Genomic DNA, 216,258 nt, shown 5'->3' on the forward strand with positions numbered 1-216,258 from the left:
TAGCTGACATTAACTACGCCGAAGAGCACAAGAGGTTTTCTCCCCTCTCACTCTTTCTTCCTTTATCTCTCACTACCTCTCGCTTTCTCTATCCCTAACTCTTTCCTCCTTGATCTCTCTGCCTTTATCTGGCTCTCACTGTCTCCTTTTCTTCGCTCTCTCTGTCTCTCCTTTTCTCTCCATCTCTCTCTCTCTCTGATACACAGTCGCAGCTATCGCAGTCGCAGCTCAACTTTTAACTTGGCTTCTTGAATTCGTTTTATCTGTTTTATCCCCCTGGCAGCTGTAATGCACTTTTCATTGTTCTTCTTCATCTTCTTCTTCTAGTTAATGTGGTACTCGGGGCAGTCAGGCGCGCTCAGCATCCTCGCTGAAAAGTGCGCGCCAAAAAGGCAAAAGCGAAGCCAAAAGTTGAGCGAGCGCAAAACAAAAGACTCTGGCAACAAACTTGCCACTGCACCCCCTGCTAATGCCTGCCTTCAGGCAGCCACGCACAACACCAATACACACACACACACACATATAGTTTAGCTCTGAGATCTTCAGTTTGGCTTTAGCTGCTTCAGCAGCCAATTTGACCCTGGCATTTGGCTGCATCAAGCAATATGCAATGGAGAACTTTAACATTTTTAATTGATGGCTGTCGCACTTACTGCTATTTCACTGCACCCAACTAGAGTGAAGAGGCAACAGGCAACAGTTGCTCTGAGGAAATGGGCGACTTTTTTTGTTAGCTTCCTGCGCCGCCCACTTGCATATGGAACTGGGCATCATATACTTAGCCAGGCACACATGTGTGTGTGTGTGTGTGTGTGTATGTGAGCTGTGTGTGTGCAGGAATGCTGCAATCTAACGACTGCCTATGCGACTTGCTGTCAATTATCATAATTTTTTGCCCATTGCCGTTGTCTGCCAGCAATTTGCTTGCATTTGGCATTCTTTTTGGCTGCACACACACACACGCACACAGACACATACACAGATAGTGGCACTCAGTGCTTAGCTGATTTAGCTAATTAAATTCAATTTTTGCTGTTGTTGTTTCACTTGCTGCCTTTAGCCCAAGTTTTAGCTTTAGCCACAGCCACGCCCACCTGCAATTGCAGTCGCCACTGCGAATGATGCAAGAAAAAGCCAAAGAGAAGTCAAAAAATCAAACTTCAATCAAAATTCGTTGCGGCTGTTGTCTGAAATGGGCGCTGCCACGCCCACTTTTACATTTTTTCAAAACAGCAACTGAGAGACAATTGAATCTAACGACTTTTGCTTAAGCTTTAACCATTTTATTCAGCCAAAACAAAACCAATTCGCATTCCAATTGGAGTACAATTGGAAACAGTTTAAGAGCAAGATAGTTTAGTCATTTAATTGTTATTGAACATTTGAAGAACATAGTTAAAGTTAGTTAAGCATTAATCAGTTGCTTGTCAGAAGTGTAAAATTTCCTGCTAGAAAATAAAAAGATTTTTCCGATTGGATTAAGTCCTAAATATAAAAATACATATATATATATATATGTATATATGTATGTATATATATTTATGTGTCTTTAGCTGTGCATGTGCCACAAACCGCTTAGACATTTCGATAAAGCTAATGAAATTTCTAACTTTGATGCGCCTGCCTCAAGCCGAACTCTTGAAATATTTTCGTTTAACTCTCGCTCATGAATAAATGTTATCTGCATAAATTTAGAATCACATTTAGAAGACACTTTCTTCTTCAGCTGCTGCTGCTTCTTATTTTGCTATTTATGTGTGTATATATCGATATGTTTCTTCGTTTCTTCAAGTATCGAAGACGCAACTGCGAATCAGCTGCATTCGCTCACTGCTGCTGTTCGAGCGCACTCAACAAACAACAAACAACAACAAACAACAAGCAACAACAAACAACAACTTGTGTCTAAAGTCCAGTAACCATATATATTCGTTCGTCTATATAGTGTCAAGCGAGCATATTGGCTTCATTACATGAAGCGTGGCCCATTGTGGCAGAGGCAGAGTTCTGCATAAATGTGGCCATTTTTGTGTGCCTGTGAGCGAGTATTAGGCAGTCGGTGCCAGGTCAAGCAATAGGCAGCGTGCTTGGCACTTGGACAACAGTTAAAGCCCTTTTTGCAGCTGAGCTGTTGGCTAAATTTAGCCAGGACGCAAGTCAAGGCACGGGACAAACAACAGCCAGCAGCAGAGGGAGAGAGGGAGACAGGGGTAGATGGAGAGAGGGAGTTACGTGTGCGAAACGAGTTTTGCGCTCCTTTTCCTGGTTGTGCAGCTCCTTGTCACCAATGCTCTGAACCCCAGCACTGCCTTCTCGCTCTCTCGCACTCTCGCCCTCTCTGTCGCTCTCGCTCTGCAGCTGGCTCGCAGCACGCGCCTTTCAGACAGCTTTCAGAGATTTGGCAGCGGCTGCTCATAAATTGATGTGGCAGTCATTCGATTGCCTCTTATGCTGCTTCTTCGACCTCCTCTGCTGCTTCTTCTTCTTATGCTTGTTAAGTTGTGCACATCAATTTGGCCATGTGGCAAGTTCTGAGCCATTCGCTTCAGCTAAGCTTCGACTGTTCAGCTGCAGCTTAGCTGAAAAAGGTTTTTTCTTGCTGCAGCTGCAGCTGCTCGCACCTTTCGCTTGATTGAACATTTTTATTGTTTTAATTAATATTTATATTAATCAAGCTCTTAATAATTTGACATTTTACAATGCCAACTGTGCCGCTCAGCTTGGGACATGGATGCTGGGCAGTTGACAACGACATCGATTATCGATTATCTGTTATCTCTCTCTCTCCCCTTGGTTCATCTCTCTCTCTGCTAGTGCATCGATTTACTCGAATTCCTTCACTTTTGGATTGACAATTTTTACCTCTAGCATTGCGTAATACCTGAGACAATGTCCATTTTCGACTTACCAATTGTTGATTGTAACATTTATGGCACACGAGGCAAATGAACGCCTTCTTTGGCTTTGCTGAATCGAGTTGTTCCTCGAACCGAACTCGATTTTCCCTTGTTGTTTGTTTGCTTGTTTGTTGTTATCTTTGGACTGCTTTGTTTGCTTTGCTTTGCTTTGCTATGCTTTTTGGCGCGTGTGCAGCAAACTGTACCAAGATCAACAACGTCGACAGACACGCAGACAGAGAGAGCGAGAGAGAGGGACAATGCGCCTTGTCTGGCAGTTAGTTGGTTTGTCTGTTGGCCAGGCACAGAATAGACGACAACGACGACGACACACGACAACAATTAACAACTGCAACAAGCAAGACGATTACAAGCAGAGCATCTGCGACTGCATGATACTCGCATAGCTTTCGGCAAAAGAGCGATCAAGTGACAAACTGAACAGATGCTTCAATACTTTGATATGGAAAGAAGAGGAACAAAACAGAATCTTACACAAAGCTACATATAAGCTATATCTTTTAGTAGATCTAATATCGATACTTATCGAAGCCAAAGCATACATTTCGATCTCTATTTGCAAACCAATCAATATCAAGAATAATTCGAAAATCTAAAGATATTGGTACCAATTCGAAAATCAATAAATATCGATTGTTATTCGCTTAAACTTATATAATTATTTTATGTCAGCCGCTTGAAATTGGCCCACAAGTATAGCTTATAATCATTCAAATTAAATGTTGATGATTTGAAAATCGATAAATATCGATTGCTTCTCACTTGAATCTATAATTATCGAAATGCAGAAAAAGAATTTGTTTTTCTTTCTTTCAGATTATCTGCAAAATCCTACACAAATATAGCTTATAATTCGAAATCGATAAATATCGATTATAACTATTCGCTCAAATTTCGAAGCCGAATATGCCTACTTGTCACGAGGTGAACGGGTATAGCAGCAACCAGCGGCAACTGTACACAACAAGCAGCAGGCAGCAGGCACTAGTCGTCAGGCACCACGTTCATTGGAACACTTGTCACATCCTGTCCTGTTGCCAGTTTTGCCCCTTCCCCTTTCCACCAAAGAGCTAGAGTTGCAGTTGTCAATAACGAGAAATTTATATGTTTGCCCCGTGCCCAAGTCAAATATGAGAAAGCATAAGCCGAAGAAGCATAAAAAGCACTCGACTGACAGATAAGGTGGCACACAGACACAGCCAATTGGCTAGATCAGCCAACAGACAGGGACTAGCCTGCCCCTTGGAGAAGCAACTTCACTTACAACAGCCGAAGAGATTTTATATGCATTATTTCTGGTTGGTTCAATCTAAGTCTTACATTGAGGATCGACAACGAATCCATTTCAACAAATTCTAAAGCTCAGCAATTCACAATCCAAAAAGAACTCAATTTGTTTCGGTTTATCACTGTAGATCACATACCTAGAATACATAGTTATATATTTCTTGCAGTTATTCCAAGTCTTTGATTAAATCTTCTCTGAATTTCAAACACTAAAACGTAATCAAATCTTCAGTGTTCTATGATCAAAGAGTTTTTAATCTAGTTGTGATTTCTAATTGATTTCAAACACATTCTCTAGATACAATTCTATAATCTATAAACACATATGTATAAGGTCCATGGCTTTGGTATGCCAGAGGTTCTAGTCCCCAGCCAAGTTGCCTCCTAGATTTAATTAACTAAAGCTTTCTTTTCTAGATCAACTCAGCAGCAAGCATAGCCAGCTCAAGCGCTAAGTCTTCAGGTCTTGTTAATCTACAGTGCGTACTGCCTAGCTAGAACTCGTTAGTGATTGGTAAAAGTAGGATATTACTTAATATGCCATGCTCCAGGCCCCATGCCCAGCTAGCTGACAACAAAGATGAGAGGCTGTAATTTCTCTTCTTTGGCTTTTAACGACCGTGATGCGACAGTTCGGGCCGATGAGGCAGCATAAATTGAGTGAGTGGCCGGCTCCTTGGCTAATCGCTTCATTAATTAAATCGAAAGGGGGAAAAAAGCAACGACATCAACCACAATCAAACACGGTAATTAAAAGATCTCCTTAACAACTGCGATCGAGTCGCGATCGCGACACGAGTCCCAGTTTGTGTGCAAGCAATGACAATTGCTACTCGAAGGTGTACCTATAGGTAGAGAGAGAGAGAGAGAGAGGGGGAAGTAGGCAGCGGTGTTGGTCAGGCAGGAGCCAGACCGCATTTGGGTGCAGCTGTGCAACCGGTTTGGCGCGTGTCGCAGCTTTACTCGAAGCTTGCTGCCAGATCTGCAGCTGCTTCCTCTGCTTCCTCCCGCTTAGCTTCGATCGCCAACTGTTGCCAATCCCTCGATCTCCGATCTTGAATCCCTGTTCTTAAACTGTTTCCCCTTTCTCTGTATCTTTGTCTCTCCACTGCTTCCCTTCTCTTACCTCTCCCTCTCTCTCGCTGTCTATCTGCGATCTCGATTCTCTACTGCCTTTCGTCTCTCACTCCCTGATCTTGCTTCTCTTACTATATCTTTGATTCTCAACTGTGGCCCTTCTCCGATCTTTTGATTTGCGACCCGCCCTCCGCTAAGTCCCCTTTCTCTTTCCCTCTATATATATGCGATCCCCTTGTCCATATGTTTATCTGTTCTTGGTCTGGGTAACGGTTACTTTATTTATTTTCGTTTTTGTTCGATTCGCACAATTGAATTCATTAAAGAACTGGCTTAAATAGCAATGACGATGATGACGGAGACTCATTGACATGGCAGCAGTAGAATGTGTGATTGGTTATAGCTGGGAAGTAGGGTTCGGTATACGGAGGTTAGGTACTTGGTTGGGATTCATCAGAAGTATTCTTTGTCAAGGCGGCGACGCTCGTTGGTGCGCGGATTAGAAGAGCCACCTGGCTCTGCGCCATCTGCCTCGCCCATCATGTTCTCCAACATGCGCTCCTGCTGAGCGGTCAATGAGGCCAAATGGATGTCACGCGTGGCGCGAAATTTGCCGCAATTATACAAATGCTCATTCTCCAGTCTGATGTAATTCCAGATGAAGCGACTACATTGAATGTGGGCAAGGCGAAGGTGTTGGGGGACGGTGCAAGGGGGGCTGGCATTAGCGAACCATCTTTAGCGCGAGTGTGTGATGAGGACTCACCGCGTGATCTCGAGGATGCTCGCACAGGTCTTGATGTTGTAGGGTGTGATTAGTTTGTGATAGAGGACAACCAACTCGACGGCCCAGAAGCAGCGTAAGATGAGATTCTCAACTATCACAAAGTAATAGACCGCTTGCGGATACACTAGCTTTTCGCGGAGAAACAAGTGCTCCCCCCGCCATATCTTGAATATGCCAAAGTCCTTCATCACATCCCAAGCGTAGCAATAGATTGTGGAGATAATGTAGCTCAATATGAAGAACCAGGTATACGGGTTGCTAAATGTATTCGCATAACCATCTGCAAAAGACTGCCGGAGAGTGAGTGTGAGGAGATGGTTGGGGGTTATGGTTTATTGGATTAGCCATACCATCCGTACGACCGCGCATTGTCGAGAAGAAGACCACGAAGAATGTTGTCGAATATTTGCCAGCGTTCAGCAGGTAGCTAACGGATTTGGAGCCGCTGTCGCGGAAACGTCTCAGGCACTGGGCGAAGCGGAACCAGGCGGGCAAACAGCGGGAGATCGGCACGAACATGTCCTCCTCGAAGCAGAAGTTAAAGTTCGCATATCGCAGCCAACATATCGCATAGAAGCGCACAATGTAGTAATGATCGGCCATGCAGGTGACCAGCGAGTTCATTTGGTCGCCCATCCAAAAGTCGGCAAATCGCACGTAATGCAACGGCGCCGTTACCACGCGACCCACCAGGCGCATTGTCCACCAGCGTGCGGGCCAATTCATAATGGGCAGTGGGTTGATCAGCAGCGTTATCATAATCAGGGTCAGGGCCAGTGGGAACACAAATGGATCGTTCACATTGATCAGGTCATGGAAGAGGAAGCCCAGCATGGAGAGCGTCCACAGGAGGCCAAAGGTGCAGGCAATCTCGAGGAATGTCGCCGGCTGCAGATGGCTGCGCGGGTCGATCTCAAAGATTAGCACGTGATTGACGCCCGCTCGCTGCCAGCCAGCCACGTTGGCGGCCATGAAGAAGTTAAAGATCACCCACGTGAACGGCCCACGGTAAAGTCGAATGAACGCCTCTATTTTATTTTCCTCCGGTGGCCTACGGATGTCTGAGGCGTAAACGGGCACTATGTTTTAGTTGACGTTCAGTTTTGTCTTTAGGGATGTAAATTTCATGAAAAGATCGATGTGTCGCCAAGCATCGATTAATCGACTGACCGATTAATAAGAAATCGGCAATGGAGCGCTGATGGTTGTTTCTCCTGAATAATGCCTTAAACTTGTAAGTTGAGTCAAATTTGATCTGATGATAAGCGATTAATAACAATAATATCATTTATCGATTATCGATAAGATTGTGGCTCATTATCGTACTTATCTAACTAACAACAGTCTGAGCTTTCAGTCAAGAAACTAAAGCACTAATAATAACAATTGAAAGCCAAGTTGAGAAAGCTAAGAGTAGCAGTAACATATCGATAAGCAATATAATCGCAGATGCCAATAAACGGATGTATCGAACGTTTAGATGTTCGAATGATTCGATATATTGAACAGAGCTTTGATTCCTCAATCTATCGTTTATCTAAGACAGCTCAGCAGGTCAATATATTGATGTATCCAGTACAAGTTGGCCAATCTATCGACATATCGAAGACAGCCTATATATAAAGATATATCGAAGACATCGTGTATGCCTAGATATCTACTAGCTAGCTAAGTTCTCAATATCGATGCAGCACGACACATAGATGCTCTTGTTTACATCCCTAGTTAGACTGCAAGGAAGCGAGAGTGGCAGAGAATAAGACAAAGAGAGAGAGAGAGAGAGAGGGAACTCACAGCTGAAGATCGTTGTGCACGCCAACATGATGAACATGCCTAATGCCAGGCCCGCCCGAAAGACCATTCGAGGCGGCGTGGGCTGTCCAAGGGGCGGCACTCGGAGCTTAGTCATCGCACGGGAGCGATCACCCCCGGCCAGATAATGAGTATACAACTCCTCCACGTCGATGATCAGTTTCTCGAGTGGTCGGTGGTCGGTGAAGGCGGCATAGTTGATGTTTTGCTCGACCCAATCGCCACCGCTGGTCGATCGCAAATACTTGTCGTACTTCTTGCAGATCTTACGGAAGCCCGTTTCGTTCAGTGATTGAAAGTTCTGGAGCAGGACGAGCGTCAAATAGTATTCGCTATACGCATTACGCAGCTGTCGCTGCGTCATCAACTTCCGATTGCTGCTGCTATTATTGTCACGCAAGCTGACCAACGAGGACAGGCGCTGGGAGCTCTGCAGCGAATAGGAGCTGAACGTATGTCCGGGCGCTCGGGCCGTGGCCAGCAATTGTAGCTTGAGTGTGGCATGCTTGCGTCGCGCCTCGGCCAGCTTCTCCAGAAAGAAGTTGTTGACGCGCGTCAGCTCGTGGTGGCACTCCGTAAAGAACTGCTCCTCGAAGGCAATGTAGTAGGCATTGATTTCCGCATCGCTGGCGCCACTCTCGGCCGTCGGGGCCCCTTCGACGCCGCGTCGTATCAATGTTTTCAAGTCCTTCGATTTGAAGTTAGTTTAAGTCTCTACAGTGAACTATCGCTCTGTTTGACAACTGTTCGTGTCAAATTGCGTCTATCGTGTAGTGTGTGGCTCACCGTGTAACGCATGTACTGCTGCCGCCATTCTATGGTCAGGTGCGTCTCAAAGGTCTTGCCAAATTTCATCGTTCGCCTAGGCCAATCAAGCAGCGCATCCGTCTCGCTGCTCTCTGGCTGAGGCTAGCTGAAATTCTCTCCTCTCGTCAAGTTCAACAAATTCTGACATCTTTCTCACATCACAACTCGAGTCTCGACAACTTCCGAATACAATCAAAAATACCAAAATTCTTATTGCCTACTGCCTGGCTGCTGCCCCAAACACAAAACAAAACTCATAACACCAGAGTGCGTAGGTCAGGGTGTGCGCGACTTGCAAATACTCTGCAGAGTACGTAGAGCTCAGCCTCCAATCACCACCTCATATTCATACCTAAACAAGAACATGTGTGCGCCACCTATTGTCCTTTGTAGGCAACTGTTTTAGTGGTTACTTCTATAGCCCCTCTACGATGCTTTATTGAATCCTGAATCACTTCGGTTCAAGAGAGACAGAGTCAGAGAGGGATAGAAAATAAACAGAAACATATTTTTTGCCTATCGAAGGACATTAGTAAAAGGAATTCAGCTTTTAGCTAGGAAAGCAAACAAAGCTGCTGTAAAGAGAGTTCTCGATAGTGGGAGTGTGGGTATCTGCTAGTCGGACAGACTCGACACTCTCATTGACAATTGTTGAGCGCTCTTGAGTGTTTCAACTACAGTATATATATATGTGTTTATATATAGGAAACAGAATGTTATGCGACTTCGTCGTCTTTGTGCTCTTCTTCTTGTTCTTATGTCACCTGGCTAACTGTTAATGTGATTTGAGTTAAGTGTGCAGCGAGCGTTGCCATTAATAATTTGGCTCAATCAACAGGAAGAAGAAGCAGCAGCACTTGAGGCAGTTGAAAAAAGCAGAAGTCGAAACAAAGAGCAGAGCAGAGCAAATAAGGGAAGTGGACCTCGTTACCAATGACTCATTTGCTCAGACAGGAAGTCACTTCACTTGGCCAAAAAAACCAACAACAACGAACATTTCGCGCCTGCTTGGGTTCTGGTTAAATAATTAGCGGGCGTGTGAACCGCAACCATGGCCGAAGGTCTTCAAAGGGTTCAACATCATCGCCAGCTGCCAAAGCAGCCCAACTCTGAGTCACAAATTCGAAAAAAGGTCAACCAGACTAAGAGACGTGAGTAATGCGTATCTCAAAGTGATTAGACGAAAGTAAGCGCTATATACTCCATGGCAAAGGTATAGACTGGGTACATGTGTAAGGTATAAAGAGATTTATCTATTGATAGTCAAAGATAAATCATTTATAAATATTATTTATAGATGGTTTTATAGCCAGCGCTCTGCGAGCTCTTCATCTATGATTTTAGATCACCTACAAGATGTGCTCTATGGCAAATGTCAGAGTGGGTATATGTGGTTAGATATATGTCTGTGGATGGCCATATATCGTGGACCGATTAGATTAGTCTTTATATTTATCTAAATATAAATATATATCTATATAGAATATTGTGTTAACATTTATCTCAATCAAAATTTAAAAATAAAATAAAAATTTCATTTAAACTCGGGCTCGTCCGGGAGTTGAACCCGGGACCTCTCGCACCCGAAGCGAGAATCATACCCCTAGACCAACGAGCCTTGTTGATGTTGCTCGCCAGACTTCTACATATCAATTATCAAACAACGTCGAAGCGTCTTATCACTTAAGCATTATCAATTGCAAACCCTCGCCTGGTGGGGAGAGGAACAGAGGCGGAGTGGGCAGGGGAATTACAGTTGCGAATCGGAATTGCAGGCACTGCTGATTCGGTTCACTTTTATGGCTTGCCATGAATCGCTGCTGATCAACGACGCCTACGACAAAAAACTCTATATATATACACTGAAAGTGCCGCTATGTTAGAAGAAAACCGCAACAACAACAACAACAACAATAAGAATAAAACAGTTCTCAATAATTTCTAGTTGTTGTTGGTGTTGTAGATGGTGTCATTGGCTCGCTATCACATTACATGAGCAGCAAGTGAGACAGTGAGACATAGAGAGAGAGAGAGAGAAAAGTGTGAGATGGTTTGCAAGTTGTTTTAGTTCAAGTGTAGCTACAGTGAAGTGTGTCGAGCAACAGTTGACAGCGTTGCCACATTGTCTATGTGTAATGATATATTTGTGGGGACCAGAGAGAGACAAAGAGAGTAAGAGGTAGAGACAGACTGAGTGAGGGATGTAGAGGGAGAAAGAAAGCGAGAAGAAGAGTGATTGAGAGAAAGATATAGATACGCAGACCGAGTGACTGAGAGAGAAAATGCTTCAGAGAGAGAGATAGAGTAAGAGAAGGATTCGAGAACGAGAAATACAAATTGTTTTACTAATGAGCGGTTATAGTGAAGCATGACAGCATTGCCAGATCAGCTTCATATGTGCAGCGGAAGAGTCAGAGGGAGATAGAGTTAAGCAAATAAAGACATAAAAGAAACAAAAGTTGCAAATGTTTTGTTTTCGCCGGAGTTGCCAGATCATCATTGTACATATGTATGCGCACGCAGTCCAATTGGAATTCGTGTAACTCGTTTGGCGCGTGCCAGTCCCAAAAATAAGACGAAAAAATAAAAGCATCAAATGACTTTCAATTCCACTCGGGGCACAGACCGCAATAAATAATCGAGCCGCGTCGTTATTTATTGAGTTTCTGATTTATTATCACTTTTTGAGCTCGGATCAGAGAGTGTGAAGCGAGTATATTGGCACTCATAGGATAGTTGAAGCTAGACACCTGAAGTTTCCCTTCAAGAGACGTAACCTTTAGCACATGTAAATACCCTCGACAAAGCTCTAAAACCTTTGGAATTCGCCCTCTAAATTGGGAATTATTATCGGGTCCAGATTAGCGGAGAAAACTATAAGTTTTATAGAAGAAATTTGATTTCCTGACATGGACGAGCAGTGGATAGTCGCTTAGGGTCGACTGCAATATTCTTACTTGACTTGATTTGGCCTGTTCGACAGCTTTTGGCAACGGGCCGCAGCGATTAATACTATGACGAGGCACAGAAAATTAATTAAGAAACGTTTGTATGACCTCCAGCCGGAGGGCAAGAAAGGGAGCCGAGAGTCGAATAGGGAAAAGGTTTATCATGGATCACTTTTCCGATCTAAGCTAAGCCCAAAGAGCCAACTGCGTTCCAAGGCCCCTAAGGCTTTGGCTTTTCCCTTTGACTGTGCTGCGCCAGTCGAGCTTAAAAGAGACCGCCCTGTGAGTTCATTAGCAGAGCCCACCTAAGCGTAGCCCTACCTGTCAGCTTTTTGGATCTGTGCACAGGAAACATTTCCCTTTCACCAGGAAGAACTGAGAACTGTAGTTGACATCTCTTCTCTCTGACCGCAGAGCTTGAGCAGCAGCGGAAGTAGAGACTCACTTTGTCTTTTGGTTAAGCGCAACTTCCGATTTGTGCACAGCGCACAGTAAACACTGGCTAGCAACAACTTCCGTTTCGCGCTCGCAAATTAGCAGAGAGCGAGAGAGAAGCTGGGAGGGAGACCGAGGCTAAGGCAGAGATGCGGCGACAGAGATCGAGTCTCTGTTGTTATTGATTCTTAACTTCTCGGACAACTTCTGCATGCGTGTCGCTTGCGCAACTTCCGTGCAACCTGCCCCACTTGGTGGCAACTGCAAATTATGGCATCGTTTTCTAATTACAAATGTTCAGCTCTGAGTCTCTGCCTCTGCCTCTGTCCCTGTCCCTGCCTCTGCGCCTGCGTCGACTCCTGACTGGAGTCTGACCAATTGGCAACTGGCAACTGGCAATCGGCAGTTGGCAATTGGCAATTGGCAATTGGCAATTGGCATGCGTAATTGGCTAATTGAAATGAGCGATTGAGTGATTGGGGACTGAGGATTGCCACATCCGATGCGGGCAACAAGCAAGAGCAGCTGCAAGATGATTGAATCGAGGCTTCTACGACTACCTGATGCCCGCTCAGCTGCGGCAATTCGAGCTCTTTACCTAGACTAAATTTATGTCTAATCGGAGGGAATAGTCAAAATAGTCTCCAGTTCAAAGAGTTGATCGACTAGCAGTTACCCTGGTATTTGACATTGGAGTAAGCTACTGGAAGCTCCTAATACTATTGATTGCATGACAGCTCAGGTGCAGTTATATACCACATTTCATCTCAGAAACAGATACATAAGATACATTCTTTAGGCACAGTTATCGGTCATATACACGACTAGAGGATACCCCGTAAAATAATATCGATAGCTGGCTCGAGAATTACGATGAAACGAGGAGAGTTATACAATTCTGTATTTATATAGATATATTATATATTTCTATATTTTCTGCGCTTATGCTCAAATCTAGTATTCGACTTAGAGATACCCTGTCATTGCAAATATGCTAGTTTTCTATTAAAGAAGTGCAGTATTCTATATTTGTCTCTTAGATCAGGTTAGCTCTTGGAACGTCTAGTAAGTTGAGTGAACTTATAAATGAAATAGAATTAGATGAGAAATTTCATCTGACATAGGGAATCATCTTCAAGCAGACATCTAGTAGATATATGTTAGATGCTGTCATGGATTGAATCTTCTACCTGTTACATACCCGCCCTCACACTCCCGACAGCTCGTCTTCCAACAATGCGAGCGGCTCATTAATCATTAAATTTTCTTTAGACAGATCTTCGAGCGACCCCAACCCAAATGCCCCTACAACTTGTTGTTGTTGTTGTTGCTGATGCTGCTTTTCTTGTAAGCATCTTAGCGCATTACTTTAAACGCAGTCAGGGTGGTCGGCCACACCCTTCCCACACACTTCCCGCCGCCTCCTCCTCCATTCGTAGGTGGACCACACACGCAAAGCTAACATCAGCTTGAACCAATAAGCAAAAATTTCACCCAAAATGGAGTCAATGTATTCATTTTAGGCATTGCCCAAATTCCTTAAAATAGTGTAAAGACTTCGCATTGAAAGATTTAGAAATCATTTCGGAACTTCATCTCAGTTTTGAGACTGAATTATTTGGTGAATTGCTGGGCAAATCGCCATATGGAATTGCTTTCACAGCTCTTTGTTGTAACCCTAATCTATGCAGTTAGAGCATAACTATTTATAACACTTTTATGGCTGCAGGCTATTTGGGGAGCAACAAAAGAAATTGGAGTAGCTTGCGAAATCAGTTTACCTGCGATAACTGACCCAAAGCTGGCATGAAAATTGGTTATTCTTTTCTCTCTTTCCCTCGTTCTCTCTCTTGCTCTCTCTCTGTACATATATAGACATATATAAATAAATCACTGCAATTATCATTACCATTATCGTAGAAATGCTTCTAACTTCAAATACAAATTGTCAGCCATAGAAACTGGTGTAGCAGGAAATGAAAGAATTACACAAAAAAAAAAGATACGTTAAAGTGAATGCTCGACTGGCAGATGCCCTGCAGCCCGTGCCAAGCAAATGCATATATTTTCTTAGCAAAGCTACATCACAATAGCTAAATGCATTTGCTCAAAACAGCTGAAGATTTGACCGATTTCGATTGAAAAGGTTGAATAGTTATCGATATTGATAAAAAACAGAAGTTCAGAGACAAAGAGAGAGAGAAAGGGAGAAACAAGATAATCTGATCTATAGTATATTTGCATATGGTAGTATTCGACTTGCTCACAAACCAATATACCCTCTTTACACATTTTTAATGGCAAGTGAAAATTGTAAAGAATGAAAAAGAAATGAAAAGAATTTGTAATACCAACGCTTTCACCTTTGCTCGAGTTTTCTTGACCAGGAAATGTAAATGGAAAAGGGAAATGTAAATGGAAATGGAAATGCGAGCTAATTGATACATGAAACAACCAAAAACACCGATCGGAAATGCAAGTCAAATATTTGATTTCGTGTTTGTTTCTGTTTCGTTCATTGTGACTCAATTAGTGGCAAAGTGGCCTAAGGCGAGACGAGCAGATGAACAACAACTAAGGGGAAGTACTTCGATGCGTTTGTAGAATATTTGATATATATGTGGCAGAGTACTGCAACAATGATCAAAGAGAAAGCGAGAGGGAGCCATAGGTTGAGAGACTTAAAATCGTCAAGTTGCATGAGGATTAGCTGCACCAGCAATAAATACAATTTGATTGTTCTTGCTTACCTCATTAAGATATATATATATATATATATATAATCTTGAAGGAAGCGGAGACTTTAGTCATATTTGTATATAAATATATATAATATGTATATATGTATATATATATATATATATATATATATATATATATATATATATATATATATATATATATATATATATATTTATTTATATATATATATATATATATAAATATATATATATATATATATATATATAAATAAATATATATATATATATATATATAAATAAATATATAATATACATATTATATATATTTATATACAAATATGACTAAAGTCTCCGCTTCCTTCAAGATTTCCTGTTCGAACTCTGCAGCAAAAACAAAATTTCTCAGCTTTGTTTTTGCAATTTATAATTCAAATTCGCTTCATTTAATTTATGGCTGTCGTTAAATTTGCCTTGATTATTCAGCTAATTGCAGCTCATCTTCTTCTAATGCCCCTTCATTGGATGTAGAGCGAGTATATTGTTTCATCATGCACTCTGAGCAAAGCCAAAGGCAAAGACAGAGGGACACCCCCTTTCGAGTCGAGTCAGCGAGTATTGGACAGTCGGCTACACATCACAGCAATGTGCTGTTGTTTGTTCATCTGCCATTAAGCCATACAACGTTGTTCTTCCTTTTATTGGGCGACAAAAGTGTATTCCATTTCGACTATCACAGACGAACGACTAATTACAACATTCATTGAAAATGCGACGTACGACGTACCCTGACCCTAACAACCTATTACAACAACTACAACAACAAAGTTTTCTTGCGGCTACTGTTTTCATTAATAGAGACGCGCATTTTCCCTTCTAGTTCAACAACAAAAAAGCCGCATAAACAAAAGACTTAAGGCACTAACTTCGAAGTGAGCTCAAAATGAGTTTCTTAACACAGGCAAGACGGAGGGAAAAAGAGAGAGCGATAGAGAGAGATAGAAGCAAGAGAGAGAAACAGAAAGATATAAAGAAATAAAGAGAGAAAGAGACAGGGAAGCGAAAATATATAGTGAAATAAAGAGTATCAGAAGAGAAGAAGAAAGAGAAAGCGTAAATCAGGAGACAGAGAAGAAACTACAGAGAGATGGAGTGTGAGGAAGGACTTGCATGAGCACCTCAGAAGGCGGGGAGAGAGAGGTAAACAGAAAGAAATTGAGAATCAGAAAGAAACGTAGAGAATGAAGAGAGAGAGGTTAAGAAAAATATACGGAGAAGAAGTGACATACAGAAGCAGATATATGCGATCTATCTCTCTCTCTCTCTCTCTCTCTCTCTCTGCCCGACTTGGCTATATCGAAGTATTAATTTCCTATATGGATCACTTTTATGTAGATAATGATTTCTGATTTGTCAATGATGCATTTGTAACAGCACTCGCCAAGCGCTGCTGGGTATCTTCTAGTCATGCATGCCCAACTAGAGTACTCTTAGCTGTGTCGTTATGAAACGGTAACAGTTATCAAAAGGTTCATTGAACACTGGACACAAGTTGTGGACAAACTTTCGAATGGCCAAACATGAATTGCTGTTGATTGTTTTTGTCTGTTGGTTGTTGATTGTTGTTTTTGGGTGCTACAATTATAGCAACAACAACAACAACAACAACCATCAAGCGTCATCCGTCAGCAGTCAAGTTTCCCCTTCCACGACTCTGTCACAATTTTGGCCATGAAAAAGTTGAGTTGAAAGACTGAAGTAAAGAAAAAATTGTTCGTAATGACGTTCATAATGATCATCAACATAATGATCTTCGTGCCTGTTTCATAAACTTGTTAAACGAAAAACGAGAGGAAAAAATGAAATAAATTTACGGCCAACGTAAGTACAAATGCATAAATTAACATAAATTGTCTGACTCTCTGCACGTGTGTATGTGCGTGAGTGTGTGTGTGTGTGTGCTGATTAAACATGCATTTGTTAAATTAAGCATGGCCAAGACGCGTCTCCAAATGCAAACCCCCTGCACACACACACACAGGCAGACAGAGAGCGAGAGACAGGAAGAAGACATCGCGCAGGAGTCGTCCAAGAGGCAGAAGAAGAAGAAGCAGAAGAGGAAGAAGCAGTAAAAGATATGCACGCAGTTCCCAGGCAGCTCCCTCAGCCGTAACCAGCTGCAACGCGTAGCAGAGCGCAACTGCTTAATACCCTGTACTAATTGAAATATCGTAAATTTATGAGGGCAGCGGGAGAGGGTTGCTGAGCTATAAAGAAATCGACGTTTAGTTGGAAGTTTAAAAACATAGTTTATTAAATATAACATTTGTTAGCCTATTAAACCTTATGTGAGATTGATTGGCACAACATATACCCTGTAAAAATGTTAAGACACGACAGTTAAAACACGTCTCTCGAAATTGTCTTTCACCTTTTCAAGAACAAAGTAGAACATAGATCATATACCCTACCAAAAGCTATTGAAATTTTTATAGATACCCTGTAATTTAATGAATCGACTTACAACAGGTAAATATCCAATGTGAAACTATTGAATGTTTTAAGATATTTAATGTACATCAGGATTAAACAAGTTTGAGCTATTGAGATACCCTGTAAATGCTATAAATACTGTCTTAGTGCTTCCCAAGAGATCAGACCTAGTCCATAGCCAGCCACAGGGTAGCTACACTCGATTAGTCTCAATTTTGGGTACTTGGCACCTGCCACGATCAAAAAAATACTACAAAAATTGAGCACAAATTCGCCGGCAGCTGCAGCTGGTTTGCACCTTTGCATTTGGGGCACGCACAAGTCAGCTGCAATCGGCAATTCTCAATTCTCAATTGGCAATTGGTTTGTCACAGACAGCAGAAAAAAGCCAATGCAAACACGAAGACAATCAAATTGTGTTTCATAATTGATGCCGACGACGGCCAGCGAAGCGGAAAGCGAAGCTCTAAACGCTCTGCAAACAAGTGGCCAGTCGAGTGTCCGTGTCTAGCCGTTTGTTTGGCTTATCGTGTGAACTAGTCTTAGCCGGCTCCCAGACACAGTCAGAGTCAGAGATACAGATATAAAGATATGGAGCTGTGAAATAATGTGTGATGTCTATGAGCATAATATACTTCACTCATTTTTCATTCCTTTCCCATTCCCTCTCTCGCTCTCTTGCTCTCTCTCTCTCTCTCTCTCCTCTCTGCCCAGGGGCATATCATGCAGCGAGCGTCTTGAACTGATTGTTGACTGTCTTCGGCTGAAATTGAAGCCAAAGAAAATGATGGCTGTTGCTGCTACTTTATTACACCACAAGAAGAAGAATACACAGCAGAAGAAGAAGAAGCAAAAGTTTTCGTCTTTTTTGCTGCTTTGTCGTCAAGGGCTTTGGCTGGCGTTGCAGTTGACTGCCTGGCAAAAGAAACACATTAAAAGCATATCAAGTGAAATCATCATCAGACTGTTCTCAGCGCTTGCCAGTTGCCAGTTGCCAGTTTCCAGTTGCAACAGTTGCCAGTTGCAGCGGAAGCGTAGCCCAAAAACTGTTACTAATAGTTCGTATAACGCTTTTTATGCGCCAAACAACCGACAAACGAGAACAAAGAGCATTCAAAGCCGCAGACACAGGCACAAGCGAATTCATAGAAGAAACTATAACTTTTATAGGGTATTTACGAGTTCTGCAGACGCTAATTAGCTAGTTTCCTAATATTGATGTTCTGCAGGCGATACTGGCCCTTAAATTCATTAATATTAATAATTAAATGCATTTTACAGGGTATTTACAAGTCAGAGAGCCTTTATTACATAGTTTGCTAATAGAGCTGCTAATAGAGCTGAGTGTATGTGAAATGTTTGTTAGACAGGGTATCCCATAGTCGCACATGTCAGACTTAGTTATACCCTACTTTGTAAGATATATACTTTTCAGCTGACTGCTGGCATTGCCCAAATTGATATACAGGGTATCTGCTGTCTAGCAAACTAGTTGTTGATGTTGCCTCTGGTTGAGGTCTTCAACACTTTCGTTGTCTCTTTTGTCAACAGACAATCAACAGCGACAGCGACAGCAACTGCAACAACAACAACAACAACCAAAACTCTGTGGGCGCAGCTGCCTGAGTGCTGCGAGAGGGGGCGGTTGGGCGTATGGGCGTGGCGGTTGTGGTAGCTAGGCTTGACGCACGTTTCAACTGCGAGCAAATAAAATCTCTTGGCCCCAACTTTGATTGCCATTGTTTGTTTGTGCTGCTGCCACGCCCCATACATGCATAAATAAATACATATGTATATGTATGTATGCTATGCATGCATGTGTGTGTGTGTGTGTATTTCACATACATACGCTCAATTAGTTTAAGTTTACGTTAGGCTTAGGCCGCACCTCGAAAGGCGCCAAAGCCAAAAACTAGAGCCAAGCTCTAAGTGGAGGCAAGCGAACCCAACCCAAAACTGAAAAACCCCTTAACCCAAATGACTCCCTCCCCCACCCTCCCTCTTTAATCCAACGACCCCACCTCCTTCTAGCGCCTTTTTAACTGGATCAGCTACTAGGCGTGCGCGACAATTAAATGTGCAAACGCTACGAACTATCTCTCAATAGGTCCCGTCACAACAAAAAGCTGATTGAAAAAAGAAACAAAGTCAGAACAGTGCAATCGGGCATAGCTGACTGCGCAATGCTTCAAGTATTTCCAAGTGACTCCCAGCCATATAACATATAGAACTATGTGTAGAGCACTGCAAGTTAGGATACTTCTCGCTCCCCAACTGTGCCATCTAAGAGTAGTTGCTGGGAGTGAGGTGTCTAAGCGAGTGTTTATGTATATATGCAAATATCAAGTAACTTATTGGAACCCATAGACTCTCTTTGCACTTCGTTAACGTGCATGAAAATACGTGATATAGTCTGAACCAACGGCGATTGTTCAATCAGACAATGAGTCATGCCGATGAATAAATAACTTATAATGTGTATCGAGTTGTGTCTATCGTATATCGTATATCGTATATCGTATATTGTATATCATATATCGTAGATCGATCAGCCTTTAGCATCTGGATTCCAGCTCTTGAACATGGCGCCACGTCGACTGACCCTAGATCGTGTCGAGACGTCCCATTTCTTGTTGCTCTCGACTAATTGTTGTTGTTAATTGCATTTGCATTTGAAGTTGCAGTTGCAGTTGCATTTGCATTTGCATTAGCTCTCGGATTCTCGGGCTCCCATTCGGAAACAATCGCTAGAATCATAAATATACAAATTTATGCTTAATACGATGCGAGGGGGCTTAATTTGATGCAACTGGGTGGCACTTTTTCCAGCACTTTAGCCAACAGCCTTTCGCTTGATGATGGCCCTCATTTGCAGATGAGATCAGAACATGCAAGCGATACACACACATATATATACGATGTCTAAGTCTGTCTATGTAAAGTAATTGGTCAGCGGCAGTCGCTGCCTTGGCCTTGCTTCGACTTGCTTTGACTGACTTTTAAGGCTCGCCCACATCAATTGCTTGACTCACACTGAAATGGCCCACAAATTGAGCAACAAATTAACACGACTCCAATTTGAAGGCTGCGAACTATGAGTGAAGACAAAGGGAAAGAAAACAATAAAAAGAGCCAAATGCCAATTGAGGCCATCATCGAAATTGGCCGAAAACAAATCTGAAATGCGAAATGTGTGGATAATTCATAAATACCCATTGCAAACTGATAACTAGGGTATAATGATGGTGTGAAAATAGGCTGTGCTGTGAGTTTAGAGAGCGGACACTCTAACTGCTCATGTCTTGATCTTGATCTCACACAGTATCGATACTTATCGTCATCGAAACTGTGCAGGGTTAACAAGAGCCCCAGCTGAAGCCATAGAGAGCAGGTCGAGCATATGTAATCAAAGACCGAGCAGTTTGACTCTTGATCACGAATGGAAGATAGCGATTAGTATCGACATCAGACTGAAGGGTTAGAAAGAAAGCCAAGCTGATAACATATTGATTAGATAATCTTAACAAACATCAGTATTCTTTGTTTTTCTCAAATCGATAAATATCGCTTTTGAAACCATGATGATGAGTCCCTCTCAAAAGCTAGATCCAACCAAGTTAATGAGCACAATGATAGAGCATATTTCATTGCTTTATATTCAACGGGTATCCATCAGTCGTGCATACCCGACTTAAATATAATTCCTTCTAATTATACTTTATCAAAAAACGAAATGTAAGTCACAAGTAAACATTTTGGTTGACTGTTGAATTTAGCTGCGTTTCACACGATCAATAGGTTGAGGGAAATCGATAAGATCTTCCTTTGAGATAATCCTTGGCAAAGCCATATTGCACCATAATCATATTTCTCGAAATAACTTTGTTGCTTGACTTACCTGAACGGCGCAATTGAGAAAGCAGTTGTTCTGTCCTGGTCCATTGAGCAAGCCCTTCGACGAGGGCTCCAGGGTGGGCGAGGTGAGATTGTTCGGCGCTCGCAGCAGCTCCAGCAGGCGACTGCGTTCCGCTCCATTTTGAACGGCGCCGGCGGCAAATGCTTTCGGCTGATAATGAACCGCAACGGCAATGGGCGTGGCACCACTCGCACCACTCGACGGCCGATAGAGCGAGCACGTGTTCAGGGGCGTGCCATGGGTGGCCATTGTGCGTACGGGGCTGCTACCACTGATTGCTACGCCTATGGCTGGCATCCAAAAGGCCCCACGATCTCTCACAGTGTCAGACGCTCAATCTCTGACGACGCTTGCTGCTGGCATGGCTGTAGTTCGAGGAAGGGGAAAAGAAAAAGACAACAATCAGAATATGACAGCTTAATGTGACGACGCCCGCACCTCCGCATCGCTCGAATGCCAAAGAAAACAAGTTGCGGTTGTTGAAGGTGCAAGGGAACGACTAGCAGATACCCAGCTGTTTACCATGCATGTATGTTGTATGTTCTTATAGACATCGCAGTGCCCAAGAGTTGCCTTTTATCTTATGTGAACTCATAGACACATTCTAGAAATATGTATTCCTGAAAACCATTCACATACCGAATATTGTTATATATAATTATGATTAAGAAACCAGTTGCCTAACTTTAACCCACAGCTGTCCAAAAAGGAAATTTTTATGATTTGTAAATACATTAATGTAATCTAAATACCAATTTGCATGTACCTAGCTCTTATAGTATTCGAGTTATGCTCACAAAACTAAGTGTCTAAGTGTTAGGTATCCAAAAAATATTTATTTTTAATACAAATGAAAATTATGAGCCAAATCTGTGTGTATTTTCGACTGATATTCAAAAAACTAGATTCAAAAAATGAAATATATGAAACCGATGAAAGTCTTAATAGAATTTATAAACTTATAAGAGACTGGCAGTCCGACAGTTGTATACAGCCGGCATACAGACTTTCAACAGATACAGGGTACACATACAAAGAGACGAAGACTTCTCAAGTCGTGACGGCTGCCGTGTCGCTGGCAATTAGCCGCAAGTTCAGTCGCCGTCTCTGAGAATTCCCGCAGCACAAACAAAATTATAAGCACGGCCAATGTGGTGGCTCGTTCCATCTTCCACATCGTGTTGAGCTTCACATCTTTCAGACCAAACCGGACCACAGTGAAAGTTCCCGCATATCAGAATGTGTGCAGCTATGTGGGCCAAGCTCGACTTGAGGGGCTGAACGGAAACGTTGCCCACTTCGGATTATGCAATTGCGAAATGCATTCGCATTCATTCGCAATTCATTCATTAACGCATCGCAAAACGAAAGACTTAGGCAACGAACTTGATTCAGGCTTTCATTTGCACTCACAAGTAAATGGATTTGAGTTGCTGTCGACTGATTTGACTGAGTTGCTTTGCTGTATATGAAATATGTGAGGCATGCATCAAGTCATGTCTCTAATTTATAACTCTGGATATATTTGTCGTACGATAGAGTCTGCTTGAATGGTCGAGGTTTCCATTCAACTGGCAATCCCTTTCAATCAAAAGTCTTTTTCAAGCGAACTTGTCTTTCAAACCATAATCTGTAACACCTTTGACTCCATTTCATAAAGAAATCCTCTTTCAGCTGTATTATTATATTATTAGCTATCCCATTGAATCTCTGACTCAGTCAACCAGAGTATATGGTTTGCTTGCCCGCCTCATCTTGAATTCCACTTCTGCTTCCTTGTTTTTTATTCAACTCTGAAACTCTCTCATTCTACTGCATTATATCACAAATATTACACATATATTTACTTCTTTCCACAGAGTTCAAGTGGTTTAATGCTTATGCTAATTGTTAAATGGCTGCAACGTTGCTAATTGCCACATGCCACATGCTACACTAGCCACGAACGGCCACAAAACTCCAAATCCGCGTCCAAGTTTAAAAACAAGCTAGAATATTGCAGCCACGCGTCACACTGACTGCCCAATGCTCGTGCACGTTACAGAAATAGTTAATTTTATACAGAATTGCAGCTTCGCTTAAGCTTTATAGCGCCAACATCCTGATATCTGTCATAGCTGGATTGACAGAGGCTCTCTCCGCAAAAAGATGTTTGATTGAAACATATTGAAGATATGTTCAATTGATGCAAAGCAATCGAAACCTCTATACCCGCCATGCACTCGCCGAGCGGGCATAAAGAACGTTAATGTGAATGCACCTGCTGCTCAGGTGAAGAAGCCGCTGTTTTGCATATTAAGCGAGGCGCTGTGCGCTCAGCGCTTACAAAATGTTATGATGGGGCATGACTGAAACTTCAACTGGCAGCAGACACAGTCAAGAGCAGGAGGGGGAGAGCAGGAGCCGTGGAGACTGTTGACTGGTCAGGCATTTCAATTGCCTCGATTGTTGCGTGCAAATGCAACAATTTGTGGCAAAGGCAATTTTCGAGGCTTGCAATCAACATGCACATATGATCTAGCAGGCCTACAGCTACAGATATATATATATACAGTTACTTATGTATATGTATACATATATATATATTTACGATATGTTTTGGTTGCCTGATTAAAATTCTTCTGAAATTGCAGCTGACATCAGCATCAACATCAAAGACGCAGAGCTCGGGTAGAGCGTGCAGAGAGGCGGAACTAGGAAGGAGTTTGAGCAGTAGGCGTGGCAACTACATTTAGGTCCAACTTCAAGCGCACATAACACAACTGGCGGCCAACTAGTTGGCTTTTGCTCGCTTTCTTTTACAAGAAAGCTCAATCTCATTTTTTTTTTTGATAATTTTTCAATAATTTTTTTCTTTTAAACTGTGTCCATCTGTTGTTGTTGTTGTTGTAAATGGCGTGAGAAAGACACGCCTCTTGCTTCGATTAAAAAAAATAAATGTAAACAAATATCAAGCATTGTCTCATGATAAAACATAAGCATTAAGACTCAACTGTGAGAGGGGGAGAGAGCAAGAGAGAGCAAGAGAGGGAGAGAATGAGAGAGATAGTTGATGGTGTTTGGTATTTGGCATTAAGAAACTCTATAAGTAGCTAGAGCATTTGTTGGGATAGCAATGAACGACTAATAAATACCCAGCAATTCTGAAGCAAGGTTACAAATAAAAACAAATCTTTGATTCATGTGTTGCCGAATAGTCTTTGAAGGAGCCTCGGGGCCAAGCCGAATTTAAGCAAAAAGTGAAATATTTAAAGCCTCCCCACGAGCAGCTTTATGCCTCGACTGACTCTGACTTCGTATTAGGCAGCCAAAAACAAAGAGCCTTAGAATCTGGGACAGTCAGAGAGAGAGAGAGAGAGAGGAGAGAACAGCAGCTAAAGCTGTAGAGCTGCTGGCTGTGCCGCAATCGAGGCCACACAAATGGATGCTTGAGGCCGTTGTTGTTGTTGTTGTTTTTGTTGATTGTTGCTGTTGCTAATGCTGGTCATCAACTGAGCAGAAGTCACGCAACGAATTGGCGACAATTACCTAAGAGGCCGATGAACATTCCTGCTGCAAGCAAAATCTACCATAAGCTCTAAGCGAGCATAGTCGACTAGCGCATGCCCTGTATATATAATTGATTATCTACAAGCAATTCTAAGAACTCAATGCAAGGGTATTCAAAGTTAGCCAAAGGCAATGGCCAAGACACAAAGCCCACTGATTGTTAAACAAATTGTTGGACAGTTATTAAGTCGTTGTTGTTGTTGTCGTTGTTGTGTTCACTTTGCATTGCGATGCTGGCGCCAGCATTTCCATTAGCTCAGCTCTGGCCAACTGTGCGTGTGCGAGCGTGTTTGAGCTCGAAAAACGTGACATAATGCAAAACAAAAGACGAACAAAGCAAAGGGCCAAAATTGTCTAGACCCAAAATAAGAGGAAGAAACTGACTCTGCCTGCTGATAAGCAAGTAGAATGCTTAATAAGAAACTAAGAATTTCAGCTTGAGTAATGCACAACAACAGGTGGGACACAGGAATAAGTTGTGTTACTTCAATCCAATAAAGAGGATAAGCAACTTTATCTAACAGGACTCGAACCTGGGACAGATGGAACTCGAGCTGGAGCTGCAAGTAAGACAAAGCGAGGCTTGACTATGAACTAAAAGCAAACACTGAAGCCATAGCATCGTGAATACTTGATAAGATAATGCTATTGCCGTCGCATCGTTTGACTTATAGGTTGATCTTAAAGCAGAGCTCAATTATAATCAATAATTGTTAATGCTCTTTTTCTATGTTGTCTTATTTGCCTGCCTGAACATTCCTTTGCTATGCGGCAAATGGCATGAGTTGCACTTCTCGGCAACTTTCCTCCCGCCTCCCCCGGCGCTGACTGCGCAATTACAATAGAGCAATCAGAGAGAGGGAGAGAGAGATCCCCTCCGCCCCTTTTCAATTACATTGCTCTCACGTAAGTATGCCAAGAATGCTGAGCACCTGTTGGCATCATTTTTGCCTTCGCCTGAGCAAACGAGTGGCCGACCCTGAAATCAATGCAGTTCTCTATACGCTCTATGCTCGATGCTGTATTGCTATTTACTTACTCAGCACACACACGATTATACTGAACAAGTGTGTATGTGAGTGTGTGTGTACATTTGTTTATCGACTTGCTGCATGGAACGTGTCGAGCTCGACTGCAAAGATTGGCCCAACTGCTGCACAGCGAGTCAATCGACCAGCTGCTGTTGTGCCCTAGAATATGTTTGAAGAAGGGTATATTGCACTTGTGACAGCCAGAAAGCTAGCTAACGAATGTATCATGTCTAAAGCACAAGCTCATCTTGATAAGAATCGATTTTCAGTCCTGCTTCTTCAGACAAACTCGATAAGTATTGGGGCGAGAGCCATGCAATTTGAGTGGTAGCTGCTTGAAACATATATCTATACGAAAATGAATTCATTCTCTTGTAGACTCAAGTTTGCCTGTTGCATATGCATTACTCGAGTGCTATCAGAGCACACATTCGGGCTGCAGCTGCTTGAAATGTTTGTTTCAACTTCTTTTCATTCTACGATCTGAGCTAGTCGGAACAGTTGCGCACTCCAATTTGAATGCTCGACTGGGCCCACGTATGCCCACTCTGGGCCTTTGGTCTCTTCCTAATTTGACAATTTAACGGGCCTGCATACAGCTGGGGGCGTTGTTGTTGTTGTTATTACTGCCCACGCCACAAGCTTCAACCGAGCTGCCGCCCACGCGGCAGCAGTTGGGCTGCTGTTGCTGCTGCTGCCCCGGTCATTGGTTAGCCCCAACAACTGTTTGGAGTCGCATTCCGTCTGCTGCAGCTATCAATTTGACACTCCGTCGGGCGCATCTAATGCGACAACCGATACTCCTGCCCAGCTTGCAGCTTGCAGCTTGGGGCATGTCTGATTGATTAGACGCAGCGACGATGACAGCAGCTGTGCCGCTTAATTGCACAGCGCAACATAGAATCAACAGAAGAGCTAAGCATTCGCCGCTTACTACACTTCAGCAATACGCTGTAAAGAGCCAAAGAGCTGCTTGGCTAGAGCTGATGAGAGCAGAGCAGTCTAAGTCCAAGAATATCTCCTCACTTCTGCATCGTGGCGCTATCTCTGGCTATATACCCTCTAACTCTAGCCCTGACGACGGCCAACTAAGCGACACTGACGCACAATGGGCGTCTTTGTTCAAAAGCAGCAACAACAATGGACCATGCTATAAGATAGGGGGCGGGGCTGAGGGGCTTAACCGCGAAATCGAGAAGTTGCGGACAATCAAGACTTGTGGCTGACAGACAGACAACTAGATAGATAGAAAACAGCTGGACAAATAGACGGACAGCCGAACATGCAGCATAGCTCATAGCAATGCGACGTGAAAAGCTTTGCAATCATTTGCCCAGCTGTGGTACAAAGTAAAGTTAACTATCCCTGATCCCTAAGTTAGTCGTTGATCTGCAATCTACGATGCTTCATCTATGGTCCTTGATCGCCGATAGCTCTTCCACAATCATCGATTTTGCGATCAGCCCGAAATGCGATCAGTGATCCTCGATCTAAAGCTTCTATTCTACGATCCTCGATCTGTATTACCAGATTCTCGATATCCTATTTCCATACACTGGTCTCCATTGAACTTCGATCGCCCATTCCGAATCACAGATTTCCGTTCACCGATCCTCGATCAGCTATCTCCGCTTGTCAGGAAAACTCAGCGCCAATCAAATGGAAATTGCTAAAGCTTCGTGTGTGGCGCAACCGCAGCTGTCAGAATTGCGTGTCGCCAAATTCTTTTTGCCGTGCTGCCCTCCCTCCCCAGTAGCCGCCCATCAACAACAACGCAGCAGTTAAGGCATGTAAATTGCTGGCATAGCCGGCGCTGTCAAATGTGAACTTCATTAGACGAGCCTCAATGCTGTGGCCATTAGTAACACCTTAAACCAGATAATTATGGCCAAGACTATAAATCAGCCAGCTCCAAAAGATACCAACAGATACTTAAGATGCTTTTCTAGATACTCAGGTGCTTAAAGATCTGCGGCTAACGCTGAGTGTTGAGTATTGATTGCTCGTGGGCGTTTTTATGCTAATCTATTGAATATATGTTTTGCTCGGTCTTTGTATACCCTGTACAGATTGATGATCTCTTAGGGGTGTGACAATGAATCTGAGTGATGGCATCAATACACGGATGGATAAGATGGATGGATACAATTTAATGAGAATCGCATTTTATGAAACACATTTCTATGTTTCTGTTTATATATTTGACTCTAATTGATCATACATCGATAAATATCGATAGTTCTTGTTACATTTCACAATGTCTATCAGCCCAGAGACATAGTCGCATCAAAACTCAAACTCGAATTCCCTTTACGAGTAAAACATTTTCTTAAGCAATCGATAAATATCGGTTTGCTAAGCCTGCTCTTAACAGCATGAAGTGGACCTTACAGCTCTTCTAGCTCAGTTCATACAAGCTGCACCTAAATTCATTAATTACAGGGTACATATGCTAGTCGTTCGCTCAAATCAAAACCCACAAAAACTAAGGCAAAGCGCTGCTGTGATACATTCCACACACGAAACCAGACTACAATACCAACTACACACTGGCACACACACACACATGTTTATGTATGTATCTTATATTGAGCTACAAATTCTTGCTTTTGTCTTTTGCTAGCTCGTTTTTGTGGCTTTTAGCCACGTGCTGCATCACTCCAGCGTCTCAAACTATTTTTTTTTGTTTTTTATGGAAATTAACATTTTTTAATGGGTTTCTTTTAGTTGTATACCCTCTAGCCGAAGCACTGCTATAAGCAGGGTATATTGTTTGCTAAGTATATATATATATTCTTGATCTACATTATTAATGAAATCAATTGAGCTGTATCTGCCAGTGTCTCTGTCTATAGAAGTTATAGACTTCAAATTTTATTAGTTGCGCTAAGAAGAAGCTTCAATCAACTTCCTCTAACATTTAGAATGAACAACGATAAGTATCGATTGATTATTTAATTTGGTATATAAAGTACCCTTTCTCTCCCTCTATTTCCTCCCAAATTTTCAGGTGCTTCAGTAACTCATGTTCAACAGACACTGCAGAGTATCTGCTAGTCGCCCATACACCACCAGAGAATATAAAGGTAGATATAAAGTATACTTATAAGTATATACATACATATATCCATCAAGAAGTCAGCAATTCGTTAATCATTAATGTAATTTGGTGGCCTGAGCCGAGTCTCAATCTCTCTAAAATCTGTGTTGCGTGGAAAATGCAGCGAAACAATGGACCAAACAGATCTGGCAAAGGCATTTAACGGTTATTATTCGAGCTGCAGGTGCAGCCAGGTAGGCGAGTATGGGGCTTGAGGAAATTAAGCAATATAGGCAAACAGCATCTCAGATTTGGTGTGTAAACGGAGCCACAGTTGACTGTATAAAACTAGCTAATCTAGCGCCATCTGACGTCGAGTAGAGTTTAGTTGCAGTCTAAAAACTTCATAGAAAAGTTAAGGAGCAAATGATGCAGACAATTCTGATTTTCAGCTAACTCCAAGTCTTTGTCTCTGTCTCTTTCGCTCCCTCTCTTCCTCTGTCTCTCTCTCTCTCTCTCTGTCAGCTTTTTCCGACGAATTTTATGGATTTTAGATTCTTCTATGGATATTATACAAGCTGCAGGTGCAACTAGCCGGGGAAAGTAGCACTCGAAGGAATGCCTGATATTACAGCGCCATCTAGCGGCGAAGAGCGCCGAGCTGTTGATTATCGGAGCTAAGCTAACAGCTAAAAAAGCTACAACGAAATGCACTTGAAATGCCGCGCTAATGAGCAAATGATGCATGCAATCGAGAATTATTCTCTCTCTCTCTTTCTCTACCTCATTCTCTCTCTGAAATCTCTGTTTGTGAGAAAACAGAAGACTGTGGCTCAGCCACTTGAACAAATTGTGGGAGTGCAGCTCAAGTAGAGAGAGTGAGAGAGGGAGAGGGCGATGTCAGCTCATATCTTAATCAATCAATCTATAATTTAAAATCGATTAACAAGCCAAAAAAAAAAAAAAAAACAGCTCCAAAGTGAGTTGGGAAAATAAAGCTGAATTGCTCCTGCAAGAAGTCCAGTCGTTGCCTTAGTTGAGATGTTGAAATTTGTTAGCCTCGAGTGCTGAACGAAAATGCGAGATGAAAAGAAACGAAAAACAACAAAACGACACGCAACACAACGAAGATCGGCCACAGAAAACATATAATTAGAGCCAAGACAACTTGATGATGATGATCATTGTGACGATGATGAAGCTGCCGCTGCTTCAACAGTTACAGTTCATTCCCGCCCCCTCAGTCGATAAGCTCGGCGACGCCCACCACAAAGCGCTGAATGTGGCCAAATGACAAATGGTTGATATGGAATGCTGCCTCCCCCACTACCTCTGCCGGCCCTCTAAAAGAACTGAGAAAAATAGAAAGATAGAAAGATGAATGCTAAACGAGCCGCCGATAGTAATCTCTTTTATAATATTTCAAATCAAAATACAACAAAAAATATCGTTTGGGCGTCGACTCCGCGACCTCTCGCACCCCGTTAGCAATCTCTATTATTATAATAATATTTCAAAAAGAAAAAGAAAAAGAAAAAAATCACACTTGGGCTCGTCCGGGAGTTGAACCCGGGACCTCTCGCACCCGAAGCGAGAATCGTACCCCTCAACCAACGAGCCGTGCTAATTCCCAATATTAACAATTGCTGTTCTGCGCGCATGTGTGTGTGCGTGTGTGTGAGTAAATTTCAATTGCAGCTAGCAGTGAGGAGGGAAGGAGTAGAATAGAGGCACGGGTGAAAGTGCGAGGGAGAAGGCAAGTCTAAGTCACTTTCAGAAGTTCTTTTTGTTGTTGTGAGCAAACTTCAATTGCTGCTAGAAGAGAGCAGAGAAGTGGAAGACGAAAGGAAGGTGTGAGTGTGGAAGGGAGAAAGCAACACGCTGTGAAGTCAATTTTAGAAGTTGTTGTTGTGAGCAAACTTCAAATTGCAGCTAGCAAAGAAGAAAGAGGGAGAGAGAGAGAGAGCAATACTGGGAGTGGGACTGGAGGGTAATTTCTGCGATCAATGTGAAAAGTTCTTGTTGTTTATAGCCAGATGCCAGCAAATCAGCATGCATCTGCATGTGTATATATGTGTGTGCATATATATAGGTGAAGTACAGCATATATGCATAAGTATATGCATATATGGGGTGCGTGTGCAGCATATTCCAAGATCTGTTTATTGTTTACACTGGACGCCGCGTAACGAGAGATGCCAAAAAACTGAAACCAGAAGAAGAAAGGGGAAAGGGAAAAGGGCAAAAGCTATAAAAACTGAAAATGTGTTTGTGGCGGCAAAACGTATAAGGAAATATACTCTATAAATACCAAGTTAAGATATGCTCAATAAGAAGTCCGTATATGGAATAGATTTCAAATACCATAATAAAGATATACATATTAGATGTGTATATATAGTTAACTATTTTATAATCTTTTCTACTCTGACTTGTGGGCAAAGTCAATCAGGACATGCACATGCCCAAGTTTTTTGTTAGGGTATAGGAATTTCGTTGGCTATCGCTGCAGTGGGTGCCTGGCCGATCTATCAGTTAGCCTGGCTTTATAATAAAGCACAAGCACATTTGCCTCACATTCAATTTTGTTACAATTTATATTTGAAAATTTCTTTTGAAACAACGGGGGAGAGATCGTGCAGAGGAGGCGGGCCGGGTAGCGGGGGGCGGGAGGCGGTGTGCGTGGGGGTCAAGTGGAATGAGATGAGAAAAAAGTACATTGTTGTTGCTGTTGGAGCTTTAATGGCTGCAGCTATTTATGCACTTGATGTTCCAACTGCCCCCGACTTCATCACCAGCTAATTTTACTCCACTCCCGCCTCCACCTCCCTCTCGCCCCTCTACCTTCTCCTCTTATGCTTTCACAGACCATTTGCAAGCGAATTGAAATGGATTTTTATTTTGAATTGCTTTGGAGCTGATTTGCTTGAATGCCGAGCTGTGCGCCGAGCACTAATCACTTCGGTCCACTACAGTAGTCGCTCGAGAGATAGAAATTAAGTTGCACTCTCTTCTTCCTTGCAACCTGTGTATATACACATATATCTATTAATCTCTTTCTCTATATCTCTATGTCTCTCTGTATCTTTATAATACTCTTTCTCCCTCTCCATCCCTCTATATCTCTCTCTGTATCTTTATAATTCTCTCTCTCTCACTCTTTCTCTCTCTCTCTCTCTCTCTCTCTCTCTCTCTCTCTCTCTTTCACTTTCTCTGTACATATATATATCTCAGCTGCATTTCTCTCTCTATCTCTTTGTATTCTTTTACCATTTCCTCGCAAGTTGATTTCACTTTTTCTGATTCAATCTAGTTCCCCCTTCCCTCTCTGTCTCTCTCCCTCTTTATCATGATGCTTCCCTGTTTTATGGGTCAGAGTCTTTTCAGAGTCTCCACGCAATTTGCTTTGAACAATTGCTAAATTAACATACTCCATAGCTCCATAGCTCCATAGCTCCATAGCTTCGTAGCTCCGTAGCTGTGTAGCTCTTCGCTCTGCTACTCTCCGTCTTTAGTGCTTAAGTGGAACGAGAACGGTTAGTTAATAGAGTCACAGAGCTAATGCGTAATGACTAATGACTAATGATTAATGACTAATGCCTAATGATATAATATGATGATAACAATGACACTTAGTGACAACAATTGAAGTTTTCCATAAAATCTTCAAACTTAATTTGTTGCAGATCTTTAAATCAGCTTTCAAATGCTTATTTGAAATGCTTAATTGAGTGCGACCGACTTGTAGATACCCTGGAATTTTAATACTTAAAATAAATGTATAATAATGCACTGGCAATGTTACTTAAGGTTAAAGAAAGGGTCTCAAACATACGATTTTTATCGATTCTTATTAATTCCCATGGAAATAAAATTTTGTACAAAAGCTATATATAACTGTAATATATCCCGATACGATACGAGTACGAAGTGATCGCATCAAAAAGCCCTTCGACTAGAACTTCAAGCAAGTCGACATCTACTAGAGAGATCTTAACAGAATTCATTCATTCAACAGCTAGATGTGAATACATACATACAAACATATACATATACATATACATATAAATATATAGATATATATATATGTGTACATATAGATATATATTTGTACAGATATAGACGTTTGTTTTCAAAAAGATAGAACGCTATGGCGCGCTGTGGCACCGCAGGCTTCGATCGACATATAACTGTCTTTTCGCCAGACGGACGTCTGTACCAGGTGGAGTACGCTTACAAGGCAGTCGTTGGGGAAAACCGCACAACGGTCGCCTTGACGGGCGCCAACTGTGTTGTGCTGCTGATACAGAGGAAGCCGGTAAATCATATGACCATAGCAGCAACTGCGACTCGATTGTTCTCCGTTTCGAAGGGAGTTGGATGTGCGATGCTCGGACGTCTAGCCGATGCCCGTTCCCAGGTGAACAGGGCAGTCCAAGAGTCAGCAACATATGAATATACGTACGGCTATCCGATGCCCATAGACGTGCTGGGCTTTCGCATGGCCGATATCAATCAGGTGTACACTCAGAATGCCGAGATGCGTCCGATGGGTTGTTCCATGGTGTTGGTCTCCTACGATTCGGAATTCGGGCCAATGATCTACTGCACGGATCCCTCTGGCGCCTGCATTGGCTATCGCGCCTGCGTCTTCGGCACCAACATGAAGCGGGGCAATCTCTACGTGGACAGGCTGTACAAGCCCAATATGAACACCGACAGGACCATTAGGCTGGCCATCAACTCATTGTCCTATGCCCTGGATAAGATGCTTAAGGCAAGCGATTTCGAAATGGCAATTGTCACAAAATCGAATCCCAATTTCTATATGCTAAGTGAGTCCGAGATCAAGTCTCACTTAAGCCGCATGGTCTCTGGCCGGCGGAAGAGAAAAGCTTAAGTTGTTCCTATACCTTGCCATTGTTACTATAAAAAAGGTTCAAGTTCAATTAAATCTATTATCTCTATATATGCGTCAGGGCACTCGATACGAATGACCCAGGTCTTATAGCTCTCGAGAATCAGTGAATCCAAGTTTATACCTTGGTTATAGAGATTCTAAACTAAGAGACAGGATCTTTGCGGATCAAGGAATTCCAGGTGCTACATTGATCATAGTTTTACGAAAGCCAGCCAAGAAAGGAATTGTGTTTTAGCTTCATATAGCTGAAAACATTTGTATACCAAGTCTGATACAGCTAGCTATAATATTTATCGAGTTCTCGGAGAACGATTCCGAATATCGATATCTGGTATAAATATCAAATTCGAGTCTCTGGAGATGCTCTCGGTATACTCTCGTTGACTGTTACGAGCGAACGTAGAGTGATTAGGTTCGAGCTACGCTTCAGCTTAATTAACAAACTTTTGGTGCAGACGCACTTAACGGCAGTTTCACAAGCAACAGCTGGTGGGGGAGGGGTGAGGGCAGGTGTAGCTGCTGCAAGGCAGGTGAAAATCGTTGGGGCGACAGCCACTGCGTAAATTTTACGCAATTGGGGACAACAAATCACACGCACTGCAATTTAGTGGAGACTGGAAGCGCAGACTGGAATTGTGGCTAGGCCTGTGTGGGCCCGGCGGGTCTGGCTGTCGCACCGATTGAGGTTATGAGACGTTGTCGCTTGTTGTCTTAGCGCGAGGCCCGAGGCGTGCAGCGATTATGCAAATGCATCGAATTTCGAATTTCACTTGACCAAAAACGCATCTAAGACGCATCGAGACGCTGAAGCCATAAAAATCAAGTCCAGCCAGACGCATTCCACATCAAGTACAACCCAGAGCGTATGCGACTGGCGAATACCCTATGTTAAAGTTTTAGTGCAGGGTCTATTACATACTACAACAGGCTAAGCCCCTTTTAGGGCTTCTGATTGAGTACAGAAACTGTGACTACGTGATACCCTATAAAAGCAATTATAACGCATTTCATTTCACACTCATCTTAATGATATTTTAGCGCGTGTAAATACCAAAAATACCAAATATACCAAATATACAGAGAGAAACCCCTTTTCAGAGAAGTATATTATAGATAAATAGGTAATATTCTTGATTTGCTTAGCTCTGCAGCTCAAAGGGCCAAGCATTGCCTATCGATATTTATCGATTTAAGAGCATTGAAATTAAGCTGTGCTTGAAAAACTAAATTCTAAAAACAAATTATATTAATTTTGGGTATTCACATGTGAAGCAGCGCCAGCTGGATCATCGATTTGTTGCTTTATCTCGATATTTATCGATAGTAAGCATTGTAGTTGTGCAAGTGGGCAACTCTATTCCTTCTGAATATGTACAGGGTAAACGCATGTAGAGCAACATAAATTTGTTTGTTTTTTTTTCTCGATTTTGGACTTCAGTGAATGCACGTACGAAACGGTAACAAGACAAATCTGTGCGAAATGTGTTTCTACATGTTTTAGTTTTTGGTTTTATCTTTTACGCAATTGCCATATCGTACATGGCTTTACAACAACAACAACAACAACAACATTTTTTGGCAAAAGTTGCTAAACATTAAGAGTTGATGACCCCGAAAGCCCAAAGAAGATGCCGAATGAAGCCGACCAACAACAAGCAAATTGAGTCGATTACAAAAAACGGCAAAGGCCATGAAATCAAAATATCTTATGTTGATTGATGTGTGTTCCAAAAGCTGAGAACTTGCCAGAAATGCAACAAGAACGAAAGATCAATAACTGTAAATGGCTAAAGAGCACATTTTGCCAAGGCTTCACGATGCCAAAAACTGAAACCAGCTAACTAACCATGGTAACTCGATCTACATGAAGTTTGTGAAATACACGAAACTAAATGACTGATTGATAAGAGTCTAAAAGAAATTAAAACCAAAAACCAAATGCAAGCTTAAAAATGTCTTTAAAACTCATGAAAAATGCAAAGAAAACTGTTTCTTACGCGCAAAGCCGGTTAACATTTGCGTCCATGTCTGTTTTCATTTCTCAGCTCATTCGAATTAACAAATCCAGCTGCCTAACATATTCCCCATGCAAAATCCGAATCAAACGGAAACAGCTCCAATTGGAAATGCCTAAACGCGCCTCTTAATTTACGCTTATCAATAAGCTGTTTGCCAAACGCAGCTCATTCCAACTCACGCATGCAATTCCCGTTCCAAGTCCAATTGGAATCGTCATATTTCCAATAGCATTCCATTTGCTTACCTCTGTGCACTGTTAGGAGCTGTTGATCAATTGTTGCTGCGCAGACTCAACAGTTGCGCGTGCATAGCGGAAGTTTGTAAAGGAAATTTCGGTTGACCGCAGGATAAGCCCGAATGTTCCAAGAGCGAGCGAGAGCGCAGATAAGTAGCCAAGACCGTTGATTTTGATTTTGATTTTGGTTTGGCTTTTGCTAGTGGCTTGGGCTTTGACTTTGGATTTGGCTTTGACTTTGGCCTCGCAGCGTGTCGAACGTTAAGGTGAATATTTTTCACACGCTTTCACTTGCACATCAACCAAAAAAAATAAAACAAAATCAACAAACACACAGATAAAAAAGAATTTTGTTGCTTTGTTTTGCGTTTTGCAGTTATTTTCTATTTCGCTTAACTGTATTTCACTGCACTGCAATTTCTGCATTGACCGTAGTTTTTGCTTTGCACTCAGCACAAAAGCAAACATAAAACACAAACACATAAAAAAACAAGAAACGGCGCGAGAATAGTAAAAACAATTTAAACAAAGTCAAAAAGCAATTGCCGGCCGCTGAACGCGCGCAACCTCCTCCTTCTCTGAGAGCGATACAACAACTGTTTTTATGTTGGCCCCATCCGTGGCAGCGCTATGCAACATGTGTGTGCGATAGATACCATAACGAATATGCTACGCAAGCTGACTATCGATGATTGGCGCCAAAATAAACAGCGTTTGAAATTAGCAGCTAATGCAAGCCTGTATGTAAATTGATTGAATATATGAATTAAGGTAAATATCAAATTAAGTTAACAAATACATTAATATTGTAATCGCGTTCGAGATTAGCATTGTTTGATATTCAAGAATAAGTAATATGCTCTAAGTGCAATGAATACCGGCTAGAAGATGCCTATCGTTATGCTCATAATTGCGCAAGGTGGCGCAAAAGTGAGCAGCCAATTAAAAAAAGGTGTTGACGCTTAAAAAAAAAAAAGGTTGTAAGGATCTTTTAAAACCTCTGTTTGATCAGTTAATTTCGTTAATTCTACTTAATAAAATTCAGCGCAGTGTAAAATGACAGATTCAAGTGCGTGGACAAGTGCGCCAATTCCAGCAAAGTTATCGATTTATTGTGCAGTGCTGCACTTCGCCTTTTGACGCTAGAGGGCATCGCAGTTGTTTTTCGCCTACGCTAGCTGGCAAATGGCGCTGCTTAAGAATACTAATGCTTATGTAAAATATATGAATATATTAAGCATGTACAGAAAAAAATACATTATTTTTACGTTGTGCACAGACCAGCTGTGTTTAGCTGTTATTTAAAAATTGTATCTACATCATTTGATGTTCGCTTAGCAGTGGCTCTACAACTGTAATGATTAACATTTATCGATAGGTGCGATAGTTTTTATATAAATGATCACTGTTCCTTTGCCACTGTCGTTGGTATATATATCGATAAGAGCGTTTGTTTGCTCATTTTTGCGCGAACTTTTGAAAAAAGGTTATCAGCGGCGGCTTGTATTTGTTATTGTTTTCGTTTTATTGCTTATCATATTAGCAACGTAGCTGTGTGCAAAACACAAGTCGATGCAAAACAACAAAAAAATAGTAAAAATAAAATTGATTCTCTTTCTCTCTCTATATCTGTCTCTCTCTCTCTCCCTATGGATTTGACAGCCAATGGGGCCATTCCTGTATTTCATTGTAGAGTGTCAGACCTGGACTCAGAGTAGTTATCACCTGGGATGCTCCAATCAAGTCATAATCCTCCCTCAGCTCGCCCAACTTAACGCCGCATTCCAACAGCTTGCGGCAGGCATTCAAAGCGGCTTCCGATGGCAACTTATCTGTAAGAAGGAGGACAAGAGCGAGGACGAGGACGAGGGCGAGGAGCAGGTGGAAGAGCATGAAGACGCCGCAGCAGGAGTGGAAGATTGCATCTACTCACCCACGAAGTTGCCGATGAAAGCAATGCCCGTTCCATTCCCATTGTAGCCATAGGTATGCGCGCCTCTTACGCCCCAGCCGGTGCCCTCGTAGACCAGTCCATCATTCCCTATAAGAAAGCTACAGAGCATTGGGTGGGGCATCAATAGAAATTCAAATTAAACTTAAATTTGCCAGCAGCTGAGATATCCTGTAAAATGCATATGAATAGACCCTTAAAAATAGCTTGCCCTATTTTTATACCCTGTAAACTGTACAAATACTCTAAAAATAGAGATACCCTGTGAAAAGAATGAAAACAATTTCAATGGAAAAAGAAGGAGTTTGCTACACATTGAAATACCCTGCAGAAAAAGCTTGTGAAACATTGGAACATCCTGTGAGTTATGGAAATATAAATACCCTATAGAAAAACATATGCTAGCATTCATTGAACTACTCTGTGCAAAGAGTGTCTGCTAAATACCCTGTAGATCGGGCTATTCGAGAAGTAGAAGTAGAATACCCTGTAAACGGCGATTGTCGGTTAGCGCACTCACTTGTAGCCAATGTCGAAGTAGTTCAGCTCTGTCTGGTGATACCCCTGCATACCCTGTAATATGTCGGCGCACTCAATGAAGCTGGAGCACTCGGCCGTCACCGTGTGATGGATAATCACATAACGTATCGGCCGCAGCTGATAATTGATGCCACGCGCCGGCTTCCCGCCCCACTGGCGCTTCAATTTGGTGGGCGGGCAAGCCACGCCCTTCTTGCGTCCCTTGCCAGAGCCGGCAGCGCCGGCAATGGCAGACATTGCCACAAGGCAGACAAAGAGAAGCAAAAGCGAATGCTTTAAGCTCGACATCTTCTGCTTCTACTTCTTTTTCTTCTTCTTGTTCTGCTTCTTTCTTCTACTTTGTTTTCGTTTGCTTCTTCCACAGATTCTTCTTCCTCCAGTGGCAGTTACGTCCGCTCGCCTCTGACTACGACTCACAACTGATCGCAGCAGCCGCAGCGCGCCGTCTTCTTATCAAGCGAAGCAGCTGACGTCCCAAGAGAGGGCAGCGCGTCGAGGGCGGCTAGGGGAGGGAGGCGGGGCTAAAGAATATGAGCATGAAAACAAGTTTTGTTTTTAATCTTCAACCTGTGCGGAGACTCTGATGGGGGTAGGGAACGGCAGAGTATGTTGATGTTTGGGTGAGCTAAGCAGCTTTGATTGATTTCACTGAGCTCTAAAGATCTTTCGATATATCTATATGTATATCTATATCTATATATATATATATGTGAGTGGTATATCTCTCGATCTCTGCCTCTCTCTCTTTCTTTCTGTCTTTCGATCTTTTTTCTCTCAGTCTCTCTCTCTCTCTCTCTCTCTCGCTGGATACTCTACTGACATCTAGACTGAATATAGTATTATATGGAGAGACTTGCAGTTCTATCTATTTATATATTCGCATTTATCACATATGTGGCCTGGGTCAGGGTATTCGCACTTCGCTTTGCACAATGAATCGCATTTCCTTGTTTTCAGTTATTACTTTATTTCGACGACTTTAGCTGGGAGTCCCAAATCATCAGTCGGCGCCTAATCCATTTGGGATGAGTGTTTCGTGTTCTCTCTCAGCCAGCTTCGACCCGATCCGATCCGATTCGTGAATCATGCTCAGAGCTTTACGAGCTGAGCTGCAGCATTTCCGATCTAAAAACCACTCGAGATCTAGCAAATTCTTTAAATTTATGGATATTACCTGGTGTGACGCGCCTTCCTGGATTTTTGTCAATAAAAGCTGCAGAAAACTTTATTTGCGGCCGTTACACTGCGCGAAAAGAGTTGGTCAATTATATTGAGAGAAGAGCATAGAAAATCCCAGTCAAGTACACTGGGAGAAAAGTGTGTTGCGACGTATCTAAGTAGGTACACTGAGAGAAAAACGTGGCAAAACTTTATTTAGCTAAATTACACTCAGAGAAAACGCGGCCTCAGCACAGTATAGTCAACTACACTGAGAGCAAAATATAACTAAGTATTTTTTCAACTGTTACACTGGGAGAAAAGTGAGTAAAACTGATTTTTGTCAATTACACTTAGAGAATAATGTGGTAATATATTTTTTTCTTGACATACACTCAAAGAAAAGAGTGTTTAAAGGTATTTCGATCTATGACACGGAGAGAAATGAACGATGTAACAGATATAGAGAGATAGAGATTCTCTTGCTGTGTCGTTCTGCCTCTCTTTCTCCCTATCTCTCTCTCTCTCTCACTCTCTTTCTCCCTCTCAGAGCTGGAGTAGAGAGAGGAGAGAGATTTTCTTTCTTATTCTCTTTCTCTCTACTACCCCCCCCCCCCCCTTCGCCCTATTGGCAACTGCGCAACACCTGTGCGCGAGTCAGCTCGGCAGGCTGTCTGCTACAGGGTGTTCGATTAGGCGCTTCAATGAACGCATTTCCCTGCACCACGTCGACAAGTCTTCAATAGGCTTTGGAGTATACGAATATATACATCTGTACAAATATATATATCTATATATGTATGTCTCGTGCACACATATATATCTATACATACACACAGGCATCAGCCAAGTTCTGTGGCACATGTTCGATTATGGGCAAAGCGCGACCGAGCAGAACCGGAGAGAAGCAAGCACGAAGTGAGAGTGCTTAAGTTGCGAGGAGTGCGCGACTAGTAAATACCCTGCAATCACATGCTAGCCGCTGCTGAGTGAACGCTCAATTGACTCAAGTCTGGAAACTGACAATACAAATTTGAAACTTTAACTCCAATATAGGGTATATGCATTCCATAAGTCAACTACTATAAACATTTCTCAACTCTGGAGCCCTAAAAAAGGTGGCAAATAATAGTAGAGTAAATCCAAAAGCTGTAAAAGTCGAGAGTTGCTTGGAAGCTTCTCTAACTGAAACTCTAAGTGAATATACCCCATATGACTGCTGCAAACAGGGTATATACCCCTTAAACATAAACAGGGTATGTTCCCGTGCAAACAGTCAAAATCAGCGTGTCACAGCATAACGAAATGTATATACCCCATTTGACTGTGGATAGAAACAAACACCGCCCAAAGCTGCACTGCATATACCTTTTGTAGCCATTGTGAACAGGGTATATTGCTCAAAAACACAGAATACTTCCCATTTGAATGCTGAGAACAGGGTATAACGAGTGTCAGCTGTCAGCCTTATGTATACGCCCCATTTTACAGGGTATATTCGTGGAAGAGCGAGTCTTGTCTTAAATCTGATTGAAAATACCTTAAAAAACTAAATGCATATGCCCTACAAGCACATAGAGTACAGGGTATATCCCTAACAATCGTATTTAGGCTGCAAACTACATGAACAAACCCTATTTGAGTTGAACAGGGTATCTATTGGTAGAATAACTAAATGAATATACCCCAATTGACACTGTTAAGCAGGGTATATGCATAAACAATCGAATCTATTGAGCCAAAGAGCATTGTCCTACACAACCGATATACCCCGTTGGCGCACGGCTTACAGGGTATATGAAAGAGCACGCTTTTGAGTACCGTTAAAAGGTCGTAGGCTCGGGCTGGGTTTGGGTTTGGGTTTGGAATTGGGCTTTGGTTGGCTAGGGGGTTCATCGATAGTTGTTGTGCTTCACTGAGTGCGCAAGGGTAATGAGAGAGAGCGAGAGAGAGAGAGAGAGGGATAGAGAGAACGCTGCCTCTGCTGCAGTCGCTGCCTCTGCTGCAGTCGCTGCCAATCCTGGCAGCGTTCAGCTCCTGGCCAAATGTTGCTTCCGTCAAATCCTTCAGCCGCATTCCGTGGCCAGTCGCAGCGCGAGACGGAAACCAATCGCGCAAAAATTTCCTTTAGCCTCATCCGAAAACTCCAAATTCTCTCTCTCCCTTTTTCTCTATTCCGCTCTCTCTCTCTCTCTCTCTCTCTCTCTATCCCGCGCTCTGTCGCTCTCGCGCTGTTTGTGCTTCTTTTTTGTTTGTTCTGTGCGCCACGTGAAAGAAAAATTGACGTGCAAATCCGTGTGAAGAAAAATAAAGGAAAGGAAAATGATTGTCAATATGCCCGTCAATGGGCCCAACAGCAGCTCAGGCGCTCAGCCGCATTCCACTGAGCATTCCAGTCACACTTCCAGCCACAACAACAACAACAACAACAGCAGCAGCAAAAGCAACAACAACAGCTGCAACGCGCTGCATTCGAACTGCGAGTTCAACTTTCTCAAGCGCAAGTACGAAACACAGCTGGAGGAGCCCTACGAGCAGCTCAACTCGAATCCCTGGAAGAAGCGTCATCTGGACTACGATGTGAATGGCGTCGGGGTGGGCGTGGGCGCTGGCGTTGGTGTCGGCGTCGGCGCTGCCGGCGATCTGTGCTTTCAGCTCCAGCTGGACACAAGCGCCAGCGGCACAGCTAGCGCCGCCTTCATCAACGATTTGTTCGCCTATGATAATCAGCTGTTGGTGCCCGCTGCCTCCTACTGCGCGCCGCCCACAGCGCCCATGGAGGCGGACGCTGGCGGCTGGCAAGCGGGAGAGCTGCTCGAATTGGATCATCGCTATACGACGGGACTGCAAACGGAAATCTCGCAGCTGAACGCCACGCTGCCGCCAATGCAAAGCCAATCGGAAAACCAGTTGGAGTCGCAGGCGGAGCAGCAGCTCCATCTAGCGGCCAGTGGCAGTGGCTTTCTGGTGCCCATACTGCAAAAGCAGCCACAGCAGCAGCAGCAGCAGCAGCCCCAGTCACAGCCCACAGCACAATCGCAATCCCGTTCATTGACCTGCCCAGCTCGTTGCTCGCCGGAGCCCGATTTCGAGGACAAGAATCTCTCCTGGCTACTCAACTTCAAGTTCGATGAATTTCCGCATCTCTCGCCCGATGTGGGCGGCGGCATGGCACGGCTGGGCGTCGGCTTGGAGGGAGCCACGCCCACAGCAGCTACGAATGCTCACATGGCCAGCGCATCGCCCTGCAGCTCGGCGTCCCCAGCATCCGCATCTGCATCGAACTCTAGTCACAGTCACTCGTCGCAGCTGGAGCAGCGCGGCTCGCCCAAGAGCTGCTCCAACTCCCCATCCACAGCAGCACTAAGCACAGCCACAACAGCAGCAACAACTTCAACAAACGCTGTAACAACATCGACACCAACCAAAACTGGACGCAAGTTCGAGGAGCTGGTCATGGAGGTCACTTCGGAGATGGACGGCAGCGATATGATTGTCGCCGAGCACGTTGTAGTCGAGGACACGGCGTCCAAGGCGTAAGTACGGGACGGCCAACAGAGGGATCCTGCTTAAGAAAAGCCACAGATCAGTTGAGAAAACCAATGCAAAGGGAGCCACAGATTAGCTGAGAACCCAGAGAAAGGTCTAGGTCAAACATAAAAGAGAGCTCTGTATAGACAGAGGTTATGCCAGAGGACAGCTGGACAGGTAGACCCACAGAGCCAAACATCAACTTAGAAGCGAGTCCCAGATAACTTTCTTCTAAATGAACACAGAGTTAGTCCGAGTAGGAAGACCTAGGCACGTCGGGAGTGAGGGAGGCACAAAATAAGGCCTAAGGGAAAGGCTTACATATCTTCTATATGACAAGAGGAGCCTAGCTGGCTTTGGTCTGCAGCAAGACAGAGATCATCTGAGCAGCTTGCCCTGAGCCAGAGAGAAGGATGTATCTAAGATGAAAGGTTCACACATATTTTATTTCAAGGATGTCCGATAGCCCCAAAGGGCTAATGAGAGTCTCACAAGGCTCAGCTCTGCAGAGCTGTGAGGCTAAGCAATTTATCCTCCATAGGAAGACAGCGACGACAGGAAGGCGTCTCTGTAGCTGGTCAGTGAACAACTGCTAGTAGCAAGGAATCTTAATATATCGGATAATAGGACGTTGGCTGAACGCTCTCCTTCTCACTAGGGGTCTTCAAATGGAAACTCCATTTTAATAAATATTTATTTGGCGTAGTTTCTCACTCACTCAACTTTGCTCTCTCTCGCTCTCTGTCTCTCTCCCTCTCACTCGCCAATCGATGTGGACACCCACCGAACCACCAACCACCGCAAAACCAGCAGGCCGAAGAAACCACCGTTTACATACACGGAACTCATCGAATACGCCCTCGAGGACAAGGGTGAGCTAACGGTGTCTGGAATATACCAATGGATATCGTAAGTACACCCACCACAACAACCCCCAAATGGCATGGCACACCCACACCCACAGCCAACACACCCAACCACCCAACCACCCAAGCCACCATTTAGAGAACGAACCACCCACAATTCGTAGTTTTTCCTTTTTTTCATGGCATTTTGTGTGGGCGAATAGCCTGTGCTGTGTGTGTGCACCTGTGTGTACACCTGTGTGTGCATACCTGTGTGCTCGTGTGTGTAGCTGTGACTATGCCGGATGTAATTAAACAAATCTCAAGCATTTCTTTGCGCATTCTCATTGTTCACTTTTTCTTCGCCTTCTCTGCCAAATTCCCCTGCTGCTTAGAGCAGTTCATTTCACAGGGTATTTGAGCGCTGTGCATACTTTCAAATTTAGTAAGAGATATGCAGTATGTTCGACAGACATCTATATCTATATCTATATCTATATCTATATCTATATCTATATCTATATCTATATCTATATCTATATCTATATCTATATCTATATCTATATCTATATCTATATCTATATCTATATCTATATCTATATCTATATCTATATCTATATCTATATCTATATCTATATCTATATCTATATCTATATCTATATCTATATCTATATCCATATCCATATCTATATCCATGACATTTTCTAGGGTATTCTTGGTTCGTCTTGCTTAAATGAACTCTTTGCTGGCTTCGCATTTGTTTGGCTAACAACCGACAACAACAACAACAACTTTTAAGTTAAAAAGTTTCCAGTTCCAATAATTTATTACCTGCTAAAAATGTTTGCCGTGTTCTTTGTTTTGTTTTTCTTCGTTTCTTTTGTTTTTGTATTCTTGTTCTTTTTGCCGTTACCTCATTTCGCGCTTTGTTGCTAATCAAAAATGTTTCAAATTGTTGTTTGTTGTTCAACAAGTTGATTCGCATATCGAGATATGTATCTATCCCTGTCTCTTTCTTTCCTTTGTCGCACTCTGTGTCTATGTCTCTGTCTCTGTCTCTCCATCCATTCAGCACTCTCTGTTTGTAGCTTACTCTCTGTCTCTGTAGCTCTGTCTTTCTGCATCAATCTCACTCCCTTTTGTCTCCCCCACTCTCTTTCTCTTTATTTAGTGCTATATTTCTCGCTCTCTCTTTCTCACAAATTCTCTCACACTCGCTCTTTCTTTTGTTCTTCCTCCTTCTCAGGCACCATCTTCTACTTTTTTCCTCTCTCGGTCTTTCTATCTTTCACTCTCCCTTTCTTTCTCCCTTTTGATTTCATCATCTCCAGCTTCTGCTCCCTCTCTTCGCTCTTTCTCTCTCTCTCTCCCCCTCTCAATCACTCTTTTACTCCATCTCTCTCTGGAATCTGAATTTATCTTCTATTTGTTATATTTTCCTTCTGTTATATTCAACCTAACTTTGCTCAAACCCTTCGGTAATCTATCTCTGAAGTATTTCGTATTCATAGACCCACTTCTCATGTGCCTTTTGAGATGGTAAATTATTTGCAAAGTTCTGCTTCCCACTCGATTTCTTCTCGAAGGTCGCGCTGAATGCCAATTTCGCAACTATTTTCCCAAGTCGAAAATCTTCTTCACTTCCTTTGAATTGCCTCGTTTGAGGCGCAAGCAAATTTCTTTTATCGAAACTAAAATAAAATTTCTTTGTGCTTCGAGAACTTTTTAATTGGAAACTTCTACGCTTCTAGATGTTTCTGAACTATGTAGAACTATGTCCTCCTTCAGTACGTCCCACTTTCAAAGGAATCATATAGATATATATGTGTGTATGGATATAGGGCTGTCTATATGTGCATATGTCAATGCAATGACAATAATAAAAAAGTTTTAACACATTTTTCAAGGTTCATTAATTTGCCCCATCCGACGCACCCACCCGTCCAGCCGTCTACCCCTGTTGGGGGTTTGGGCTTCCACAAATTATGAAAGTTGTTTCGAATCGGCTTCCACCGAATCACTGTAAATATTTGGTAAACTCGGCTCAAATGTTGCGTGTAAATATCCTATATATATGTAAATTTATATAGAGAAAAAGCCGCCCCCAAGGTAGCTACCCACCCTAGCCCTACCCCTACCCCCAGGCCTAGCCTCAACTTGCCAGCAATTTATGACATTTGCCCATCACCTGGCCCCCGTGGGCAACCTGTTCATTAAATGTAATGAGCCAGCACACCGACCAGCTCTCCAGCCCAACCCCTAGATCTACCCCTACCCCTAGCCCTATCCCTTCCACTGCCGCTGCCACTGCCACTGCCTAACCCCCCTCTGCTCAACTCTTGTAGTTGTTGTTTCTTTCTTTATATTTGGGCAAGTTTTCATTAACCATTTACAAATTTACTTTGTGGCTCCAGCAGAGCAGCTGGTGGGGCGGGTGCGGAGATGTGGCAAGGGCTGCTCTGAAGGGGGAAGGGTTGGAAGTTGGGGGTTTGTCTTCAATGCTTTTAGGCAGTGCTTTCTACACCTGTTCTGCGTCCTCGCCTTGTTCAAGGCAAAGGACGCGCCGGCGCAAAGGCTCGCCCACGCAAAGCCTCCGCTCGCCCTCTACCTTCCTCTCTCCTTCCCTCTCTCTCTCTCTTTCTCTCTCTCTCTCTGGCAACTGTCCATGAAATTTATACACACGATAATTATTAATTGCCTGGGCTAGGAAACTTGGAAACGTTTTGTGCCTGCGTTAAACGGCATCGCGCCGCTTCGCTTCGCTTTGCGGCCCTTTCCGTCCTTTTTCCGCTTTCCACACACCTTTGACATGGCTCAATGCATACGGATATCAGGTGTTTGACAAGCGCAACTCGGGCGCACAATTGCCAGCAATTACTCGGTCAACCCATTAGCCAACTCCCCAGCGTAAGCAGCGAGGCTCAAGCCCGATCCTGCGTAGGAGGCGACAGCAGCAAAGCGATTAGGGGTGAGGGGCAACTGTTCTTCCGGTCAATTTGAATTGCATATTGAGTGTTTATTGGATGCGGATCATGCTTCATTGAACAAGACCAATGCGAGGGCTAAGGGTGCAGGATATGGCATTTGCAGGACATATGCGTGAAGGATCTCCAAAGGGAAAAATGTTTAGATGCCAACGATCTCTATAGAAAAAGCCAACTGCCAAGTAGGCAATAAGACTCAAGAAATACCCTATAGATAGAAGATATCTATCTGTATCTGTATCTGTATCTGTATCTGTATCTGTATCTGTATCTGTATCTGTATCTGTATCTGTATCTGTATCTGTATCTGTATCTGTATCTGTATCTGTATCTGTATCTGTATCTGTATCTGTATCTGTATCTGTATCTGTATCTGTATCTGTATCTGTATCTGTATCTGTATCTGTATCTGTATCTGTATCTGTATCTGTATACTTATCTGTATCTGTATCTGTATCTGTATCTGTATCTGTATCTGTATCTGTATCTGTATCTGTATCTGTATCTGTATCTGTATCTGTATCTGTATCTGTATCTGTATCTGTATCTGTATCTGTATCTGTATCTGTATCTGTATCTGTATCTGTATCTGTATCTGTATCTGTATCTGTATCTGTATCTGTATCTGTATCTGTATCTGTATCTGTATCTGTATCTGTATCTGTATCTGTATCTGTATCTGTATCTGTATCTGTATCTGTATCTGTATCTGTATCTGTATCTGTATCTGTATCTGTATCTGTATCTGTATCTGTATCTGTATCTGTATCTGTATCTGTATCTGTATCTGTATCTGTATCTGTATCTGTATCTGTATCTGTATCTGTATCTGTATCTGTATCTGTATCTGTATCTGTATCTGTATCTGTATCTGTATCTGTATCTGTATCTGTATCTGTATCTGTATCTGTATCTGTATCTGTATCTGTATCTGTATCTGTATCTGTATCTGTATCTGTATCTGTATCTGTATCTGTATCTGTATCTGTATCTGTATATGTCTGTATCTGTATCTGTATCTGTATCTGTATCTGTATCTGTATCTGTATCTGTATCTGTATCTGTATCTGTATCTGTATCTGTATCTGTATCTGTATCTGTATCTGTATCGATCTGTATCTGTATCTGTATCTGTATCGTATCTGTATCTGTATCTGTATCTGTATCTGTATATGTATCTGTATCTGTATCTGTATCTGTATCTATCTGTATCTGTATCTGTATCTGTATCTGTATCTGTATCTGTATCTGTATCTGTATCTGTATCTGTATCTGTATCTGTATCGTATCTGTATCTGTATCTGTATCTGTATCTGTATCTGTATCTGTATCTGTATCTGTATCTGTATCTGTATCTGTATCTGTATCTGTATCTGTATCTGTATCTGTATCTGTATCTGTATCTGTATCTGTATCTGTATCTGTATCTGTATCTGTATCTGTATCTGTATCTGTATCTCTAACTGTGTCTGTCTGATGTTCGTTGGGGCGTGGCCAGCAACGCCCCATTATTGTATTTAAAAGTTTCGTTCACATTTTTCAACCAGAGACCAAAGGCGAAGGCAAGCTTCCTCAACTGCCATAAATCCATAAATTTTTGCACAATTTATGAACTGAACTAAGTTGTTCTTTCTATATATATACATATATATATATATATATATATATAGGTATATATAGAGTCTATATAAATATATATGAATGCAGAAATCAACTCGAAACAAACCGCCAGAAGTAGTTGCCCAGTCTGAACTGCTGGAGAGGAGAGGAGCAGAGGAGCTGAGCTCCTGGGCGCCATGTCAAAAATGAAAGGCGGTCTCTTTTACTCCTTATATCTCTGTCTCGCTTTCTCTCTCTCACTGTGTGTGTGTGTTGGCTTGCGTGCCAGACACGCCTTGACACGGCACGGACAGCCAACCAACCAACCAGTCAGCCATCCATTCAGCCACCAGTCCGAGCGACCAGCTCCCAGCCTATCAGACAGAATGCATTATACGGACGCCGTCCAGGCAGCAGGCACACTCTAACTTCCACTATCGCTCACCCCACTCTAGGGCCGTTTTGCGGAGCAGCAGTGAACCAATTCGAATTTCAAACTCTATTACAGCGCCTGAAGCTTGTTGCCGGACAGCAGGCGGGACCACCCCAACCCCCAACCGCCTGCCCGCCAACCCACCCACCTACAGACAAGCCGCCCCCACCTGTCATACCTTCATCCTCTCCTTCCCTGCGTCCCTTTTAAAGGCATAGCATAGCCGGATGTCGTTCGGCCACTCGCATTATTTTCGATATCGAAAACGAAACTTCCGACAATTCGAGTTGATGTTGTAAAAGAAGACCAGTATATACCTCTTATTATTATGCACACTAGCAGGCAGGGGACGTAGGAGCGGGGCAGTTGGGCTTACCACCCAACCATGCCGTGTATTAGGACAATTTGAAGCTGAAGGCGAATGTGGATGTGGATGTGATTGTGACTATGAACGAGGCGCAGTCACTCATTCAATTCATTGACAATGATGTGAACGTTGATAGTGGGTAGTTGATAGTGGATGATTTGCATATACCCCCGCTCCTATATATACACACATATATATACACCCTCTCAATCATCCACAGCAACGTTGACAATTCGACAAGTGTGAGATATATACATATATAAGTAGAGCCGTCTGCGTATCGATTGGCTTGGAGCATGATTAAGCCCTGTCAGACAAACAGCCCAAGCCCTCCCACTTCCCGCTTCCCCATTTTCCTACAGCGTATTTTCCACTTTTCGTATTTCGTATTTATAATTTTACAAGTGCATTTGGGTGTTTCATAATACCCACAGCAATAACTAAAACATGCCAAACACCGAGCAAAACAAACCAATTTTACAAAAAAAAAAACAGAAAACGAAGTACATAGAAGCAAATACCCTGTAATGGCAAGGGTCATACTTCGTTTGGTATATCGATATCTGTGGAGATGTGTACTATCGATAGTTATCGATGGCCACTTTAGCTCAATCATTAACTACCAGCATCAATCAGAGCAATCACTACTTGGAAAACTTATTCTTATTAACAAGGACAATCAGATCAATCACGTCTATAGTCAATCAGTTAACAATCAATCAGTTAACATACTCATAGCAAACATTATCACCAATCGACACATACAGAGAGAAAACTCTCTATAGGAAAAGCATACTCAGAGCATACTCAGAGCAATCATCATCAATCATTAGCAATCATCATCAATCAAATGAACTCACCAATCGAAAGAAAACAGAAATCAAGATGGTTGAGTCAATCATATTGAAACATAAGCGTCATCACCAATCAGACCAGCCAACATCAATCAAATCAATCATACTCAAAGAAGTGAACTTCAATCAATCTCACTGTCAGTCTTAATCGAGTCTTTCATCTTCAATCAAAGACATCATTACCCAGTCAGATCATTCATCTATCAATCAAATGTAACATCATCAATCGAAGCAGTTACCTCAAATGTGATCAATCAGCATCAATCAAATCAATCAAACAGCTCAGTACGTCTGAATCTCAATCAGATGTTTCATCATCAATCAGAGCCATAATTAACTCAAATCAGATCAATTACTATCAATCAAATCAATCATACTCAAACAGCTCAATCGCATCTATCATCTCAATCAGATCAATCATCATAAATCAAATTATGGCTCATACACAACCAAAATAGTCATATTCAATCAAAACAATCGTGAGTTCAATCATCCTCAACCAGACACTCCACCCACTGTACCCCGTTTAGCACCTGTTCAATCGGTATCTATATCAGGCACATATGATAAGCTCGCATATCACATAGTATTTGGGATATGTGTGTATGATCTCCCGCTCCACTCGAATGGAATGTGAAGTGCCATCATCTTGGCTGTTGGCTGTTGACTGTTGGCTGTGTGTTTCCGTTGATGCGTCATGACGTCTGCGTGCCCCAAACATTACCGGCGGGGCGCGGGGTAGTCCATGACAGTAATATCAAAGTGGGTGGTGGCCGGTGAAATTTTTTTAGTTGGTTCATTAAAGAGCTGCCTGACGCTGGCTTTCAGCTAGAGAAGCCAGGACGAAGGGGTTCGCCTTAGATTTATGCACTCCATTTCGAATTGTTCCATTTCATTTATGAGTCGACAAAATATAAGCTATAATAGATATAGATATATATACGTATGTAAGCTATATAGTTATGCAGCCAGTCGAGTCTGAATGCGAGCCTCGCGTGTTGAAATACACAAAAAAAGAGGAAAAATTGTTGGATTGCTTTTCAGCTTGAGCAGGTGGAGCACCAGATGGGGAGGGCAGGGCAAGCGGCTGGGACAGGGACAGGGTCAGGGGGGCAGCTGTTGGCCAATGACAGAGCGCGCTCATTGCGGGGGTTGTTTTCTGGACTTGGCGCGTGGCGCACACTCTCTCAACTTCCCCCTCTCTCTGTCGTTCTCTCTCTCTCTCTCTCTCTCTCTCTCTCTCTCTCTGTGTGCCGTTATTCGAAATACTTTCCATTTTGTTGCCCAGCTCTAGCCGCCTGCCAACCGTCCCCTGCCCGAGTGGGAGGCGCGCGCCTTGGCACGCGATGTCCTTTCCGGTCGACGTAGTTTCCTTTTACATATGCCCTATGCACAGCGTATATCAGGTGGTGGGGGCGGGCAGGTTTTTACCTGCCCAACTGCTCGCCAGCTACTCCATTTTGTATACCCTGGAAAACTAACTTTCAATGTGGGTGTGTTAAAAAGGTAGTTCATTCGTTCATTTCCAATGAACCAGTTGCTGAAATGAACGATGCATGCTATTGAGTTATTCATTTAAATGAACTAGTTCTGAAAATGAACAAGTGAACTAGTTCAGGGGTTAGACTTTGCTTATTCATCAAGAATACTATATTTTTAGTATTTGTAAAGATTGAACTAGTTCTTCATGTGAGCTGAACAAGTTCAGTGAACAATGAACGATGTGATTTTAACTAGTTCATCGATCAGTTTAATTGAGTTAGCTAACTGTTCATGAACCATTAGTTCCTTGGAATTATTCAGCTGCCAATTATGAGCCAGTAAATAGCTGAGTAATAGTCTCAAGATGGAGTCAGTATATGAGCAAGTTGAACTAAATGAACTAGTTTTCAAAATTAACCAATAAACTGGGAACTTTGTCGACAAAGTGAACGAGAACAGAAAAACTTGAAGATCATTGTTTAAAGTATTTCTATGTCTCTGCTATCTCAAATGTCTCTCTAATATTTGTTTCCTAATTGGATGGGTATCTACTAGTCGTGCATTGCCCACTACTTCACTCCTGCTTCTGTTCTTTTAATATTTTTTTTCTGTCCAAATCGCCTGTTCGTGACTGCCTACAAAACGACGCATAATTTGTGCCACTGCCGCTGTCCGTGTCCGTATCCGTATCCGTGTCCCTGTCCATGTTGTCCCCTGCTCCTGCCCCCGCCGGTTGCGCCGCCAGCCCTGTTGGAGCTCTGCCGCAGTGCCGTGCCGTGACGTGTTCGCTGCAAATTGCCTGCTAGCTTGGCTTCGCATGTTGCCAACTTTAATTGCGACTGGTCAAAAAGTTGTTCACCTTCTGAGTGGCTCGACCAAGCCAACAAACCGAGGGTAACACCTGACCACTAGCCAATCAGCTGCCGTTGGAACTCACCATTTCAACCCCCAGGCCCTCAGCGCCTTGACCAATCAACAACATCTTCCAAGCGCAAGAATTTTCTAATGGCTATGAGCTCAAGTCTAGCAGATAACGTATCTATATATAATATCTTACTTGCCAGTTTCAAAGTGCTAAGAACTCCATAACTTGGGGAAACCCGAAACAATATTTGGGTGCTCGACAGGCTTCTTCAAGAAGTATAAGCTAAATTCGTTCTGCATTCACATTTTCATAAAGCAGTTGATTCCAGAGTATTTACTAGTCGAGCAGACCCTTTTATTTGCTTACCTACACATATCACATACTTACATCGCACAAGTTTCTCAGCCAAACTCAATGCCAATCTATATAATATTTCTCTCTCTCTCTCCCTCTCCGTGTTCTGTTTCTTCTATATGTCTGTCTCTTTCTAATTGATGCAGCGATCGCTTTCCGTACTACAAATCGAACGATGATCGCTGGAAGAACTCGGTGCGGCACAATCTCTCGATCAATCCGCACTTTCGCAAAGGCGTGAAGGCACCGCAAGGCGCTGGCCATCTGTGGGCCATATCCAGCGGCGACTCAGCGGAGAATGTCTTAGCCTGGGAGCATGTAAGTAGCACACACACACACACACACGCACAACAAAGCTTACTTAACACATTTGCAGAAAAAGCAACGCTTGGACTTGTTCTTCAAAATGGAATCGATCAATCGCGAGCGCATTCAACAGCATCAGCAGCAAATGCACCAGCAGCAGCAACAGCAGCAGCAGCAACAACAGCAGCAGCAGCAACAACAGCAGCAGCAACAGTTGCAACAACAACAGCAACAACAGCAACAGCAGCAACAGTTGCAACAACAACATTCGCACTCGCCGCAGCAGCAATCGACCAATTGCATCTATGATGAGGCAGCTGTTGCTGCTGCTGCGCTCACCCACGAGATGCTGCAGCAGACGCCCAGCGAATCGTCGCCCTCATCGCATCCGCATCCGCATTCGCAGCGGCTGTTGCCCTTCAGCGATCTGCTGAGCGACGATGAGCTACGCAAGACGGCGGGACAGATCCTCAATGGCATCCATCGAGAGGTGGAGGTGCAGTCCGTCAACTCCATCATCAGCACCTATCAGGATGTTCTGCTCGACAATGGTAAGTAGCAATAGAACTGATTGATTGATAGGTATGATTGAGTCGGTGATTGATTGTTAGTAATTGACTGTAATTGAATTCGGAACTGGTAGATTAACTGTCTGTCAATGATTGAATAAGAGAGTGATATATATGAAATGCGTGTTTGTAGTGATTGATAGCGTAATGGAGTGGTGATTGATTGAGCGGGTGATTGAATGATTAAAAAGGTGATTGAATTAGTTAGCCATTTTTATATGGACTGTTTGATTGCGACTGCTTGATGAGGATTGAATGATTGATTGTTAACGATTCAACGATGGGTTGAACAAGTTATTAATAGAATGATTGATTGCTTGATAAACTGGACTAAAAGTAGAGAATGGGGACTATGAGCGAACTGTTTTAGTGATTGATTATCTGAATGATTATTTGGAAGTTTGATTGAGTGACGGGATTAGGTGTAGATGCACTGATTGATGTCTTGACTGACTGATTAGTTGGGTGTCTGATTGCTTGACTGATGGCTGCCTTTCTTCCAGAAGACTATCTCAATCCCATACACAAGGACGTCGTTGTTACGGAGAGCGGACTGCGCCAGCATCAACATCAGCATCAGCATCAACAGCAGCATCAACAGCAGCTGCACAGCGGGAGCAGCAGCAGCCTACTTGCGGGCAGCCTCGGCAACTCGCAATACTACATCACAGAGATCGATCCCATGGAGCTGGGCATACAGATGTCCCACCAGGTGGAACCGTCCGAGGAGGAGGTGCTATTCAGCGATGATTTCAATCTCAATTACTTTGGCTATAATCCGGGCAGCGACATTGTCGCTTGACCGCGCAAGCAACAGTTGCTTGCACTGCAGCAGCAGCAGCAGCAACAGCAATCAGAGCAATCGAAATACTCATAAGCCAATTCTCAACCAATACTAGTCACAGCTAACCTAAGCCTATCCAAAACTAACCACCTAAGCCAGCAAATACGAAAGATAAACCCCTCAAGTCCCCAATATCCAATTAAATCCCATGTATAGTTCTATTCTTCAATTGTACCAATCAAAACAAAAAACAACTTTTTTTTTTCATCTAATCTAATTTATAACTAGTTAAGCGTAGCCTCTAAGACAGAGAGATCATTCGAGTCGAACATTTCAAGGCCCCAGAACTAATTAAGAGTTTTTACTAGTAGCTGATATACATATACCTATAAATATATAATCGCACCTACTTAGATACTTATGAACTAACTAACTATTTTACATAGAGTCCCGTCTGCTAGGCATAGTCAGAATGCTAATACCTAATCATAGTTCGTATCGAATATTTCGTTTTAACTAATCCCATGTAGCATAATGGCACTTACTCGTACAACCGATATATACATATATATATATATCGTTTATCAACTATGGCAAAAATACATATATACCTAATTTTTTTTTATTTACATTTAAAAGACAAAAGTTTTATTTCCCAGTTTGGATTTGGGTCCATAAAGGCTTACCGATCTGATAACATATTCTATATGAATTGGGAATATTATCAATCTACAGTTATGTCTATGTCTATATCTATATATAGCTGTAGGCGTGTCCCATTAGATTTTGTGCATATATACTATACTATAGATACAATAGATCAGATATCTAGAGAAACGGCAAGAAAAATGTATATATAACCAACATATCTATTTGTCTTACTATCTATCCGTGTCTATATCTATATATCTGTTCTCAATATATATTATCTGTCTACATACATAATCTTATCATCGCCCTCTTACTTCCGTCTAATCAGATATAAACCTATCTATGTGTACCTAGAGGTGAAGAAACAATCTCAAATATTTCTTTGTAGTTTACAAAAATTTTTATAAATTTTATTTTTTATATATATATATTTTTTTTTGTTTTTACGACTATTGTTTGTCATTGTGCATAATCAGAGCTTGCATTATACTTAAAAGTTTAAAATATTTGTGGATAGAACTCGTCGCATATAACTCGCATAACATCTTGATAGATTGACATATAAAAGCAAAAAAAAATTAGCTACTACACATACATACACATATATATACATATGTATGACCATAGAGATATTAAGATACATAATAATGAAGTCATAAATCATAATAATATATATTAGATATATCTGTCTCTCTGTTGTCGTATATATAGCTTATATATACGGACATACATAGTTGGATGTACGACAAATAATGAGATATACAAAGATCGTAAGGTATTATAATATATATTTATATAGACTTCCTGTTCCTTTTTAAGTATTGATACATCAGTCGAGTCCATACTTTGGAAATCAGCGATACATATATATATATTATATATATATATATATATATATATATTGCTAGATAAGTCGAATTTACAGTTGGGAATTCTGCTTCCTACGCCTACTCCGCCTTCTACCTTGAGTATCAGCCTTGGGTGTAGCCTAATCGTCGCTCTCCTCGAATGTGGGACTGCTCGGGGAATATGCCGGACTCGTCGGACTGTAGTGCGAGGGCGCTGTGGGCGAGTACATAGGCGATGTTGGCGAATAGTTGCGCGCTGTGGGCGTGTACGTGGGCGATGTGGGGGAATATTTGGTGCTGCTCGGCGAGTAGATGGACATGTTTGGTGAATAGCGTGGACTTGTCGCCGAATATGTTGATCCTGTTGGACTGTATTGGTTCGACGGCGAGTGTTGCGGCGAACTGGGTGAATAGAGCGGCGAAGTGGGTGAATATTTGGGTGAGGCTGGCGAATATTGTGGCGAGCCTGGCGTATATTGTGGCGAGCCTGGTGATCCGTCATATGACGGCGAAGGCGGCGAATACGTTGGCGATGTCGGCGAATATTTAACACCTGTCTGTGAGTATGCCGGCGATGCGGGCGAGTAATGCGGCGAAGCCGAATAGTTTGGCGACGTCGGCGAATATGAAGGCGTGACGGGAGTATAGTTTCGCGAAGTCGGCGAATACGAAGGCGAGGTGGGTGAGTAGCAGGGCGACGTAGGCGAGTACGAAGGACTTGACGGCGAATATGACGGCGACATCGGTGAATACGACGGCGAGTTGGGTGAGTAATTTGATGAGCTTGGGGAATATGCATTGCCAGGCGAATACATATTACTGCCGCTGCCCGCAAACGAGGGACTCGACTGGAAATTCGATGTGGGCGAATACACAGGCGATGTGGGCGAATAGCCCGACGACGAAGGCGAATATCCAGTCGATTGTGGATTGAAATTGGGCGTGGTCGAGGCATAACGTGGACTCGTAGCCGCGTAAAGCGGCGATGTGGGCGAATAGTTGGGGCTCGATGGCGAATAATTTGGCGAAGCGCCGCCCGGCGACGAAGCTGTATAATTCGGCGACGTGGGCGAGTATGAGGGCGAAACGCTTGGCGAAGCGTGGTAATACGGCGACATCGATTGTCGCGGCGAACTAGGCGAAGAACCAGGATGTGCTGGCGACCAGCTGGGCGACATGCCCGAGGCATCCGAAGCGGCCGATGGCGAAAAACTGGGTCCACCAGGCGTCATGGCACTTACTGCAAACAGAGAAAGAGAGAGAATTATAAGCATATAGTATAGAGCGAGAGAGAAAATTGGAACTTACCATGCCCGGATGGCGAAAAGTAACGTGGAGTATGGCAATTCACCCATGGCGTCATTGGAGGCGTCATACTTGGCGTGGAGCCACCACCCATAAAGATGGCTGCACCGCCCAGCATGCTGCTGCCCAAAGAATTTGGAATCTCAATGCCGAAGCGACATTTCTCTGCATCCAGCAACAAATCAAAGCAGCCGGTGCCCATTTTAGGTAATTGACCCATTATAATATTCTCGGAAACACCACGCATAGGATCGGTTTCGGCATGCGCCGCTGCATCCATCAACACGTCCACGGTTTCCTCAAAGGAGCAACGCATAAGGGCGCCCGTGTCCTGTCGATTGATACCGTGTCGCGTGATGGCCATCAAATGTCCCTTGGCCGTCATCACATCGCAAAGCAAAGCCAAATGACGATAGTTCACGTAGAGGCCATAAAACTGAAGCACAGCATTCATCTCCTTCTCCACGGACTTTCTCACAGCTTCAATGCCCAGCACTTGGAAGATTTCGCAAATATCATTGGAGGATGTGCGTATGGGATCGACATCACGCTCCGATAGCACCTTCATCATCGATGTGCCATCCGTTTCCAAGAGCCATTCGCCAATGGCTTTGAATTCACCCGTATCGGTGATAACGATTCGCTTCTTGCTGTCCGTTTGGGGCAAATGCATATAGACCTTGCCAATCGCCTCAATGCCTTGCAGTGTCATGTCAGATAACATGTTCGCCTCGATGCAGCGCAAGAACATATCGTCTTCCATCTTATCGACTGCCTCATCTTCATCCTGGAACTTGTTCTCTTCGTTATTCATGATGCGAATGCGTAGCACCAATTTGTCCGCATTGTCATCGTTGAAGATGCAATTGAGATCCTCGCCGAAACCAACATTGATCTTCTCGGCAATCTGTTCCATAGTCAGCTTCTTATCCGTCATCCGTTTGCGATCGAGTTCGATGCGCAGCAACCACGGCGAAATGCGTGTCGGATCAAAGTCGGGCATTTCATAGTACACATTAACGAACTCCTGATCCTCCGCAATAACCGTACGCTGCGGATCTGGATCATAGTAAATAGCTGTGTTGGCTGTTACCTTACGCAATGTGGTATGCTCTAGTCGACAGAGCACATTCTTGGCCTTTTCAGCATCGCGAGCAGCGCCGCCGGTAAGGAAAACTGTGAGTGAAGGCGCCTTTGGCTTCTTCGATATGTTGATAATCTCCTTGAGACGAGGCACACCCAGAGTTACGTTCTTCGAGGACACACCAGCGAAATGGAAAGTATTCAGGGTCATCTGTGTGGCCGGCTCACCCAAACTCTGAGCGGCCAAAGCGCCAACCATTTCACCCGGATTCGCTTGAGCCTGCTGGAAGCGGGTCTCGATCTCACCGATCAACCACTCGAATGCCTCTGTCGACAACCGGAACTCCTCGGATACGTATTTGGTGCACAACGTCGAACGGATGAGGCACTGGAAGAGTAGCGTTGCATTCTCATTGGCTTGCTTGGAGATGCGATCGTTGCCCGTGACAATTACACAACGTTCCAGCAATCCTTTAACGCCTCTTATCACACGCATCGGCGACAGATCTGTGGGCAGGCGTTTATTGATGTGAAAGATCTTCTGGACATTCCAGATCATTCGCTGCAGATTGCATGGCAGAACCACCTTTGAATCGCCATTAGGAAAGATGGTGCGTAAATTGTCGCGATCGCTGACCAGACGATCCCATTCGGATTCCAGTTCTTGAATGGCATCGCTGCTATCTGTCATCTCTTTGATCACATCGTCTGTGAAAACCTTGCGCATATAACGTTCGTTTGACCAATCGAATTTGAAGCGCTTCTCAAAGACCTTATTCGAAAGCTTCACTGTGGGCATATTTTGGAATTCGACCAATTCGCCACAAAGGCCGTCCTCGCCATAACGCAACTGAATGAGTTGTCCGACAGAATTACGCACTGTGCCATCGTAGTTGACCATTACAGACTCCATAGCCTTGATGAGACGACGCTGGATATAACCAGTTTCAGCAGTCTTCACAGCTGTATCAATCAAACCTTCTCTGCCGCCCATGGCATGGAAATAGAACTCGGAAGGTGTCAAGCCGGCCAGATAGGAGTTCTCCACAAAGCCTCTGGACTCAGGACCATAATCGTCCTTGATGAAATGCGGCAACGTGCGCTTGCGAAAACCGTATGGTATACGCTTGCCCTCAACGTTCTGCTGGCCCACACAAGCAATAACCTAGACAAAGATAATTCAAGAATATTAGCTTTAGCTAAAGATTATTAAAACTTTCGCTATGCGTACCTGTGAGATGTTAATGTTGGAACCCTTTGAGCCGGACACCACCATAGCCTTCAGATTGTTGTATTCCGTGAGAGATTTCTTGGCCGATCCACCAGTTTTGTCACGAGCATCGTTCAATATGCGATTCACTTTGTTCTCGAAGGTCTGTCGCAGCGTATTACCAGGCGTTGGCTCCAGCTCCATGTTGTGGGCCTTTTGTATGACGTTGATGACATCGTCTTTCGCCTTCTTGATGGCCATTTGGATTTCGTTGTAGGTCTGCGGATCGGCAATGGTGTCGCCAATACCAATGCTGTGACCCTCAAGCAGAAGCCAATTATTGATCACCGTTTGAATGTTGCCATAGAAACGTCCAGCAATATCGTGACCCAATTCAAGGAAACAGATATGCAATAGAGATCCGGCCGAGGTGCCGAGAGTTTTCTTGCAGAGTATACCCATTATAAGATCACCATGCTCCACCATGACCTTTGTATCACCGGGTGATATCCATTTGTAAGGTCCATCATCCTCCTCGTCCGGATGGGTTGAATGCGTGCGTATCATGTTCACATTGCCGGGTATGATCAATGAGAAGATCTGTTTGCCTGTCCACAGCGGACGTGGCTTTAAGATGCATGGCTGCGGCATTTTTCCATCCCACGTGGGCAAAAACATTAACAGATTCATCACCTGCTCTCTCGTGATAAACACATCACGTTTCGTCATCTTACGTACTGCGGTGAGTGTATCCTGCACGATGCCCATGACGGGCTTGTTAGCCTGCGGCGTTATAATCTGTCGCGGTGTTATGTGTATGTTCTCGACTTCAGCACGTGTTTCCATGGATTGGGGAACATGCAGATTCATCTCGTCCCCATCGAAATCAGCATTGTAAGGCGAAGTACAGGACAGATTCATGCGGAACGTGGACCAAGGCAACACCTTCACTCTGTGACCCATCATACTCATCTTGTGCAGAGTTGGCTGACGGTTGAAAATGACCAAATCATCGTCACGCAAATGTCGCTCCACTTTGTAGCCGCACTGTAAATGGAGATCCGAGGATTTCGGATGGAAACGCAAATCGATACGTTCACCATTGTCGCGTACAATATACTTGGCGCCTGGATATTGGGAATTACCACGACGCACTAGCTCCTGCATGCGATCGATGTTGAATGGAGTGACAAGCTCCGGGAAGGTCAAGTTCTGTGCTATCGAACGTGGCACTCCGACTTGATCGATACGCAAATTGGGATCGGGTGTGATGACTGTCCGTGCAGAGAAATCGACACGTTTTCCCATCAAATTACCACGGATACGTCCTTCTTTGCCCTTTAGACGCGCTTTAATCGCTTTCAGCGGTTTTCCCGACTTTTGCATCGCACGCGGCATGCCGGGCATATCATTGTCGACCAGCGTTGCCACATGGAATTGCAACATCTTTATATTTTCCTGTATGACGTGAGCCGCAGCACCGCTTGCCTCATTCTTGCGCAGCTCATTGTTGGCTTTGATGATGTCAGCCAATTTGTGTGTCAAATCATCTTGATTCTTGGCCGCACCGAACATAACAACGGCCGGACGTACAGCCAAAGGAGGCACTGGCAACACGGTGACAATCATCCAATCTGGTCGAGCATATTTCGGGTCCATTCCCAAAATAAAGCATTCCTCGTCGGTTATATGTTTGAGTATCTCCCAGACACGCTCAGCGGAGACAATGATCTTCTTCTCCTGCGAATCCTCGTTCACGTGCTTCCATTCGGCTGTCAAATCGAGACCAGTACGACGTATCGATGGCTGATAGTGACCGCAGCCACCGTGACCGGGTTTCTTGTTTGGATCCACTTGCTGGTTGTCTTTAGTCATGTCCATGTCTTCACCGCCCTCGCAAATCGTTTTGCCCTTACACAGATCGTAAACGTAAGCCAAACGTTTGCGTGGCTGACCTTTTGATTTCATGACAATCTCCTTGATCTTCGGATTGTGTGGGGAGACCAACATCTTAGAGCAGTAGAAACAAACGCAGCGCAAGATTTTGATTGTCTTCGTTATGAAACCGATGTGAAAGACGGGCTTGGCCAGGTCAATGTGGCCAAAATGTCCCGGACATTCGGTCATATTTCCCGCACACGTCTGACAACGCGACGTCCGGTCAATCACACCTTGGCGAGGATCCATCAAGCCGCCCAGCTTCGGACGACCACCTTCCAAGGTCTCAGCGAACTGAACGCCACCCTCTGTCACCGACATACGACGCTAAAGTTAAGCAAAAATATAAAGCATTAGACTTGATCATGTGTATTTTTACTAACACCTTTCGCACTTATACTAGATCTACTAGTACTTCTAGCACTACTACTATTATGTACATAATTTTTTACTACTATATACTAGAATATCATATCACGTATAATGTGGCTAATTGATGTGTTATGTCTATATCGACTAGTCCACAGATCTGCCCAAATACATACATATATAACGAATACATCAAATCGGACGTAAGCTACGCAAGATATATTTATGTCAAATCAGACTTTCATTAAGAAAAATGCGCTTTGCAATTCGAGTAATCAAAGAAATATGCTGAAATTCGAATTTCTTCGAATTTCCGATCAGGATTAGGCTTTGGATTTTGGCGCTTCCATCGCTGGCTAAGTGAATCATGGGCCTGTTGCAGCATAATTTTTGGCTGCGACAATTGATTTTCAATATGGCGTCGATTTCACATTTCGCATTTCACCTATTTTTTTTTCGATTTGTTAGCTACTTACGATTTCATCAGGTGACAAAATTCCAAACTGTACGCGCTTCACCTGGCGCAGCGGCGCCTTCGAATCCGTTGTGGTGCTCATGTTGTCTTGTTGCGGAAAACTCTTTCAAGTGTCGCGATTGACACGAATTATCCGCAACTGAGAAAAACTGCTGAAAAACTTTTTGCACGCGTGACAAAGCCAGCGAGCGTACAGCGCACACGGTTGGCCACACGCGTTTTGTTTTTGGCAGCGATGAAAACAAAATAAAGTTGTTGTCGTTTGTTTGCTGTGTGTTTAGCGCATGTTCTTATATTACAATTGAACGCTCGAAATGGACTTTTGCTGCTATATCCGCGGTTTTTTACATGCAGACGCGAGGCAACGCAGTCCGTAAAGCGCACTAAAAAATGTAGTGGGTGCTCGATTTAGTTTCCAACGCAACTCTGCGCTTTGCTTTCACTTTATGCGATAGCGCTTATCGATGCTAGTCTTTTTGCGCGGCAAAACGTCTGCAAAAGCAACAATAGTTTGCTAATTGATTTTGTTGCGGAACAAAATTGACGTTTGTTCCTTTTTTATTCAGTGACAAGTATAATTCTTTTTTTGTAGCAATTCTAGGGTTGTCGGTACAATTAATGATATAAAAAATAATATGGTTGCATTAATGACAATGTTATTAACGATATTTGTGTGTTGCTCTAACAATGCTTAAGTATTGTCTAATAATTATAAGCAATTGCAGCTATTGATATTTAATTTTTGTTAAATACATTAGTTAACTTTTAAATTACAAAAAAAAAAATTGTTTCTATACTTAGTTAAATTTAAATTACAATCACACAAACGTAACTATCGCTATCTCGCGCGATATATTTCAGCAAGCGATAGTAACTCGTAACGTATTGATATATCGCTTGTGCTACGGTTACGACAACAATAAAAGACTAATCAAATAAGTAAACTGGTTAAACAATGAGCGAAGCCGGCTCTGCCGTAGATGCAGTCGCTGCGGAAAAGAAGCGCAAATTTCGCATACAAGGTAAATTAATAAACCAATTGAATTGACACACGCCTAATATCTGTTTTTAGCGGCTGCATTCATGGGCCTCGTCGGCGGCATTTCTGCGCTGTTTGGATTCTCTCGCACGCTGGCCACAGCCAAGAAATCGGACAGCAAAGTACTCCAGCAGCAAGCCACAAAACAGGGCATCATCCTCATGGATGAAGGTACAACGCTGGCGATGCGAGCCCTTGGCTGGGGCACATTGTATGCTGTATTGGGCACTGGGGCATTTTGCTATGGATTCTGGAAGCTGAGTGGTGCCAAAGATGTAACTATCGCATTAGTATTATTAAACGATATATAGTTATTACAATTGTAATTGTAAAATATCTTGCAGTTCGCGGAGTTTAGATTGAAAATGGGCAACGCTTTGCCGCGGATTAGCAAAGATGAGCCAGCTAACAGTCGCACGGATTTCGAAAGCCTAACAGATCTTATGAAATATTTAGCTGCCTGGAACAAGGAGTAAGCCCATACACACCTATAAACATGTAGAATAAACGCCAATTGTACAACTCATTTCATTTTGAGTTTTATATTTGATTTGTACCTTAAAATAAAGCATAATCGTAGCTATGTCTGATTATCCAAATATCGCATACAGAACATGTCAATATATATCGTTACTGCTCACACGATCTAATGGAATGTTCCGTTGTTTGTAAAAAGTTGATTTTCGATAAGCATGCGCTAGCAGAAGAAATACCGATGGTCAATCAATATGAATATATTTTTTCTTTTCAATATATCGATATACCTTTGTTTTCGGTTAATATTGCAATTTCAAATATCTACTTAAGCGTGACTATCGCCAGTTTATTTATATATCGTATAACTTATCTACATATATTCTATTTTGTTATGGAAATTCCATTAGCCAACGATTCGGCTAAGCAATTATGTTGCCGTTGTTGTTGAATGATCATGCAGCAATCCATTAAGTTCTCTTGTAGGTCCTGCATCTCTTCATGCTGCCGAATAAACGCATTGCCATCGTCCATAAGATTGCTGAAGTTGCGCATAAAACTGGGAAAATTGGGTCCCTGATTCAGATATGCCTGCTGCTCGCCGCTCGGCTTGGTTGCAAGCATCTTTCCTGGATCCGATTTATGCAAAATTTTGGTGGTAAAGGTTTCCCATAGTTGTTTCTCCTCAGCAACAGACGCAACATAAGCATCCACATTTGCGCCGGCGCTTTGGCATTCAGAGTCAGCTACAAAACAGAAATATTATTTATATAAAACTCAAATGAAATGCAGTTTTGTCTGTTTTACCATCTGTCAAGTCGAGCGTTGTATTGAATATGCTTCTCTTCTCATCGTAGATTGGTTTCGATGTTATTGTTTTATGCAGCTTGTCCACAACATCTTCCACATCAACATCGGATATATCATCCACATCACTCAAGCACACAGAAGGTGGATTGGCACATCTTTCCCGGGCTGATATATTTGATTCTGCTTCCATTTTCCAGATAAGACGCTTAGAGTTAAGACAACGGTAAGGTAACGCAAGCCATGGAACTGCTGCTGTGACGTCACAGTGACACCAGAGTTGAGCGCAATTCGTGACACGAACAAGCACGAAGAGGAAGGCTAAGCCCACAATCTAACATGCATCAGTATAACTAATACAAAATTGTATTGTTTTAATATTATATTATATGGTTTTATTTGTATATTAATAAAACATAAGAAGAGAAAATAAATGCTAGATTATATTTTAAATTGGTCTCTAACCGTTACCACTTTCGATGCGCAACAGCTTTCAAACAGCGCAGTTGGCTTTCCGTTTTCAATTAAAATTAAATTAATTAAATATATATTTATATGTATGTTGACATAAACGTAGTAAAATAAACTTTTGTATATAATTTTTGAATAAATATGTTATTAAAATTTTGCGAATTTCCAGTTTGCTATCCAAGGCGCAAAACCAATCGATATTTCTTATCCATGTGCAACACTTTACAACACTGAAACGGAGCGGGCTTGTCGTTTTCTGTTTGAAAACTGAAAGCGATTTAAATCAAGTAGTCGCCGTTTTAATTGTATATTTTGTTGTATTCGGAGCAGTTGTGTGGGGCTCACTCGAAACAGTGCTTTCACAAAAACAGAGGCGTGCTCCGAAATATCGAAATTCTTGAAATAGGAAATTTTTCTTCACAAATTTCCGTGTGGCCGCGAAAAAGTGTCTTCAAACCGTGTAAAAAAAAAATAACAAAAACCACAAAAAATATAGGTTTATATATATAGGTGAATATAGCAATTTTGGAAGATGATTTACGAATTGATTATAATGGTAGTCGGCTGGCTATATCCGGCATTCGCGACATATAATAGTCTAAGCGGTAATGTTCGAACTCAGGTATCGTGGATGAAATATTGGATCGTATTTGGTGTATTCAATGCCTTTCACTTTTTCACTGCCTGTTTGGAGCCGTGGGTACCCTTCCTGACCGGCTTTAAGCTATTCCTACTCTGTTGGCTGTTGCCCAGCATCGGCAGCGGTAGTCAATTGATACACGACGAAATCATTGATCCACTGCTGAAGAGCAACAAGGAGGCAATCAATCAGACTGTGGATAGCATTTCCAGTGTTAGCAGTACGATGATGCGGGAGCTGGTCAAGATGATATATCACCTGCTTGTGGATGTGGTCGAGCAGTGTTGGCTCATGACACGAAATGCAAACGACATACATGTGACGCCCCGTTTGCAGACGGCTATCAATGAGGTAATTGGCGAATTGCGTGCGGCTCGACAGGCAGCCATATTTATGCCTGATTCAATACCGCAGGCTATACAGGAGGAGTACCGGGAGGAGGAGCAGCAGCACCAACAACAACAACAACAGCAGCAGCAGCAGCAGCAGCAGAAGGTGGAGCACCAGCAGCAGCAGGAGGAGTCTCGGTTAACAGCTGGCATTCCAGGCGTCTTTCATGCAGCTGCCTTCGAAACTTTGCCCGGTGATCAGTCGTCGCTTAGCATTCTTTTAGCTGAGGCTTGCGTGGCACGGCGCATGCAGCTGCTGCAGTTGGTCAATAGCCAAATGCATCTGGTGGCCATTGAGCAGGCATCCGCAGATTCACAAGCACTGGCCAAGCCACAGCGTCCGGCCAAGCCAAAGCGTGGTAAGCGCAAGGGTTTGGACGCAGCTGCTCGAAGGGCACAGCAATTGGAGCTGGATGTAGAACGAGCTTATCATGCATATTGTGGAGCAGCCCAGGAGCACGAGTAACACGGACGAGAGAAAGTAGCTAAACAACATTAATAGCCCTCCACATTTTTCCGTGTCTTATCGAGTTTCTTAAAGATTCCACAAAAAATCAAAAAATATATAAAAAAAAAATAAGTTAAGTTGTTGACATGTGCTGGCGAGGAATGGGCTGTAGCTGCCGGCGCAGGCGTGGCCACTGCTAGGCACCTGACTTGCGCTCCATGTCTCTATCTCGGTCCTTAATCCTTTCCTTCTCCCGCTCACGCTTCACAGTGGGTAAGCGCGTCCAAATGTAGCCGCCAGATCTCTGATACTCATCCACATCGGGCAGTGGAAAGGGCGTGGTGCAATCATAGTAGTAGTTGCTGGGCGCATGCATCACAAATTCCAGATAGCAAAGCTTGCGCGACAGCTCCTCATCGGGGCCTGAAATAGAGCATAATAAAGGAGAGGATTTAGTGCTGTGCTCCATTGAGATTAAGAGATTCGCTCACCTATTAGATAGGTGGCTGGGTCGAAGCCCTCCTGAGGATCTGGACTATCCTGGGTGGGTATTAGCCATGTTAGAAACGCCGACTTCTCACAATACGCATCCACGAGCAAGCCTCGGATCTGGGCGTAGTAGATTTTGCGCTGGCTATCCATAATGCTCACAATGTCGCCGATCTGCATGTAGCTGCCCTTGTAGAAAACGCTCTTGACGTACTGCATCGAGGCTTGGACTCGCGGCGTCTTCTGTGCGGGTCGCTTGAACAGGGAGCGCCGGTTCCTGGCGCCCCCGCCACCTGCACCGCCTGCGGAGCCGCCAGAAGCGCCGCCTAAGCCCGCCTTGCCGTGCGATTTGCCTGCTCCAGCTGCATTTGGCGCATATCCCGATCCTGCACCAGCTCCAGCTCCACTTCCATTCAGCTGGCCATTGTGATTGCCAGTAGCACCGGCTGCTCCGCCATTTGGGTTGTTGCGTCCTTGGAGCTTCGCTTTGAAGCGTGTGCTACGCGTGCTTTTGCGTAACCTCTTGATTATTGTGGGCGAACGAGCGCCATTCAGGGTGCTCCTTGTGATTTTTGCAGGTCGCGTGGTGGCGTTGCAGGGCGACGCCATTTTGGATGAACTGAGATTTAAGTCGACTTCGGTTTCCATCTCAATTACAGTAACTGTTGTTGTTGCTGTTGCTGCTGCTGTTGTTGTTGTTGTTGTTGTTGCTGCTGCTTGCCCTTCCAACTTTGTCTCCGCCTTGATTGGCTGAACCTCGGGCCCCTGGGATGGCTGCTCCGCCTGGAAAGTCTTATGCTCCTCCTTGCCTGGCTGCTGCGCTTTGCCCAAGTGCTGCGGCTTGCCTGGCTGCATCTGCTGCTCTTTTGTTTTTTCATTGCTTCCTTTGCCGTGGCCTGCTTGCACGTCCAGGTCATCCAAATCATCTAGGGTCTCTGTTGTGGTTAAATCTGTATCGATTTCCATTTTTACAATTTGCTCCGTTACTTTTGCTGCGATTTCCGAGACTGCAAAATTCACACTTTGTGACAGTTCAGCGCTAGCATCTGTCTGACTGGTGTCCTTCTGGCATTTGTTTGTCAGCGTCTCGCAATCAGCTGCTGTGGCCATTGTTTTAACTTAGCAACACATATAAGGTCTTTAGTCTTTATAATTGATTTGTTTATTTAAAATTTGTTATTCGTTTACTATTCTGCAAATACCAATGTTATGCTCAACTGGGCTGGTAATGCTCAAATGAGCTGTTAATGCTGCACTGGCCATTAACAGTACCATTTTGAGTAATATCCAATTGTGAGTATTTTATGATAGTATATTTGAGGCCAATATCAGTTGAATTTCGGCGTTTCACTTTCACTTTAATTGTAATTGGTTGAAATCAAATAATTTAATAATATATTTGATTTCTACGGAAGTTAAACGCCGCCACTGTTAACGCAACTTTGACCTATTTGTTACATGTTAACGCAACTTTGAGAAATTTGATGAAGATAACAGGGCAGAATGTGCGCTAACAGACTGATATCGGAGAATGATCGAGATCAAATTTAAGTATCGTAGTTGGCTAAGATAAAGCTACTATTCATCTACTTTGTGAAATATATCAGTATTTAAATGCTTCCATATCTTAGGAGAACTAACTTTGTCGCGCTCATGTAATTACATAGCAGCACTGTTAGCAGGACTTGAATGCTTGCGCTGCTGACATAAACGATAACAGTGCGCAAGTTGCGCCTAACGTTATCGAACAACAGTCAAGAGCAGTTGCGAGCATCACTTCACCTCTCATTGTATATTCTGTTTTATAGCTGGCAGGTCGTGTGCGCAGAATCCGTCGGTATAATTTGAACCTTTTTTTTTAAGTGCGCGCGTGCCACGATTTACTATTGCACACATACACGCATACACAGTCACAAAACAAACACAAATATTTTAATTTTTTTGCAAGTGCGCGATTTAATAATTTAATTTTTGATTTATATATTTAACTGTGAAACACAAACATACACACACTCACACAGGCATACATATGCACAGTGAGAGCTTTTTGCAACTGCAAAAAGAACAACAGCAACAAAACGCATGAAATGTAGCAGAATTCTTCTAATGTGTGTGACGAAGTGACGTAGAAAGCAGAGTGAAGAAGAAGCAGACAAAAAAGAAACAGCTCACACACATACATAACTACATATACAAACATCGTAACGCATACAAAGAAAGTAATTTAAAATACAAACGTGGACAATAACAGCGGCAGCGGCAGAGGTAGAGGCAGTGGCAGAGACAGAGGCATCAGCAAAGGGGAGCGCAACAGTTAACTGAAACAAGGGAGCAGCACACAGCCACAACAACAACAACAAAAAAAAAACAACAACAGCAACAAGTGAGTGATACATAAAGCTATCGACTATCGATAACTGGCTCGCTGCCAAATGTCATTGCCACAAAATAGCAGCCAATCAGAAATTTGCTACGGTAAATTGCATTGGAATGCACTGGAATTTGAATACATTTGCATTGCCTTTGCCGGTAAAGGTAGTCAAAGAGGGAAAGAGAGACTGAACGAAGAGACTGAACGAAGATCAGTGGTAGCCTAGGGCGTAGAAAAGAGATGCCACTAACTGCAGTCTGAATCGATTTGATTTGCGCGCTTTGCATTGAATTCTAATGACATAAACCAAATTACAATGAGCTCATCTTCAAGCGTAACGTAAATAGCTTTTTTTTGGCAACTGATTGAAGCTAGGATTGATTCTTATTACTACAGTATATACCCATTTGCTTCTATTTCATATTCAAAATGTGAATGTAACTTTTTTTCAAATTAAATACAACAAATTAGCTTAAGCCCTTGGCAAAATTGAAACTCCAAAGCATAAAAAATTAATTACATTTTTTAAAAATATAAATGAAAAAATATAAAAAATAAATTTTAAAAAAAAATCAAATATTATATTACAAAAATTAAAAGAAAAAAAATATATAGAAAATAAAATTTACTGTTATATCAGTTAGAACTGGCATCGGTTCAACTATTAAAATTTTCGAGTTCGAATTCTAAATTGAGGAACCAGTTCTTACAGTTCTTCTTGGTCCATGCTCAGATTTTATGCTGATTGGTTTTATTATTTATTTTTGTTCGATTTCAGTTTATTGCCTATAACGGTGCTTTCCTTTTATTCTCCCAGTTGCATAACCTAACGGTTGCTGCACAGTCGGGTACGAGAGAGGGGGCGTGGCACTAGCTGCGACGACTTTATTTCTTCTTTCTGAAAACGCAGCTCGAATTGGCGTTCAACTGCAATTCAAGTGGGATGGAGTGGTCGGGCTTTTCTAGCTGGGGGCGTGGCATTCGCATTTCGTTTTGGCAAATCATGTCGAGAACGCTGCTTGCAACGGTATAAAAAGCCAAACAGTTAAGCGTGCAGAAATATTAAAAAGAAGCAAAGCAAAGCAGCAAAAAAAGGCTAAAGTAGCTAAAAAAAAGCTGAAAAATTGGTAGAAGTAACACAAAAAAAAGCAACAAAAAACTGGTTCCGGCTGCCAAAGAATTCCGCATTCGAATTGCTTCGACGAACGCGCGTCGTTCGCTGCTCTCTCCCTCTCTCTCTCTATCTATCGCTCTCTGTGTGTGCCACTTCCGTATATAACGTGCATAGCTATGCCAACCACAACAGCAACAGTTGCGGCTGCCTCTCAACATTCTTGGTTCACGTTCGTTGCCTAAGTCTTTTGTTTTTTTTTACCCCGCTCAATGCCTCTGCTCTGAGCAGTCTCTGAAAAGGCGTAGTACAACTGCTCAAATGCATAACAAAGAGAGGCACACACAGGAGTGGCACACACACACACACACACATTTGCATATGTATGCGTATAGAGTAAGAGTTGTGCATGTTAATGTGACAAAGATGTTAATTGGCTTTTACTTTACTCAAACAAAATACTTAGTCGCAGCGAAAAACAGCAACAGCAGCAGCAACAACAGCAACAACAACAACAACAACAAATACAACAACAACAAACTAACAACACAGAAATCCATCAAAGTGAAATTTAATTTTTGTTGTCGCGCCATTTCATTTGCATAGCTATTTGTTGTCTCTTGTTTCTTTTCTTCTTCCATTGTGTCTGCCTCGACGGTTATCGATGACTGATCGATAGCATATGCATCCGTTTAAAATTCGATCATTTGTATTTACTAACTCGAGTGCAAATTAGTTTGTCTGTGTGTATCGAAACGGTTATCGATATCTATTGCACATAGACATTTCTGACGTAGACTTCAACCTATTGCTTGTCGTCTCAGATTGTATACATATCAGCAAGTGTTTACTTATCGATAACTATTCGATAACATCAACATCGCTAATTCGACTGATTCTGTCTATCCTTAGCTTGTATTGCCATCAAAAGTGCTGCCGAGCTGTTGTCGTATATCGATGACTAACCATCTTTGATCGATAAAGTATCAGGCAGAAAAACTTATTTATTGTTTTAAAATGCCAATTACTTTGCTTTTATCAAACTATACATCGACAATTTCGATATGCTCGATATGAAAATTCTTGCATAACTTTCTAGGTGCAGCTAATTTGTATAGTTCGTTGTGTTTGTCTATCGATATATTATCGATATACGTTTCTTTTGCCAATTGCTCATGCGCAAACATTGTGCAGTGCCTGTCCGTCTGTGTGCGGGGGCGTACACGCCCCTTTTATTCAATTGCTGTCTGTGTGTGGGGGGCTGTCTGTGTGTCGTGTCTGTTAGTTGTGGGTGCGCCACAGTCAAGCAACAGTCAAATAACAACAACAGTTGAGCCTCAGCGGCGCACCTCAAAGCAACAAAGAGGTAACAACAAATAGCAACACGAATGCATTTTAGAATAATTTAATGACTTCAGCGACAAGCAACAACTAATCAACAACAACAACATCAAACACCAGCAGCATCAGCAGCATCTGCAGTTGTCGTCTCGCACTTTCAATTGTCTTGGAAAAAAAGCAAAACAAAAGCAAAACTTCTTTGAAAATTTCCCTTTTTTGTTTATGCTATGGCCCTGCTGCGGCTGCTGCTGTTGCTGCTGTGTGTGAGTGTGTATATATATGTGTGAATGTCTGTGATCGATGAGCAGCAACAACAACAACTACATTTGTGGCACAAACTTTTGGCGCTTGGGCTGTGACGCTGTCTCTGGCAAAAGGTTTATTGGCCTTTTGGCTCACTGCGCTGTCGTTGTGTGTGTGTGTTTTAGCCAAGTTTGCTGAGCATTTGGCTTGGCCCTTGTGTGAGTGAAATCGACTTCGAGTTCGAGTTTGACTTTGGCTTCGACTTTGGCTTCTTGCTAAAAATATTTCTTTCTTTCTACAATGAAATTTTCTATTTGTGCGAGTACAACAAATCGTGAGGTCGTCGCGGAGAGAGAGAGAGGGAGAGAAAAAGAGTGAGAGAGAGAGGGAGAGTGTGGGACACTGGGTAAACATAAAGCGGCTTACTTCGCTAACAAATAATGTTAATATGTGACTAGTCAGCGGGGCTGACGAGCAGCCAAATAAATCGAATTGTCTGTGAAGAAGAACAAGAAGATGATGATAAATAGCAGGAGAAAAGGTGGAAAGAGGAGAAGAAGGCGCTGCAAAAGCTGTAAAAGAGGCGAAGGAGAATAAGGAGGCTGATGAGAGGAAAACACCAAAAAGAAGACGAAATTAGAGGAAGAAGAGTAAAAGAAGGAAGCGGATCAAGAAGTAGAAGAAAGTATAGAAAAATAAAAAGTTGGAGAAAAACATTGGAAGAACAAGCAATTGAAAGGAAGAGAAAGAAATTTAGAAGAAGAAGAGATGACACGGAAGAATGAAAAGTAGACGGCTAGTAAGAGAAGCAGGACAAGCCTCACTAGATCTGGCTGAAGAAGAAGAAGAAGACGCAGTAAGGTTAAAAATTGAAGTTAGACAAACAGTTCTGCGGGAACACTTGTTTATCTTAAGAAAATTGCAAAAACTAACTAAACGAAAGACTTAGGCAACGAACTTGACAATCACAAAAGACTTAGACAACAAACTTTATGGGATAGTGGGAAGTACTTCATTAAAAAATAAAGTAAATAAGAATGCATATTATCGATATCAGTTATCGATAATTTATTGATAGCTAGAAACTTAAGCTGAACTTGACAACTTTCGATCTCTACCTTTCACAGTTATATGAGATTTGACAGGTGAAAAGAGCTCAGCTTAGCTATGCTTCTGTTGCCGATCAATTGGATATATATCTTATATAGATTTCGCTATGTTCTAATATACTCCGCTAGACAACTTCAATCACTACAGGGTATAATAAATGTTGACGTGAGACAGAATTGTCAATGGTATAGATAAATTAGCAAATGATTTTTATTCAGCTGCAACGAATAAATTGGCATTTATCGATAGACCGATACTAGACCGAGAACGATTCATCAGAGCTGGGACAACGCGCCTAAGTTGACTGGAAGCAAAGATAAATTCCTCGAGAAATGCCTTGGAATTCCGTGCTGGGCCGTTGGGCGTGGCCTGTGTGGAATGGCCAAATAGCTTAATTTGAAAACGAATTGAAAACAAATTGAAGGAAAACGCAAAGCGTTGCGCTTCAGCTACTTCATTTTTTGCAAAGAGAAATGCAATGGAGCAGCGTGTTAAATGTTAAACATTAAATGCTAAAAAAAAAACAAGAAAAAATAAAAAAGCAAACAAAAGTTGAAAGTAAAATGAACAATAAATTAAATAAATTGCAGTTCGACAAACTGTTTCAATTAAAGTCGCCATCGAAATTGATAGCCAAGTCAAGTTGTGCGTGTGTTGGTGTGTGTGTGTGCGTGTGTGCGTGTTGTGCGTGTGTTTGTTGTGCGTGCCATAAAAATGGAAATGAATTGGCAAAGCCAAAATCAGTTTCTGTTCATCTCTTGCAGATCTTGTCAAAAGTTTCACTTGTCGTGTTGGCAGCTGCGTCTTGCTGTGTTTGCCGCATGTACCAAATCCCTCAACACACACATACACACACACACACACACACCAACACACCAACACAACACGCAGGCGAGCCATGCTTGGGCTCTGCCATTTGGCAGCTGGCTGCGTTTTCAGCTATGCCAAGAATTTATGGCAAAAAAATCACTTTAATATTTAAAAAACAAGCTGAGGCTCTGTAGTGGGCTATGATTGACTAACAGTTACCTTAGAAACCCATTTGTCATCAATTTTGGATCTACATCTATTTAATTGATGCATTTCATGCACTTGACTTTTATATGTATTTGGCTTTTATATGCATTTGGCTATAATGTCATCGACTTACGCTTAGATATATCCCAAACGCTCTTCGAGATGATTCTACTTCTGATTACTTAGAGTATATGTTGAGCTATGTAACTAAAAATGTATTCTGGTTCTTTCTTTACCCTGAAAGATCAACTGCACAACTGGAAATTTTGGTCATCCAAAGTAAAATATTGTAGACCTTGTCATGCTCCCGGAGCAACCTCATACAAATGTCTACAGATATAGTTTGCGAGTTATGCTTAAATTGATTCAATTTCTAATGCTTTTCAGATATATTCATATACTCCATGAGCCAACCAATCGACCCCTTTCTTAATGGGTATAGCTAAAAACTGGCTAGCACACACGCTGGCTAGACGCATACATATGTATAGAAGCACACCTGTATCAGTTAGAGCTAAACATTTATGCAGGTGCGGTTCTACCTTTTTGTCTCACAAATTTATGACACACACAGACAGAGACAGGCACACACACTCAGAAATGATATAGCTGTGGCAATCGAAGAGCAACGAAATTTTTTGTTTTTAGCGCGTTTGGTCATGGGAAAAGCCGCTGCTAGAAAATGCATTTCAAATATCTCGAATATAATCAAGTCGAAACGAAAGACTCTGGCAACGAACTTGACAAAAGTCTTGGACAACGAACTTAGCGGGCAACACATCAGACAACAACAACAATGACAACTCAACCAGCTACACCCAAACACACTTTATTAAGCCAACAACTAGAGAGAGAGAAATTTTAGATCGAGCGAGAGGCGGGCGAGGGACGAGCAGAGTTGCGTTGAGTTGGTTTATCTGAAAACCTTGAACTGGGCAGCAAGTCAAGGGCCATAGTTGACTTGGTCGCAGTTCAAAGTGTCCAGCGTGCCATCCAAATGACTTTGAGCATCTGACACTGCGCTGAAGCTGGAGCTGTGAGCTGTGAACTGGCTCGCAATTGATATTAAACGAATTTCAGAACTAGCTCAAAAGAGACTTAGCAGCAATTTCAATATCTATTTATATATATAGCATGTATAGAAATGAACTAGTTCGTGATCTTGAATTATGAATTATGCCCTAAGTGAGCATACATTACTTCAAGCTATAAGTGCCGTTGCATCAGCTAGTTGCTATCTGATCTTTTATAGCACTAAAGTTCATTTAGTTCTTTTTTCTTGCTCTTTAAATTTTATTCAGATCTTAGCATTATTTATATATTTATTTTTTGTTCACAATCAATTGGCAAATGTTGCGCAGCTACTGCTCATTGATTACACATGAGAACTTACATTAAAAGTGTGTTGTTGTTGTTGTTGTTGTTGTTGCCTCAGCATAGACAACAACAACAACGACGACAGCGACAGCGACGTCTTAGCATTGGAATGCGGTCGAACTCGCCTCGGCTGCCAAGCCAACAACATTTTGTTATTTGCCCAAAAGAGTGCGACAGACAGACAGAAATAGAGAGAGAGAGAGCGAGAGAGAGAGAAAGCGTGCTAGCGAACGAGAGTGTATGCTGCGTGTGTGTGAGGGAGCGAGCTTAAACTGACTCACTGACTGACTGAGTGACGAACTGGTTGAATGAATGCATGAATGAGTGGCAGCTGCGCCACTGAGCAAAACAGTACTTCGACTTGTGACGCTTATAAACGAGTCGTCTATACTCTTAACTCTTGACTCCCCGCTCCCTCTCTCTCCCTCACTCTCCCTTATACATGCGTAAACACTTGTTTAGCCATTTAGCACGAATTTGTTGGCCAAAAACCGAATAAGCCAAATCCCAAAAGCCAAATTCAGTGCGCGCATGCATTACAACAACAACAACAGCAACAACAACAACATCATACAACAAACAGCAACAGCATTTTATACCATATTTATGTTAAGGCCTTTTGCCGCTAAACAGGTGAAAGTTTGTCTCACCAAATGTTAATCAAGCAACGAACTGCTTAAAATTCTTGACCAGCATTTTTTGTTTTTAAATTTCTTGTATTATTTATGATTTTTGCTCTGAACAATTTCCAATGCTCGCTCACGCAGCGCACGGAGATGTTCGCCAAGCCTGGCTTCGGCTCCTTATCCCTCTGTCCGTCCGTCTTTACAATTGTTTTTCCATCGCTCCTACTTCCCGCCCGTCCGTTTCTCCATGCCTCCGTCTCTGCATCGGTCCATCTGCTCGTCCAACTCTCCAGCGGTCCGTCATTGCTTCCTTCTGTCCGTTCCTATTTCCATCTCTCCCACTCTCTCCCCCTAGACACAAAACATTTCATTGAAAGGACTTTGAAATTAGAAAACGTTTGAATTGCTCGACAAATAAACCTAGAATTTATATAACGACGCCTCCATTTTCGAGTTGTGAACGAGCATTTTGCAGTCAGTGACACCCGTCTGCAGAGTTCTTATATTATTTTATTTTATTCAATTTTCATCGCAAAATTCGGGTCAAATTCTAAACGGAAGGTGAAAGCCAATTTTTGAAGCTTATGAATTTGAAATCTTTCTTGAAAGTTAGCAACACAAATATAGCTGACAAATGGATGTACATATATAAATAGAGATATAGATATATATATATATATATATATCTATATATATATATATATATATATATAGAATAGTTATTGAGAACTGTTTCAGTTCACTAATGGATGTATACCTCTGTATATACCATGCTCTGATATTCCTAGTGGCGAACTAGTTCACGTCTGAACCAAACATAAAACTAGTTCACAAATGCTGCAGCATCAGATTTGAGTGCTAGAATGGGGCTTCTTAGGCATTCCTTTAACTTATTTCTTCAGGCTTGAGTCATAGTATATCTATTTGTATAGTATATATATACATATATACAATATCATATATATATTTATGATATATCATATATACAATATATTTTTAATATATTTATAAATATATATAGCTCTATAATAACGTTGCCATTCAGCTGAACTTGTGTTTTGAGCAAATGCTCTAAAAAAAATGATGATTTTTGTCGTTGCATTCGATTGCATTTCAAAGCAAAAAAGCTGGAAAAATGGAAATTGAAATGAAAATGTATATAAGAAAGGCCCAAGGCAGAAAGCAAGACAAAAACTTACTTTCATTCATTGAGGCCTTCGGAGCGCAGCTTCAACTAAACGTTGACAACTTTGTCGCCTGTGCCACAGTGAGTGTGAATAGTATGCAGACACACACACACAGCTCGAATAACAATGACAATCACTTGTCGTGGTGGAAGACGGGGGTGGGTGAGCGACTCTGATAAGACTTTTTATAGAGAGGTAAAATAATTACGTGAATTTTTTGTCACTTTTTGTGTCTGCTGTGTGTGAAATGTTTTTTAATCAAATGTTTTTCTTATTTTCTACTTTTGCAGCAATGCATCGGCCCGCGGCTTGAAGATTTTGCCAGCTCCCGTTTCTCCCTCCCGCAGCAGAGCCGAAGAAGAAGCTGAAAAGTAAAACCAAAAGCACCTGATTTTAATAATTGGCGAATAGTTGGATTGGAAAAGGCAGCAGCTGCACGTTCGACGGCAGATCGCGTGTGTATATATATATATATTTATAGATATATAGCGCTTCGATCCAAAGCTGATTGAACCATGGACTGGGCCGAGGGGGATCTGGTGTGGTTCGATCCGGGCGTCGGACATCCCATACCCGGCGAGATTCAGGAAGTGCATCGCGCCGCCCAGGTGATCGTCGTTCAGGCCATGATCAAGGGCAAGGTGAGTAGACGAATGACGATAGACTTGAGTCCCATAGTATTTGGATTGTGCGTCTGAGATGTTAAGCTTCAAGTCTATAAGGCCTCTGACCTTTCTATTACTGATCTCTGCCGCTCTTATTAATATCGATAAATATCGATTTTACAGTTTTATATATATTATAGGAATAACTCCACGTCTTCAACTCAATCAATAACATATCTCAAAAGTTTTGCATCCCATTTGAAAAATTAAATATCTAAAAATATATTATTTTCGTTGCATTAGACGTTAGCTTTGTTTTGTTTAGAGGGCATCTGCTAGTTGAGCAGTCGTCGAGTTAGTAAAGGGTCCACTTCGTCGGCTTTATGACTGCATTTCACTAGTTTCACCTGTCAGCGAGTTGAAAAATATAAACTGAAATTCGCTTTTGGCAGCACTTGGAATTCATGGCATGGCAAATGGTCTTTTGGCCATTGGGAGCTGGTGCACTGCCCAAAGTGCCCAGTTGCCAATTTGGTGCTTGTCAAACGGAAGTCTTTTGTATGCAACTCTCAACTCGATGCTGTGTGTCTGGCCGGCTCTCTCTAATTGCTTAGCAGCCGGCAGCGACTGCCGGCTTCGTTTCCTTTGCAATTATACCCGACCGTCCGGGAGAGTCGAGCGTCTGTCAGCCAGAGGCTGCAACTGATGCTGCTGCAACTGATGCTGATAATAGCTGCTAACAGTTAGCGATGCCGTTGCAGTTCCTGCTGCCAGCAAAGAGTTCAAGAATAAGAAGTCACCATATGCCAAGGCGGGTATGCACAGTTCATTCTTTCAGTCCATTAGCGATATATTCCTGATGAAGTATGCACGATATATAACCCTAACAATATTTCTTTGCTTCTTCATCAAAGCTGCTTCAGAGTAGCTTTCGGTTTTCATTCTGTTTTCAGTGACACTACTAATTTATTGAAATCGATAATTATCGATGCATAAATAATAAAGCTCTTTGAGCATCTGCTTATTACTTTTCGATTTTGTTAACTCTCTTTTGCTTTCTTAAATGCTTCTCTCGTTTTTCCTAAGTCAAACATATCGATATATATCGCAGTTGTGTCAATTAGTAAATTGTTTCTTTGTTTTTTGTTTCTTAATTATTTTATGTGTTGATCGTCATAGCATGTGCTAATCGATTCTTCTTGATCTGCGTTTGAGTGAGAGCTAGTTCGTCTCTTTCTCAGTTTTTGAGTTTGCAAACTTGCAGGCATATGTCGATAAATATCGATTTGTTGTTCTTCTTACTTAGCAAAGCCAATATACCGCTCTTTGATTGTTGTGAACGTGCATCCCCAAACTGGATCGCATACTTAAGCTTGTCACACGCACGCACATACAGCGGTCGGCGTATATCCTGTTCGAAGTCTGACAACTTGTTGGCCCCGAGGAAAGAGAAACGAAAGAAGCATTTCAGTTAAGTTACAGCAACAGCGAATTAGCTCCGGCTGGAGCGAGAACTGCAATTAGCTGAGCTCTGAAAGAGCCTCAGAGCCCGAATAGAGCAGTTGCCTCAGAAGCTCTTGCTCGTCCTATGCGATTACAGACTATAACAAAAAAACTTAAGAAATATATCTAAGTGAGAATCGATTATTGTGTACAAAAATATTATCGATTGGCAAATGCATGCTTTTATATAAGTATTCGATATTAGTGATTTATCGATATTGATGTTCAGTTATCGATAATGTCAAGCATCACTTCTTTGAGCTGTGGCTTCGATTACTCATTTGCTTTTCGTTATCGATAACAATAATCGAAATGCCGCAAACGTTGCACGCTGCAGCGCATGCGTGTGACAAAGAATTAAAGAGCTTAACTGGTTCTGCTTTGGCCTTTGGAGAAAGTGCTGCTCAGCAAGAGAGGTGGAAAGAGTGAGAGAGGGGGAAGGGGGGTTAGCTAGAGAGCGTTCTTCTCTTAATGGAATTGAGATCAAAGCTAACGACATGCGACAGGTTTTTTGCCTGTTCCGTTGTTCTCTCTCTCCAAAACTGGCTGCCAGTTGGTCAGGAGGCGTCTCATCTTTCGAAATAGAAAATACAAAAAAAAAACTTGTTTCAATTGATTGGCTTTCAGAAAAGCATACAAATAAAAACACCGTTTAGGCATGGGTAATCGGGGAGGAGGCGGGGTGAGGCGCTTGGATGGGGGGAAAACTGTAGCGATGTCTAGTCGCTTGGCTCTTGACTCCTTTCAGTTGCATTCGAGACGGCGGCCAACAACGTGTCTCTTTCTTGTTCTTATTGTTGTTGTTATTGTTCGGTTGTCGTGATTCGATAGTCGACATTCGATATCCGATAGTCGATAGATGCGCATCGTACGCTTTCATTTGGAGCCATGGCAGCGAGGCAGCGGCTGCGGCTCCGTAACGCCGAGTCCGGCTCAGTCACCATCGCTGGCGTTGCTGTCGCCCCACGTGCTGCGACGCCAGCGACCGGCCAGCCTCGAGGATCTGGATGAGGTGTTCGCTCAGCAATCTCCACTGCAGCAGCAACAGCTGCTGTTGCGCCGACAGCGTCGCCTCAAGTGCCGCTATCCGCAGGTGGTGAAGCGCCTCTCCACACTCTGCAGCGACGCGATGGCCCGCCATGTGAGAGTCTAAATTCTAAATCCGAATCTGATGCCGATCCGCCAACCAAAATCCAATTAAGCCTAGTGTCAAGCAATACGAGTTTTCTTCTTCTTCAACTGCTCTCAGCTCTCATGCATATTAGCAGTTTATTAATTGAAGTATGAGCCGAGAGAGCTCGCTCTAGGCAGCATGTGCGCGAAGCAGAAGAGACATCGCTAAAGCTTATCCAATCGCACTTCAATCATCTTAAATCTTAACAGGAATTTGTCGATGAACGTCACAGTCTGATAATGGAAACTTTTATCCACATGTTCAATCGGACGTCTGACATCGGAAATCTTCTATTGCTATCCTTTTGTCTAGAATCCTCGATCAGAGGCTTTTTATCGAGTCTTCTATCGAAAGTGAATTGCTTGCCGAAGATTAAATTCCCGAAACTTGTCATTCCTGAACTTATTCCAGCCTTAGCTTTCCCTTACACTTACCCAATGTCAGACTTGAGAAACCCTTGGCTAATTTCCCAATATAGCTAGATTTTCAGTAGCTTAGCATCTTGCACATTCGCAATTTAAATACTGTTTTAGTGAAACCTAAACTAATTGAAATTTCTTTCCCGCGCAGGCACAAACGTTCGCGCTGCAGCCAGGCGAGGGCAGCCTGCGAGCTCGGCAGGACTTGGGCAGCAGCGGAGTGGAGGATATGACGCTGCTGGACGACCTGCACGAGGCCTCGCTGCTCTGGAATCTGCGACTGCGCTACGACAAGGGGCTGATCTATACCTTTGCCGGCAGCATACTCATAGCCGTCAATCCGTACAAGATGTTTCCCGATGCCTATGGCCTGGAGGTGGCCAAGCAATATGCTGGGCGTCCACTTGGCGCGTTACCTCCACATCTATTTGCAATTGGCGCTGCAGCGCATGCGGCTCTGCCCTCACCCCAAGTGGTGGTCATCTCTGGCGAGTCCGGCTCTGGCAAGACGGAGTCCACGAAGCTGGTCATGCAGTATCTGGCCGCGGTGGTGCCCGGTGGTGGCAGCGCCTCAGCTGTGATCACGGAGCAAATTCTGGAAGCGGCACCGCTGCTGGAGGCCTTCGGCAATGCGCGCACCGCCCGCAACGACAATAGCTCAAGATTTGGCAAATATCTCGAGGTCTACTTCAAGAGCGGCGCAATTGTGGGCGCGAAGATAACGCAATATTTGCTGGAGAAGTCGCGCATCGTGACCCAAGCGCCCGGTGAACGCAACTATCATGTCTTCTACGAAATGCTGGGCGGACTCAGTGAAACGGAGCGTGCCAAGTACGGCCTGCTCGAGGCGGACAAGTACTTCTATTTGAATCAAGGCGCTACGGATTGCGCCAGCGGTCGTGTCGACTGGGCCTCGCTGCTCAGTGCAATGCAAGTGCTGGGCGTTACCGAGGGCGAGCGCGAAGGCATTGTACGGGTACTTGCGGCCGTGCTCCATTTGGGCAATGTCTACTTCCATCGCCGACAGCTGCGACATGGCCAAGAGGGCGTTGAGATCGGCTCCGATGCCGAAATCAAATGGGCTGCCCACTTGCTGCACATCAGCGCTGAGGGCATGCATCGTGCCCTGACGAGTCGCACAACCGAAGCGCGTGCCGAGCGTCTGCACACACCGCTTGGCATCGATCAGGCCCTGGACGCCAGAGATGCCTTTGCCAAGGCCCTCTATGCTGGCCTCTTCAATTGGCTAGTGTCGCGCATCAATTCGATCGTGCAGAAGGGCGGCACGCATGATGCCCATCGCATCAGCATACTCGATATCTTTGGCTTCGAGGATCTGGCTGAGAACAGCTTCGAGCAGCTGTGCATCAACTACGCCAACGAGAACCTCCAGCTGTACTTCAACAAGCATGTCTTCAAGCTCGAGCAGGCAGAATATGCCAGGGAGCGTCTCGAGTGGACGCCACTGGCCTGGGACGACAATCTGCCGGTTATACATTTGTTGGCCAAGAAGCCGGTGGGCATTTGCCATTTGCTCGATGACGAGTCGAACTTCCCGCGTGCCACCGACCTGAGTTTCCTTGAGAAATGCCATTACAATCATGCGCTTAGCGAGCTCTACGCGCGCCCGCGGATTGGCGCTCAGGAGTTTGGAGTCACCCATTACGCCGGGCAGGTGTGGTACTGTGTGGATGGCTTCTTGGATAAGAATCGCGATGCGTTGCGCAGCGATGTGCTGGAGCTGTTGGCTACGAGTCGACTGCCCTTGGTCAGCGAGCTAACCAAGCAGCTGCGTGCCCAACGCGACGCTGGCAAGACCCTGCCCAAGGGTAGCAACGGACGCTTCGTCACCATGAAGCCGCGCACGCCAACTGTAGCTGCCCGATTCGCGGACTCGCTGCAACAGCTGCTGCAGTCGATGGGCCGGTGTCACCCGTGGTTTGTGCGCTGCATCAAGCCGAACCAGGAGAAGCAGCCGCTGCGCATGGACATGCCATGTGTGCTCCAGCAGCTGCGCTACCTCGGCATGCTCGATACAATACAGATCAGACAACGCGGCTATCCCGTGCGCTTGCGCTTCCAGCACTTCGTGGAGCGCTACAGACATCTGCTTGGCACTCCACTAGCGCGCGGCACGCCCTACCGAGAGCTCTGTCGCCTGCTGCTGGAGGCGATGCCACGTACTGGCGTGGAGGGGCCTGACTACCAGCTGGGCGCCACACGCGTCTTTCTGCGCGAAGCACTGCACCGCGCCTTGGAAAGCGGACGCACGGAACGTCTGCGGCAGGCAGCGGTCCACATTCAGCGACATGTGCGTGGCATGCTGGTGCGTCGCCAGTTGGCGCGGCGGCAATTGGCCGCAACGCGACTGCAGGCGCGCTGGCGCGGGCAGCGGCAGCAGCAGCGCTACCAGCAGCTGCGACATGGCGCACGCACCGCCCAGCGCTTGTGGCGCGGCAAGCAGGCGCGGCGTCATGTACAGCAGCTGCGCTCCGATCACCGCCGCCGCCAGGAGGCGCGCGAGGCAGCCCAGCGTGCGCGCGAGGCACGTGAAGCCAAGCAGGCGAATCTGGAGCGCAGCCAACTGAGCTACCTGGATATACCCGCCGAGCTGGCCTTCATCTATTCGAAGCTGCAAGGCTGGACGCCGCCGCACAGCGATCGCCACTTGGTAAAAGTGCTCGGCACTGTGCCAGGTCCGCCGTCAGCGAATGCCCAATTGCCATCAGACTTGGCTCAGTTTAGCTTTGGCAAATTCAGCAGCGTCTACTGCAATGGCTTGCGGCTGCAGCCGCGAAGAGAACCCATTACGGCGCCGCTATTGACGCGCGCTGCTTCCCGGGATCAGGACTTTCAGGATGCCTTGGCTGTCTTCAAGCTCATCTTGCGCTGGAGCAGCGACAAGGCGTTAGAGGGCGAAGGTGCCAAGGAGAAGTTACTCTCGGACTACATTGTGCACAAGGCGCTGAGCTCGCGCGGCTTACGTGATGAGATACTCGTGCAGCTGTGCAATCAGCTGCATGGCGCTGAGTCGGCTGTGTCGGCGCGCCTCTGGCAGCTGCTCGGGCAGTGCTTGTGCTGCTTCCAGCCAAGTCCGGCTTTCAGCAAGTACTTGCTCAAGTTTGTCACGGATGAAGCTCCAGCCAGCGATCGTCAGATGCTGCAGAGACAACTGCTGCGCCAGCAAAGCAGCTCATCGGGCGCCGCTGCTTGCCGCAGCTTCGTTCCCGCCTGGCTGGAGTGGCGCGCCTTGTCGCGTGGCTGCGATATGGCTTTGCCTTTGACGCTGCCCGACGAGGCTAGCCAAACGGTCGCTGTTGACTCCTGGACTAGCTGCGAGGAGGCCGCTGCCTTGGCTGTCTCTACCTTGGGAGTGGCTAGTCGTGGCTGGACTTTGGTACTCGATGATGGCCAGCAGCTGACGGATAGCTGTGGCCTGGACTACGTCATGGATCTGATTGCCGAGAAGGAGTTGTGTCCAGCTTTTCCAGCTCCACGCAGCGATCTGCTGCGTTCCGGCGCGAAATTTGCACGCACCTCGCTGCCGGAGGCTGTGAAGAGGCCCGGCGTGCCGCCACCTGCACCACCCACTACAGCAGCCAAGCGGGAGCAGCAAAGAGAGCAGGAGGAGCCCGCTCAGCCGCAACGTCGCAGCAGCCGCGAATTGCTCTCGCGCAGCTCTGCTTTGAACGAACGCTACTTCGAGCGCACAGAGGAGCCAATTACGCCGCATCTGCTGCCTGGCGCTCAGTCCAAGTCGCGTTCGAAGTCGCTGGATGACCTGCTAGCCTCCGACATGGGCAGCCAACAGCTGCCGCTGCCCGACAGCGATTCGCAGGAGTCGCCGCTACACACCTTGGCGCTGGGTCTCTCGGAGAGCCGCCTGAATGATCGCTATCATTCGGCTGAGCGTCTGGCTCCCATGGGCAAAGAGTCAGCGCCGCGTTATCAAAAGTCTCAGCATGCCGGACGCCGGTCACATGCTGCTTCACATGGCTCGGCGCACTCCAGCAAATATAACATGGACAAGTCGGAGTATGCGACGCGCTCCTCGGCCATGTCGGACACCAGTGAGGCGCCCTCTTTGGCCTCCCATGTGCGACGCGTGCGCGTGCCTTCGCAGGCCTCCGATGTGGATCAATTCCTCGATGATTTGTTTAGTCCAGTGCTCGACGGTTCACTGGATGAGCTCTCCGATGCTCGCTCCCTTGCCGCCAGCATACGTGGCAGTCGACGTGCGGAGACCTTCACAGATGAGCTGCTGCCGCTGAACAGGCTTGGCCCACAGCAGCAGCTGGTGTCCTGCATCAAGGCAAATCTATCAGATGACACGGGATCTAAACCGAATCAAGCCGAACTTGTGAAGTTTATAGATGAGCTGCTCCTTTTGAATGATTCATCACATGAAGCATCGGAAGCCAAGCAGGATCAAGAAGAGCTGGAAGAGTTTATAGATGAGCTGTTGCTATTGAATGAATCAGAGGATCCGTCGGACGACAAAGAGTTCAGACAGGATTCTTCCGACCTGGAAGATTTTATTGACCTGTCCCTGGATAATGGCTTAGACACACTTGCCTCACAGCAGCAGCTGGTGGCATGCATCAAAGGAGGCAGTAAGAAGCCGCAACAAAGTGAGGATAAGTCGCACGACAAGGAGTTCAAGCAGGATTCGTCCGATCTTGCGGACTTCCTGGACCTCTCTCTCGATGAGTCCTTAGATACACTTGCTACCCAGGAGCGTTTGGGGGCTTGCATCAAGGGCGGCGGCAGCACTGAGCATAGCCCAGCAGGTGCTGCAGATCCCTTGATACATCAGCTGATGCAGCTGCCAGGTGGAGAGCCGGACGCCGTGCCGGCTGCCTCGCTCTACCAGCAGCAGGTGCAACGCGCCTTCCTCCAGTCAGCCATGGCACAGAACTTGCAGATACAGCAGCAGCTGCTCGCACAGAATCAGGCGCTGCAAACGCTGCTCAGCCAGCAGGCAGCCAATGCTACGACCAATGCGAATGCCAATTCAAATTCGAATGTCAGCAATGGCAGTGGCTCGCCGCCAGCTGCGCCCATCTCGCCGCCGCCTTTGAGGCTGAAGACAACGACGCTTATGACAAGCACCAGATCGAGTAGCCTGGTAATGGAGGCCACGTCTAGCATGCAGCCACCGGCACCACCGCCACCGCCGCCAATGCCGCCACCGCTCGAGTGCAAAGATCCGTCGGAAACGCGACATTTCCTGGACCCATATGGCCGAGCGAAAACGGTGCGCATTGGCAAGTGGCGCTGGCCGCCGCCGCAGGGTGAGCCGCAGTTCCAAACCGAGGAGGACTTCTTTGCCTTCAAGCTGCGTCAGCAGCAGAGGAAAACAACGCCCCAAGCGCAACAGCACACGGCCATCGAATGGGAGGAGTTCGAAATCGAGTCTAGCAAAAGTCCCACACCGCAGCTAATGCGGAGCAGCATACGAATGGAGAGCAATGGACGAGATGTGCAGGATGCTGTACAACATCAGCATCAGCATCAGCATCAGCATCAGCAAATGCAAACCACTTCGGCTATAACCACCACGACCACAATTACAGCCACGAAGCTGGCGAAGAAGAGCTTCGAGATAGGCGCCGATCGTCCGCCACCGGGCAGCGTGGGCAAGCTAAAGCTGAGCTCGGAGATGCGACAGCGCTTGGAGCAGGTGACAGCGGGTCATTCGGTGCGTTCCACGGTCTCGAACAAGTCGGAGCAGCGAGCGCCGGCCAAGCTGGAGGATACACGCAAACTGATGCTGCAGCAGCAGCTGGGCGGACTCTTTGCCAGCGCCAATGCGAATTCCAGCTCCGGCGAGGCCTTGCCCACAGTTCGCACTCAAATCGAGCGCATGGAGGGCAAGTTGTCGCCACCGCCGATGCCAGTGCCAGCACCGCCCAATGCTTGGCCGGGCGTGCTGTTGCCGCCGGCGCCGAATGTGCCTGCTCCACCGCCGCCCATAAGGCCGCCCAGCATGGCGCCGCCTGCACCACCGCCGGCACCACAGAGTCCGCCCGTTGAGCTCAACGAACCGGAGCCCGACTACAGAAAGGAGCACGTGCCGGCCTTTATACAGCGTCAAGAGCGGGACACATTCGGCGCAGTCAGGCAGCCCATGCAGCAGCAGCAGCAGCAGCAGATGCAGCAGCAGCAGCAGTTGCAGATGCAGCATCAGCAGCACTACCATCAACAGCAGCAGCAGCAGTTGACGGCGTCATCGCATGCAGCCTGGGAACAGGAGCTGCAGACCGAACGTGAACGTTCGCGCAGCCGCAGTCGGTCGAGGGATCGCGAGGACTACTCTGAATCTGTGTGGGATCGTGCCGAAGTGGAGGGTCCAGCCTCGGGCAGCGGCAGTGAAAAGGAGCGCGAGAAACGTGAACGCGAACGCGAACGTCTCTACGAGCTGCGTCAGGTGGAGCGCGAGAAGGAGAGCCACAAGGTCTATCAGCCAGCGCCGCCCAGAATAATTCAGGCCAGCATGGATAACACCGGAGCCAAGCTGAGGGAGAGGGAGCGCGAACGGGAGAGGGAGCGAGAGTCGCTCGCCTCCACGCCTGCTACCTTCCGGACGCACATGGCCCAGAAATACGAACACGAACGCAAACGCAAAAGCTCCGCCAGTTCGGCGCGTGAGGAACCACTCGACTCCAGCTTGCCGGCTGTCGTGGTGCCAGCTCCAGTGCCTCCACCGCCAGCAGCAGTGACGCCGCTGGCCAACACAGCGAATGTCACTGTCAGTGCGTGCCTCACCTACAACCGGGTGCCATGGAAGCTGCGCGTACGCAAGGAAGTCTTTCAGCCGCACGAGCCAATCGGGCCGCCTGTCGCCTTGGATCTGCTGTTCGCTCAGGTGCTGAGCGATGTGTTTGGCGTAACGCCCTGCCTGCGCATCACGCCCCAAGAGAAGAACGCTGCCCTGAATATGTTGCACGGGCATGGCGTGAGCGTGGATACCCTAGCTGCTCGTGGGCAGCAGGTGCGCGCCTTGGTCAAGCGGCATCTGGTGGATATGGCCCGGGACTGGCCTCTATACTTCGCTCGGCTCTTCGCTGTCCAGGGTGCTCCTCTCTATCCGGATGTTTCCATCATGGGCGTCTCGCACAGCGGCCTCTATTTGGCTAGGCGTGACGCCGACTACTTGATTGTCGTTCAGGCCATATCGTTTGCCGAAATACAGAATGCTGTTACCCTGCCACGCCCAGCCGCTCTGCAGCTCAATCTGCGCAACGGGAAGCATCTGGCGCTGCATGCGACTCGGGCTGCGGCCATCCAAACGATGATCACATCCTTTGTGCAGGAGTTCCGTAAGGTAAGCTACAAGCCATGATCTATTACAGAATTAATCAGACGGGGTATATTGGTCTTATGCACTCATTTGTAACAGACAAAGATCGAGTGAACTAATGAACTAGGATAGAGTTGGTCATTCATGCACGAACTTCTGCTTTTTTCACTTATTAAGAAGCAACTAGTTCCATTGAGCTGTTCTTTTGAGCTACTCAACTAGTTCACTAAGAGCTCCTATCGTTAGGCATGAGCTAGTCTCTTAAATGAACTAGTTCACATAGTCCATTAGAAACACTTATTATTATTATATTGTGTTACTACTGTATGGTTCATGAACGACTGGTTCTTTTAGCTGTTCATGAACCACGCCTGCTTTTCGCCCTTTTAGCTGTCGAGCTGCACAACTGAACAACTCAGGGAACTAATGAATATAATAAACGATTTAGTTCACGAACGATTGTTCATAAAGTAGTTCATCTAAGTTGATTTACCAACACTGGTAAGCTGGTATATGAGGCTTATCTTCTCTGACAACTTGTAGGGTATCTGCTAGTCGCGCCTTCTTGGCTTCACTTTCGTTTCTCTCATTACAAATTCCGTGCACTTTGCATGCAAAATTATTGAAAGCTTTGACAGTTAGCTTTGATGGCTGGTGGCAGCTTTAAGCCCTATTTAAATGAACTTTAAGCGAAAAGGCTTTAAGAGCTGCGTGGCTGACAGCGCTTGATCCATTGTATTGATTGTGTCCTATTTGATATCTAAAGTAGTCTCGGTTGGAGCTTTATTGTGGCAGAGCTTAGCAGAGACGGAGCTTGCCTTTGTTTCTTTTGCACTTAATGCTTTTTTGCACTTCTCGCATTATTTTTCTCTCTTCTTATTTCTAGCAGAGCTTTAATATTATTTATCTGTATCCTCTGCGATTCTATATATTGCTCTTCTCTTTATGTCTACTTATTTCTCTTTGATAAGCTTTGATATGCAATCGAAAGCAAAGTCTGTTGCAATACTGCATGAGGTATTCTTATTTGAAATACATATATATAATATAAATAATATATAAATAAATATATATAATATATGCCTATTTCCTCGTCTGTTATCCCACCTTTCCTTGTGCTCTGAGAGAGTCTTATTATCTTGTAACCGACCTTTACTTTGATCTATGTACATACATATGTAATTTCTCTGTGTGTATTTCTGCTCCTTCCTCGCCCTCACTCGCAGTTTTCTTTTGCTTCGCCTACTTTTTCTTCTTCTTCTTCTGTTGGCCTTCTCAACTCTTTGGGTTTTCGCATTTTTACACGCGTGCTTGAAGCTCAGTGGACTTGCTTCGTCGGTCGCGCTGCCCATGTCCGTCTGTTAGGGTGACCATATATGTGTTATAGTGATTGACTGACTGTCTTAATACTCGTTCGCACTCGTATTTCACATTGGCATTCGCATTCATATTCATTTATCAGTAGATCAGTCTGTCTGCTTCTCTCTCCCTCTTCTTTCTCTCTTTCCCTGTCAGTGTCACCATGTACGTGCCATACTCGTTGACTGACTGCCTGATACTCGCTCACATAAATCACATTCGCGTTCATTAATCACAGCATATCAGTCTGGCTCTGTCTGTCTTTCTCTTTCCTCTCTGTCTGTCTCTTTATCAGGGTGACCATATACGCTCTGATTGACTGTCTCAATACTCGTTCACACTCGCACACACACACACACATATACAGTTCCATTTCACTCATACGCATTCAATTTGATCAGCGTTTTCTGCTTTTCTTTGAGTTCAGCTCGTTTTAAGTTATTTTAATTTAATTCAGTTTAATGCGTGAAAACTAGTCGAACGCCAATCTTGGCGCTAGCTCCAAAACCTGCTCGAGACTGTTGGCCGAATAAAAAACAGTTAGCCACACACAAATACACACACGCACACCTCTAGCTGTTGCACTACTCGTTTAGAGTCTTTGCTCTCCCTCTGTGTCTCTGCCTCGGTCTCTTTTGAAGTTTTACGCTCCGCTTGGCCCTGCTGCACTTTTCACTCTCTCCTCTCTCTCTCTTTCTGTCTCTTGGAGACTCTCTCACTCTCTGCCTCTCTTCAGGCTGACGGTATTGGTCAAGTCGGTCTTTTGACCAGTTTCTGCCCAGTTTTCAGTTGCGTTCGGTAACGGCATCACGCGGCGCGCTTCTTCAAGCAAAAAAAAAGAAACGTTCGTCGATATTCGAATTCTTCAGATTCATACAGATTTATTTGCTGTTACCTTTTTTTTCTGTTGGCCAAGTTTTTGTTCCCAGTGTGTTTTATTTTGTATCGTGCATTAGCTGTTCTATGTGCCTGACCCAATAACGAAAACAGTTCGATGCCTCAGCCCAAAGATTTCGAATGCCAAATCATAGCCATATAAAGATTAGATATTACAAGTGTATGTAGATATCTTCAGAGATAGTTATTAGATATATAACTACGTTTTGCTGCCAGTGTAATCAGTTTAAATTGACTTTTGTGCATTGAGAATCTGCCTCTTTCGTGCTCTCAATAAAATGATGCTGCTTTTACAGCTAGGAAATGATATTTGCCATATATTTATATATATTCCTATAACAGTTGCTAAAAGTAGTTAACAATGTCCATTTCATATATCTAAGTCCGCTGAGTGCTTGGCAAATCGTGCAGAAAGCAACATTTTCGATCGAGGATCAACGATTTGAAGTTGGCTCACGTTTGACTAAGCAAATATTGATCCATAAATTATATGATTAGTCTACGATCAGCAAGCTCAGCTAGTTTTCTAACGTGAAGCGAAGTGCACAGCTTTAGAACGACGATCAGCAGGACTTACAAGCAGATCACAGTTGACCTTTGAGGGAAATTGAAGCAATGATCGCTCGCATAGGCTATAGGGCAAGTCGGTCTGTTGTGGCGGGGCATTCCATCAATAGCTTGAAGCTCAAGAAGATCGCTGTGGCAGCTCTCTTTGGCATGTGTATATGTGTTTCTATAGCTTTTGTTAAGCTTGCCCGGCGCCCTTAAGCTGTTGCGATCACTTGGTCAATGCCCAACTTCACAATTTGCAGCTCTTTGCCTCTTAGTCTTAGTGAAGACTACTGCTTGCCTTATAGTCACGTTTCAGTGCCAAAAAGTCTTCCGCTTATAGTCTTTGGCGTTAGTTTGACATATTTTTTGACTTGAGTTCGATTTCCTTGTGGCACAAACGTGGCCCGCCGATGCTTTCAAATTATTACTTGACCCAACTTCGAGTTATTCACTTGACTGTGCCTTGCAGCATTTGAAAGTTGAGACACGACACTCTATAGAGTTACACTTTATCCAAATAAACATTGATATATTTGACTATGGATATTGTAAACTAGCTAATATAAATAGTCTCTCTTAGAAATAACATTCACATCGATCTTATAGTATGTGCCTTAATTCGATAAATATCGATACTTATGACTTGGTTCCTGAGGCATAATATAAAGAGTATTAGAGCTAGATCTTTAAAATTTGGCATGTTGATTGTCGTTTGAGAGAGAAAGAGAGAGAGAGAGAGAGAGAGAAAGACTATAATAAAATGTAATGATGTATCAGATTTTTTTTTTGCCTTAGCTCATTTAGCTTAGTAACCCTTGTAGAGGGAGCAGTGTGACTTCTTTATTCTATTATGTTGTAGTTGCAAAATTTGTTAGCTCTAGCTCAACATTGAATCAGCTTGAGTTGACTGGTTTGTGGAAGTTCAATGAACTGCTTTGAGCATCCTGTTGCAACAGTTGCCATAATTGCAAGCGTTTTGGCTTTGTTTTGTGGCTTGAACAAATTTTTGATGGCTTCTCGACAGGTGGCAGGGGGCAGCGAAAAGCCAGCCTGACAAAAGGCAAATTAAAAATCAAATTAAATTCAGGTCTGACACGAAAATTGAAAAACTGCAAACAGAAAAAAGTGGCTAAAAAAGTGACTGAAAATCACGTATACGCAGCGTATTTACACGAAATCAACAGGCAGCGCGAGTGTCTCTCTCTGGCTCGAGCTGTGTGCGTGTGTAAATAATATAGTGAAGCATTCATGATGATCGTGCAGTAGTTTGGCCAGTTGTGCTCTATGGCTTAACAACTTTCACTGGCACGCGCCGCCGCCTCGGAATTTCGGACAAACGAAAAGCCAGAAAACAACAACAGCAACATGTCGCACAGCGTTAGAAGCAGCAAGTCCTGCGAGGCCAGGACACACGAGTCAATCAGCGGCAACAGTGGCAGCAATGCGGGTGGCAGCGTGCCACATAAGTTCAGCAGCATTGTGAACAAAGTCGAGTCGCTTATACACAAAATGCATCACGATAAAGCTAACAATTTTAAACTGCTGCAACAGCAGCAGCAGCAGCAGGAGGTTGCGGTGCAGCAGGACGTTTGTGAAGCTGAGAAATGCGCTTCACTCGACTCCCTTAACAATCTAACCGACCAGGATAGCTGCGAGGAGGAGCAACCTGAGCTGCTCTATACGGACTCTGATGATGCTGAAATCGCACACATTACGGGCACCACAGCGGCGCAGGTGCACCACCAGCAGCTGCAGCTGCACCGTCGCAGCGATCTCGATCAGTTGACCAATGAGAGCATACGCGAGCTCAATGAACAATGCTGCTTGGAGTTGGCCAACTCGAATGCTGCTGCGAGTGGCGGTGGTGCGGCTGGTGGTGCCGCAGCTGGGCTGGACTATGATAATGCGTGGAGCGTTGAGGAGGACATCGTGTACAAGTGCTGCAGTGGTGCAACTTCAACGATCAGCGCCAATGGCAGCTTGTGCGAGGAGTGCTGCTTCGAGGAGCAGCTCAACTATAAGCTGCGGCTTAACCAAAGAGACAGCAACAACAACAATGAAGAGGAGGAGGAGCAGGAGGAGCACGAGAAGGAGCAGCATGTGGGAAATGAGGAGCAGCAGGACCCGAATGATGCTGCAGCAATGGCCCTAGCCAGCGCCATCAGCCTGCCCATTCCCATACCCATTCCATTGCCCATGCTGGGCAATAAGACGCGACGCGTCAGCAATGCCAGCAGCGGCTCGGTCAGTCGCATGGAAACGATATTGGAGGAGCCAACGGAGTCTAAAATATCTGTCAAGGAAATTCTGGCACGCTTCGAGACCATGAACTCCAATGAGGTAGGCAGAGGGGTTTTTGAATTCAGTCCATTGAGACACTTCGCTCTATGCTCGGAGAGTATGAGGAGTGTTATTGAGATAATAGATAAGGAAAGACAATAAGCTGAGCTCTATAGGCAAGGACAACTCTGTGGAGTAGAGCAAATAGTATATGGAATCTCCTAAGTAATATATCTTTGACCCTCGAGACTCTAGACTCTAACTTCATCCAGTTACCCAGTTATAGGTAAGGTCTTTGCTTTGCCCAATGATTCAGAAAATATATATGGAGATTCCATCTGTGCTAAGAGGATATATTGCATGAATATGCTTGCCTTGAAGTATTCCTAGCTGGAATTCTGGAAGTTTTCAATGAAATTCTAATACAAATCTTGAGCATGAACGTTTGAAGGATTATGATAGATGGATTACTTGATCGATGGATGGATAATTGAATGGATAGATAGACGGATAGCTTAGCAGATAGTTATATACTCGTGTGGTTAGTATATAACTCTACACATGACACTCTGAAATATAATTTATATCTATATCGTCTATCATATGTCGCGAAAGCTGCTAAGACTGGTTCATGATTTACTTCATCAAGTGAAAGATCAACAGGCAAAAGATCAAGTCACGTCGCTGATAACAGAAACTCTTTTAGTTGAACTCGAAATGTTCACAATGTCGTTTCATAAGCACAAATGAAGTTGCGACTGCTGAGGAAAGCTGACACAGAAGAGAAAAGAGAGCTCTTTACAGTTTGGCGGCGAGTGTCGGGGCTAACGGTTAAGTTAATCAACGCATAATCGCATTATTAGCAAACAGAGGGCCAGCGACCCAGCTGAACCACATGCTTACATCATCTGGCTGCAGCTACAGCATCTTCATCTGCTCTTTCAGTGGCTGCCCGATCATAGGTCTCGATTATACAACAGCTGCGACGTCTCTTTGTGTCTGGCTCGATTGGAATTGGTGCAGCTGCTGGGCTTCACAACGTCTTTCAACTCTGCCCAATACAATTGCTGTTAGATCTGTAAATACATACGCATATACATAACTGATATATCGATTTATATATCGAGATGAATATTCACTTTCGTATTCGGCGCAGGTGAAGTGTGGAGCTCATTTGTTTGTGTTTGATGAAACTGAAAGTAAACCTCAAACATAGTTAAAAAGTAGATGTTATCTTTTGACATATATCGATTTATCGATAGTCATTGCTTTGCTACATGAGGCAAGCCATCGTTAACTATGTCTATATTCATAGCTGTCGGTGGCTATATCTCTATTGGTATAAAGTCCGTTTGACTATACCAATATATATCGTTGCCCTTATATTCTCTGTCGATACACATCTAACTATATATATATATCGCTATTTTATTGGTATTGAAACTTAAGTAGTTGTTGCTCTTTTACTTTTTTATCAATATATGATTAGGTTAATTGTTAAAGCAAATCAATTATAAAATATATGTTTATATCGATAGTTATCGCTAGCTTATTTAGAGTTTAATGACCAATCACTCTTATAATAGCTCTTAACTTATATAAATTGCTCTATATATCGACAGTTGAAACTGTTTCGCTATCGAAATATCGATCTTCACTGCTTTTACGCCATAAAATAGTTACAATATTTAGATATCGAAGCATCTCGATAGTCAAAGTCCTTTTGATTGCATATATCGATAATAGCTTTGACAGTAGAGTCTTTAGCAGAATGATTTCTAGAATCGTTTCGACTTTCTTCTGCAATCGTGATATTTCTTCTCTGCTTTTGGGATCATCTGGTGGCATGTGAAGCGCATCGGATGCTACGCTTCGGATCGAGGGGTTGTTTAAGTGCCAAAAAAGTAAGCTGAAGCTAGAATTTGAGCACTCGTTAAACTACATACGAAGCCGCAGTAGAAATAAACCGTTGACCCACAAAGATACCAAGAGAGATACATTTACCAGATGCCGAGATACTTTTACGTGCCACTCGAAACGTGAAGAAGAAACAGCAGCGGCGGCCGTGGCAGCTGCTGCTTATTATTTAACTGTAATTTGATTTCAATAATTTAATTACATTTCGTGCGTCGTCATTTCTTTCTTCTTCTTTCTTTCTCTTATTGCTGTAGGCCGGGTCGGGTAGCATCGCTTCTTTTGTTCTACGTATGGTAAAAGGGGTTTAATTGCATCTTTAGCCACTTTAGCCACGGCTCCAGCTGTGCCTCTTCTTCTTCGTCTGCTTCTTCTTCTCTCTACTTTTGACACAGCTGTTGCGCATTAATTTCAAATTGTTTTTTTTTAATTAACTCGAGCAAAATACAAATAAAAAATTACGCTTTAAACAGTAAATGCTAAAAAGAAAGTTTGCTTAGCCCCACCTCTTTCCTCTCTCGTCTCTCTCGCCCTCTATCTCTTGGTCTTCTCTTGCTGTCTTCTCGCGTATCCTGATCTCTATCTCCATCACTTTTTTCTGTTTAGTTGTACTGCGTTTGTCATCTTACTCTTTTCCTACTCCTTTCCCCTTCCTATCATTTCCTCTTCTCTCATTATGCAATTTTCTCGTCAATTTTTCTTCTCGCCTTCTCTCCTTCTCTTTAATTCATCCTTCTTTATTTATTCTTGTTCCCATCTCTTCTTTCCTTTTCCCGCCTTCTTCTCCGCTCCTTTTCTACTGTTTGTCGCTTGTCCTATTCATCTTTCTTTCACCTCTCTCTATTCTCTTTATTCTTCACCTCTTTTAAAATCATATTTCAAATCAAAGTTTTTAAATAGTTTATTTTCGCATTGTTAAAGTTTTTATTTTGTTGGCTTTCCGCATGTGGCAGCAACTGGGGCAGAGCCACGCCCACTCGAGCGACCCTCTAGAAACGCAAAAGTCATGTGACCCAGTTGCGTGCCCGGTTCTAAGTATGGGAGCAACATATATCTATATATATATATATATATATATATGTACTGTATATATGTACAGATATATATGTAAACCAGATCCAGCCTCCATTTGTGCGTCTCGTTTGCGATCTATTTGTTTGCTTTGCTTCTCTTTTTGCTTTTATTGACTGCTCGTTTGTCAGCTTCTGCTTTAGTATTTGGCACAGCGATAAAGCCCACGGGAAACTGTAAAAAGAATTCGCAGTTGCACTCAATGTTTGTCTGTCTCTCAATACAGCCTCCAGCAACTGGTCTTCTGTCACATCAGCTATCTGCTGGCTGGCTGGCTGGCTGTCTGCGCTATTGCTGCATCATCTATCTGGAAGTTTGCTCTTTAGTTCCTCTCTATTTGGCTTTTCTCTTCTGCCATTCTCACTCTTCCCTTCCTCTGTACACATTTCCTAAACCTTTGCTCTGCGCCTCTTATGCTTTCTTCCATCTCTTTTTTAATCTCTCGTTCTCTCGTCTTCTTTTGCTCTCTTGCTCTTGTTCTCCTCCTCCTCCTTCATAGCGTTCGCTTCAGCTGCACTTCGAAGTCTTTTCTAAACTCTTATCTCTGGCTGGACCAACTTCTTATCCTAGCTACCTTACTGATAAGTCTCCCCTCTCCTCTTGTCTACCATTCAAATTCCCATTTGCCTTTATCCAGCCATCTGCATCCATCTATCCTCCATGGTCATTTGCTGCTTATCAGTGTTGAAAAGTGGCAATTGAAATTGAAATTGAAATTGAAATTGTATAATTAATTACTGTTTGACTAAGCCAAACATCATGATTGATTAGTGAAAGATTTCCGCTTTCATAAACCACAACAAAACCACAACAAACAACAACAACTTTTACTCACCTGGCTTGTTTGTTGTTGTTGTTGTGGTTGCTTATGCGCTTTTGAGCGTGTGCAATGAATTTTCTTTTGGCTCTTCTTTTGGGTGTCTTCGAATGCAACAATTTGCTACGAAGGGGGCGTGGCAGTGGCAGTGGCGGTTGCGGGGCTCTGCGGCTATTTAGTGTGTGGGTGTTATGTGGAATGGAAAGGAAAGCAAATGCATTTGGCAATAAAAGTAAAAAGCACACTTTCGTTGCCAAAAAAATTAAACAGTACAGTGAAAGCTCTATTGATGAACAGCTGCTGTTTGCTTGCATATTGAAGACCAATTTTCTGATCTAAATTTCATGAGCTTCATTCGTTCACTGATCATCTTAGGCAATCTCAGTCCGATGCAGCGAAAACTTTATTGCGTGTGTAAAGAATCAATTTTCGACAAGTTCATATAGCTGCCTTGCGCGCAGCTAATATGCCCAAAACTTTTTCGCACATTTGATATGTGTGTTCGCTCTAGCGAGCTTTCACTGTGTACTAACAACTGTATGATATTATATATTTTTACTGCATACACATCATTCAAACCGGCTTGGTGCTTGGTGCTTGGAGCTTGGCGTTTGGCGGTTGGCTGGGCGACCGGTTAGCTGGTCAAGTGTTTCGTTGGCCAAAAAGGCGCCCAGCAACTTTCACAAGCCGTTGACTTGACTTTAGACAACGGCGCAGACAATTAACAAATTGCATTCATTGTTGCACTTTTCATCTTTATCTTTTGTTTCTTCTTCTTCTTCCACAGTCACAATCGAAGGCGTCGACTTTGTCGTCGGGCGCACGCGCCGCTGCGCAAACGCTCAACGTGCCGCTGGAGCGTCTGGAGGGCCGACAGGCTGGACGCAACGAACATGCCCACTCCAATGACCAAGATGAGCAGCAGCAGCAGCAAGTGGAGCTGCATCATCAACAGCAGCAGCAGCTGCAGCTGGACGATGCTGTCGAGGAGCACCAGCAGCAGCAACAACAGCAGCAGCAGCTGGCCGATCAGCAGCGCTTCATGAAACAACAAAGCTATCTGCACTCGGCACGCAAGTCGAATGCTGGTCAACAGCCCAACTCCCTGACCAATGGCCACCAGCAGCAGCAGCAACACCAGCAACAACAGCAACAACAGCAGCAGCAACAGCAACAACAGCAACATTTGCAGCAGACATCCCATCACGATTTAGATGGCAACTATATGCTGCAGGAGGAACTCAATGGCAGCGGCACGCCTCCATCAGTTACCAAGTACTCGCTGTTGCAGTTCGCCATGCAGCACTTCCGCAACGAGTAAGTGCAGCCATTTTTGCAAAAAAAAAAATTCCCATTTGCCATAGAAAGCAATAATAACGCAGTCAAAGTAGTGCGCATAGATAACTGTTAAGTTATCGTCCTCTCTTTTGATCCTCATCGAGTCACGGCAAATCACATGAGGAGAGACAGACAGTGCTCGTTCTCTGTCTTGCACGCGTTGATTTCCGTTACAATTGCTTGCTTGCAAAGATGGCGGAACATGATGTATTTATAGCTTATTGCTGAAACGCCATTTTGAATATCATATTAACCAATCAGTTGCTCTCCTCCTCACTTCACAGTCAATTACGTGATGCCGATCGCCATCATGAACGACATCAGTCGTCGTCTGCTGCAAATCGCTCCTATGCGGAGCTGGTCAAGTGGCAAGGCCATGCCATACGCTTGCCCTTGCTGCGTTTGCCTAACGATTTGGCGCCGTTGGCGCTGGAGTGCTTCGATTGCATATTGCGCTACTGCGGCGACATACCGCTCGATCCGGAGCTCACCGAGGTGAAATGTGTCTACACCGTTTTGATGGTAGGTCAAGTGAATTAAGGCTGATCATTGAAGTTTTATTAATGTCTTTGTGCTTTCAGCATTGTCACAAGTATTTGGCGCTGCGGGATGAGGTCTACTGTCAGCTGATGAAGCAGACGACAGCGAATCGCTCGCCTTGTCCAGACAGCTCGCAGCGTGCGTGGCGTTTGCTGAGCATCCTGGCCGCTTACTTTGGTTGCTCGGACGCACTGCGTCCGTATCTGATGGAACATTTGACATCTGCCGCCTCCGATCGGCGTCGCTCGTGCCATGGCACCGCCGCCGTCTGCCTAACGAATCTGCGCAAAACGGCCCGCTGTGGCGGTCGCAAAAATGTGCCCAGCGTTGAGGAGGTGACCGCCGTCTCAGCCGGACGCTCGGCGCGCAGACAGATCTATAGACTGCCCGGTGGTGCCGAGCGTGTGGTCAACACACGCTGCTCCACTGTGGTGGCCGACGTCATTGCCGAGCTGTGCGCTCTGCTGGGCGTTGAATCGGAGGCCGAGCAGCAGGAATTCTCGCTGTATTGCATCGTGCAAGGCGATGCCTTCACCATGCCACTAGCCGCCGACGAATACATATTGGATGTGACCACCGAGCTGCTCAAGTCCGGTCAGCCATTCTATTTGATATTCTGTCGCAGCGTTTGGCACTTCGCACTAAAGCGCGAACCGGCGCCAATGCCGCTCTATGTGGAGGTGCTCTTCAACCAGGTGGCGCCCGACTATCTCGAGGGTCTGCTGCTCGAGCTGCCCGGCAACGGGGTGCCAATGCCAGAGATGGTGCGCGACATGGCGCGCATCGCGGCTCTGCTCCATCGCGCCGCCGATCTGAGCCATGTACCAGCCATGAAGGAGATCAAATTTCTGTTGCCCAAGCCAGCGTTGGGCATACGTGAAATACGACCGGCCCAATGGGTAGGACTAGTGCAGTCCGCTTGGCCGCAGGTCGCCAATCTCAGCCCGGGGCAGGTGAAGGCGCAATTTCTAAATGTGCTCGCCACCTGGCCACTGTTCGGCAGCAGTTTCTTTGCGGTGAAACGCATCTGGGCCGAGGAGGCGGGGCCCCATGTCGAGGACAATCACAGTCCCATGTGGCGAGATCTAATATTGGCCTTGAATAGACGCGGAGTTCTATTCTTGGATCCAAACACACACGAAACCCTGCAGCACTGGAGCTTCATGGAGGTCATATCGACGCGCAAGGTAACATAGGATTACATTTATCTATCTATCTCAATATCTGTCTCTCGGTCGATCATCAATACATGCATATATCTATCGATCTATCTATCTGTTTATCGATTGGTCACTTGACATATCCTTGATATATTTATAGATCTACTACTGATCTATCTATTCATAAATATCGCATACTCAACTCTCCTTCTCTGCTTCTCTGACTTTCAGGTTCGTTCGGAGGATGGCGCCCTCTTCCTTGATATGAAGGTTGGCAATTTGATGCAGCAGCGTGTTATACGAGTGCAGACAGAGCAGGCGCACGAGATCTCACGGCTGGTGCGTCAATATATAACCATGGCACAGATCAGTCAGCGCGACAAGCGGGAGCTCAACTAGAATGCAACGAATATTTCGAATATATATGCAGATATATATACATATCTATATATATGGATATATCTTGATTATTATTAACATAAAGACCACAATTTTTTTTTATATTTGTTAAGTCTACCTTATGTCAATTCCTATACCTGTACCCATACCTATATCGACACCTATACCTGTATCTATATATATATATATACCTATATGGGAGCAGGATCTATCCTAGCCGTATTCCATTATCTCTTTGCCGGCTTCGGACGCCTTGCAAATCTGAATAATTAAGCAACAACGTGCAATCGCAATACAAGTATTTTCCCCCCTTTTATTGTCTCTTTTCCCTCTATTTTTCGTACAATTCTTTTGAATGCTAAACTTAAGAATCTTAAATATATATATAAATTGATTTTTTTTGACAATTTGTTAAGCGGAATTCATTGTTTAGTGTAATAAATGAAATTCTATATAAACCATATATCAATATATCCAAATATCTTGTCTTTATTTCAGATTTACACTGCAGACTTATATACCCTGTACAATTAGGGTGTCAGGGTATATTGGGTATTGTTAAAGTGGCCAGCTATAGGCCGTAGCTGGGGTATATATATATTTATATTTTCTAGAGCAATATCAGCGAGTTAATCTAGCTATATCCACCTGCTCAATCGAGCAATAAGAAGTTATGTTAAGTATTAATTACAGCCCATAGCAGCTAAGGCTTTAAGGTTTCTTTAATGGTTTTGATATTTTGTCCCTTTCCATCTGTACCTCAATGAAAATGGCATTTGAAATAGAAGGGATCTTGAAGTACGTTTACACACGTGAACTTTGTAGGGAACTGATGGTAGAACAGGAGAAGCATATATCTATATTTGTATATATATATGTGTGTGTGTGGGGAGAGTAGTACATAAGGATTGCTAGAGCAGCTCAGTACCGGATGCAGGGTATTGGCTAGTCCAGCGTGAGTTTAGCTATCGTAAGTTTAGCTAACTCCCAAATATCGCTTTAAAATAAATAATTTATTAAATAAATATATATTTGTATATATTGATATATCTATGAAAAAAAAACATATTTCTCAAATAATATTTGGTATGATTTGATCGTTGTCATCGTCCTCCTCATCATAATCGCCATCGTCCTCATCCTCGTCCTCCTCCTCCTCCTCATCCTCTTCTTCCTCATCTTCGTCATCGTCCTCCTCCTCCGCCGTCGCCGCTGCTGCCGCCGACGCTGACGCTGACGCCTGCTGTTGCTTGTGTGCACTGAACTGTGGCCCACTTGTTGCATTGTTGCCAAGTTCGTTTACTGTTATAGTTGCTGTTGTTGTTGCTGTTGCTATGGGACGCCTCGTTGTTGTCGCCTCATCAGCAGCTGCATTGCCATAGCTTAACGCTTCATTAGACGCATTGTGGTTGGCAACACGTGTGCGCAGCCCCAATGTCGCTGACGTTGTCGCTGCTGCGGTCTCGTTTAATCCAATGTCTGGCAACATTGTTGTGCTCCTTGTTGTCATTGCCATTGTTGTTGTTGTTGTCGCTGTTGTTGTTGCTGTTGGTTGCTCTACTATGCTGCCATCATCAGGCACAGCTGCGGCCTGCTCTAGCTCCATTTCGAGCTTGGTTGGCGGCGGTGTAATGCGCGGCGGTGCCACCGAGGTCAACAGAAACTCATCGAGTATCTCGCAGTTCTTGCCCAGATAGCCCTGTCGGCACTGGCAGCGATAGCTGCCATCCTCGCGGCTGAGCGAAATGCATTTGCCCTCATTTTCACAGGTCTTTGGATTGTCCACGCAGTAGCTCAATTCTGTTATCCAAAGAATGCAGTTATTTACAATTATAACATAAATATATCGAGTATAAATGGTACTCACTTTCGTCGCAAAGCATGCCACCCCAGCCGGGACGGCAATTGCATTCCCAGGGTGCATCACAGTCGCCGTTCACACAGCCAGGATACGGAAAACACTTATCACACTGTGAGCCAGTCCAGCCCACCTTGCAGCTGGTGGAGATAAATTAAAGTCATTTTGTGACAGAAATATAAATATGTCGGTATTGACGCCATCTTTGCAATTGCAACAGCCAATGGCTTTGCCTTAACGACTTCTTTGAGATTACGGTTTTAATGTACAGGCAGCCATAAGCAAGGAGCTAATAATAGACAAATAATGTAGCTGCTGAAGGGACATGACATATTTTCATTGTCTGCATTGTTCACTATTGTTGTCTTTCTATCTGTCTATCTCTGTCTTTTGCATGTGTTTTGCTATGACTCGAAGAAGAGCATTACTTATTTGACGCCATTCTTGAAAATGAATTGCAAATGAATTTCTTCGGATAATGGCGTCGAATAGATAAGCGCATTGATTATTAACAGTCAAATTCATTCCGAATTTTTTTAACTTTAACTTACCGACATTCTCCTGGCTTGCGGCAGTAGCCATGCTGCTTGCTGCAGTCCGAAGCACACAAAGCTGCAAGATAATAAAGCTCGATAAATACTCTAGAGCAGAGACATCACCTGTCTAGTAGTCACCTGTCTGGCAGAGCAGGCCGGTGTAGCCAGGCTCACAGTTGCACTCCAGCGGCTTGTTGCAGGTGCCATGCTGACAGCCAGGCATTGTGGCACAGTCGCTGCAGGTTCGACCCCCCCAGCCGATGCGGCAGCGGCACTCGCCGGGCGCCTCGCAGTAGCCACGCGTGCTGTGGCAGCCGCTGCGGCAGCTGGCTGCAAGTGAAGATGTGGTAAAGTAAATAAAGCTACCTGATAACTCGGACAGCGGGACTTACGTTCTGTGCAGAATAGTCCATCCCAGCCGGGCTTGCAGATGCACTCGAAAGGCTTGTTGCAGGTGCCGTGTTGGCAGCCGGGCAGCGGAATGCACTTGTCGCACTGCTCGCCGCTGTAGCCGATGCGGCAGCGGCACTCGCCTGGACGCTGGCAATAACCTGTGAAGAACACAGGTCTTGAAGTCGAATTGAGTCTCGATTGGAGTTCGCTCTCTTACCATTCATCGGATCACAGCCGCGCCGACACATCGGCACTTGGCAGAGATCGCCCTGCCAGCCGGGCAGGCACTTCACGTCCCCCTTCTCATCGCAGCTGTAGTGCGAGTTCTTCTGGTACTTGGGCGACTTCTCGCAGGCCTGTGACAATGGATCTGCTGCTTTAGTCTAGCTGACGGGCTGAGCGCCTTGGCTCTACTTACGCGTTGCTTCCACAGTGGAATATTCGAGTTGACGCTCGTCTGGCGCGCATCAAAGTTGCGCCTCAGCGCCTCACCGCCCATGCTGTTCGCCATCAGCAGCAGCAGCAGCGCCAGCGGCGATCCTTCCGAATCGGACATTTGTGTATAGCTGCGCACGGTATTAATTGAGCTCATTCGCAAATATATGATGCTGAACTTTTCTCATAGAATAGGCTTCAGGTGAAAGCGGTTTATGTTCACTCCGAATCCACACCAAATTTACTCTGAATTATTGTATTTAATAAATAAAGCTGTAAGCAGATTTAGCCAAGTTTAACTTTTAAAATATAAAATATACTCTGACTCCAAAACTTCTCTAATTTAATTCCAATGAAACTTTACTGGAATTCACTAAGTTCTATTTGATTTTGTATTTAACTCCAAATTTTCTCCGGAATTTTTGTGAGTTCACTATTCATAAGTACTTACCCCGAATTCACTTTGAATTTACTAAAATCTTATTCCGAATTCTTTCTGTGAGCTTACTCAGTATTTGCATCCAACCTAATCCGCACTTACTCCGAATTTGCAATTAATTTTTAATTCGCTGAAAACTTAATGCATAGCTTTGCACATAAATTTACTCCGAATGTACTCCGAACGTACTCCGAAATTACTCCGAATTTACTCCGAATGTACTATGAATGTACCCGAACATATTTCAAGTCTACCAAGTCAATGATTTGCCAAAGAATATCGATAGATTACTACGTTATATATATATATATATATATATATATATATATATATATATATATATATATATATATATATATATATATATATATATATATGTATATATACTGATATATTTCTTTATCGAACCTCCTCGAAAACTAAACCAGAAACAGTTTTACTATTGATGTTTCTCTCACAATTATTGTTATTGTTGCCTGGATTGTTGAATTCACTTGTAAGCAACCCCGAAAAAAATGTTCTTTCTGATGGAGTTGAAACTTATTTCTCGTTGCTCTAAGAACAAATGAATTTCGTTTCATTTAGATGAAAGCAAAAGAAATTCCGCTTTAAACAGTTGCCGCACCAAAGACAATTAACATGTTCCAAAACAACTTTCTTCGTAGCCAGCAACAACAACATCAGCAGAGACAATAACAATAAGAACAGTTATGTCTAAAGACCTGACAGACAGCCAGGTTTCTTGATGAATCATTGTAATACAAAATTATACGCACCACACACGTATATATATATATGTATATATATATATATATATATATATATATATATAGCTAACGGTATTATGTTCCTTATCCAAATCGTTTTCCACGTCTCTCTTGGTTAGCGTCTGCTTAGCGACTAATCAATTTCAGCTTTGACTTTGACTAGTCCAAAATTGAAAGCTTCAACTCGCATAATCTCTCTCTCTCTCTCCCTGTCAGTCTCACTCTCTTTCTTTTTCTTTGGGAGAAATTTGAAAACCGGCAACTGGCATTTACTTACAGCTCGCTTACCTCTCTGCGCACCTGCGCAATTGGGTCAAACGGTAACGATCCAAAATCAGCTGTGCACTGCCACGCCCCCCTCTCCACCCGCTTCCATCCAACCTTAACTCCGAAACCAGTTGTCAAATTCGTCTGCTTCGGCTGACTCGCTGCTTTGATTTTTGTTTTTCAAAATAATTTTTTTGTTCTTTTTATTGTGAATGCTCGATTTATCATTATTATGTTCATATATATTATTGGAATATTCAATTTAATTTTTGTTTATTTCTTGTTGTTTTTTCGTATGTGCCTTAAAGTTTATTTTATTAATTTTTTTTGCTTGGAAATTTTTTTAATTTTTTTTGTTTTGTTCTCTTTGATATATATCTCTCAATGTGTGTGTGTGTGTGTGTATAGGTGAGTGCTTGTAATGGAAACAGTTTGAGAGTCGCTGCAAACATTTGAACTTCTACTGTACCGACTGAAAGATACAAGGGCGCTGCTTTAGAGATAGGATCGACATTTATAGATATCTACGCCTTTTTATCAAACTGACTGACATACGAAAGGCTTGACGAAAGCCTGGAAGAAATACTCAAACAAAATTTCGAGCAGGAAGGACGCACTTGTCTTGGTTTAAGCTTTCGTAACCAAGTCAATGAATTTATTGGAGTTCTTGCTAGCTCTAATAATCTTGATAATATGAATCTGAATCTATATAGCTATATAAGCTCTGATATATGTTTGCAGCACTTGAAATTGATTCTTCCTTGTTTTGTGGACCAGTGTAAGTGTGTGTGTGTATTGTTGTTGTTGGCTAATGATTAGACATGACACGTACATGGATGAGTGTTGAAGTAATTACGTAATCAATATATATATGGGTATATATATATAATGTGATATACATATGTATCTAGACCGACAGTGTCACATAACTACAATTTTTCACATTTATGACTGTATGTAATTTGTAATATTGGGAAGTTTTTATAGCGCTTAGATCTAGCTGGAAGTGGAGCTTGGGGCTTTAGAGAGAACATTGACAATTGGACAAGCTCTATTTGCGCTGTCTAAAATTTTTTTGGTTTTTTTTTCGAGTTTATATCGTGTTTAGCAATAGTATAGTGGGGGGTGCGGGACACGAACCTTTGTTCAATTTGGTTCACTGTTTTGATCAAGCAAAGCTTGGGCTCGAGTCACGCACTTTGTTGTAGTATCTCTAGGGATAGTACATAGATATATCTATATATATCGTTCGATCATGGGAGTTGGTTGCTAATATAATTATATTTATTGGTATATATCATATTATTAGTTAGTTATATCTCTCGTTCTTGGTTAAGACTTATCGATCAGTTGTTGTTCAGTTGCCGCTGAAATTTCCCAGACGCCAAGGTCTGAGAAAATGATCTATTTACAACTTGGGGTGCAGTAGGAGCTCGCCGGGATGAACGTTCCATTTACAGCGCATTTCTACTGTACTCTCACCTTTATAGCCTTGCAGGAGTTTTGATTATAGTAAGTAAGGGAAAGATCTGAGATTCCGATCGGACTATTTTAATTGAAATTTATCACTATAACATCTAATGGGTAAACTCGTTAGAGTAGTTTGCTGCAAGGGTATTTAATATTCGGCATTCCGAAAAAGTTTATTTGTTCTTTAAATATTATTTTGTTCAGCTATCGATTATGCATGATCTATTGAAAGAGAGAAAGAGATAGCTAGCGCGGGCATGTGGAGACAAAAAAAATACACATTCACTGTATTTGATTTCTTAATTAACTGTCTTAAAGTTTAAACACTTATATGCGAGTTCTTCTCTCATTGTGTGTGAGGAGTGGGGGTGGGTGCTAAGGACAGCTGCCGTGCGATATGATTCTTGGATATGATATGAATACAAAGAAAAGAGAGGTTGTAAGTGTTTTGTTACTCATTCTCTTTCGTGCCTGCAGCAACTGTTGGGCATTGTCCCATTGGGTGTTCGAGCAATGAAGTTCTATGCTGCCGTTACTTATATTTTTTTAGGAAAGCCCAAATCAAATGCAAAAAGTTAACGTCATTTACCATAGCAAACAACAACGGCAAAGAAACAACACCCGGAATAGACAACGGTTCTTTTTTCTGCCTTCGTTTTGATCCTCTTCGAGTCGTAGCAATTACTATGCTAAAGAGAGAGAGAGAGAGATAGTGCTAGTGTTTTATTGCTTGTTCCTTTTTGCGGCGTTAGCATCTAGACATTTTGTTTATTATTAGGCATGTCGAAACACAGATACCCTTTTATATCCTTTGTTTATGTAAACGTTTAAAGCAAAATTGTTTAATTATGAACGATTTACTCTAAAGAAAAGAATTAATTAAAAGCTTTGTCTACTCACAGTAAAAAATATGATTTTTGAAAGGTTCGAAACAACATTGATCAGTAGCTAAACTAGCCTACTTGAGGAAGTGTGCATTAATGGCTCTTGGCTGTTGATCGAAAAGAAGGAGAAGACCTTTAAATGCGGCAGCAGAAGAATAAATAACTGAAGGAGTATAGACATATGTTTGGAAAGATGGCGCAGTTTGGGTGTAGGCAGGCGGCCATCTTTGTATGGTTATTACCCAATGGGAATTAGAGGGTTATGTATGGGGTTTTGGGATCGGGTTTTGGGGTTTGTGAACTCGCTACATAGACTACGCGTATACCCTACACATATATATTGACGTCCTCGATCAGATCAAAAAAAAGAACATTTTTCCAATAATATTATTGGATGGCTGCGAATGCTGCTGTTGCTGCAGCAGCTGCTTAGACGAAGATGAATTGCGCATGGTTGCATTTCTTGGGCGGGCCGATGGTCAAGCGGAGCCACTTGCCACGACATGACGGCGCCGGCAGCGCGCTCCAGCGCGTCGTGCGACCCGACAGTCCTTCGCCGCGGCAATGATAGTTAAGCAGCAACTGTTGCTGCTGTTGCTGCAGCACCGGCGGCAACATGGGCGCTACAGCATTGGCGCTGCGCTTGGACGTTGCTGCACGTGAATGATGCGATGATGGGCGCTGGTGCTTGTAGCCATAGTTCTCGCGGCTGGCCGTCCCGGTTTCCGTTTCCGTTTCCGCATCGCCATCTACTTCGGGCTCGAGCATGTTTTGTGCATCATCCTCCTCGGTGTCGTCCTCCTCCTCCTCCTCCTGCTCCTGCTCCTGCTCCTGCTCGTCCTCGTTGTCATCCTCGTTGTCATTGCTGTTGCTGCTGCTGCTGTTCTCCTCGCCCTCATCGGTCAGATATGGCTGCGCCATCGGAGTCTTATGAGTGGTTGTTGTTGTCGTCGTTGCGCCTCTGTTGCTCGCCTTGCCAACTCCAGTCGCAGCATCTTTGTCCTGTACCAGAGCCTCGAGGTCGCAGCGCACAGTTATACGATCACCTGCAGCAGCACATTGTCCATAAGGCATACTACAGATAACTAACGAATTACTTACCTTCCAGCATTAGATTATAGGGCGGCAGCTTGTGGCAGGCTTTGGATGCCTTGATGACCTCGAACTCAACGCAGTATCTGCAAGAAGTGGAAGAGATTGATTAGTTATTTGTATGGACAGGCTGTGATTGGGCTCATCTAATCAAAGGTTGTTTGGAGTCACTCGCAAAGTCTACCCAGTGCCATTTAATCATATTCTGTTCATGTCCTTATGCCTTACAATAGGCCAAAACCTCTTCCTCTATGCGATTGCGTTTAACTTAAAACATTTTCCATTTGAATTTTTCAATGATTGGCAGAAATTAGCTGTATTATAACATAACAATGAACTTTGACATGGAAATAATCAGCAAAGGCAGTTAGAGAGAAGGAGAGAGGCAGAGAAACAGACAAAGGAACTCACAGAATAATGATTATTGTGCAGTTGTGCGTAAGTAAAAAAATTTGAAAGTGCGATATAGAGAGAGAGAGAGAGAGAGAGATAGACAGAGAGAGAGAGAGAGAGAGAGTTAGGTTATACAGTTCAAAGGCGTCGCTAGTCAACCGGAAATTCGAACTGTCTATTAAGCCTAACAATTTCCGTTTCCGTTACGCAAAAAACGCAGCGCTATAAAAACACAGAGAGAGAATGTGAGAGGGAGTGATAAACAGAGAGAGTGTGGGAGCGAAAAAGAAAAAAAAAGGTAAGAGGCGGCTGTCAAGTGGCGCTGGGTGTGTGTTTAAATGTGCGTGTGTGTGTGTGTGTGTTTGACAGCTGTCAAGGTGTTGACATCGGAAATTGCGTCGGAAATTCAAATGTGCCCTCAAATGCTTCTGCTGCCGCTGCTGCTCTCATGGCTCGGCGGCAAATCGGTTGGGCGGATATTTGTCCACTTAGCCTCGAGGGCTCAATTAGCAAATCGCCAAATTAGCCAGGCATCCGAATTCACAATTGACGCCACGGAAATCAAAATCGCAAAATGGACAAAAAAATATAAAATGAAGTCACGACTTCAATGGCGACTGAACAACCCACAGATACGCTCAGTGCCAAGTTGTAGCTAATGCAAAGAGCATTTCAGTTGCCTTCTATATAAAGATGTGACTTTATAGGCAATGTGGCACGATAAGAATATCATTTTAATGTCAACATATGATATGATATAGCATATGACTTTAGAAGCCCAGCTTGATAGCTCTGGATCTTACAGTTCCCAAGCTATACTGGAGCAACATAGGAACTGGAGTAGTCAAAAAAAAGGAAGTATTCCTAGATCGCAGCTCTCGAGTTATGCCTGGAGTCAATGTATCAAAAAGGGAAGTTTTATAGATATTTGCTAACTACAAGAGCTGTCTCATACCAAATTTGTTACTTCTAGCGCTCGAAGCTCTTGAGTTATGCTCGAAGAAAGAAAGAGTTCCCAATGTGCAAGAGATTTAAGAGCCTCAAGCAGCTGCTGTCTGTAACATAATCAATAAACCCCATTTATAAATGACTACAGGGTATGCTGAGCAAACAAAAAGCAATTGAAATCAAACCTAAAGCAAATGCCGCTCTGATAGAAATATAATTCATGCCGACGTCGGCTCTACTGGAGCTGAGCACTTAATTAACTTGGCCCACAGCTAGGCGACGCAGTGTCCTGTGTGTCTTGTTGTCTGCCTCAGCCTCTATCTATCTGGCCATAAAGGTAAATTGAAAAAACCAAAAAAAAGAAAGAAAAGGAAAAGGAAAAACAAAAAACACATAAGAAAATGCATGTAAATAAAAACTTGACGGCGGCAAGCTCCGACGTCGTCGCCGCACAGAAGCAATAAAAATAAACAAGGCAATGGCACAGGACTCTTCAGCAGCAGAACATAATTAAACTCAAGTGGCAGGGGGGCGTTGCTTGCTGCAGGCTAGGGCGGGAGGCGGTGCCACAAGAAGAACATTGAGTGGTCGAAGCTGGGAATAAGACATAAAAAGACTTTTGTGGACTTCAACTTGGACGTGAACTTGATGAATACATTTTTTGGGCAATTTCTTAATGAAATTTTGAAATCATATCATTCCAGAGCTCCGATTTATGATATCACCAAAAGGAATGCAAAAGAAATGCCCGAAAGAAGGGAATATAGCAGCAGCTTACTTAGGCTCTAGCATATGGAGCAGGACATGGGGCAGAGGCCTTCCTTGCAAGCAATCCCAGTATATGACACTCATATAACACAGCTTTAATAGAGTTGAGCTCAGGCTTGGTTTACTTTCTTTGCTTGTTTGACTGACCCTAGCATGAAAGCAATGGAGATCATGAGAGCTCGGCCTGATTGTACCCCGACTTAGACATAGATCTGCTACTATTGCTATGAAAACTCCATGTGATGTGAGCAAGAGCCAGTTATATCTATATTTCAATCGAAGCGCTTCGAGGAATTTTATTTATTCAAATTGAAACGCGTCGAGCAACAAGTTGAAAGAGCGCCAACTCGAAGGTGAAAGGGAGCGTGAGAAGTCTTCGAGGCGGCGAGTCGTGTGTGGCATGTGTGCGGCATGTGTTTGGCATGTGTGCGGCTTGTGTGGCAGGCAGTGAGTGTGTTTAGTCAAGTCAAATGTCGACACTCTGCCAATTGGCTTCAGCTACAAGAACCGCCTTCGTTCCATGCCATATGCTAAGAAAAAGTCATTTTCTTGTCAAATATTTTGCCACTTCAAAGGACTCGCCGACAACTGTCAATGCCAGGCGAACAACAACAACAACCACAACAATGAGTGTAACACAGGCACTTAAAAAAGTATTTGCACTCGTTTATATGAAAAGCAAACACAAATAAAAAACAATTTCGACTGCGCGAGACGGGCGTGCACGACTCTCAGATACCCTCACTTTACTACTCTCCTCTAAGAGCGAAGGAGCAGAGAGAAGACAGAAGAGAGTTGCTCTCTGCTCTCTTCTGTCTTCTCTCTGCTCCTTCTCTCTTCTTTTCTTTGCGCTCTTCTTCGCTCTTCTTGTATTAGCTACCTTGTCTCTAGGCTAATATACCCCATTTTTATTCCCACTTTCTATTGGCATCCAGCTCTGGCTCTGACTCTGGCTCTGGCTCTACTCCAGCTGCTAAAAATAATTGCTTGACAAAGTTGGCTCACAGCTTGCGGTGTTCCTCGCATTTTTCTCTTTCTCTCCCTCTCTCACTCTATCTCTCTCTCTCTCGCTCTGCCTTGCGTTTCCTGCAGCCGCACACAAAAACCGGAAACGAAAAACGACGCGGCGACATCTCAATTTGGATTTAGTCAATGGCGGCGCAACAGGCAACAGCATTGTCCATCCTAGCCGTGGGATTGAACTGGACCCTCGAGTCCTGGCCGGAGACTCGCAACTGGACTTGCGTCCTGGCAAAGGAAACACTTTGCGGCGCTTGAGTGAGCCGCCTGAATGGCTACATGGAGACGGGGACGGAGATGGAGACGGAGTCGAAGACTTTGCTGGACTTTGCTTTCGCTTAGCTGCTTTCCTGTGTGTCCTTTGGCATGCCTGGCTGTCCTTTCTTCTTCTTCTTCTTCATCTTCGTCTTCTTCTTGTGCTTTGTCGTCGTTACGAACTTTTTAATGATGATTGAGCAGCTCGCGCAAATCTTGTTGCACACTTTCAAGCGACTGAGCAATGCAAATGGCTCAGCTTGCAGCTGTTCCTTCTCCCCCTCCCCCTCCCCTCTTTCACTCCATCCCGTTCAATGTCCGTTCGCTTGGCTTGACATATAATATATGCAGACATACAGATATACACACACAATTATGAATATATTTATACGATAATTGATATTGACAATGTTTAGATGGTTGCTGGGGCTGCCAGCTAAAATTAGAGCTGCAAATGGAGCATGAGACGACGGTACAACGGGGCGTATGAATGGAAGTTTCTTTGAATTATAGCCTATAAAGGATGGAGAGAGAAGGGCGAAGGGAAAGGGATAGAGAGAGAGAGGGCAAGTTGCCCAGAGCCTAGATATAAGGCATCTCGGCTAGCAAGCTCAGAGAGGCAGTTAGACTTCGGGAAGACTTTACTATACCTAATTCAAATATAGAGAGTATGTGGAGTAGGATGAGCAACTCATGTTGTTGCTTAAGCAGCTAGACTAGATTAGGCATGCGGATGGCTGAGGTTCAGACGGCCTACGAAAATTTTAAAGGTCTAAGTCTAAATGCTGAGTCAGAATTCTCAAGGCAGAATCAAGAAACGGATTTTAGCCCATGACAACTCATAGAGACTGTCTATAGTGAGTATATGAAGCAGCTGACTCGAACTAGTCGCGACCTCTCTTTTATATTTTATATTGGAATCACTCCAAGCTGGAACTCGAGCCTGAACTCTCATAATTTAGCTGGCAACTTAACGACTAAGAACTGTGTCCATCATTCTTTATCTTATATATTTATAGTGACATATCTCATATAGCCCATGCATAGCAAAGTAACTCCAAAACGCACGCATTGGGTATGTGACCTCAACTGCTTGACTAAGCAGGGTATTTGCTAGTCGTGCATACCCTGGTCAGCGCCATGTATATTTATTTATATAATATATATATATAATATATATATATATATCTATATGTATATATATTCAATGTAATTAAGTTAGTCAACTGCATTAGGAACTAATTAGAAAGTTGATTCTCATCCATTTTGTGTGGACTCTAAAAAGCATTAAGCTGCGTTTACACTAACTGTAGCTCAGCCTAAGCCGTCTCTCTCTCTTTCTATCTCTCTCTTCTTCATCATTTCGCTCTCTCACTCTGCCGTGTGTGCTGCGCCTTGTCCTTCGCATTAAGTGCATAATTCAATTTGAAAGGCAGACTTTGGAGTGCCCCTTGGAACGTCTGCAAAAGCACAGGCAACACACACAGATACACACACACAGATACACACACAGATCAACTGGGCATAAAACGTGGGCAGCTGCGTTTGTTTAATGAAAATAAAGTAGCAGCTTTTACGCATTTTTATGGCTTTTATTCAACTGTGGAGGGCGTGGACGCACCTGCTATGCAAATTAGCATATATATATATATATATATATATATATATATACATTTATATATACATTTATATATATATATATACATTTATATATCTCTATACGTGTGTATGTATATATGTGTGTGTATCATAAAATCTGTCAATTCGCAGCATCATTGTCTTCAATTTTCAGTTGACTTAAAGGCTGGCAATTCCGTCCCACTCCATCACTCTCTCTCTCTCTCTCTCTCTTTGTTCCTCTCTGTCTCACTCGTTTGCTGTTTGCCTGCAAATTTATGCGGTTCAAGCTAATCCTCATGGGGATTTTTCGCTTAAAACGTTTTATTGTCGCCTCGCACCCAAGACCAGGTGAAGCAGTAGGTGAGCATTAAATGGAGTTGGAACTGTAACTGGAAGTGTAATAGCAGCTATGACTAGAACAGCAACTAAAGCTGGAGCTAGAACTGGAATTGGCATAGAATCTGCAACTAGAGTTGGAACTGGAATTGCAATTGAAGCTATTAATTTAGCTGTCATTTGTAGATGTAACTAGAACTGCGGCTGGAGCTAGAATTTAGATTGGAACTGGAACTGGAACTGGAACTGGAACCGGAACTAGAACTGGAACTGGAACCAGAACTGGAACTAGAAATAGAGTTGCCAGTGTGTGTCTTGTTGTCTATTTTAAAAGGCCCATAGATAGGTGTATTTCGATCTGTAACTTTAATTGAAGCTGGAACTGAAGTTGGAACTGGAACTGGTACTTGCACTGCAGCAGAAACCGTTGACCTGTTTGCTTTGCTTCCGCCTGAAGTTGTTATAATAGTAACTATAACTGTAACTTTAACTATAAATTTAACTGTTACTGTAATTGGAACTGGAACTGGAACTGGAACGGAGCTGCGCTGACTCAGAAAGGGACGTTGGCCTGCGGACATTGTCTGCTTCTATTATATTTTAAAAGGCCTGTCGACTGCAGATTTCCCTGATGCCCTGTAAATTTATCACATTACAAAAAACAGAAAACAAAGTGTGAATTCGACGGGGGAGGCGGCCGGCTGTCGGGGGTTGTCGCTTGGAGTAGGCAGGGGGTGCGTAAAGGTTCATATCCTGTGCAACCCCACAGCTCCGGCTGCGTGTGTATTACCGTTTCGTTGCTTTGTAATTTCTTTTCGCGGCAATTGCTTCGCACTGTCATTATGTAAATGAAATTGTGGCGAATTATTATTTGTGTACCCTATGAAGAGAGAGCGAGCGAGGAAGAGCATGCTCAACCTGCGATGGGGTGTGTGGCACTCAGTGCGTGTGAAGTGTGGAGTACGAGTATGGGTATTAGGTATGAGTATTGGAGTGTGCGCCGAACTAGTTCGCGCACACAAAAAGCTATTGAAATCAAGCAGGCTATGATTTGGCTTAGCTATTGTCTGGAATAGGTCTCTTCTTCAGGCTGTTGAGCTTATCGCTTGCTTTGTAATGTCAAGCTTCATTCTATGATCAGCAGCGACAGCTCAGTTCAGCTAGTCCTATCTCTTTGCCTGCCTCGCTTTACTTTTCCGTACTGTCATTGTTCCGTTGTTGATCCTTCCCCTTATAGATATCCAAGATTTCCAACTTGTGTATACCCACACCTTGCTCTTCACTAAATAGAGAGCTTTGGCTTGTGTGCTCCTTGCCTCAGATCTCTCGTTTATCTCAATGAGCGCTGATGTTGTTGAGGCTAGCACTGATTACAGCTGCTCACGGACGGGTATCTGCTAGTTGTGCATATCTGAAGCAGCCTCTATTTCTCCCATATCTCACTTAGAGCATTTGCTGTTCGCCTTTGCCTGAGCTCGAGAATTTTTTTGCTTGTTATTTTTGGCTCTTTCTCTTTTTTGTTCGCTTCTTCTTAGTCTTCGGTTTTTATTTTGTTTTTCTGTTTTGTTATTTGCGTAATTTATTTATTTATTTTCTTTGGCCAAGTTCCATTGTTGTTGTTGCTGCTGCTCAGCGCTTGAGCGCATAATTCATAATTTGTGCCGTTCGTCCTTTGTCCCCTGTCCTTGGTCCTTTTGTGGAGCAACAGCAGCTCCCTCTATCAGCAACGAGGCAATAAAAGTTTGTCGCTAGTTAACAAATCATTGGACAAGTGAATTGTGCGACTCGCCAGGAGAAAAAGAGAGGGAGAGTAAGCGGGTGTGAGAGAGAGAGAGAGAGCGATGGAACTTATGATTCAGTTTGAATTGATTTGTGTGTGCGCGCGTGAATGAATACGATTTCGATTTCGATTTTTATCGCTGTGCGCAATAAATATTCATGAGTTCCATTCATCCATCATGCTTATGTGATCTCAGTGAAAAGCTTTTGGCACTCGAAAAAAATGAAAACGAAACAAATCAATTATCGAATTGAATTGAATCATTTGAGTGGTACAAATGGATTCATTGAATATGTCATTCGAATGCTTAAGCGAATTTGAATCCCTGAATTGCTGTGAGATTAGATTGAATGGGCAATACTCGGAGGTCTTTGTGCATGCATATGAAAGTCTCATCGATCAATATACATCGATAGCAAACGAATCATAAAAAAATTCTGCGACTGCAATTTAAATTAACAACTTCGTGAAATGTAGAGAAACAAGTTCTGAATTATATCCAGTTGAGCGTGATTATTGTGCAAGTGTGATCGATAAATGTATCGATATGTACAGCAGAGATTCTGTTGATTCACAAGAAATTCCATACATTCCTATGATATGTTACCGTTAGCGGTTAACCGCTGGCCTTGGCCAAGCATTGGGACTATCGATTTGCTCTACAAATCGGCACGTTTTCTTCTGCGTCTCGCCGTGCAAATAGATTCGAATTGAAAGCAAATGGAAAAGACATAAAAAATAATAAATTGCGGATTTAATTTAATTTCGCAAACAAAAGTAAAGCGCAGCATAATAAACGGCTTTTGATGAGCAGCGAGAAGCACTCAAACATAAGAGAGGCGGACGATAAGTGCGGAGCGTAGCAGTTAGAGCAGTAAAGGCAACGTCAACCGCAACAGGCAGCAGCCAGCAGAAGCTAAGGCTGAAGGAGCCCATCTCAATATAGAACGGACAACGTGGCGTATGCGGAACGTGATTGATGTTTGTTTGCTTATTTGAAGTGGGTAGTGGACAAGCCACGCCCGCAAGCCACGTCACTTGCACGATTGTGGCAGAGAGAGCGAGAGAGAGAGGGAGAGGGGGAGAGAGAGGGAAGAGATAAGCTGAGCCGGAGCTAGACGTGAATAGTGACTTGTGAGCCATGCGAGCATATAGGGTATCTTTGAGCTAATTAATAGGGTATCTTTGAGTTGTGATTGCCCTGAATACCTAAGGCTGCTTGCTTATAAATAATTTTCTTTTGTATTTAAAAAAAAGTTGGAGTATGGGAGCCAAAGTGTGTTTAGCTGCATTTACAGGGTATCTTTAAGCTGTTCATATCATAGAGCACCTGAGTATCTAAGGGCGATAGAGTTAAAGCGACAATAGGAATGAGGCTTGCTCAATTTACAGGACATCCCTAACAAGCTTTTCTAGTCAATAGCTGCCAAAGAGCAAGGCGAAGGACTTCATTGAATTTCACTCAATTTACAGGGTAACTGAAAGTCGTATGAGAAAGAAAAAGGAAAGTGACTGGGGCCAAAGGACCGTGTGGCTTGTAGTTAGCCTGCAGGGTACAGGGTATCTGTAAGTCAGACGTGCCTCTGGTTCTATTGCTTGCCTCGTGGACATTTGAGAAGCCATCAAAGGCAAGGCTAGCGTCAAGGATTGCTGCGCAACCTGTCTGTGTGGCTGGTGGCTGAATGGCATGAATCATAAACATTTCCATTTCCAACTCGCACAAGCAAATAGGAGCAAGAAGAAGCAGCAGCAGCGGCAGCAAAACAAAGCAGGCGAAATGCTCGTGAGGACGAAAATTAACAGCGCGTCAAATCAAGGCGGGGATTTTTATACCGAACAATTTTTATGCGCCTTTTATGATGGATTTTTATTGCAGACGCTTATGCTGATGTTCTTTCTCAATCCCCCCCCCCCTCGCCATGTCCCGCTCCCGCGCTCTTTCTTACCCATTACAAGATGAAATTGTTGTTTGCATGCCGCGCGAGTCATAAAAAGCAGAACAGCTAGCAACAAATTTGGGATTAATACTGAAATTTCTCATTTTTTCTCTCCAGTTTCTCCCGTTAACCTAATGCCATAAAAGCGGCTTTGGAAAACGATTTGGCACACACCTTTCGGCTAGAATCGCGACGTGGAATTAAACAAAATCAAGCGTGAAAGAAGGATCCAAGGCACGGAAAATTATATCACGCTCAATACCAGAATTGAATTTTTAAGCTAGAAGAGTTCATCTCAAGAGAAGCACTAGATACAGATACAGATAGGAAGACATGAAGATATGAAGATGTGAAGATATGAAGATGTGAAGATGTGAAGATATGAAGATGTGAAGAGTGTAGTCCTCTCTTCTAATTCTGCCAGCCAGACGAGCTTCTATGACTTTCACATATATATCTAAGTACTCAGTATAGATAGTTTGTTTCTCTAGACAGCTTCTTGATCGTTTCGTCTTTTAGCTACTCACTCATGATCCCGATTGTGTTTGTAGGAGTCGCGATAGCGCGTGCGCAGATTGTGGCGACTGTCGCTGCTGTCGTTCGCTCGATGATTGCGCGTGAGTGCGGCAGGCAGCAGAAGAGCCATTTCTGCAAGAGAGAAGAAGAAGAGTGTTAGTTAGCGTAGTTAGTTAAAATAGTCAGCTATAGCTGTTATAGTAGTAAGTTCTTGATACGTAGGTTGGTTGCCACGCGTCACGTGTCGCACAGACGGATAAAGCTCGAGGCATAGCTGTAGCCGGAAGAGCTGGCTGTAATGTTATCAACAACAACGAGTGCACAAGTGTGTGTGCGTGTGTGTGTGTGCGGATGTGCGTGCCTGTATGCCTGGCGGTTATGCCACACGAATCGCATTTGCTTTGACTGGCTTCGCATGATGTTTGCATTGCTGAGAGCGAAATCAAAACATGCCATTAGAGGAGCAACCGAAAAAAGAAAACAGAAAACGAATAAGGAAAGAGGAAACAGCCAAGGAGGCGTGGCAGCTACAACTGACAAGGACAACACAAGCGTGCGAGCAACTGCAAACAGCAAAACAACTTTTCCTTTTCCCTTCATCCAATTCCCAATTTCCAGCGCTCGACGTGTGGCCCCCTTTTTTGCATTCCCCCATTGCGACGCCCTTTTCCCCTTTTCCCTTTTCCCCCAGCTGCGACTTTTGACTAACAGAACTCGCAGTGACAGAGCCCCAAGAGCTACTGCTGTCACTGACACCCAACTGAGAGGCGGGCGGGCAGGTGGGCAGGAGATAGTCACCTGAAAAACGTAGACTGCGACTTTGCTTCACTTGCAGCACGTGCCACAGCCACGTAAAGCCACGTGACTCGTGAAATGTGTCTGCACCATTAACAGCCTTGGCCGGCTCTGCATTCTTTGATGAAACATACTTCGCACAGACGTGAATATATTTCACCTGAGTTGACAGCGTCCAGCTGCTTAGCTTAGGGTCTGTACATGAATCGAACTACTTCCTACAACTCCCTGATTATGAGCAAAAGGAAAACTTCAAGTTCATATCAAGTCTTGGCGCTGTCTTTGACAGATCTGATGAGCACTGAAGGTCAAAGTGGCTACACAGGTCTGATGTGTTGAGCTCCTACTACGATTCAATACCCTGTAAACACGTGAAGCAGGTCACTTGAATGATGTGTATGAAAGAGTAAGAGATACAGAGCGAACACGAAAATGATCGAGAGGCAAAGTTAGACAGACTGAGAGAGACCGAGAGAGAGAGACAGATAGATAGATAGAGACTCAGTAGGACGAACTGAGCGACAGTGAGATAGAGTAAGAGAGTGAGTTACCAAAATGGAAATGCAGCTAAGTATTATGCAGTCATAAAGTCAAGGCTATTAACAGACTTTGACCTCTATGCGCCAGGGTGCGTGTGAGAGAGACAGCATGAGCCTAGACAAGAGTTAGATGGAGGCATATTTAAAGGACTTGCACGTGCCAGAGCAAATGAAATGTCAAGCCAACAGCTGATGACGGTCTAAGCTTAATGTGTGTGTGAGGGAGAGGGAGAGTGCTCGAGAGAGAGAGGGAGAGTGAGAGTTGGCCAAAGTGCGGCTAAACGATTGCTGGCTTGCACATATGTATTGCATAATTTCGGTCGTCAGCAGGAGCACACAACTTATGCAAATTTAACAAGTCAAGTGCCACACACACCCGCACACACACACCCACACACACGCATAAATTTACATAATCAAATGGCATATTGTTGTGCCTCGGTTTGGCTGGTTTTGGTTACGTTTTTCATCTTGGACGATTACCTCCTTGGCCAAGCACAGCACACACACACACACACACTCGCACACACACACTCGCACGCATACACTCTCCCACACACATACAGACGCACACACATACATGCAAGTTAATTGGAATTTAGCACATGGCTCGTAATTCACAGCCCTAAGTGAATGAGTGTGCGAGGTATATGTATGTGTGTGTCTGTGTGTGTGTGTGTGTAAGCGAGTGTGTGTGTCTGTAAGTGTACAGCAATTATTTTTATAACGTTAATGAGCACTGCGCATTATTGTGGCCTGCCAATGGCGGCGACAACGAGAAACGCTGAAGAAGGTTCATGATGAAAGCGACGACAGTCGGCGACAGAAGTGTGCGCACACATATTAGCTACACTGTGAGAAATGTTGTTATCTAATGCCAAAATACTCAATGACAATGTGAAGTATTATGTAAAAAAGATGACTTGCTAGTGCCTGATTGATTGATAGGTCTAAACACGTAAATGGATGAAGCTATACATTTGATTGATGATTGATTGATTGACTTACTAATTGATGATGGACTGATGACTTAATTGCTGACTGATTATTTGAGCTATGTATGAACTTAACCATATCACTTTGATTGATTGATTGATTGATTGATTAATTAATTGGCCTACATCTAACTATTGTCTGATTGATTGATTGATTGATCAATTGGCCTACATCTAACTATTGTCTGATTGATTGATTGACCAACTGTGTCCCTTGTAGACTGGCGATTGATTGACTGACTGAATGATTGACTGATTGACTTACGATTGTGTGACTGATAGATACAAACATCATTTGATTGATCTAGTCTAAACAGCCAAGTCTTTTTATTGATTGATTGACTTGATTAATTGACTGATCAATCATTCAATTTATATATATATTTTTTTCTGGGAATATAATGGAATGTATATAAATGCATAAATATTGATTGATTGATTTCAATTTCAACCGTGGCTCACACTCTAAAACTCAGTCAATATTTTCGCTCAGTGCATGCGACTAAATTCACAACATATTTCCACCTGCAAATGGCGCTGGGCATTGTGCATGGCGACGTTGGTGAGTGGGCGGGCGTATGGGCGTGTTTGTTTACCTTAATTATTACACACATGCCAAAAAAAGAGTAAGCGAGAGGCAGAGGGAGGGAGAGGGAGAAGGAGAAGGAGAGTGTGACACGCCTGGTTGTTAGCAATTAACTTGGCATTACACAAATTTTTAATAGCATACTAATGACGCGAGTGAGCGCGCCCGCGCCTCTCTCTGCGCTTCTCACGCGGCTGCTTGGTTCGTGTCTTGAGCTAAATTTAATTTGCGCCCTGCTCAATTATCTAACACAAATTGCACGTATTTAATGTCAGTTGTTCTTGTTGCTGTTAGGTGTTGCTGCAACAATATGTGCAACAGTTGCCAGAGTCGAGAGCCAAGCACTCTGCTGTGCAATTTGCCATTTCTCTGTGCAGTTTCCGTTTCTTTCTGGCTGGGCCTTTGCTTTGATTCCATTTCTACCTGGGCCACATTGGTTGCTATTCAAGTGTGACAGGCCGAGGCAGGAGGCGTGGCTTCCTACCTGTTGTTGAGGTGCAGCGTAGAGTAGAGTCGAGTAAATGCAATTCTTGCATATCTTTCCCCACTTTCGCCAATCTTAGTATTTCTTTTCACACATTTAGTCATTTGTCATAGCTACGCGGCAAGGGTATTTAGTAGTCGATCATGACTGAAGAAGCTTGCGTTTCCTTACTTTGCCTGCGCGTTTCTGTTCCCAGTTACTGTTTTGATGCTGCCAACTACTCTGAGCCCTAACCCTCTCCCCCCCCTCTCTCTGCCGCTTTATCTCTCTCTCTCTCTCTCTTGCCTGTCCAGCTGTAATCGAGATTTTAATGCTCTGTAATTGCCTGGCTAAATCGCAAAGCCAAAGCCAAAGCTCGCCGTTGTCTGACAGCAATTTGCAAGATAAACAAAACACACACGCACACACTCACACACACACACACACTCACACACACTAACAAACAGACACATGTGCTCAACACTATAAACAGCTTAAAACCGTATTAAAAGCATTTAATTCACATCTGTTTCCCTGTGTGCACCTGTATATTTCAATTAGGTCTTAAATATTTGCCTGAGCTGCGGGCAAAGTGCGCAAAGGGGCAGAGGGACAACAATGTTGCTCACTTTTAAGCTGAAAGCTTTTAGAGGGAGTTAAATACAGTGGAGCCTTAACAGCGTGATTAGCTTGAGAGCTGTGCAGCTATACGAAAGGGAGTCGCACTGCGAGTGCCTAAAGTGAGAAGCCAGCATTGGTTGCGCTGATCCCGAGGGACTCAACTGCAACAACTGTTGATTCGCGTTCTAAAACTGTGAAGGTACCTCGCTTGCTGCTGATCTGATAATACTAATACCAAATTTGTAGTCTCTAGAGATGAATCAATGGAGAGCCAAGCGGACGAACTGAATGGATGTTAAGAGCAGCAAATGTAACGATGGAAGATGAAAAGGCAAGCAGACGGAACTAGCGTTAGCCTACGACGGAAGAGCTCTTCATAGAGGAAATCGCTTAGAGCTTTTTCGCTGATAATCTAAAAAGATGATATTCCTCTGTCTCTCTGCAAAAACTTAAAGTGCTTTTCAAGCCTCCTCGAGGCTTTATTCCATATTCAATTTAGCTGAAACCCAAAAATTAATTGTTTCTAATAGCTAACTTAAAGCATTTATGCTAAAAGCTATACAAGCTTTCAGCTATTGCTCAATTGAATTTCATAGTTTTAATGGCAGCTGCTTTATCTGACACTAAACTGCCATTAATTACATTTCCTTTATGCACACACACACACACGGCTCTATTGATGGCGGTGACATGTGACGCCTGCTGGGTGTGTGTGAATCATTTCTGCATACAGAGTTTAACAATTTTTTCTAATGGCTGCAATCAAAGTTTTAATTAAACGCTTAAAGAGTGAACGGACGAGCGTCGACAAAAACCGCAAGCACAACTAAGTCCAGAGCCAAACAGCACAAGGACAGCAGAGGAGCGGCGAGGCGACTGACGACTGGCGGGCAGCGGAGACTGGGCGACTGGGCACGTTCGTGGCTAATGGAGCACAGGCGACCCAAAACATAAACAAAAACTTCGGCTGCGATTTTTAATAGTTTTTTTTCTACTTTTTTTATGCTTGCCGCAACTTCTTCTGCTTTGTTTTTTTTTTATACTCATTCACGACGCGACAAAGTGGGCGTATTGGCTTTTGTGAAATGGCCCGATGGAGCGAGAGATGGGAGAACGCTTCTTTGTTGCTCTCATCCATCCATCCTGACATCTGTTTCCTCTTTCAATTGGTTTCTATTCTACCTCAAAGCAGATAGGTTGCTTGAGCGAGCATTAGGCAGTCGCTTAAGCCCGTCCATTGCCCTGGTGCTGCGAATGGGGGCGTGTCTCCTGCGTGTGTGTGTGCCGTCGGCGACACTTAGCCAAATATAATATGGCTTTTATGTCAGCCACTTGCACAAAATTGCTTTGCCAGGCCAAAGGCCAGGGGCTTGAGTACGAACGGGGCGTGGCAGGGCCAAGAACTAGAGGCGAGAGCTGAGCAGTGGCTGCAGGGGAGATGGATGAAAGTTCTACGGCCAGAGACTGGAACCTAGAACCGACGTTCATATGCGTCTTCTTCTTAGGCAGCTGCTCGCTTTTACGTGGCCAAAAAAAAGAAGTCAACGCAGCCGGCTCTAGTGGCGCGTGCACGACTAGAAAATACCCTGGAACTGCATGCATAGCGGGCCTGGGCATATGGGAAGGTAGAGTCTATCCAGTTGACGAACGCTAGCGATGTCTGTATAACAAATTTGTTGGTGCTCAAATAATTAAAATTTGCCATAGGCTAAAATCGATTCCTTGATAATCGATAAAGCTATCGATTCATTTTAAGGAACTTGAGCTGCTAAGCTTCAAAGCTCAAGTCTCGCAAGTTGACGAGTTCGACTTGTCTTGTTACTTTCACTTTAATCAAGAATGAAACTACCCTGCTTACACAATTCGACTAGTTCCAGGGTATTGCATAAGAAAGTCGAGTGAGAGAAAAAAACTTTCAGCTAACAAGCGAAAGCTGACAGATGCATCTGCAGCAAAGATGCCCCCGCCCTCTGCCTCTCTCTATCTCTCTCTCTCTCTCTCTCTCTCTCTTCCTCTCTCAGCATCCGTGTGGATTCGTGTAAACCATCCAACCACCCGTCAAGTGACTTAGTTTGCTTCACATTTTGCTTGGGCGTTTAGATGAAAAAGCTTTTTGCATTGCACAGCTCTGTCAATGCAACTGTCAAGCATGGCCTGACTGTGACATACCCTGTAAATGGCATGCGATGAGCTGATTTAGCAGAGGCAAATAGAGAGAGAGAGAGAGCACGAGAGCGAGGGAAAACGAGAGAGAAAGATGCAGTGAGTAGGAAAGGGAGAAAGACTTAGTGAGAGAAAGAGAGAGAGAGATAACTAACGGGAAGAGCTTAGAGAAGTGAAGAGCTATGGATGGAGACACATTAAAAGTAGCTTAAGCTCTCTGCCAGACTACCCCATCAAGAACTCCCATTGCGGGGTGTTACAATGGGTGTAAAATATTTACGCTGCATTTTCTGGGGCGCTAACAATACGAGCCAAGTGCTTGCTAAGTGGATCAACATATCAACATTCTTAACAAATATGCAAAATGGAATATGAAATAAGCCGGGTGAAGTAAGAGATAGAGAGAAGGAGAGAGCGAGAGAGGGAAAGAGGGAAAGAGGCAAAGAGGGAGGGAGATATGAGCTGAAATGCTGTTGGACATAAGAGGATGCTGGCAGGAGCGAAAAGCTGGAATTAATTAAGCCAAACAATGTATGAAAAGGCAGCAGAAATAAATCGAAAATCGCATTCCATTTGCTGCTGCTTTCTAAATATCCCAGTTTATCAATATCCTTCACAAATATCAGTTAGATTTTAATTGTAATATATTGAATGGGGCTGCCAATTGGGGCCGGCCATCGACTATTTTAATTAACACGCCACAATACAGATTCAGGCTCAGATTGAGATAAAAGGGTAACCCAGTTGCAGTTGCAGCTGCAGCTGCTATTGTTGTAAATGTGAATGCACGACGGCTCACCTGACAGGTGCAAGGGAAATACGATAAGGGCAGCGATGTCAGGTCAGAATATTTTTAATTAAAAGTGCATTTCATTAAAAGCCTCACAGATATAACAACAGATGCGAATATCCCGTTACAGATACAGATACAGATACAGATACAGTTAGAGATATAGATACAGATACAGTTAGAGATATAGATACAGATACAGATTCAGATGCAGATACAGATACAGATACAGATAGTAGATAGTAGATAGTAGATAGTAGATAGTAGATAGTAGATAGTAGATAGTAGATAGTAGATAGTAGATAGTAGATAAGATAGTAGATAGTAGATAGTAGATAGTAGATAGTAGATAGTAGATAGTAGATAGTAGATAGTAGATAGTAGATAGTAGATAGTAGATAGTAGATAGTAGATAGTAGATAGTAGATAGTAGATAGTAGATAGTAGATAGTAGATAGTAGATAGTAGATAGTAGATAGTAGATAGTAGATAGTAGATAGTAGATAGTAGATAGTAGATAGTAGATAGTAGATAGTAGATAGTAGATAGTAGATAGTAGATAGTAGATAGTAGATAGTAGATAGTAGATAGTAGATAGTAGATAGTAGATAGTAGATAGTAGATAGTAGATAGTAGATAGTAGATAGTAGATAGTAGATTGTAGATAGTAGATAGATTTGGACTTACCTCGCAGGATCTTCTTATCCCGATGTCCGTGACAGCGATAGCCTTGGCAAGCTCGCTTCTGGAGCAGCGATGGGCAGTGCTTGCCTCCGTTCTGGGCCGCTTGCAGGACTTGGCGAGTGCGCGTCGTCATGCCCGCGCCGCAGCTCTTGTCGCAGTCGCTCCACGCTCCCCAGTCGCCCACCTGGCAGTCGAGCACTGCAAGAGGAGAGCAGACAGCTAGGGGTTAAAGGCTACGAAGGCATTAAGCATAAAAGCAATTTGAATGCGAGTACAGTGAAGCTGCGCTACAGCTTCCCTCAAACATTTGTGACTTCTCGAAAAGAAGAGTTCATTAGCTTTATAGTTAGAGTCGTCTGGCAGCCGAGCTCACTGTGGCTCTATCTGAGACTAAGAGCATCTGCCTTGATAGCTTCTTCTAAAGGCAGGCACCACTGTAGCTTAGAGACTCTTGTCTTTCACCGCATTTTAGTAAAATATTCGGACATTTATCAATTTCTTTGTGGAATTCGAATCGTGATTCGATCAAAGAATTTTTCTTCATTAAAGCTTTTGCTTTTGCGAATTTCTAATTCAATGCTTTGTCATAGTCTTTATCGGCTTAGCCAACACTGGACGCGTCTGGGCGTTGCCACCTAGTTGCAAATGGCATGTGTGCGAACAAAGAAAACATTTGTCATGCAATGCCGAGTGCTATTCACAGTGGACTAGCTGAGGAAATGTGGGACAAAGGATTTTGGGATAAAATGCCTCGAGCGGGCTTTTGTTGCAGCTCGAAATGCAGCTGCAGCTGCTGCAGTAGTTAAATACTAAATGCTAAATGCTAAATGCAACGAGTGACGTTTCAAGTTTCTTAATTAAAAATTGTGCAGCTCCGGCAAAATTAATTAAAATCCATTTGCCTTGATAGCGTCGCCTTTGGCTATGGTCCTTAAAGGCGCTAATGAAGCCACAAAGAGCGCTTGCTCCGAACTGAATTGAAATATGCTACGGCCAGCCATCTCACTCACTCTCCCCCTTTCTCTGTCTACCCACTGGCTGCTGTGAATTCCCTCGGCTATTGCATTTGCTCAGTCAGAAATGGCAAAAATTGTCTTTAAAATCGATTTTAAAAGCATTTATCGATGCCATTTGCCAAGTCTGCAATGGATTTCGGAGGGGCATATTGGTTTCTGCATAAAGATGAGTTGATAAGTTCGCATTCAGCTATTGATACAATCGATAGTTTGCTTAGTATCGATAAGAATCGATTTAAATTCAGATTTTTAAGGCATAACTCGAGAACTTTTAGAGCCTCAGGCATGCAATTTGCGTGCAGTTGATGGTAGGGTATATAATATTAGGTATGAAGTATTTTGATGTAAGCCTACTCTATAGACTTGGTTACTTGACAATAGCTCAAGAACTTCCAGAGGCTGGCTTAGAAAGCTTGATGTATGAGCTTTGCTGAGCTCAACTTTGATTAAGAATATTTAACTTCTTCGATAAATACTTGAAAAACTTAGTTCCTTTAGATAAGCTCGAGAACTCTTAGAGCTACGACTATGAAAGTTTGTATGTAGACTCTCGTAGGGCATGTGGAGCCGGAGAATATTTTACTCAATTGATAACTTTCGGCTTAACTTGGTTACTCTTGAAATTTCATGATTTTTTATAGCTGACGACGCGCAATTTACTGTGTGGTTGTCCACTGTGTACCTCGAGCGGCTACCCCTTATAAAAGTTACAAATGTTTTAAGCACATTGTAGGGTATCTGCCGCTGCACATACCCAACTTAGCTCGGTCCGTGTATTAGGTTTAAAGGCGGTTCGTTCGTAGTTCTGCACACCACACCACAAAAGCCAATTTATATTTTTAATTTTCATTTTCATTTTCATTTCGTTGGGTTTTTCCCACAAGTTTTTCTTTTGCTCTCCTTTTGCTCAGCGGTTCAGCCATTGGGTTGCTCGGTGCTCAGTGCTCGCTGCTCGGTGCTCGGTGCTCGGTGTGGCCGCACAAAATTAGCAAAAACGAGCAAAATGAGGCCAAAACAAAGCGCCTGGATAATAGAACTAAGTGCAAGGAGCTGTCGCAGCAGGCCGAGGCGGCGGATGGCTGGGCAGACGGAAGGAGGAGGAAGGCGAAAGGGAGGGCATAAAACTAAAGTAGTTAAAATTATGATTGCATTGGCTGGCGGCAAAGTGTTTAGCATATTGTGTGCAGCAGCAGCAGCAGTCATGAATGCGAATGAGAAGCGCATAGAGAGGCGGCAGAGAGAGGAGCCAGCAGCAGCACAAAGCAAACTTTTGCCTCTGAACCGGCTTGTTGTGGCAATAAATGGCATAAAATGCTGCTTAGCAATCATGCCACTTGATTGGGGGGCCGGCAATGGGCAGCGGGTAGAGGGCGTGGCTTATCCTTAATGCTCACACTTCCTTGAGAGTTGTCAGCCAGTTGGCCTGCTGGCCATTTGGCCATTTGGCCATTTGGCCAGTTGGCTGCTCTTTTAGCGACAATCAAGTCGTCGTCTGTCAGCAACTGCTGCAGTTGCAATTGCAGCAGCTGCTGCTGCTGCTGCTGTTGATTATGGCAGCTGTTCGCTTTGCCTGCTGATAACGATGACAATTATAACAACGATGATGCTAATGATAATGATTATCATTATTATTATGATAATTATGCAACTGGGTGGTTGCATCTGAATTTGCAGTGCACTTGGTAGCAGCTGCGCGCTGTTGCCGCACTTCACAGCTCTCTCTAGCAGGAAGCGACGTCTTCGCATTTCATTAGCTTATTCCTGCCCTTCATGTCATGTAGTACTGTCAACACTTGACTAAGCCAAAGCGCTGCACTGCCAAATTCCAGCTGCCACATTGCTCTTTTAAGTCTCTTGCAATTGCCACTGTCACTTGCGACTTGCAATTCCTCTTGCTAAGTTCCGCTTTCAGCCCTCGTTTCCAACTGCCACTTCCAATTCCCACTTTCTCACCATAATTCAGATTTCATTACCGACTTCCACAGTCTATCCCAACTTCCAGCTTCCAGTCCATATCCGTTGCTTAACTGCATTTTCCTATGCCCACTTCTAAGCTTCGCTTCCAGCCCTCGTTTCTAGGTTCCACTTTCAGGTTTCTCGTGCCATGCCCACTTCTAAATGCCTTTTCCAGTCTTCACTTCCAATTTGCATTGGCAACTAACAGTTCGAGCTTTCTCCATTCCATTCCACTTGCAACTCCCATTCGCTAGTTCAACTTCCAATTGGCCAACTTGGAACTGCCGCTGGCAACATTCCACTCGGTAGCTCCACATCCTATTAGACACTTCTTCCGCATGTTGTGGGTCTTCTCCAATGCGTCACATGTAAATGTCATTGTCTCTAAGCCTGTAAATTTTGCAGCTATTGCTGGGATCAGAATGCCGCATGCAATTACACAATGGCTCAGCCGAATGGATGGGGGAGCGCAGGAGGTTTCCTTGCCTGCTGCTGGTGCTGCTGCTGCAGTTGTTGCTGTTGCTGCTGAAGTTGCATTTCCTTGGGGCACACACACACGAGTTGCCACAACATAACTCAATGTCTGCAGCGAAGGGCACAGGAGCAGGGCAGCAGCAGCAGGAGGCGGACAAGCAGCAGCAGCAGCAGCAGCAGTTGCTGACGCGTTTGCCTCGACACGGGGTTGCGAGAAATAAACACAGCTTGTTTATTTGTGGCCAGCGATGTGCAGCAAATGCCCTTAAAATGTTGCAGCTTTTGTTGTTGTTGTTGTTGTTGAATACACCCAAAGAAAAAAAAAAAAAAGCAAAAACCTTTTGCCCAATCGAGTTTCCCTGTTGCCTGCTTTGGTCAGTTGCGTTTGACATTCGCTCTTTATGCCAGCGGTTTCTCTTTCTCTTTCTCTCTCTCTCTCTCTGCCTCTCTCGCCCTCTCTGTCTATGTGTGTGCTCGTGTTTGACTAGGCAAGTCAAACAATTGCTTTTGACAAACTCAAGTGCGGCAGATAAACAGATAAAAAGTCGCATCGCCTCTTTGTTTTCCACTTGGTCAACACAAAAAAAAAGAAAAAAAAGAAAAAAAAGGCAACCGCGCAGCTCAAAGCGAGACGCGGGCTTTTGGACGTCAAACGCTGCATTGCTGCCGCACTTCACTCAAGTGTTTTGTATGCTGCAGTGGAGCCCACGTCGAATGAGCTCAGACTGAAGTCAAGAGCAAGCCAAACTTTCCCTGAAGTGCGGCAACAACGCTTCTCCTCGTGATGAGAACGAAGCTGTTGTTTCTATTTTTCAGCGAGAGATGTTCAGAGAGAGAGAGAAAGGGAGAGAGGGAGAGAATGATAGTGAGAGAAAGAGACAGAGTGACAGAGAGGCAGAGAGAGAGAGAGAGAGAGAGACAGAAATATAGATAGATAGAGAGTGAGTATCACTTGTTAAGGCAGAGAAACAGAGAAAGAGAGAGAGAGAGAGAAAGAGAGAGAGAGAGAGCGATAAAAAAAGATGAAAAGCGAGAGACAAAGAGAAAGAGAGACAAAGAGAGAGGGCAGAAAGCGAGCAAAATAATTGAAACTCCATCAAATTGCATTGTTGCCAAACTTCAGTTAGTCTTAAGTGCTTTTGGCTCATCTGAGGCATGGCTAATTCATCGTCTATCGGTTTCAGTTTTTGTAGCGGTTGCTTTTGCAGTCAAGCAAAGCTCTCGCTTGCCGCACAAATTGCAGGCAAAGTTTTTGGTCAAAACAAGAGGCTTCCTCCCACTCACGCCCGCGGACTGCTCTGGTCCGAAAGTTTTCGCTACCGAAAGGCTGTCAGCAGCAAACAGAAGAGAAGAAAAAATTTGGGAAGTAGATGAAGAAAACTTTCAATAACTGATATTGTCGCTTTGCAGCGTTTGTCAACACTGTCAACAGCAGCTGCAGCTGCAGCGACGGCAGACGAGCGTCTCATAACAATAACTGAAACTTCAGACTTAACTACTTTAGTGCTGCCAGACTGCCAGACTGCCAGACTGCCAGATTGTTTGCCTTGCCACACTGTTTGCATTTATTTTCCATGAATTTGCGTATGTATAAAATGAGACACATGAACGCTTGGCTTAACCGCTTCATTTAAGCCTGGCAGTGTTGCCATATTTCACAGCGTTGCCACACTGAGTGACTTCCTATTTGACTTCCTATATCATGAATTAAACTAAGCAATGCCAGCTCGCTTATAAGTAGAGCTTAGCGACGTTGCCACATTTCACAGGGCTGCCACATCGATTGATCAGAGCTCAAATACATTTTAATTAGCGTATTTTGAAGCAGTCAATGGGAAGCTCGTGTCAATGGCCAATTTATGAACGATTGGGCAAGGTAGCCAATATTGCCAGATGGGCATTGGAATTGCGGAAAAGTGTTTAGCCGCCATTTGCTTGGCTCATTGCTCATTTATTTATGCCCGCATGTATTTTGTTCTCAGTTTGACCATGCGATCCCTTTGGCAGCTGCCCGAATTGCCACTTGGCAACAATAACAACAACAAAAACAACATTTGCATATGACAGCGCCCAATGGCCACTTAGTGGACCCTCTAAGTGCCACATTACGTTTTATTTGCCTGAAATGGAGAATGCCGCTCGTTCCACACGCCGCCGCCCCCTTCAGCGCGCTGCAGCCGTCTAACGGCACAGCTGGGTACAGTTGGAGTTTGCGGAAGCGAGGGCGTGTGAAATGTGGCAACGGTGGGCAATTAGCGAATGTTGCCAGACCTCAACTTAAGTGAAAACAAAACTCTTTTCCAAAAGCCAATCAACGCTTGACAACAAATATTAATTGATTGCCAAAGTGAAAAAGCACAATATGAAAACTTCGTACCAGGCCCCTTTAAGAGTTTCCTAAAGCAGACGAGAATTACATTTCTGGCTGTACAGAAACATAAATGAAGTGTGCTTAAAGCTGAGTTGAACAACACTTAGAGCTAGGTTAAAGCTCACTTAAAGCATACAATACTTGATTAAGTTTATGCAACTCTCATTTGAAGCTCACTAAAATAGCTTTTCACTTTTCATGAATTACAGCTCTTCTAAAGCTTATATAGAGCATACGTATAGCTCATCTAAAGCTTAGTTTGAAGATGTGTTTAAAGCTAGTTTCAATGTCGCTTCTAACTCACTCGCACGGAGCTTTAAATTCAGCTTAAGCTAACTAAAAGGGCACTTAAAGCTTTTAACTAAAGCTTTAAGCAAGTCTTTAATTAAAGCTCACCCAGAGTTTACTCAAATGTACATATACAGCTCTCTTAAATCTCATTTGAATGGCTCATTTTCATACTTCGGTTAAAGCTCTCTTAAAGCTTTCCTTAAAGCTTGTGCAATGCTTTACCCAGTCGAATTAAGTCCTCTCGCAGCTCACTAAGCACTAGATCATCAATATCTTTTAATCTCCCTCTCAAAAAAGAAAACTCACTTATATTTCTTCCATATTAAAGCTCACTGAAAGCTCGCCTGAAAAGTTCTACAATCTATGCACGATTTGAAGGCAAACTCAATAAAACTTTTTTATATTTCGAACATGTTTTCGATGCGGTTTAACTCCAACTCTAAAGTTGAAGTAAGTCAAGTCCATAGCTCAGACATAACCTACAAACTTACTTCAGCTCGCGTACACAGAGCGAAAGCCCAGGCGCATTTATAATTAAATAAATTACAAAAATAAAAAAACTCGCATTTGTGTTGCTTAAAGAGAAAAAAATTGAAGGAAAGAAAACTCTTTGGCTCACGGCTAGTAAGCTTTTTATGTTGTTATGGCACAAACCAGCCATCCGCAGCGCGCCCCTCCGCCCACGCCCTCTTTCGCATGCACTTTGACCACGTCACACCTCTACCCCAACTCCAGCACCCACCCCCCAGCTCCCTCTCCCCCTCTCACCCACCATCCCTTTCTTTCTCTCCCCCTTTTGTCTGAAGTTAAGGTCCGTGTTTCGCTTTGGCTTTGGCATTTGCTATGGCACGACAAAGTTATAATAGCCCTTTACGGCCAGGCTGAAGAGCACACACACACACGCACACACACACGCACACACACACACACACACACACACACGTTCGGCTGTAATGGCAGAACAAATGAAAGCCAGCTAAAGCCAACGACAATTGCAATGTGTGTAGCTTGCGTATGTCAACGTGTCAACACTTAATGTAAATTACAGTTTGTTAACCACACACACGCACATCACACACACACTCACTCGCACACACACGCACACACACGACTCTTCAACTATTTTCGCTTCTCTCGCGTTGTTTTTATGCTCTTCATAAGTATTTAATGCGACCTTCTCATATATAACAGCCACGCCCACTTGACAGCCTGTATAGCCTCCACAGTCACGCCTCCTCTGCCGCCCCCTGTACCTCGCTGCCACACATGTGTGTGCGAGCCTTCGCATTTGCCCAATGAATTCGTTACAACTATAGAAGCTTTAGCTGTTAAAACTAGATATTGAATATATTTAATATGTCTATACATGGAATGTATATATATAAATATATATATATATATATACATATATTTATATAAATAATGTTTATACACATATTCATTCAGTAGATCGTTGGCATTGAAGAAAATTAAAGAACGTTGCCTTCAGGCGAAATATGCACTTGGAACTTATAGATCTATGTGTGGGTGAGCTCAGCTGTGATACAACTGTAAAAATATTGATACTACAGCTATAAGAAAGAGAGAGATAGCTTTATCCCATATGCTACGCCCCACTGAGGCGATGTTTTGATCCATTTGAAAAGGTAGATCTACAACGACTTGCACCTTCTCCTGTGGAAAACTTGATTTGCCTTGCCATGCCCCCAGATATTGTATTTGCCGACTTGCCACGCCTCTACTGGGCGTATGCAATAAACTCTAATCTCAGGCAAACATTGCACCAAGCCAATATGCCACACATCACTAGGCGACCGAGCATTAAAAACCTGTCTGCTTGCTAAATAGTTCCACATTCATTTGCCAGTTGCAGAGGCGAAGACAGAGGCAACGGGGTCAGGGGTAAAACTAGAGGACTCAAGCAACTAACCAGGCTTAAGCTGCACACACACACACACCTACACAGCTATGCACACACACACACACACAACTCATTGGCAACTGAAGTGCAATAAATTGTTGAGATTTTGCTGTGAATGCTTTTTGCTGGCTTTTTTGGTTGACCACAATTAGCTTTCGATTGAGTGTGTGTGTGTGAGTGTGAGTGTGTGTGAGTGTGTGTGTGTGCAATGTGTGTGTGTGGCATTAGTTGAAGCAGCGAAATGCATACGCATTCACATGGTAAATCGAATCTTTGGCCTCGGCCAAAAAAAAAAAGGGAAATATGTTGTTAGGGTGGACCAAAAATTGGGGCTGCATAATAAACGTTTGGCCGCACACAGCCTCTGCCTTAGCTTCAGCCTCAATTCACATGCGAGTGCAGAGCCAGCAGAGGCTGAAAAAAAGTTGACTACGATTTTCGACAGTTTTTCCAATTACATTGAACCAGCTCCACTCGACTCGGTTCTGGACTCTGAACTCGACTCGCTTCTGGTCAGCGGGCCACAAAACAAAGCTCAGCTGAAGCATCAACTAGTCAGCGAGTCCAGTTGCCAGCAGCATAACAATAATCCACAACAAAAATGCTAAAGGAAACTGAGCAACGGGGCGAAAAAAAAAAAACAATGAAAAGTCCACATGGAAGTTAACGACTAGGAAAAGCCCTAAAGTTACAAAAATGTCGATGCTATACGAGAAAAAGGAAATGTTTCTCTGTTTGTCTGCAGCCGAAGAGCAGCTAGATACCAATTTAGTGGAATCTACCGAATAGTGTACTTGAGTTGTACTCAAAAGGGTTGAGCAAAAAGGATTGAATAAGCTTTATAAGCAGCTCTATCGATCAATCCCCATAGTTCTTGAGTCAAATTGAAGTTGATCATGGAAATATTATAGATCTTTATTCAGCTAGAGAGCAGCTTTATCTTCAATTTGATATCTGCTTGTGTATTTTTCAAGTTCTGCTGACTATATGGCTATAACAAATTGCACCAATATATCTGCTATATATCTCAGCGCTTGAGTTTTGGTTGAATAACCAAGCAACGAGCAGCTATATGCCAAATTTGAGCCAATAACTGCTAAAATCTGCGAGCTATGTAGAGTAAAGCATGACTTCAAACCGATATTTATCGATATCTAGAAACTTAGAGCAGATATCGTTCAGAGTTTGAACACGCTCTGACATGGATGTGAAATTTGAAGCTGAGCCAAGTTCAGACTGATTGGGATTATATGTATGTATCAATCGTATGTTTTACATGAGTTAGAGCAAAGCCAATATACCCCATGCAAAGCAACTTTCATTGACTGCAGGGCACAAAAACAAAAAACGATGCAAAATACACGAAAAACTGTTAACGAAACGTGGCGAGTGGCGAGTGGTGCGAAAGGACATGGCTATCCTGCCGCTGCCCTCCTTCAGGGCAAGGGTCTTCCAACGAGCGACCTAATGAATGCAATTTATGCCAACGGTCACACAAACTTCGCACTCTATCAAATGCGAGGACAGAGGACAAAGCGGACAGAGAGGGCAGCGAGGACAGCGAGGACAGAGGAGGCAGCAACCGGTGCCAAGCGCATATCACAGTTGCATAACAACCCCTTTCTACTACCCCCCTCTCTCTCGATAGTCGTCTCATAACAATATTTTTTCGTTCGTCAACTTTAAAGCGCACACAGAAAACGCGCAACAACGACGTAAAGGACTTATGCAAATGCTCGCACGGGACAAAACCAGAAGGATGCACCTGAATTTTTATAAGGAAATATATATTTATATATATATATATCGGATCTTAAGTATTCAAGGCTAGGCTTGAGCTGAGTTAGAACTAAATGTTCACACTGAAAGCTCAAGCAATTACTTTGTAATTGCTCTACAGAGCTCTAAAGATAACTTGAAGCGAAAGCTCGTCAGAGCTTTAAGAATTTCTAACAACAGCAAAATAAGCCAAAAGCTTTGCTTTAGTCTGAAACGTTCTTCAATATGAAATCTAGTCAGAAAAGCTTTAACATATCTAAATACGAGAACTTTAAGCTGATCGAAAGCACGCTCAATGCTTTATTTAAGTTGGGTGGCAATATAGGAGGTGCCTCCATGGCAAAATGTGTGCCACATCTGAATCTCTGTGTGATGTGCCTAAGAGATTAAAGTTTGTTATCGATTATTATCGATTTCATGTATACAGTAGTGATAACAAGCGACTAGTTCGAGCTGTAAGACATCATCCATCACTCCATCGTAGTTTTCAAGCAACAAGGGGGGCGTTGGGAGGCACAGGAACAGTTCAAGAGGCGTAAAGACAACGGACAATGGAAGCACGAGTACGTCTAGAGCAACTCGTTGTCGTATATTAGCCCTTACTTGGGCGACTTCACAAAGCTGCAGACGCGATTTGCAAGTGTAGACCGAGCGAGTTTGTTGGTTCACATCAAATTGAAGCTAAGTGAAGTTCTATATGCACTCAGACAGCACATTCAGTGCAGCAGTTGCTGTGGTGCTATCTTGTTGCTGGCTGCAGAGGCGAACTGCTGGCTGAGACACCGGCTGAGCTTTTATACGCATATACCTTTGCCAATTACCCATTTGCAGGGCATAGCAGAGGCCAAAAGGGAGGTCGAAAGGGTTGGCCCAAATTATTATGGGCATTACTAGGGGCCAGCGAGTCGAACTAGTTGGGTTCATTTCGCCGAATGTGAATATGCGTCTAGGCGCTAAATCATTTTGTAGAAGATTACACACACACACACACGCACACACACACAGAGAGCGCTGCCCCCGTTTGGCATAAATTTGAGCGCTTTTTTAGGTGTCTGCTCGAGCTGTTAGCTGCAGCCAGCCTTTGGCTTTAACTATTAACTGACCCACAAACAAAAACTGACTCATAAACATATACTTTGCCACATATATATATATATATATATATGATTGTATATATGAAAGTAGATGGGGGTTGCGCAAAAGGGAGGCGTGGCAAAAGGGGTTAAAGTTGAGCTGCAAAATTTATGATTAATAAAAAAAATAAGTTTTTTCTTGTGTGTTGAGCATGTGGCTAGAGGTAAAGCCAGAGCGAGAGAGGGACGGGGGGAGTCTGTGTGTGTGTGTAGCTGCTGTGGGCGTGGCTGGAGCCAAGAAAAAGAAATCATAATAAATATGTAAAGCAGCCGAAAAGTATGCAAATAAACGCTGTGATTGCCTCGGCCAGTTTTTATGCAGCGGCATGCCCAACATTATAATGCCATTTACACACACACACACATGCATACACACACACACACACATTTACTCTCTGGTGAACGCCACATCAAAGCTCAAAACAACGGACAATTTGCCAAGTAGAACATTTTCTTAGGGGTCTTCCACTCACTCATCCTCGCTCTCACCCTCTCTACGCTCTTCCCTCTATCCCTCTTTCTCCCTCTCTCAGTTTCGCCCTCTGTGTGTGGGTCCTTTTCGGCCAAGCGTCTGGGCCACTTTATTTGCCTTGTGCGGTTACGCCAAATTGATTTTTATGCGCTCAATTTATGTATTCTGTTCTACATGTACTTGAGACACACACAAACGTACACACACGTATGTATGTATATCTATATATATATCTATCTAAATGTGCATATTCTCACTATCAATATATACTACACTTATATATGTATATATATATATATATATCTTTACATATATTTATATTAAAATTGAGACGCGCTAGCAAAACAATTCCCCATGCAAAACTGAGACCTTCCTCCCGCGTGGAGAGGCAGATGTGATGCCCCCTTTATAAGGAATTTCTTCACAATTTGTTAGCTCTCAAAAATAAAGAAGAAGAAATAAGCAGACATTGCAAATCAATTGACTGCAAAATGACATCGAATAAAAACTGAGGAAGCAACACTGAGTGAGACTGGGACTGAGAGACTGAGAGATTGAGAGGCTAAGAGACTGAGACTGAGACTGAGACTGAGACTGAGACTGAGACTGAGACTGAGACTGAGACTGAGACTGAGACTGAGACTGAGACTGAGACTGAGACTGAGACTGAGACTGAGACTGAGACTGAGACTGAGACTGAGACTGAGACTGAGACTGAGACTGAGACTGAGACTGAGACTGAGACTGAGACTGAGACTGAGACTGAGACTGAGACTGAGACTGAGACTGAGACTGAGACTGAGACTGAGACTGAGACTGAGACTGAGACTGAGACTGAGACTGAGACTGAGACTGAGACTGAGACTGAGACTGAGACTGAGACTGAGACTGAGAGGGACTGAAACCTTTAGAATCCCTTTCAAGTCTCAGATATGTGTTCTATATATAAATTCTATAAATTGAAGCGAAGCCTTTTTGGCACAGAAAAATGGTATAAAAGGATATGAAGAGTAACTCGCAGTCAAGCGAGAGGGGGAGTCAAGTGGTTCTCTCGCAATTTGTTGTTGTCTGTCGTCTGGTGTTGCTGTTGTTGCGTCTTGTCCAGCTGCTCCCTTTTTATTTATATATATATATTTTTAGGGCAACGTCTGGCCATTTATGAAACATTTATGCTAGGCAGTCGGGCAGCCACATCCCCGCCCTCTCTTGAGCTTCATTGTCCTAATAAAAAGCACAACAAATTGTCGACAGTTGACAGGATGGGTCGCAGGACATGCTGGACACACTGGATGCCAAGGAAGGGGGCCACAGTTCGCAAAAAACCTTTTGGCAAAATTTGCCTTTTTTGCGGGAGAGTGGGGGCGGGCCAAGGAAAGGGGCCTTCGGTGGAGGGCAACAACTAACAAGCAGCAGTTAGGCTAAGCGTCAGCTGTTTCAGTTATAAACATGTAATACACACATACACACAGAGCCATAGGCATTCCGCTGCTAATGAAGCTGGAGCACACACACAGACGCAGAGAAATATGAGCCACTATGCGAACCACTAAATGAGCCAAAAACAAAAACTAGACAGCGCTCGCCCATATTTTAATAAAAAATAGCGACTGCTTCAGAGGGCAGTGTGCGACTAGCCAATGCCCTCGAGCAGAGGGTAAGCCTTTCTTAGATCAGTTAAGCTTGATCTAAGCGTGGAAATACAAGTCCAGCGCCATCTAGTGTACAGTCTATGCAACTGCCTCACTCATTCTCTCTTTCCCAACTCAAGTCGTATCCATGAGTCGCTGGGCTTCAAGTTGAACGATCTTGAGGGCTTCAATATGATATCGTACCAAAGGAAATGAGTATTTGATAATGATGTTGATGATTTAAAGCCGAAATAGAAATATAGTTACTTATCCAGACTTGCATATCGATAAAAAGAAGCAGGGAATTCTGCTGCGAAGGCAAACAAATTTGTGGCTCTCCAACTCGACCTGTTGGCTAAGGCTGTGTGGGCTCATCTGTGGAGTCGGATCAGGAATATATATGCATATATATTTGATATTGTCTACCCTTTCGAGCCATTCACTATGGCTGCAGGGTATGCATTGCAAATAGAAATGGCAAATGGCAAATGGCAAATGGCAAATAGCAAATGCGAGTGGAAATGTTAAGCAAATGTCAACTTTTTATTATACCTATAGTTAAGTATATATGCATATATATATATACATAGATGGATATATATATATATATGTATATACTTCGCTACTGTTTCACTTTGTTGCCGCCTGGAGCTGATTCTGCTTTGTTGTTTGCGCGTTGCCAGATTGGGGAACAAGCTTGCAGCAGCAGCAGCAGTAGCAGCAGCATCCATGTCTAAACCTAATCAGGGTGACCATACTTAGCAGGTGAATAGCTCCACCTCGCTCTTTCTCTTTCATCACTTTTGTTGGCGTTGACTTTATTGATTTTTATGGCTCAATGGCTTAGCTTAACATATAACACATATATCGCCAAGTCCCGGCCCTCTATCCCCTTCCGCTCTGCCATTCTGTCATCCTCTTCCGGTCAGCCTATCCGACCCGCTTCTCTGCCTTTCGCTCTCCCTGCAGCTTTGGCAAGAACTCGTCCCCTAGCGAGTTGGATGGTGATTGAAGCACAATCCTTTGCTAAACATTTTCATTTTATGTTGGCGTTGCCATTCCCTCCTGGTAGCCCCTTCCCCTGGTTCAGTCCCAGCCACAGCTTCAACCTCAGCCCGCTCTCCTTATGCGCTATTCACTGTTATCTGCCGCCATTTTGTTGGCTGCTCTAAAATGTCATGCTATTTCTGACCCAACATGCCACATTTTTTTATTTATGCTTGTTTCAGTCAACACACACACACAACACCCACACACACACACACACATACCCTCTAGCTCTCTTCCTTTAAACTAGTTTCTGTTTCAATGGGCTGCTTGGTCAATACCCTGTAACATTCTGAGCTGCACTGCTTGACCACTCGTCATTGACTGATTGGGCATTCAATCATGATTGAATGATTGATTCATTGAATTGATTTTGTGACTCCATTTTGCATTAGAAATTTGATTGATGAAACTTATGGATAAATTATTTTATTAAATTAAATTAGATGATTGATGGAATGATTGATTGCCATTTTATTAGCTATTAGACTGGTTATATCTCCTAGCAGACAGTGATTAACTGATTGAGTGATTGTTTGCCTGATAGTCAAACTTATTATCTGATTGACTGATAATCCAAGCTATAGATTGACTGACGAGATTGATAGACTCTTCAGTAAAATCGCTGATTGACGGATTGAGTATTCGATTGATTGGCTTATTTCATTTGATTGCCTGTATGATTGATTGACTATCTACCGGATTAGCTGAAGCACTGTCAGATTGATAGCTTTTGTTACAAATTCAGTGATTGATTGAATAATTAAATGATTGACTGACTTACAGATTTTAGTTGATTGACTGATTGATTGAGTGAGTAGCGGACAAAGTTACTGACTTATTGATATGATTGATTGAGTACTTGAGTTCTTGCTTTTTGATTGATTGACGTCTTATTGCAGTAATAGCTTGCCTGATTGCATTATCTAAGCTACATGGCTGATTGACTGAGACTAAATATCAATTTTATATAAGTTTGCTTTACAGGGTACTTTCATAGTTTAGTTTTTTAGAATTTACTTTGATTTATTTTTAGCATTTTGAAATTTCTTAACACCTTATCGCCCACTTGATTGGCAGGCGGCAGTGGGCAAAAGCCATGGCATTTAAAGCTCACCCTGGACTACGCTATACACACACACACACACACACAGTTGGGCTCATTCATATTCATATTCAAACAGTCGCATATTCATTTGCATTGCCAAACATTTTGATCGACAAAAGCGAGCCATAAACTTAATAAAGGCGGGCGAGAGAGGGAGAGGGAGAGGGAGAGGGAGAGGGAGAGGGAGAGGGAGAGGGAGAGAGTGTGAACAGCTATAAATCTAAAGTGGCTTAATAAGATTCCACTCCCAGTGTGTATGTGTGCGTGTGTGCATTAGCTTTGCTCTGCAAGAAATCACAAATTCGCAAACTGCGTAAAGCGAGCCAAAAATGAGAGAGAAAAGCATTTTTGGTAATTTTGCTTTGTTATTGCAACGAAATTGGCAACGGCTGCTGTGTGCCCCACGCTCTCGCTGCCGCGCTCTATTTGGTTTGGTCAACTGCTGACCAGCCGCTCGCACTTACAAATCGTAAATTATTTTATTTGCTGCTAATTGCAGTTCAACCAAATGCCAGCCGCGCTCCAGCTGTGCTGCGCCCAGCCACGCCCCCTTTATTGGCAGCTCATAAAGCAATTAATTGAAAAAGGGCAGCGCACAGCGTAGCCAACCCCAAAAGCCCGCAAAGCCGAATAACCGAAAAACCCGAAAGCCAATGTCCAACTAACCAACTCAACAACGCCAATTGTTGACGGCTGCTATTTTCCAGGGATTAGCGAGCAGCTCTGTGTGCGTGTGTGTGTGACATGTGCGTGTGTGTGTGTGCGTGTGTATGGCTGGTTGTATGCGGCGCTATTGTCAACATTTGCGTTTACTGAAAATGAACCAATCGAAAACATTAATTGCCAGCTCTTTAGCTACACTGAGAGAAATGCAGCAGACTAAGCATATAAAGTAAACCAAGCTGAGAGCAAAAATATAAAAAACACAGTTCGAGCTGCTTACAGATTGCAGAAGAAAAATAAGAGAAAAATTACAGAAAATTTCGTTAATTTCGTATGCACATTTCTTGCAGTGTAAACCGAGGCCAAACACATTTCGTTTTTATACCCATGAGACTTTCTTCAAAATTTATTCACGCTTATAGAAAGTTTACCTTAAATTCTCTCAGTGTGGAACACCTCGATTTGAAGAGTTCAAGGCAAAAGTTTCATCGCCTCGCTTCGATTTGAGCAACTTTTTATTTTCGAAAACCTTCACATTTCACACACTGGCCACGCCCACTCGGCGCCTGCTCATCACCCTTGCATTCGTCAAGTCACTGGGTGCAACTAACGCACTTTTAACAAGCCATTGGCAAATTTCAGTTATTCTATTTTTTGCTCCTTTTCTTGTGTTGCCCCAAAAAACATTTCAATTCAAGTTTTTAATTGCTTGTAAAATTGCATTGTTGTTGTTTGTTGTTTTTATTGGAAGTGGTGTAAGAGTGAGTGTGAGTGGGTGTGTGTGTGTGTGTGTAGCTGCTGTTGCCACTGCCAATCGGTGTCGCACACTGAGCCAAACAGTTTGCAGGATACTTTAACTTTTGTACTCAATACGGCGGCTACTCAAATAATTTATTATCATTGTCATTATTATTACGTATTGTCATCATTCATTATCAATATAATTACTTACGCTAATCACTTATTAACAGTATCATTTCCTTTTATCGGCTTTCATTATCCATCAGTAACCGTCGTAGTCATTATTATTGCTTATTATCCGATGATCTCAGTATCGCTATCATTCATTATAATTATCATTATGTATTATCCTCATTCATTAGCCGTCAACCATCATCATCAATTGTTATTATCAACGATGAATGATTTTTGTTGACAATTATTCATCAATCCTCATTAGCATTATTATTCACTAATCATTATTCATTATCATTACCATTAGCATTACGATTATCCTCATTATCACCATTTTCATTAGTTACCATCGTCGTTGCTTCTCATTATCTACCTATTGTCAGCATTTATTATCACTGCTTATTATCATCACTCACTATCGTTATCATTCATGATCATTATCATCATTCATTATCTATAATCAATATTTGTTATTATCATCATTCAATGTCATTATCATTAGCTTTATTCATCATTCATTACAATCTTTCATTTATTCGTTTTCAAACCAATTTTATGGCCAACTATTCGGGAACCTTTGAACCACAAAACGATTTGTCTCTCAGTCCCTTTCGGCCTATTGATTAAACGTTTTCATTATAGGGTATCGAAGAATTTTGCCAACCATTGCCAAATGGAATTTCCCTTGTTATTTTGTTAGTGTTATTGTTGTTGTTTAGTTGCGATTGTTATTGTTGTTATTCAATGCCCGATGCCCAAAACGCTTTTCGCATAGTTTCGTGTGCTACCAAATGAAAGAAAATGCCAATGTGTATGTGTCGCTGTGTGTGTGTGGGTGTGTGGCATTCAAATGCGAACTCGAATTATCCAAGCAATTTGTTTAAAATTAGTCGAAATTGCTTTTCAATTTGTTTCTCCTCTGGGTCCGTAGCAAGAATAATAACGATATCAATTCACATAACGTTTACGTCATGATTTATAGACCACACTTTGCTCAGTTTTCTTGTGAACTGTTTTCAACTTGTAATCGCTTGTAATTTTGTGGTATGAACTGAGCCGAGTCAATCAGACTGTTCATCAATCATTCAGTCAGGTCAAACTGTCTGTTAACTGTAACTTGAACGGCACGTTATGTAAACGGCATTAGTTTGGTTATTTACATGAGCTGGCTAAGGTTCCAATCAAGTTGTCACTCAATCAGTCAATCATTCAGTCAATCATCATTAGATATGAATATGCAGCCTCCTCTATACATAGACTCCTCTAATGAGTTTCAGCTTTTTAGATGAAGTACTACAAAAAGTACTGCACAAGCTCGTCAATCAATCAATCAATCAGTCAATCATTCAATCAAAAATTGATTTAATTTGTTCTTATCTATATTCTACGTACTTTCAACCACTTCCATTCGATTCTGAACCTTCTGTTTGCTCTTACGACATGATATCTCAACATTTGCTTAAGATCTGGTTTTTTGTCCCCTTAAAGGGAGCTTATTTGTATAACGGCATTTACATTCTGAACTGTTGTCGGTTCCATTGTGAGTGCTTGACTTGTGATGGATGGCGAACCGAACATGTACGTAAATATTTATATATATACGTATATATCGAATACATGCGTCTATATAAAGTGAAGCGAATGCTATTATCGGTCGATTGACAATCGAAACTCTGCACTTGTTATACCCTGCACCTATTGCAGATGGGGTATGCTGATTATGGTGAAAGGGATTGGCAATAGCTGGCGTGGCTGATGAGGCTAATGAGCTTTCTGTTTGTGCGTCTCGCAGGCTAGCAGCAGCAGCTATATGCGGGGTATCTGCTAGTCGAGCACTCCCGTCCCCGTCTGCAGCACTTACTTGTTATTTATGGCATTTACATTACGAGCATCCATCGAGCGGCTGGCAAGCGGAAATCACCGCCATGCGTTGACGAGCATGTAATGCAGAGGCCACAGGACACAGCATATACTCTCTGACACACACACACACGCACACACGCTGACACACACTCATACAGACACGCAGAGGACATTCGAAATTGTTTACATTTTCCGTCAGCTCCGACATTTGATTTCGCTTATCAGAGCGAGAACGCGGCCACATAAAAAATGTCACATATGCATGCGAAATAAAAGAAACAAAAGCAAAGCCAAAGCAAAACAAGATTACAACTGGGCTCCCAATGTAGGGTGTGCTCGACGAGGCCAGGCATGCCCTGTACATTATATATTCCACTCTTAATCAATCACCTTAAATCTCTCTTACGCCTTTAATCAGCAAAGCTTAGCTTTATAGGTAAGCTACATAGTATATCGATATTTATCGATTCTCTCAAACATATAAAGCATAAAACATATATGACAAAATAAGCAAAATAAGTTCAGCCAATCAGTAATCAGTATCAGAGCGTGTTCTAAAACAAAATACAATATATCGATAATTATCGATTGCATCAATCATTCGATAAATTGTCACTATATCAGAATCTGGCTAGCTCTTGTCAAGAGCAAGACTTGCTTAAAGAGAGATCGATATATATCGATAAGTGAAGATATGAATGCTAAACTTGAATGCTTTCACTTGTGAAATTCGAGAACTATCGATAGCATGAAGGTGGGCCCATACCCCATTGGGATTGCTGCCTTAGTCAATGCCTGTGACATACGTGTATTGGCTACTATTACATCCACTTGCATTAATTACAGGGTATACAAAAACAGTGTCAACAAGCGAATTGGTTCAGTTGTTGTGCCAGCCCAACTGCCGCTGATTTTTTGTGTCTGGCAAGGCCATGCTTTGTACGCCTGTGTGTGTGCCTCTATTTGGGTTGGACTTTAAACATGCTTCAATAGCTTTTACCATTAAATTTGGACTTTCATGTGTTTATTTGCTTTTGCACGTTTCATTCGCTTCGCTTTGCGCTTTGTCTCCGCATTGTCCACTGTTCATTGTCCCTAACCTTTTACCTCTCTGCTCTCTCCGCTCTCTCTCTTCTTCCCCACTCTTTTTCTCTCTCCTTCTCTGTTTTCTAATTCTGTGTACCATCTGCATCAACCTCAAGGGTTCGCTGTGTCTGACTGTCTTCTGTCTGTCTGTCTGTCCACAACTTTTATTTAATGCGACGAAATGGGCTCTTACTAGGATTTGAATAAAATGTAGCGTTATCCCAAGCGTGCACTTGATTACACACCCACCCACAACCTCCCTCACTCCCTCTCGCTCTGTGCGTGTGTGTGTGTGTGTGAACCTTGACCCGGACGGAATCTAAATTGAGTTTTCTTAGGTGACAGCAGCTAAACAAATGGAAATGTGTACTTAATTTGCCTAAAACGGTTTTTATTCAGTGTTGTTAAATGCATTAAAATTCCGTGTCCGTAAGTCTTTGAGAAAAGTGTTATACTTATGCAAATCTTTGACAACTTTCGACAAATTGTTGGGCAAATGTTTTGTATACTTAACTTGCTAGCACTTAACTGTCCTACAAAAGTGTTATATGCAAGTTATAATATAAACTATATAAAAATAACTGTTATACAAAATACTTTCATTCTCAAAAATGAAAGTAAAGTAATAAACTGTTATATTTAGCAGATATATACTACTGTTATACACTACTATTTTTTGAAGTGAATATCTATATATGTTATACTGTATAGTTATATTTAAGTACATAACCTAATTGTTAAGACTAGCTGTCATACTAAAATGGTGTTTCGTCACGCCTGACATACAAAGCTGTTGGCAATAAACCATGTGGCAACTGTTATACTGGTAGGAAAACTGTTATAGATATACTCTTATTCATATCTATAATACTGTACCTTGTTGAAGTATTAAACAGTTTGAAATAACTGTTATACACAACTGTTATACGCCAATGTTTTTTATAGCTGTCATACACAACTGTTATACGCAGCCAATATACTCAAAAACTTTACCTAACTGTTAAGCACAGCTGTTATAAACTGTTATAAAAGAGTTCAGTCTCAGTTAAATGTCATTTCCCGCCCTGCTATTACTAGTCAACCGCAAAAGAAATTGTAGGAGCTTTACTTGGGCACAAGTCGTGCACGTACCGTTAAGGCGTTGTTGTCCCTACTCCACCACCTCGCCTCCTCCTGCGGCAGCTGCAACTGGGTCTTAACAAGACGCCTTCAAATGCAAATGGCGCAGTTCGCGAGCGAATCTGGAACTCAACTTATATTTTGGCTTTAATTGCAGATTGCGTTCGCAGTCATGACAAGGCAAGAGGATTTGGGCTTTAAGGGAGCGTTGAGGCAGAATGGAGGCTTGTCCATGGTGGGTGTTGCCTAAGTGTCGATTTTAGCAGAGTGCTTTGGCGGCTTCTTTTAATTTCTGAGCGAAATCGCGGCAAACAAAACTTGCAGCCTTGCGATGGCCCGTTGCAGCTGATAGGCGTGCAGTGTATATGCAGCGTGCAGTGTGCAGTGTGTAGGGTATGTTGGGTGTCTATGCTAATGGCAGCTTAACGGGTTGAGGTTTTTTAACAAGAAAACTTTTACGCGGTTTTTGGCTTCATTCGTTTTCATTTATTCGGCATTGTTTTGCGTTGTAGTCAGCCCGGTCTCAATGGCAAAAGCTGAGCTCTACACTGTCCGACTAGATGCGGCTGCTGGAGCTGCTGCAGATCAAAATGCAATGAATTTTATATTGAAATAGTTTTGCCAAACGAGTTGGCGGCGCCGCAGATTTGCGCCAATTGAAATTTCTTTTGGTAAATTCAAATGGAAAACCAGCCTCAGCCTCAGGGTCAGGTCAAGCTGCCCGAACGGCACGAGCTGCTCCCTCGGCAGCCTAACCTGCCCGCCAGCTGTTGGGCCAAGTCCATTAACATGCGGTTTTAATTACGTGTTTATTTCGCTGTCAAAGTTCTTTGATTTCCATAAAAAACTGGACAAAATGCATGCGAACAACTTTTGCTCCTTTTTTCTCTCCACTCCTCTCTACCCCCTGCCTCACTCTTTCTACGATAAAAAAGTTTTGACTGCCCGCACGCAGATAGCGCGACCAGCTGCCACGCCTCCCCCGCCGTCTCGCTCAACCCATGCCATCTGCCGCTTTATCTGCACTGCATTAGAAACAAAGACAAAGTTAAGCCAAAGTTGCGGCTGTTGCTGACGTTTTATCTTCAAGTTCCTTTTTTGATATCCTGCAGCTATTGAGGATGTCTTTCGGCGGGTGTATTGGTTCTTTGGTTCATTGCAGCTTTATCGCCTTCGCTATTCATTCTAATTATATATACGGTATATATGTAAATGCACAAGGGAGTTAGGTCGCATCAATTTCCTCAGCTGCTGATCGACACTTTACTCTAGGGTATCCTGCAGTCGCTCACAACCAACTAGCGCACTTTGCGTTTTTTTTTTCATTCGATCCAGTTATTGTATTTCGTTCTTTGTTTTCGTTTTTTTTTCCATTTATGCCTTGGCATTTCAGCGTGTCAAGATAAGCCAACGAGCAGCCAGCTCTGCCTCTGCTTGTGCCTGTGCATCGACGCGTTGTCCTACAACTAGAGCCTGAGCTCCAGCTTCTGTTCCGTGAGGCTGGCGTCTCATAAAAATTCAATTGAGTGCGAAGGCTGCGCAGTATGCAAATGCCGTCTGTTTAATAAGAAATGAGTTGGCTAAGTGAAATCGGCTAACCATCTAGCCCCGCCTCGTCTCTCGTCTCTCTCTCGTTCTCTCTCTATCGTTCTTATTGCGTCCCGCTCTCGCTCTTTGAATAACCCTGCGAAATGCCCGCAATATCAAAGCTCAGCTGCAGCTTGTGAGCTGTTTAAGGTATTAATGTAGCAGACTACGCCAGTATAACAGTTGTGGAATTCAATTCGAGCTGTTAAACGTCTATTTCAATATGCAAATAAAGCAGTATGACAATGTGACGGTCTGACTGTATGGCAGGGTGGTTTAGTATAACAATTTAGCAATAAAACAAGTGAAAAACTGGAAAAGTCTATCCAAACTGCTAGTATGACAGTATGTCAGTATAAGATTATTACAGTGTGAGAGTATGACAGTATAAGATTATGATATTATTAGAGTTTGACAGTATAACAGTGGACATTCTGACTGTATGACAGTACAGCACTATGAAAGTATGACAATAAGACTGTATGACAGTGTGACTTTCTGACCCCGTAACAGTATAAGAGTATCACAGTATGAGAGCATGAGAGTATAACAGTATTTTTCAATATGACAGTATGACAGTATGAGAGTGTAACACTCTCAATGTATGATAGTATCACAATATAACAGTAGTACAGTATAACACTATAATTGCACGACAGTATAACAGTATAATTGCTCAGCAGTATAACAGTTTAGTAATTAAATTCAGATTAATGTGCCAGTCTGCTTTTAATGAATTTAATGCAATATGTCAGCATAATAGTATAACAGTTTCGCAATTAAACTCAAATTGAACTAGCTTTCAGAATTTAATGAATTCCCCCACATTTGGTCTATGTCAACAGCTAAAGTTGATTATCAAATTGTATTTCAGGTTCCTTGGGAGAGCATGTTTTGTCGTGAGCTCTTGCGTGTCAGTCACTTTCTTGACCCACAAAGCACAATGCGCACACACACACCTGCCCAAACACACACACACGCACACACACACAGTTTCATTTCGCTTCCGTTTCAATTGCTTGCGTCGCCTTTTTGGCAGCCTTTGCTCATTATTTATTTTCAACTAATTAGCGGTTTTTTGTTTGCTTTTTTGCTGCTGCCATCATTACTGTCATACATGCCAGGACCACGCCCACGCTCCCCTTTAGCCATGCCATATGCAAGTAGTTGAGCGCGAAACAAAAGCATTTCGTGGGTTTATCAAACAAGCCGTGGCTCGCTCGCTCGCTCGCTCGCTCTGCACGGCTCCATTTTCGCACACAAATTCCCAGTTGAGTCAGGTTTGCTAATTAGTTACGGATATATGCGACAGGGCTCACACACACACGTACGGCCAGGTGCTGTGTGCAAGGCATAGCAAAGTTTTTAGAGCTCTGGGAGCTAAGCACAACTGCCACGCCCCCTCCTATACACACCCATTGTATGTGTGTGTGTTTGGCGTGTGGGTGTATATCAAATATCAAATAATATAATATTTGCAACAGCATAAACTATGCGACAAGTTTGCTGGAACGCCATTGCGTATACGCCCCATTGTCTGCCATGCCAGGCTGCCTGTCCCTCCCCTCTCCCCTCTCTCACTGGCTCTCTCTCTCACACATTTTCTGAGTTTCCATTGAAAAGCAAACCTTGAATTGAATTGCCGCAGAAACGTGAAATGCATTAATTTTTTGTTGGCTCTTCTTTAGCACACGTAAACTAATCGAGCTACAAGTAATTAAAAAAAGAGGAAACAATTCAAATTAATAAATTGCGATGAGCAAAGCAGCTCTTTCATTTCTATACAGTTTTGATTTTGATGGATTATTAGAAACGCTTAGAGAAGAAGTTCAAGAGCACAAATTCTTACAGAGGATGGCCAATCTAACATCGGCTAAGGTCACTGTATAAGGTATATAAATGAAGGAGAATTGGAACAGGAAAGCCAGAAGAGGCCGAAGCCGTTTTCTCTAACACATTTTCATAAAGCTCTGCAATGCTCATCTTTCTTTCTTGAAAGCTGCCACCGCAACTAGGAGCAAGTTTTCTTGAGCTTTTGCAATTTTTAATGAAAGCTTTTCAATGTACTTCGTATGACTAGACTGAGATATAGCTTTTCTTAAAATGAATCTTTCAGCAGCTTTCAATATGCAGTCCCTTAAGAGAGACTTTCCATGCATAAGAAGAAGAAGCTTTTATAAGCTGGCGAGCTTCGTTCAAGGCTGGTAGAGGAAAGCAAACGAGGAAGCCTTCCAAGCCACTAATTTCAATTCATTTGTGTGATTTGCTCGACACGAAATCTCGTTAGCTTTACCTTCGCTTTAGAGTACATCTCACTTTCTGCTGCGACTCTGTGAGCTCTCAACAATTGATTTAGGCATCTCTGCGTTTCTTAAGCTTAATTAAAATGTGTATATGCGTTGAGTGTGTGCGTGTGCGCGTGTGTGTGTATGTGTGTTGAGTATAATCGAGTCTGTTGCTTGACAATCACTGCACCTGGCTTCTCCTTTGACTCGACTTCTGCAGCAGACAACACGGAACACGTTGTAATTATTTTCTGGAGAGAGGAGGCGGCGGTGTGGGCGTGGCAATCAAAGTGGCTTCATTCAGTGCACATGTTCGTTTCGGCTTGGCCATTTCTGTAGTGCGAGTGACATTTAAGTTATGATGTAGCAAGCGAAAGGAACAGTTCCGGTTCGATTTCGACTTTGAGTTTGACTTCGAGTGCCCAAATGCCAAACCAACTCAAATCTGTCTCTGTCACACACTCTCTCTCTCTCTCTATCTCGCTCAGTTTCTATTGTTAGCTTGTGCTGTTGCCATTAAAAAATTATTTCACTTTATATATCTTAATTGAGTTTCGCGTCAATAGGGGCCAACAACAACTAACAACAGCCAACAACAAATGTTAGTAAATTAAATTAATGTTTTATAATCTGGTAGAAGTGCTTTTAGTGGGGAGTGTTCGGCTAGCAGATACCCCTACACCCAGCTGCGATCATTGAAAAATCGCATGCATAGTCGAGTCGAAGTCTTTAAAGGCAATTCATGTTGAGGAACCTATTGAGATGAACAGCTGCAGTTAAAGTTGTATTTTAATTGAAGCTCAAATTGAAATATGAACCTCAATTGGGGGAGGCTAATGGGGCACAGAGAGAGAGGGAGAGAGGGAGTTGGTCTAATGGCTAAGTTAAGCTGCATAGTTTAGAGCCAAAAGGTGAAGCTGACCAAAAAGCGTTCGCTATGCTAATGAAGAGAAACGCTCGAGGCGAACAGCGAGCGAGGGAGACAGAGAGGAGGAGAGTGAACTGTAATTAATTAAGCGCGCACTTGATTACAATGAAATTGACGCCATTTGCCAGAGACGTAGCACCCAGCTTGGGCCTGTGCCGAAAGGTAGACTGCGAACAAAAGTGTAGCATACTTTGTGGCATATTAATGGCTTTGGCTTTGGCTTTGGCTTTGGCTTTAGGTTTGGCCTTAGGTTTGCGAGCGCTTAGACGGTAACATAGTTAACAGCAGTAGCCAAAAATGTTTGTTTGCTTAGCTGTCTGACACGCCCCCTCGGCTCACACGCCCGGCTCGTACTTCTTTCGGCAAGTGCGCATTTGTCGAGTGCAAATTAAATATGCACAAATGTAGCGAAATGCCATTTGCAGCCACAGCGTGCGCACAGTGGGCCGCACTTGCAGAGACTGTGATGAAGTTCAGTTTAAAGTATTTTCGAATAAGTAATATGAGCTGCACACATATATTTTTGCTTGTCACTCGATCTAACAATGGTTGAGTTCAAATTTGGCGAGTTGCCTAAGGATGAGTTTCCCTAAAGCTCAATTTGAAAGACTCAAGCTTTGGCTTGAGTTCTATCTAAGGTATATGCCTCAGACACATTGCAAGTCGAGCAGAGCTCTATATAGAGTTGAGCCTCAAGGAAAGAGAATGCTGCAAAGGGAGAGTAAGGCGTTGCAGCAAGTTACTCCTTTACTACTGCTACAACAGGGTATAAGCACACACAATTTGGTTGAGCTTCACGAAATTTGAATATTACTCGCATTTGGCCCCACTGTGCCAGAGAAACCTTTGATGTCACTTATTCAGCTAATATACTTCACGCTTCACTAGTTAATAGGACAGTTTAAGCTCTTGACGATTTTAGTTGCCTGTCATAGCTTTTGACCCACAGAAAGAGCTTCACTCATATACCGCACTTACACTAGCTAACAGGATATATAAACGTGACAGAGCTACAGTTACAATTAAATTTTATTTTCTATATATTACCGTGTTTGCCCCACTGTGGCAAGTTGACTCCGACTTCATGATGTTTGCTGATAATGATCAAAGTTAATGCGCAGCATCCGTTGGGCATTAGCTGCATTACTTAGCGGCTCGCCCGCTGAGTGCTTCTTATGCACTTTTTGGAGCCACCCTAATGCCGGGGTGAGCCGCCAAAAACTTTTCAACCGAACTTTAACAACTTTGGCGAGCAGCCATAACGCTTAATTCCTGATTATTATTAAATTAGGTGAGTGTGCCAAAGGGCCAGGCGCTTGACACTTGCCACTTACCTGAAAAGAGATAGAGATGGAGACGGGGGCGGAGAGAGAGAGAGAGAGAGAGAGTGAGATTAGTTTTTGTTTTAAAGCAGCATTTTGGTAAAAACTTAACAAGTCTTAACAGCGCCTGAGGCTCATCTAATCAAGCAATCGTGCGCAGCGCTTCTTGCAATTTGCCAAATGAATCGCTGCCACAAGCACACAGATAAAGCGAGAGAGGAAGAAAGAGGGAGACAGAGAGAGACAGAGAGAGTGAGGCGAAATTGTGTGTGTGTCCAACACATGTAACTAACGCGTAAGCGTGCTCTTCTATTACCAACATTCGGCTCCTATATGAGCTACAACTTGGCTTCTACTTTCTCGTTTGGTAAGCAAGTTGAAATACCCTGTAAAGACACAAAGCGTGCAAGTGCCAATATACTTCATTGAGGGTCTCTAGCTTTTCAAATGCTCGAGCTATGCTTAGCTAACCACGTCATTATTATTCATATCCAACTAATGAAAGTGTTTAAATTAGACTCTACCTTGGGAGAGTCTATGTACCCAATTTCATATCTCTCGCTGTTTAAGTTCTCGAGCTAGCCTGCAGTAACCAAGTCTGTAGGTTAGGCATGTCAAAAGTGCGTTATTCCCCATGCGCATATAATTTACGAGAGCCAACGTACCTAATGTGATATCAATACCATCTTAAAGGTCTTCAGTTATGCTCAAGAAACTGAGTTTCACAGTTGGATATTTTAAAAGTAACATTATCTTAACTTTCCTATGTCTAAAGGAAGCTTAAATATTCAATTTGATATCAATATCTTTAAAAGTCCTCGAGCTATGCCTAAAAACAAAGATTCAAAATCGATTTTCATTGAAATTGAGAAAAATATAGAAAATTTATAGTTGAGATATGATAAGCTAGGTCTCCTGTTCGCCCGTCGCAAAATCATCTGGCATGCCATCAGCCAATATACCCCTACTCGGAGAGTTTCGTTAAAGTACAGGGTATATGAAGTTCTGAGCCAGGTAATGCAGCAGCCAAACGCACAGCAGCAAGTGTAGCTACAACATTTCCGACGAATGCCAAGCCAAGCCGCTGGCAGCTGCAAACCGGGGCAGCGGCGGCGAGGAAGGATGGAGGGGGGGAGGGGGGGGGGGCGTGGCTGAGGTTGCGGTTTACTTGGTTTGATGGGTTTTTGTGGCTTGTTTGTTACTTGGTCGCAACGTCGACGATGTCGACGACGACGACCAAGCTCCAAATTCCACGCCAGAATGCGGCTTCATTTGACAGAAACAGGACGGGTAGGCGGTGGGCGGAGAAGGGGCGTGACATGCATGACAAAGGCGAGAGATGTATGCAGAAATCTATAGAAATAAAAATGTCAGCATAAATACAAATGCAATTGGCAATGCCAAATCAACTGCCAGTCAAAATGTCAAACGGAAACGGAAATGCCCCCAAAGCAACAGACTGAGAAAGAGAGAGAGAGAGAGAGAGAGAGAGAGGTGGAAGTGAAGGTGAAGGTAGAGAAAACTCCATTGCGAAAAATCCACTTGAACTGAATTTTTTTTATCAAATTTTATTTATTTTACGTTTGTGAAAACGGAAATTTCATTAGAAAAATTTACAGCAATACAAATTGAGTCAATCTTAAGTTTGCATATTTGTGGCGTAGAAATTCAATTGGAAATTTTGCGCCTTGCGTTTTCGATTATTTTCAACAGTTCCAATTAAACATTTCTTATTGGCAGTTACCATTCCCATTGCCATGTTTAGTTACACTAGAGTGAACATCTCTACAGACTTAATCACTTTTAACATTGGCATATTTCAATGAATTGAACTGTTATCGAAAGTCAACAGTTGTCGATTAATATCGACTATCGAAATTAAATGCTATCGATTGGCAGCCTTGTCAGTCTTAGCCTTAAGTCAGATAAAACAGCTAATTAGCAACATGATATAGACAGATCCATAGAGTCCCGTCTTCGACTTTCACGAATTTTCCACGCGAATGCGTGAATTTCTCAATACCTAATTGAGTATTCCATCAGAATTAGCATTTTAATTGGCTCCGTGATGGATCATCTATTAGTCAATGGACATAAAGTTAAGATTTAGGTTTACTCTCAGTGGCTGGCATGCATTATGCTTACACAAACATATCAATTTCTCGGCATGCCAGATAAACAAATTGCAGGCACTCGAGGAGGTAGGACCTAGTGGCAGAAGCGAGACAAGGGCAGAATCAAGAGGAAGCACAAAGAAGCAGGAGTCACAGGGAGGATCTAGAGGAAAAGACGGAAAGTCGGCAGGGCAAAGACAGAGGCAGGAGCAGGAGAAGGCACAATAAGCAAAACCAAAAGGCGAGACCCAGAGACAGAGGAGCAGCCAGAAGGTCGCTCTCCCATGCTGCCGCAGCTTGAAAAACTTATGCTTTCGGCAGTTTATTGTCTTGTTTTGCATTGTTTTGCCACGTTGTTTTGTTTTGCACCGTTTTGTTATTGGTAAGAGCAACAACACGGCGCAGAGAAATGGCAATGGACGACTTTCAGATACCCTTGCCAAAAGTTGAAGGCCCAACTGATTGCAAACATGTGAGACTTTCCGCTTTCCCTTAGGCACTTTAGCTAATTTGTCCTGCGCTTGGCGTTACATACACGTAGCTTAGCTAATATACCCTGCGCCTGGTGTAGGGTATACGCAGCATAAAGCGAGCCGGCGAGTCGGTAAGTCTATTCAAAATAGTTTCCAAGTTGGCGCTAGTCTCCTATATGTTGACTTTTCGCATAAGCAAGGTATGCCACACAGAATACACTGAGAGAAAAGAGCTGTAACTGAAGCAGAAGTTCGTTCTGAAGGGTTTCACTTTGCCGCCAATTGAAGAGCTTCAAGAGCTCTTGCCAAGAGCTAAGCGAAGCATTCGACATATGTTAAAGATACGAACCAGTTCTCTGCTTTGTGGTTCAGTTCGTGAACCACACCACGGAGTCCTCCCTAGGCTCATGAAATTCTAATGTGCAAATTCTAATAGGAAATCAAAATCGAATTCAAATTTTATGCTTGACTTCAGACTTTTACATAATCGTATAAAGCTGAGATGAAGCAGCGACTTAAGCTACACTGAAAACAAACTTCTCGACTTGCGTAAAATGGAATTATATTTGGGGCGCATTTCCCATGTCTAAATTGCAGCATCTGTTTCGTTAAGTTCACTTGAATTTGAGCACTTGACTAAGAGTTTTCTTAGAGTGTTTTCGACTTTACATAGCTTATAGAGCTTAGGCAGACACACCCGCACACACACAATCAGCTGAGGCGCGCTCAGATAATAAGTTTTCATAAATTGTTGAGCATGTGGAATATGGGCACAGAAAAGCTGAATTAAACAAAAACAAAATTTGAACGCTTGGCCTAGCAGAGAGCGGTTCCATCATTAGTCGCCAGCGCCGAGCCTGACCGAGTCTGTCTAATCGTAATGATATATGTTTATGAGTCAATATATGAACGACTTCTCAATGGGCGTGCGAATCGCTTCAACTATTTGGAGTTTCAAAGCATTTGCCCAATATTTTTCCAGTTGTTATATTATTTATGCCTTGGACAGAGTAGGGGTGGACCTTAATCGGAGGGTCTATGAATTGGCTAAATTATTGTGGAGGGTGTGCCTCAGTGCCCCTTTTCTTGGAGTAGTCGTGTGGGTGGAGGGGGAGGTGGAGGTGGACGGACGCCTTGCGTGTGGAATTTTCATGAAAATTGCCTCTTATTTCACTTTGCTTTGCTTTTGCCTTCCGCTTTCTCTTTATTTTTTCCTGTGACGTCAGCAAATGGATTAAGCAAACTTATTTATCGATTTTTAATACTCGTTCATAAAGTGTGAATGAGTATATGCTCGGCGCACAATGCTCGTCAGCGGCTCGTTCATCGTCCGTCCGTCCTTCCTCTCCCTGTGCCTCTGTCCGACCGTCTTTCCTCTTCTCTGCTCCTCTCCCTGCTCGTTATTGCATCCACCTTTCTGTCCGACTAACAGCTGTCTCTCCGTCCATCTGACATCTGTTCCTCCGACTAACTCTCTCTCTCACTGCCTCTCACTCAGTGTTTTCTGACTCTCTCCCGTTGCCTCCCCTTTTTCCGTTTATATTTTCGATCTCTCCGTGTCTCCGTCATAACGTCGTCCCTTTAGGTTTCTCCCACATAGCCACGCCCACAAAACATCAATATTTGTAATCATTTGAGCAATTATTGTGCCGTGAACGAGTATTATGCAGTCGGGCATAATAATTTATGGGGCACATCTAGATATCGTCGAACAGCATATATCTTCTGCTGGCCAGGCTTTGGCACTCATTATATATTTATTAATTTGATTTGTGTTCGGCTCGTGGGTCGTGGCTCGCAGCTCCTCTTACAGCTGCCGCAAGTTTTTGCTGGGGGCGTTTGGCTGTGTGGGCGTCTGGCTGTGCAGGCGTGGCACGCAGTGTCATTAAAAATCATGAAAATTCAGTGAAGCAGCGCAAATGCGACCGCTGTCCCAAATCATATCAAAAGGTTTCACTTTCGCTCGACCTCTCGCCCCCTGGCCCCCTCGCCCCTCGCCCTCTCTCGGCCGTTGCATTAGCGCACATATTAAATGTTTTCATAAAAATTTCAAAATTTCGAAAATTTCATATAAGCAGCACTTGAACAGCTTTCAACTAATTCGTGCTCAAGCCGCCGCGGGCGATACCTCTACACGCACCGGCCCCTGCGTCACTCCATCCATCCAGGCTGTGCCCTTTCCCTTTTTAGGGCATCACAATTTGCGGCAGACTTCCATGGGAGACATTCCACGGGCACAGGGAGTCTGCTTGGCGGACAATGTATATAAATAAATAATGCAGCTTGATAAGCAGAGCAGTGCGAAGCCATTCGGATTACAAGTTCCAATTTACAAAAGGGCATATTGGTTCCTGTTGAGGGAAAGCCTCGAAAGTGATGCCATTGAGATCGGTGTGACGAGACGAGTTGATCTGCATCTGTTGCTCCTCCGATCTCGATCTCTGTAAGAGTTAGTCGCTTCTTATTTCTTAGAGTCGAAGATTGGTCTGGATTAATTGGCTCTCATTGCTGAGGTGTTAGAGGTGGAAAGAAAACTTGATTGAATCCATTGAGATAAGTGTGAAGAGATTGGTTGATCTGGCTGAGTCTGTCCTTCCACATCTGATGACTTTCGATCCTATTCTTATATACCCAACATGAAAGAAACTTAACTGTACTTTTAGTCCTTGACACTTTGTCTTATTTGGCATACTTTGACTTTTTTCCTGCTTTACATTCAAGGTTCACTCCTGGTGTATTGGTTCGGATGAACTTTTCTCAGTTGAGTCAAGTATTAATGCTTGAAGAGTCCTTTTGTCTGATCCCGACTGCTTTCTGAACTAGAGTTTAATAATTTCTTTCACTTGTCTCTATATCCACATCAAGTCGTACTCTGTTCTTCCTATAAATACGTCGCCTTGCATCAGGAGTTCTTGCCACAAACATTGCGTTTCTTGAACAAACCATTTCTAACAGCCGCAAGTTGGCACCAGAGTAGCTTCCACTCGTGCATACCCGACTAGAGCAGTATTACTTGTTCTTTTCATATATTTTATTGTATATTAAGCAGCTTAAGAGCCTCCAAGTAGAAACTAGGCTACAGTTGCCTCATCAATTGCTTTGACTCAAGCCTGAATTTGATCAACTTTTAAGTGTTTCTCTCTCTTTATTCTTTACGTATTTATATAAAAGAAAACAATATTAAAATGAAAGTTATAAAATATATATTTATTTCCTTATTTGCAGTGCATTTGGGCGTCGCCTAGGCTGTTCGCATTCCACTTTTGCCGTTGTTTATCAAGCAACGCAACGCAACTTGATAAAAAATGTAAAGTCTTGTAGTTGTTGTTGTTTTATTGTAACAGTTAGGCTTTGATTGTGCTGGCCATTTAAAGGTTCGTTTCGGCCAATGTTTGCAGCGGCAAAAACGTTTCTTAGCGCTGCTTGGCTCCAGGAGCCATTGTGCTGCTTGCCACGCGGCCAGCCACAAATTTTATGTTTGCCGCAATTGCGCCTCAGAGATTTGAGCAGCAGCAAGAGAGAGAGAGAGAGAGAAAGAGAAAGGGAGAGAGTGAGAAAGACTTGGGAACAAACTGCTCTAAAATTTATTTACGTTATTATTTAGGGCCTGCGTGTAGCATGCGACAGTGGGGCGCAATTTAACAAATTTGCCATAAGCAACTGAGCGTCTAAGGGTGGACTATGCTCGACTTGAAGATACCCTAACTGTCAAGCATGCATTCCATTCTTATCTCTACCTATAGACATACAAGCGTTAAGACAAGAGAAAGCAGCCTCTTCTTATGCATATTCCTAACGAGAGCAAACACAACAAAGCTTGAAGCTTTTTGTGGTAAAAGAGAAAGCATCTCAGATCCGCAGACTCAATCAGGTGTGATAGTTGGAGCGACAAATCCAATCAGTTATAGAATTCATATAGGTCAAGAACACACATGATCCATAAGAGCTGATTTCTCCTGTTACAAGCCCTGCTACACAGCCAATATGCTCTCTCTCTCACACACGCAGAAGTATTTAGAATAAATGTGGGCCATATAAAGGGGCTTTGTCTGAAATCAATTGAAATTTGGGGCATGTCCAGGACGAAGCTGCGAGAAAAAGCGTCTCATGAATTTGTAAAGATCGCGAATGGACGAAGGCAAAGCAGAGGAAGAAACAGAGACTGGACATATTTAGTCCACTTACAATAATCACACAATTTACACGCGTTTTGCACCCAGCCGAATGGGATTTCCCAAGAAGCAGAAGAAGATGAAGAGGCAGATCCCAAAGCAAAGCAAAGCAAAGCGAAAGAAATTTCATGAGTGAAATTGGGAGTAGAAGCAGAGCAAATGAAATATCTTTATAAGTAAATGCCAGGCACACACATATGTAAGTCCCAACACGCACGCAAAACTAGAATGAGGGGCGAGAGACAACTGAGAGTAAATGCGTGCAGTAAATAAACTAATGCGGCTACTTGTTAAGCAAAGTGCCGTCATCTATTAAACAATGTGAACAGCGCCCCAGCCCAGCCCCAGCCCCAGCCCCAGCTCGCTTTTCTTTTTAGCCAGTTGAAGACCAAGTGAGCCAACCAAATGAACTGAATGACGAACTCAACTTTGGGCAAATGACAATGGAAACGGAGATGGAGATGGAGATGGAGATGGAGATGGAGACGATGATGGAAATGGGCAAACAAATGGTCCTTCAGGCGAAGCCTCGGCTGGAGCTGAAGGCAATAGGGAAAAGGAATGTATCAGAGATGCTGTTGCAGCTGTTAATCTTGCTATACCCTGTAATATTTCAATAAGACCCAAGTCTAAAAGCTACTAGGACAGCCAACGCCGGTCTGCAAACCAAATACTGTATCTCTAGACAAAATAATCTTGAGCTGTGCTCAAGGAACCAGGTCATACGAGTGGGTATCTAAAAAGCAAGTTAATTCTATACTCTACATAGCTCAAGAGGTTCTGCAAACAAAATTGTAGCTCTCTAGCCTAGGCAGTGCCAAGTCTTGAGACTAGATATAACAATTTGAAAATATTTCCCAATTGTATAAGCTCAACGAGAGCTTGCATACCAAAGTTGATGGCCTCAGCGCCTTTAATGCTCGAGCTATGCGTAGTTATGGACAGGTCTTATAAGCCGGAATATATTCCATTTGGCCTTTCAGTTTTGCTCAGTCTTTGAGCTTAGGGCATCTTCTAGTGCAGCATACCCCATTGGGGCTCACTTATTTGTGGTTATACTAGTTGTAAGCGCCTGTTGACACAAAAATTTCGCCATGTTTCCGTCGAGTGCGTCGCATGTGTGACAAATGTCTGGAATTCAACTTCTTCTTCTTCTTGTTGCAGAGTTGTTTCTGCTGCTGCTGCTGCTGTTGTTGTTGGTGTTGCCCTCTGCCATCGTGTGACTCATTAGGCGCAGCCCACGTCCTCCCCAACTGCCTGCCCTGCCTACCCATCCAGCACATATTTCTTCAAGTCCATTTTCTTACTTTGTTTTGCTGGCTTGGCTCTGTGTGGTTGAAAGCTGCTTAAACGTGTAATGGCTAGCAAAAATCATGACCAAAATAGAGATGACATGTCTTTAGCTAATGATGACAGAGAGAGAGAGAGAGAGTGAGAGAGAGAGAGAGAGCGAGGGGGGAGACAGACTATGCTGCTATTTTTGAATTGATGAGATATACAAAAAGAAGTTTCAAAGCTTTAAGCCATGCCATATTATAAAAAGTTGAAAGTTTCTTTATATCAGAGATTCGCCGAGCAAAAGCAGAGTCAGAGACAAAGTAAAATAACTTGGAGTCTACAAAGCAAATATATTACAAGACTTCAGGAAATACAAGAGCTTGAAAATGGAAATAGAGAAGCAGATGGAAACAGAGTTACCGATGAGCATTGAAATGGGCGAATGGTTCTAAGACGAAGCCTTGCCTGGAAGGGAAAAGGAGGTTATCAGAGATGTGGATGCAGCGGTTAGTCATACTATACCCTGTAATATGCCAACTCGAGCTTGCAAAAGAAAAATTCTAAGACTTCTTCGATTCGAAATGTAAACTTCAAGCTCACCAAATGCAAGCAACAAATGTTTGTTTTTGTATTTTATAAGCCTTAGTAATTAATTGGGCTCTTCAGACTATCAATTTTATGCACTTACTCAAGAGAGAGAGAGAGGGAGAGCGTAAGAGAGGGCGCGACACACGTAGAAATAAGATAAATAAGTTATAAATGAGCCAGCTTAAATGCTTTGTTGCGCCATTCACAGCGTGCGGCCTGTTGGGGCTCGGGGCGAATGGCTAAGCCTATAGCAGCCGCCTACTTATGTCTAGCCCGCCCTCCCGCTATCTCTTTCCTTCTCTGTCCGCCTCTTCACGTGTTTAGTCAAGCAATAATCTAGAGCTGGGCCAACGCAACGTGCTTCAAATTCATACGAGCTGCTCTGCTCAGCGTTTGCTTAAGCTGCACTGGGCGTTTGTTTCTGCTTCCTTTTGATACCCCGTAGGCAGGCCGAATGCTTGAAAGCATATGGCTGTTAGCTCAACAGGCATGAAAGACTTGAGTTGATACATCCAACCCTCTGTTGGTATGGAGACAGTGAAGAAGAATCTCTCCTATGCCACCTAGACCTAAGCTGGACTTGGTTTCTCCATTTCTTGGTCATTGTATGAGCTGGAGGCCTTCAGTTCAGAATATGTAACTTCTATATACATCCCCAAAGCTTGACAATTTTGTTACTCTTCGAATATCTTAAGAGCTACAGTCATTTTTCAGTTTCTATTCGCCCACTGAACATTTCCTTAGCAGCTCGGGTAGCTGCTAGTCGAGCACTCCCTACGCCTCCACGCTTCTGCTTTCTGCTTTGTTGTCTTGTTGAGCCTGGGCCAATTGTCTCAGGGACCAAATCCAATCCACGCTTCGACCTTTAATCATGGCCAAAAACAACAATATTTTGCTGACCTGGCCAGTTGGGCTGTTTGGCTTTGACTAATGACTGACTCCCTGTCAGCGTGGGCTGGCCTGGGCGTGGCATGCATGTTGAGCATCATTAATAATGCACAGGTAAAGTTAACTAAGTAAGAATCTATAATTAACTATGCTCCGAGATGTCAAAGATCTCACGCGCACTCTCCCTCTCTCTCTCTCGCTCTCGCTCTCGCTCTCTCTCTCTCTCTCTCTCTCTGTCTCTGTGCATGCGAGCTCTTCGCTAGTCTGAGGAGACTCACTCCGTCTATCTCGATGGACATTTAAGTGAATATATCTATCAATTAACTAATTGCACTTATTCACACACACACACACACATACACACGCACACACACGCACACACACATAGAGTCTCTATTTATGCTAATCCTGCGGCATTACCCAAAACAGCCAAACAGTTCCGCAAAAACCACAACATTTTCGCTTTCTTATCGAATGCTACGTGAGGGGCGCTCATAGCCGCTGGGGGCGTGGCTGGGCGTAGCTACTTGGCAAGATTCACGTGCGTGAAATAAATTTAAAGCGCACATCGAATGCTGCATAATCTATGTATGTATGTATACAAGCAGCTACAGTGGCTAAACGCTAGAGGGAACAGCAAATGGGAAAGACATAAATGGGAAGACGGAAGGAGAGAAAGATACAGAGAGAGAGACACAGAGAGAGAGAGAGAGAGACTTCAGCAGTTGCTCATACCGAGTGAACACTGTAAGCTCTATCAAATTTTGTAGTCGCTGAAAGACTCGGAATGCTCCACTTGCAGTTCATCAGGTGGTGTCTTCACTGTAGCTGGCTGCTATTTTTGGCATGTTTTAGCGCCACAACTCGAACTCGAAGCCCAAAAATAAAAAAGGGCCCAACACAAAAAAGGTTAATAGCAACTTTTTTCTCTCTTTTCCTTTCGTTTTTTTTTTGCAGCGATTTTGCTGCACGCTTCTTCTTCTGCTTCCTCTTGCTCTGCTTTAGCAAAGCGTTTATCATTTCGCTGGGGGTGAGGGGAGCGGAAGGGGGAGGGGAGGGTTTGCTACCTTCTAAATACTTCTAAGCTAAACAACGTGTCGCACAGTTGAGTTGAAAACTTTCGGCCAAGTTTCGGCTGTGGCCAATTCCCCATTGCAAACACAGCCACGCCCAGGCGCCGTCGCCCACGCCGTCGCCGCCCTCACGCCGCATCGATGTGGCAAAAGTTCGTTAAGTAAGTGAAAGAGCTGTGAATGATTTATTGCATTTTAAAAATGTTAAGTAAGACGAACTTTTGCGTTCAAGGTTCAGGGGGCCCAAATAGCAAGTGCTTGGCGGGCTAGGGGCCGGTCTGATTGCAAGCACTTGCTGCTGCCAAGCTGCCAGACAAATTGCCAGTGTTGCACAACTCACAAAACGTCAACTTTTTGAGCGACAGCAAGGCGAGGCAGATGTGAATAGAAAGGAAGAGTGGAAGAGCGAGCGAGCTAGCTATATATGATATATAGCAGGTATGTAGCAGTTATAACACCCCAAAACCCCAACACACCACCCACCAGCCTCTCTGCACCCTTGCAACAAACACGAAGCAGCAGTTGACAGCTGTCAAAGTTTGATTTTTAGTTTTCGGACGCTGCAAACTTTAAGTTTTGTATGTGATCAAAACATTGCTGCAGATATTGAAATTCTCACACACCCACGCAGGTCCTAGGTCAAGTGTAAACAAATTGCCAATTGGCAAAAGAAAACTTTGCAGCAGCGATTAAAGCGACTCAGAGAACCGACAGCTATGAATATGGAAACGAATTTCACTGCGCACGAGAACGTGAATATGGGACGACGTCTGTCTATTTGCCGATCGGAAGTTGTATTATGCACAATTTGGACTTGCGTTGCTTCCGGCTAACGTATATATTTGATTTATGCAGCAGCAGCAACAACAACGACTTAGTGTAACCAGCTCAGATAGGGCTAATAGAAACAGGGCTAAGCAGAGTCGACCTCGAGGATACTCCTCAAAAACTAGCTTTGAATGAATGCTCGACCTGAGACTCTAAAACTAAAGAACTACAGCCCTTGCTCCACAACTCATGTGTTTTTTTGTCCCCACATAAACAAAAGCAACTTCAGAGCAATTTGTTTCATATTCCCATATGATTTTCTGTTCCTGGGGCAAACACCTTTGCCAATTTCCAATATTATAGGGTATAGGTTCGAAGATAACAATATATATAACACAGAGCAGACACACACAGAACATAGCTAAGGGGGAAGAACATAACTGAAGATACATTGGACTCAAACTCAATTGAAATACAATTGGCTTATAAATGAAAGCCTATTTGAAAAGTGAAGACAGACATGGAGACATGGAGACATGGAGACAAGATGACATAGACGAAAACATGCACAGACTAGACGGAGAGTGGGCGGAGAGCGAGGGTGGGAGCTGTTGCTGATGGAGGCTGCCTCAATATGCTATGCGATATTGTGCGGGCGGGGCTGATGTGTGCGTGTGCCTGTGCGGAAAGAGGCGGGCTTAAATACCAATTGCTGGAATAAAGGATGCCAAAACGATTGCAGGACATAATATCAACAGTGCAGAAGGAGAGACACAGAGGGGCAGAGAGATACAGAGAAGGGAAGGAAGACACAGACAAAGCATGCGTGTTTTTCTTTCATACTCGTTCATAAAGTGAAAACGAGAGTATATTGGCTTCTGTTATTCATCTTTCCGTCTCTCTGTCAGTCTTCTATGCTCGACTGCAATATGTTTACTTGGCTCTCCTCATCTTTTTGCTCGGCTAATGAATGCTTTTTTGCACAATAGTTGAGCTTGGCCAGTGTATCATGAATGCGATTATCTAGCTACTGTCATTTATAATGGCAACTGTACTCTATATATATACATATATATATATATGTACATATATTGTATATGAGCAAAGCAGAACAAACGATGAAGCTGAAATTTAGGCATTAATGCGCTCGTATCAAAAACATTATTTTCTTTTTCAAAAAGCGGATTACGCGTCATTAGCAAAAAGATGGCAAGCGAGCATAATCGACCACACAATACACGCTCAGAGCAGCAAGATATATATAAGAAATCAAGGCTTGATCTCATATATAGAACATCCCTCTTTTTCTATGAGGCAGTAGAGAGATAGAGACAGATATATGAAGATATAGGTAGGCGTCTCTCTCTTTCCCTCTCTGTATTACTCTCTCTCTCAATATCTTTCTCTCTCACCTTCGCCCTCTCCCTTTCTCTCTCGCTCTTCTTATCACTCTTATTCACTCCGTCACTTATTCTATCTCCCTCTCTCTGCCTCTATATCGCTCCTTCTCTTCTTGTCTCTATCTGCCTCTCACCCATTTCTCTCCCTCGCCCATAACACACATTAGAGGCAATCAATATACCTGCTTTGGTCGCACTGTAAAAGAGCTTTATTAGGTTTTTTCCTTTGCTAATTAACGGGAAATTAATAAATATTGTAATTTGAATGAAAAACGTTTACACTTCGGCTCAAAGGCAGTGCTAATCAAATGCATTTAAATTAACAACAGTTCAATTAAGCCAAATTCAATTTAAATTCAATTTAAATTTGAATAATACAATTTGCATTTCCAATTGAAAGTGGGCGAGGAGGCGTGCCTCCATAGCCTAAACAGTTGTGATCTGCAGTAAGTGGTGAGTCGTGTTAACCATGTTCGTCTTTCTGCCCACCTCTCTGCCTTCGGCTCTACCATACCTCAGCCTATAAGAGGCTTAGCCTGGCTTTAAATATGTTCAGCTGATCTGTGTGAGCTTCAGTCCTATGTGGGAGCTTATAAGTGCTAGAGATTGCAGAAGGCAGCGCCGTAACAAAGGACACGAAGAGGGCTAAGCGCGGCTCGAGTTGATTTCAAATCACTGCCAACCGATAACAAGTTGCAGTTATTTGAAAATATCGATCACATTTGGTGCTCTCACATTTGACTCCCATTTCGTTGTCATTTCTTCATGCCTTGAGTCGACTTATTGAAGCTTTTTCAGTTGAGGCCAGGGTATCTGCAAGTCGCGCTACGCCCCAACTGGAGCCCTCTTTGCTGACTTTACTTATTAACTATGCTGTCATGTAACTTGAAGACATTTGTTGTTCGGTCTTATTGACTAAGCACACATATTACATATATATTGCTAAGCCTTGGCTAAGTCTTTGGGATCATCTGATTGAATTGCCCGTCGAAATCTTTGAAATTCAATTATAAAATATTTTCGAAATGCGAACCCAAATGCAAATGGCATAAAACTTGCATTAGCCAAAGGAATTTAAGGGCTCAGCATTTGAGCCCAACTGTTGCGAAGCACTTTATCAGCCAGCTTCAATTAGCGAAAGCCAGCAAGAGAGTGCCAGAGAGAGGGGGAGGGGGGGAAAGGGAGTAAGGCTGAGCCAGCTGAGGCGAATAAATGTGAGCTGCTCTGTTGCTAGGAGCTAGCGAGCTGTGCGCTGTGCTGCTGGGAGCACCACATGCGAGCCATAATTACAAAAGCGCCAGAGCTGACGGCCCAAAAAAACCACAAGAAACGCAGAGAGACAGAGAGAGAGAGAGAGAGCAAGAACGTCAGGGGATGAATGGTGTGTGTGTGTGGTTGTGTGTGTGGCTGTGTGTGTGCATGTTTCTGTCTAGCTCTGGCCATCATGTTGTTGAAGGCGTGCGAAAATTCCAACAGTTTTGCTTATTAGTAATTCATAATCCAAGCAGCACGCGTCTCTTTCGCTCTCTCTATTCGTCCTGCAACCTCATTCCATCTAGCTGCCAGTTGTGACATATATAAACTGCGTCAGTCGCGTGTTTCTCGGTTTTCGTATGCGCGTTCATGAAGTGTAAAGAGTATATGGGCTTTCAAGCAGTGTGCGTCTGTCTGTCTGTCCATTTGTCTGTCATTTGAGGCTCTACTGTTTCTGAGCCTTGAACAAGTCCCTCACGCATAGAGTTCGAGTTCACCTTTAACTTAGTAAAAACGAACAAAACGCATTTTTTGGATGACCGCCATACACATACACATCTGTGTGTGTGTGTGTGTGTGTGCGTGTGTGTGCACATCAATTAAATGTCATGGCCATAAATCAATTAATTTAGCAAAACACAAATTAGCCCGAGTGCGAATGTTGTTGCTGTGGCCACGCTGCGTATGAGTAATCGCCGAGCTTAGCATGCAAACCAATTAACTAGCATTAAGCTAAAGCATAAACAGCAGCAGCAGCACCAACAACAATAACAACAACAACAACAACAGCAGCAACAACAACAGCCACATTCAACAATCACACTCGCCGCAGAAATTGCATTGCAACTGCTTGGACCACACAAAGGGGTCGTATACGTAATATTGCCAGTTCGGCGTATGCGTATTATCTCAGATAAAACATCAACTAAACCTCGGTTCACCGACTCCCTTGCCATGCCGCTTACATATTCAGCATTATCGATATGCATTGCGCCCAGCTAGTCGCACTTCATACAATGCTTTTGCCTCATCGATGCTGCGTGGCCAGGACTTTGCTGTTCGCAAACCCAATTACACTAGTGACATACTCTGTGTGTGTGTGTGTGTGTTCATCTGTCTGTTTATCTACATGTCGGTGACTGCTTACAGTAATTACAAATGGCTTTGTCTGCTGATTTGGTTAACCACATCAGTTTATCAAACAAACAACCTCAAGCAATGCCCAAAAAAGAAACTAAACACATTGCACTCGAGCATAGCCGACTGTATAATGCTTGCTCGGTTTGGCCATATACTCTATAATTAAATTTCTAATTCAGCTCAGAGCTCCACTTGTTGATTCTATTTTCTCGCCTCTCGTGAAGCCTTCTTCACCTCTCATTCATCTCTAACGAGCTGCATTCATAATTGATGTGAAGCAAATGCACAAAAAAACTGCAAATTTGCATTTTAATCGAAATTTTAATTAATAATCGAATCGCTGTGAAACGAAAAGCGAACTAATTAATTCGCATCAATTCGTTAATGAGAAATGTTTCAGTTGAATGAGTTGACACTGAAAGGTGTTGCAGCTAGGACAAATCAATTCGTAAAGCATATATTCTATCGATAGCAATTATCGATAAATAAATAATAAATAATGGAATAATATCATTGTTTAGTTATCGATAACCATCGTTTACGAAAAATAATTAAAACGACATATTTTGATCAGAGCAACATATTTACGCGATTCATATATCGATAGTTTTCATTAATCGATAATTGAGAAAAATTGTAGCGATAATAAATTAACAACTCTCGATTTTTTATATAACAACAATAATAATTACAATATTTTTGGGTAGTGCGAAACACAGTCATTTTATATAAAATATCGATAGTCTTAAAAAAATCGATAGTTGATTATATATATATATCAGTTGCTTTCGATGTTTGGCCATAACTCAAAGTATATGACAAAAATACAATTAACATCGTTTAATATCGTTTATCATATCGATAACTCATCTCATCGATAACTATTAACTAACATTTCGATATCTGTGATTGTTATTAAAACAAAAGCTTCACGTGTTTAAAAAATAATTTAAAAATTAAAAAAAAATATTTCTTTCTGACAACAACAACAAATCGATATATTTCAGCCAAATTTAATCGATTGATAAACAAGGAAAATCAGAGTTGCAGTCAACGTGTGAGAGTTATGAGCCTAGCATATTGATAAGGCTACTAAATGAATGCCCGCCAACTGTTTGCTCAGCTATTTATCAAAAATTTAACAGAGACAGAAAGCGAGAGGGAGAGAGAGAGAGATGAAGAGACAAACAGAGAGTGAGAGAGAGGAAGAGACTTTGTGGTTTTTTATATATAATTTTTCTTTATTTCTTTTTCCTATCTGCTGTGTCTTTTGCCCAAAAAACCGCAAAATCCACTCAATAATGCGCCAACGCACATCAGCAAATATACACACATACGAACGCACACACACACACGCACACACAGCACAAATACACACTGAAACAAAATGGCAAATAGCTATAGAAAAAGTCGACAAAGCCTGACTGACAAACAGCTGCTTTGTTAAGCGTGTGTTTGTATTTATAGCTGTTGCTATTGTTATAATGATGTTCTAGAATAGGGTCTATTAGCTATGAGTATAGGCATGAGATAGGTAAAGTGCAAAATACAGCTGGCAAGCGCTATGCAGAGCTCAACTCAGTTTCTTCTTCATAACGATAAGTATCGATTACAATATAAGGACGAGAGTGAGAGCTGATTAACTTGCGCCTCGCTATAGCCGATGTGCCCTCGCTGCTTGCACTTCTGACTTAATCACACTAGCCTTAGAGCTTACAGTTGTTAGGGGGGTAGAGCTTGACGAGTATTCGCAAGTCGTGGATACCCCATAGCAAGCGCTGAAAAGTAGGCAATGCTTTCCCAACTGCTTGTCGCGCTTGGCAGAGATTATTTATTGAACGATTTGAGTGGTTAAAGGCGCATAAATGAATCTGAATGTATTCAGTGTGTGTGTGTGTGTGTGTGTGTGTCTGTGCTGCATATGCTGTGTGTGTGTGTGCAGATCTGTGGCTGCACTGTAAATGAGCAGAAATATGCACTGTAAATACAAATACATTTTATGAGAGAGCAAGCGAGAGCAAGAGAGAGAGGAGAAGAGGCAGGGCATTGCTGGTGTACCCTGTAAAAGAGCATTAATTATGGTAAAGCATGCCAAAGCTGAGCCGCATCAACTTAAATAAAGTTCGTCCACATGAAAAGCCCAAACAAAATCGAAATGGAAACCGAGAAAAACGAGAAAAATGCATTCGAAATTTCGTGTTGAAAAAAGGCTGAGCTCTGAGCATAAAAGCAATGCCGTCGAGATTGTGTGGCGGGCAACTGGGCAGGTGAGCTGCTGGGCAGCTAGCTAGGCTGTAGGGCTATTGGGCTATTGGGCGTGGCAGTTGGCAACACAAATATCGCATGCAAATTCGAACGTCCGCACACTTAATATAATTTCACTTAAACAGTGTGAGAGCACCAAGGCGTTTGGCCAAGCAAGTGTGTGTGTGTTTGTGTGTGTGTATGCCAGTGTCTGTGTGTGTGTGTGTGTGTATTGGACTCTTTGCCATTTCGTGACTTTGGCGCGTTAACCTCAATTTATCGCTGGCATTGATGTCCTTTTTTTTCGATTACAGCATAAATTGTGGCACTCACACACACATGAACACACACACACACACACACACACACACACCTGATAAATGGTAAGCTGCATGCATTGTGTAATCGATAAAAACACACACACACACAGCGAGAGAGAGGCCCCAGTAGAGGCATAAAACAAGCCCAACAGGACTAACAGGAGCAGTTCGATTCCAAGCCAAAAGGACAATTGCCTTAATGCACATTTGTATTCAACTAACACTCTATATATATATGTATATGTGTGTGTGTGTGTGTGTGTATCGGTCGTCTTGTGTAACACTTACATGTTGACGCGCAGTAAATTTTAAGCAGCTCACATAAGCGGAGCGGGGGGAGGCAAGAGCTGTAGGGTAATTGCATCAATTTTCCCATAATAAACTGCAATTGATACCCTGTAAAAGCCGTGTAAGGCATGTACGCTGCAGCTTACTCACTCTAGATGGCTGCTAAGCTAACTCAATGTGAACCAGTTCTAATGAACTTCTATGCAGTCGCCTGACATGGCCTTTAAATTGCCAAAATACAGGGTATCTAAGCACACTTACTTATACCTCAGAGCTTGCTGTGATCATTGGAGAGGGGTTTCCCATTCCCAATATCGTATCAAGTAAAACTATATATATATATATATCTACGGCTTATTACACATCGTATGTTGTATATGCTATATAGTATATCGTATATCTAATAGTATATCGTGTCGTATATCGTATATCGTACCTAACATATATAGATTATCGTCTAACATATGTACATCGTATATCGTTTATTTGTATATCGTATATGGCTTATGGCTTACATGCATATATCGTAATTTGTATTTCGTACATGTTTCCCTGATTGAATTCATCTTTCTTTTGTGTTATTTACGCAGAGGGAAAAGTTGATTAAATTAAATGCTCGCCGCATTGTTTGACGAGCTATTATTTTAACTTTTATTTCTCTCTTTCCAATTTTATTTATTAAATTTTGTATCTGCGTATTAAATATATAAAATGTCTTGTTGTCCCGTTTGTCAGGATAACAATAAAAATTGTTGTTTTTCCAGCTGCTATTGCAGTTGTTGTTGCTGTTGCACATGTTTTGTGTGCATTTTCTTTTCAACATTTTTGACTGCATTCGCTTTTGGCTAAAGCGAAAATTTAATTCAAATATTTTCTGCATTTTCTATTTTTTGCCTTTTGCTGTCAGAGCTTCAATGTTTTTATCCATTTATTCAATATATTGTTAAAGTATTTTCTTCGCTTTTACCAGCTTCCAGCAGAGTGAAGAATTTCAAATAAAAGCTGATTGTTTTAACGCAATTGAAGTACCTTTAAATTACGCCACAGATATCTATATATATATAAATCGTTTGTCTATATCGTATATCATATATCACATATTACATATTGTATATCGTAGCATATCATTTATCGTATATTGTCCATACAATACTACGTAAAGATACGACTAAAGCCTTCAATCAAAACAGAACTTGTGCATGGACATTAAGACCTTAGTCTCAAAGACAGACTTACATAGGTGTCCTTTGGCACTATGAGCTACTGCTGCCGTTGCCCCTTAAGTTGGGGCATTCACTGATTTCGAATTCGGCAGTTTTAATGCGAATGTTTTTGGTATGCCAAACAACTCATTAAAAAATCATGTGAAAGCCAAAGCAGACATGTTTGAAATACAGACGGAGACAAACTAAAGCCGAGGCACTCGACTAAGCAACTGAATGAGACTGGATGGTCGGGCGGGGGGCAAAGGGAGAGGGAGAGTTGTAGCGCAATAATCATAAAGCCAGTGAAAAGCTGCACAATAAAATACTCATACGCCCCGTCCTCCTGCCACGACTTTGCTATGGATTGCAGAACTTTTGAGTCCTCCGTCTGCTGGGGGCGATGATTATGACACCCTCAAGCACTACATGGAAGAGTTGCTCGTGCGTGACGCTAAAAGCAGTTGCTACTGCTGCTGCTGCTGCTGCTGCTGCTGCTGCTGGTGCCGCCGTTGCTGTTTGCCCAAATAAAACACGTTGCCGCATTTGGAGCCAGATGGAGGCACAGAGCGGGAGAGGCAGAGCGAAATTGTTGCGGCTGCTGAGAAAACTCTAAAAGCAAATAAAGGCAAATAAACTACAAAAATAAAACAAGTCAGATTGCCCGAGTCACAATTACTCGACTGGGGGATACCCTGAACTCGGCCTGTTACGTTAGCACAAGCAGGCGCGCCACCTACTGTTCATTTTATGCAACTGCTTCAGTTCTTCCAGATATAACTTCTTTTATGATCTGTTGAAATTCCTTGGGAATAAATATAATATGTGAGTATGAGTAAATATCAAATAGCTATGCTCTGTCGTCTATCTATAAATACATATTCATACTGCATATTCATTAGAGTAGACGTAGATATGTATGAAAGTTGTCGATATTAGGGTTCTTGGATAAGATATTACAAAGAAAATAATAAATATATATATATATTTTTGTACTGGCTGCATACAGAATAAATATCTAATATACCCCTTCTCAACCATTTGAAAGAGATAACAAGCTAGACGCCTCTAGGTAAACAGAAGCGGATGGAGATGCGGATATGAATGCGGAAGTGAAGCAGTCGCAGTCACAGTAACATTCACAGTCGCAGGAAGTTAAGTCCGACTACCTAGCGCAGCATTTGTTAGTGCTCAGAACTAAAAATGCGGCTCAGCAGGTGGCATTTTAATATCCACATGCTCGCCAGCGCAATAAGTTCGCACCTGCTCACATTTCTGGGTGCGCGAAACCACGCTAAAAAACCTGTTAGAAGTGTTGTCTATGCAAGGCGAAAACATTGTTTTGTTATCGATTAGCTATCGATCCATTTTGAACTCATTCTATAATAAAATAAAAACTATACTTCATTTGGCTATCGATAATATATCGATAAATAAACATTTATCCTTTTAAGTGATCTACAGAATTATTTGTTTAAAATTTTTAATATTTATTATATAACCCATAAGATAAATAAGTATTATTAAAATAAATTATATTGGAGAATCACTCAAATCAGCTATCGATAATTATCGGTTGAATTTTAATATTTATAATATTTAAAAACCTATTCACTTAAACTGTATATCGATAATTTATCGATTTTATTTTGCATAGTTAACGTGACTGCGACTGTAGCTTTGCGTTTATATTAAGAAGGAGCTTTGTAATACGCGGCGCATCCGCATCCGCAGCGTCCGCAAAAGAAAATCATAAATAACGCAACTTGTGAGTCATAAAGGGATATGAGGCAACAAAAGGAGGAAAAAGCCAAAAAGAAAATGCGGAAAAAATATTTGAAAATTATGCAGCGAAAATATGTTGAAGTTACGAATGGAAATTGAAACGTGGCTAAGCGAAATTTAAAGGCAAACAAATTCAATTTCAAATCAAGTGCAACAACAATACGAAAGTCATCTACTTTTCCAACAGCTTTCCACAGCTTTTCGCGCAGTTTTCGCGCAGTTTTCGTGCCGTTTTCATCTGGGCACAGAGTGCAACAGCTTTCTATTTAGTTAACTTTTGTCGACTGTCAATTGAGCAGAAAAAAACTCGCTAGACTCTCATTCATTTCAACTTTTTTCTTATCTCCCACTCTCTGTCCCTGTCTCAATGGCGCTCTGTCTCCATCTCCCTATCCCTGGCTCTCACTGTGCATTTGTTTACCTTGCAAGTCAGTCCGCAAGTTAGTAAATTTCATTTCAAGTTTATCCTCTGCCGCTTTCAGTCCTCACTCTGCCCCTATATCATTTCATACATGATTATGCTTCTCCCTCTCCCATTCACTCTGTCTCTCTCTCACTCGCCCTCTCTCTGTCCATCCCTCTCTTTGTCTATGTCTCTCTTGCTGTCTGCGCCCGCATGTGACATCATAAATTTTGATTAAGCTCTTTGGCCACAGTTTACAGTTTCCATTCGTCCTTCTGCGTTCAGCCTTCGTCTCCTCCAACCCTCAGCCGCCTTGCCGCTCATCTCTTTCTTTCTCATCATCTTTATCATCATCATTAAGCTGATCATCATTATCCAGCCTTGACTTGCTCTTGCCCCATTCAATTGCAAGTTTTCTTTCGCTGGACTTCAGCTTCTCAATTTGGCTGTCAACTTAGTGCATTGTGCATTGCTCATACGCCGCGTATGCCATAGCCAAGTTGCACCACTTGGCACCACTGGCAGCACTTACACACTTAGTTGCCATTTGTTCTGTACTCGCTGGCCTTCAGTTTATATGTTTATTTGTATTTACATTTCATTACCCATGTCGTATACGCAATATTTCTGCATATTCCACATACGTCATGTAGTACACATTTATTAAAGCAACTGAAGATGTGTATTCAGCTGAATACTTTCCGTATAGGGTATACCGAATCGAGTTAAAATTTATGTTACAAGTAGAAGAAGGCGTTGCTAAGTCCATCTTAAACATATTTTGAATTCTCACAAAATACTTGAGAGAATGATAAAGAAAGAGAAGAAACTTGAAGTTTTGCGCACAGCTCGAATCATCGTATGTCGTATATCGTATATCATATATCTCGAGAGAGGAAGCTATCAAGTTTGGTATAGAAATGCATCTAAGCAAGGCAAAATTAGAGAAAATATACACTACCTTCGCCACTTGATTCCAGGGCATCTTCTAGTCTGGCACTCTCGAATTACAAATTCTTAGGTTTTTATTTTGTAGTTTTCTTAATACTCATCTCTCTTCCTCTCTCTCTCTCTGTTTCTTGCTGTGTGTTTTGTGGGTCAGAAACTGTTTTAAGCTTCTTACAAAAAACTTTTACGCAATGAAATCTGCCAACTGATTTTAACCAACTGGGCGCACTTTAAGGCATAAAGAGAATGTCGCTGACGCTTGACTTTAGTTTGTTTCTGTTTCCTTTGCTGATGTCTATAGCTGAAGCAAAAAACTTTAATTCAAAGCTTCTTAGAAGTTTAAGAAATATGAACAAATTTTGATGCTTTGTAATTCTTGTAATATATAAATGAAGAGCAATAGATTAGAAGAAATAAGGAGAAAGAATAAAAGAAGAAGGGCAGGGAGAGCTTGAATGAGAGAGAGCATGAAATGGATATTCATTGGGAGAGAGAAAAAGAGGTGAGAAGCGCTAAAACAGTTAAAGCAAGCATATAGTAATTAGGTAAATCAGGAGTTCAGACTTTATCCTATATACTAAAAGGGAATGCACTCAATCGCAAGCATTACGCGAAATTCCTGTTAAGGAATAGCTTAGAGTCGGGACTATCTTGTACTATTCTTGCATAATATGACATGACTTAGAGTGGATTTATATCTAGTTCATTAATATTTTGGCTGAAATTAACTCTTTCACTTCTATTTCTTGAGTAGGGAATACCCCTGCTATATTTCCTGTATTTGCTCCAATCCTCAATGCTTGTCCACAGCTTTGTAGGACTTGTCATGCCTCGGCTCGCTTTTGGACAGTTCAGTTATCATAATCAACGTCGCCACATCCACTCACTCTAAGCTTTACTTCCCATTCTTGTACAATTCCCATAGAAAAAGGAAAAAACTCGCTGAAATGCAATCAAATTGACAAAGTTCAAAGTTTTGCCAATGCTCGTTCATAAAGTGCCATGGCGAGTATATAGGCTTCTGTGCAGGCCTACTTTGTCCGTCCGACTCTGTGTCTATCTCCACTTGTCCGTCAGTCTTGTTTGTCTTTCTGATCTGTTCTACGAATAGATCTTCAAGCCAACTTGCAAGTGGAGCGAGTATTATGCAGTCGGCTTTGCCCCACTTCACAATGTCTGCTGTTTGGCGTTTCATTGTCCTTCTCTTGCTCTACGTAATACCCATCGAGCGTAAATAGTAAACATATTTTGCTATGTTGCTTTGTCTTTCGTGTCTCCTAACTTTGTCTACAGCAACAACGAAATTTTGTCTCCTTTATTTTCACATTTTTGCTTTGTTTTTTTTTCTCTTGTTTTTAATTCGTTGCAAAGTTTTCGCGGCAAGAACAAAAAAAAAGAAGAATAAGAAGAAGTGAAACCGAAAGTTAGGCCACATTTTTACTTGTTATTTTCTGCATGCGCTTTGATTATGTTTATCTTTATATTTATCTCACACTCTCCTACGGCTCTCCCCCTCCACGCCACCTGCAGTCAGCGAGTTGTACACAGAAATTATGTAAATTTGAATATAATGATAACCGAAAGCTGAGAGCTGAGAGCCGAGAGCCGAAAGCCAGCTGCTAGAGCGACTGCCGAGAACGTTGCTTAGCTTTAACTTTCAATACCCTGCACACATTCAACAGAGAGATACGAGGAATAGATGAGACCTTTAGACACAAATCGTATTTGCCAGCAACAGTCCCTCCATCCATGCTTGACTATGCAGCTCATTGCATTTTTCGTTTAAATGATCGATAACTCCTTCGATAATTCGAAACCCTTTGAGTGTTTCTCACACATTTTGTGTAGAGGTCCTGGTAATAGACTATACAAAAAACTCTATGCCAAATTTGTTGAGTTTTACATAGACTGTTGACTTAGACTTAGACTCATAAGCACAAGTTTTATGAAACATGAAAGCGAAATCATTAGCATGATTCTAGGGCATCTTCGAGTCGTTCAATTGGCTGCTTCACACAATTCTTCTTCTTTTCGACACAATATGCAATGTGATTTATGTACTTTGTTTATAATTAATTTGTTTGCTTTTAGTACTTTTGGTCAAATGCAGTTTGGAGCGTAGGGAGCATCGGGGGAAAGGCACAGGGAAAAAGGGTTTTGCCACTTTGTCAGTCGACTATTGTTAGCTTATGATTACATTATTATGAATAGGCAAAGTTGGAAATTGCTTTTAGATGAGGTAAACAAGCAGAGTAAGCAGATAATACGGATAGCTCTGCATATATAGACACATCTGTGTGCTTATCTAAAGCTAATTATAAACTCTTTTTCTAATTTAAGGCTATCAAAAAACTGGATTCATACATGAATCTGTTATTTGAGCCACAATCGCAGCGCTTTGCTGTTGACTGATGAGCAGATCATTTTGATAACTCATATTTAATATTCATTCTATAACATCCCTATCGATAAATTCTCTAAAATCAAGAAATATCGATTAAATAAAAATATAATACAAATATTAAATTCTTACATGTAATATAAAGAAAAAGTAATTAATTTATATATCAATACTTCAACTTTAATATAAAATCGATAAATATCGATTAACGATATCCAGAATTACTTATTTGAGCTTGTCCATCATTAGCAGAACGAGATTATCAGATAATAAAGATTATTAAATGGAAATATTTATCGATTTTCGATTTTATTTTATAAATCGATAAATATCGCTATTGTCTTTTGATGTTTAAAGCACAATTCAAGGACTCGTATGCTTGTATATCATATGTATAAAGACGTTTCCATTTTATTTGATCGTTATTTACTTTTGTTTGCATTCAAATCGATAAATATCGCTTTAGGTAACTCGCAGCCCCGCGACTACTAACACAGATCTCAACTATTTCTCTTGAGGAGTAGGCGTTTCATATGGGCAGGGTATAGACCAGTCTGCTACGATAAAGTAACCGCTAAAGCACGCCTATTTGTTAAAATGTATCAATTGTGTAGTTCAGCTTCAATTGCAGCTACTGACAACTGTTGCAACTGTTAGGCTGCCAAGACCCAGCCTCAGGCCAACACCAAATACATGTATCCATATACATATAGATACGTATGTGTATATGTATGTGTGTGCAGCTCCATTGAAGCCAACCGCCAAGCATTAATTGCGCACCACAGAAAGCAATCAGAGTGCAATGCGAGAAGCTGCTGGCAGCGATTTTGGCTAGATGCCAACATGGAGCCAGGGAGGCAATCTGTCGATATTTGTTGGCATTTTTACAATAAAAGCAAAATACATACACACGCACATACACAGACAGACGCACACTGGCGGGCAGACAGACAGACAGACATTTCATTTTAATCCATTTTATGTGGCTGTTGATTTTGCGATCAAACAGCTTAATCTTTTGACCGCAAATTTATAACACACAGAGGAACTCGCAAATAGAGACAGTAAGAGGAAGAGAGAGAGGGGGAGATAGAGGCATTTATTTAACTGTCAAATTTACACATGTAGCAAAAGGACAAAAAAGTAGCAGTTGGCCAACTGAAGAAGGAGGCCAAAAGCCGCACAAACGAAACCGAAATGAAATCAAATGAGAAGCCAAAGTCACAGAGGGAGCGAGAGAGAGGGAGAGCGAGTCCGGCTAAAGATATTTGCGCCTACATATATATATATATCTATATATATATATATATATATCTATATGTATATATAATGCAGTAACTGGTAGCAACTAGCTGCAGCAGCAATTGTGGTAATTTCATTTGCAGGCAACTGTGAGAGGAAATGGTCCAGGCAACGAGAGCTGGGCTGGGCTACACAGAGCAGCATTAGAGTAAGAGACACAAACAGCCCTATACACACACACACACACACAGTGCTTGCAACTATTAGACAAACTGAGACCGTAGAACTAATTGAAATTGAAGACAATTTCCAAAATTTGGTGAGTTTATCCATAAACGGAATTGCAAGTAACAGAGATTATTAAAATAACATACAAAGTGCAGAAATCAAGTTGCAGACAAACATCCAGAATCAGAGCCACACACACACACACAAAGGCACATATATGAGTAAAAGTTATATTGTGGGCAGTGAATGACTGGCGACTACCCTGACAGCTGACAGAGGAAATGCGTCTAGAAATCCTTTGTGTGCACAATCTGTCACACGTTTTCCAAGGCGCTGAAAAGCGCCCATTCACCAAATTACACGTTTCTAGATAACAAAGTTATTGAGCCAAGCCAGTTATACAAAAACTGAGTTAAACACTCAATAAGACCATAGAAACCAAAAATCATTTCAAAGTTATCGAGCTATGCCCAAATAACTAACATTTCAAAATCGATATTTATCGATTTTGTATCGTTATTATACGAAATTAAGCATTAGTTAACTTACTATTTTGATTCAGATGCAGATGAATATCTTTGGCGAGTTGCATGACTTAGCCCCTAGCCAATCTACCCGCAATCTACAGAACATTTACAGGGCATAACAAAGCCAAGTTGTGTCTACAGCCAAAAGCTGTTGTATTAAATTTTAATGAGCCATGATTTGAGTTTAAATGGAATTTCCATTTCCATTTCCATTGCAATATCAAATTGCAAAATACTCATTGAATTTACACCTGGAATTTCAGTTTTTCTCTATGTTTCCGATTCGATGTTGTGCTGTATGTTGTTCAATACATGAGCTAAGAATTTATCTAAGATTAAAGCGTAAATGTTACTGAATAAAATAAATATTACGTGCCGCGGCGCATGCTAGTGCGCTCAAATGGATTTCAATATTTCGGGAAAATGATTTTCATTTCAATAACAATTGTATTTTAATTGATTTCACAAAAAAATAAATGGCATTGCACTAAACGAGGGGAGTGCTCAACTAGTAAATGCCAGCGTGTGACGAATCGTGATTTATTCTGATGATGTAAATTGAGAGAAACTAGAGGAGATCTTTTTCGAAGTAGACGATCTCAACTTAGCCTTCTTCTGACTGTTCCGACTCATACACCCTGTTTACTCGTCATTCATAGATGATGCTGAGTAAAAAAGTAACTCAAATTTGTAGCCGCATTTGCGAAGCGCGCATATATTATTGATATATATATAGACATTCATATAGAGTATATATATATATACATATAAGTATACATATATCTGCAGATTGAGCATAATTCATGTTGCGGGCAGCCTCGCAGCTTTGTTGGGAGTTTTGGATGGCGTGAATGGGACATGTGAGTGACATGGGTAGACAATTAATTGAAAACAAAATGCGCAGTGTGCGTGTGCGTGTGCGTGTGTGCGTGTGTGTGTGTGTGTGCGTGCTGTGTGCTTGTGTAAGTGGCACTGCGGACTTTGCGCCAGCAACACAAATCGTGCTAAAAACTTTTATCATTAACGCTGAAAATCAGCTTAAAATCTGCGCGCAAGACATTCGCATTCGCATTCGCATTCGGATTCGCATTCGCTTTTGCGTGCGACGACGAAAACTGTGGACAAGGCGACGATAAATGTCAAAAGGTGTTTTGTGTTTTGTTTTACTGCTGGGCGGGGCAGGTAGGCGTCAAGCAAGCAAGCGTTAAACAAAGCAAAATAGCAAAAGAAAAGAGAAAGAAACAAGCAAAAACTGTAGCATACTTTGCAGCGCAACTGAAAAGTGTTTGCCAAGCAAATTGATTAGAGCTGTGTGTGCGTGTGTGTGTGTGTGTGCCTTACTTTAAATTCAAGTGCTGCCTTTGAGGCTGGCGCCCATTTCTATACAAAAAAAAGCGGCTGCACAACGCGGCGTATGAGCATTATTTAAAATTAGCGCAGTGGAAATTTTTACGCGCCACACTTAATGCCAAGTGTGCGTATATGTGTGAGTGTGTGGAGTGCAGACTGCGTCTGTGTGTGTATGTGCCACAAAGCTAGCTTTGCTTAAAAATAATTCAATTGTTGGCTGAAGCTCTTTAATGTATTTCTTTCATTTTAATGCGTCATATGAGTACATGAGTACATGAGTATGGGTGTGTGTGTGTTTGTGTGTGTGCTCCTGCCAAAAAGTAGACTTCCATTTAAGCTAATTATGAACTGCCTTCACATTTGCTGCCAAATTCAGCTAGTGAAACGCGTTTACCTATTTACCCATTCATTTTGTCTAATGAGCTGTGAGTGTGTGTGTGTGTGCGTTTGGGTGCCCGTGTGTGTGTGTATACTTGATAGCCAAAATGAACAAATGTAGCTACTAATTACAATATAAATTCATATGCGTAGTCAAAATCGCAATCGAAATCAAATGCAAAAGGCAAAAACAACATTTTGAGTCTTCAGCAAGAAGACATTTGATCGACTGGCTAATACCCTACACAAGGCTTAACAAGCGAAAGCCTTTGGGAAGAGCATGAGCTTAACGCTTATGATAGCCAAAGCTCATAGTCCTATTTGCTAGGGTATCTCAAATGTCTATCATACTAGGTAATTTACACTAGCTAGCTTAAAGGGCGAGAGCTGAAGAGCGAAGTAGAGAAACGAAAGCTATATCAATATTTATATACAGAAAAGCTCTCATTTTATTTTGTTCTCAGCCAGCTCGCTTTACAGGGTATACGTATATTCATCATTTTAGCTAAAATTGCGAATATAAAGTGAACCGAAAGGTGAACATTATGCAAATTGGATATGCATGAAGCTATCTCACTCTATCTCTCTCACTCACTCTCTCACTTTGAGTGTGTTTCTGATTATATTTACATACGAGCACTACACACACACACACACACACACACACGGCACACTCAGTCAGCTTGGTGAATTGTGAGAGATAAACGTGGGCAAACAAATGCATAAACCAAATTAAATTCAGAAACTGCGCAACCTGAAATGCAACTGCAGAATTATTTATTAATCATACTGATTGTGTGTGTGTGTGTGTGTGTGTGTGTGCGTGTGTGTGTGCTAACTCAATATCAAATGACCAAAAGTACATTTAGATTAGATGAGTTTATGAGAGAGCGATTCATTTACATTCATTTGACTGACTGCACACACACACACACACACACACGCACACACACACACACTCTCCCTCTGTTCTGTTCATTTCAGATAAGTTATTTGAATTCCTTTGACCTCAAACTCAAAATTCCATTGCAAATCATTTAGCTAGTCATTAAATGAACATATCGTAAACAGACAGACGTTTGGCAGTTCCCGTTCCCAATGCACGCACAGCCTAAATTGATTTTAAAATTATTATTTATCTTTTTGTAAGTGTCAGCAATTTCTGCATTCAATCAAAGATAATATGACACATATATATCTACCTTAATCAAAGCTAACAAGTCCGAAGTGCTCTACTCACGACTGGAAGCTACAGTGAATACTGCATAGCTTTGGGCACGCATTCAATTTATCCGCTTAGCCATTTTCAGGGCATGAAAAGTCAAACGTCAATAATCCCTATCTATATACGTATATGCCCTCCTTCTAGTTCCCTATTCTATTACTTCTTTATTTGCTGCTTCTCACATCATAATCTATTCTATGCGCTACATTCTTATCTTTCTTATGAATAATTCTGCTTTATAATCTGGAATGTAATTCTTCCACCAACCATAATCTTTCTATTCGTATCCATACTTATGCTTACCTCCTTCAAACCCTACTTTTTATTTCTTTCATCTTCTCATACTTCGCATTCTTCTTCGTCTTTTCCTTCGCATCTTCGTCTTTCCTTCATCTTCTCATTCTACAATTGTCTGCCTCTTCTTCCTCTTCTCCTGCTTCTTAGAGTTTCCTTATAACTGTACTCTATCGTTTCATTCTTCTTCTCCAGCCACTTGTTCGTCCTCCTCTAACCATAACTTATCCGCACTTTGTATTTGCTGCTTAACCTCTTATCGCTACTTTGTATTTGCCTGAGCTTCTTTTACTCTAATTGTCTTCTTCTTGCTTTTTTCATCTTCTTCTCTTACAATCAAATCCCCCTGTCGAACTATCTTGACTTGCTTTCATGGCTGAAACTTAAAACTTCTTCTGATTGCTTTTCGTGCCATAAAAATAGTTCATCTTGGTGTCTGTAACTGTTCTCTGTTTTTGGTTTTCCGTTTTCTATTTGCTTTGATAGTTTTTCTGTCATCATTTGTCGCAGGTTAACGGCTTAAATGCTTAACCGCTTAAGCGCACCAGCCGGTTTACCGCTTAACCGCTTAACCGCTTCACTGTTGTGGTCTAGTCGACAAGGTGACGCACTTGAGACAGTTGCACTTCTCCATTTCAATCAGCTCATTGAGTCATAAACTTAAAGCACTTTTAAAGCAGAGCGAGAGCGAGCACAAGGGAGTAAATGAGAGAAAGAGAGAGAGGGAGAGAGAGCGCAAGTCTTTTGTGGGGGTTGGCCAAGGGGGTATGTCCGTTCAGTGCCGTCCAGCGATTGTCCAAGCTGACATCTCTCGCACTTGCGGGCTTGTTGCCTGCTGTGTTGTTGACAGCAAACAGTTGTTTTGCATAAAAATGCCATTGCAGCTGCAGTCAAGCGACAACGGAGAGAGGGAGAGAGGGAGAAAGGGAGAGAGGGGAGAGAAAGCTGTTCTACAAACACACAATAAATATATGTATGCAATGCACGCATGCATGCAGCTGGGCGTCTGTGTCCAGCCGAAAGCTTGTAGTTTAACATAAAAGTATTGCCCGCACACACGCACACACACACACACACACAGACACAATAGTTAAGGCTGGGATGAGCAGCGAGTGGGAAATGACGAGAGGCCTGTGGTTTGCCCAGCTTCATGCTGGGCTAGTTTAATATGAAAGTTATGTTTCGAAACTTCTTCACTTAATGCATCATGCACTGCTTGCGGCAAATGCAAATTGCTCTTTAAAAAAGCAAACGCGTGAAGAGCAAAGAGAAACAAGTGTCATCGCACAATAGACTTAGGGCGTAATCAGGTCAGGCATTATCAACTGACTATAACGAAGCGAATATTAAAATTAAAAGTATGGAATGAAGCATTACGAGTGACGAGTGAAATGTAACGAGTAAAAAGTAACGAGCAAGCTTACTAGCCTACCCAAATTACCCTGCAACAAAGACAATGTAAAGACGCCCTAGCTCCAGCAATTGCAGTAAGAACATATAAAGTAACGAGTAAAAAGCAACGAGTTGATCAACTAGCCAAGCTAGCGAGTAGGCCCATTAGGCTTTGAAATCTTAGCAACATTTTAAAACCAAAAAAAGTCTATAAAAAATGAAGCAAAGTAACGAGTGACGAGTAAAAAGTAACGAGTAGCTCCACTTATCAATCGAATAGCCTGGATTGCTGTGCAGCATATTCAGTTGAAAAACATAATTTAACCTTAGCCATTGCGAAAACTGAAAAAGTAACGAGCAAATTTAGTTCCTAACAAATTGGAAAAAACGGATTTCGGAGTTGCAGGAGAAAGGGACAGAGAGAGCAGCAGCAAGAGGATTGATACAAATGCTGACTTTGCGCTTTGCGCGCATTTGGCTTGGTTCATTTTAATATTTGAAGGTAATTATGCAGAGTTTTCAAAATTCAGTCAAGTCATGAGACTAAGCCATTAAATGAGCATAGAAGAGCCAGATAATGGATAACGTAGGAGAACTGTTTTTGCTCTAGTTCCAGAGATGCGTAAGGGTTAGTCGCTGGGTCATTAGAGGCACTGTGCAGCCAGCTGCTTAATTCGCCAGGCGATGCCAAATTTATTGCCTGTCATCTATGACAGACACACACAGACACAGACGCAGACAGACATCACATCTTGTTCGCCTTTCTGCATCTCATTGCGGAATTCTCTGTGTTCAACCAGACCAAAAACAAAAACAAAAAAAAAACAAGAGATGTTGAGATGTTTATCTTTTATCTGGGTTTCAAAGCAATTCCCTGTTTTGTAATGCAAAACTTTTGTGAAGCAACTCAAAGACCTTTCATCAATCAATTGCTCGCTTTTTGCCAGCTCTTGACTTTACTTGTAGCACGCGCTCTCTCCCTCTCCCTCTTTCCCTCTCTCCATCTTTCTTTATCTCACTCAAACTCTGGCGACAAGTAAAACAAACATAATCTCAGCTTGTTTTCAACGATTTCAATTAATTTAATGCCGCATCTCTTTTTGTTTTTTTTTACTTTTTGACAAGCCATAAAAAAACATGAGCAAGAAATGCACCACTTGAAGGACTAAGCTCAGCTTATAGATATCCTGTAATAAGTTTCAGAATATACCATAACATGAGCTTGAAGATATTTGGGCTAGAAACATACATACAAAACTACATAAAGCACAGTTACCTTAAATATTTATGCTATGTCTAGTACGTCATAAAGTTTTTCCTTTTTGCGGACATTAAAGATACGTTAAGCTTAGATATAACTTACAGTTAGTATAAAGCCATAATTATAGGGTATCTCATTCATTATAGGGTAGCTCTAAGACTTATATTGTTGGCTCAAATAACCCCAAGCATATATCTAATATTATATGTGAAACTCAGATAGATTATTGAACATGAGTAAAGATAATATGCCCCACACTTTTAAAATACTTTTTCAATGTACAGGGTATCTTTAGAGCTTATGTTGCATATGAAGTGTACTTCAATTATATATAATTTTTAATAGATGTAATATAATAGAGCCACTTGTGTGTATACGCTCTTTTATAGAAGTTGTTAGAGGACATAACTCATATGTGAATCTATTTACTTCACTCCACTTATATACCCTCTGGATATGTGATGCAGTTGTGTACAGGGTATTCTGAAAAGTCATATTTGTGGACATTTTGGTTGGGCTCTTCTCTCCGCTCCGCAGCTGGTGGTGCACAACATATGCGAATGATTAATGTGGTTTCTTCTGTGGGTTTTCGGTATAAGTTTCGACAGATTTTTCATGCCGCACGCTCCACATTTGTGGCCTTGTCTATAGGCCCAGCCGTTGCCGTTGCGTATGCGTTATTTTTATTGTTTGCTCGCTCGCTTGGAACTGGCAAAAGTTTCAAAGATTCTTATCAATGACATCGCGCGTGGCTTTATTTATTTTCGGCCAACTCGAGCAGATGTCATCGTGGCAGCCGAATCTGCTGCAGGCTGCAATCAGCGAACTGTCAGACCCACTCTGGTTAAATCAGCCGCAACTCCCGATTCACAATTCTCGATTCTCGACGCCCGATGCTCGATGCTCGCTGCTCGATGCTCGATGCTCGACTCTCGACTCTCCATTCGCAACTCGGTTGCAGTTCATCAACGCTTGTAGCCAGGCACTTCAGTTACTTTTATCACAGCTGCCACGCATCGTTGGGCTCAAACAAAAGGCAAATGCAAACCGAATGCACTCGTAGCTGTTGCTATTGCTGCTGGTGCTGCTGTAAATGTTGCTGTGCACTCAAACGTGCTCTGGCTACAGTAAGGCCTGCCCAACATGGTCAGGCGATTGCGCTTGAAGTTCATTTAGCTAGCTCATATCAAAGACAATGAATAGAAGTAGCAAGAAGCAAAACAGCTTCAGCAGGTTTGGACATAAAAGAAGTGAGCAGATGCAATGGTAGAGTACATAAAGGAATAGGGCTCAATTTAGTAAAAGTAACGAGAACAAGCAGCGATTGGGTGCAGAGAGAAGATAGTGAACGAGTAGCTGTGGCGAGTAGCGAGTACAGAGCAGCTAGAGCCCAGATGAGAAGGGAGACGAGAGAACTTAGCAAGAGCTTTATTATAGAATCAGAGACGAACAGGGCGGGTATAGAGAGAAGACATTCAACGAGTAGAAGTAGCGAGTAGCCAATAGCCAAATGAGTACATAAAGTTGAGAAAAGACCATGAAGAAGACAGAAATGGAATGAAGGCATAATAGGCTTTAAATAAAAGTAGTGAGTAGCAGGAAACTGGAATGAGTAGAATAGCTGATAACGAGTAGAAAGGCAATCGCATGCATCTATGGTTACACCTCACTACTTATGAAGTGTAACCATAGACCAAAGACAAGGAATAAGCACTGGGGAAAGTAGAGAATTGCTGTAAGCAGAGGGAGAAATGCACAGAGCAATTGCTCAACGATTCTCATTAGCGAGTAGCGACTGCACGGCGATGGCGACAAAAGCCAAAGTCCCTTTGCTTTTTGTCCTTCCCGCTGCTTGTGGTAAGCATTTCAATAATTCACTTGTCTGTCCATTTGCACTGCTGCAACAACAGCAACAGCAACAACAAGAACACATTTGGGTTGTACTTTTGCCATTTTGTTTGCTCAATTGTTCAACCACTGTAAATAAAACGTAGCACATCCGTTCGATGCGCCATATTGTTTGGCCCCGATTGAACAATTTCTCGTATGTTTTCACTTCCTCCAGTTCGCATTCGTCATTCAATTTTCGTCGCAGTCCTCATTACGCGCTACTAATTGTATTCAAATTGAGTTCTCACCACAGCAAAGGAGACCAAATCATCAAAATTTCATTTCATTATTGCCAATTTTATGAATGGCAATAGCAAAGTTTCTCGGCCAAATGAATTTCCATGGATATTACGAAAGGCATCGTAGCGTTCAAAGAGTCTTCGATATGGCAGGCAAGTGTGCTCTAGTCGGGAGTGTCCGACTGCAAGGTACCCTGCCTCGTCGTCCTCATCAGGGCTCTGGCACGCCTGCTCCTTTCGACAAAGCGAATATACCCCAAATTGCCAAGTTTAATGGGTGCAGGGTATTGTAATATTTAGATAATCAAAGCCCGTAAGCTGCATATGAATAGATTTGTGCGCTGCGTTCACACCTTAAGCTACAAGTTGCAGTAGGTTGCCTAGTTGCAGCGAGAGAGAATGGAAAACAAAGCTGTGTGAAATTTGTGAAAGGGGCTTGTGACGGCACGGCTGAAAGACTCGACGGCAGGAAGTGGGTCAGCTAAGCTGCTTAGCTGCGGTGCTGATGGCGCCGCATGTTACCAGCATGTCAAACATGTTAGGTAAACATACCCACACCCCCACACACGCACACACAGGCGCACACACATGTACATCAAAGTAATTAATATCCCTTCAAATGTTACATGCACTAATTACAACAACAACTCGAACAACAGCCAAACAAGCAGCCAAGACGAAATTTTGAAAACGAGGCTAACAAAATGCCAGCTAGAAACCTGACAGCCTCGGTGACACATCACATGAGGCGTCGATGGCTTCGGGTTCGGGTTCGGCTTCAGCTTGTCAGCGAGCGAATTTTACTTCTTGACTTGGCTTGGCTTAAGTCAAAAGCAAGACCCTGCAAGACATGTCAGCGAGAGCGTCGTGCATTGAATGAATGTTGCCTTGCAGCTTATGCTTCTGAACAGCTCACAACACAGGTGATCAAGAGAGACTTGCTAGAAGTGTGTGATGAATATGCATTTTTATTAGGCTCAAGGATAACTTTAGCTCAAGCCAAGACGCAGACGCATCTTGCTGATATTTCTTAGTGGAAATATCTTCAATATGTATAAAAAGGCAGATCGTTAACCTACGCTGCCTGCAGGGGTGTCGGGTTAAAGGGAACAGCTGATAAAGCTAAAAGGCAATTTACTGCGTCAATAATTAAAGGCTAAATACAGAGAGCTTCGGCACTGAATATACATTGACAGTTATCTCACAGCTTATTTAAAAGCAGTCAGTTTAAGACAGCCCTACAACTGCCTGCAGTACAGGTCAGGTCTATATAGACAAACTATAGCTAAAAGACTCAGGCTAATGTCGATTTCAATTTCATCTCGGACAGCAGCTCATCGAGGAAGTCTTGCACTAATGTGGGCCACTTGCTGCTTTGACAGATTTCCAACAGGGCTGTCTCGAAAGTGTATGCATATGCATGTTTGAGGAACGTTTTTTTCTTTTTTTTTGGTCAAGGTCATTTTGGCCCCAGAAGTTTCACGCTTGCTGCTGTGCATTTGTGCACAGTACGAAGGAATGGGAGAGGGGAGAGGGAAGAGAAGAAGGAGAGGGCAGCCATGCAGCCAAAAGCAACGCTCACTTGACTTAAAAACTCATGTCACTCAAGTTAGAAAAAAAAAAACAACTTTCAATTAGGCTCAACTGAGCAACCGCCACAACAGCAGCAGCAGCAGCAGCCAAAAGCAAGCGCTGGGTTGGCATGGCCACGCCTTCATTATTAATTGAAGTCTCGAATGCATGAGAGAGAGAGAGAGAGAAAGAGAGAATCAACAACATTTACATTTAATCAGTAATCAGCAGACGACAGCATTGCGTATACGTAACGTAACGTAACGTAACGCAGCGCCACGTTCACATTGCGTATACGCGATGTTAATAACCGATTGCAGCCCCTCGTCGTCTGCGTTGGCGTTGGCGTTGGCATCGTCGTCAAGAAGCTTCAGCGGCATCCTTGTCAATTTAATTAATTTGTCATCATTTATTATGCCAAAATAAAAATGCAAAAGAGCCCTGCGAGTGGGTTGTTTGAGTGCCGATGTTGGGGCAGAGTGCCTGAGCGAAAGGCTGAGATTGTGGATGGTTGGCGAAGTGATAAAGGCGAAATGCAGGGGCGACAATGAACTGACTATGGCAAGGTGACAATGGAATACCCTATTACGTCGCATTAGCCCTGAAGAGACGCACAACTAAGCTCCAGTTGTGCCTCAAACTGCCTGAAATAGCCTTGGCTATCGTAGCAGAGCGATTTGATTGCAGATGACCAAAGCTGATTGATGGTTTTCTAGCACAAACTAAGCATGGCATACCGTAGGACATATATCACACTGTATCTTGGGCTTTACAGAAGGCCCATCATGTTATGTCTAAGCTCTAAATTAAGGAGAAATTAAAAGACAAAGAATAGCAAAACATTACACGAGTCTATTACATCACATTTGAATACTACATTAAATACATACATAAAGCTAGTGTTGGAATGTATTAAAATATATATGTAAGTTAGTCTAGGATGTGCCTGAAAATGCCCTACTGAAACTTAACAGGGTATATACAAAACTGCTGATGGCTGATGGCGGCGCAAATGTCAGCAGTTGTTGCAGTCGACGAGGCAATAACGCAATTGCAACAGCGGCAACAACACCTGGTGAAGAAATTGCTTTTTAACCAACACAAATAGAGAGGACCTGACGAAGGGAGAGAGCGATGTCAGAGGTAAACTTTAAGTGCAAGATAGGTCAGGTCAGAGTTTTTCACCTGCCGCAGCGTCGGTTCTCAAGTGGTGTGTGCAAGCACATGTGGAAAGGAACGAGCCCAGACAGACAGCCAGGCCAAAGAGAGGAGGGACAAAGCGTTACGGTGCACGGGACGAGAGGCAAGCACTGAGGCTCGTTGTCTGCTGCGTAACGTTGACTCACGGCTCGCAAACGGGTTTCAATTTACATTTACGTTGATTTTTTGTTAAATTGAGTTTGACTTTGGCTGTCGTTACGAAAACAACGAGCGAAGACAACAAATATCAACATTGACATGGACACAAATGGGTTATAAGAAGCGCAAAATGACGCAAGATGCAGTTGGTAGAGAGTGCTAAGGTCTGTAGCTACAGATCCGAAGAAACGCAATATAGTGCGAACTATGCGAATTGACTAGAGAAGGAAGTCTGTCGCTGCTAAGTGGCGGAACTTTGAGAAATATTTGCGAAAAGAGATCTGCTAAAAGAGATCTCCCGAAAGAGATCTCTCGAAAGAGTTCGCCAAAAGGTTAGTCACATATAAGGTTGATAAGAAGATAAGTTTGAAATTCAAATTTTGAGCATTAGATCAAATGCATCTAATGGCAGTATGCGTAAGTCTAGGGCGCAGTAGAAAGATCCAAGGCATCGTATGTAATATTCCTCTAACTGGTATTGGCGCTTCAATCAGAGGAAACATCTGAAGGCTTATTGCTTCTGGTCCTTGTTGAGATTCGATCGTTTCATTGGTCTGCCTGTTGACATATTCTCGGCGATCTGCTCGAAATATAACTTCTCAATGGTTTGTAAGGCGCCTAGCCAGATGGCACGCGACTTGCTGCAGTGCTCGTCAAACAGTTGGCGCAAAAGCTGAAAGCTGTGAGTGGCCAGCAGCTTGCGTTGCGACATATCGGGATCCAGATGAGATTTCCAGCCGGGCAGCAAGCGGTGCTGGCAGCAGCAGCTGTGGCACTTGTCGAGCGCGCGATTTAAACGACTTATCAGGTGATTTTCCAGCTGAACATCCAGATCGCTGATCTGAAGGCGCAGCTCCATTTGATCATCGCCATCGTGCAGCAGAGGCTCGAAGAGCATGCCGAAGATGCGACAGGGCACCTTGGCCAATGGCTTCACGGCCAACTGCAGCTCATTTCGCCAGAGAATGCAGGTGCGATTGCATTGATTTTCCACTTCGGGCTTTGCGACGTCCTTCGTCACGTCGAGCAACTGTAGAACCTCAACCGATGCCTTCATCATTTGGGCCTGCAGCTGTTTCAAGTGTCGCTCCCGCTGCTTGGCCACGAGCAGCTTATGCTCCATCAGCGCGTTCTCGATCAGCAACTGGGGTCGTCCGTTGGAGTCCGTTTCACTGCCCAGCAGCAGCTGCTGAAAGATGTTCCGCTCCGCCTCCAGTTCCTGGTCGGAGAGCTGAAATTGTTCGCTGGCGCCCAAAGTGTCGGGTCGACGCTGATGACTCCGTGAAAGCTGTAAGTGCAAACCCCTCTGCGTCTTTCGCCTATTACGAGCGACCAACGAGCTCTGCTCGGGACCCATGCGAGGTGATGGCCACAAGGCTTCTGTTTGCGTAAACTGAGTGCAATTCGTTGAAGTCGTTGGTTCCTGACTCGATGGACTCACAACAGCTGCGCTCTGCGTTGTCCCTTCCTTCTGCTTTTCACTCTTATCCTTATTCTTCTGGCGTATTCGACGCGGCCAATGGTGCCTCATGAATATGGGTCTGGGCCTAGAGTCCACGGCTAAGTCCCCCATGCTGCCATCGCCTCCAAAGACCGCACGGCAACTTATATTGCTGGTGCTACTGTACACCTCAGACTTCTCCTTCCTCTCCTTGGACCTGTTCAACTCGCTCATATCTACGTAGCGCTGGTAGCGCTTGATTTTCTTCTTCAGCGGCTGCGCTGTAAAGTATTCACCGCTGGAATGTTCCTGTAAGCGCGCTTTGCGCTGCTGCTGCTTTTGCAGGTAGCCCTTGAGCTGTCTGCGTACCTCGCTATCGGATAGCATCTGCGCTTCACTGGAGCTGGACCTGCGTCGTGGTTCGAATTGAATATAGCGTCGCATCAGAGGCGACCACATGCGCTTTCGCTTGCCGAAGCTCGTTGATGGAACTCGACGCGGTGTCATCCGCCTGCTCTTGTCGGATTGAAGTGCCCCCCGCTTGCCATTTGACTTGCACTTGGTCCCGCTGTGCAGTCGATGCACTCGCCAGGCGAACCTGATGCACTCCTTCACCGATTCGGATCTCTCCTTGGCGAGCATACTACTCTCGGTCTTGCTGAGCTCTAGCCGGGTAAATGCTTCCACTTCGGTGCGACTATGCGCTTTGGTTAGCCAACCGAGCATGTCGCAGCGCTCCTTGATCTCCAGCTCCAGCTGCTGTTTCTCCACATCGATCGTGTGAACTTTCTGCTCGGCCAGCTCCAGGCGCAAACGCTGCTCATCGATGTGCTGCAGAAAGCATTCCCTCGTATATTCCAGCAGCTCCATTCGCCTAGCATTATTCAGCTGCTCGATTGACTGCTCCGGCGTTGGGGATGCAGAAGGCGAGGAGGTCAAAGCTGGTACGGATTGCTGGATAGAAGCTTGGTTATCGCCACCCAAGTTCCTGGGCGTAGGACTTCGTCTCGCTTTCGAATTCGCCTTATGCGTGTGCACTTGCTGCGTGTCATACCGATTCTGAGCTGGGATCGTACCATGCTCCTGCCCTAAGCGTTCAGACCAGCCATGATCAGAGTGAGCTTCGCCTTCCCGCAAGTCCTGCTGCAACCCTGGACCATCGACGACCTTCCGACTCTGCTGTTGAGTCTCTCCAAGGGAACACGGTTTGTTCTTGCTCGCCAGCTGCTTGTCACGTACTGCAATTAGCTTTCGCTCGAGCTCCTCGCTGCGGCGCCTTATTTGCTCTTCCTTTCGGCGCATTTTCTGCTGTTCCTGCAGAATTTTGACATCATCCGCTTTTATCAGTTCTTTTATTACGTTTGCATCTATTAACATCTCAGCAACTTTATCCTTCTGCTCGGCCTTTCCTTGTCCTCTGCGCTGCTTGCGTTCGTCGAGCACTTTTTGTTTCGTCTCGAGCTGCTCCCAATGCGGACGTTGGCGCTGAAGACGATTCTTTTCTGCCTTGCATTTTGGATTGGATACTTCTGGTTGCTTATGATTCTCGGTAATCTCTTTGGCCTGCCTTTGCTGCTCTCCACGCTTGCTCTGGCCAGACTTGACGACATCAGTTTCGCACTTCTTCTGCGCGAGCAAACGATTCGCGATCTTGCGTTGTTTGCGCAAATTGCGCTCGTGTTCGCGCTGTCCGTTCACACGCAGCAATAGATTCTCGTGCTCCTTGAGCTTACGCGCTCGCTCCTGTTCGAGCTGCTGTTCCTCGCGCTTTTTCTCCTCCGCCTCGCGTGTCTTGTGGCGCTCGCGCTCACGCTCTCGCTGCTGTCGGTCCGTCTCCTGCTGCTCCTTGCGTCGCTCGATATCCAACATTTTGCGCACGCGCTCCGGCTCCTTGGCCTGCTCGCCTAGCGGCAAAACCAAACCTGGAGTTGAATCTATGCAGGCTTTCTCTGAATATTTAAACATTTGCGCGTCGAGATCGCTCTCCGCCTCTTTAAAGTGTTTCTTCTTGTACAATTCTAGCAACGGCTTCGCCATTCGATTGCCCGCAGGCAAATCGCCTGAAGCTGCTGGCGGTGCCTTGGCCGTAGCAGCTAGCGAGGGCTTAGCCGTAACAGCTGGCGGGGGCTTGGCCGTAACAGCCGGCGGTTGCTTGGCCGTAGCTGCTGGCGGGGCCTTGCCCGTAGCGGCTGGCGGTGTCTTGCCTGTAACTGCAGCCGAACGATATGGGTTTAGCCCAGACTTAGGTGCGTTTGGTTTCTTATGCATGGCCTTGGTGCTAGAGATAAGCTTCTGATGCCAGAGCTGATGTTCCACCTTTTCCAATTCATTTATCTGCTCGACTACATTGGCCTGCGATGTCGAGGGCTTCGTCTCGTCCTCATCGATCGGAGCACTCACAGACGATGGAGCCGGCGCACGCAAGCTCTTGGCCACGGTCTCTTTCTCGGCTAGTCCGGGATGGACGAGCTTCCGCTGCTGCTTGGGCAGCCCAACTTCCTTATCGTCAACCTTCAATTCTGGCTTTATCTGTTTCACCTGCTTGCGTCGCATGTCGAAGCATTTGCGCAAATCTCGATTGCAATTGAGCTCATCTGTAAAGGGATAGCCCAGCTGTCCGTCCTTCTTCAGCTGGCTGTGCATCAAGTCGATCAGGCAATTCCTCACCGCCTTCTCGTCTTTGGTGGTGCGCGAGAAGACGCTCAGCCACTTGAGGCACAGCTCTCGATCTGCTGCACGCGGATGCGCCTTGCTCATCTCTCTGATCAGCTCCATTTGCTGCTTGAAATGAAGATCCATCTTCTCGTCCGACAAACTGCGTGTCACACTCAACTTTCCAAGTTGCGACGATGACTGCATGGTACTCGATTTTCTTTATAATTTCTCACCTTTCAATTATGTTACACTTTCTGATATTTTTCTTAAAAACTTTTCTGACTGTTCAGTTCGACGTCTGTACACAAACTAAATAATTTTCTGGCATCGCTGCTAGGAAACAATCTCTCATAGCCTGCTGTACAAAATATCAAAAAATATTTATTAGGAGTGCTCCTGTGGCACAGTGTTTCCTACAGATATCACTCAAACAACTTCTCTTCAACTAGCCCGCCCTCAAGGCAGTCCCAATGGCCTCTCCATTGGCCAGGAATGTTTTGTAAACACTTAAGCAAAGATTTCCTAGCAGACCAATGCCAGTTTCGATTGCTCCAGCTACATTTTTGGCACATAATTGCTCTTCAGGTCAGTGGGTCTCGAATAGGCCCTTAAACTAGCTTGCCTAATGCTCTTGATGCTTGCACGAGCCCCAACATAATAGCCATAATTCTGGTTTCAGTTTCAGAAAACACAAAACTCCATTGTTGTTGCAGTATTAGCCGAACTCGTGCTGCCTTCAAAATTCCATCAAAATTCTGTGTGGCCTTAGTCTAATGACTTAACATATTAAAGAACTTTCACTCTGCGCCTTACCAATTACTTTGGCTTAGTATAAACTTTATTTGACAAATGCCCAGCGCAGAGTGTGTGTGAGGGAGAGAGAGAGAGGGGGAGAGTGTGTGTAGGTCTACAAATTGATGGCCATAGGATTAACAAAATGCTTTTAATGTGCTAAATGAAATTAATAAAGTGCTAAAAGTTTTTGAGCCGCAAAAGTCTTGGCCCCAGGCATTAGTGAAAAGCTATCCACACACACACTGTGCTATGGGCGTGGCATGTGAAGCATTAACAAACGATTTCATAATTATTATATTATTATCATTATTGAGCGCAGACACCTACACACACACACACACACACACGCGCGCGCGCACACACACCCAGCACACCCTCAATCCGTTGGGGCGACTTTCTAATTGAGTGCTTAGCACAATTTTGATAATAATTAATATTTATGCCTTTTCCTTTTTGGCCCGCTTCTAGGGACTTCATACATTGAGCCGACTTTTGAAGTCCCTTTAAGACCGCTTTGTCTGCTTGCTCAACTTGCTCTTGGGCTTTGGCATAGTTGGCCACGAATTAGTAGAGAAACATTCAATTGAGCATATTCCCTTCAGCCACGCCTCTCCCTCTGCCTCCCGCCCTCTGTCTCTCACGCTCTCACTCTCGCTGTCTATGCTTATCCTAGGGCCAATGGAGCGGAGCGCACGAGCTGCAGGTTCAGCGCTCATTAGGCGCAGCAAAAACAACAACAGACAAAGAACTGACTGCAAATCCGTTTGAAAGAAAGACCCAAGTCAAATGCGATAGACTGAGCCCTTTTTACGTATATCCTATACCCTATAAAAATGTGCTAGTGGGTTATATGCGTTTTCATGTCAGCTAACAAAATAGAATAGGAAAATAAACGAGCACTCTCTTTTCTACTCCTTCCCTTTATGTATACCCTGTAAAATATTTAAGGTATATTCATACACAAGTGTATACCCTGTAAAATATGAGGAACTATTTTATATAACATTCACAATAAATATGCATATTGAAAAGTAAAAAGTATTTCTGTATAGAACATTTAGCTAGTTACAGAGCATATACACGTCGGGCACACCCCACGAAACGATCTATTATTAAAAGTGGTTGCAGTTAAAAAATGTTGTGCACATTTTCATAGCATCAAAATAATTTCTAGTCTAAAATGCTTACAGGGTATCTGCTAGTCTAGCAGCAAAGTGCTGCACTCTATATATATATCACCACATATCTTTAAAAAGTGCCGTTTGAGAAAGAGAAAACCGTGCACGTCATATAAAAATAATAGCTACAGAGTATCTCTAGTCGAGCATTTCTGTATTCCATTTTTCTTCGCTTATTCCATTTATACTAATTCTACTTCGTTTTTAGACTATTCATACGTTGAGGCATTTTACGATACATTCTCTTAGCTACAGGGTATTGCTTAGTCGGTCAATTGCCTTTGTCATTCATCAAGTTGTTTTCCTTTCACTTTGCAACTGATTTATTTGATTTGATAGGTCTTGACGCAAATGTGTTTCATTTACCTACTCAGAAAACGCTTTCAAGGGTGGGCGTGACAAGGGGCTGGCCAGGGGCTGGTCTGGTCTGTGTGGTGGTGGATGGTTAGGTCAGTCTAGGAGCGAGTCTCTCTGTCTGTCTGGCCTTGCCTTGCCTCTAAGTTGTTTGCCAACAATTTGAAACGCAACATTTGAGGCTCAAAGGGTTAGACGGGTTTTTTGGTCATTCGATACGGCGCTCATTAAATTTCATCTTTTTCTACTTCTCTATTGCATACGCTGTAGACATGCTGATGCGACTTGAAGGGTATTTGTGAGCAGCGTATAAAGTGAAGTTTTCTTCTACCTGTTATTCGAACTAAGATCTAAGGCTTAGACTTGCGGCAAGCCGAGCTCGAACCGTGAATTAAATTACGGAAGTTAAGTCATTTGGCTTTTAGGTCAGCAACTGAGTTTAATGACTCAGGAACCACAAGTTATTGCTTTAGATTATTAATACAACCTTCCTTAGGTTATTCTTCGAACTAAGAACTCAGAACGTGTGTTTGGAAGACGCTTTAATAAACAGGCTCACATCATGCCAAAACATAGGCCATATCACACGAGAGCAGAGCCCACTCGTTTGCCAATCTGTCAAAGTTGTTATTTTTCTGTCGGGGTTTCAGGCACATATTTAACCGATTGTCATTAATTAGGTGTCAACTGCAAAGCTTTGAAATACTGAAAAGCCCATGCCCAATTAGCGCATGCTTCCCCGCGTCGCTCCGGGTTGCGCCTAATCTTTCGTCAAACTAATTAGCGTTAAATATGATAGTTTAATTGGTGAAATAATTGAGGAGATTTGGCTTAGCGAGTGTTTGAAGAGGAGATAGCCACAGAGAGGGAGGGGGAGAGAGAAAGTCGTAATTTGTTTGGAAAGTAAAATTGTTTGTTGATATATAAAATGAGCAAAGGCACAGCGAGAGGACAATGTTTAAAGTGGAATCGCGCTGCTTATCGTTACGTTATTGTTATCGATACATGAATTATGATAGTTTGAGCTTGACTGATTCAGGCAGAGGCTTAACACAACTTTATATAATCTTTATCGCTTAATCGATAGGTGGTTATCGTTATCGATATATTAAGATGACTTTGATTGATTTTTAGCAGCAGCCGCTGCACGAACTTAGCCCTGCAAAATGTCCCACTCCAGCAGCTCGATCTCTACAACTTTACGAGTTGTTGCTGCTTAGATTTTCTTGTTTTCCCTTTCTTCGTTTCCCTCTCCTTCTTCCTTTTCTGGCTTCTCTTTCTTTTACTGAACTTGACATTTATCGCTTTATACGCATTTCCTTTTGCCTGCCTGTCTGACTGCCTGTCACTCGGCTTGTCCATTCACATCTCTCGCCCCCGCTGCCATTCTGTCTGCCTGTTAGTTTGACATGTTTGTTATGTTTATAGCACGATATATTTACCAAACTTAATTGGTAGTTATAGACGTTCCATATAAAATGCCAAGAAAATAAAATACGAGACATGAGGCAAGTCCAACAACAAAAGGACTGGGTGTGGGCAGAGTTAAAGGCTAAGGCGTTGAAGCAATTGTATATAGATAAGCAAGTAATAATGGTATCGAGCTATCGATATATCGATTAAAATATTTATCTAATCTAATCTAAACTGTAAATAATCTGCGTTGTCAGTTAAAGGTAAAGCTTTTAATCAATTGTATCGCATAGAAAAAATGCATAAATACTAAATTGAACAAGTTATCGATATTTCGATTGAGAATACTCTCTGTGATTGCAAGAGTTGCCTATAAGCAATACACAATGCACAATTCAAGCGATATATAGTAGTATTAAATAATAATAATATATAATAATAATAATAATAATAATAAAGAAACTTTATCTCAATAAATAAATACTTATGCAAAATACATTGTTATCGATATGTATCGATAAGTAACGAAGCCATATACATAAACATATTCTTAGCTAACATTATAGGAAAAGCGCTCCAGTTGCTTTGCTTTTCATTCAATACATATATATATCGGTATATATCGATATATATCGGCAGCTGCTCAAATTCACATCAAAGCCAATTAATGAGCATTTTTCGATATAGCTTACTTTATTTTTACAGTTACTAGAAATGCCCAAATTCAGTTGCACTTAGCGCTTTAGCCACGCCCACTCTATTGACGCCCACATACCACTCCACTCGGACCCTGACAAAGCTGGCAAAAGCTTTCGTTCTTTCGTTCCTGGCCCGAACCCCTAGATACCGTGACTACAGAGACTCCAGAGGCTGCCAAATGATTGTCATTGTCCGTTTTATGTTTCATTGTGTTGCCTGCGGCTGGAGCTGGAACTGAAGCTGGAATGTGTATGTGCACATGTGTGTGTGTGTCTGCGTGTGTGTCTTGCGAGTTGTTGTTATTTGTATTCGTATTAGTTTTTGTGTTTATGGCTTTTCTTTTGCAGCGGCGCTTTAATTGATGCGCCTCCTTCATGTAATCATAAATCTCACTCGCTCGGCCTCACTCTCTCCCCCTCTACAGACCTCCCTCTCTCCCTCTCTCTATCTCTCTCTCGAACAACAATAAAAATCAAATCAAATTTAATACAAAATTAAATAAATTGTGCTTTGGCTGCGACTGGCTTTAACAACTGCTGTTGCTGTGCCTGCTGCGCCGTCTTTTGTTTTGTAGTTTTTATCATATACCCTCTACATTTTGCAGGCTTGGAAGCTGGCCTGCTGAACAAAGGCAAGAGTGACTAAGAATTACAGGGTATGTATGCAGTCTCCACTCTGATCACTCAACATGTTTTCATGCATTTCTGGGCCATTTAAAAGCAAAAATGTGTTGAAATTTTCTACTGTCTGTCACTTAGCTCTTACAGGGTATCTAGCTAGTCAGGCATTGGCTTGCTTTCTCATATATCGTTGTGGCAAGTTGTGTAGCCGCAGCTGGCACGCAAAAATTTCAACTTTTGGCCAAGTCTTCGCCAGTGCCCCCACCCCCACCACTCGCACTCTCTCTCGCCCTCTTTCTATCTGTTTCTTATTTAATTTGGCTGACTGAGAAGCGCGTAGAGAGGCGAGGTACTGCCGCCGCATGTTCGTTGACTTTATTTGCTGTGTGTAATAAAATTAAAGCCCTTTAGCTATTGTACTTTCAGAAAACCAAAAAAAAGCAAAGAAAAATGCAAAAGAACAAATTGTAAGAGGCGGGTGGGGCGGGTGGTGGCAGGGGGTGGCAGGGGGTGTGGCGACAGGCAGCAGTCAGCAGTCAGCAGTCGACAGCCGGCAGTCGGCAGGCAGTGCGAGCCAACGAGCCATGAATGTTGCTCTTAGTTTTGTGGATGTGGCCATTAAGTTGGCCTTTTTATAGTCCTAGTTACATGCCCGCCAGGCAGACACGCAGCCACGCAGCCACGCGAAGGACGAAGGACGCTAGTCTGAAACATATTGAGAATATTCGCGCTGTTGTTTAGCTAGTTTATATCGCATTAGATCTGCGACGCTTGCTAATGAGGTTCAGCTCAGCCCAAAAAACTTTTCCTCTTCATTTTGCCGTCGTTTTCCAATTGGAATTTTCCCAATTGGATGTGCATGCGAAAGGTAATTCTATGAGAACAATATGTATCGATACTTCTCGACTTTCATAATCAATTTAAATTGCTTAGCTAATCGATAACATTCGATAACTCACCTCCACAGTGATCCTTGAAGTCGTCACAGCAGTCGCCCAGCTTGAGGCAGGCGTGATCGCAGTAGCATGGCTTATCGCTCAGATCCTCGATAATCGCATTGACCGGCGCCTTTTGCACCACGCACGAGGAGTCGCGACCGTTGCAACAGAGTTGGGCCTCGCGGCACGAACCGCCAGCTGCCAAAGGCAACAGCAGCAGCAGCCACACGCACCCGCCCAGCAGCGCCCATTTCGGCAGGTGGGCGTGGCACATGGCAAGCGAATTTTGTGACATTTTTTGCTTCAATTTGTTTCAATCAAAAGTTCTTCGATAACCGATATCAATAGTTCTCTGTAGACAGATGAATGGATATCATAAATGAATCAAGCTCGACTGACTGTGTGTGTGTGTGCGTGTGTATATGTGTATGTGCGTGTGTGTGTGTAGTGAGTGTAGAGTTTGCAAATGCAATTTACGCCCAAAAGCGGAAATTAAAACTAAAATTGAGTTATGGCAATTGTATGCCGCCATTGCAAGAGACAGAGAGAGAGACTCAACTATCGATAAGCGACAGAGGGGAAATGAGCATTGGAAGAAGATTGTGGATACAGAAATGGAGCGAGATGGAGGCCTTTTTGACTCACCGAATGCCAGAGCAATTAAAGCTGTATTTCACAATCATTTATTACCCTGTCGATCATTAAAGTGCGATATATATCGATAGTCAGTCGATAGAGAAAATAGTCATCAATTAAGAACTCTTCTGAATATTTATTTCTTAAAGTGAATAGATTTGAGTTAAAATAAGCAAAGTTTTGACATAACTTAATTTGAATAGCGCCATGTGCGATATACATCGATACAATAATACAAATATCGATTGGTAAATGGATGCTTTATGCAAAATTCAAGAATACTTGCTAATATGTGGCTTAATATTTTAGGCCCTGTAAATAGTTTTGTTCGATATATATCGATAAGAATAAGACTACAATAAGAGTTATCGAAAGTTCAACGATTAATGTTTTGAAACGGGCTTAGCTTGTATAAAACCAAAATGCTACAGGCTACGCTATATGCGATATTTATCGATTAAATAAATAAATTGATGAAGTTCTAGTCGGCTAATCAGTGTTTGCCTCTTGATACCCCGTAATTGCCTTCACAAATGGGGTCTATTGATATGTTAAGCGACTCCCAATTGGGCAAGCAAAAGCTCAAACTCTTTTGCATAAAATATTGAAGCAGATGGCAACAAAGGAGTCAGCGAAGGAGAAGACTCAATAGACAAAGGCGAATCGACGGTGAGGCAGGTGTGGTACAGCAGGCCAGGTGTAATAAAAAGGCAAAAAACAATTTCAATTTTCATAAATTGTTGCCGAAATCGTTAAGATATTATGATAATATATGAGCTGCTATGACAAGCTGACGAAATCAATGGACCGAGAGAAGGCAAATGCCAATGGAGATTCACATTAAAGATGGGATGTCTGCCACCCATCCAACCAGGCATCCAGCCAACTAGTAGAGAGCTCTTCTCTTTGAATAGTAGCATATCTTATTGGAGAGACATTTCCATCCATCTCTCGTTGTTGAGGAACTTCATCCAGACAAATGAGATTCGAGAAACCAACGAGCTATACCAAATTGTCACAGCTCATGAGGCGAGCCTAAGGAAGGAAGGCCGATTGAACACTCAAATCTGAATATGAATGAGAAATATATATAAAGACATATATATATATATATATATATATATATGTATAAATATATATGTTAGTATAAATGGAAATTTATTTGCATAAGAAAGCGATCTCTCATTTGAATTTGACGATAAAAAAATGTATTCGATTAAAAACTAATTTTCGATTTGTATGCGCCAGGTGAAGCGCACCTGAAGCGGCGGAAAAAAACTCAAGTGGACTGAGTCAGGAATGCACAACTCAAATTATGTGTGAATTTAATTCTGTTAACAATTGCAGGCTGCGTGTCAATAATGCTAAAAATTGTTCAATTTAATTACAGCAAATTTCAAAAATTTAATAAACTCCAATATATTTTTTACTAAGCCACGCAAATAATGAAGTTTGCCAGTTAGACAAGTTATCTACTCAGAACTCACATTCTGAGATTAATACACTCAATTACTTTCATTTACACTCATAACTCAGAGAATCACTCAACAAATGCTTCGATCACTGACTCATCATAAACTACTAGAAAAACTCGCATATGTGACTCAATTCAATGTAAACCCATAAAGAGACTCCGCAAAGACAAAACGCTCAAAGCAAACAAAAGAAAAAACCACGCAGCACAAATTCATTTTAAGCAATGCTTCGATCACACGCACAGAAAATTGAGTGTGGAATAAAAAATGCACTCAAAATGGTTAAAACACGCGCAGCTTTTTGCAGGTGCCGTTATTAAATTTACCGCAAAATGCCTAAAAATAGGCAGCAAAAAATGAACACAGTTTAAAGCGGGCCACAAAAGGAGAAAAACAAAATACAAAAACAACAACAATGAGAATGGCGGCACGCACACAGACAAAGAAAGCTAAATTTCCGCAATTTTTTTTTAAATGTGTGTCTGTGTGGTGTGTGTGTGTTAGCCAGGCGACATAAATGTTCTTAAATGATTAATAACTTTTGTCACTCCTTTCTCGCACTCGCGAATTTCGCTTGCTGCGGCGCGGTTTCAGTTTCACTTATCAACAAAAAAAAAATTAAAAAAAAATAACAACAATGACAACAATAAGGCAGCTGGTATAAGAGTCCAATAAGCGCCTTTTTGCTGGATCCACACGTGTGTATCGCTTACGTTACGTATTTACGCTATTTTCGAGCTAACTGGTAGATTACGGAAAGCGTACGACAAGTGCGAACACTACGAAAGCCGGTCGACGACTGTGCCAGCTGCTCTGCTGCGTGGTGAGTTATAAAGCAACACAAAACAGTGTCGCCTGTCGGCAGTCGCTCGTGCTTAGGCACTCAACCGCTCGGCTCGGCTGGTTCGAATCGTTGTTCCCGCCGCATCTCTTCTCGCTTCCTCTCGCCGTCGGTCGCCTCACTGCGTCTCTCGCAGCGTCTCGCCTTCTCTTTCATGGCGTCCCGTTTGAGTCACTATGTGGCTGAGCCGCTGCTTGACACGTGCAAAGCGCTTTGATTTGTTTGTTTTGAGTGGGCTTTGCTCAGTGTGCGGGATGGAGAGGAGCGAGGAGGGAACGCAAAGTCGCAGGCAAAAAAGCCGGCATAACGCCGTTACACTTGCATTTACCACCCCCCCTTCCCTTCACAAAAAAAAACAACAACAAAATTTAAAATGAAATAAAAGAAAACAATATAAAAAGAATTACACTCTGTGGTGAGTTTACGCCGCAGGCTAGCAGACAATAGCAATATTTACTCTAAAAGCCATCCACAGCGGAGTGTTTAAATCAATGTTATCACAAATACATACACCGCCAAATGCACACACACACATATTTGTCTTAAATTATATTACAAAATATAATTAAATATCGAAACTGCAATCACTGCTACGACTCTCCTTTTGCTTCGCGTCCACTGTCACTGTCTCGTTCTTTTTTTGTCTTCGATAGGTTTGGTCATATCATCAGCTGCTCTTCTTCTCGATTTATTGTGTGATCATTGTGGTTGTCTCACTCCTTCTTACAGTATATCAGAACGTCTAGCTTAAGTGCAGCCATCACAGTTTCTAGCCAACGGTACCTCTAAGACTCTGCACTTTGCCTTAGCCTGTCGCAGCAGCAGCAGGTCGTACTTATGATCGACCATTTTAACTTTAAAGCAACAGTTTTTTCAGGCCATTGCAATATTTTTACTTTCTCTCACTCGCACTCATTCACGGCTACTCAGTCAAGCTCGGGCTCGACAACTATCTCTCTATTAAAAAATCTTGTCGCTTATACTGTATATCGAAGCAAGCGTATTTGAAACGAAAAACTATTTTTATCTAGTAGGCATTATGGCCAAAGCATTAGGGGATACCCTAAGCCAAATTTTATTTTGTATTCATTCTGAATTTGGCTTTGCAGCATACAACAACCAAAATTTTTAAGTGAAAAAATGAAAAAGGAAAAAATGTTGTGAGAAAGCAGCAGCATTGTTTGTGAACAGCAACCAAAATTATCTAGTTGAGTGAAAACACAGTTAGAAAATTTTATCGAAAATGCAGTGTAAAAAAATTAAAATTTTTAAAAATAAATTTTGTTAATTGTTTCAAGATCTAAACTCTATTTATTCCTAACGGAACATTCTAGCCTTAAAGGAGATGCAAACATAAAAAATTCTCATACATAGGGGTATGCACCCCTCAGGAAAGCCCCAAAAAAATAACATAGGTAAGTAAACAAAAGCCAAGAGGAAAACTGAACCGAGCCAGGCTAGACTTAAATTCTTCCTTTGAAGGAACAAATGCCCACAGAAAACTAGAAAAATAAATGGAAAATGCTAAAAAGAAAAAGTATTTGATAACTATTTGAATTCCATAACACTTCCTCAAATCCATATAATCATGATTGAAATGAATACGCATCAGTTGCGCAGCTACAGTCCGAAGTCCAAATAACTTTTCCACACGACTTTCGAGAACAAGAAATACCAATTTTGTGTCAAGACAAAGGAATCGTCAGTACACAAAGTAACGGAATATTGGAAACGATGAATCACGGATTAACGATGAAATACACGCACAAATCAATCAAATCACGAAACACCTCTAACCCACCCCAACCCAATCACCAGTCACCATACAAGCCGCACATGTTCCACTATTAATTCGCGTGCCACGTGACGCTGCATGTTTTCTGTTCGTGCGGTTCACGTGCGCACGGCGAATTTGCCATCACTAATCGTTCGTAAAGAGAAGGTAAGCTTTACGTCACGCAGTTGCGGAACAATTCACAGTGAATTCTAACGTTATAATTACAGTTACTCGGCCAATGCGATTTCAAGCTTACGGTACCGCGACCGCATCAACTCTACACTCCCCCTCCCCCTCCATGTTCACTCACACAATGAACACATAACACAACACCACGACCACCATACTTCTATACACACACACACACACACACACACACACACACACACACACACACACACCTACACGCACACGAATGTAGACTTTACCAAGGGTGTACACTGTCGTAGCATACCATAAAATCGTCAAATGATTGTTAAACAAAACAAATGTTCCCGTCCAATAAGAATACCTTAACTCAAACCTCTCTTCGTTTCTTCAAGCAAGCAGGCATAAGCAATTTCGTACATCCCGAGGTCGGCGCGTAGGATTTGCGTACTTGAAAGCGACATTGGCCCATCCGGTTTGCTGCACTTGTCAATCGTTTGAACTATATGCTTAACTTTCAAAATATATATATACAACACGACTTGTATTCAAAGTACGAGAATTGCCTCTTCATTTCCACACTCTGCTGGGTCTGGTGCATGGGATGGGTGTACAATGGGCTGGGTGAGTGCCTAGTGTAATAATTAGTGCAGCTTCAGTCTCCGATGTGTACCGGGATGCGCACACGAGGGTCATTCGAACTAGTGTGTATCGAGAGGGAATAGAATGGTAAAGAATTAGATTTCAGAGGAAGAAAATCGAACGGATATAGGCAGAGAGGGCAGCTAGAGATGGAAGGTGATAGAGATGGGTGGAGATGATCATGGGTGGAGAAATAGCAAACTACAAAGGCACAGGAATCATAGCTAAAGAGGGGAGAGAATGCTATAGAGGGGAGAGCAAAATAGAAGCGAAGATATTCAAATTGTGAAATAAAACTGAAGAGCTAGAGAGATGTCCACAATTGATGGATCGACCCTTGCTAGCGACTTACCCACTTGGACTTGGCATCAGCTCTATTCGGGCATTGGACGTCGGAGCGTAGGCGAGGCATGTGGCAACGAGCCTGGCAATGGGCAGACAATGGGTTAAGTTGACACAGTTTCATATTCATAGATTGCGAGACGGACAGTTGCGGGCAGAGAGAGAGGGAAACAGGAGCGGGACGAGCAAGAGGAAGCGAGTGACATTTATGCTGACACCAAAAATCATCATCATCATCAACAACAACAGCAGAAAAGCAGGCAGCCACGCCCCACTCGCACTACGCCCAACGCCCATCGCCCACTGCTGCTGCTGCTGCTGCTTGGAAACTTGACTCGCAAATATTTGCGAACTAGGCAAACTTGTGGGTCGCAACTGCGCTCGGCTGTGGCGGTGGGGGCGTGGCAGCCGAGAGGTGTCGCCTGCGTTGTGTTTCCGCTCCAGATCATAAACAAAGCGAAAGCGAGTGCCAATACGAGTTATGCACATTTCATGTCTCATGTTCCTAGTCCCATGTTCCATTCCCGCCCGTTCCGCCAGCAACACCTGACACACAGCAGCGGAACACCCGCTGGCATTTGCCATCGCATACTTTTGGGCTCCCCATTTCTGTCTGGTTGTTGTTGTTGCCGTTCCCAATGGCAGCAACAATTAAAAGCAGCTGCCGCAACTTGCTTGGCAGCAGGCTGTGTACGACCAGCAGATGCCCTGTAAGGGCATTAGCCGCAAGGAAAATGCTTTCCAATTGGAATGCAGATGATATCCGACTAGGAAATACCCTCAAAGCCAGCAGAAAACCTAAGTGCAGCTCAAAGATCATACTCTTAAGCGGATTATCTTCAATCTGAATACTCCAGTTGGATTTTTACCGTTTCACAGAAAAGTTTAATATATTCGACCAAGTAATACCCTGTAAGTATCAAGAGATTCACCTGGTGTTCTCATATAATGTTCTAGTTCCAAACCCATTTCACTGAGTGCAGGTACTGGAAACAGAGTGAATTCGACTCTGCAATACCCTGTACTTTGCTATTTAAGCTATATACACTCGGAATAGCAATATGCTCGATTTCTAATTAGCGTAAAATCCCAAAAATATCTTCATTCCGAAAATATGGTAGACTCGACTAGACAATACCCTGTAAGCAGCGAAAAACCTCATGGGACTTGCATGATATACTCTAAAAATCAATGCCTGCTCGACTAGGCAATACCCTGTAATCAATTTGTCTGCCTAAGACATTTTATTATTTTCCAATGGGAACGCTCAGTGCCAATTGGAATTCTAATATGCTCCATGCCATTGTTCTAACAGGGTATTTAGCAATTGGCCAGCGGCTGAATTTTGACAACTAATTGAAATGCCCCAGTTTTGCATACTAAAAAACAAATATGTTAAAGTGCAGAGAGAGAGGGAGAGGGAGAGAGAGAGAGAGAGAGAGAGAGAGAGAGAGAGAGAGAGAGAGAGAGAGAGAGAGAGAGAGATGATGCATTTAATATGTGACCTGCAACATTTTTTGGACACAATTCTCATCAGTTTTACCTTAGCTTTCGCCTGCTAAAAAAGTTGCTCGGAAAAGCAATTTGTTTTAGTTGTCCACAAATTGGATTTTCATATTTTTCATAGAGCTTCAAGCAAATGTTTCATTTGATTCGACAATGAAATTATTAGATACAAATGCAATAGCCGAGAATGTTGCTTACGCTTATTCACATGCGTAGAGGGTGTTCCAGTCAACTAATCACATATCATTTTTACAGGGTATTTAATTTCACTTAGTCTTCGACACCCATGCTGACTATTAAGTCTACTCTATTTACAGGGTATGTCAATTCAATCATGTTGAAATTAAATCATAAGTGCATATACCTTTGTGGGAACTTTTCAATTTTCTAGGGTATACTTATGTACGTCTAGCGAATACTCAAGATGCGTGATATATTTACAGGGTATCTCTTATTTAATCACAATCCCACGATCATATGCTTAGTACTTCATATGTCAGTCAGAGGTCTTCCGCTTTACAGGGTATAACCAAATACATACACTTGAAGTCAACTCCAGATGCATACACAATTTACAGGGTATTTCATATGCAGTCCTACCTTAAGCCCAGCCAATGTTACCTTAGCCAACCAGAGTTTACAGGGTATGCGACTCGACTGCAGGTCACAGCTAGGCCAAAGGGGGCGGCGGCAGGGGCGTGACAGCTAAGGAAATTCCAAATATCCAAATATCCAAAAGCAAAAGCCAAACACAAATTTTTATTTCAATATCTTGGGAAATTTATAAATAACAACAAAATTCATATGAGAGATGGCTGAGTGTGATGTGATGAGCAGAGTATATATGTGTGTGTGCGTGTGTGTGTGTGCCAACTGTTGAATCTGAGCCAAATGCCGCAGACTTCGACGACAAATTCGACAGTTGCAATTCGTGTGCCGCGGCTCGAACAACGCGAACCCAAAGCCAAAATAAACTTTATTCTCGTTGTTGTTGTTGCTGTTGTTTTTTTGTTAATGTGATAAATGTTGTTGTTGTTTTGTGAATGTGTTTCCTTGATTATTCCAGGCCATTTAAATGGCTGTAATCAAGTGATCACTTGTTAAACACATCGATTAAAAAATCTTTCATGGCATAAAAAAGAAAAACTGTTATCAATTAAAAGCAATTTAAACGTTAATCGCTACTGCCACAGGAAACGGGAAGAACGGGAGCAAGAACAAGCGAAATGCCAGCCAAAAAAAAAGTAAACATAATTGCCAGAGTTTTACAGGGTATACGAGTGGGCTGAGTGGGCTGGGGCGAGTTCGACTCGCAGCATAATTAAAAATTCATTTAAAACTGAATAAATATAGGAATATTACATGTGACTGTGTGTGTGTGTGTGTGAGTGACATGTAAGTGTGTGTGTGTGTAGATACATAAATATACATATGTGTGTGTGCGTGTGTGTAAGCACTTTAATGGCTGCTCCCAACTGAAAAGGCAAACAGAAAAAGCAATCAAAAAATTTGATTCCTTTTCTTTTTTTTTTTTAATTTTTTTATTTTAAATTTCTTTTTTTGTTAGTTTAAAAAATGGTGTTAATAATTCAAATAAATTCTATAAATATTTTTCTCTAATAAATTCAAATCAAAATTTTCTAATGCAAAATTCAAGAAACCGAAAATCGTGCCACACTTTGTGGGATGCCCCCAATTCGCAGTGGGGCGTGGCTGGCAGTGGGGGCTTGGGGTGCGTTCTCTAGCCATCTATCTTTAGAGCGCGCACTGTCTCAGCAGACGCGACCTATAAATAAACGTCAAATACAACCGAAATATGCGTCGCTCGATCGTCTCTGGTTCCTCTAATAAAATCGAAATATTTCTGGGTTGCTCTTCACTCTTCTTCTTGCTTATAGTTTCATATGAATATATCAAAATCATTGCAAAAATAAGCCAATTCTAATGTTATCCGCAACAAGTATCCATCAGAGGACGAAGATCAAGAAAACAAGTTTGAAATGACTGAAGAAACTAATAATTAATGATAATGATAATGATAATGAATGATGATAATGAGTGATGATGAGTGATGATAATGATAATGAATGATAATGAATGATAATGAGTGATGATAATGAGTGATGATGCTCACCGCGTGCTGCTCCTGCTCCTGCTCCTGCGTGCTGCTCCTGCGTGCTGCTCCTGCTCCTGCGTGCTGCTCCTGCTCCTGCCTCCTGCTCCTGCGTGCTGCTCCTGCGTGCTGCTCCTGCTCCTGCTCCTGCCTCCTCCTCCTGCGTGCTGCTCCTGCTCCTGCTCCTGCCTCCTCCTCCTGCGTGCTGCTGCTCCTGCGTGCTGCTCCTGCTCCTGCGTGCTGCTCCTGCTCCTGCGTGCTGCTCCTGCGTGCTGCTCCTGCTCCTGCTCCTGCCTCCTCCTCCTGCGTGCTGCTGCTGCTCCTGCGTGATGATAATGATAATGAGTGATGATAATGATAATGAGTGATGATAATGAGTGATGATAATGATAATGACACAGAATAATAACAATGATAATGAGTGATACATTATGAATGATGACAATGATAATGAATGATAATAAATGAGTTATGTTAATAATAATGATAATGAATGAAAGTGAATGATGGATACTGAATGATGCTAATGAAAATGTGAATAAATATTGATAATAATGAGGATAAAGAATGATGAATGATGAGGATGACAGCTGATAATCATAATAATAATGACAGAGAATGATCAGAAGAATTAGACTTGGACAAGTGCTGAGCATAGGCTAATTAGAATGACGTAGATAGATACAGATGGAGTGCAAGATGCGCAAGATGATGACATTAAGCTTCCGGGGCTATTAGTCAATTAAGACCGAACTTTCTCAAGCTTACATTAGTCGAGCCATAGATGTGAGCTGGCAACAGAATGCTGGTGCAGCAGCTGGCAACATCTGGTGCAGAGACCGTTGTAACGTTGTTGTGCACCTGTTGAGGTGCGCGCACTCCCATCGTTTGAGGCATTTAACGTTGAGTGTCTTTTAATTGCCAGCTGTTGACAGGCAGAGGAAGCGACATAGCTATACTCAGCACCCGCTTCGCCTCTTCGCCTGTCCGTCTCTCCGCCGACCTCTGTCTGTCGAGATTCAAGCATCGGGCCGTGTGATTAATGAGCCATGGACTCGGAATATGCCAGAGCAATTAGAATACAATTAGCAGCGCCACTAATGAGCAGACATTTCCCCTCCACTTTCGTTCTTTTTGCAGACGAGGCGCCAGCAGAGGCAACAGCAGGCGGGCGCTAAGGAGCAGCTGAAGGAGTCGGCGCCAGCTTATCGAGTGGAGCACTCGGAGCTCTACGGGCGCTATTTGGTGGCCAATCGTACGCTGGCTGCTGGCGAGCAGCTCATCCGAGAGCAGCCGCTGGCAATCGGGCCATGCGTTAGCTGCGAACCCGTCTGCCTGGGCTGCTACCAGCCGGTCCAATTGGGGCCGGAGCAATGCCGTTGCCAGGGCTGCGGCTGGCCACTGTGCGACGCCAACTGTCGAGGACTCGGCCAGGGCAATGGACACAGTCGCGAGGAATGCGAACTCTATGGCCAGCAGCGCGCGCAGGCAGCTGACCTGCTCAAGCTGAACGCCTCACCCGACGCGGTGCGCGATCTCTACGAACTGGTCCTGATCGTGCGCATTTTGCTGATGCGAAAACACCAACCGGAGCAATACGCCAAGATACGGCTGATGGAATCGCACACAGAGCTAAGGCGCGAGAATCTCACGCTCTGGCAGCACTACGAGAAGAAGGTTGTGAGACGACTGCTCGACGATTGGCAGCTGACCGGCGAGCTGGGCGAGCTGGAGCCAGCGGAGCTGCACGAGATCTGTGGCATTTTGGATGTGAACTGCTTTGAGATTGGGCAACGAGGGGGCAAGGCGCGTACGCTATATCCGAGCGCCTTTCTGCTCGCGCACGACTGTCGACCTAACACATCGCACACGGACGATCCTCAGAACTATTCGATTATCTTGCGGACGTCTCGATCGGTGCGCGAGCAGGAGACGCTGACGCTCAGTTATGCGTATACGCTGCAGGGCACCTTGAAGCGTCGCACCTTCATACAGGGAGGCAAGCTGTTCTGGTGCCAGTGCCAGCGCTGTGCCGATCCCCGTGAGCTGGGCAGCGACTGCAGCGACCTCGTCTGCAAAATCTGTCGAACAGGCAACATTCGAGCCACAGAGCCGCTCAAGCAGGACGCTGACTGGGCGTAAGTAAGGATCAACTCCATCTGATTGCCCTTCCTCTAAAGCTTCGCTCTCTTCCCACTTCAGCTGCGATCACTGTGCCCATCGCATCGACTCGGTTCAGCTGGAGCGTCTCTTAGACAGCATCAACGATGATCTCGAGTCCATCGATGTCCACGACATTCCCGCCTTGGAGAACTTTCTCATACGGTGAGTCCCTCGATCCCCTTCGCCCAGCGAAGCCCATCCAATAATATTCATGGCTCTTCAACTTCTAACTTCTTTGAGTATTTCTCAGCATTCTTCAATATTAACTTTAACAGCAATTTCAGCAGCTTCGTTAACTTATCTAAAAATCAATGACAACTCACACACTGCAGACATTTGCCGGCGGCTACTTCCCTCGACTCTCATCAGCCTAATACAACTTCTAATATCTTACAGACTTTCTGCTTGAGAGACTTTCGGCTGTTGTCAATCATGTAGACCATTGATGCCTGCTTAGTTCAAAGGGATTGAATACCTTGTCAATCAGTCAGTCAGAGCTTTAGAATCAGTCAAGCAATCACAAAGTCCACCTGAGGCAGAACAAAGTTGATCAATCAGTCTCTTAAATCGTCAATCACTGATACAAGATCAGTAAGTCGGTCGTCAATCATTCGGTCAATCACTGATACGAAATTAATAAGTCAGTCAATCAGTAAATCGATTTGTCAATCGATCAGTCGATCAATCAATCAATCACATACAAGATCAGTAAGTCGGTCAATCAGTCAACTAAGTCGTCAATCATTCAGTCAATCACTGATACGAAATTAATAAGTCAGTTAATCAGTTAATCGATCGATCGATCAATCAATCAATCACTGATACAAGATCAGTAAGTCGGTCAATCAGTCAATCAATCAATCAATGTTATTACAAGATCAGTAAGTCGGTCAGTCAGTGATATAAGACAAAACAAAGTTGATCAATCAGTTATTTAAAACGTCAATCAATTAGTCAATCACTGATTTAAGGCAAACCCAATTTGATCCATCAGTCAAACCGTTAGTCAATCATTCAGTCAGTCAATGGGACAAGTTCAATCAGTCAATTTATAACTGATCCAAGTAAATCAGTGTATATAGAGTACCCTGTGTCATAGACAACTCATGACTGACCATGATTGATCACTGAGTCCACAAGAGCTGGAAGAAGGAAAGTATTGCAAACAGCTTGTTTTATGATACATGGAAGACGTATGAGTTATAAGAAACCTTCTGCTTTGTGATTGAAGGGAAGTTTTTCTCTCTCTCTTTCTCCCTTTCTCTCTCTCACTCGGATCGTTTAATAAAGATTCTTACTAACTACATATACTTGCGCTAGTCCGCCTCACGGTTTGTATCAGCAGCATTTGGGTCAAGGACGACTCTGCTTTTGATTGATTGATTGAAACGATTCGATTGTCCTATTTGTAGATATCGCGAAGTGCTGCGCCCCAATCATTATCTCTTGCTGTCCGCCAAGTACTCGCTGTGCCAGATCTACGGCCGCATCGAGGGCTACCTGCTGCCACAGCTGTCTCCGCAGGACATTGAGCGCAAGGAGCGCTATTGCCGTGACTTCCTGGCTGTCATCGATATACTCGAACCGGGTCTAACCCGACTGCGTGGTGAGTATGCTGAAGGACCCAAGACTCCAAGGATCTATCTATAATAAAATGCTCTTCGACTCCTGCAGGTCTCATCATGTACGAGCTGCATGCCCCGATCATGGTGCTCGCTCAGCTGGGCATGCAGAGCGGTCAAATGTCTCGCCAGGAGTTTCAGCGGCGCATCAAGGAGGTGGTGCGGCTGCTTAAAGAGAGCGCACACATCCTGCAGCTGGAACCGCCCGGTTCCAGCGAGCACGAAATGGGCCTAGCCGCAGCTGATGCGCTAGCCAAAATCAATGGACAACTGTAGATCAGAAGAGCAATCACGACTCTCAGTTGAAGAAGCCTAATGGAATTTTGTGGACTGCAAAGCTGGGCACAGCTAAAGCTGGCATACATCATGAAACCGAAAGGATTATACAAGGACTATACGTATATATAAATAATAATATTGTTAGAATCGAACAAAGTTTTGAAAAGACTTAAAATTATATAAGATTTGGTCGTATTTCAATTTAAAGACTGTTCCTAATGGATACTTTATATCTTATGGCAAGATCTAGATATCTGCCGATGGGCACACTCTATATAGTGGATCTAGTAAGACGGTCTGATTCGCTGTTGGCCTGTAAAGTTCAGTCTAAGTCACTCACTCTCTACTCCTGCGCTTTCGTGGACTTGTAATACGCGTATACCTCCATAACAATCTCTGAGAAAAACTTCAGCGGCGGGTAACAATTTTTAATTAGCCAACATTTTGCTTGGAGACTCGTTCCATTATCTCCATCAAATCGAAATGGCGAAACTGTAATCTCGTCTGTCGTCTTTTGTTTTTCTTTTTTTCTCCTTGCTCCTTGCTTTGCCTTTGTATTCGCTTCGCAACAAAATTTTGTAAGAGTGACCGACTAGACGCTACCTTACGAAATATCGTAACTCGAGTACTTTAAGAACTAGATATACAAAACATTGTATGGAGCTGTTCACAGCTTATAAGCAGCTGCATACCCAATTTAATGGATTTGATACTTGTAGATCTCGAGTTAGGCTGAGGTAACTCAGTTGAAAAAGAAGATAGCTAAAAAAAGATTTATCTGAATGATTTACATAATTAACGAGAAGTTATATATTCAATTTCGTATCTTCAACTCTTATACTTCCCGAGTTATGCCGAAGGGGCCACCTCTAAAAGGTATCTATTCTATAAAAGTACAGTTTCAAATTCAAATATAATTTACTCGCAGCCACAAACTGAATTGGACCTGTAGCTCTTATAGCTCTCGAGCTCTGCTTGAGAAGGCAAGTGCGAATCGATATTTATCGGTTTCATTAGAAAATTAGCATCGATTGAGCTTCATCTCCAGTCCGTCACATACACACCCTTAGTATCAGCATACTCCTTTCGTGCAGCTGCGATGAGCGCTCTGCAAAAGTTTGAGTTCAACTCGGTTCAATTCAGGGTTCAGCTGGGCGAATCTTTCGGAGTTAAACTAATTGCGGAAACTCTGAGCGACAACAGCGCAGCGGAAGTGGACGCAGCTGCCACGCCCCCACTCCCCGCAGCTCGGCCATTTGTGCTTCGCATTTTTGCATTGATAGCTGACAGCAAGTTGAATGCTTATCGCAGTGTTAATTAATGCGTAGTTTTGCCACGTTGATATGGCAACGCCCAGCAGCCCAGCAGCCCAGCTCTGGCAACGCTATGAACAGCAGTTGATTAAACGATTGTCCAGCAGCTGTCAGTAAGCTTTCACAACTTTCATGAACTCTGACGTTTTCAAATATTCCATTTAAGATATTAAATTTTACCTCTGCCTCCGCCCTTACCTTTGACCTTACCTCGTGCAATGTAACTTTGCAAGTAAAATCCAATCAAATCATATAGTACTCCAATCAGAGTCAGTTACAACTATACCTATCAATTCCAATTGGACAATTCACATATAGTAGGGCAACATTCCAATTAGATAACCTCAGCATGA

The 216,258-nt window shown here is 43.1% G+C and overlaps 14 protein-coding genes, 1 long non-coding RNA gene and 2 other non-coding genes across 21 annotated transcripts; 7 read left to right on the forward strand and 10 right to left on the reverse strand.

Annotated features, from left to right (window-relative positions):
• Positions 1–5,547: 5,547 nt before the first annotated feature.
• Positions 5,548–8,869, reverse strand: LOC111605289 (xenotropic and polytropic retrovirus receptor 1). 2 transcript variants are annotated; one of them, XM_030224099.1, is made up of 5 exons: positions 8,668–8,869; positions 7,864–8,569; positions 6,420–7,130; positions 6,049–6,349; positions 5,548–5,949 (listed from the first exon to the last, which is right to left on the reverse strand). In XM_030224099.1, the coding sequence occupies exons 1-5, from the start codon at positions 8,734–8,736 to the stop codon at positions 5,736–5,738; spliced, it is 2,001 nt and encodes a 666-aa protein (XP_030079959.1). In that variant the 5' UTR covers positions 8,737–8,869; the 3' UTR covers positions 5,548–5,735. The 2 variants fall into 2 exon arrangements, with proteins under 2 accessions (XP_030079959.1, XP_030079960.1); XM_030224100.1 differs by lacking the exon at positions 5,548–5,949 and having other exon boundaries at positions 6,269–6,359.
• Positions 8,870–10,234: 1,365 nt separating this feature from the next.
• On the reverse strand, positions 10,235–10,306 carry Trnap-cgg. The gene has a single exon. It is a non-coding gene; the product is annotated as a tRNA-Pro (tRNA).
• Positions 10,307–30,347: 20,041 nt separating this feature from the next.
• On the reverse strand, positions 30,348–30,419 carry Trnap-cgg. Its single transcript has one exon. It is a non-coding gene; the product is annotated as a tRNA-Pro (tRNA).
• Positions 30,420–32,899: 2,480 nt separating this feature from the next.
• Positions 32,900–33,719, forward strand: LOC111605297 (proteasome subunit alpha type-6-like). Its single transcript, XM_030224101.1, has one exon. It carries the CDS (start codon positions 32,950–32,952, stop codon positions 33,697–33,699), a length of 750 nt encoding a protein of 249 aa, XP_030079961.1. The 5' UTR covers positions 32,900–32,949; the 3' UTR covers positions 33,700–33,719.
• A 3,769-nt stretch (positions 33,720–37,488) lies between these two features.
• LOC111605448 (peptidoglycan-recognition protein SA) lies at positions 37,489–38,903 on the reverse strand. Its single transcript, XM_023323968.2, has 3 exons — positions 38,446–38,903; positions 37,908–38,026; positions 37,489–37,806 (listed from the first exon to the last, which is right to left on the reverse strand). Exons 1-3 carry the CDS (start codon positions 38,751–38,753, stop codon positions 37,622–37,624), a joined length of 612 nt encoding a protein of 203 aa, XP_023179736.2. The 5' UTR covers positions 38,754–38,903; the 3' UTR covers positions 37,489–37,621.
• Positions 38,904–41,886: 2,983 nt separating this feature from the next.
• On the forward strand, positions 41,887–54,614 carry LOC111605305 (myb-like protein P). Its single transcript, XM_030224105.1, has 5 exons — positions 41,887–43,159; positions 43,968–44,063; positions 53,084–53,255; positions 53,314–53,794; positions 54,319–54,614. Exons 1-5 carry the CDS (start codon positions 41,946–41,948, stop codon positions 54,612–54,614), a joined length of 2,259 nt encoding a protein of 752 aa, XP_030079965.1. The 5' UTR covers positions 41,887–41,945.
• A 1,528-nt stretch (positions 54,615–56,142) lies between these two features.
• LOC111605338 (DNA-directed RNA polymerase II subunit RPB1) lies at positions 56,143–62,981 on the reverse strand. Its single transcript, XM_023323815.2, has 4 exons — positions 62,477–62,981; positions 59,715–61,958; positions 57,404–59,648; positions 56,143–57,335 (listed from the first exon to the last, which is right to left on the reverse strand). Exons 1-4 carry the CDS (start codon positions 62,555–62,557, stop codon positions 56,236–56,238), a joined length of 5,670 nt encoding a protein of 1,889 aa, XP_023179583.1. The 5' UTR covers positions 62,558–62,981; the 3' UTR covers positions 56,143–56,235.
• Positions 62,982–63,352: 371 nt separating this feature from the next.
• Positions 63,353–64,040, forward strand: LOC111605476 (transmembrane protein 242). The gene is made up of 3 exons (XM_023324014.1): positions 63,353–63,497; positions 63,548–63,789; positions 63,859–64,040. Exons 1-3 carry the CDS (start codon positions 63,431–63,433, stop codon positions 63,988–63,990), a joined length of 441 nt encoding a protein of 146 aa, XP_023179782.1. The 5' UTR covers positions 63,353–63,430; the 3' UTR covers positions 63,991–64,040.
• A 274-nt stretch (positions 64,041–64,314) lies between these two features.
• On the reverse strand, positions 64,315–65,209 carry LOC111605457. Its single transcript, XM_023323979.1, has 2 exons — positions 64,796–65,209; positions 64,315–64,734 (listed from the first exon to the last, which is right to left on the reverse strand). The coding sequence occupies exons 1-2, from the start codon at positions 64,986–64,988 to the stop codon at positions 64,373–64,375; spliced, it is 555 nt and encodes a 184-aa protein (XP_023179747.1). The 5' UTR covers positions 64,989–65,209; the 3' UTR covers positions 64,315–64,372.
• A 338-nt stretch (positions 65,210–65,547) lies between these two features.
• On the forward strand, positions 65,548–66,771 carry LOC111605437 (uncharacterized protein T19C3.4). The gene is made up of 2 exons (XM_023323957.2): positions 65,548–66,257; positions 66,321–66,771. The coding sequence occupies exons 1-2, from the start codon at positions 65,799–65,801 to the stop codon at positions 66,759–66,761; spliced, it is 900 nt and encodes a 299-aa protein (XP_023179725.2). The 5' UTR covers positions 65,548–65,798; the 3' UTR covers positions 66,762–66,771.
• Positions 66,772–66,909: 138 nt separating this feature from the next.
• Positions 66,910–68,448, reverse strand: LOC111605408 (cell wall protein IFF6). Its single transcript, XM_023323913.2, has 2 exons — positions 67,235–68,448; positions 66,910–67,166 (listed from the first exon to the last, which is right to left on the reverse strand). The coding sequence occupies exons 1-2, from the start codon at positions 68,340–68,342 to the stop codon at positions 66,940–66,942; spliced, it is 1,335 nt and encodes a 444-aa protein (XP_023179681.2). The 5' UTR covers positions 68,343–68,448; the 3' UTR covers positions 66,910–66,939.
• Positions 68,449–69,457: 1,009 nt separating this feature from the next.
• On the forward strand, positions 69,458–101,400 carry LOC111605508 (unconventional myosin-XV). Of its 2 annotated transcripts, XM_023324064.2 has the most exons (8): positions 69,458–69,615; positions 77,906–78,256; positions 81,468–85,545; positions 85,798–88,643; positions 98,297–98,826; positions 99,132–99,369; positions 99,429–100,574; positions 100,779–101,400. In XM_023324064.2, exons 2-8 carry the CDS (start codon positions 78,131–78,133, stop codon positions 100,944–100,946), a joined length of 9,132 nt encoding a protein of 3,043 aa, XP_023179832.2. In that variant the 5' UTR covers positions 69,458–69,615; positions 77,906–78,130; the 3' UTR covers positions 100,947–101,400. The 2 variants fall into 2 exon arrangements, with proteins under 2 accessions (XP_023179832.2, XP_030079958.1); XM_030224098.1 differs by lacking the exons at positions 69,458–69,615; positions 77,906–78,256; positions 81,468–85,545; positions 85,798–88,643 and adding an exon at positions 92,636–93,767.
• Positions 101,401–102,018: 618 nt separating this feature from the next.
• On the reverse strand, positions 102,019–104,384 carry LOC111605390 (protein serrate). Its single transcript, XM_023323889.2, has 7 exons — positions 104,152–104,384; positions 103,951–104,089; positions 103,733–103,891; positions 103,479–103,670; positions 103,356–103,416; positions 102,814–102,944; positions 102,019–102,746 (listed from the first exon to the last, which is right to left on the reverse strand). The coding sequence occupies exons 1-7, from the start codon at positions 104,323–104,325 to the stop codon at positions 102,019–102,021; spliced, it is 1,584 nt and encodes a 527-aa protein (XP_023179657.2). The 5' UTR covers positions 104,326–104,384.
• A 2,982-nt stretch (positions 104,385–107,366) lies between these two features.
• On the reverse strand, positions 107,367–203,952 carry LOC111605416. Of its 2 annotated transcripts, none has more exons than XM_023323926.2 (6): positions 203,874–203,952; positions 201,071–201,401; positions 126,300–126,494; positions 118,672–118,792; positions 109,097–109,173; positions 107,367–109,041 (listed from the first exon to the last, which is right to left on the reverse strand). In XM_023323926.2, the coding sequence occupies exons 2-6, from the start codon at positions 201,342–201,344 to the stop codon at positions 108,425–108,427; spliced, it is 1,284 nt and encodes a 427-aa protein (XP_023179694.2). In that variant the 5' UTR covers positions 201,345–201,401; positions 203,874–203,952; the 3' UTR covers positions 107,367–108,424. The 2 variants fall into 2 exon arrangements, with proteins under 2 accessions (XP_023179694.2, XP_023179703.2); XM_023323935.2 differs by lacking the exon at positions 203,874–203,952 and adding an exon at positions 203,700–203,827.
• Positions 190,501–195,347, reverse strand: LOC115483083 (trichohyalin-like). The gene has a single exon (XM_030224108.1). It carries the CDS (start codon positions 195,254–195,256, stop codon positions 191,468–191,470), a length of 3,789 nt encoding a protein of 1,262 aa, XP_030079968.1. The 5' UTR covers positions 195,257–195,347; the 3' UTR covers positions 190,501–191,467.
• Positions 203,953–205,106: 1,154 nt separating the features above from the next.
• On the forward strand, positions 205,107–206,481 carry LOC111605515. Of its 2 annotated transcripts, XR_002751806.2 has the most exons (4): positions 205,107–205,208; positions 205,336–205,416; positions 205,484–205,943; positions 206,006–206,481. It is a non-coding gene; the product is annotated as an uncharacterized LOC111605515 (long non-coding RNA). The 2 variants fall into 2 exon arrangements; XR_002751805.2 differs by lacking the exon at positions 205,107–205,208 and having other exon boundaries at positions 205,215–205,416.
• A 2,877-nt stretch (positions 206,482–209,358) lies between these two features.
• Positions 209,359–214,739, forward strand: LOC111605398 (SET domain-containing protein SmydA-8). The gene is made up of 5 exons (XM_023323901.2): positions 209,359–209,659; positions 211,669–212,666; positions 212,731–212,853; positions 214,104–214,297; positions 214,366–214,739. Exons 1-5 carry the CDS (start codon positions 209,642–209,644, stop codon positions 214,587–214,589), a joined length of 1,557 nt encoding a protein of 518 aa, XP_023179669.2. The 5' UTR covers positions 209,359–209,641; the 3' UTR covers positions 214,590–214,739.
• The last annotated feature ends 1,519 nt before the right edge of the window (positions 214,740–216,258 follow it).

This window comes from Drosophila hydei, unplaced genomic scaffold, assembly GCF_003285905.1.
Source record: "Drosophila hydei strain 15085-1641.00,03,60 unplaced genomic scaffold, DhydRS2 tig00000358-arrow-arrow-pilon, whole genome shotgun sequence".
Lineage (NCBI taxonomy): Eukaryota > Metazoa > Arthropoda > Insecta > Diptera > Drosophilidae > Drosophila > Drosophila hydei.

Coding starts and splice junctions, on each gene's coding strand:
- LOC111605437 (XM_023323957.2), top strand. CDS start 65,799: ATGATTTACGAATTGATTATAATGGTAGTCGGCTGGCTATATCCGGCA. Junction 66,258..66,320: donor TGCAGACGGCTATCAATGAG/GTAATTGGCGAA, acceptor TCAATACCGCAG/GCTATACAGGAGGAGTACCG.
- LOC111605297 (XM_030224101.1), top strand. CDS start 32,950: ATGGCGCGCTGTGGCACCGCAGGCTTCGATCGACATATAACTGTCTTT.
- LOC111605476 (XM_023324014.1), top strand. CDS start 63,431: ATGAGCGAAGCCGGCTCTGCCGTAGATGCAGTCGCTGCGGAAAAGAAG. Junction 63,498..63,547: donor GCGCAAATTTCGCATACAAG/GTAAATTAATAA, acceptor ATCTGTTTTTAG/CGGCTGCATTCATGGGCCTC. Junction 63,790..63,858: donor AGCTGAGTGGTGCCAAAGAT/GTAACTATCGCA, acceptor AATATCTTGCAG/TTCGCGGAGTTTAGATTGAA.
- LOC111605408 (XM_023323913.2), bottom strand. CDS start 68,342: ATGGCCACAGCAGCTGATTGCGAGACGCTGACAAACAAATGCCAGAAG. Junction 67,167..67,234: donor CCCAGCCACCTATCTAATAG/GTGAGCGAATCT, acceptor GCTCTATTTCAG/GCCCCGATGAGGAGCTGTCG.
- LOC111605416 (XM_023323926.2), bottom strand. CDS start 201,344: ATGTCACAAAATTCGCTTGCCATGTGCCACGCCCACCTGCCGAAATGG. Junction 118,793..126,299: donor GGATAAGAAGATCCTGCGAG/GTAAGTCCAAAT, acceptor TCTCTCTTGCAG/AAATGGCTCTTCTGCTGCCT. Junction 109,042..109,096: donor CTATAATCTAATGCTGGAAG/GTAAGTAATTCG, acceptor GTGCTGCTGCAG/GTGATCGTATAACTGTGCGC.
- LOC111605338 (XM_023323815.2), bottom strand. CDS start 62,557: ATGAGCACCACAACGGATTCGAAGGCGCCGCTGCGCCAGGTGAAGCGC. Junction 59,649..59,714: donor CCAACATTAACATCTCACAG/GTACGCATAGCG, acceptor ATCTTTGTCTAG/GTTATTGCTTGTGTGGGCCA. Junction 57,336..57,403: donor CTTTTCGCCATCCGGGCATG/GTAAGTTCCAAT, acceptor CTCTGTTTGCAG/TAAGTGCCATGACGCCTGGT.
- LOC111605305 (XM_030224105.1), top strand. CDS start 41,946: ATGATTGTCAATATGCCCGTCAATGGGCCCAACAGCAGCTCAGGCGCT. Junction 44,064..53,083: donor GGAATATACCAATGGATATC/GTAAGTACACCC, acceptor TAATTGATGCAG/CGATCGCTTTCCGTACTACA. Junction 53,795..54,318: donor GGATGTTCTGCTCGACAATG/GTAAGTAGCAAT, acceptor TTCTTCCAGAAG/ACTATCTCAATCCCATACAC.
- LOC111605289 (XM_030224099.1), bottom strand. CDS start 8,736: ATGAAATTTGGCAAGACCTTTGAGACGCACCTGACCATAGAATGGCGG. Junction 6,350..6,419: donor AATGCGCGGTCGTACGGATG/GTATGGCTAATC, acceptor AGTCTTTTGCAG/ATGGTTATGCGAATACATTT. Junction 5,950..6,048: donor AGCATCCTCGAGATCACGCG/GTGAGTCCTCAT, acceptor CATTCAATGTAG/TCGCTTCATCTGGAATTACA.
- LOC111605508 (XM_023324064.2), top strand. CDS start 78,131: ATGGACTGGGCCGAGGGGGATCTGGTGTGGTTCGATCCGGGCGTCGGA. Junction 88,644..98,296: donor TTGTGCAGGAGTTCCGTAAG/GTAAGCTACAAG, acceptor CTTCTTCCACAG/TCACAATCGAAGGCGTCGAC. Junction 100,575..100,778: donor AGGTCATATCGACGCGCAAG/GTAACATAGGAT, acceptor TCTGACTTTCAG/GTTCGTTCGGAGGATGGCGC.
- LOC111605448 (XM_023323968.2), bottom strand. CDS start 38,753: ATGTCGAGCTTAAAGCATTCGCTTTTGCTTCTCTTTGTCTGCCTTGTG. Junction 38,027..38,445: donor TACTTCGACATTGGCTACAA/GTGAGTGCGCTA, acceptor AATGCTCTGTAG/CTTTCTTATAGGGAATGATG. Junction 37,807..37,907: donor TTTCATCGGCAACTTCGTGG/GTGAGTAGATGC, acceptor TCCTTCTTACAG/ATAAGTTGCCATCGGAAGCC.
- LOC111605457 (XM_023323979.1), bottom strand. CDS start 64,988: ATGGAAGCAGAATCAAATATATCAGCCCGGGAAAGATGTGCCAATCCA. Junction 64,735..64,795: donor AACGCTCGACTTGACAGATG/GTAAAACAGACA, acceptor TCTGTTTTGTAG/CTGACTCTGAATGCCAAAGC.
- LOC111605398 (XM_023323901.2), top strand. Junction 212,667..212,730: donor AAGCAGGACGCTGACTGGGC/GTAAGTAAGGAT, acceptor TTCCCACTTCAG/CTGCGATCACTGTGCCCATC. Junction 214,298..214,365: donor GGGTCTAACCCGACTGCGTG/GTGAGTATGCTG, acceptor CGACTCCTGCAG/GTCTCATCATGTACGAGCTG.
- LOC111605390 (XM_023323889.2), bottom strand. CDS start 104,325: ATGAGCTCAATTAATACCGTGCGCAGCTATACACAAATGTCCGATTCG. Junction 103,892..103,950: donor CGGCTGTGATCCGATGAATG/GTAAGAGAGCGA, acceptor TGTTCTTCACAG/GTTATTGCCAGCGTCCAGGC. Junction 103,671..103,732: donor TGGACTATTCTGCACAGAAC/GTAAGTCCCGCT, acceptor CTTCACTTGCAG/CCAGCTGCCGCAGCGGCTGC.
- LOC115483083 (XM_030224108.1), bottom strand. CDS start 195,256: ATGCAGTCATCGTCGCAACTTGGAAAGTTGAGTGTGACACGCAGTTTG.